Below are 288,358 nucleotides of genomic sequence, written 5' to 3'. Positions count from 1 at the left end.
ATAATTTAACGGATACAATCTGTGTATCATAATCATCTTTCATCTTATAATTTATTAAAATGATTTTATATGCATTTACAAACGAGACAGTACAATCATTTGTATCCGAGTCATACTAATCGTTTGTGTTAGAGCCACTTTATGCGTTGATAATGTGTATGGATTATAACTTGCATGATCTCTGATACTGCCACATTTCGATGGAGATATTCCGGATACATGTCATTTATTACATTCATTTTCTCGCTTAAAGCTCGATATTTGCAGTTGTCATAATTTATGCAAATTTCGTTTTGCCTATGCAGCTATCGTACCCGTTACCGCTAATGACGTTATTGATGCATATGATATATCTACACATATTAATATTAATATCTTGTAATGTTATCAATGCTTTGATTCCATTGTGTGTATTATATGAATAGAGTGCCGATACACGGATTGTGATATCTTGCATCGTCACGCGACTCATCACTACGATAAACTTCGTAACAGCGGGATAAGTGATCGCTGTCAACCGTTGACAAGTTAGCGCCGACCAGTTAGCGCCGACTGTCGATACCTGTCAATCATTATCTTCTACAGTTATGCCTCTTACCCTGTTACTGTCATGTCTTTATACTCGACGTACAACAATTTCTATAATATTCAAAACTTGCGCGTTCCAAAATTATTATATATTTCTAACAAATAATATTGTTTATCAGAAATAACGAATAATTTCGTAATGATATTTCTGATCGCCTTTTTGTTATTATAACAATTCATTTTTTGTATTTTCTACTTTATTATTATCTTTAAGCAATGTAAAATTATAATAGCGTTTTGTTATATTTAACAAAAGTGCTTCGAGCAATTTGAAATAAATTGCAGAATGTAAATAATAAGTACTAATGCTCCAAATTGGTTCGCCGAAAAATATAATTATAAATATAAAAAAATATAATTATAAATATAATTAAAATAGCTTCTGACAAGTAATATGCTCATTTTAAAACCAAATTTAATTTGTATTTTTAAAAACTATTAATTGTTGAATAATTTTAATGCGATTTAGAGTGCATCATTATTATAATATAATAATTTTATTTCGTATCAAATATTGTGTTATACACATGACTTTGCGCGTGTTAAACTATTTTCGTTAATTATTAATTTAATAAGGTCATAGCTATAATATATTGAATTTGATCATTATAAATATATTTATTATAATTTTAAGTATAATAATATGTACATTTATTATGGAAAATAATTATAAAACAAATATAAATGTTTAGTTTAACATAAAGTAAAATAAATATAATATATTAATAAACTTATTTATTTACTTTACAACCTAAATTATTCGAAGCAAAATGAAAAAAAAAGAATATTTTTGTATTTTTAAGAATCTTGCTCTTTAATTATTTATTTTAAGTAATTAAATTTGCCAAACACGCTATTCAGAGATTAATAGCTCGATTGTTCAAAAGGAATGAAAATGCAATAATATTTAAAGGATACAGCGGTAATTATTGCTGAAATTCATAAAACGTAACAATAATTTCTCTCTTTTTCAATATAAATGACAATCAGAATGTGATTAATGCGATCTGAGATGCGATTTCACACCGCATGATGAAAATCCGCGTGGACACGCATGCGAAATTTATTTCGTTCTCCTTTATATCATGGAGAAAAAAAGTTTTATGACTAATATGCGATAATGTGCCATCCAATACATATATATTTTCCTGGAGCCTGATAGAATTGGAGACCCGTCAATACCAGCCGCCGCAGATGCCAGGCCGACACTGCTGTTCCGCCCGGCATACTGCTCGGCAGTAAGCGACCAAAACTTTCCTCCTTAGTTAAAGTATCAATATTTTTAGATGGCGCGGCTTTCTTCCCTTATACCGCGGATGTTATTTCTTCGGGGGTATTGATTTTCTTCATTTCACTCATTCACCCTCACGTGGGTGCCGCGGCAAATTTCCTCAAAGCGAATATCTAGCATTTCGCAAAATAGAGGTATAATGCTTTCGAGGTTAAACAAAAAAATTCCTCACAACTTTATATTACGTAATTGAACTTTCTTGGAAGAGTATTCCGTCGTAGAAAAGCGAACGGACGTTTCGTAGCGTGCAATGCACCATTTACGTTTGCCTGTTTATGTACAGTGGTGCTCACGTTTCCGACAAATAAACGCAGAAGATTATTATTATTGGTGATGTTATTATACGCTTCATTATACAGATAACTAGTTTGCTACAAGCGCATTATCGTAATCATATAGAGAAGTTTTTACAACAGACAGCTTAATTATTATGCTGATGAATCTATACGAGTATGAATGTATAGAGAGAAAAATGAAAGAGGAAGACACGTAAATAAATATAAATTATAAATATAAATAAATATAAATTATAATAAATTATAATTATAAATATAAATATAAATGTAAATACAAATCTTTAATAAATTTTAATAAATTTTAATAAATTTTGTTGTCAATAAAATCTATAATATGTTTATAAACAATATTATAGATTAATATTAATTGTAATTTTAAAAAAGTAATACGATAGAACGAAAAAAATATGTAATTGTTAATTGCAAATTACATATTTTTTCTTCGAAACAATTATGTGTTTTCTTTACACTAATTGATTCCTCTCATTATTTTGTACATAAAAGTATTAAGGTAAGATAATTGAAAAATGAATATTTTATTAGATACTTTATGGTTTATGTAAAATTAAAAGATTATTTCAAGTCTTATAACTCGAAAAGTACTCAATGAAAAAATACTTTATTACAGTATTTTGAAAAGCTGTCGAGGTAAGCTACAAGAGCAGGGAAGAGATTGCCCTGACACCCTGTATATATATATATATATATATATATATATATATATATATATATACATACATATGTATAAGAGAAATTAAATAAAATGGAAATAAAATAATATGGAAAAAGCAATTTAAATTTTATCTTCAATTAAATAATAATTATTTAATAAATTGTAAAAATAACAACATATTGTTTCTTCTGGCTATGTAAAGACATGAGGCAAGATATTTATTAAATATATTTGCTTGTTTTTAATTTGATGATACAATCATGGATTTGCGTAAGCAACACTTGTAAAAATATTATACCGTCGTAAATATTATTTTATTAGATTGAACAATTTTACGTACAAATAACATGCACAAATTCATTACAACATGTATATTTTCACAACATGTACTTCTCCATAAGCTTTACGAACATGCAAGTTACAAAATGCAAGTTCTTTCATACTAATTCCAGAATTAACGTTAATTATACTTTGCAGTACTTAGCCGGTTGTGGCTAACAGCTGGATATTGCTACGGTTTACGGAAACAATTTCTTTTTATTCTGTAAGGTTAAAGTAACATGTTATAAAATTAATTACTACATATTAAATTTTATATAATTATTAAAAAAGCAGAAGAAAAAAAAAATAACAATAACTAATCAATAATTAATTTTAAAAAATAAAGAGAAAAGAGAGATTCTGTTTCATGAAAAATTTTTCTTAATTTCTGATAAAAATTCTTCGAAAATTCTTAAATGTTTATATATAATTGTAATAAAGAAAATTTGTTAATGAATTACATTTCGATGACGTTTACTTTGCGATTAATGGTGGCATAAAGGGAAACGAATAATATATAGAAAGAGAAACGGACGGGCCGACAATTTACAGCTTTCGCCGAGCAAAACAGACCAAGATGGAAGTTGCTTGGCCGCTGGTATGCACCGGAAGTAAACCAATTAACCGGTTGCAAGTTTCGTAGAAATCTGAAACTTAACTCTCACGGTGCTTCTTTCGCCAAATTGTAATCCGGCATCGTGCCCCGCGTTGCACGACGTTCGTGCAGTGTGGCAGAAAGTAGAATACTATCTTGCGGGGGCGAGATAGGGTGCCGTCGACATTCGGGCGTCGTCGACGGATGTTGTAGAGGACGGCGTCGACATCGACGACGACAACAACGACGACGACGACGACGCCGACGAAGAGAACGAAGACGATTCGAGTGCCTGCAAACGAATTACGTTACGCGGCCGAACAAAAACAGCAAATCCGGTAATCTTGTTTCAGACTCGCCGGCGAACTGCTGCGAGTCGTAAGAAGAGCAAACGTTCTACTACTTCTAATTAATTTCTGTTTGCGTGGTAGTAGCTAGATGGAGGAAGACAGCTATCAACGAGAGGATACGGGTAGGGAGAGAGCGAGAGGGCCAGATAGCGGGATGGAAACGCGGAAGATGGGACTGCAGGATTGACATTCACTGAGCGCGTTTTTATGGGTCCTCGTTAAGACTTCTAACATGAATTGCCGGCGAAGTCCGACGCAAGATTCGAGGCACGCTGTTTTGATGGTCGACGCTTTACAACGTTGCGACAGCTTTGGGACAAACGCCTATAATGCGATTTAGTTATGACAAATGATGTATTGGCGATGTAGAAGAAAAAATGAATTTAATTATTATTTGAAAAAAGAAAAAATATGTATCTTTTATAAACCTTTTCCTTTACGATATTTCTCTTTGTTCTCATAATTATTTCTTTCAATAAATGCTTTCATAAGATTTGCAAATTTATGTTTATATATCTTAAAGTATCAAGAGACATTTATATCAATAATAATAGCACAATTAAATCTTTTCCTTGAATTAAAAAATATAAAATTTTTCAAAATAATATCTGAGAGCTCTGAATAATGAGAATTTGTAAATAAATTAATTAATAATTCTGAAGAAACTATCTTTGAAGAAACATTTTTTTTCGTATTATGTTTAAAAACTTAAAAATTTTTTGTTAAATATTCTATTATATATATATGAGAGATTAAAGTAATTTAATATTTCTTGTTTACAGTGGGTAAAAATATGCATATTAAGCATTGATCTTTCTCTTTAAGATTATTGTTTTTGTTAGCATATATTTGCAATTTATTGATTTAATACATTAAATATAAATTGGATTTCTACTAATACGATTTGTCAACGGCTTTTTCCTTATATTATATCTCTATATTGCTTTCGCATAATAATAGTTTTATTTTTAACACATTTTTATTGTGTACACATATAAAAAGAGAGTTCGTCAAACAACATCAAACAATGTTACTTTTTGCATATTGCGTAAACTAACCAGGTGCGCAAAGCTTGTGGCTTTTCTCTCCTTTCATAGAACGTTCATCAATCAACACAAAGCGTCTCATACGCCAATTCCTGCGGATTAAAAGTCAAAGTTGTGCGCGATTAAAGTTCATCTCATCTAGTAATATAGAGATTTTGGTGTGTTTTAAAACAGCATGCACCCTCAAATCGCGAAATAGAACGGCACAAAACTTTCTCTCTAAACAGTAAGATTTCTTTTTGAAAGATTTCCTACGATGAATAAATGCGGGACAGTCCGCGTACGGTCGCTTCTATCGTATCCATTCGATATCGTGAATAATGCAACGGACTTGGGTCAATTCGCTAGCATGGAAAGATAGGTGATCTGTGTCGGAAAAATTGCACGACGGAAGTTGTTTGAAAACGTCGTGCAACTGTAATTTTCAAGTAAATGTTGGAATCTTGATGTGACTGTACGATTTTATGTAAGCGCCTCGATCATGCTCTTTAATAGACTCAAATTTTTAATAGATTCATTCTCTTAAAGAAGACATGTTGATTATTTGAATATCTCAAAGTTCATTGAAGTAATGCTGATTGATTCTCTCGCGGTACTAAATATTATGTAAATATTATATTGTAGTTATTGAATATTATTACTCTTATTACTCTCTAAGAGTAATATAATAAAATAATATAATATAATAAAATATAATAAAATAATTATATATATATATATATATATATATAAAACCTTCAAATAAATAAAATAATATAATATTTTTTTAATAATAAAATTAATAGCTTTTTAATGCGTGATTTTTTGATAAATATTAAATATATTTTTTTCCTCGATATTTATTTCTATAAAAATTACTAATTTTATTAAAGAAATTAATTCACTTATGCGACGAAAAAAAATCTTAATTGTTACTCTATTCAGATATAAATCATCTCGTTTTAAATCTGTATTTATCTATTTCAACCTTTATTTTACTTTAAGCTATTGTTAAGTTTTTTTCAAAAAATAAGTATTACAATGATATTTATTGAATACATTTTATACATTTATACGTTCAAAAAATAATATTTAAATAATTGATTTTATTTTTTAATATTTTATTTTATTTTATGATACGCAAAATGATGAATAATTACGATTTATTTCTCGCAGCATATATCGAATGCGAAGTATAATTCGCGAAGGGAATCGAGATACAAAGCCCAAGCGGGATATATGCGCTCGCACTGTGGACTATTGTTAATTTATCAAGCTATGTGTACTGTCGCGCGTGATACGTACACATTTCGCTTTCTCGCTCTCCGCCGTGCAAATGAAGGTGTGCGAATTAACAAGCTGTGATTTGAATATCTACATCGACGTAGAATCATCGCGTTCTGTCACGTATGCGTGTATTGCTCATACAATTAGATAAGTACGTTCACAACAAAAGTTGAAGCGAGACAATACTCTCTGTCCGAGCAAAGCACGATTTGACTATTTAAATGTTTGGCTGTTGGTTCATGGAGGCGCGTTTTGCCCGTGAATATTTCTGCCTCAAACTCAAGGTATAAGTTGATTTTTTGAAATATTCTACGCTGGCCGGGAAGTATTATAATAGTCGGAGAGTTCGCGAGTAAATTTACAAAAGGATATTAAGACGGTAAGAAAATTCGATAAGAGTCGACGGTCTCAGCTAAACCTTGTCACCCTTCAACTTCCACGTACGCAAACGCAGGATTATTCGAGGACTCTTTAGAAAATCGACATCAACTGGCGAGATAAAAAAAACTTCAAGTATAGACCATTACAATTGTCTTATATATGAAGTTAATGTATTATTTCGTGGAAACTCATAAGTAATTAGAAATTTTAGTTTCATTTTTTTAATAATATTATGGTATATAATCTTCATAGTTTAATTCTAATCGTTAAACTAAAAAAATTTTTCATAAAACTTAAATTTAAAGTTCATGAAGCATCGCAGCCTATGATGTTTTTCTTCTATAATGTTTTTCTTCTCATTTTTTTGTCAGATTTTTAAAGATTTACAGTTATATAGTATTATATAGTATTTACAGTATATATAAATGCAACAACAAAAGTTTTATCTTTAAAAGTAAAAAAGCATCAATTAAGATAAAATAATTATGCATATAAAACACACATATATATATAAATATTAAAATAAAACGCTCGATTTTCGAAAATTCTGTCTTATTTTAAAAGTTTTTGTATTTCTGTTCTGTTCTTATAAAAACATTAATTATATTTTTTCAATATTCTCCTATTATTTCATTCTTTCTCTCTCTTTCTCTTAATCTTTCTCTCTATCTTTCTCGTAATCTTTTTTTATTCAATCTTTATCTATCTCTCTTTTATTAATTTACTATTTTCTATTACCATCTCCTCTCCTTCTCTTTCTTTTCTCTTTTATTATGTCATTTTCTTTTTTTCTTTTTCCTCTTAATTCTCTCTTTCTCTTTCTTTCTATATATATTGTACATACATGCCTATACATATCTGTACTTATGTATCTATACATCTTATGTACATATCATTCTCTATTACTTCTTTTCTCTTCCTTCTTTCTTCGTTTTCTTAAACTTTCTAAAACTTTTACTAATTACTTGACAGTTAACTTTTATTAATTAAGTGACAGTTTGACAACTGTAGCAACACGAGTGTAACAAGTCACAGTGAATTGTCATTGACATCCAATCGGTATCGTGGAAAAGCAATAACAATGTCAATAACATGCCCTCTTTTTAGAGATGGATAAAAAAAGAATAAATATACTTAAAGCTATATAAAAACTAGTGTAAACTGGACAAAACTATTAAAAAACGACTAGTATCTTATATCAATATTTACATGCATTTGCGTTATTTTATTTTAATAAACGTATCTTGCTTTTAAAAGAGATAGAATTTTTTTAGAATCCGTAAAACTATAAATTTTTTAAAATTTGACGAAAACTGGGAAGAAAAATATTATAAAAATACAGGATAAAAATACAGGAAGGTGTGAACTTGTCATTTTATGGCAGCTTGTCTTGAGGCATCTGTTTGGTTCGATGGCCAGAACTATATGTTTAAATGATCAAGAATTATTGGAAATAAACCCAGTACTCTTAATTATTTAGAATTTTTTCCACGACAAGATACACATGTTATCGTGCCATAAATGTTTACGCAATAAGAAAAGAACAAAAAAGAATGCAGAAAATGGGATGTTATGTAAAAATAATGTTGTTTGTATTAAAATATGAAATATCGATTTTGATGTATGTGATAACGGTGCCTCTTGTAAAATTTAATGGCTATTTAAATGTTGTTGTCAAGGGAAAAACATTTTTCTACCTTATTTACATGTATAATACTGTTATTAATAAGAATTTTTTTTATTTAATTTTGAATTGTAATAGAATATTATTGATATTAAATACAAAAAAGTCAAAATATTATTATTATTATTAATTTATTTATAAGTTTTATCTAAATATAAAGAATTGTGTGTGAGAATTATATTATATCATTTATATTATATCATTTATATTATTATATCATTTTACCATATCATATTTCTAATATATGTTTAAACTTAATGATTTTTATCATTAATACATGATTTTTATATAAAATATTGTTTTTACATCATACACATAAGTTTAATGGAATGGTCAAAATTACAATCAATACTGTTACAGTTTTCTTTGCAATTCGTATCTTTATGTATGCTGTATTCCTAGTGTATTTCCCAGCCATATCATATTTTCTATTGTAATGAGATCGTGATGTTCGAGACATACATTCGCATAAAACTGCCTTCCGCGAAGAGGAGCCGTAGATCTCGTTCAGACAGTTACACGTGATGAAATACTGCACTGGATCAATACTATTGGAGCGTTCCGTAACCGTCACTGAAAGTTTGAGACAAAGAGTAATGTGATATTTTATTCTCACGTTTTTTTGTTTTCGTTCATGAAACATGTTTCCGCAATCTCTGTTTCTTTAATCTAAAATAAAAAAGATTTTTATCTTAATTAACAATTACGTGATATTCCACCTATTAACACATGGTATTTTTATTTCTAATTCTATGTTCAATTATACAAAAAGATAAGAATGTATTATTGTTTTACATATTAATTCAAAATGTATTGCATGCACATCACGAAAGTCTGTAGGATTTGAATTGATACACGAATTTATTTATTTATTGTAACACGATTATTTTATTCAATGCAGGCAGATATTTTTGTTTTATAAAAAATATTTGCTTTTCACACATAATCTCATCAAATTCTTCAATATAAATTATCAAGCACTCTCTTACACATTGTTAAATTTTTATAAATTTAATGTAGTAACACTTTAAATGATATCGTTTGAACACAGGCTATTTCATGGATTAACTTTGACATAAGATATATTGGATGTGTTGAATGTTGAGTGCATTGCTCTTAGAGACACAGCCAGTGTTTCAAGGCACTATAATTAATAGGCAAATTAGTTTAAGTAGATCCCAGGTTAAAAGACAATACATCCATTAAGCACAGTCTCTCGGAAATTCTGTTCTTTCATGGTTCCTGAGGGAAGATTTTAAGAGAAATCTATTATGTTTTATATACTTGCGCTTATCTTGTCTTGCATTAGTCTTGATTCTACAATTTTATTAAGTCTACAATAAGGAATAATTATTATACTTAATTGGTTTTTTTTGGCTATTTTATGTAACTTAAACAACCAATCTCATGAATAAAGGAAAATGACATGCAAGTACATAAGTATGTTTATATATAAATATGTTATATATTTAACGCGTTATTCGTGACGCAAAATTAAATTTTTTGCCGTATATTCAATATCGCAAAGAATGTCCTAGATAATAAAACCGCGTGCGTTCGCCATCTCTCACAGACAAATTATGCAAGTGGTCTGCGTTATTGCCCCTTAATACGGAGCTATTAATTTGCGCTCTACAGTCATTAGCCACGTTCCACGGGGGTGTATTAACTTTAGACACTCTTGATGCATACATACGTCGTACCAGACGTGATGAAAGACGTGCAATCTGCCGCCGCACTAATGTTGCTGTCAGATGCCCAGGTGCTGCTTGACCCGTGTAAATCGATCTCAGCCTAAATTGCATCGTTAACCACTCCAACGCGCGACTGCGTTTCACATCACAGCTCATTTCGCTCGATTTGTTCGAACGACATTATAGTTTAGAGATTGCTCTTTTCGATTATTTTATTGATACACGTCTTATTGCAATGTATAAAAAAAGGATAGCCATAATTTCACATTATGAAACCAGTCAATATCAAAAATATGTCTAAACAGAAATTAATCTAAATTAATATCTATAAAATTATTTTTTTGACACATTACTTCTTTGTATTTATAGATATTTTAGTAAATCATTTTTAGATTTGATTGCACCTTTGAATTTAGCTTGAAAGCTTATATTGCTATATTTTATTCATATTATGTTATATATATTGAAAGTTGTTTTTGGTATTTATCTACTTGGTAACTGATTGTCACACGTCCCTCATTATACGCTTTTAACAGGGCGAACGCTCTTACTAGGAGGTTGGATGTATCAAAGTTTGTCAGAATCGATATAGGTTGATCCAGAATTGATTATGGAAAATTGGATATTACGCCGATATTAGACTGTTACCTAAGTTCAGGCGAGTGTAATTATTGATTATCGATGATGCTGTTATCGCCTATCGTTTGCACACCCATGCGTGGACGCACGTGATACATTTGCATAACCACGTAGCAGCAATCGCACAAAAATTCAATGGAAATAGCTCGTCTACGTTAAATTAGTAGCTGTTCGCTCTCAGTTGGCATAGCTTCCCCTACGCTTTCCTCTACGGGGCAATCGAAACGAATTATCGCACGAACTTTCAATTGGAAATTTAAACCGGTACTCACTGGCTTCAGCTTCCCAATTCTGATCGCAGATTGGGGTCGTAAACTCGAGATAATTGGAAGGTTAAATAGCACTTGAAAAAAGTGGATAAATCGCCACTTCTTTGAAATCTCCAGTAGACGATAACAATTCAGAAGAATAACGGAGCGACGAATTGACTTAATTACTTATAAAAGCAAGAGTCAAAACTTTTAAATTCTTCTATGAATTTACATACATACGTGCAACATATTTTATTACAAGTACAAGATTAGATTAAAGAGCTACACTCAGAAAAAGATTATTTTTTTAAATAAGATAAAAGTACTTGAAACAACAATAATCTTAACAAAAAATTCTAATCTTAACAAAAAATTCTAAATTTTATAATTTACATATAACATTTAAATAAATAATAATTATTATATACACTATAAATGATAATAAAGCAATAATTATAATTTATATGCGTAAATGTTTAAAACAGACTAAAATGATAAAATGAAAATTACGCAAATTATTAAAAATTAATCTTAAATATATATATATATATATATATATATATATATATGAAAAATATATAAAATATGTAATCTTATATATATATATATATATATATATATATATATATCAATATATTTGTTTTTTAATTAATTTTTTGAATGCTTTTTAAAATTTAATTTTGAAACATCATTATTGTAATAAATATATATAATATATGTAAAAATAATAAATAATATATAATAAATATATATAATATAAAATAATATAAATATATATATATATATATATATATATATATATAATATACTATATATTTAATAAATAAATGAATTTCGTTATTTTTATGAATTATTAATTGATATATATATTGCATTTTGATTACTATATTACTAGTAAATGTTGAGATTTTCCAGTAAAAGTCGCTATACTTTGATATTTTAAAAGATAGTGTCCATCTTTCTATACTCGAAATTGCAGGAGCAAAATATCCTTCATACATATATCGATATTCACTCACTACATTAGTGCTCGTGCAAATATTATTTTGAAATCTATGTTGAATTTAGCCATATTGAATCATACTTTCCACTTTTATCGATATCCTTTTAGTGCAACTCTCGGAGTCTCGTTTTCACTTCTTCCGAAAGCGACGAGTATCACAAAATCGTGTGCTCATTTTTTTTTTCAACTGAATATATAATATTGAATCAACGTATCCTGAATCATCTGGTGCGGCAAAATAATTTTCAAAATGAAAATATTTTTTCTCTATTTTTACTACTAAAACAAATCTTATTATTCGAAGTAAAGATTCAGAAAGTGAATGCATATTGACAGTGAGTTTTAAATGCTCTCGAGATTCGAAACTGCGCAGTTTCTTTTCTTCGAGCGACCGTTGCTGTCCCTTCAACCTATATCCTTTTATCATTAAGAATCCGTCAGTAGGTGGATCCGCATAATAAAAGCAGTAATAAAAGATTCAGGCGGATCTAGTTGGTTATTTTTCGAGAACGTTGTGTTTTCTCGCTTTTTCTCACGCATTATTCACCAATATACCGGAATGTCTTACGATATTCGAGTTAGTCACGTTTCACAATTCCGATTTTTAAAAGCGTACTTGCGTCCCTAACTTAAGACATACGGGAATTTTCATGATGGAAAAAAACAAAAAGATTTCGTTGACATAAAAATACCGCCATACATGAAAATCAGTCAAATGAAAGAAAAATAAAGAAAGAGAGGAAGAAAAAGAGAGAGCAAAGGAAAAACGGAAAGAAAGAAATCGAAAAACAGTACTCCTTTCTGTCTTTAACACTGCTCTCTATCATGCTGCGCATTCGTGCCGACTATGCTTTATCATCCCGTAATTATTTCATACACATGCCACTCCCTTTCACTCTTTCTTTTGGACAGACACACATATACACACAAAAAATCCACCTTGTCATTCCTCTAGCTATCCCTTCCCTATCACGGAGCTATCGCGCGGCTTTCTATAAAATATACGTTTGTAGGCGGACCGGCGATGTGGCGGCTGGTTATTTATTTTTCCGGTAACTGTAATTTTTCAAACACGTACTGCCCGCTGGATAAATGCGCCAGCCTGTTTTTGACGCGCTGAAAAATACGATGTCGGATCCGACGGCATTTCTCGAGATCTCTCGGAGGTAAGGAAGATGATAAAGATCTAGTCGGGAATTGATTTTCCTCATTGTTGTTCAATGTGCTACGTGTGGTTGTGGCGTTTCGTGCTCTATATTCCTTTTTAATGAGAGCAAACTATTTATCTTCGGATAATTTATAACGGAATCTTTTGCGCGCGTTTTTAGGTATCATAAATAAATAATAATGGACATCCTTTTTGATATGTTCTTTTTCTGGAAATCTTGTTGGCTAAAAATAAATCGTATATTAAGTATCTTTAGAAAGTTATGTAAATTTATGATACAATATATGTTACATATTTACTTTTCAACATGCAAAATATTTCTGTATATTTCGATCTAATTTAAAATAATTTCTTTTTTTATCAAAAGACATGCTTATTTCAAGGCATTTGATTGCAGTTTGGCTATAGCGCGCAATCACGTTTGACAAAAGGTAACATATCTCGAGGAACATTAGTAATTGGAAAAAGCTACTGTCAAAGTGGAGCGATCATTGTGGCTGATTCTCATCAGTTGCATCTGTCGTTTTATTTAGAGGTAGCGCGATATCCTTTTGAATTTCGCATCCGTGCCACAAATACCATCATCGTTCTTTCTCTTTCGTTCCCTTTGACAGAAACCGTGCCCAGAACGCCGTATTAACTTCGTGATCGATAGAAAAAGTGAACGAGAACGAAGAAAAGCCATGATAACGCCGATGATTGAAAGAGTTATTAAAATGAACGATATATATCCTTCGTCGAGCGTAAGTTCCGGAATCGATTAACTACCTCATATTTCTTTAATGCAGATGCTAGAACCTTGATTGGTTTATGGCTCGAAATTTTAATATTAATTATATTCTTACGGAACGGTCGGATAAGATGTTTGATCGGAAAAAAATGTGTTTGCCGCTTTCCATGGCGCATAATGTTAATCATTTAACATGAAATGTCTTGCATATAAAGAGGCGAATTAGCCGCATTTGCACTGGTCTTAAATTATGTAATATTATCTATAGACAAACTTCGTTAACATGATATATATGATCAATAAAGCTGTCCATTTTTATGAAATAGGAATAAACGATGTCCTCCACTTTCATAAATATGAATAAATAAAAGGAGGCATATTTGTTTGAAAGACATCAGCATGTTCTGCTTGGAATTGTTAAAGCTCATAGTTTACGTCTTGCAAGGGAATCCGATACGGTGATATGTAAGTACACATTGTACGATATATATATCGAGAGATTACGAGGATACATCGGCGTCGACTATGTCATGCTGGTCCCGGATATATTGGAGCGCGTTGCCGATGAAGAAAGATCCAGATATGCCATTTCCGATCGAATAGGCACAGTTTCAATAATATTATCTTGAAGGACTGTATGTATCTTCGGCAGTCGATCGCGCGTGATACAGATCTTCCGGGTCAGTTCGATGATGAGGTTGAACTATAAGAAGCTCGATTCAATGATACATCACAGCGATAAGGCACGTTTTCTATGGAACACAGCATAGTACAAAAATGTAACACGTTTGATACATCAAAGTATCGCAATAATGTATATAGAACTTTTTATATTATTTTTATAAGTATTATCATAAATACAATATTAGAGTATTTGCACATAGTTGATATGTATTTGGTATGTGCTATATTGTTTTATTTTTTTAAATGTATCATATATGTATTTGTAAATATTTATAATTTGTAAATATTTATAATTCAAGGAAACAATAAAGTGTATATATATATTTTTTTATAAATTTTAGAATTAAAATTTAGAATGAAAATAAAAAAAAAATGAAATTAACATTATAGAGATCATATAAAGTTAAAAATAATTATTTTTGAGAAAAATAAATCTAAATTTACTTTTAGATATATTTAAAAAATTTAATAAGCTTAACAAATAAATTCTTATTTTAACAATTCATATCAAAGGATATTTATCAATGTAAATTTTTATCTTTCTAAAAGAGTAATATTATATAATGACAGTTACTCGCATCAAAAGGGTAAATAAACATAATAGAAAAAAAATAAGAATAATTTCAATACTATATTCGAGTATCGATTTAACATATCTTTTTTAAGAATGGATATTTATTCGGATTAATGTCATATCAAGTTGTTTTATATTTTTTTGATGCAAAATTTTTTGCTACAAATATTTATTTCCAATTTGGATTTATTCGATTTATTTATTTTGTATGCGTTTTGCATAAATAATTGCATTATCTATGGATGTTATTCACAACCGGAAATAATTATGCATTATTTTGAATCACTAATAAGATAATTAATCAATAATAACAATTGACGAATTAGTATTCATCAATTGTTATTGAATCTCTCGCGTTTATACTTCACAATCGGTGTTAGAAGCATCTATCGTTATTTACTGATCACTCAATATCTATTTATTGCTTTGAATGATCGATCAATCTGTTTATTCAAATAAAGTATAATTAATTGCTAGCTTTACTATCTGTCAGTTAGTTTAGTAGTCCTAGATTTTGTAGTTGGTTACATATCCAAAAATGATAAATAAAAAAATCAAAGCAACGGTTAACATATCTATTAAATAGTTATATAATTAAAATATTTAACAAATAAGTTTCTATTACCCATATACATTTAAAAATATGATACAAGTTGACGAAATAATCATATTTATCAAAAATAACAATTGTTTACATCAACTTATCATAATATATTTAATATATATTGTTATATATTATATTATTTTGAAAGAAAGATATGATGACGTATCGTTTTTTCTACAAAAAAATGTAACTGCAATAATATGTTAATATTGTCTTCTTATTTATATCTTTCTAAAAAGATAATTTCTTAGGAAATTAAGTAATAAACGATAGATTGCAAATGAATCGAGTTACTCTAACTTGCGATAAATGTTTATCAAAGCGGAAAAAGTTATTTCTGCACTACTTAGTTGACTAACTACTTTTTTCAGAGTTTTATAGAGCCTTAAATTATGTTTTATTATTTACAAAATCTAAAATAAATATTTTTATTATATTTTTAGTAGTTTAAAGATCAAGTTTTATTTAAATATTAATGAATGAAACTCTTTCAAAATAACATTTCTCGTTATCACTTTAAGCCTTCTTTAAGTTTTCTAGTAATTATCATTACTAAAAAACTGTATAATAAACGCTGCATTTTTTTATTCATTTTCATGAGAAATTATACCTTAAAAATAATAATACGATTTACTTATGCGACATATTTCCTTTTGAATTAGGAATTTATTGTTACAATCAAGTATTCATAATTGTACGTAACAAATTTACAGTTAAGGAAACATTTATAAAGTTCGAGTAAAATACTTTACCGTTTGCTTATTGCAATTCCTAGCGAGCCTATTGCGTTTTCGATGCGATTCGGCCGAACATATGTCCTCGCTCCTATCCGTACCTATAAGCGTACGTACTATTCGCGAGATACGTGGCAAATCGCCGACGTGATTGTCGGCGTCGATAGGATATCCTTGAACGCGGGAATGAAATTAATGGCGCGCGAACGATACGGATGCACGGATCGACGCGATGACGAAATTTCGCGATAGCGTTATGCGATGGTAACCCTTCGAAGCACGTCTCTGCGCTTCCAGTGTATCCGCGGCATCACATGCCGACAGTTTCGTCGCACCTCTGTCTATGAGCTATGATAGGACAAACACATCCCCGGTATAACTACGCATCATATATATACGCGTGTACGCATTTCTGTATGTTCTAGACTGCTAATATACTATACTCATAAGAGAGAATATAGATACACACGCAAAGGAATCGTATAATATCCTTCAAAGAGGGATCATCTTAATGTATTTATTGTATATTTTTTTCTTTCGGAACTATGTCATAATGTATAAATCGCATCTTTTAAAAAAATATTTAGTAAATATTAAAAAATGCAACGCGAGAAAAAGATACGAATGTAACTTATAAGAGTAATTTAAAATCCATTAAAAGAAATCTTATTAATTAAAGACTTGTTATTTATTCTAAAATGTATAAAATTTATCTTTTTTTCAGGAAGATTATTTATTTGTTTTGTTGAAAGATTATTATAACATATATACACATATATATATATATATATATATATATATATATATATATATACTGTGATTGTCAAATCCTAAGGAACAAAGTCATATTGCTCCATGAAAAATATTATTCCCTAACAATTATCAATCAATGTACAAGAATATAAAATAACATTTTATTATACGTAAATATTTAACGAATTTATCATAGAATATTTCTTTCTCGGACATAAAAATACATATGTACTTTTTATTAAATATAAAAGCTAGTCAAATATGTAATTAAAATATGTTATACAAACGAGACAATTTTATAAAACTCCGCTTTATATAAAAAGTTATTTTAATTTATAAAAACACTTTGGTTTATTGTTGTACCACATACATATTGTTTGATTTCATTACTTTTATTATTAATAATGCCTGGACAATTTTGTAAGAGTTTTCATCTGATTTTATGTAATTCTCTTGTGTTACACCTAGTAGAATCTAAATATATATTTATACATACTCCGTGTGAGTTTAAGTAATATTTTTTTTTACATTAAAAGAACTGCTTTTATAATAGCTTTTATAATGCCAATATATGATATTCTTAGTTTAAATCGACTTTTCTTTCTTAAATGCTTATATTTAATATTAGCTTAGTTATATAACATATATCAAATATATATTTAATATACCTAACCTAACCTTATTAAAACTATAATAACTTTTGCTCTTTAAAATTATTCCTCTTTAATTAAAAACAGTCTTAATAATTTAATTAATCAAATCAGGCAAATAACAGTTACGCGCAAATAATAATAGGAGGAAGTAAAAATTTACAAATAAAAATTCAAATTATTTATCATAGTATACATTTTAGTCCCCTTCGAACTGTATTAAATAAAATAAATTTTTAACTTTTTGGATAAACAAAATAAAATATATAATCAATATAACAAACTCATGAGAAGTAGAACGAACCTAAAGTAAATAGTACATATGTATAAAATTATATCCTATACACTTCAGCATGATTAAAGCTTCCAAAAATGTTACGTGCATACATATCTCTTATTTACGACAAGCATCAATAAAAAGATTCTTTGCTTTTCTAAGTTTGTTTTTCCACTTTTCATACGTTTATTATGTCGATTATATACTTTATTATTTTGTTAGATTAATAATTTTTTACTGAAGATGGCCTGATCAAAACACATACTGCGATAAATAATTAGAATTTTTATTTGTGATTTTTTACTTGCATCTATTATTGTTTGACTTTTATTTGCCTGATTTGTTTAAATTATATTTGTTTTTAAATTGAAGGTTTTTAATTGATCCTTTTCTTCTATTGAAGAGATCTTTTGTTTAGTTAATGTTAATAATTTATATTTTACTATAGATTGTTTTATTTCGCTGTTTTCTCAACATGATTTATATTATAACATTTATTTATAGTTGACATTAATTTATAGTTAACTTTTTTTCAATGTATAGGTTGCATGATCAAAATGATACATTGATAATTTGCATGTCAGATCACTCGTTTTTAATATGCAAAGTACTAATATACTACATTAAAGTATTAATAACATACTGCTATGTTTCTAGCGTATCGATATGAGACGCTGGGCGATTATCGAGTTTCCTGTTTATTTTGTTATAGGTTTCCTATAATTTCGACCTTATTTTTATATTTTCTAAAAATTTTAAATATTAACATTAATTAAAATTGTTTTATTAATTTATTTCATTCGATTAAAAATCTGCTGTAACTGATGAATCAATATAAATACGTTGAAAAGATTATTCGGCTGCATAGTGCGCAATATCAAGTTAATAAAAAAATGTAAAAAAATGTAAAAAATATAATACTTTGTTTTGTATCTATTGTACAAATTTATCGCGTTATGTGGATCGGTTATGTTACATAAAATATCAAGTTGTTTCAGTGAAAAACATATTAAATTGAATAAAATAATCACATGAGAACAATATCGTAAAAAATCGGTAAAATGTGGAAATCAGTTTTTAATAAATGTAATCAAAATCAGGTTAACGGAAATAATCTCCTTTACACAATAATATAAAAACGATAAGTTGATGTTTAATTCTATAAATCTACTCGGAACTTTTTCTCAATCTTTAAAATAGATTAGTACATTAAAGTGTATCATATATGAGAAAAATAACAGTTTGCACAATGTTAAAAATATTATTTCGAATAATTCGTAAAAAGATATTGGTATGAAACATATTTTCAAGATTTAAATTCGTTCTACGTACAGATATAAAGAAGTAAATTAATTTCAATTTTTTGTCTTAAATTGGATTATCGTATCAAGTAACTGACATTCAGAGCTTATAATGTTATTTATCATATCTTCAATAGAGTCTAATAAAAAAATTTTGCATTAAAAAAATTGAAGTTATATTAAACGTTCGTCCGTCACCTTATAACCGTATACGATTTCTTGTTTTATTTTGACATTGATCGATGTCTGTGTTATTACATATCTAGACGCCTCAAGACTGATGCGTATTATTTGAGTAGTACCAAAGTCTGAAGCTTTAAGAAAAAAAAACAGTTATTTGCGGAACTATTAAAAATAAACATTTATATCTTATCTTTATAGAAGAATATCTTATATCTCTGTTTAATTGATCAATTATTTATATTGTTATTAAAAATAATTTTTAATAATTATCTCTTCTAATAATCTTAGATTTTATAATTATAAATTTTGAAAACGAACAAATTAATTTCATTAACTACAGATTAGAAATTTTTGTCATATATATTAAATTCTTAACAGAGTTAAACAAAGCTTTAATTAATTCCTTTTTTAATTACATTAAAAAAAATTTCGGATTGTATAATAAAACCCCAGTCAAGGTTTTTAATTATAAATTTATTTATATTATAATTTGAATCATTTATCAAACTTATTTCAGTTTATTGAGTAAAAGAAAATTACTTTTTATTTTTATTTATCATTTTAATTTTTTTTAATGGAATAATTAATTTATCGACCGATATATAAATACAACGAAAATATATTATACGGCACAGTATATCGACAAATCTTCTTTGTTATTTATTGATATAATGGTGCTAAATGCAGTTTCTCATTCCATTCTTGATAGCTGGATTACAGTCTTGTGTTGCTTTTAGTACAACGTTCGATGTCCTCGATCAGAGGAACTTTTGCAATTAATAGCAGTAGAGAGTGGCAGAGAGACTACAGAGGATCGGGGGAGGTGAAGTGGGATTGGACAAACCAGGGGGTGAGACTCGCGCGTGGGGCTCAGGCGCAACGATGTACTTGGAAAGATCGTGGAGCTAACTTTTGTCGAGTAATCAAGGAGGCGCTCTTTGTGCAAGGTGCTCGTCCATCCACCACTTACTTGAATACTTCCAACGCGGATCGTTATCATTGACGACAATCGTTTTATAGCCGATATTATACAGAACTCGGGCGAATCTCTCGCTTCTGAATGTTTGCAGCAGAAGTTCTTCGATAATGATTCTGGAAAACAGGATCCGCTTAATAGAGATTCAATTAAGATGTCAGACGCTCTTTAATTCACCGAAGAACAAGTCGGATGGAGAAGAAGGGGAGAAAGAGGGGAGAGAAGGAAAAAGGATGAATACCTTGTGCGACTTTATTCGAGACGTGACGACGACTGCTGCGAAATTACACCACGGTAATTAATCCGGCGATGTTAAGCGACGTGAATCGGTCGTTTCGCGTGATTTGCAACAAGATTAGAAACGATCCGTAACAAATCTTATCTAAGATATTGAGTTTTACAGATTACAAACACAGTAAAACCGGGTGTTTGATAAATGAAGATAAGAGAGTAAATCGTAAGCGTGCTAAATAATCTGTATTCATTAATAATCAACGTTAAATCAAAAACTAATATGTTAAATATTTACGAGTTGTAATGTGAATAAAGATATGAGATATATATTGGATGCGCATGTCTCAAATACCCCAATCGCGCATTTTATCTCTTTATATCTTATCAGACAGTACGTCTGACAGAGCTGCATCCGTATTCGATAAACGCTTGTAACAAATGTGCAAAATAGATTTGTCAGATAAAAATTTTCCGACGATCAATTTTTATGATAATATCAAGAATGGTTCATTTCTTTTATGAACATTGCAAAGTCTTTTTATCGTGAATGAAGAAAGAAAGAAAAATTTTTTATATTAATTATCTGTCTTCGGAACTTCACAAAACGTTAGTTGCATATTTAGATTTTTAATTTTATTTAACATTTATACATTATATGTGATAATAATAATATTTTCATTCTTAATATAAATAGTTCAATTATTAGTTTCAATTTTACTTATTATCTTGAATTTATTTATAGCTTGAACTTTTCCGTAATATTATATGCCAATTTTAAATACACTTTGCCTTGTATGCTTAACAATGATCAATATATAATTGCCATTACGTCAACAAAAAGCGTCGTTTTCTCGATGCATCTTAATCCAAATGACAGGTATTCTGTGCATTCAAGCGCATTCAAACAGTTATCATTGCTGCATTTTGTTCTGCAGCAATTTTTTTCTTACATTTTGCGCAATTTATTGCGAAACGTTTGATAAATACAATAAATCTTTTATAATCTTACGATACAATAAGTACAATAAATCTTTTATAAACATGCTGTCTTTTTTGCTGTATATGATAAAGTTTACGTTAATTAAAAAAAAATGTTTATATTAATTTCAAGGAAATGTCGCAAAAATATTACATTGGACCTGTAAAAATATTAAATTAAATAATTTAATTGAGAAAGATTTTAAAAAGATATTACATAATTCTAATTAACGCTGTAAAACTTGATTTTCAAAAAGCCTCTTTTAAACCAAACAAACTGAACCGTTTCCCAACGACTATAAACGAATCTGCAATAAACCGCGATTTTATCGCGGGAATATCCTGCTTTACGAGCATTGGAAAATATCGATTTTGCTTTTATCGCATTTATATGTCCGGCATGGACACTATCGATTTAACCTTTTTAGACGATTAACTTTCGACGATTTTATGTCGCAGAGTATTACAAACGACTCCGAGAATATTTAGAGCTCGAGAAGAAAAGCTATAAATTATTGCTAATTAATGGCCAAAGTAAAATAAAAGTATAAATCGAATTTATATTAAGTTAATAAAGGAATAAAATTTACTATTCATTCAACATTTAAAAATTTATAAGTATTTATGTATATTTAATATTTAATAATATGATTTATAATCTATGACTGAACTCTTTATTATATCTAAATGAAGCCGATTGCTAATGATCTTTAATAATTTTATAATTTCTTAATTGTGACACAAATAATTTAGATATAATTGGTAAAATTTTTGATATTGTCTTTTTTATATATCTATTTTATATTTTTCTTTTTCTTATTTATATTACTTTTTTCTTTCTCTTAAATAAATTTACAGATTTATGAATATTACAAAGTATATCAAACTAATACTTTGATGTATATTTAACTATTATATATTTGTTATGCATAAATATTAAAACATTTTTAATATTTTTGTCTATAAAAATAATTAATACTATTAGCAAAATTTATTTAATACCTGTATCATAAAATGTTATGTCATTATACATTTTAAATTTTAGCTGCAAATGTACTAATCAGTAGGATCAATGTTCAGTTTAGATGATTAACATTTTAGCTTAACAATGCGACAGCAAAATATCGTTCAGTCTATAGGAAAATAGGTTATTATCAGTCAATTCGTATTAACGTTATATTTCGATCACTAATATTCCAAACTATATATCGAGAGACATTCGATTGAATTCGACACACAATAGAAACAAGGATAAGTATGTTTACAATCGGGGAGTGAAGGATACAATACAGGCAAATATTGGAAATATTTGAGCGTTATTGCAAAAATTTCAGAATGAAAATGCGTTTCAATTTATATCAATTTTAAATTTTCATTTTACATAACAATTGGCAAATTTAATTACGTATATTATGTACAAGAACGAGTGTATGCGATTATACACACATTGTCGAAACGGTCGATGCACGAGTCACGTTAATGATATTTGCTCACGTATGTACGTGGAAGTTTCACGAACTTCATTTACCAATACGCAGTTTGAAGTACCATATGCCGCACGCCATGGCGCATAAACAATGCCGCAAGTTGATTTAACGTTAAGCCTAATGATATTTGCACACTTACTGCGTTTAGCGATTTCAATAGCGACTTTTTCACGTTATATTTATGTAGTATCGCGAAATAAATTGCGTGTAATAAAAGATTTAGAGACACAGAATTATTTGTAAAGAGAATTTTTTCACCTTCGGTGCTTTATTCCTGCAAAATGCAAAATTGCGTTTTTACAGCCTTTCTATTAAATTTTATTTATTTATCAATTTCTCTCTCTCTCTTTCTCTCTCTCTCTCTCTCTCTCTTTCTCTTATGATTGATGTGAGGTATCTAACGTCAACGTACGTGTCATATGCACGTATTCATACATATTTTTGGAGTTAGAATTTCAGATATTTTTGAATTTTCAGAGATAATTCGACTCGAAATTCTGGTAACAGACTGTTTAATGAATATGTAACAGTTCAGTAAAAGCAACCGTCAAAATAACCGTATGGAATTTGTAAGATGTACCATTTCTACTATACATGAGTGAAATTCAGAATGCAATTTACGTCTAATGTAAAGGATAAAAAAAAAGTGTAACTGTATGCGAAATTAGCAGGAAATTCAAAGTTGATAGTTTCCAGCGACGCCATCAGAGCCACCGGAAATCTCGTAGTAAACCAGATGCAGCCTGACAATCTCCGTTAGTCGGTAGAGCTGGGTTGTAGACGATAGAGTAACTGCAATGAAGCATTCTGTACTAGGCTGTCTAGGTTGCCTATGGCAACCATCTAGATGCGACGAGTTATTAGACTTTCAGAAGGGCGGTTGATCATTGAGCACATACTACCGCGATTCACAGTTTACACACATCGTAGACAAATATCCCACTCTCCTATCTTTATGGTAATACTATAACCCTTGTGGGCAACGAATGTGTGAGCGTAAGTTTATTAGAAGGATCAGGAAAGCTTAAATTCTGATTGTCCGGCGTTTCTGCGCGAGCTCTTAGCAAATATAGTGTTCAGATTTAAATGATTTCATAGAATAGATTACACCGAATAGCCGCTCGATGAAAAAGCGTAGAATTGTTGAAACACAGAAATGATGGATGTTAAAAAAGGTACAAAAAAATGCAGATTTCCGCTCTAACAAACAAAGCTTAGCGAAGCTATAATCTTTTTGCAGAAAACTTCTTGCGAAGCTTTTAATAATTTAATAATTTTGACGCGAAAAATTCTATAAAATAAGATATTCAATTACAAAAAATAAAAACATCTGAAATAATTTTTAAATAAGAATTGAAATTAGAATTAAATAAAAAATTAACAACAAAAGTAGAAGTGAATAAAACTAAAAATTATTTTTATTTTTCGTTAAAAAGAAACTGCTATTTATAAATACATTTATAAAAATTAAAAATACAATTATGAAAATTTTATAAAAAATTTAATAATAACATTTATATAAAATTCATGCAAATTTCAATAAAAATTAGAAATTTAATATTAAGCTATTTTATATTAATATGTGCATCGATTTCATCTAACATTTTGATTTCGATATTTCTTTTCAAAGTAGGGATTGCCATTAATTGCTTCCCTACCAATTTGGGACAGAAACTTTGGATGCAATCTACATTAACATGTATCGAGTCAGTTTTCACTTCGTAGCTTTAATCAAAACTTATGTGCCATGAATATCTTCACATATTATACGAAATACGTTCACCAATCTCTGTTATATAATAATTTTTGATAGTTATTATAGTTGATTTGTTACAAAATCACTAATCAATTTTATCACAAAAATCGTATAACAAGATTTTTTCATCAATGAGATTTTATTGTACGGATTTTTACATAAAAATAACAAATAGATCTTTTTTTGTCTTTCTTTTTCATTTACTTTATCTATTTCTTGATCTTTTAAACATTATTATAATACCTTATTAGAAATACTCGATGTACAGATGATGCAATCAAGAGAAACAAATCTAATCGATGAATACAATCATACATTTGTATTTATAACATTTATTCGCTTATGAAGATTTATGTACGTTTTGAATAATGACGGAGATCATACTGTCATCTCTCAATTACAATGATGTCGTGATGTATGATTAATAATAAAAAGGCGGCCTGATACTGATCACAAATTCTTTATACATATTCTGATATAATATAGTCTTCGCATTCGCAGAAATTAAGATTTTATTAAAATACGTATATACATAGGTACGCGATATATTTTCCAGATTACAAATCGACTGGGAGCATATACATACATTTGTATACGTAATGTATTATTCCAGCTCTAGGGAATACAAATCAATAATTGATGCTAAATTCGTCATTTATTTGTTCATAAATATAGTTTGAAGTATGGGACAGTTAATGACAGCTTACATTTCAATTGTAAAACTATCTTTTTAAATTATAATATTTAGTATCTGAAAATAATTAGTTTTGATTTAAATTTTAATGTAATTTATTTATTATTATTATTAATTTAGGAAAATAGAATTTTATTATTTATATATTTATGTTTAGATGTGAATTTGGTAAATTTATTAAATTATTAAATCAAAAGTAATACTTTTCTTCACGAAGAGACATATTACATATTTTTAATTAATTATGTACTAATTTTTGCATTATTTACACCGTATAAAAATAATTACTAAAAAATAAGAATTTATTTTGCATTGCATTTGGATCCATTTCATATCGCCTAGTCCCCATTAAACGGTATATGTAAGTTTTATTAAATGAGTTTAACAATCATTGATATATTAAAAGTGAAGGGCAAATGAAGAATTTAATTCCGCTTTATTGCTGACCAATTACCCATTAAAATTTTAATCCTGGCAAAGTGGTGATTCGAGGTTTCGATAATGAGAGCAGTCAGTATTTCCGATGTACATCGTTTCGATGTACGTTGTGCTTTATATGCTGCAAATTGCAGTCGCAATTACTAACGCTTCGTTTGCAGTCTACAATTTTATGCATGGAAAATACGACAGATCCTCAAATTTATCATGACCTGTTCGTCATCACAGTTACATTTTATATTCTACAGTTCGATATTTTCATTATACGCATAACGCAGCACGAAGTTACTGGTAAGTGTGCGCTGTGGTTTTCATCATGTTATAGTATGCGTTCCAAAGCTGACACGAATATTTTTATACATATATATGTATATGTAACAGATATGTGTAACATATAATGCAGGCATATATACATGGCTGTCTCGTAAATGCGTGCGTTATGGTCACGTATACATATTTCTTAAGCGCTCTGCCGGCGCTTCGCAACGTTCTTTTGTCGCTGCTGCACGGGGATGAGGTCCTCGGGGGTTGACATCACCGAGGTCCATATTCATGAAGGAAACACGGCCGAATAAATCCCCGGTTCGGGACGCTCGGCTAATTTGTATAGTAACGAATTACGTCACGTTCCACGACTTTTTGTTATTGCATTGGCGTTTTGTTCTGTAATATTTTTGTAAAAGGAATCATTTTATGCCGGAGATTAGTTCCTAGCTCGACAAAAAAATGTATTGTTATCATGAACGCCAACTAAAAACTGCGTACACATACACAGATATATATATGTACATATCGATATAAATAATAAAATACATTATACGTCGATATAAATAACAAAGCGTTGCGTAACATTTGGCAATCTTTCGCGAATGTAACAGAGATAAACAAATATGTTATCTGCTGCGTTCGACGAATAAAATGCGTTCGAAATAAAATAAACAAAAGAAAAAGTAGGAATAATGGAATTTGTTGTTTGCGATTTTAATTGCAGCTCACAAATAGAATCACTTAATTCCGACGTAAATTTTTTAAGATTAGACGTATATGTGTATTAAAAAAAATTTAAAAAGAGAAATGAAATATGACAATTTGACAAGTTGATCCTATTATTTCATTATATTACAATTTTTCTCTTCTCTTTTTTTCCTATTTCTCACAATTAACATTAATAATTAACTTTTTTTTTAAATATAAATATAAAATACATTTGTGCATTATATAATCTTGAACATAAATCAACAGATGTGATGAAAAAATGTCTTACGACATTTAATTAAAATTTAATTTTTCTTTTTGTATATACATATATATATACTTTATATAAATAAAGATATATTTTAGCATATAAGCTACGTCTATAAAACTATTATTAGATTCAGCACGAATTCTTATTCACTTGAAATAGTTAACAACTTATGTAGTTGCGATATATTGATATTCATCTCGTAGCCAATGAAAAAGTTATAAAACGAACGCGATAAGAAAGGCGAATACGCGATTGTAAATTTCAGAGAAGAGTCGCGAGAATCTACTTCTTACTTGATTGCATTCGTCAGTGTGTTTTTTGTTACACGTTAGAAACAGATTCTTTTGCTTGAACGTACGTATGTGCACGCGAAAGAAAGAGACGATACGATGGTGAGTCTCGAAACAGGGTAGGGTATTCTAAAGCCATCAGTGCCGAGGCCATCCCGAGACACTTGCGAGCTACCCTGTCGTGCCTTGCACTTCTCGTCGCGTTGAACCCACATCAGCTGAAGATGGGATACGAGTCAGGGCGGGTGAGAGAGGTGAAGTTTTCGTCTGAAAAAACGGCTTTCTTCCCCGCGCCTCATGCGACACGTAGCCGTATAATATTTTACGACGGGATCGTGAGTTGTCCTTTATATCGGTTTACTTACAACTCGCTATCAACTCTCCTCTTATAGAGTCGCCGCTTGCCGATGTTGCACCCGGTTCTTACACTTCGTATATCTGGCTCTTTACCGACATTGAGCATCCCACGTTCCCGATCGAGGATTCACTCCTTTCTCTTTCTCACGGTATCAGCGTCGTTTCAGCCAATCGACCTCCTCTCTTCGTCTTCTTGATGTCCTTCTGTTCTTCCTCGTCAAGTTTTTCATCACTCTGTCTCTTTTTCTCTTCCCTTTTCATTGCTTTCAATCTCGCATCCCTTGTCCTTTCGATGATCAAAGTCTCTTGCGAACATCTCGCTCGTGTATCTCCACCTCTCTCGCGTTCCTTCGGCCCGCCGGCATTTTATTACCAGCCCTATTACCCTCGGGACAGCCCCGCAGCTTTTACTCGTTTTGCAATGCTCCCACGATTTTCCTTTTCTTTTTCCCTAGGCAGGACAATATTTTATTGTGTGTTTACGACGAAACATAATTATTATACCAACATTTGCTTGTACTATGTCGCTCTACCGAGAAGGTAAACACGTTATTTAATTGCTTGCATGGATTCGCTCATTCCCAACCCATGTGCACAAAATGTAATCTGTAAGTGAGTGGATTTACATTAATACATGATGAGAATATTAATCATAATAAATTGTATTATTTCTTTCTTAGAAAGTAAAACGTAATAAAGCACATCAAATTAATATCGTATTTTAGAAAAGATGCTAAATAAATAAATATCGTAAAAAGATATAGAAAAAAGATATAGAAAATATTTAGTAATAGTTCTGCATATGTACAATCTTTTTTTTAAATTTTTTTTCTTTAGAAATATACAATGTAATGATTTTTTTTCTGAACAAAAACCCCATAATTTTTTATTTGAATGTAAAACTAATTATATTTAATTAATATGTAACATTTATAATAAGCTAATAAATTTAATATAAAAGCAACAGAACATTTTATAGTATATATATATATATATATATATATATATATATATTATTTATATTTTATTATTTATGTATATTATTTATATTTATTAAAATACTAACTTATATACAATTATTAAATTAATAACGATAGAAAAATTTTGTATAATAACATTATAATTAGAATATATTTTTCAAAAATATATAACGTTATAATCATACATAATATTTATATATTTAATTTTAATGTTGTACGACATATACAATACTATATTCGATATATAAATGTTAAATCATATCCAAACTATACAAATATCTTTATTAAAATCTTCAAGTTTCATTTGTTTGTTATCATTGTAAAAAAATAACATTAGTTTAAAGTAACATATTCTTTTTTTATTATAAATTAATTATTATTATTACTTAATTATAAGTTAGTAAATATTCGAATTGTGAGTCTTATATAAAGAAAAAAATACTTATAAGAAAGAATTATGATTATCAATATAAAATTTAATATGAAATGCAATATTTTTATGCAGTGATATGAATGCTACTGGTTGCACTTTCGTTCAAGAGATTATTTTATTTTACCATTTTACTATTCTCTCTTTGCGACACTTGTTTTCATTCGTTCGTACTCATTGTGCTTCACCTCGCAGGAGATACAATGCAGATTTATACCTCTCGTGAAGGCTTTCGGTCGAGTGCGCTAACACAGATGAAACGAAGTTGGTGTAGCGAAGTAATTCGCTTAACCCCTTAACTGACGACGTGGTGCCTGTAAAACACGGTGCGGGTCACCGAATCACCAAGCACTCCGGCTTTGTTATTAATTCTCAACCTTGTGCATACAGAATTAATCTTTGGCGAAGGAATTCTCTCGAATACATCGACTGTTTTTCTTAAAGTTTTCTCTATATAGTTTATGCTATATTAGTAAAATCTTTAAATTGTAATTATTTCAGTAAAGTAATGATAATACAAGTTAAATCGATTATTGTTTCATGAATTTTTTACATTATAAGATATATAATATACATACGTTAATGATATGTTTCAATAAAAAATGCGAATCTTTCATGAAAGCTTAATATTATAAAGCAATTAATTTATTCAAAATTAATATGTTTGATAAAAGCGACAAGATTTTATACAGATTTATAGTAATTGACCTGAAACAATTTTACTTTCATCTTGCTCGCGGGCATCTTTCACGCGCAACTTTTGCCGACGTAAAAAAAATTCGAGTCCACGGCTGCCTTCAGAAGTGACGCTCGAGCTTTTAAAATTCTTCTTAACGTTTCCGTGGGTGGAGGAGCTCGGGTCGACGGCGAGAAAGCAGTTTTATCGGTATGAAAGCGAGGTGCAAATTCCAGTTAACCTATGCGCCCCAAGAAGCACTTTGAACTAGAGACGCTCGTCCCCGGGTATCACAGTTGGGTTCCAGCTATTTGTGGCCACCGATAAAATATCGTAAACGCAATGACGACAGGATGAGGGACGACAAATGAGAGTTACACTCCACCGAAACGAGAACTCGGGGGACTTTAAAATAAGAGAAGAGAACTTAAAGGAGCGCGACACTATATAGATAATGGGAAAGCTCGGAGAAGAGTCGGTCGGCAGCCCAGGAATAATTCGGCGATTTGCGTGATCGTGCAAAACCCGAATATGGAAGGAGCGGGCACGAATAATGCGGGGAGTGCGCCATATTACTATCGATATGAGATCGTTGAATATGAGCCAAGAATGGTAATTCGCGGAGGAAAGAAACTAAGGGAAAGATTATTTTATAACCACCGTGCGCGACGATTACGGAGACTATAGTTGTGCAATGGGAGTTTCAGATCGCCGAATAGTTTAAATATATCTTCGAACTACGTTCCAATCGCTTAAAAAACAGATATCAATAATTTTTCAGATTCGATATTGTGTGTGTGTGTGTGTGTATATATATGTATATATGTATCTGTGTCATTGATAAATGATATCTGTCTTCTTGGACTTTTGCTTTTTAATTTTCCTCGGTTTATTTCCAGCCGTCTTCTAATACACAACTTTATTCATTGTGTTTCGTAATCTTCATCTTAATTCTAATTTGTTTCTCGCACTAGTTATGCTTAAAAGCTCCTGCGATTATAATTGTCACAATTATATTAATTACTTTTGTCATCATTATTATGATTAATAATCTTTCTTTCTCTTGTCAAGTTAAATTTACTTATAAAATTAAGCATTTAGAGAAAATACATATCGCAACGCGTAATAAGCGTCTTCCGACGTTATAATCTCTTTCTCTAATATTTTGAACTTTTCTTTTTATTGGTTCCACTTATTCCCTGTGTCACGCAATAAGTCTCTCTTTTGTTCATTTTTTGTTTTTCTATCCTTTTTAATTCTTATGTGAATAAACTTTATTATTTTTTAATATTTTTATAAGCTATATATTTCTGTTCAAATTTGAGTTTATTGGAAATACAAATATTTTATCTATTTATTATATAATGTTTATAATAGATATTATTAATGTGTAATAGATATAACTTGCATATACAACATATATACAAAGAGAAAGAAAAAGAGTGGAATGTTATAATTATGATCTTCGTGCAATATTAGTTTATAATTATGTAAAGCACTAAATCAATTTGCGTATATTAGCATAATATTATCTTTTTATATGCACATATTTCAGACTTGTTCTCAGATAAGCTTGTAAATTTTAATTATTAATGATAAATGATCCATTCCATTAATCATACATAATGTTATGCAATTTTCATAAGTAAATATTTGTAGATAATTTTATTGATAACGCCACTTAGAATAGACTACTAGTTTTGTATTTTAATTTTTTTCATATCAGACAAAATTTAGAATAAATTAATATAATTTAATAAATTGTCAATGCTACTAATTATATATTTTAGAATAATAATTGTAACTTTAATGGTTAAATAGTCTAAAGAAAACGATTATTAATCGCCAAGAAAGCATAAAAGTTCTATTGAAGCGGAGATTTGTAACGTCTATCGCGATTTCTATGCACTTTGCGAATGCACACGTTTGATACTGGAAGACTTTTGATTCCGTAGGAAGAGAATAAAGGTCGACCGAACAACTAAAGAAAAACGCAGCAAGCGTGAAATACTTCGCTGCAGAATTCGTTGAAAGGCGCAAATGGAAACCTCACTCTCGTATGGTGAAAGGTAACGACATTCTGCCGAGATGTATCTCGACATTGTATGCCTGGATACAATCTATAAAGTGTATATGTTCGATAACAGCGATAAAAGTCGAGCAGTCCAGGAAGACGGTCTGGCAGGTACTTCGGCTTCAAGTCGCTCAAGTATACCAAAATGTCGTGGCTCGATGTATGATAATCTTATACAGGATAACGCAGAAATTTCTATTATGACTTCCAGCATTATCTGTATGAATTGTCCAAATTAGGAATCGTCCATAGAAATAAAGCACATATGTGAATTTCATGGACAATATATTTATATAATAATTATATTTTTGCTTGAAATTTTATGAAATAATAATAAATTTCTTAAGAATGTATTAATTATTCATAACAATGTATTAGAAAATTGCCATTATAAAATATAGCTACATTATCCAATTATTATTTTTATTAATTTCTATAATTATCCAACTAATAATAATTATATAATTTAGTTATTAATTATTTAAATTTAATTTTAAACATTATTAAAGATAAATATAAATTGTACTATTGTTCTGTATAAAAAATGTTATATGCTGTAATTTTTTTTATTTTATTGTATTATTCCAAACATGAAGCTTTTATTGTAAAATATAATAAATTAATTTAATTGAATAAATAAATAACGTATGTGCCACTTGAGAAAAATCAGAGTCTCATTTTTTTTTATATCTATTCTTTTTGTTAAATATTTAATAGAATCTTGATCATACATTATATGCAGCGTCCATGTTCACGTTTCGCTAAAATACTTTAATGGTGCTTTAAAATCAGTTTGCGTACTTTTATTTAACACTGCTCTTATTCAAGGAGTAAGCTTTAAGGTACGAAATCGATTTTCCGATGCCTCTCGTGGAAACCGCGTTGAATATACATGTTCACCACCACGAACTGATCGACCTCATCCGCATTCTAATCAGACCTTACTTCACACGGCCAGAAACAGCTTGCTGAACTTTAACTCGTTATCCTCGTCGACCACAGAAATGCCCTGGTTGGTTTGGCACCATCGACCGATTCGACCAAACTCGATCGGAAATGTTTTTGACGTTGAAGCCAGTTTGAAAAAATAGTTCAAATCTAACGATTCCCAAATTATCGAAAAACGATAGATGTGAGTTAAACTATGAATACACATGTACGCTCATCTTTATTGAAATTACGTAGCAATTTCATCTACTGCTACCACATTAATCTGATGTATCTTTTGTTTGATACAAAAATTAGAATGAACAATTTTATTCATACAAATATTTTTCATGTATAATCTTTTTATAATATTTTTCATATATTTTATTATATAAAGGATAAAACGGTGTAATACATTCCATATTTGCTTAAAGCAATATAAAAGCAATATAAAATATATATATGATAAACAAATTTTATTGATAGTAGAAATTTATATTTAATACTACAATTAATAATTGCATTAGTAATTAATAATTTTTGATTATTTGAAGTATTATAATTGCGAGATCAACTTTTTGAAAATATTAAAAAGGGCATTTTGCTCCGGTTTTTGAAAAAAACGCCCCAGATGATTATAATTAATCAAAATAATTTTTTTTCTTAAATTATGAAATTCGATAGAAGTGCATACTTTACTAAATAAAAATATTGTTTGAATATTTACAAAAATTATAACTTTTTTTTAAATAACTGGTTTTATTTTTAAATAACTTTTGTAATTTTTTTAAAAGTCATATTCAAAGTAGTGCGAAGTAGTTCTGTAGTGCGATTAATTATGCATTTTTATTTATCAACGTCTAGTTTAATAATACTTATTAATAAGCTCATATCTGAGCTTATGTCTGAATAATGGAGTGGAGCATTTTCTTGTTGAGGCATATTACACATTTTGCTCTATATCAATTACCGTTCTTTTATCGTTATCATTGTTATTTGTAAGAATAACGAAAAGAATGGAATTTTGATGCTCTAATTCAAATTTTCCGTGAAATCATATGATAGTTAAATGTTATATCATAGAGCAGTAAAAGTAGAGAATCGCTAAGGTGTTACAGTTATTACTATTATTCGCGAAAATAGCGAAAAGTGGAACCAGTATAGAGGAAGATTTTTTTCGTGCCATAATAAAAGTTATTATTATTTTTAGCGTTATTACTCGCATGTTCACGTGAGTTTAAACTGGAGCAAATCTTGACGCGCTCGACGAGGTGACGCGGTCCAACGTGACGCATGTCTATTTCGACCGCCTAATCCTTGTACGCGTAATTACCGTGACAGATAATAAGCTTCGGTCGTTAATTTGCTAGACTTTGATGCGCGTTTCTATGAAATTAACGGGTGGATAGGAAGCTGAGTGCAATTCTGGTTAAAGTGGAGTTGTCTACCGGTGGAGACGATGAGTCCCTTGGAATCTGGAACTATCCCAGGATCAGCGACGAATGCAACGAGATGCAGGGTCGAAGTCCTCGAAGTGGCGAAAGGACGACAACGAGACGACGTCGTTAGGGCGGGCTCTAGCTAAGCTACAAACGCAAAGCTACCCAGACACCGGAAATGGACGGCATGGAACCGGCTGATGCGCACGTACCCGTAACAGCCGTGCATTCGGCGCTTTTCCACCAGCGCTGGAAATCGGAGTGAACGACGTATTCTGCGAGAAAATCGTAAAATTAAATGCAAATAGGACCGGTTGCGATAAAAACGTTTCGCCGAGCAGTTTATCAATTCGTGGATTACTTTGAGATAAATGAGACGATCTATTCATTATCTGTCTTTAGAATAAAATCAATCTCTTAAAGCAGATTATACGCAATTAAAACTATAATATTAAATTGAAAAATATTGTTGAAAATTATTTATATTGTTCAATTATAAAAAAATTACTTTTCCAATATTTTTAATAACTAGACTTATATTTTCTAATAATATTGCATTTTTTGGTGGTACAATAAAAGATAATTGGCATTGTTATTTTGCTTCCATGCATATTCGCGATTATAAAAAACTTTTATACATGTTACTACAAAATAATTTACACATACGGAATGAATTTCTTACATCATTCTTTACATAAAGTAATACGTTTTTATTATGTAAGTGGTTTTTCAGAGAATAATATTTATAATATGTAATATTTTAGAAAGTAGAAAGATTATTATAAATATTAAAAAAGAAAAAGGAAAAGAGAGAGTTAAATAAAGATATAATATAATGTTCTGCAGAAAAATAATCTTAATCTTTAATAAAATATTTTTAAAATCTCGTTTTTATCCAGCTTTAATAATTTGTACAAAATAATTATATCTTATCTTTATGAAAATATTTAATTAATGTTTTTCGAAAAGATTCCTTGTATGGGAGGAATTTATAAGTACCTATTTGTATAAAATATCTTTCTCATAAAATTAGTTATGTAAAATGTAATGTAATAGTTATAATTTAAAGAAATGTATTCTTTTTCTTCAAATATTATACTTTTCTTGCCAATTGATTTGTTTATAGATAGAGAATATAATCTGATCGTTTACATAAATTTAACGTGTGCTAAAGATGATACATGTGCATGTGTTCAGCCTTTTTATAGCGAAAGAAAGATGCGATGAAAATCTAATCGCAACGAGACTTCTCCCGAATAGCAAGCATGCCAAGGCGTGCTTTCCCCTCCTTCAATTTGCACTTAAGGTCCCGGTGTTCGTGAAATACCTCCCCCGAGGAATGCACTTCGCCGGCTCTCAAGATTTTCTTCACATAAATAATTTTCAACTGGCACCTCATCCCTATTTTCACCCTATCACCTGTGCGCTGAGCAAGCTATTTCTCGATTATATAATGTCGCATTACAACTATTATAATAAATACGATTTTTTTTCAAACAAAACAAAATTAGATTATTTTTATTCGCATTGCATTTTACGAGATTGTACTTATGCAAAATTGTGTTTTCAATTTTATTTTTTTACATAGTACTTTATATGTCATATCGATTTAAAGAGATGGCAGAGATAAACGAGGCTGTTTATCGTCAGATAAACGAGAAAATATTTCTCAAGTTTAATACAAATTTTTATATAAGTTTATAAGATATAAGTTTCAAAATTTTCTGTCTTATAAAAAAAATTAAGGATATAAAAGCTTATGTATGTGTGATATAACAATAGCATGTTTGTTATTCTTTTTGAATGATGAAAACATCACACACATGCTTAAAAGTCACGATTTATTAATGCGGAACGCGATCGTTTCTTTCCTCGCTTGATCCTGATATAACATCCACTTTATGAATTTTAAACAATTTGTTTATTTAATAAGTAGGAAGGGATCTTTTCTTCGTGCAACAACGACGGCAGACAGCGTCGACGAGTCGCGGTCATACCGCTGGTTAGAAATTTAATGCAACCGCCGCGTGTTTTTGGACGCGTTTTCGAAAGTAGTTTGCGATATCGTAAATCACAATCGTGTATATATCCGTCGAGAGCGAGGCGGGCAGTGTATCGTGGGTGGAAGTAATGCATTCGTGTGTGTGTGTATGTGTGTATTGCTCGGCAACCCGGTAATGTATTCGCGGGGATATAACATATCGATGTCGAATCCTCCATCGAAAAATAACCACCGTCGCCGTTTTGCGTCGAGGAGGGAAACGAGAGTGGATGATGCGCGCGCGATGAAGATCGAACGAGCGAGGAACGAAGCGAATACGGAGCTTAAAAGTAGTATCGTGAAGTCACAAAAAGAGACGATATTTGTGGGTTTCTGTAAGCTGTATTATCGTGTATGTGTACGTATATACGAGGGAAAGGACGATTGAGAAAAATTCGAGCCATGCAGAAGGCGAGTAAGTTTTCTATTTTTCGCAGAGACGGAGCTCGTGAAGCGCGAAGAGACAAACGCGAGTATTATTAAATTCTTATATACACAATTGTTATCCGTTTCTCTTTCTTATCGCGCGATATTGTCAGACTCAGCATGAAAGAAAGTTCCTTACATAGATTTACATACATAAATAAATATGATACAAGTTGCGTACAGAATAGAAATTAGATCTACTCAACAGAGATTAGTCATCTCATTAATGACTTATAATCAAAATGCCATAAAGTTTTCTCTATAAGATAGCTATATATAATAGCTTGGCATGTTATTATCTCAATTCTAGCGTAAAGATTAGTGCACAAAATTTACATTTAATACGGATAAGGTGTAAAGAGAGAAAAATATAAAGATGCGAGAGAGCAAGAAGAAGGTTTAAAGAGAATAAATAAAAGAGTAATGTAACTTTCAATGAATTCCAACAAAGGACGGACATTTTTAAATATTGTAGGGAAATGCTTTTCGTGCAAGTTTATACGCACGTACAAACATATCCATATATAATGAATGCGTATATGCATGCGTATATACATACATAAAAAACGCATCTACAGCTACTGACGTTTTCGGAAAAGGGACAACACGCGCGGCTGTTTAAATTACTAAACTTTAAACTTTCACTCACGTATGCAAACTAATGCAAACTGGAGGCTTGTGGAAGGAACTGCAAACAGCTCGCTCGGGACTCCCCGCTCCCATTCACGTTCCCAGGACAGCTTCTCTCGACACCCTCTCCAACCCTCTACCGACCGACCAACCACCCCTTTTCCTTCCCGTATTCTCGCTCGTCTAAACGCTCCCGCTTTTCCCAAGCGTGTATCATCACCCCTTTCTCCCTCCTTTTCCTACTTTCCCCTCCCCCTCCCCAGCTCTCTTCGTCGCCACAACTCTCTTGCTTTGCTATCTACCCTATATTGGGTATCCTAATTTTCGTGCCGACGCGCGCCCATCGTTTTATCCTTGCGAGAGTTTCCGCTTAACCAGATGAAGACCGAATAAAATACGTCGTTAAAAGCGCGAATTTCAGATCAAGCGACCGCCGATGATTGATATATTTAAGTTTAATAGTTTAATAGTAATAGTAGACAAATTTAATAGACTCCTTCCTTGAGGAATTGTTGTAAACAAATGATTTATTAGTGATAAACACGATAAACACTCGTTTTTAATATTATCGATTCTTGTAGCGAGTAATACATATTTAAGATGATTTGATGAAACGCAAAGATGAACGGAAAAAGCATTCACGCGATGGCCATTAGTTTGAAATTCAATGGATTTGATGATATAAATGTTTCATTGATCACGGATAATGCGGGAATTGTGAAATCGGGTAGTCACATACATATTGTAATTTTTTCTGATAATCAGAGTATACGATTCGTTAATGAATTTAATGAATGAGTCGTAATTGTTGGGCGAGATGCATTGACGAGCAACAGTGACCGTTGCGGCTGATGTAATCGCGAACAATATAATATATTGAAAATTTTGCATAATGCATAACATGAAAATGATACATGTCGTTATTTTGTTGATCCCGCATGTCATAATGAGCTCTTTGTTAAATCTGGTATTAAATGTGGGATATTTTATCCCCTAACAATTACAAGTTTTTAAAAAGAAATTTATCACTAGCAGTGGGAAAATATATATATCGAATATTTATCAATTAATAGAATGTTTTAATTAATAAATATCTATTAATAACGAACAAAATATTTAAAAGTGCTGATTTACTCATTTACTTAAAACAATTATATTCATTTTTTTTAAATCTCGTATATAATTAATTTTCAGATTTCCTATATAAGTCACATTATATATAATCATAAAATAAAACAAAATGTATCTACATATGAGAGATATAAATTTTTTAATATTGGTCAATGACATAAATGTATGGCATTTTCGTGATTTTTACGTTAGAAGTGTTTACACACATATAGCCACAATATACAATTTTAATCAATCATATTTTTTCAAATTTTCCATTTGCTTCTCTGTAAAATTTCTTTTGTTTGTTTTTTATAATTTAGACTTAAATCATTTTCATCATTTGAAGTAATTTGCCTATACATATTAATCAAATGACAATTTTCTCGCTGATCGTGATTCGCGGATCGCGTTTCGGAAACGGAAGGAAGCTTGCATCAGTCGCACTGTAAGTCAGCGTGTCCCGTAACTTGTAGTTAATCGAGAAACGTGGAGATATACCGTGCAAGAGCCGTTTATATACGCCGTGGCTGCGGGAGACCAACGATAAGTCAGCGAAATTATCGAGATTGTCTTTCGAAGTTGCCGTGGCGGCGGCGGTGGCGGTGCTTTATGGGTAATTTAGTGCAAGCCCATAAGTAATAATCGATGCCACGAGAGTAACGCGCTATATACGGTAGGCGCTAATAAGGATTCGCATATATGTAATGTGAGTGTACATACATGCCCGTACGTATAATACAAACACTAATACCATACCGACATTTCATAATGGACGTCAGTTGTAATTCATGACCGAATGTATAAACATCCTCGTTGACTAACGATAAGCTTTATTCAAAAAAAAGCAAAAAATTTAAATAACACTTCAATTTTCGATACATTACTTTTATATAATTTTATATAGTACGGGAATAAATATATGTATGTTATTAATACATAGATATATGTATATTAATAATTTGTTTGAATTGTAAAATGCTATAACTATATGAGAATATTCTAGAAATCTATCTTAAAATTGTTTTTAAACATTCACTTATTTTATTTTTTATTACAACTTATATTAATGTCGATGTAATATGAATCAATCTGGTCAGCAAAAAAGAGAAATATTGCTATTATTCCACTTCATATTCGTATGAAAGAATTAATGTTGGAAAATATATGATTGCAATAATTTTAAAGGATTTAATTATCAAGCAAAAATTTTTCATATTTTTCTGTCATGCTCATTTATCGTATAAAAGTTATCGCATAAAACTTAGTTTAATAACATGAATTTTTTATTATGAAGAGATGTACAATTTTATATTATATATGTGCGTGTGCGTGCGCGCGCGCGCGCGCGCGTGCGTGTGTGTGCGTGTGTGTGTATGTATATATGTTATGTAATTTCTATAATATATGTTATATCCTTTAATAACTTTTTAAACATAATTAAAATGATAAGAGGGGCTAGTACAAGTTAAACTTAAAGAACAAAGATTGATTCTATATATTAGAAAAGTTATTTAATCATCAGAATCTTCAATTAGCGGTATATGTATGTATAAATGTGTGCATGCATATATTATGTACATGCGACATATATTTATTAATTGTAACTTACATTAATCGGTTTTGTAGCATTTTTATTTCATAACTTATTGTATCAAAAAATTTCAAGAAATTCGACAACAATCCAAATATATTAATAAATATAATAATTTTAATAATTTAGTTTCAATAATATGTTGGTCATGTTATTAAATTTGTATTTCTTGCAATTAATAATTTCTTGGTCGGCCGATTGCACGTTGAAAATATCTAGAGATTAATTTCTAGTATGGGTAGAGGAAACATGCTGCACAAACTTTGCTTGACTTGAGTAAAACACGCGTTGCTCGACGACTCATGTGACAAATAGATTAATGATATTAACATTAATAGTGTCATAAACTATCCAAATGCACAACTTCCTTTCATTCCATTTCGCACGTTACTATTTTAATTATACTAATGGATATTCTGTCGGAATCTCCGATGAATATAGCGTGCATTGCGCATCTCACAATTTTGTTCTATACGTGTAGATTATATACATAAAACATAACTGTTCGTTAAACAATAAAATGTAGAAATTAGCATTATTGATTATAAATTTTTCATATATTTAGCGGAACATTAATATAAATAGAAAGAGAAGAGATTTAATATTAAATATTTTATGTAGGAAAAAAATTGTGGAAAAAATTGAATTAAACTGTGTGAACAAAGAATTTAAAATTAAAAAAAAAATTTACAATATCATAGATATTTTATATAAAGCTTTTATGTGACGAGCACGCACAATGAAATATCTTTGATGTCACTAGGTTTTTTACTTATAATAATAATTTTGTTTGATTGTATCATACATCAAAAACTGTTTCTCTTTGAGCTTGTTTTGGCATTTTTAAATATTTTTATAATATATGCCTTTATATGTAAATAAAATTTTTGCATGATATTTATTGTTGTGTTACATTCTATTTTTTACTTTATTTTTTACTTAATGTAGTTTATTTGTTACACATTAATAACATTTTTTATAATTTAATTAAATGCTAAGAAATATTTACATTAAAAAAATATTAATAAAGAATTTAATAAAGCACCTATCTATAAAGAGATTTGCTTTGGAAGATATGTTGAAATAAAATATTAATATTACAAAGGTATAATACAAGCTTTTAATAAAAATTTTATATTTTATCATAATTTTTTAATCAATACAATTATTAAATAAAAATAGGATCTCAAGCAATTTTAATTTTTATTAAAATAAATAAAATATTAGTAAAATAAAATTTTTTGTAACTTTGCATTTAAAAATTTTACATTTCAAAAATTTTACTAATTAATGTAAAATAAATATAAAATAAATTGTAATAAAAAATTTACATATTTAAAAGCACAGCATATTATAGAAGGAAAAAAATACAAAAATATACTTTTAAGAATAAGCTTCTGAGATTTAATTTTTTACATAACTTTTTTATATAACGTATTTTAAAATTTATTATTGTTACAATATAGTATATGTTCATTTCAATGACGATAATATTTAATATTCATAGTACGGAGCGCGAAACGCGATAAGCTGATCCGTTATTAATTTTAAATGAAATGGTCTGAAATGTAATTAAAAAGAAAAAAACGGTCGCTTGGCGATGAAAGTGGCTGAAGAAAATGGCTCGTCTCGACGGCACGAATTAAGATTGACTGAAGTAAGACATTTTCGGTAGTTTGATCTCTTTCTTTCCAAATAAATTATTCATGATTTCAATGAGTGATTAATTGATATGTTAAGTCAAGAGATTATTAAGACAAATGATATCAAATTTTTCAAGAAAAAAATTTTTATTTTTATACAAATAATTTTTGAAATATATTTTATAATCATTTAAAAAAAAAAGAGAACATTTTTTAATTCATAGAAGTGTTTGTTAGTGTGTACTGATTACATTCTTTAGTTTTATTTAATTAATTGTAAATTATAGAATGCGAATTTCATGAACGTAAATGGAAAATTTAATATTTATAGAAAACAACGCTTACACATAAAAATCTGCAGAAATTTAATCATTGATATAACATATTTTACATAAATTTCATTTGCAAATATTATTTCGATACATAGAATTTATGTGTTGATAGTAACTAATACATAAATGCATCATATTTTTATTATTCGTTACTGTACAGATGCTGAAACACTTTATAACTACATCATCTTTTTACGTGTATATGGTAGTAATACGGATGGCTTAGTTTAGTAATCCTATTTTTTTTAATTTTTTAACAACAGAAAATCTATACGTAATATTTTGAATTTAATATAATGTAATATATTAAATAATATCAATATGAATCACTTAATAGGAAATGTATTCGTTTCTTATTACACATATAGATACACACATCGTATAACGCAAAATATTTTGTAGATATATTTGCTTTTAAAATCAAGATGTTAGTGAAATCAATAATATTGCTCATATCAATCTGATTATATTATATTTATGCAATACTAAGAATATGAAGAATTTATATTACAAAGATTTATTTTATTTTATTTTTTACATTTGTAATTTCATACACGTATTTATATCTTCCTTTTATAAAAAATCAAGTTTTTATTTTAACAGATTTTATAAGAAATTACAAGAAACTAGTAATTAAACATACATTTAGAAACAAATGTATCTCACAAATGTATCTTTATAAATAATGCTATAATAATTAAACAAACATTTGGAAACCAATCTATCTCAGAAGATGGAAAATGAAATAGAATTCACGAAGACATTCATTGAGTTTCGATATCTCGGAAATAGTTTTCTATAACTCGATACTTTGCAATATAAGTAATACATGATCGTACAAGATGTCGATAAAATCTTTATGTCTGAGTAAACTTGTCTATTATTTATGATACTTGCAACAAGCTTTGATATAATTTTGTGCTTGTTATCTCTTGTTCTTATGTAGAAGAAAATTATCAACTGAAATTCCTTCTTTAAATATACATAGATTTTATTGATATTACATACATTATATATATTTTGACGAATTATTTAGACACAATTTACTTGCACTTAACATTATATTCGACATGGGAAATATTGTTATATTAAGAAATATTGATAGAATTATATAACGCATGATAATTAAATACGATCGATGTTAAATTTTAACAAAACTGCAGCAAAATTACATTATACATAATGTACTCATAAAGTTAAGTATTCCATTAACAGGAAATATATATTTTTCCATAAAGAATTTAATTAAAATTGTACAATATTCATCAATTTAAACAATTAGTAATAATTGAAAAACTTGTTCTATCTTTAAATTATTACGTTTGCACGCTTTATCTATCATGATTAAATGGAGAAATTATTTCCGAAGGAAACCCATTCGTTTAATGCAACTATTTTTATCGAATTGAGAAATTCTTGATCTTCTTTTCTGTCACGTACAATACGATATCACGTACGATATCAATATGAAGAAATTAAATGTGCGAGCTCGACTAAAATGTGTAATAACCGAAGAGAAATTTCTTTCTTTAAATATTTGTACTATTAGCCGCGGACATTTCAGATTTTATATTTAATATATGTAATTTCACACATCTAATCATTGACTCAGATAAGAGGAAAAATAAGATTCCTCTTATTATTAATGTTTTGTACCAAATGACCTATTAACAAGCAAGGATTTCCCTTTGTATCAAGAATTCACCGGCAATGACTCATAATTAGGAATAAAAATATTTGTTTGACTATGCAATTGATTTCTAAAGAATGTAAATCAGAAATAAGATAATGAAGCTATTTATAATACTAGAACGATGTCGTAATTAAAGGAACTATTACATTAGTCATAAATGGAGCGGAAGTGGTAACTTTTATACAAATGAAATTGAAATTTTCATCTCAATAATTACTAAAATTCTTTATTTTATTATTATAATATTATATATATATTATACATATATATGTAATTCTAATTAGAAATGCTCATTTTCAACCGATAAATGTTTTAAAAAAAATTTATATTGCTTAATCATTGAAGAATGCTAAATTAAGTTGCACATTATATATTTTTAGATATCGATCGACGTCACGCAATATTTAGCAATTATGCGGCGATTATTTTGCGATGTAAAAGAGCATTTCCTGAAACGTGCTAAATTGTCCTTGGAAATTCCTACTTCACCACTTATGACGTACTCATGACGTTTCAACCAGTTCCGTAGTATTTATGAAAGTTGTTTTTCATGTGTGAAGGTTACGGCCAAGAGCCATGTAAACGTGCGAAACCACATATGTGCAATGACTAATTTTTAATGCATGTATATCGCGTGAGATGAAATGCCGTGGAGAGAGAAATTTTCTAAGAAAATATATGTGTAATTTTTCGATCAACAAATTTCTTAGTATCTATTATATTAATATTAATATTTTTGCCTTATATATGCAATACAATACGTTATTATATTTCTTGGAAATTTAGTTTCTTTATGTCAACTGATGCTTAAAATGAGTATATTAATTAGTAATAAAAAATATTGTTATCAAAATTAATTAATTAAATAATAATAACAAAATATTGTTATCAAAAAAAGTTAATTGATAATAAAAATATGGTTAATTGTTACACAGAAAATTTGCTGCGTTAATAAAATAAGCTTATTTATAATCTATAAATTAATATTTTTAACTGTGTAATTTTAAATAATTGTTTAATTCATTTTGTTCTTCATTACGTTGCAGTTTTAAATAGTTAAAATATAATAACGATAACTGTGTTTTCTAGCACATGTATCTTTATATAGCATATATAAAACTTAATAAGTGTATAAATTATAGAAACGAGAGAGATGCAAGAGAGAGAAAGAGAGAGAGAAAAATAGACTAGATTTTAGAGAATATTTTCTAAAATATATATTTCTAAAATATATATTTTATCTTATTATTTTGCTTTTATTTCCTCTCGTTCTATTTCTGATATATATATTATATGCAAATTTAATATTAATAATATTAAAAATAAATTTTACATAACTTTTTAATATATTTTTAGTAAAAATTTTACTATATTTGAATTCTTAAAAAATGAATAAAGTGCTAAAAAGTTTTGCACATATTAGATATCTGATTGGTCAGTTGAGAAGAATTATATGTCATAATCAGATTATATATTGCATCGAGTAGAAGGATCTTCATAAATTATTCATGTCACTTAATAAATACGTAAATCGATGTAAAACAAATCGAATCATCTAGTAATAACCGATGTATTCTGATATATCTGATAGTTCTTTATTTATTCGCGCGATGGGGCATATAATTCATTGAATAACCAACCATCCCGGCGAATGCTATATTGGAAATATAATATATATTCTTTCATTTCCCAGGGGACTCTTCTAAGAGTTTAACGGAAAAGATACCGCTAACGCAAAGGTAGTCCTCTCACGATCGGACCCATTCTGGTAGACGATCACCTCTTGCCTCGGATTAATCTATCTCTTATCCTACCTTTTCCTCCTTTCTCTCTCTCTTTCCTTTTCTCAGAAAGACTAAAAACGATGACACAAGGCAACGAGGATATATCTCTTTCCCTACCCATTTTCCTTCCACCACCAACCTACCGAGTACTTATGGAGTCTCTCGCAGATTAACTTTTGATACGCGTCCTCAGTCTCCGTGCTAGCGCCGATTCGTACATGTGCGACGTAACACGTTTCGTTGCCGATTATTAAATTTGTATTAGCGCCGGCGAATTGCCCGTAAAGCGTAATTTGACTGGTAACTCGAGGTGAAGGCATTACGGGAAGAGAATCACGTATATGTATATACGTACATGGAACAAAGAGGAACTCTGATGTGAAGAAGAGAGAAAGAGAGAGAAGAGAGGAACGAAGCCAGCAACATTGAGACGAAGAACGAATCAACGTGAGTATAAAGTAATCGTTAATCTTGTTGGCCGCGAAAGCATGGAGAATATCTACCGCGTAAGTTTAATGTAAATTATGCAAAGTGATTTGCATCACGCGCACGCGCCGACAGGCGCTTTAGGACCTCCCTTTATATTCGCGAAGCAAACCGAGCGCGGTTTTATGCTCGATCTCGTGACGGCCGTGATTCCACGGCAACTCGGGAAACCGTTTATAGCCTAGGACCGCATTTGTCTCTGAGAAAAGTTTATATACTGTATGAAAGTGTTCCATCAAAAATTTTGAAGGCAATTTGATGCTGTTGTTGCTACGTATCTGTTAAAAAAATCAACTATTTTCTTGTTTATTGTCTTTCACAATTGAAATTTTGTTTCAATGTTTCTTTTCAACTATTTTCTTGTTTATTGTCTTTCACAATTGAAATTTTGTTTTAATGTTTCTTTTATATTAAATAGATAAAGAATGAGATTATTTATCTAAATTTATCACAAAAAAATAAAAATAATAACAAATTTGAGATTTCTCTATTGAAAAAATATTTTTGTTTGAAAAGTAAGGATTTGACGTTTTCAAATATTATTTCAAAATCAATTATCCCTGCTAATTACGTTATAATGGCTATATCATGCCAAAAATATATTTCTTGTAACACATTTAAAATTACTAAAATTAAATTTAATTTGTAAACATAAACAAATATTATATAAAATTGAATTTTAATCTTACCATTAATAAGTATGTAATATATTAGTAGGGAGTGTACAATATAAAAAATCGAAATCAAAAGAATAAAAATAACAAAAGTTTGATATATATATTTTACTTAAAATAACGAAATTATTCATATTGAAAAATCCACATTGCATTTATACAAACATAGATGTGTAAATGACACTTGATAATTACTAATGATACCGAAGCATTCTTTGTTTGGGAACAAGAATTAATCTCCAAATTTTTCGTGCACGAGAAATGAAATTAGCCAGCTTCGTTTACCGGAGCGTTCACGTTGACAGGAAAGACAGGTAAAAATTAATCGTTCTCGTCAACCGCTTGAGAGTCAGCCGGTGTAATCCTTGTGATTTGTATTTCCTCGCGGTAATGCGTTGGCGAAAATAACGAAGAAAAAAAAAAGAAGAAAAGAAGAAAAGAAAAAATCGGAGAAGAGACAGAGATAGCGCGGCGAGGGAGTGCACGAATGTACTCGGATCCGTGTATTTCATTCCTACGATTGCAGATTACGGTGCGATGGACCTATTTTTTAAAATTACGATGCACCATATATCGGCTGCCGCGTGACAACCTGGCAAGGCTAGGCGATAAATTGTTTTAAAACCCGTTGCGCATTTATAATGGATATCCCGCGTATGGTCTCGCAAACGCTCCATAATCCTTCCGCTCTGTGAGAGACACGATGATAAAAAAAATGGAAACAAAAAAATAGAATCTGCGAATAAATGCTGGCTCACATTTTTTGAAAGGTTTATAACGGAATCACGTTATCAACGTACGATAAATCACATATCTATGAAGAAACGAGTAGTAGAAGATTCTCCGTTTCTATCTCTGTCTCTTTAACAGTCGATAGCGCATTCCTCCGTTTCTCTGTCTATATTATTGCAATTTAGAAGGGAGCAGCAAAGCGCTAATCAAGGGTTACTTAAACTAGACTGTCGGAGCAACAACTTAGTCTAAAGGTCCGGTCACTGTATCGTGGAGTAATGTTGAAACTTTCCTCTGGAATTATCGCGAGTATTTCACCTGAAGGAACCAGATATACCCGCCCATTGTATTCTGCTCCATGTTTGGAATTTAAGCATTCAGATGGAGATAGCGCAATTTATTATTCTGGACCAAACTTAACTCGTTCTTAATCATGTTGAGTGGTGCGCGTTGTTATCTCGATAACTTTTATTGCAAACTTGAGGTCTTTTCCGAAAAATTTGATATTTAAATCCACATGTTTTTAACATAAGAATTGATCAAGAATGTGTCATGCATTATTCTATGCAATTTTTACCACGTTAAGTTGCTTAAGTTAGACATGAGAACATCGAGTTGAGAAATAGTTTCAAACTGTTTTAATTGCTTAGGGCTTTGTTAGTTTATCTTAATGACGACGTTGCGTGTCGTCATCGATTTTACTAAACGTATTGCTTAGGGATTACTTTACAATATTGTGTACGTTATACGTTTAATAGCTTCTATTCACGGAATAATTTTTATCGATATTGGTTTAAGTACCCCAAGGCAATGCCAATTGATACTTTACTGAAGACACAATATGCGTCATAATAAGAAAATAATGAAAAAATTTTCCCACAATTTATACATTAAATGTACGTATATTTGTGATATTATGTTGGAAAACAGATTATTAACGTAAATCTTTCATCATACTTGGAAAATATTTCTAGAATCAGTCTCTCTCTCTTTCTTTCTTTTTTTCTATTGTACAATTCAGTACAAACATTTTGAGATTGCTTTTAATGTAAAATTTTAATAGAAATTGTGTATTTGTATAATGTTATAAATTTGTAAAAAATTTAATGTTACAATAAATATTTGAAATAATAACATTGAATAATCAACTATACATACTAAGCTAAACTAAAATATTTAAATATTTTAATATGTATGATGAATATATGAAAATGTTTATTAAACTGTACAAGAAATTTCTGATATATATTAACATATTTTATATATACATGTAAATATATTTTATATGGATATGGATAGATTCTATAAATTATATTTATTGATTATTATCTTTAAATCTTAATATGTGGAAATGTTATGCAAAACTCTTTTTATATATGAACATAATAACAATCACTTTCAAATTAATATTTATGTTACATTACATTATACTTATTATACTTTTTAATCTTTTCTTTGTCTCGCAACAATTCTATTCGAAGAAAAATCTGAATAGAAAATATAAATATTTATTTTTAATAATTTTAGCTTTAATGCAAATAATTTTAGCTCTAATGCAAATATATATCACAGCTCTAATGCAAATATATATCATTGCTTTTGTAATAGAAATAATTATTGTAAATTATAGAAAATTTCTAATGCAGACTCATATGAAAAGAGTGCGATAAGAGTTTCTTATAATATTTAACGCAATTCTTTTTTCACATATACATTTTCGTAAGATTTATTAAAAGAAAATATTTTTTTGGCATTTGTGTTAAAAGTTTACGATAAAGTTATGTACGAAAAAATTGCCTTATTATGGTTCATAATTTTACGTCCTTTAAGCTGAATATTGCAAATCGCGATGAGAAGATATAATTTTTATTGTCGATGATATAATCTCCGTAAAATAGCCATACTACGATGTAATATTGTGCCGGGATGCCATTGTATCAAACTACAGTGCAATCAATTGATCGAAACATATATTACCCGTAAATCTCCGCGTCATAATATAAATTCAATTTAAATGAATCAATATTTAACCGATATTGTATAAAAATTATTTATATGTAATCCGTAATTTAATATATTATGGATCATATACCCTGTAATATTCCATTATGATATTATGTTCATCTTGTCATTTTCCATCTAAATTTTGTCTAATTGTGTTTAACGAAAAAAAGAATTATTGAAATATATTCGCATATTATAGAATTATAAATTTAAATCTAACGTTGTTATAAAACATTATACTCAAATGCATAAAGTATATTGTAGTATTGTATAGTATTGTATATTTCATATCATGATATTGTCATTAATTGTGTGTTTTATCTAAATAGTTAGTTGTTTACCATTTTTTTACTATATTTATTCGGTTGAAAATTTAGTTTTAAAACTTTTTAAACTTTTTTGGACGAATAAATTGCAGACTGCATTTTTAGATGTGTGCGAAAATTTTGCGAAATGCGATGCAGTGTGAAATAAACACACTCTTATTCTTAGCGGATCAGTTTTGTGTGAAAACTTTATATAATCTTCTTTCCTTGTACTTTTCACCTTTCCCCAGCGTAAGTTTATCAGAGTGTGTGTCTATGTATATCGCGAAATTTATTTTCTCTGAAAGCTATATGTATATGTGCATACATATGAAGTCGGAACTTCTGTTTAAATATCATGTCGCACATTTTTTTTTGTACATGGATAATTTTCAATAGTTTCCATTCAATATCTTTTCGTATCTTTGCAACTTTGTATATATATATATATATATATATATATATATATATATATACTTTTTTTCTAAAAAAATCTAGTAGTATAAAAATATGTCCTGTGTGTTTATTTTGTAATCGCTATATAAGCTATGCTAAATGTTTGCATCTTGTTTATCTAAATATGAATATCAATGTATATAGCAAATATTTACTTGGTATAGGTATTGTATGTCTAACGTGAGTTTTCAATCTCTGTGTATATGTGTGTGTGTGTGTGTGTGTGTGTGTGTGTGTGTGTGTGTGTGTGTGTGTGTGTGTGTGTATATTGGATGTTTATGTGTTTACATTATTTAACGATGTACACAAATACTATTATTTTATCTAAATTTTCTTGAAAATTGGAATATTGTTCTATTTTATTTCGCTACAATGTGCTACGCATTCGCGAAACCATTAATGCAGCGAAATAAAATAGTTATAAAGAAAACTAATATCTTAATACGTCGTTAATTGATGTCGAAATAATACTGAATTTTGATGCATTGGAAATATATCGAACATTCTTGTGAAATAATACTACATAATTGAGTTTTTTTATTACATATATTACATAATATAAAAGAGCAAATTAATTTGTTCGAAAAATGAAAACTCGTGGAAACATTATGGATATGCAAATCCTTGAATAAAATAATTACAGCTTGGTAACTAAATTAAATCATTAATTACATAAAATATTATTATTAAATACTAAAATACAGAAATCATTATTTGTTGAATGCTATTTCAAAATCATTATTTAGCTAGTTATTAAGTCAATTCTCTAATATTTATCTTTTTTCTGCGTACTATAATTAAATTTTAAACTAAAAATATAAATTTTAATAAAGATTATGTTTGTAATAAATTTTAAAATATATAAAATCTCGTAACAGAAAATATATGAAAAAGGAAAATACATTTTAATATTCGTGAAATCTGATGTATGGAGGAGTCGAATTTTTTCGTTAGATATTTTCATTTATACGAAAAATATATGCAGGAATTAATTTTTACAAACAATCGCGTATTCCTTAAATATATATCGAATGTTTTTCTTGATTTTGGTGTATACGGTAACTGCGTTATTTTATTTGACATATGGAAATATTATAGTTAATTTATTAATTTATCGTTTTCCAATTCGTTCTCTAAATCCATATAGCATTTCGAGCGAACTTTAGTTTAATTTCTTTTTATTAACTATTAAATTGTTGAATTTTATTACACATATACACATATATATAAATATATATATATATATATATATATATACATATATATATATATAAATATATATATATATATATATATATATATATATATACATATATAGTTACTTATTACGTTAATGCTCGTTCAAATATTATTTTAAAATCTACCCGTATAATATTATAAATCACACGTTTTATTTTTATTAATATCTTTCTCTAGTTTAATTCTTTCTTATTAATCATTGAATTATTGAATTTTATCACACATATATACGCACATGCATATATATATATATGTATATATATATATATATATATATATATATATATGTGTGTGTGTGTGTGTGTGTATATATATATACATTCTATATGAATATAAAATTTTCAGATTTTTTTGAAGTTGAATTTTCGTGTGGGATAGTACTAAGAACACCTAGTGCTCAAGAATGCATCTCTCAGCATCGTTCTTCTTTATCACAGTATGCATTCTATTTCACTCGACAGTCGGCATTACAGAAATGGTCAACTATGATAGTGTCTATTTTCCTGACCAAGCGGATTATATCAAGTTGGCTACAAAATGCAAAGATAAAATGATATTGTGGCCAGGAAACCGTCGGTGCTACAAGGAAGGCGAGCAAGGTCCCTGCAATGTCGGTCGAGTACTGGTTTTCGATCGTCGGTCATGGGAACCATATTGTAAAGATCTTATATTTTAAGGTATCTTTATATAGAAAGAAACTTAACCAACTGGCGATATGTAATTATTACATAAGTAGTTTAGTATAGATGACGGTAACGACTATAAATTTCCCGGACATGCGTCTAGGAAAAAGAACGGCGTGTTCCGTTGAGGCTTAATTTCAGGTGCAGACAAGAATATTTGTCTAACAATAAGTAAAACACATAAAAATGTCCATGATGCAAATATAAATATTATTTGTATCTATTATATTATAAATACTTTTTATTTTTACTGTATATTTAATATTTACAATTATATTTTATGAAAATAATATTCTACAATAATAAGAAAATTGTATCGAATACTATCTTTCCGTTGAAAGTTTGCATTTTTAAAATAAACAAGATTTATAATCTATTATAAACAAATTGAAAAAAGAATAAATTAAAGATTAATTTAATAATTAGCATAAATAATTTTAATTTTTATTTAAATATTTATTGAACTTATTGTAATTCTACAGAGCAGAAAATGATGTTAATATAATGATAATATTGCGTGTCAAGCTTATATAATATAAACATTTTGTCTGAAACAACAATTTTGTCTCTTTTGGTTTGTTGCATTTATTTATTTATAATTTCTCATTCTATATGTATTAAATATTATTTAAATATGCTCATTATTACATTTAAAAGCAATTTGTTTTGATTGTATAAATATGCGATCTGTTATAGAAGTTAGATTTTTTATATCTTGTATATAATGTTGTATATATTTTTACTATAATATATTCTTCTTATATATATGATTAATCAATTTTTATTGAATGCATTACTAAAAAATATTCATATACATACATTAAAAATTGATGTAATAATATCTATATGTGAAATAACACAAGAAATAATTTTGTGTGTGTATAAGATATTTCTAATTTCGTAAATTTTTTATGTTTCGATGCAGTTAATATTACAAATGACGACTTTTTCATCGATTTGTATTTAAATTAAAGATGTAAGCGATTTTAATAAAAAATTGTTCCTATTATTTAACAGAAAATAAATTTTAATAAAAAATTGTTCCTATAATTTTCTTATTGCCTACAATATTTATATATAAATATATATATATATATATATATATATATATATATATATATTTAATAAATAAAAAGAAACAACAGAATAAAAAGAAATCACTTTCATATTATCTCTTTGCCTACGCTTGTATTACCATTATATTTGCTGATAGCTGATAAGAGTAAGCGAATGAGAAAAGAAAGAAGAATAAAATGCTTTCGAGTGCCAAATATCCATTTATAATACCGATACGCATGCATATAAATTATAGATAAAGTAAAACGGCAGTTCATTGAAAATAAACGAGAAGACCGTGGATGTTTATCGAACCTATGTATATGTTAGTATTTATTAATCGATCGAGACTCGATGTGTTCGGAGAAGTGGATAAAATGACCCTCATATCTTGTTATTTCGGTTCGAAGGGTTCTCTGCTCGTCTCCGTGTAATATCTCAAGGCCCAATGTGACATCGATTCGCAATTTAGTGCGGCGGTTGACAATATGGAGAGACGAGAAATGATTTGGAGCTACGAATGCTAGCCATGGCGCGGTCGTTTCGAGATATCTCGCGGCCCACCACCCTCTTCCTCTTCCTACACCCTTACGTACTTCATACGTGCGCAGGGTAACAAGCATCGCGAGATGTTTTCGATTAACCTCATTTTAAGAATGACTGTCGTTCTTTACCATCGAATGGAGGTCCGATAGCCTCGTCGCGTTTTCCATCTTTATTCCTTGGTAGGCGCGCAAACAGGTCATGATCGAGTTCTCCTTCACCTTCTCCGTCGTATTGGAATTCTGTCCAAGGAATATAGAAAAGTTGAATTCCTCAATAGCACGGTTTATAATATCATCTCTGCTATTAATCTCTCGTAATTTCAATATCTGTGAATATTTGATGGTTGAAATATGAGAGAAATCGCTGGATATGACAGTAACAAGAAATATTATGAGATTTTAACGAGAAAGAACGATCGTTATTTGCGATAGAATTTATGATATAAATATACTTATTTTATATAAAGTGCATTATATAATACAAGAAGATATACAATTTTTTCTAGTGTATGCAATGATGGAAAATGTGAAGTCCTAAATGTGATTTAAATGTAAAAATAAAACTGGAATTAAAATTTTCAATCAATAATTCTCAAGTTATAAAATAACGATAAGTTAAATTTGTCATGCATCGAATCTTAAATGCTATTTGAATATTATATTTTATGCAAAAGTACATAGCATAAAATTTCTGTCAAATTTACAGTAACACTTAGTTGATTCATATATTTATGATCTCAATGGATTATATACTTTAAATATTAATATCTTTGAAATTACTTTGCTAATTCATATGTTCCATAAAAAATCATATTCCATAAAAAATTATATTAAATTCAATACAAATAAATGTACATCACAGTTAATATAAGAATAAAATAAATATATCAAGAAAAAAGATATATTTTCTTTGTTGTTTACAATATCAATTTAATATACGTGATATATTATTCAAGCTTTCGGTACCTCATTTCCCATTGTTTTAATTTTTCAAAGCAACGTCCATTTTTTTTAACTTATAACAAATCTCTCCGCGCGAAGGAAAATGCGCCACGCGCGTTGTTACGAAGTACAACGATTAAGACTCAGTGCCGCAATTCCAATTCCTTCCCGTTCGCGTTTGCCGTATTCATCATCTCAATTTTATTCCCGCCAACTCTAAGTTTCGCGCGAGAAATTTGTTCGGTCGCGAATAAAATCGAGCATGTCGAGATACATCGTTCTGCCTCGGGCGAAAATAAATCTACGGCCTGTGAACTATGGTCAAGGTGGTGTGATAGCTTGCAGAGCAAGTTAGTCGCGTTGGCTACTAACTTTCTTCTTTCTTCTCGATTTCTACAATTCGTCATTACAATTTCATCGCTTCGACTTTTAAATCTGCTAAATTAGCAGCATCACAATGTTCGCTCCGAGGTATAACGCGATTCGTGTTACATTCGAGTAACATTAAATTAAATTGAATTAACAGGAAGAATATTTGAACCGCATGTAGGCAGAAATTAAAATTGTTATCAGCCTCGAATTATCTGTTGCGATTTGTTTTTCATATCTCGCTTTAAATTTCATGTTAATTATGTCACGTTCAACACAAACTGCCGTTGCGATAAGTTGAATATTATACCTACTTGTTATTATTTTACGAATTATATATAGATTGTCAAAAAAATTCGCTTCGATAAAAAAAAGAATGTTAATAATTAAAAAAGTTAAAAATTAAGGCTTATATATGTATAAAAATTGAATCTGTATTCCCAATTTTAAAAAATTTATTTTCTTAGCCCGTCTTATGCCAACACGGCGCAGTTTAATTTCACTTTAAAGTAACATTATTGAAGTTCAAGCAACTTCTCAGAATGTATTTAGAGCGACACAGTTCAGATGCGGAAGATAAATACAATGGAAATTCAACGCTATGCTATCGCATGTAAACGGTGTCTCACAAAATGCCGGGTCTCTTGGATGTGAACAGCTTAAATGTATATTCCAAGTAAACTCTATAAGAGGGTTAACAACGCTAATATCGCGGCCTGAATACGTGCCTTAGACCATAAACTATAACGCTTAAGTCCATCTAATCGTTTCTCCCAAGCAGTTAATCGCTCAGCGGTGCGATTTTAGCGAACTACTATTTATGATTTACACACATACACACGCATTTATACATATTATATTTATGAAAATTAATTATGAAAATTAACATTATAAAAATTTATTTTTAAAAAATTAGTACTTTTAAAGATTATTTAATTTATATTATTTATAGACATTTCTTTTCTGCGAACGAATATTCTGAATTACACGTAAACAAAAAGAGAAACTGTCTCACTATCTCAGCTCTAGTACTTTTATAATAATTTTTAATTGATTTAATAATTTAAAACTTTTATAATAATTTTTAATTGATTTAAAACATCTACTGATTATTCAACGTAACAAAATTTTTTAAATACGAATTGTATTATCGTCTATTAATTTCTTGAGAAAATGTAATTTTATTTTCACTATTTTATTTTTGAAACTATGTACGACATTTATGATAATACTTTTTATCTTTTTTTTTATTTAATTCTTAAGTGTTGCGATATGTAAACTCTCAACGGAGGTCGCTCTAACGGTTGGCGGAAAAGAGGCGTCCGCCCAAGGGACAATTTTAACTTTCTCATGCCTATAGTTCCCATATCCATAATTTCAACTTTATTCCTTGAACTTTTAACTTTTGCAGTATTCCAGAACGGGATTTGTTACTCGGTTACCAGGACCATCTCGGGTTAAGAACCGAGGTAATGAGGTATGTTCTTTAAAAAGTACTTCTAAGGGTTTCGATACTTCTTTGAATTTGCATCTTTTAACGTCATTTTATCCGTATCCAATTTGCGTTAACATTTGCATGACTACGGACCTTCATAAGAATGACAAAAGTTTAAACGTTATATAAGAGAATGACTTAAATACTGCAATATCCTTTACAGTGTTTCGATTTCTAACATTCTTGAAAGAATCGAATTCTATATTGTAATGTAAAAAATGCTTCAATTTTAATAAGTTTACAAAAAATATATTCTAAACTTTAATATATTCTTGCGTGCGTCAAAATATTGTAACATTATATATAAAATTAATACGTAAAATTAATACTGTCAAAATTCAAGAAGTTTATTAATCTCGAATTGCAGTTATTATTTTGTATCTTTTTTCTGAAATCTGTCAGCCCGAGAATCTTGATGCGCTGCTAAGGACCTACACAACAATGATTAAATTCGCTCGATTTTGTTGAGCGGCATCACTCTCCCAGCCGGAAATGCGAGATATCTCGTTGTATCCGGGCTTGTCGGTGTTCATAGCGTACGAAAATGGATGATCCCGGGAGAGATAGCGATAGGAACAGATAGAAACGAATAGGGATGAAGGTTGAGGGGAGGAAGATCACTCGCCGACCTTGCACGCTTGCGCACACACATACATATATCTTTATATCATATCCTTATTTCTCACACCTCCTTCCTGAAAACACCTTATGGTAGCTTCTTGCACCACAAAGACGAGAAATCGGCGACTGAGTTTCCGCCGTTAAGCCAAATCCCCGCGAGTCTTGCATTGTGTCGTCGTCGTTGTCGTCGTCGTCGTCGTTGTCGTTGGGACGTAAAAAGCGGTTCGACGACGGTCGACGTGACAAACGATCGCAGTCGTGGACGAACGATTCCCATCTCTTGCAAACCGTTACAGCGCCTTAAGCATCACGTGGATGCGAAGATATATATACTTCGATTTCGAGATATTGTAGATTGAGAGGCATGCCGAGCCCTGCATTCGGATTTTACATTTCTAAGCCGTTTATAGAAAAGAGACGTGAGTTAGCATATAGTTAAAATTGAATAAATAGTTTCAATCGGAGATACTTAAAATATAAACTTTTATAATAATAGTTTAATGGCATAAATGCTCAATGTTAGAGCTAAAACTAACTGTAACTAAGTATAAACTTAAAGTAATTATGCGATTTAAAATGTAAGAGTTGTATGTATATTTAAATGCATGGCATTTCTTTTTTTAGTTGTTAAACATTTTATTACAAAATCAATAATATTAATAATAAATCATTAATAAATTATTTTGAAAATTAATACTATTTACTTATATTTAATTAATAAATTTAAAGCATTTATATTTTTGTGTAACTGGAAAAAATACTTTAATATTTTATTAAAATATTATTTAATTAATGTAATATATTCTTATTTCAATTTAATTGATGAATAAATCTTTTTAATCAATTCTGCTCTGAAAACTAATTATAATCAGAGATTATTGATATAATTTGATTGATTTTTCTCGATGAATTTATTTAATTTTAATATAATAACTAAATTTATATATATATATATATATATATATATATATATATATATATATAAGATAGACATTGTACTTGTCTGACTTTCATAGATGTGTAGGCGTTTTATTAATCACAATCCAATAATTTACGATATGGCGATGTCTCGGGACAGGTAGATAATTTGATCAAGTACAGCGGAATTCCGTTCCTATGACAACGACATAAATCGATAAATTGATTGACCTTAATGTTATTATGCAATGTCATTCAATTTATGAATGAAGAATATAATTAAACGTTAGTTGTGAATTAAATATATTATGATGTATAATAGGAAAAATATTTAACAACAATTAAATTATTTTTATAATGTAAAGTTACATTAGATATATATTAGTGCACAATTTGTTGTGCATAAAACTTAATATATACATTATTATCAATTATTAATATAAAAAAATATATTAATGTTCACACATAGTGCAAGAATATACTATTAGAGACTAGAATACAAAAATTATACCGAAAGATAAAAGAGAAAGAGAGAGAGAGAGAGAGAAAGATAGACAAAGATTAGATATTATTTTATAATTAGATATAAATATATAATAAATATTAATAATTATCGATATTTATATTAAATTATAATATGTTTTTTGTTAATCTTTAATTATATTAGCTTCTTATTGATATGCTATCTACAAAGCAAAATAAAAGAATTAATATAAAATAGAATAACTACAAAAATATAATATGAATAGAAATAGAATTAACATTAATATATAATATCAATTTACATACACTCACATACAGACACACACGCACATATACATATATGAATTTGTAATATTTGCTTATTAATATTCTCGTTTTAGAGGAATTTTTAAAATTACTATGTTTTTACATCAAGTTTCAAATAATAACCAACAACTGTGCACTCGGAGAAAAATAAAAAAAGCATTACATTACAGAAGCTTTCATATGAAAAGTTTATTACGAGAATGACATATGGAAATACCGCATATAAAATATAAATACAGCAAAAACAAATCGAGTCGTTCACAGTCCACAACCGCAACATGTCAAGTAGTTAGTTGTAGTACCAGTTAACAAAAACAATGCTGCGATACTGTGCGGCCGGTCTTTTTTTTCTCTCCTGTCTTCTTTCTTCCCATTTTACTATAATCAATGTGAATATTTTAAGTTTTCTCAAAATAATTCTTTTCTATTATTCTCAGTACTTCGTTAAGTAATTTTGCTTCAAACATTTTACTTTCTCAAGAGCTTTCTTCTATGTACGTTTATCGATTCTATGATGATTCATGAAATTCCATGTATCGCGATTACATTTTACGAAATATTCTATGTTTCCGTGTAATAGATATCGTCAGTAAGTGCAAAAAATCGACCGTGTCACGCATATATACCTTCTTTTCCTAAATACATTTCAATATTCGGTTAGAAGGTAACTTCTTCGTACGTAACGTACCTTCGCAAAAACGTCAGCGGTAGATGGGATAAGAAGGGAGGAGAGTAGAAGGGCGACAGACGCTGCAATATTCTTGGCTCGCATTGTACGTGTCCCATAAGTTGGCAGGCGAGCTCCCTCTCAGCGACAGCTTGACAGAACATACGCTCTTTCCCGCTCGAATCGTTTCGTCCCTGCACCTGTTCTTCTCTCACTCTCGCACCCTCACACTTCCTAGTCCTTCTCCCTCGTCTTCTTTCCTTTCCTGTTATCCTCCCTCCTCGTTTCCGAAAATAAAAGTTTATAAGCTAACGCGCGTGTGTACACGTAGGTGGGACTCGAACATGGATACGCTCAACGAAGGTGCGGAAAGTAGAAACGTCGGTGGGATAGCGAAGAAAACGACGGAAAGATTGGTAGTGGAAGCACCAACAAGAAATGCGCTGGCGACACCGGGAAGAGAAAGTGAGAGAAAACGCGGAGGAGGAGAAGGAGAAAGAACGAGAAAAGTGGAGACCACGTGCAGAAATAACGTTCGTGTTTTTGATTTGAGGCACGTAACCGAACCACATTGAAATCAGATAGGGGCGCGAGAGAGGACGCTAAACTGGCTCCGGGAGAAGCTTGCTACGGGAATACCTAAACTTCACAGAGAGGAGGACGCGTTAGATGCCCGAGGGAAGAGGAGAGATCGCGCGCAAGGGAGTGCACGACATCACGTGGGGTCGCGAGGGAAAGAGCGAAAGAGAGAGAGAAAGAGAGATCGCTGCGGGGTGTAAAGGGTGGCTAGGCTCCTCACACAACGGGTGAAACGTGCCACTTTCTTGGATTTTCGAATAAATCGACATGGCATGGAGTGCGCGCCGTTTGACTATAACGGAGTCTACTTTGAAATCTTCCCAACCCTCCTGGAGATTCGCGTTCCGTAATCCGGATCGGCTTGATCCCTCCGTTTTCGAAAACGGTGCAGGCAAAAATTTGGCATCATATATCAATAAAACATTCATATTTTTTAAGGATGTTTTGTACCCATTTTCAAAATATTGAAAATTTGAAATAAAAATTGTACAGAATGTCCTTACATATGTTTAGAATCTTCAGTACAATTTTTAAATCGATTCACTAAAGCGTTCATAAGTTATAAGGATTTTAATTTGCACCGAATTAACATGTGTTCTTATGGGAAACGTATAACCACGTCGATTCAAATGACAAAAACACGTGGAAATAATATTCAGAATTTGTTTAAAATTTGCAAAAGTTTAGATACAGAGTCAATCAATATGGTCAAATAATATTATATAAGTACTAACTGGTTAAAAAGATATTAAATATAATTCAATGAAGTTATACCTGTGCCACAAGGCGAAATTCTCTGCCAAAAGTTAATCATTTCGATTAACAAAATTCGGAATATTTCAATAAAAATGCAATAAATATTAAAATATACATCTCTGCACTGTAGCTAAGCTCAAATTGTAATATTCCACACAATTTCATACTCAAAATACACCAAAAGTGAATATATTCGTCAATATTGATTTTCAGCTATTTTTTGCTAGGATTATACATACAAAACATCTTTAAACAGATATTAGTATCGAATCCGAAATTGCACTTTTATCAAATGCTAAGTACCTGTCCCGCAATTTTCTCGTCAGATCATAATTATTACGGTGAATGTCTTTGTAATAAATGTAATCCACGAATATCGATAGATCATAATTATTACGGTGAATGTCTTTATAATAAATGTAACCCACGAATATCATTTGAATTTTTTGAAGAGAAAAATTAAGACAGTACGAATTGAAAAATAAAAGCATATTTTTAAAATTAAATTCTTAAAATCATTAAATTTTTAAAATTAAATTTTTAAAATTATTAACATTATACAAATTTGTTTCGTGCTTATTTTTTTCTTCTTCCAATGCGAGAAACTATTTACATCTTAAATGCGAATGTTCTAGTTCAATAAATCTCATTTGTGCAAGCGCTGTTTAACGCACGTTCCATCTTGCTAACATTTTCAGCAGTGACCGACGTATTCCGGTGGCATCACTGCTCGTCGCTCGCGGTTTGGTAATGGATCGCCAATCCGCACGACATTTCGATCATTGAGCAAGCGTGTAACGGGCAATGATATATTATTTAGCCATCATTCTACGCACACTCGCATACACATATGCGTATCTGCACGCATACGGCGATTCATTGGCATTGATCGAACAGTTAGCAGTAATACAAGCGGAAATGCTCAGTTTGTCAGTGGTTGTAGAGATAATTAGAGAGAAATGCAACGTTGTTATCCAGAGAAAGAAAGAGAGAGAGAGGAGACGCAAACAGTTACGTTGTACGATAATGAAATGTTAATAAATATGTCAACCTCAACCGGGAGCAGTTGGCGATGCAGATACCGCGAAAGATACGACTGTTTTGCAAGTTTCTTCGGACTTATCTGCAAAATGTATCAGTTCTGAACGAAATTCCAGTTACATCCAACATCTGTCAGAAAAAGATATGTGACAAATTTTGCTATGATTAAATTTGCTTCCGGATTTATTTGAAAATTTGATTGAATATACTATGTCATATAGAAGAAAAAAAAATAAATAGAGATTGTAAAAATTTGCGCAGATTTAAAACATATAAGCACAACAAATACACATATTGTTCAATTAGTAGAAAAAAATATTTTCTGTATTTCTGTACAAATATGATGAATGAGTTATTAGTCGAAATCCATCAAAACAAATTGAAAAAGAAGGAACGATATTTGTCATTCTCTAAAATATAATAAATACAATGATGATAATAGATGACAAATTAACGTGTTTTTAATATTGTTACTTTAAAAGATAATAAATTAATTACATGAAAAGCATGTTAATTTATGTGAAGTAGTTGCCATTTGGTATCTCAAGTCTAACAAACTTTGTCTTTGAACTACGACATTTACGCATCATACTGTATTTTCTTCGAAAGAAAAATTGACACAATCTCTTTCTTTGAAGAGGTTACGTCTATATAACTTTGACCGTAATCTTGGTACCACAAAGTAAAAAGTAAACATCAACTTCTTTGCTTCTTTATTCCGTTGCATCTACAATCTAGAAATCTTCTATCGGTGAATATAATTTATCGTCGAACTTGATTTCAAAATAAAACAATAATATTAATCGTAAAATGTATATTTTATGATGTCATTGCATTAAGATTATTTTACACAAATGTATTATATAGGTTTGTATAATATAATTGTGGTATGTGTGTTATATAATGAAATATTTTAATATAATTTTAGAATTATCAATCTTTTTTTATTACATTTTTTTTGCGAAAAGCAAAATTTAATAAAGAAAGACTGATGTGTATTAGATTATTATAGACCTCGTGACAATCAATGTCATATGTCGTGACAATAAGGCTGGGAGCACCCTAGTGAGTAATGAACATGTGAAAAATGCACGTGCTATAAAGTCACTTGCTGCCTTTTTTGCATTTGCTTGCAACTTACCGCTGTTTATCCGCGAAGAAGCGACAACATGTGGCTGAAAAGTTAAAATCGACAAAACTCAATATTTTATATCCCTCCGAGCATTCCCCTTCCGGCTGATCATTCCACGGTTTCCGTTAACCGGATACGCCACTCTCTCGTTGTCTGCTCTTTTCCTTTCCGTCATCCTCGCCGCCGTATCTTCGACCGTGAGTTGCGCCATATTTCAAACGTCATATTAGCAGGGACCATGCGTCTTCCGCGAGTAAAATGTCTATGCCGCCAGCAGGCTTTGCCACCGCTACATCACATGGTACTGGTCCCCCTTGGCAGCGTAGTATCGTGTCACTTTCCCGGCTCGCCGCCAATTACACATTAATGCGGCGTCGCGTTATCCGGAGACGATGCACGAAGTGGAAGTGATGGGGTACGAGAGGGTGGTCAGAGAGACCAGTAGAGGTATCCTTCGGGAATATACTCGCTTTCCGGTATAGTCAATTAACCTAGTTTCACTTGACGCAACGGTTCGATCAACGCTACCCGCCCGAGAAGATGGGAAACTATTTTGTGCCAGGTTTTTCGCCGATTGCACACCGATTGTTGTATACAATTTTCAGATTGAATGTTCGCCGAGCAGAGCACAACGCGCTATGAAGGATGAATGTTATTTCAGATATTTTCGATTGGACGTGTTTCAAATGTAACGTATAGTTGCAGAAATTTGCGATGTCGTGATGTGGTTATAAGAGGTGACTTTCTTGAAATTTTAATACGTTATACGTGTACATAAATGATGAGATATCAAGTGAAACAAATAAAATCAATTAACGATACATTGGTCAACTGATTATTAATGTTCCAACTTCCAATCTGTTTCTTGTCAGCTGATGATTAATCTACAAATTTGTTTAAATATTTGACAATGAAAATGGATTGAAAGTAGATGTAGTAGGCCGGTTCTAACCCAGGTCCTCTCAGGGAGGTGAGGTGCGAGGGGATCTCAGCGGAGCGGGGGTATGACGTCACGCGGGGGTTGGGGGGGGGGGCTCACGTTAATGACAAGCATAAACAAAAGAGCGGTATTCTTTTGAAAAGGATTTTGGGCCTAATCCTTTTTTGGGTCTAATCCTTTTTTGTTCTTTTATTTTATTTTATTGTATTTTATTGTATTTTGAAAAAGATTTTGGGGACCTAATCCTTTTTATTGTTCTTTTATTTTATTTTATTGTATTTTATTATATTTTGAAAAAGATTTTGGGGATCTAATCCTTTTCAAAAGAATACCGCTCTTTTGTTTATGCTTGTCATTAACGTGAGCCCCCCCCCAACCCCCGCGTGACGTCATACCCCCGCTCCGCTGAGATCCCCTCGCACCTCACCTCCCTGAGAGGACCTGGGTTAGAACCGGCCTACTACATCTACTATTGAATCAAGAAATACCTTTTACTTCATTGATTAAATTATGCAATAGTAAGAGATAATATACTTAAAATTCATCTCATTTTCTTCTTTAATTCCTTGGTTATAAATATCATAGAAGTAAAAAGAATATATCTTAGGTCGAGGATTTTTTAATAAAGAGTTATTTTTAAATATGAACATTATAAAAATATTCTAAATTTATAAAATTCTTTTATATTTCTTTGCTTTGTTATGACTATAAGTTTGCTATAAAATTCGCTACGATGTTTTAAATAAATTGAAATTGATTCTTTTTATATACTTGACATACTTAATTTTGTCTCAATTATTTCTTAATTTTGAAATGTGTTTTAAGATATTTAATCAAATCTCAAATTTTGTTTATGCAAAATTAAATTTTAAGCAAATAATAAAACATATATTTATATAAATATATTTAAGGTACCTAATTAACATATTTAAACTTTAATATATACCAAATCTTAATTTTTTCATAAGAATATCGATTTTCATTTAGAATATCGATTTAAATTTATTAAAATATCTTTTATTTGTAAATTTAGTTTTTCTTTATTAGAAAAAATTCGAGTTTTTTTTTAATACTCTGCATGTTCCATAACAAGATAATAATAGAATCACATCGAATTTGAAATCATTAGACTTATTAATAAATGATGACTATTTCTCTCTCTCTTTATTTTTCTTTCTCTCTCTCTCTCATGCGTTCAATAACTGTCTCTGTCGATGGGAAATAAAATTTTTGACGCGACACGTTTAGAGATATCAGAATCATAAGCATTTTATTATACAGGGTCTACCAAAAGTGTGGAAACCCCTAAATATCTCGGAAAATATACGTTTTACAGAAAAGTGTTTCCAACAAAAGTTGTAGGGTTTAAGAAGATCTATATACTGATTCTATCAGTTTGACCTTGGATGGCGTCGTCAAGGTCAGGTCAAGGTCACATTGACTTTTTTAAATGACACCCCCTACATTTGATTGCATATTCTTATAGCTTAATTCAAGAGCTTTCCAAAACACTATAATAATGTTCATTTTTATTAAGTACTTTGCGAGTTATGAGGGTTGAATGATAGAGTAGCGCCGGTATTAACATTATCCAAGGTGTACTACATGGAGGTTACTCGCTCGGATTTGCATCTGTTGTGTGTGTGATCCAGCTAACTAAGGCAAGATCGATTCCTCAACATATCCTCATATTTCGCTGAAGTCAAATTGCCAAAAAATTGCTCCATAAAACGTGTATGAAACGTCTCGTTAGTTCCTTCATTTACCGCTATGTGACGCACTACATGCAGTCTAACTCGCATTTAAAATTCAACTAAGAATGTATAAAGCTATCAAAGAACGAGCACCTTCTAACTTCAGCTTTGAGCAAGCAGAAATTAATTGTTATCGTCCAAATACAACGTACGATTAATTAAAATTAAACGTTTTAAAAATGGCTGGCGACTTGTCGGAACGTGAAAGAATCACTATCCTCATGATGCGTGGATGGGGTGATAACGAAAGATCGTTCTCTGATGTCGTTCGATTATTTAATGACACGTATCCGAACCGTCGAATTAATAAGTCCACTGTGTTAAAAACAATAGAACGTTTTAGACAAACTGGTAGCGTAAGAAATCGCTCTAAGTCAGGAAGACCATTGTCTGCAACCAACGAAGAAAAACAACTTGATGTTCTGCAGACATTTATTGAAGATCCCAATTCTAGTGTTCAGAGAGTCGCTCAAACTCACGATATTGCTCCCATGTCGGTTTGGAGAATTTTAAAGAAGAACAAGTTCCATCCATATAAATTGCAATACGTTCAAGAATTGCAAAACGGAGATGAGGAGCGTCGTATACATTTCTGTGAAAGAATGATGGCACTAATAGATGTCCGGCCCATCTTCCCTTATCAAATTGTTTTCACAGACGAGGCAACTTTTACCTTAACGGGAGAAGTTAATAATCAAAATTTTCGTTTCTGGTCAGATGAGAATCCGAATTGGGTGCGGGAAACTCACACACAACATCCACAAAAAATAAATGTATGGTGCGGAATAATAGATGGCTATTTAATAGGGCCGTTTTTTTTTGAAGAATATTTGAACGCTCAAAGGTATGAGAGATTACTTGTTGATCAAATAATTCCAGCCATACAGAATACTTTTCCAAATAATTTCCAAGAAATATGGTTTCAGCATGATGGAGCTCCTGCTCATTTTGGTGCAGGACCACGTCGTATTTTAAATGAGACTTTTCCGCTACGGTGGATAGGAAGAAGGAACGGAAATGAGGGAGGAGAGGATTGGCCACCTCGGTCACCAGATCTAACTCCTCTTGATTATTATCTATGGGGATATCTGAAGAGTAAGGTTTACAGAACAAAACCTAAAACCATTCACGAATTGATACAGCGAATAAGGGATGAAATGGCTTTGATACCTTTTGAAACGAATCGTAAAGTCATTTCTACATTCTACCAAAGATTAGCATATTGTCAGGAAGTAAAATGGCAGCCACTTTCAGCATTTACTTTAACACATTGAAACACATTTGCAATCGTTTGGTGCAACCTAACCTGATCTCTGTATACACGCACCGCACGCACGCACACGCACACATTTCGAACAATTATTATGATAAATGAGCATCCACAAATTTATTTACTGTTTACTATGTCGATTGCTTTCCAGGTCTTTAAATGCTCGATTGTAATTTGGTTGGGTCTTTGCTTTTGCTGACTGGATCCACGACCGATCTTGCCTTAGTTAGCTGGATCACACACACAACAGATGCAAATCCGAGCGAGTAACCTCCATGTAGTACACCTTGGATAATGTTAATACCGGCGCTACTCTATCATTCAACCCTCATAACTCGCAAAGTACTTAATAAAAATGAACATTATTATAGTGTTTTGGAAAGCTCTTGAATTAAGCTATAAGAATATGCAATCAAATGTAGGGGGTGTCATTTAAAAAAGTCAATGTGACCTTGACCTGACCTTGACGACGCCATCCAAGGTCAAACTGATAGAATCAGTATATAGATCTTCTTAAACCCTACAACTTTTGTTGGAAACACTTTTCTGTAAAACGTATATTTTCCGAGATATTTAGGGGTTTCCACACTTTTGGTAGACCCTGTATATTTTATATATAAATCCAAATTGACAGAAAGTCGAACGAAAATTGGATATCATATCAGTACTTCCTTTCTCATCAATAGGCTGGAACATTAATATTATTAAGCAGTACATATATCGTGAATATCCGTGTGAGGATGTAAGGGGCTATTGGAGATGTGTACGGGAGTGGTTAGGGGCTTTTCTCGCAGTAAATATTGTAACATCTGGTGCGACTCATACGAGTTCGAGTCACGCCTCCGGCCCTCTACATTTCATTTCACTTCTTAGATACTTCACTGAAATACTGTCGAGGATCCACTGGCCTCGTCTCTGTGTGCGGTAATGCTTTGGAAAAGAACGGTGAACAAAGGGAAGAATATGTGTATGCCGCATTTGTTCCGGTAGCTTCCCGGATTTGCACGGCCGCCCTTGTGTGCTTCCGCACGTTGTGGCTGCACAACGAGTTGTTTTCTCTTCGAAGGACTGATATTTATGTTATCACACACTGGACTGCACTACAAAATGTGACGTGTTTTCCTTGCAAAACTGCCTTACGGTACATTCTTGTCTCTTGCCCGACTGTTGTTCGGCGTCATTTGACATGTTGCGCGAAATGATATAGCTGTTACTTGAAAAATAAAAACGATAAAAATCACGATGCCAACAATTGACGTTTGATGCGATTGACAAATTCTTCTAATTATTCTAAATTTACCGAAACAACGATTCCTAAATAAAATGCACAAGTAATAACAATCGTTCGATGTGATGAGATATGAATCGATGCAGATAACGAATGACTCGCGAGAAACGCAATGTATCTCATTCGAGCATGAGACATATTTCATCCACAGAAAATTTAATTCCCTCAAATTCTGCATTTGACAAGTAGCACAAGTCATTCAAATGCATGCAACGATGTGATTGATTGCGCGCACGAGGAGAAGCGGAACAGGTTATATATTTATGCGTGCGTTTTCCACGGGATTGTCACCGGCTGATCAAATGAATCCGTGACTACTCTCTATTTACGAATCGTTTTGATATCCTTTTTTTTTCTCGCGGACCGATACGTCCACCAACGAGCAAGGTGGCGCGCACGTGGCATTTTTCACGTTGTAATTTTTACGCATCTGAATTTTGCGCGTGAATGTTCAACAGCGGTTTCCGCACGCTCTTGTTTACAATGACAATCGATTTAATCAAACTGCGACCAAGGCGCGCATTTCGCGCGGCTAGCACGGCGCGAAAGCACGCCTTCGTATATTCATGCTACGTCTCGCTTCGTAACTGGGTTTTTTTTGGAATTAGGGTTTCGTTGACAGAGCTTCGCGTTATATTAAAATTTATATTTCCGAAGTGTTGACCCGGTTGCAAAACTGATCGGCACGCAATGCGTGAGGGGCACGCACTGTTTATGTAGGTACGATTGGAATTTGTACAATAAAAATTATGCTACCTATTTGGAAAAATAAAATTTTTACACCGCATTTTTTCTATTGTATGCTCCTGCATGCAGTCGGATAAATTTCAATTTTTGCGATGTATATGTATGGGAGAAGAGCAATCTCTGAAAATGTTCTTTGTTTTTATCTTTTTAAGTTTATTGCAATCATTATCCAGTATATTCATGATTATGATATTATAATATTTTGTTTGCATATTTTATAAAAAATTGTAATCTATTAAAATCGTATAATACCAACAGTTTTCATACTAGTTTAATGCAGATTTGTTTTATCGATTATTATTTATCATATCATATTTTAGATTATCATCTAATATTACATATCATAATTTTCTTGTATTTTATGCATGAACAATATTTTTTAGGGGATTCTTTTATTTATAATAATAATCCATTGTGAAATCTGTGTGTGTTTTGGTTGGAAGATATGCTATTTTAAATCTGCACTGTATTAAAATTTTTTTGAAACAAAAATTTTCTTTGCATATATATAAGTAAATTCCCTTAAACATTTTTTAATTAATTTTAAGTTATTATTTTTAACTAATATATTCTAAATTTAATCATGTTTTGTGTATATATTATATATTATTTATTTAAATGTATGTCTGTAACAAGGAGAATGCTATATCAAAATTAATTTTAAAATATAAATAATACCAAAAGTAAATAGATGACAAAATGATAAAAATTGTTTATCATATGTCATTTATCATATGTCATTTCAAATTAATGCGGACAATTACATAGTTAAATTAATATGCATATAATAAATAATGATATTATAATAATATATAAAAGAAAAAACGTACATACTAACGCATAATATTACATGCGCACACACAATATTCAATATATATTTATATTTAAACACATTCTTTGATTTGACGCAACGCGAATGTATATTACATTTATATTACATTTATATGACGTTATTTATATTACGTTTATATTACATATAAACTTAGAGATAAAAATTGTGATATTTTAAAACATGTAAGAGAAATTCATTTCGCAAATATATCATAGCTTATAGCAAATAAAAAATGAGATTTCTTTTTTAAGGCTTGTATTATGAAATTATACGCTCTCGAAGGTTTTTAGTGAAAAGAACTAAGAAGCTCACGCAGTCGGCTCTTTCAATAATTCATTAACCATTTGTTTCGTTAGCTACTTCTACGCGGACCGTGTGGTAGACGCCCTGAAAAGTGCTTTAATTTCCTCCGTCGACTTGTTACCGTCTTAAAACTTTAAGGCGTTCTCACCGTTAAGTGACACGCTTCATGGAAATACGACAGCGCGTGGAATTGCCGTGAAATGTCTCAGACGTTTCGATTTCAAGCTGAAGAAACTTTTGGTCCTTTAATCTGGTACTCCTATAATATAATGTATTATCTTAAATTAACTATTTGCAATATATAATTAAATGAAGTAATAAAAAAGTGTATAACATAAGGCAGTAATTTATCGTAATTTAAAAGTAATATTATAAGTAACGTGTGCTCATGCGCGAAGTTCATATCAGAATACATCGTGTATATGATTTATTAAATTGATTTTAAAAATGTTGTGACAATAATATATCTTGATTTTAAAAAACTTTGCTGTCTTTTTTTAATATATTTCAGAGTGTATGGAATGTATTGCGTGTATAGTTAAAGAGTGACGCCAAAAACAGGCCAAAAATAGCCTATTTCGCCATCCTTGAAATCCGAACTTGAATTTGATGCTAAACGATAATTATATATAAGACATTGATCCTCTGAAAGTTTCAGATTGAGCCTCTTTATCTCCAAGATATGATGGATCAAAGTAGCATCAAATTCAAGTCGGATTTCAAGGGTGGCGAAACAGACTGTTTTTGGCGTCACTCTTTTCTCATTCAGAAATTCTTTATCCAATTGTAGATTCTTTTATTAAAGTTGCACAATTAATAAAAGATCATTACGTTCATGCGTAATCAAAGGTACCTTGAGAATTTCGTACTTGGCGGTTGAAGATCCGGCGAACTGTATGCAACGTACACGTGTATAAATGCCAGATTATGGAACAGAGATTCGTGAGATAACTTCGTCCTTTCGGAACCGTCAGCCGCCAGTTTGTAACAGAATGGTACCAAGGCTTCGTGTCTTCTACCTTAATACAGTTTTACCTCTCTGTCTTGAATTGTTTATACGATTGCGTATGCAATTCTTCGATATCGTTCTTAGACCCTATACCAAAACAATGAAACGTATTTACAATATTAGATACTTAATGTACTAACGAAAAAATATTTCCAAGATACTTTTTAAAAATCGAAGTTGCATCGCAATATCATTCTTTGTTTTCGATATTGAAAATGTGTTAAAATAAACTCTTTCTTTTTTAGAAACGAAAGATTATATAAATATAAAAATTTGTATTTTTTCAATATGTAAAATTTTCCACATATATTGACAGTACTTTTATTAAATATTAAAGATATAAAATCTTTCAGATTAACGTGTTTTAAGTATAATTGACTACAAAATATCCAGATTTTAAAATTGTGAAGAGACAAAATATTTAATAATTTAGGGGAGTATCTTGATGTATGTCTATATAATTTAATCAATTATTATATATTATTTTAAGATAACGTTGAATACATTTTGCAATATGTATGTATAATGAGATTATCTTTAAATAACTACAATATTGTAATAATAATACAAATTATTACGTAAAAAATAATATATAATTCCTCTAATAAATAACAATGAATGCACTAACTTAGAATAGAGAATACGTAAAAAATAGTTCATATTTATATAAATTAAATTAAATGAAAATATTAAATATGCGCATATAAACTAAAAATAAACAATTTTAAATTTTTTAAACATTTCAAGAAATTAATTTTATTTATGAATGTGATATCCTTTTAATCAATAAATATGTGATAAAGTTTGAACATTTTTATGTATAAAGAATATTTTTTTATGAATAATGTATATTCTCGATAGATCTCTTTAATCTCGTTACATGATGTATAAATTATTTCATATTCAATAATTCAACGTTCATTCTATATCGTTTTTATTGATCGTCCTTTGATATCAAATTTTATATATTTTAAGTTACTGCCTTCTATTTTAAAATGTCCGCTTATAGATACGCCAAATGAGTAGAAGTTCTGTGGCTGACTTTTGTTCGCGTTCACGTACGAGTTGTTTTTTAAAGAATTACAGAGTCCATTTGCCGGTATTTCACGGGCACAATCTAAGCAGGCACGCCTTGCGCAAGATTTATTAGAATTAGAAATCTGATGCTCCATATGTGCGTCTCTACGTTGTATATTAACATTAACGGCACGAGTGTTACGAGCCATTTGTACTCAGAGTAGTGAATTACATGGAACGTGAGAAGCTTCCGCGCACGAATTATTAGTCTCATTATCGTATAGTTTACAGGATTCGCTGTATGGCAAAATTTGCACCATTGTTACATTGTCGATTTTCGAAAATAGAAGAGATCCCTTTGGTGTTAGTTAATTAATTCAAATTATTTTAGTTAGCGATCCGTGCATAGCTATTTTATTATGGTAAAAATCAAACATATATTTACAAGTATCTATAATATATATTGTAATAATTTTATTATAGTATATTATTTATGCATTTTTAATGTGAGTGAAATTATATTTCAATGTTTTATATATATATATATATGTGGTGTGTGTGTGTGTGTGTGTGTGTGTGTGTGTGTGTGTGTGTGTGTGTGTGTGTGTACATATAATAAAGGATTTTGTGACAGAAAATATGATACATCACAAGAGTATATAAAGGTCTGAAAACGTTAATAAATTATTATACACATATGTATTCTATGCGCGTTTCAACGTTTATAATGTCAAAACTCATTTACATGAATACTAAAAATATTCAGTATGAAATATTATATCTCATTTTGAGTCATATGTATATATAGAATAAAGTAACGCAGCGATTCTTGCGACACGGCGCATTTGTAATAAAATTTTCCTGTTCATAAAAATATATGTGACTACATATACTTAAAATATATATATATTTTTATGGACTTTTTTTGTATTCACATATTTTTATTTTAAATAGTGCCAAAAGAAAATTGTAAAAAATTTTAGATAGATATAAATAATATATTAAAAGACTTTTTTACAAGAATTTTTTGTTCTCTAAATTCCTCCTCTCTAGCGTTTTTAATAAAATCTATCATTTTCGATGTTAGATTAATTATATGAGAATTGCAATTTATGTAATATATATATATATATATATATATATATATATATATATATATACATATATATATGCATGGCGCGTGCGCGCGCGCACACACACACACATACACGCACATACTAGATGCATTGCACTTTGGTTGCATGAGGTAGTGAAATCCTATTTGTATGCATAACGGTATAGTTTAATTTAATTAACTAGTTACCGATGCAAACATATTCTTTAAGGTATACGTTGCGTACACAGATTGTATATTCATAATATTAAATTCTAATTGCTGTATCGAATATACTAATTTGCAAGTTATATAATTGCTGTTAATATACTAATTTACTAATTATATAATTGCTGCGTATCGAATATACTAATTTACAAGCTATATTTATTTCGTAAGACTAGCTTTTACATTGCTAGTGTCGCTATTAAGAAAGAAATATAGGATAGAGTGAGTATCTAGAATTAAAAAGAGAGAGAGATGTAATTTTTTCAAAATTTTTAATCATAAATGTCACATCTGAAAAATTTAATTAGAAACAATTTTCAGAATAAATTAAAATATAAGTATGCTTCCTTTTTAAACTTTAATTTTTTAAATTGAAAACTGTCATTATATATGCTGATTTTTAGCTGAAAAATGCTAAAGAAAATTCAATTGTATTAATAATTAATTGATATCATATTTTAATAGATTAAAAAAAATCTCTTTTGACTTTTAAGTTATAATGGGATCTCGATTATCGTCAAATGGCGCAATTTATAGTTCATTATCCCAACTTACGCGATACATCGCGCTGCTTGAATCCGCATCAGTGAGCAGGAGACCGCGAATGCCATCAAGAGAATGAACCACGAGACGTGTCGAATTGATATTAAAATTAATGTTATATAGTTAAAGGGCCGGTGGCGAGAAACTTCCCGATTAATTCGGAAGATAACGCCCACGGGTGCTTTCGCGAGCGCCGATGTCGGTGTAAGAGATAGCATTGCCGCGAACACGACGGCATCCAATTCGAACAATTCGGTTTTCCTTCGAGCTGGGACACGCGAAGGTCTCTCTAACCCATCCGTCCCCCTGCCACCATCCTACGCTCGGACGGATGGCAGGGTGAGAGCGGGAAACACGATTCACCAGAGAATTATCGGTACTTGATTGCGCTTAATCCGCGAAGTTTTCTCGTTTGACTTCCTCGTTTCGAACGCGGCTCCATCTCGTTGGTTGCCGTCGTGCGGGACTTTCAGTCGGAGATCCGCTAAACGAAAAACGCGCGTTAATGCTCGCCGAAAAAAGAAAATGAAAAAAAAGGAGGGAAAAGAAGAGAGAAATTCATATCAAACGTGAAAAGAGTCGAATACTGAATCTCGCGCTAATGATGCTCGTTCGGTGGAATATGTTTGCTCACTTCCGGCATCCTTTTCGCATCTTTCTCTCTCCATTTTACTCGAGTCCGCTTTCTTTATCCACCTTCCTCTAGAATATCTATATATTTTACACCTGCTTTTCTCCTTCCTTCCCTTATCCTCGAGCATTCGCAGAGAAGAAACGTTGCTACACGCACGCTCGAGGCGCAAGGACGGTACCTTTAACGGCTTACACTAATCCCAGCTGCCTCAACAGCCTGGCGAATTATTTCCATTCCGTTTCCCTATTTCCATGCATCTCGCGTTATCAAAGCGTGTGCGCGCCATGGCACCGTTTGTAGAGGCAGAGTTGTGGTTTCCGGCATTAATTTCGGGAACAATGAGCAGTGCCTGATACACTCTTTTCCGGTGAGAATAGAACGCGAGCGATGGGATTTCGAAAGAATCGTGGAAATTTGACTTTTTATTCCATCCGCTGCAACAGAGATTCAGTTAACAATATTACACACTTGAATATGATGCAACTGAGAGAGAGAGTTTTGTTGTTAAATTTGATAAAATCCGTAGCAACTCTAAACAAGGAGTAGCAATTTTTTGTATTTGTTATCTTATATTGTTACACTTTACTTGATAAGTTACGGATTAGATATAAAAAATAGTAGTTATAAAATAGTATACAACAATTAGAATTAGAAATGTATAAGTAAATGATAATAAAATTTTGTTAAATTCATATTTCACTTTGTCGCAAAATAAAATAATTTTTATACACATTTTTATATTTTTCAAGATATAAATTATACAAGATATAAAATATACTTCTAAAGATACAGGTGATAACTTGTAAAAGAATACAAAGGAGCAAAAGATCATAAATAATGAAATAAAAAATACAAAAAAGATTGCAATTTTATTTTGGATTTTTAAACTTTGGCCTTTTAAAAACGAAAAACATCTATTTAATAATATCTTATTTGATAATATAATTTTTTAATCCTTTCTTAATTTTAATAATATATTAATTTTAATAATAATAATTTTAATTTTAATAATATATATATTTATTATTAATATAGTTTTATTTCTGATTTATTATCCATATTTTTTATTTTTTCAACAAACACAGATTCAATATCATGTTGTAAATCTATTAAGTAAAATATATTTATACGCTTTTTAAAATACATTTATACACTTTTAATTTACATTCTTGTTTATATTATCGTGTTTTAATTTAATTTATCTTCTATAGTTTATAAGAGGCTGATCTTGAATGAAAAAGAGTAAGAAAGAGAAAGAGATGTAATACGAGAGATAACATTTTATATAATATGTTTAAAAATTTCTTAAAATCTTTTCTTCAATAAAATAAAATTAGAATATTTGGCTATTCATAATTGTTCTATGACTAGATATAAAAGACAAGAACACGAAGTTAGAACACATTGTCAGTGTTGGAAATATCTCTTTAGTAAAGATATTCCAAGAATCTATTCAATCCCATTTCTCAATCTGAATGTGAAATCTGCATGCATTTTACAATGTAAATACGCGCGACAAATGCAATTCCTTGCAATATAAAGGGATTGAAAGAGTAATGAATAAACGAATAGCATATGCATATATGTCATGTACATTAAGTGTATCATATAAGATCATATCATATAAGATTGCGCGATCGCACACAATAACTTCTAGAATCGATATCATAACAATATAAGAGAAACGATAAGAGAGACATTTCATATGATACGTTCGAAGGCGCATTCGAACATAGGTCTCTTGCGCAATGGGATAGAATGAGGATGTCTGGGAAATCACAATTGTCCCTTTGACTAGTAAAGACACGAAAGAGAGAGGCACGTGGAAGTCAGGACGCATGCGTGTCGTGTTGCTCCTGCTGGACTCCGAACGACAAGTCAGTCTGCATCTGAACTCCGGCTCGCGTAGATTTTATATCAGTGCGTAACGTGACGAAAATTAAACGACACAAACTTTCGAAAAAGTAATAAATATGACAATAATTACTGCCATCCTTGTCTCGTGGACTGCGTGGATCTTCGTTACGTTGGCGCATTCATCCGAAGGTAAGTACGCAGATAAACTTGCGAAAATGTTTGTCAAAAAATGATTGAAGAGATGATTTTTTAAATTGAAAATTTAAATAATTAATTAATGATCATTATAAAAGTGCTTCCCGTTCTTAAATAATCTTCTGATTATGAAGCTGTTAGTTTTAATTTGATTCGAGGAGAAGAATCTTTCGTGACAAATTGTACAACAATAAATAAGATTATGAAAATTAAATGATTAAGCTTTACATTGAACAGAAAAAATTCGAGTCCACTCAGCAGAATGTGTGAAAGAACTGCGACATCCGAATGCAAGCTCTTCGTATACCATCCATTATGGTTATACTATAAATCTGACTTAACTCGACATGCCATTTTGCGAAACTTTCTTCATAAAGTCATGCCACCATTTCACTATTTTTTAATGCTTTTTATTGCATTGTTCTAGTTTCGTAATATTGCAAGAGATATTGGAGTGTATGCAGTTTCTTTTGTAGAATTGTTGGATATCTTTCTTGTACAACTTGATTAAACTTTACACATTGTATACATATTATAAAATTTGATGCAAGAAATTGTTTTAATATTCATTTAAAAAATGCACATAAATTGATATTAAATTAATTAAAAGAGTTTCGTGCATATGTTTTCTTTAATATTAATTTGACATACATATTTTGCAGGATATATATGAATTCATAAAATACTTTAAAACAGTTATTAATATGTGCAAAATATAAAATACGGTAAAAAAATAAATTTGTTAATATTTTATTCACAATAGTATAAAGCTAACGAAACGTATGTTGTTCCTGTAAACTTTTCAGTATATAAAAATAAAGACTTAAATAACGATAAAACCGCGTACACGATTAAATGAGAATTTGTGGAGTGCACATGGTGGCGTGACACAGAAGTATTATCTGCGAGAAAACGGAAAAAGCCTCGAATTTATGGAAGTGTTAATTGGTATTGTTAGCGGAGTAGGCGGGAATAATAGCAATTGCTATAAAATGATATAGAAAGATAGCGAAAATAGAAAAGAGAGCAGTTTGCTTAAACTGATGATTTATCGAATGAAGGATTGGATAGGCGCATGACTATTGCCCCGTTTCACATTTTTAAAAACGAAAACGAGAACACAGTGCAAATAAAAAGAGCAAGTAAATGGTGAATAGCAACGATCAATATTGTACATATACTTTGCACAGGTACCGGACGGTACGAAATGATACATTTTTAAAGCGCACAAATACATTAATATTATATGTTAATTCTACTTGTATTGAAATAAATTAAAATATGTGTGATTTTTTTTATATTTATATATCAAAAGATGTGATAAATTTTGAACAAAAAATACAGTAGATATATTAGTAAAATATTTTTTAAATTATACGTTTGTATGTATGTTATGTATGTACACATATGTGTAGTAATTGATTATTGTTCTTATTGATTTTTCAAATGTTTTTCTTAAGTAAACACTTATTGGTTAATCATCAAAATGTGAGGAAATAATAATTATGTTACAATAATATAAATTTAACATTTTAGAATTAATATTTCTGTTATCAGATAAAAGAAGAAAAAGTAAATTCTGAGAGAAGTAAAATCCTATATAACAGATATACATAATAGGGATTCATTGAATATACATACATACATACAGAAATTACTGGATATACACAATTTATCGTATTTCAAGTTTGCAAGGGATGAGATACAAATACTCGCGATTTAATGAAGAGATATAAGTTGCAGGTAAATAAGATTGTGTGTGTGTGTGTGTATATGATATATGAGTAAATGATTTTTTTTTACTGATATGTCGGTAAATTCAAACATGTTACACTCATAATTGTCTTATCATCGCATATAAAAATTAAAGTTTGAACAGATTAATGTTTCATCGATTCTTATTGTTTTTGAATTTTCTTAAGAGAATCTTTACGGAATAAATGCTCGATGTGATTAATATAAACATTGCTAGAAGAATAAATTATATCTATTGCTTGCATGTTCATATATTAAAATTAGTACAAATTATATGTTTACCCATAATAATTTTTGATGGGAGTCTTTTCATTTTTCTTACCAGGAAGAAAGATGGAAAAAACTTCTTTCTGTTTTATCTCATCTGTAAAATTTGTAAGATTTTTTAAATATATAGTATGCATTTCTATTTATTGTAATTATATATAATATTATATTGAGCACACACACACACACACACATACACACACACACACACACACACACACACACACAGACACACAAACACAAGAGTATTATCATGGTTTGAATGCATAGCTCTAATACTGCTGTACAATATTATTTAAATGATGACTGTATTGTGTAAAATATAGTTTACTTTAAAACATTATTTGCACAATGGTTTCGCAATGCCGTAATAAATGGAAGCAAAATTGAACATGAAATAAATCAGAAATTTAATGTTTTGCAGTTTACATCATAAAGTGATTACATGATATGCAATTATTTCCCGATAACTGTGTCCGAACGGAAGGAAATACAAATTGCAGTGTGATATTTTGTGTCATAATTTCCATTAGAATATTTATTAAAGTGTTGCTTGCGTTTAGATAGATAAAAGAGTAACTGACTATAAAATATTTATAAAATTATGATTTGTACTAAAAAATGTACGTTATTAATTTTAAATTTTAATTTATACTTTTTAATTTATACTGTGACAAACATCATATAGTCATTAAACGTCATTGCTACACATGATTGTAGCTTTCTTATCAAGATGTTATCGATCGTATCTGTTCGTCTTTTTGATGATTAGAATTGAAATGTTCTTGTACCAACAGCCTTAAAACATGATAATCGATTTGGAGCTTATACGCTTTTATTATCCGGCGTATTACTTTAATCAATCAACACTTGTAATCAATCTTTTACTTTCTGCTACGTGAACTGATATGAACGTACAATTACTCGGGATTACATTGCAAAAAATAAAAATAAATGAGAAAATCGTTACCATGATAAGAAACAAAAGAAGGAAAAATCTTTGTTCTATCAAAATATAAAAATATTTAAAGAGAAGAGAGATTAAAAATTTTGCATTTTATGAACCTGTCTCACTAAATGCGCACTTAACAAATACAAAGGTATTTCATATTTGTTATAAAAGTTTCATAATAAAATAATACGTAACAAGTAATGTTAAAATAATGATGACAATGATATGAAAATAGTAGTTAAATGCGTGCTCCATGCATGCGTGTACTGTATTATAAAAGCGGTAGTTAACGTCTTCTTGTGGTTATCGTTTTATCATAACAAAATCAGGCAGAGATTAATGAAATATTCGCGTTATATTGTTAGAAAAGATTTACTTTCATGTAATGGGAAAACTTACGAGCCGTATTCGTGCGAGGTAATTTCTTATTTAGTGACCCCAATCTGCCTAAGGAATGCGGGAAATGTAAGGCAGCTGTGCATATCCAGTCAGCAACAGCTTCAAACTTCATGTCACGGGCAGACCTGCTAATTATTCGCTAGCACGCGAATGAGAGAAATTCCTTTCTCTTTCTCGGCGGGCAGCGTGCGCACACGATGCAAGCACGCAATGTTATACAACATGGGCCAATTTCCATTATGCAACGCGCCTCTGTTATGCAAATAGAGACGCGTGTCTGAGCGGACGATCTCTTATGCGATGTTCGGTGCTCGGGTGCTTCTAAATATCGTGGAAAATTTAGCTCAGCGAGTTGACGCATATGTATCAGGACGTATGATGTGGCTAGTTTTTCCTCTGTCTCCTTTGCATGTTCAATGAAATTCTAATGAACAATGGGCTCATTCTCGAAGAGAATTGAACTTATACGAGACGCGTGATATAATACGTATCAAGTCAACTTATATGTATTCTTGTTTAAAATAACATACAATTTCTTGAAAGCCACTTCAATCCGATTGATTTAATTTGTCTAGAATTTGCCTGCACGACAAATATTTTAAGTATATAATTTATTATATCTTTTTTTGGTATAAATCAATAAAAATATTAATAATTTCTTTATATTCTTTATTAACAAAATAATATTAAAAATGTAAATGTTATTTTATAAGAAAATTAAATTAATCAGAGTTTTTGATTCAAATGGCTTTAATTGATTAAAAGATTTATATACATTTATATAACAGAATGCGCACCAATCTTTATATAAAAACTGACAAAGAATATCATTTATTTAAATAATTAATTTAGTTAGTTAGATTTTGCCTCATTAATGCATGTTATATGCTAATTTATAACTTAACTGCTAAAATTTAATAAATTTTGATCAACTATCAGAATAAATCAAAATCAATGCGAAAATCCACCGTTATAACACATACATATTTATAAAAGATAATAATACGCGTAATAAATAATACGCGTAATATATTACTAAATATATCATACGGTATACATGAACCATTTTATTAAACTCTCATATAATATATAGAATATTATAATGTGTATACACATTTGACATTTATATATATTAAATAGAAACAAATAAACTATCGTGATTATTAAAATATAATTAAATGTTTATACATCTCATCACATTTTAAGTTTTACGAATCCTTATATATTATATTTATATACAGCCGTGATATATAGACATTTTGAGATGACTTCCAATGAAGATTTTAGAAGCTTAGAGTTACGTATACAGCAGCAGATTTGTTACTTCATAAAAATTTCAAGACGATCGATTGAAGGAAAGGTCAAGATTACATATATGTCCAAGCAGTAATCGAAAGTTTTGAATCCTCTTAAGGAAATAAAATCTTGTTGCAAAAGCCCGTATTTATACTTGACTGAAGGAGTTTTCGCACTTTATAAATATATATGTATGTACATTTATACTGTGACTATTGATACAGAAATATCTTTGATTATTTCAATTATAATCTAATATGTTAAATTATAATCTTTAATGTTAGATCTTATAATGTTAGATTAGTCTAATATGTTAGAGTACATATTTCTTTATTAATTATATGTTATAATTATAATTATATTTTTTATAGCTACTTTTTTGAATATAAATATCGCATGTATACTTAAAATATATTATCGGTGGAATTATGGAAGAAACAAATGTTATGAAGAGCCTTAAGATACATCTCTTCCACATGAAATTGTTTCGCGGTAAAATCAACAGGCGATCAGAAAATTAACTTGGGAAACTTTTACGATGGATATATTCGGGTAAGATAGCGCATTCGAGGAAATTATTATCAATGTACACACCTCGTTGGTAACTCTATAGAATCGAACGGTTGTTAAAGTTAAATTGGCTCGCTAATTAATTTCCACGTGGTTACCCGTCCAATGGCCAATTACCTCTTGTTCCTTGTACATCCAACCATAGAATATCCATTTCTTTTCTGTTATTGGACATTCATTTTAGAATATCAAGTAATCGAGACGTTATATAATGTTTGTAATTGATGGAAATTGCGCGATTTTTGCCACCTCATTTTAGTCTGTTATCTACGTGTTAAATATTCTCGTTCGTTGCACAATGGTGTATAAGCAAGCACAAAACAAGCTAAACCAGCAAAATGTAGGAAAACACACTTTTGCATAGTGTCTTTTATCTACACCAAAAAGTAGACTACACGCAAAAGTACCATCCTTTGAAATTTTTTAAGCTAACATATAACATATGAATGAATATAATTTAACATATAACATAAAAATAATAAATATATAGTTTAATAAATTATTGTAGCATATTGCTATTGCTAAAACATTATTAATATAAATATGAAAATATGCCAATAACTTTTTTGTATCATAAATTTACACATATATGTATATTTGTTCTAGAAAATTATATTAAAATGGATGATACTGCGATTAATATAACGTAATCTTCTTTAATTAACAGATTTATGGATAACATATTTTATGAAGGAATTTATCATGTTGCAAATTATATCGCGTACGTTATCAATATAACCATATCTTATTGTACAAATTATTTATTAATAGAATGTTTCTAACAGGTTAAGGTCAACTAATTATATAAAAAAAATAAAAATATCATTTTGATAAATAAAAATAAAAATATCATTTTGATAAATAATTCTTTATGGAAATGCTCTTTTTTTGAAGGAAAATGGGACGTAAAGCTTTTAGGATTCGATCATATCAATGTCCTAGAAAGACTTCCAATCGCGGAATACTTTTAAGGAGCTTGAAAGGTTGGCACGGCGACTGTTACCTCGATAAGTCTGAATTTTCATGAATACTCCGAGGTCAGTTCTCAGGATCGCGCGAACTTTGCCAGGTTGAAGCGACAAGGATGATTGCGCGCGGGAAGGAGGACAATTCGAGAAACCTATCTGGCTACCATCAGCTACCGCAAAGCGTAAAACGTCAGCTGCAAGCGCTGTTTTGCGCACGTTCAGATTGCCGACACGGCCGCAACCACCATGACACCGATTCTGTCTCTGCAGTTCGCTAGTGCGTTTTCATGCACCGATACTTGTATCACTTTCAATGGTTTGCGCAAAAAATACAGGAATTAATTTTGTAGTGTATATTACTTAAAACGAATGAATTAATCAAGAATTTTCTCTATTCGTTAACCTAATAATTTGTTTCAACATTCTTTTAAAGTTAATTTTTTTTAAAGAAATATAGAAAAGAGCTAAAAGTCCAAACTATTAAAAAAAAGTAAAATTAATATACGATATACTGCTTTTTATTTAGAAATTTAAGTTTGTAAGTTTGTAAGTTTGTAAGGTTGTTAAGGTTGTTAAGTAATCACAATTGTTGTAAATGTTTTATAATTTTATATGTTATGTTGTATTTTAATAGAATTTTTATTTTGACGTAAATATTGATTCTTTGAATTGATAAATATAAATTGTATGTGATTGAAATAAAAAATATAATTTACTTAACGTTCTTTTAACTGATTAAGATTCTTATTCTACGTAGTAATATCCGGCAATATTTTTATTTATCTTAGCAAAACCCGTCTGCACTTTTCCCTCGTCTTCTTTCCTTCACTTTTTTCACGGATTTATACACACACGCATAGGACAACTCAACATGCATACATATGAGCATACAACTAGTACAGAAGGGACGAACCTTCGGTAACCCCGGAAACGGAAGCTCTTTGGTAGGTTGCTTTCTGAACTATTGTTCTTAGCACGAAAGGGAACGCGCAAACATTGTACGCGGTGAATCGAGCTTTTCTCGTAATACGAATTTCAGGCATAGTTAGCGGAAACGAAATGTAAGACTTTAACGTTAACGAGCAAGCACTGTTACACCGTCTGTCTGCAATATTACGTTATTACGATATACACATTTCCTTCTAATCTTTTACAATTAGGAATGCGATATTCATTAGAATAGCTCAGAATTACAACCAAATACTTGCAATTTTATGAAAAATCGTTTCATTATTATAAATTATTTGAATATACAATTTGTTACAAATTATTCATAATTAAATTGTTTATTTTTATAATAACGTAAGATAGGCGCTATTTTTATTCTATAAATCTTTTGATCTTATATCTTTTGATTTACTATTTATTATGAGATTTCTCTATAATTATTTTCTATATAAATCTTAAATTATTATGCATTGTAATCTTTATTTTTTTTGTAATTCTTTATACACTTATACTTCTTTGCATTCTCTGAGCTTATTTGAAAATATATTAAAATTATTTCTTATGAAACTTATTTATTGATGCAACTAGAACATATTTTAGTATTTTGCAACGTAATTGTAAAGTAGTGATATAAATGACGTTCACTCTTCCAAGTTTCGTACGAGTTGGTCATCGTTTACGAAGTTTACGAAGATTGTTGGATCTTCGTGGAGACACGGTTATTAACTTATCATCTAATTTTTACTTTTCTTTAATCAACTATAACTCTCTCCCATTTTTGCACACTCCTTAACATTGCAAAGTTAAAAAACCATGCTGGCAGCATTCAATCAGATATCTATCGAATGCTTAGATTTTGGGGAACGAAGGTTTACGTGTGTCAACATTGAATGCGTAACATTGCGTTTGCATAGCAATGTAATAAGGAAAGCCTCTATTTGTCGAATGAACGAATAGACGGGAACGTCGTTCCAATAAGTAACAGCGAGATCGCGAAATTTAAGCTATTACTCTCGAGTTTTCTCAGAAGAAAATCCATCTTCTCGAGAGCAGATTTTTTACTTTTTGCAGCAGAATACCACGTAACTGAGTATAACGATTACCGTTTTATTGGATGTTCGCAACTCGTATACTATAAAAGGATAAAATACAATTATAAATATCTTCATCTAGCAATTCTTTTTATCGTTTAACATTAAAATTATTTTGCAATTGAATCGGTGTTATATATTAAATTTGTTATAATACAATTAAAAATTTATACATACGTAATTTTCTCCCCTTACAAGAGATATCTACATATACAGATATTAAAATTTCTTTTTACATAAACTTTTGTAAAAATATGAAAAGATTAAATTATATGCATTATATGCACAAAAAAATTTAAATTAATAATATCTTATAGAGAACTCTTTTAGCAAAAGGATAGCAGTGTTAAATAGGTTATCGAATTTTGCATCCTGCATGATAATGCGTCGTATATTATGCAAATTTTGTTCTCTTCACTGAAAGCAAAGCATTATCACGTAATAAACTTTCCGGTTCCTTTTCCTGGCTATGAGATACGATTCTTATCATCATTGTTGCTCAAACGCTGTGTAATGACATATGATCACGGTATAACGTGTGCGATTGCTATTTCATGATGACAGGCATTCAAAGTTTCCTTCCTGACACGTGACATAGCTATGCGACCGTCATGCGCGTATTCATTATGTGCATGATGTGAGAATGGGATGAGAGGAAATTATGCCTCGTGTCTCTTTACGTTCCAATACCTCAACGCGAGTGTCGCTACATACTTAGGTGACACACAGAAGACGAATAATTGTCACTGTTTGCGTTTGACGAATCAGCAGCCCGTACATAATCAGTGCACTTATACTCTGTAAATGTAACAGATCGTGTGTATTTTGCATTTTATAGCGTACTTACTAAAGCACGCTCGAGCTCACAACCCTCTGCTACCCTTTACATTTGGAGATACGTCGATTCGTTTGCCCCTGCTGACCAGTCTCTTTTTCTTTCTCTCCTTCCCCTATTTGATTGTTCTCTTCTAGTTTCGATCTCCTGTTGGCCTTACTGCCGTTACTCTTTTCCTATCGCTGTACGAGACGTTAATCACCCGGTAAGGAGATCGATCAGCGATTAATGAGAAACGTCGACGATGCGAAGGTGGAAATTTACACAGTTCCGCTGCTACGAGTAGGAACATTGTGATCGATTCGGAATCCTTGGCACCTCTTGAAGTACTAACAGAGAGTTAGAAGTTGTGGATGCGGGGAATTAGAAGTATTAGAAAGAAGCTTCGCGGTCGCTGTAATCCATGTTAACCTTTCGGGGCCTCGAGCAAACTTCTCAATAAAGCATGCAAGAGACTGCTATTGTGCCGGGAATGCCAAGAAGTATTGTACCCGGTACGGGTGGGTACATCGTCTCAAAGTTTCACGGTCTGTCGGTATTTGCGGGTAGAAACTGTTTGACATCTCGCAGCAAACTTTTCCCGCTTTCATACTGGAGGGGAATGCCCGAAGTTTACAGTGGCAATTCTAATGTCACGATATTATTTAATAGGACCTTGTCGAATCGGACACAAGCGGAACGTTCAACGAAGATTAAACCGCGCAGCGCTTAGCGCGCGAAAAGCATTGTTGCGCAAATTAAAGACCGGTCCAGGGCTGAATAAGCTTGATTTGCGAGGAGCAACGGAATACTGAATCAACTAAAATGAGCGAGCTGTTTAGTAACAGCAAACAAAGGTGTATTATGGGCCCATGTTTATCGGTTCATTATTAGATATTAGGAAACATTAGCGGAAAGATAAATCGCGTTGCCGTTAATTAACATAGTTGTGTTATTAAGTATGTTTACGATATGTACGCACTACGCACAAGAAACTTTACTATGAAAACTTGTATTGTTGCGTACACACAGTAGTCGACTAATTATTAGTATGTAATTGGCTTGTTGTATCGTTCAGGTAATGCCTTCCTTTCTCTTCTCTGCTATTTCAAAGTACAATATTTTACTAATAATTGTATATTTAAACTGCGAAAGAATGGAGGAATTAATATTTAAATTTATTTACACTTTATATTTTAAATATATATATATATATATATATATATATATATATATATTCTGAATTAATAACATTTTTATTTCCAATTTCAATAGTACACGACCTAATAATGCTTCTTAATTACTTTGAAATTGTTCTTTAGGAAAATCAGTAATTCAGAATAAAACGAATGAATAGAGAGAATAGAAGGATTTAGATTTCACGCGATTTTAGATTAAAGACCGCACAACGATTATAGATAGAAACTTTCTAGAGATATCCTTCTCTCTTCAAGTTGAAAGATTCTCCGAATGACTTTCTTACTAACGACCGATTTGGAACGATTGCTTCACCGTCCACTTCTACGACTATGAATGGACTACCTAGAGAAGAAGACAAAAGCTACCATTTTCTCGGAGCTGCTGAGTGACATTTATGAATGCTGAATAAAGATAAAGATAGTCAGTCCTATTTTTTATATGATATTAAATAGTCTATTTTTGTATAGTATCTTTAAATATTTCTTTAAAATCTGTGTGTTATAAATAATATTTAAATTCGTTCCATGATAGAAATTTATTTAGTTAAAATTTCCGTCACTGGTGTTAATTTTAATAAATTTAATAATTTAAATAAGGATTAGTGACGGAAAATTTCAACTAGATAAATTTAATAAAGACTTTTAAAAGATTTTGAAATTATTTTGAAAAAACCAATTATATATATATATATCATTATATAAAATGACTAATTATACTTTGAAAAGAATCAATATAGAAAAATGTGTGATTGATATTAAACATTATTTTTACAATATTATTATTTCGTTACAACTGCGATCATAAAAATAAAAATATACATTAATCATAAATATGAAAAATTAGATCTGCGACCGATACTATGTATTTCACGCGAGGTACAATAGCGACCATTTCTCCAATGCCCTCAATCTAGCAGTATTTGGTATTGATCTCGCTATGCAAATATCGGACGCGAAGGATAGGAAAACTTCTTGACTTTGCCTCATCCCTGTGGAAAATGTTGTTTTTGCTGCTGAAAATACTCGGATCCATTGCGTAGCTTGCGTATTCCGCATTGGACGTCGATTTCCCGTTAAGTTACTTTTGAGAAGATAGATTATTGGCCAGGATACAAAAGCAAATATCAGTTCCTGAATATCGGAATATTCTGTGCAAATGCTCATATGTGCTAGGTACATGTTATTCTTGTCCCCGGGCTTTTCTTTCCTTACTCGTGAACAAGCACTTCTTTAGCGATAAAATCGTTTGCCATTATGATATTCATTAGATCAGCCAACAAATGATATTCATTTCCTTTATAATCGTTTTTAAAATTATTGGCTATTCAATCGATCAAAGGTGTAATTCCTAATCTCTATCAGCTTTCTTTTGTATTTATAAGTATTTATAAGTTTAACATGTCGATTTCCTTTGAATGACTTTTGTAAAAACTCAATTAAATAAATAGATATTGATATATTAAATTTAACTTATTTTATATAATAATGTATATAAATTTATAAAAAATTTATTAAATGTTAAATATAAATCTCTATATTTATGTTGCAAAAAACTACATTGTTTACGCGATTAATTCGTATATCCATCTGTAAAGCATTATCTTACGTTATTTCAGTCTCCAATGCATACATTATGGTTTATTTTCTTTTATAAACGCATAAATCATGTATCTGGAGCAAAAAGAACCGAGACAAATTAGATCGCGTTAAAGATGCAACCGATGTAACATAAAGAGGAGCAAAGAAAAAATGAGAAAAGGAAACAAGAAGAGAAGGATAAGACAACGCTACGCGTAGTAGGGCTCGGATTGCTATGTTGGCTGTTGTTCAAATGGTCTATCTGACAATAAAAAGCGGTGCACGTCTTTGCCGAGAAATCCCCTGTTTCCGCGAGATTCAAACGTGGAGAACTCCGAATGGCGTAGGCGAACAAGCGACAAAAGGGTGAGAGGGGAAGAATAAGCGGAAAGCTCGGCGACCCACACCCATCGTCGAAGCTTTCGCTCTCTCGCTCACTGTATCTTCTCTTCATTCTTCCGAGTTGCGTGTCTCGCTCCTCCCTTCTCTCCAGTTTCGCTAGCTCCCTTCGTTCATTCTTCCCTCTCTCCGTTCCTAACAGCCCGTCCAACGAGTGGCCGAAGAAAGAAATGTGTTTGTGTTTGGACTTTCGCCAGATAATCTGCGGCAATAAATTTCTGTGTGTATAGTGCCATGTGATTGGTTTTATCTCTCGTACCACGGGCTCGCTGCCACGAGTATACCTAACCCTTTACCTCCCGATTCGTGGTGGAAGAACGATAGATAACCGGAAGGAAGCACGATATGGAGCATGCCGGATCGCGGTTGTTGTGTGCCATACTCGAGAAGAGTGGATAGGTGGCCACCTACCCGAGAAATCAACCCCTAATTCGTTTACCGCGTGAGAACCTACCGTGGACCGGCTTCCCCTTACCATCCTTGCCCTGGTGGATGTATGTCTTGAATTGTAAGCGGGATCGTCTTATGCCCCGAGGTGTTGGGAGGCAGTTTCAAGTTAAGATCGTCTCGTATGTTTTATATACCGGTGTTTATCCCGCTTCATCCGAGCCACCAAAGAAGCTTTCCCCGCTCTTTCTAACTTTTAAACATCAGCATTCACCAGTGTCGTCATACGTGAATGGCTAAAATATCGAAGAGCTGTTACGGTTGTTTGTGCTATATATCGGATATTATACAAAGTTTGCGAACTTATTGCTTTACGTATGGTTTAGTTTATTTTTTTACGTTGAAGTATAATTAAACGGGATTGTTTATATAATACATATTAATTAAATTGAAAAACATGAAAATAATTTTTTACACATTTCCAATTAACGCACACCGATATATGTACGTTTAATTATTTTGAAAAGTATTTGTTTTAAATTATTATTTCTGTGAATCTCAGTAGTTGTTATATTTATTGATTCTGGGAATGCTTGTTAAAATTCAGACCGACGCAATCATTATAATTTTTCTTTTCTATGACTATCACCTACATTTCCCTCGAAAATGCGTTACATACTTCCAGAAGGCGATATGTCTTATGTTACGTATGCAACATGCGATTTAGCTATTCTGCAGAAACCAGGGCTCACCTTTAGAATTCCTTTACACTGCAACTACCACATTGAGGTAACATCGAAAAACGGCCTGTTGCATATGACTGTGAAATATATCTGCTGGCAAAAGAAGTGTGTTATATTTGAAGATAGTCTTTCTAGAGGAATTGAATTTCTATTTTCTAATATAATAGAACTCAATAAATTTATGTCGTAATTTATCTTATACAGAAATGTATATTCTTTGATAAATTATTTAATTTAATAAACAAAAATACTGTACTATTTATTTTTCTGTTGAATATGTGTATAGTTTACTTTAATTTCTAAATTCGTTACATTTCTGTATTTTTTGATTAAAGAGATAGTTGTCCAAAATCGTCAATTTTTGCGAAAAATAGTTTTCATTCAAACATCTGAATATTCTTCATAACATTCTCCCATCAATCTGACTCTCCCATTTAATTAAAGAATTCAAATCTGTCGTAACTTTCAGTCTTTTCCTCTGTATCTTTATATACAATCATGGAGAGTGATCTCTGATGCTCGTCGCAAAGGAAACCTTCGATTGTTCTCGTGCTTTCGAGCAGTCGCAATTACATCGTATTACAAGCGTAGTGTCGCGACTTTTCAAACAGCTATCCTGTATTCGTCGCAGATGTAACGCGTTCTTGTACAGCTTCGACAACGAGCGTATTACAGGCGTTCCGTCTCTGAAGCACGAAGGTCTTTCAGGTCGGATTGAAGACGTGCACGAAGCTGCTCACGCTTCGCTGGATAAGACTACACGATATCGATCGGGCAACGAGACAACCGGAACTGCTACAATGATTCGTAGATACATAGTACGTAGGACATAGTTCGGGTTCTTCCGTGAACACATAGTCCGAGAAAGTCGCGTTATTTACGATGTACATAAGGTGCAATCGTACGGGACGACTCGCATGAATTATCCGCATACCCACGCCAAACCTGTGCGCTTATCGTGGACGTCGCTCCGCCCGCTATATCCGGAACCGCATTGAGGTAAAACGGAGAGGATTTGCTTAAAACACTGCTAGTCAAGCCCCGGCGGATGCAGGAAGCTTAACTTGAACGGCTGGGGAGACTACAGTACATTTCTATATTCGCGGTAACAGATTTTTTTTTTTTTCAGCACACTATACGCGAACCTCTTCTAATATTCTTAGCGCGAATGACGCGAGCGGCACTTTGAACAAATTCGTAGTTTAAGCAACTTATATGCAAACCTATATACGATAAACATAATGCTGTGGCGAATAATATTAAATTCATAACGATAAAGCCATGTTAATAGCTATGCGGGTAGGTAATGTTTGGTTTAACGTTTTGTTATAACCACCAAATATACAGAGTGTATATTGCGTCTGGATAGAATGTATCGCAGTTATTGCAAGCGCATTGTATCGTATATTTGCAACCTTGTTACATACAATCCGTAATCATTTCTAGAAATCGATGTAAAAGCGCTTAATTGAATTTCGACGAGAAGTATCGACAAAAGCGTTTAACGTAAACGCTGTCTTTTAGAATACAAGTACAAACGGAATACACCTTCACATCACATGTGCTCGCCTTTATTTTTATCAAACGACTCTTCCTTTATCTTTGTGGAAATTTATATTTTTATGTAAAACAAAGATTCTCTCTCTCGTTCTTCCGGCTGTTCTTTAAAGTTTTTCCTAGCACATTTTTTGGGGCACTACTTTATACAAGTTCAAACTGATAGTAAAAGATACGTATAAAAAAAAAACGATAAAATGACACTATTTTAGTATTCTTGAAGCTAGAGCGAGAGAGAGAGCGAGAGAGAGAGAGAGAGAGAGAGAGAGAGAGAGAGAGAGAGAGAGAGAGAGAGAGAGGAAGGAGGGGGAAGACGAGAAAGGATAAGAATTCGATCTATCGACGGGGCTACGTCGTTTCGGGCAAAATGTATTCAAAGTGCCCAAGCAGAGAACTTCCCCAATCCCTTTCGTCCGTTGTACATGGCGTCCTGGCAGGAACTGGCGGATGTTGGTACAGTCGGAAATGCCTGTGCACAGTCGTCGAACGGAGTCGCACGATGAAGTCAAGGAAAATTGATGCTCCAAACCATCCAGGATACGAAGCAGAATGGTTTTCGTGGTGTGGCACGAGACTCTATATATCGAAAGATTTCACGTCTCTCCGTTTTTTGCCTGCATTACTTCCCCCAACTCCACGACACGATAGGATCTTAATCTCTCGTTTAGCGCATTACTATTTCATGGATTCCAGTGACTCCGTGAGATTATTAAAGTACAATATTACATAGATTTATATATCGTATATAAAATCATATATATTTTCATATAATTACGTATATTCGTCGAATCCATTTTCTCTGACAGGAGAAATTTTTTTATTTGTTACATCTCGTCTCTCTCTTTTGCAATTTTTTCAATTTTTAACATTTTAAAATTTTCTAAAACTACGTTTAAATTTGAAATTTCGTTACATTTAAATTTTCTTAAAACTACCCAAAGACTATCAAAGAAGCACAATTTAAAATTTAATAATTTTAATAATTAAAGAATTAATAAATGGTGAATTTGTGACTTTCTTAATATGATCGTTGAAGTGTGTAACGCTCAATTTGGAGTAGTCCATACATGTTAAAGAGAGAAAAAGTATAGACAGTTCAATTCGTTGGCCACCATCCAGTCTCGACACTGGCTTAACGTTTTCCGTCTTGTAGCAACGCAACGAATGTCATTGACTTCTACTAGAAAGCAATGCTTAGTGGGACGACGTTAATGCATCGACGTTGCTCTTAAGCTGTCCCGCTTCCACATTTTCCGCCGTTAGTTTCGTGCAATCGACATCTTCTTTACTGCGCGATCTTGTAATATTTTATTCCGGCGCGACTGGTTCAGTACATCCACATTCTGGCGGAAGAATTATCGATAAAAGCGGAACGAAGCGGAGGAATTTGTCTCGGGAACATACACTGCCACTACCGCCCGCTGTTCCGACATCGGGGACACGTTAAATTACACCCTTCCGTTTCTTCCGCTTCTTTGTCCCACATGCGTATCGCTTCCATTAGGCCACCGTTCGATCCCGGCCGCACTAAAATTTAACGCTCGCCTTTATAATAGTAATGCTCATTGGCTCGCCTATTCTCTAACACATTCGTTATCGGTTACACTCCCTTATTTTCTCATCTTGTTAATCTACTTAACTCACGCGTCCGCTTTTTCAAAATTATATACGACGTCCTCTTTTCACCCTATCCTGAGGATATCCCGTCCACTCACCTGCCGACGGGATTTTCGCTCGATCTACAACGCTCTCTCGTCTTTGTCGAGGACCGTTAAAGTCTGAGTGCACGGTAGATGACCGTCTTGCGGGACTAATTTCCGCGATCATGGGAGGAAAACGTGCGGCGGATACGAAAGAAATAGTTTGATCGAATATCGGTCTTTTAATTTGTAGCCTGCGACAACGTTTTGTTATTTCTCGATAATTATAAAATTTTGCGACTCGAAAACGAGACTTAAAGATGTTTTGTATGTACAATATACTCAGCAAAAAGTAGCTGAAAATCAATATTAACAAATATATCCACTTTTGGTGTATTTTGAGTAAGAAATTGTGTGAAATATTACAATTTGATCTTAGCTACAGTGCAGAGATGTATTTTTTAATATTTATTGCGTTTTTACTGAAATAAAAGGAATTTATTAATCAAAATGATTAACTTTTGACAGAGAATTTCTCCTTGTGACAGATACATGACTAACATCATTAAATTATATTTAATATCTCTTTAACCAGTTAGTACTTGTATAATATTATTTGACCAAATATTTCCTCTGTATCTAAACTTTTGCAAATTTTAAATAAATTCTGAATATTATTTCCATGTGTTTTTGTCATTTGAATCGATGTTTATACGTTTCCCATAAGAACACATGTTAATTCGGTGCAAATTAAAATCCTTATAACTTGTGAACGCTTTAGTGAATCGATTTAAAAATTGTACTGAAGATTCGAAACATATGTAAGAACATTCTGTACAATTTTCTTTAAATTCTCAATATTTTGAAAATAGGTATAAAACATCCTTAAAGCTATGATTATACTATGTCTGTATCTGGAAAAATGTTCGAAAATATCTGAAAATAGGCGCGGGTCTCGCGTTTTATGTCTTCGCTCCTCTCCATTATTATTTTACCGTTCGACAGGCAGTATCGACGTACACGTTCCACGTACGTGAGAAGAACCCTTTTACGTTACCGAACCCTTTCTCTCTCTTTTGCTTCTCTTTTTCTTTCATGGTACCTTTACTCGATTTAACCCCCGCCGTTGATTTTGCCTATCCCGACAACGACCACTGCTTCCTGCAGCAATAATGGCAAAGGACAAATCATTTCACTCCGCCGCCATTATCGTCGATGCTACTGTCGACATTGCCGATATCGTCGTCTCCTGGCGAGGACTTTCGGTCGTCGGCAAAGAGGCTTTACCCTCTGATTGAACAAGCACCAAATCGATCTGACTCCGGGAATTTCCCAAGCAGCGGTAGACTTCAATTTCAAGCGTATATTCACTTGTTGCCGGATTACTACCCCATCCCTGTCGTTCGAAGAGTTATACGTCATCGCGAATTTTGGAGCCCCTTTTGCGGGACCATTCGTCTTATTGTCATACTATCATCATTGCGACATTAATCTCGGCATATTTCCGAGATCCTAGCGACGTGCTCTCGCATCGGCCAATATGAACGTTGTCGGGCTCGCTATAATTTTGTTGCCGATAATAAATCTAAATGCCCGATGCCATACGTCGATTGCGATGAAAGCCTGGATTTACACGGGCAATAAAATCTCGCTTATCGAACGGATAAACGTCATATTGCACCGAAGGACCGAAGGAGTATAGGATCGCGAGCGGAGGGGTGGTGTAAGAATGGAGCGTGCGCCAGGAGAAATGACGTATTGCGGTGCGAGGTCGATCAAATTACGTATATACTGGCGAGAGTAAAATGTAGTTCCGTGAGGTCCAAAGAGAAAAATTTCGTTACATATAGAGGTAAAAAATTCGTTGTAGCACAGATGGCAAAAGTTTCATTACAGTTCATGAAGGTAAACAACTCTGATTTTTAATAAAAAAAAATTATCAAATTACATTAGAGAGATAAATATCTTAGCTAGAAGATCAAAGTAAACTCTGACATACGTTCTTAAGATCTCAAGATAAGTTTAAATTTACTCCCGAGATTGTGGACTGCATCAATTTTCAAGTTCCTTCAATGTCATCATGTCAATATAAAGTGACAATATCGAAAGTAATATAAATTCGTTTTTCCGAAGAGCAATATTGCACGTATGAGTGTCGCATTGTGGACGATGCGGTAAACTTCGCTTTAACGGCTTTATATGAGTTTAAGCTTTAATTGGTTCAAGCGATACCAAAGCAATTACGGGCGTGCTTTTATGGCATTGCGGAATTTACAATTGAATTGAAAATTGTTCGCTGAACCTAAGTTTCTTTCTGTGATTGCAATCATGTCCCATATATATTTCTGGAGGACAAGGTAGATTGTAGACCGCAGATAAACTTCTATTTCGAGCGCAAAAAGTAAAAGCTCGCGCGATAAATATGAACGGTATTGCGTCGTGCACGGTATGGTGGTTAAAAGTTAATGCAGCCTGATCGTGGCATGAAAATTGCATGCGTTTGGACCAGTAATAACATGGAATATTTCTGCTGGAATTCCATAGACGAAATTGAACGTAGATCAGTTTGTAATGAATTGGGTTATCGCAATCATTTGCTCAAATTATAGAATTTCCATGGACAGTAAATTTTGAAATCTCCTCATCCTTTAACATTTTGTTTGATCGATAAATACTAAACATTAGTTTACCAATGGAGATGATTATTATGCATTATAGTGCTGAATTATTATTAAAATATATTAAGTAAACGCAATTGCTTTTGTATAATTTAAAGACTTTTAATATTAGATATCCCGCACAAAATAATAAAATAATAAAAAGGAAGGAATTTAAATTTATCGATTAAAATGAAAAATTGAATTATTTAGAAAGCAGAGTGCAAATCTGTGTGTATGTGAAATAGAAGTCAAATTAATTCGAAATTTTTGATTTGAAAACGTTTTATAAAAATTTTTATTTATCTCAGAATTTTTATTTATCTCAGAAATATTTACCAGCTTGCGCGAAAAAAAATATATTTAGAAAATTCTTAAATTGCATTATTAAAATATGACTGTATTACTATATTTATTATTATGTATATGTATGTATTACTATCATTGCCAGAAGTTACAATAAACGAGAATAAATGTTTAATTCTAATGAAAATAAAAATCGAATTGGTACTTTATTTGACATGGTTTAATAGTGAATAAACTAGTAGCGTGAAACGCGAGTTTATAAAGAGGTCGATTAGACTGATATCAGCAAGCGGCGAAGTGCATTTGCATTCGATGCAATTGACCCTTACGCATGATCGACTACGCTCTTTTCACATTAATGAGCAATTCACAAATAGCTTGTTCATCTATATGCGATGAAATGGCAATTAGATAATTTAATTGTTTGTTAAATAAATTAACATAAAATTAAATAAATTTTATGAAACTTGCCCATAAGAAATTTTTGCGAAATGTTGAAAACTGAATATGTAGTATGAAGAAAATACCTAATGTAGATATTTTAGTTATTATTTCGTTTATCACGTATATTTGTGTAAATATATATAGTTAAATATCGAAAAAGATTATTATAACTTTTAGATATATATTTAGTCTCAGATATCGAAAAAGATTATTATAACTTCTCAATAAATGTGCATATATTAATTTATTACTTATAATTGCCTGAGAGAAAAATCACAGAATTTTAAGTTAAAGTTTAATTGCTAAGATATTAATTAAATATTATTAAATACATATTAATTCTAATATTATTTTATGAAAAGTTATATAATAACTTATATAATCTTTTTCGATATCTAGCTAAGAACAAATTTAACTCTGCATACGCTTGTAAAATATTATTTGCGTCTTCCGAGATATCACGTTTAATCGCAACAAGAAATTTGTTTACAAGTTTCGTGATTCGATATAGGAAAAGTCGTTTATCGAACGGAAGATTGAGAAAACTGACTCCTCGTTCCGGTGAAGTGCGAAGAAACCTGGGAGACATTCAGACGCAAAGAGGTAGCGTTTGGCGGACGAGCAAAGGACTGCACGCGCTCGATTAATCTCGCAATCTGGATGGAGTGGCTATGATAGACTCCCATGAATAACTCATGAGCAGCAGGTACCTGCTTCCCATAGGGACATTCGCGTATAATTCAGCCACTTCATTTGTCCTCATTACTATGCCCGATCGTTACATAGAGTACGATTTACGGGACTTCGTGCGCTTGGCCTTCTCATTCTGAAGTCCTTTCCTCCTTTCGGTACACAAGGCACCTATGTATGACATCCCCGGGCAAGCTTTTGCCTAGAATCCTTTTCACGTTCGCAGATGAAAATGTAAGCGCGCACGCCGCGCATATCTTGACAAGAACATGCGATACAGTGTGAACTTACTTACGTGTCCAATATACGAATAAACTAGAGAGATAGATGAGATGTAAATAAAATACAAATTCTTGTGCATTTCTTTTTTTGCTACGGCATGTGGAATATTTTACGATATTATAGTCATTAGATAGTCATAGAGTTATCATATAGTCAAATAGTTACATAGATGCGCTTTAACATATAGTTTAAAATATTAAAATATTAATAAGATATCAATTTAAATTTGCGTCTAAAAACCTATTTAATCTAATTTTTCTATGTGTAACCTGTAATCTGTAATTCATATATCGATTATTGATTCACAATCTCAAAATGTTTGATTATTAGCCAATTATTATTATATTTATTTTCGCAACAGATGTAGTAATATTACGAATTTCTCCATCTAATTCGTTCCATTGTCTTAGTCTATCATAAAACTTGTTCAGAAAACTGAAATTTATGAATTCAAAAGGCACTGGGATAACCCATGAAATGCCCTGACGAGTGGCCCGCCTGGTAACGGGATAAATGGCTCTCTAGGGAAGGATAAAGAAATTTCGCGAACCCATTCTGCATCGAGAATCCGGCATTCGCTATGAATAGATTCTCGATAAATGGATATCAAAACGAGATAAGAAGGATACGCTATTGAGAGAATTGGAAATAAATTTCCAATGCCGGTAAGGAATACATTCGTGGTACTGCAGTTATCGTCATATCCTTACATCTTCTTTCCATATAAGCGCAAGTATTGTGGTAAGTTTCGGTTTTATAGGAAACTATGGTACTCTCGGGCTATTTTCTCATTAAACGCAATAAGATTTTGAACTTTATAATTTCTTTACGTCGACGTAAAAACTTTTTTACCTTGTTACTGACCTCTCAGTAGTTTCCAATGTATCCCGAGGATATAGTAAGTGGCCATACTGAATCCAATGTTAATATTCGATGTAATTCCGTAGCTTTTGTACCATAGCACAGAGTAATAAACCATAGGGAATACTTTAAGATTGAAATTCTGCTTTCAACTGCGTAAGAATTTACATTGAATTAAGGAATAATGCAATCACACTGAGGTACTCGTGTTCTATAGATACATTCGGAATTTATTAAGTCTGCAGAATTGTGTACATAAAAATTATCGATCTCGTGTTATCCCGAAAAAGAAAACAAAAAAATTTATTCTTTTTTAGAAACGAAAATATTTATACCTTGCATGACTGCTCTCTCGTAAAATAATATTAATAAATAATTGATAATAAGGATATAAAAATATTGCAAACATATACACATTATTGTACGACTGAAATTATTCGACATATGGTATTACAACAAATAAATTAATATACATAATTTACATAAAATATATTAATAATTCTTGCCAATTTTGCTTTTCCAAATAATATCCCTCTTTTAATTCATATTATTGCTGCTTCCAATACGCCGTTATTGCGGCATATGCAGTTTTGCGGAGCAGCAAAATCTCTATTAAGAAGTACAGTATCTTTATGAAGCAGTCAAGATATCTTTCATCATCGTTTCCACGATGACTGGCCGTTGATTTATCTCGCATTTATTATTCGCGCTTAAAGGATCGAGTGAGCCGATCAGCGCGCGTAAGAAAGTATCGTGATATTCCGTTTGAGTGTCGATGATCGATTACCTTCCCGCTTCCTATATGCAAAGAGTATATGCAAAGAGACCTGCAAGGGCCCGTATGCGTGCACGCGCGTATCCGCACGCGGGTGGAGAGTGACGAGAGCGGACGAGGGAGGATACGGCGAGTGAGAAGCGAGGGTCTAACACCATTAGCGATCGCTCTTTGCCGCAACAGCTTGCAACAGATGATCCCGGGGTGCTCTTCTAGATTAGCAAACAAGGAGCCGGCACCGCCGCCACTTATCTCCCCGTAAGTGCACCATCTATTCGTTCGTCGGTTTACCGTGACTCGCTCGATTCTCGCTCCGGGGTTAAATTAAACGTGCACCGGAGAAAAGAAGGCAACGCGCAATCCCTCGTTTTTGCGCAAGTAGTTAAGGAACCGGCACCGACCATTTTCTTCCCGTCACTCTTTCCATCCGCCTCTTTTTTTTCTCTCGCGCCGCTTTTGCCGCGCGACCTTCTTGCCGTCTTCTTCCCGGATTTCAACGTCGTTCCGAGGGAATCGCTTCGAGAACAGAATGTGAAGCAGAGTGTTGTAGCTTTAAAATAATACAACGTTCTCTCTGTTTTTTTTTCATTAGACGTCTGCTTTCTATGGCATAACCCGATGTATAATAACGCGTGATATGCGCGCTATTCGTTCTATTTAATTCTGGTCTTGTCATTTCGTGGATAGTCTTTCGATGTACATGATGCGTAAATTGTTCTTTAAAGCGTTTTATATCGTTTCATTTTATAAATGAATTATCAAAGGTTCGCTCTGAAATCTGATATTTTGCATTTTAACCAATCAATATATTACCGTACATTTTTCACAGGAAACATGTAGAAATGAAAATAAAAATGTTCTCCTTATTGTTGTAATTTTTTCCTCACGTTTGAAAATATTTATTATTTTGTGCTTTTTATTTATATAATATATACTCTGTGCAAATATAGTATAAACGAAGTACATAAATAATATTTGTTCTTTTCTTAAGTTAATTAGCTGCAAATTATTTAACAAAGTAATCATTTGACTTTAAATTCAAGTAATTGCTACTTAATAATTATAGCAACTTTTTAATAGAATAATCAGTTTTTAAATAAAAGAACGTTAATTACAATTTCCCTTTTTCGGAAGCTTTATTAACATATATTTTGATACATTTTGCACATGAGTAATTGAAATTTGATTTCAAGCATGTAATATTATCCAATTTCTATAAATAGAGAACCATACATTCGTCAGGGATTTAACGGGTGACGGAAAGACGATATAAGCAAGTGACAAGCAGTACCATTTAAATTCATAGGGAGCTTGCAGTATCGTGCACGAAGTAATTAAGAAACGATTAAATTACAGCGAGGGATATAATATCATGCGCATGCTGACATTTAGTGAATTGAATTAACGGAATTGGAGCATTCGAATACATCTATATTCAGTAATTCTGACATAATATTCACCAGGTGAATTGCATACTATATAATTGTTTGTCATATCAACATACAATACAATTGCGATTTACAGACGCGAATAATAAATAATTCGAATAATATAAAACATGGAAAATGATGTATACAGATTTGTAATACAATGTATATGAATGGAAAAAATCTCGTTTCTTTTTATATGAATTTTTTCCTGAAACATACATGTATTTCGTCAACAACATATCCTTTCAATTTGCGACGCACGTGAAAAATATGGCCGTAAACTCATGTCGATAAATTTTATTCCACATATATTAATTCAACATATCCATCTCAGGAAGATGCATCGACATGCCATTCTAGGGTGTGCCAGCATACACTCCCGTGGAATTAGAGCATCAACCCCTTATGACATTGCGCGATATCGACTGCATCGTACATCACCGACGCTATCTCGAAGGAATCGCGTTTAAAAATGCATGCGACGTAATAAGGACGAAACAACAAGCGAGAGAAAAAGATGGGAAGTATTTTGCTCGAATATCTAAATAAAACCTACTAAAAATGTACGCAGCTTCCTGCACTCGAAGGAAACATTGTAGAGAGTAATCTCGTCCATGTGCTATTTATGAAACTTTATATATGCGATATGCGCATGCTATCCTCTTTTGTAGGCGTAATTGGGTCGTATCCTCTCTCAAAGAGACAAGAGCAAAGTATGTGGATGATGTCATGTCGCAAGCATTCTTCAAAACATAGTTTTCTATCAGCTTCTAAAGTCAAGAGTATAAAGTAGTTATTGATAATATAACGTTAACATAAATGTGTATCACTTCATATGTACTTAAAATATAAGTATTTCTCGGTTTTTATGTCCAATGTGTTGATTAAAGAAATTACATATTCTATTAATAATATTAAAAGAATATATATTACGTTATTATATTTACGAAGAATGTTTTAATAAAATGGATCAAATATGAAAAACCGTATATGTTTTTTTGCATTAACATTGAAGATTAATATAAAAAAAATTTTAATTATATAGAATATGCAAAATTAATTTTGGATTTTAAAAATCTTGTTCTTTTCGAAAGATCTCGTGATATTCACGATAATTTTCTTTCTGTGATAGTGATGTTCTTCTAGTGAAACGTCAGCTTCATTTATTTCAGGCACTAGAATTGCCAGATCGAAAATTTCACATTGGTTTTTCACTGGTTTTACGATAGCTTCGTGTTCCAATATCACTTTTCTATAAACCCATATTGGAAACCATCTAAAAATATCTCTTATCGATTGTCGCATTTCTCATGCTATATCTCTTGTTTTATAAAACGTTTGCGGTTATAATTTGCACATTTCCTCCTCTTTATGACAGATACAATCACATGTAAGAAATATATTATAATTATATTATTATTATAACTCTTGTGAAATATTATACAACTCTATACATAATATATCAGAATTATTATAAAATAATATAATTCATGTATCAGAATTATTATAAAATAATATAATTCAATTTTATGATAAATAAAATATTAATCCGTTTTAAACGTATTATTATTGCACTGATTAATTAGCATCGACACAGTTAAAAAGAAATTAATTGTCATTGCTTTAATGTATTTCGGTAAATGGACGACAATTATATGAAATTTCAACCGCTTGTCAAAATGTTCGTAATTTGCTTACGACACAGCCAGATCTATTCATTAACCGACTTGATCAAAGTGTAACGTCATAATGTTCTTACGTGCCCTCATGTCTGTGCATATATATGTGTATATATGTACATATGTGTGTGCACACGCTGCTTGCTCATACGCGAAATGCTCCAATTTCTGAAGTTAATAGCGCGCGATCCAACGAAGGAAACAATATTTCCGACTCGCCGCTTCTCTCCGGCACTTGGCCTGATTATCCTTAACGGCGGAACGTCTGCTAACTTTTGCCCGAGAAGTTATTAATCGACATCTCAACGGGATATTTCGCGTCTATTATAAAGCGTTCGTTATAACGCTTTTTTATTCATCGCGCTCCTTCGTTCACGCGGCGCGGCTCTCCTCGGACTTAATGGACGTAATTCGGTGGAAGGAATAATTCTTTCAGCCCCATCGCCTCCTCCGCCGGCCGCCACCATCGTCGTCGTCGACGGTGACGGTTACGCTCTACCACCGATATCGCAGAGGAAAAGCTTTAAGCCCGACCGACTTAATCCGAAATGCAGCAAAGTTTCTTTGAGAGTTCTGAAGCGGCGGGCAATTGGCCGTGCCACGCGGATAGAATAGAGCTCGGAGGCAATTTCATGACAGCGTCTTGAGATGATTGGATCATCCCGCGTCGAGCCCGATAACCTCTTCTGGGCCCACATGTGTGTGGTCTCTGCTTCTCTTCCCTCCGCATTGCTTCTCCTCTTCTCTCTTAAGTAGGTCTCGCGCTCCCAGTTGCCTTATCAATATATAACCTCATTATGGTGGCGCGTACATGGATCCCAATTATCTGGATCCCGTTGCGGAGGAAATAACCTTTTTATTAAATCTTGCTACGGCTTCGATCCGTCGTCGATGTGTGTATCGTCGACGAGACGGTTAATACGGTCTGATGATTCGCAATACGAGTATGGGCAAAAAGATCCATATAATCGCTACGTGAGAATTGAAATAAACTATCGTACTTCGTAGATATTACGAGGAGAAAACTGAGGGAAAGAAGAACAGATTTAGATGCGATGACGAGAGCGAGTTTTCGCAAAAGCTGTAACGTAAAGAGATGTCACACACAAACCTTTCTCTGACATCCCGTAGCCCGCTGTTCGGTTTATAGAAAGCTGTGAACTATGTCGACCCGTTTCTGTCAGACTTGTTCACAATGTCAATTGCAAACGAATACTATTCATTCTGCTTTAATGTAAACTGGCGGCGAAATATTGAATTTCTCTCCTTCTGGACATGAATATTAACAGAATATTTAATTAAAGTGGAAACAGATGGCATAGAAAGTGGTATAAGGCTCTGTCGATTCTTTCGTATATTATATCATTTGGATCAATAACCTCCCATTGTTTACATTAATATTAAGGTTCATGAAATGGTGAGAAGGAGAGAGAGAGAGAGAGAGAGAGAGAGAGAGAGAGAGAGAGAGAGAGAGAGAGAGAGAGAGAGCGAGCGAGCGAGAGAGAGAGAGAGAGCGAGCGAGCGAGAGAGAGAGAGAGAGAGAGAGAGAGAGAGAGAGAGAGAGAGAGAGAAAGTTACAAATATAAGATATAATTCTTTTTTAATGAATTTGAAAGTAACTAAAACTTTAAAATTTTTTATCACGTTACATATTTTACATATTTTAATTGTTACATATTTTTTAAAAATATTTAAACATTAGTAATTATTCTGCATTTTAAAATATAGACATAAAGCTTCAAATAAAGCTACAAATATTAATAAACTATTTTCGACATTTTAATTTTATCCCTTTTATATTTATACATGCTTTTATAAAACCGTACTTTATTATAAGATTGCATATTGTCAGATATTTTTATTTTTGATATTACTAAATATATATATATGCATATAATTTAATATAATCCATTATTGAGAAACTGATTTAATAATTTCTCTTAATAGAATGTGTAAATTAAAATAAAAAAAATAAATCTTTCTTTTCAGTTTGCGCTATTCAAAAATACTGCATCAATTTTATCATTTTTTTCTAAATTGCGATCAGTTGTTAATATAATATTTTATTTTGTTAAAGATTGTACATTTAAAGTAGCATAATTGCAATAATATATTTCAATTGTACACATTGCTTTGTTCCTTTTTCATTTTCATTTATTATAAAGGCGTCATAAAAATATAACTTTCACGATTAAACTTTAAATACAATCACAATTCGAGAATTAATGAATAGAGAGAAAGAAAAATCTATATATAAAGGGTACTAGAAGAAAAAATAAGTATTCACGCGTTTATCGCAGAACGTGAGAAGCCATTATCACGGTGACAACCGTAATTCCTAATGAATTTCTGTAACGTAATTTGTCTTTCGTATTAGCAGTGTCATTAAAGTTTCAAAATTTCTTGACGCTTCCTTCGTTTTTGCATTTAATGCGCGAAGAAATCGTCCCGCGAAGTTACGAGGCGAAGATTAAAGAGTTCGCGCAACGAGTCTCTTCCGTAACCAAACGACTCCTTTCGTCATTGTTCGCCGCTTTACGAGCGCGTTAATCTCACCCTGCCATCGGCTTTGCCACCCTCATTCATTGCTACGTGCGTAATGTGCTCTTGATTGTTATTCACGGAAGGACACGCAGTCTGAAACCAAATTTATCTATTAGCTTCTCGTTGTCGCTGTCGTAACGGATTTCACGACAGACTTTACACGTGCATACTAAATCCGAAATTATGGTTACGTCACTGCTGCCTGTTCTCTTGAACGGGTTGACACATTAATTTATAATTGAAACGCTTATTTTCAAGAAGCGATGTATGTTCCAACAATGTTAATTTTACCGAACACGCAAGGGACTATATAATTTTCTCGTTCATAGTAAAGTTATTAATATCATGTTTCTCTTGAAAGTTTAGTATAATAATAAATTGCGCTATATATTCTATGAAGATTTGATATTAATTACATTGTAATTCTTTACATTAGAGTATTATTTACATTAGAGAGATATTACAATTAATGCAGATTTCTATATAAATCGACATACCTCGATATAAATTAATGATTCTTTAGAAAAATATTTTTTATCTTTAAAATAATATTTTTTATCTTTAAAGTAACATAGGTAACATGTATAACGTATTAATTTTTATTTAGTAATTGTTTTATATTTATTTGACAATTTCATAAAAATGTGAAAACGGCAAAATTTTTATGAAAAAGGATAACAAATTATTTTTTTCGAACAATTTTCAAATTAATTGATAATGCCAGGAAATGTAAAATAACGAAAGAAATAACGAAAAATGTTATGAATTATGTCATTTCTAGAAGCAGTCGTGCGGAAAATGTGTTTTGATCGTTTTATGAAAGCAAGAAGAGGAAAAAGATTGAATATCGGTATTAAGTTTGATGACAAAATTAATATTGCGATTTGAGCACACGCGATAATTTGATTTCGTCGATTGCAACTCGAGCCCTCGACGTAGCAACAATTCGTTATCCGATTCCATGAATGCTTCTACCATTCTGTTATGTAACCGCACACCCGTCATCAGTTTATACCTGTGTCGAAAGCTACCTGTGATGACGATAATTATGCTTCACATATTACGATACTTTGTACTTTCATTGTAGGCGTCGTGTTTACGTATGTATCATTAAACATAGGTCAATATCACTGATAAAGTCATTAAAGTATTTTATGGAGTCCGCAAACATAGCAAAATAACTTTTGTGAAATTAAAACATTGCAAATTGATTGTGTAAGCTGAAGTACTAATTATTTTATAAAACAATTGTTTTATGATACAAGTAGTTACGCGATTATTGATCTGTATTCACAATCGATTTATTCTACTTTTTCATTGATTCACAAAGTATTGCCAAATGAATGTTGCAAATGAAGTATCGCAAAATTTATTTGTTTCAGTTAACGATTCCTAATATAATAATAAACATAATAAACAAATAAAGTAAATTTAGCACAAACAGATTTCTCTTATTCTTATTTTTGCTTTAAATATTATATAAATATTATGTAAAGATGATCAAACATTCTATTTTTTATTTAATACTATTATATATATTATTATTTACAATTTGTTTAACATTTGATATATAAACTAAAATGATACTAGGCAAATTCCGAGTCAATTTTTTGAATTGCAGTAGAAACTATTCTGTTCTGCAACGAATGAATGGAGGCTTGAAAATTTTTGTAAACATTTTCGATTGTTCTGAACAACATAGCGTATCGCTTTTTTTGAGATTTTTATTCTCTGATAAAATAGAAATTCAAACTCTATCAAAACAATTTTCCTTTCAAACTTTCTATTCATCGTATCTTTGATAATATAAAAAAGAGAGAAAAAAATTGAAAAAAATACGTGAAAAATATTTACACACTATATACTTTCTCAAAGGTAAATTTTATAAATTGCTATTTTACTGACACAATGAGTTAAAATTATGAAAGCTATAGATACTAGATACCTATTGTTATCTAATTAATTGAATAAATTGCACGCTTTACTGCATATCATATTTTGCTATGTCATGCAAGCTGGTTGATTATTAACATAACTTGAAATAAGCTATGAAATAAACATGCAACAGCTAGACACTGATCAAATTGTATGCAGCACGATTTTCGTGGCGTCGAACCATTACTGCGATACGATATTTTTTATTTCAGTAATTGCGAAACGCGGCGACACTGTATAAACGATTCAACATAAATTTCACGATAGCTGTGACACGCTATGCGAATTTTATAGTCCACATAAAATGCAGGAATGGTTTATTGACGACTTTAAAATAACACACGCCTCGTGAAGTCCGCGATGCTAATCGCAACACGATAACGAACTATTGGAAACAGAATATATATAGAAATTAGAATGGCATCATTAAAATATGACATATGAAAACATGCCATATGAAAATATAACATATATGTATATAAATACTAATTTTTGCAACAGATCAAGTGTAACTAGTAAAAAAACTACTAATAAATTCATTAACATTAAAAGAGCAATGTTAATGACATTATTGACAATATTATATTGATTAGAGACTTGTTAAGTGTGTACGATACATTACTATATTGCTACAATCTAGCCTAATAAAATCACGAAGAATCTATATATCTTTTCAACGATTTCATGAAGCTTATTTTTATGATTGTCGACGAATCCATAAAACGCGTAATCAATGTTAACTTGAGCACACAACGTTGTACCAGCCTGAACCAACTATCGCCTTCCATGATCAAAACTATTCCGCAAGCTATGTTTGTTTGTTTATATATATATATATATATATATATATATATATATTTTTTTTTCTACTTTAACATAATAAAATTACTTTGAACGAAAGAAAGCGAGAGACTTAGCCAAGCGTCAAGTCTCTCGCTCGTGCTGTTGAAGGAATAAAAAGAATACATATTTTTCGCAGAAATATGACGGTAATTTTTCTCAATTACTAGGCATTACAAAACATGGGTGTTATTATGAATAGTTTTGACTAAACTACGGCTTGGGTAAAATTAATATTATAATATTCATATAAGTTTCTATTAGTAATGTAGACGTCACATTTCTATTCCAAAAGTTGTACATTCCTTTTCTCTTCAAATTAATTTATTATCTGGGATTTTTCAAAATCAGAAATTATCAGCTTACAGACTTCATCTTTGCAAACTTTGCAAGAAACAAAATATGATTCGTTGTGTCAACAATTTCGCGAAAGAAATTACGTGATATATACTATTCCGTATACGTGCCTTACAGTATTCAACTTTTTTCTTCTCATTGGAACGCATCGTTGAATCTCTTAACGAAATAATTGAGTCAACTGACGCTATTATTCAACTACAATGCTAAATAGTGTATAATTGACTTAAATATGCCATCTCACTATGTGCCATCGGAGGTGAGAAGGAGACGCGGAAAAGGAAACCGCGCAGTGGAAATCTGCAAGAGGACGAGAGAACGTTACTTTTTCACTTTACTTTCATAACTGAAACCGTTGAATATTAATGCCTGCGGGCCGAGGTACTCAGGAGCTTCTTAGCGAAAAGAGCGACCATCTCCGTGAAATGGAAATGAGGAAATTATAAGAGTAACGGGGTAAATTGCGAATAAAGGCTATTATTGACACGCGCTTGAGGGCTTGTAAAGGGAACCGCGGCGGTGATAAAGGCGCGATTCATCATGTTCCGTGATGGCATACGCTACCATGTATATGGATACCCATAAGATCCATTATAATTTTCTCGCTCCATGAATTTAGCTTCAAACGGAATTTGCGGCATCCACTTCGCACAATAGATTCATTGTAATAAGAATACGTCTGCGAGCTGTGCAGGACCGGCTCAAACAACTGTACTGTTTAAACAATCTCGCTTACAGCTCTTACAATTAGTCATATATTGTGAATGCTTTTAAATTAAAAAATAATTATATATATGTATATAAAATTTTATTAATATTATAATTTAAAACATACTTAAAGAATATGTATAAGTTTTTATTTATACTTCAAGTAAAGTGATTTCTTGATCCGATCCTGCCGCAACAAAACACGAATAACATTTAACGGCCACGTTTTATGGCTGTGACATGTAAAACGGAGGGAAATAAATCCACTGGAATAACAATTGTAACGTGCGTCTAGTCGTGATGTAATAAATCGCGCCGTGAAAGCCAAGAAGTTTTCATCAAATGGAAATGTTCTGATTTTACTATGCACATTGAATACGAATCTTATAAATGATTTTGCAAGTATTCCTTTTATTCGAGACAAAAGTGATGCATATAATATTTGGATTATTTTACAAAACAGTGTGACTTATAATTAAGATTTTATTTTCAGAAAAAACCAAGTGTCAATTTAAATGTTTTGAGAGAAAATTTCTTCTTAAATTTTTATATTTTATTAATATTTTATGAGAAAAAAAGAAAAATAAAATGAAAAGAGAGAAAGAGAGGAGAAAAAAAAGCTTTTTAAACGCGTTTGTATATCCTTTCAAGAACTGCAAATAGGCAGAAAGTAGATGTTAATCTTTTGATACAATAATCCCGATAATCAGAGATTGTCTAAATTGAATCGTCTCGCGGTGGTAGGCTAAGCAGGATTATGTACTATAAGATAAGATGCAAAGTTTAACTAAAGTCGGATATTATCGCGTAGGAAGCTTAAAGAAGTTTTAGAATTCATATAGTAAAAATTTCTTCATTTTGCATTATGATTATTAGTAGAAATAATGATAAATCTATAATGCATATGCAAATAATTTAGATATATTATAACTACAAAACAATTTTGTAAACATGTAAAAAAATTTATTTTAATTAACAATGAAAGATATTCATAAGCATATATTGCATTGCATTAAATAATGGGATATTAAACTAAAAATATTATTGTGTCAAGATTATTAAATGCAAAACTGGAAATGTTTGTATATATACATATTTTTGCACATATATTTTTTAATATTAAGTTTTTACAATAACGATAGTTCTTATACAATAAGAAACGATTTTTCTTAGTTATATAATAACTAGTAGTTAAAATTCCCATTATTAGTCTAATTCGAATGCACGTTTATTAAGTTGTGTGCGAACTGTTATGAACAATGTTATGATGTTGCAGAACGCAATTGTATATAATTGTAAGTTACAAACTGTTGTCATCATAACTTGCATCATAAATTCAGTTTTAGTGTTTCTCTCTCTCTCTCTTCCCTCTCTCTCTTTCCCTCTTTCTTACATGTTATGCTTCTAAAATAGTCTATGTGTCAATTAATAAACAAGATCGAGCAAAATTATACACTTACATGTTTTATATTTATAATAGATTTCTCTACATTCTCGACATTCTCATATATCCCAATTTTGCTTAACTTTATATCTAATTTTTTTATTTGATTTTATAATAAATTAAAATACTAACGGAATATTAGATTTTTGTTTAATATTAACTTTTAATATTAACTTTTGTTTAATATAAACTTTTCTCGTAGTTTTAATAGAAATCTGTCAAATATTCTTTTTTTAAGCACGAGTTGAAATGAGGATTATATTATAGCGATATCGGAATAACAGTAAAATAAGTTACGCAAATTTCAATTTAGATTATAATCGGATTTTAATACGAATAATTCAATTATCATAATTCGGTTGCCACGATAAGAATCTCCACGTAATCGAAGCGGGATGATGGATTTACCCGCCGATTTTACTCGCAATCATGCCTTCCTTGCCTCGTTTAACTGGCTTTGCACGAGATATCGTGGAAGACGGAATTTTTTCCCACGTCGAGTTTTCTTTCGAAGTCATCACGTCTGATATGCGCGCCAGAGTTAGATAGATAGGGGTAACAGGCGAAGGAGTTGGACCGCAGAATAGGGCGACAGCGGGTAGAACGGGGGTAGTCGCAAAATCGTCGTAGCACCGTCGTTTGCGCGGCAACTTTCCAGCTTCAGATAGATGAGCGGGGAAGTTTGAAAAAGCGCTTGCCGTCGTTCTCGGCCGCCTAAGACCCCCAACGCTTTTATTACTCGCGCAAAGTCCGCTACGAGCTCCCAACCATCGGAGCCGCGACGCCGCCGTCGCCGCATCGGTGTGGTTCCGGCTTAATGTGCGGCCTGGATTTATCTGCCAGTAATCAATCGTGCAGGGGGAGGAACGAGCGGATTACAAGGGCGCAATATTTATCACGTCCGAACGGTTCATTTGCATGATTTATGTCCCGCCGAATTCCGGAAGTGCCGGATTATTTATGCGGAATTCGTGGCCGCATGCCTTTCGTACCATGTAATGATCTCGAATTCCGCGTCGGCGGAATTTCTTAGTTATAGCGGGATTCTCTTCGTTAAAGCCCGCAATCTGAGAGAGTTTTTTTACTGACTCAAACTAATGCAAAATCAGCAAAGATTTCCCAACTAGTCTTATTAGCATTTAGATACTCAAAGTAGGAACGCATACGCGTATTTATAATTACATTTATATAATATAAAGAAGATGTGCGTGTGTTTTCAAAATTATTTTTCATTTTAAGTTTTAAATAAATGTATACTCTAGAATTAAATATATATATATAGGTTATTATTATATTAAAAAATTCAAAAAAATTATAGTAAGAATATATAATATAAGCGCAGAAATATAATGTTTTATAAATCTTATATTATCTTTAAATGGACAAACTAAGATAAATTAAAGAGAGAAAGAGAGGATACATACATACATACATATATATATATATATATATATATATATATATATAGATGAGAGCATATATATGTATATCCATTATCTTAGAATTTATATTTTTAATAAGAAATATCATATTTATATTATATATTTTTAAATTAATTTTTTAGCTTTTTTAATATAATTATAAATAAATCATAAATTTTCATTATATTAAGAAGTTTTTCAAATAATACATAATATCATCATTTATATTTCATGTGCTATTATCGTGCAAATTTAACTTTTTAAATACTGATTATTCATTATATATCTGACATATTTTTCTTGCAAATTTATTAGATTTATTTATTATTTATTTATTATCCAGAATAAAATAAATAATAATTCATCAGTTTCATGCAATATGAGCAAGAGCAGAATTATAATATATAATACGAATTTGTAAAATAGAAATATATTTAAATTAAAGTAGTGTCCAAAATAATTAATATTTTAAATATATTATAAGGGCCTAATTGAATTTTTGTTTGCTTTTAGCAAGATATTTATTACAAACAATAACATATAATTTCTAAAAAAAAGCTTTTTTAAACTTTTAATATAACACACTACAGGTACAACCTTTAATTCAAGTTTCTATTTAACTTTTATTTAAAATAATTGGTAATTTAAAATTATTTAAATTTTCATAATCAATAAATTTTTATAATCAAGATGTTAAAATATGTATATTTTTGTTTTTATATATAAAAATAATAATTATTTTAAACATTTTATTAAATACTTGATAAATATCTTTAATATATTTTATTAAATATTTCCAAAATTAAATCAATACATTATATGTACATTCTATTACACAATAATGGATTAAAATGAATTATTATTCTGGAAATAAATTTTACAGTAATAAATAATTAAAGAAATTAAAAATTACTCACTGTTGTTACGCCGTTGTGATACTTCCTCTAGCTTTCTTCTCTTTTCATGTTTATTCTGTGGTTTAGCCTGCTTTTCCATAGTACACTCAATCACGAAAATGTTGTTAATTATAATCGTGCGTACACTAATTAAATGAATATAAGGATCGCGCGATTATGTACGACACTCCCGATATATACAATGCACGCGCGCGCACTTTATTATATCGTAATAAAAATAAAACGTAGTAGGAGATCCGTTCGACAGTCGGACATTGATTAAATGTATGCGTTAGATTAAGGTTAGAGAGAAAAGCTATTTTTGTTATTAAATAGCATACACTTTTAAAGCAATTGTATTCCAGCTTGGATATTATAGGTTAATAAATACATAAATTAGATTTTTTAAAAACTTTTGAGGATTATAATAATAAAAAATGCAGTTAAACTTATGACTATTTGTACGATAGATTTTGCAAATATATAATTAATAAATAATCGATATATCAGGATTATTTTGAATCTTCTGATCCGATTTGTATTATTTCGCGTCTATAACAATTTGAAAATATTAAGTATGATATTTAAATCGATGCAAAATTCAAGATATCGAAAGCATAAATATATATATTAAAAATAATCGCTGATATCTATCGTTAATAAAACAATAATTTGTAACTCTCATTCTCTACATTATTCCGATTTTTATTTCAAATAAAGTCATGTGGAAAATCTGCTTTAATAAATAAACATTGCTTACGAACCGTTAATTGTAATAATTGTACGAAATAATCACATTTCTCTCGCTTATTATATGATGAAAAATAATGCGGCGCGGAGCCGTTTCTCCTACTACCTTCCCGCTCGAGCTTCGTCGCGCGAATGACAAGGTGATCGTCGCGGCCGATGTAAACGGCCGGTGTAATAGCTGAATACGCTGTTAACAACCAACGCTGAATACTGTGTTGATATTTTTTTCATCATACAAACGATAGGATGACGTGTTAGGCAGTTATATTTCGTGTAATATATTTATTCCAAATCAAAGCAAAATGAATAGAAATGATAAATTATTGCTTTATTTCAATATTTATTGCAATATTTAAAGGGATATACTTTTTTTAAGTGCTTAGAATCGATAATGTTTCACATCACGCTTTAATGTGAAGTTTTTGTTGATTTAAATATAATTGAACAATTATTTTTTGAGAGATTGGGAGCATGCAGTAATGAATAAATTACAGAATCGAGTAATTCGTTTACGAGAAATCGTTATATGTCAATCATATATTATTAATTTGAAAAATTTTGTGGGAATAAAATATTAAACGTAAATTTATTCAATAATCAAATATATGTCGTAACGGCAAAACAATTTAACTAAAATAAAACACTGTATTCACAGTTTGTTTGTCTATTAATAACAAGAGTGAGGCAAAAATTTGATATGGCCACGTATGTCTTGATCGATTTCTTTCCCCCACTACGCGTCACTAGACAAAGAAGAAACTATGAAAATAAGCTTTCTCTTTCTAAAATTTGACGTTTCCAAAACAAAGGAGAGAGTGGGAATTCGCGGTCTATACTCGTACGTCTGAGCGCGACGATCACCTTGTCATTCACGCGACAAAGCTCGAGCAGAAAAGTAATAGGATGAACGGCTCTGCAACATATCATATTTTATCATGTAGTAAGCGTGAGAAATACTATTATTTCGTACGATTATTACCATTACCGAATAACAATTCGTGAGCGACGTTTATCTATTGATACAGATTTATCGCGACTTTATTCGAAGTAAAAATCGCAATAATCTTGGGTATAAATTATAAATTGTTTTATTTGTATCACGTATGAGTGATTATTTATTTTGCTATATTTGTGCCTTCGAAGTTATATTGAATTTTTCGCCGATTTAAACATCATTTACTTGCCATTTTCAAATGTAAAATAATAAAAATAATCAGGAATCAGAATAACAGGAATCGTTCAATCGGAAATTCAAAAAGATCATGATTGATTATTTATTAATTATATGCGTTTTGCAAAAGCTGTATAAATAGTCTACAAATTTAACAGTATTTTCCATTATTATAATTTGCAGAAATTTTTGAAAATCTAATTTGTATATTTATATTAACTTATATCCTAATGCAAAGTAGAATAAAATTGCTTTAAAATATGCTATTTAATAGCAGAGATAGCATTTATATCCAACTTTACCTAACTCGCGGATTTGACCAATGTTTGAATGTCGAATATATTTCCTACTACGTTTCTCTCATATGATGCAGTAAAGTGTATTACTTATGACAAGAGTGCGGTACATAATCACGCGGTTATTGTATTCTAATTAGTGCGCGCGGGATTACAATTAATAACGTTTTCGTGATCGAGTGTACCATGAAAGAACAGCAAACGATGAATAATAAAAAAGGAGAAGAATATCGGGGATATCATGCATCGAAGCAACCATGAGGTGAGCAATTAACTTTCTAATTTATATTATTCAATAATTGTAAAACTATTTGTTCACATCTTTTTATTTCTACGAGCGATTCATTATCATTAACATATTTAATTAAACGCCTATAAAATATTCTGGATTTTACTTTAAAATATTTACAATGAAATATAATAATTAAATATTATTAATATAGGTAAAAAATATCAATGTATATTTAAAAGATTTTTAATTAATTAGATAAAATTTCTTTTTATTTTAAAAAGTTTTTATATTTATAAAAATTTTCCTTTTGTGCGCGAAGATTATATAATATTTATTTGTTATTTTTAGTAAATTTCGGATAAGACATTCAGACAAGAATCAACATTGATTACTTTGGACATTTTATAATTTGAATATATTTATTATTTTATAGATCAATGTTGTCGCTACACATCATATTAGTGAGTGTTAAATTATATTTTATCTTTTAATTTCGAAAAATAATGATTTGCAAAAATCAAACATACATCTTATTACAGAATTAAAAAATTAATTAAAAATCTTTGAAAAAATATTCGCTCCGAAACCTTTTAATTATCATAATTTAAGTTTTCTAAATTTATTTTCATTTACTTTGCAGTCATTAAATTTCTGAATATATAATGCAAATGTGAATTTTCTATAAAATCGTAAAATTTAAGCGAAAATATTGCAATTCCTTAAGATTTTACACAGAATCACTGTGTGCTTAACCTCTCTAAATGTCGCCGTAGCCCGTGTGAATTGCAGGTCAAATAATGAAAATATATTACACTTTTCCTCTCTCCATCGTCTTCCACCTTACCAAAGTACCGAGAGAAGAGTTTACGACCCCTCGCATTTTCCTCTCAAGCTCAATTGCGTTTCTATAAATCGTTCTTGTCAACTCTCGAAATTCTCACTATCAAGAAATTGTACAACATATTCTTTAAAACACACATTAATAGTATTATTAAAAATTATAATACGTTCAATATACTTAAAATACGAGAGATATGGTGATATTTGTTTTATATTTATAAAGGAGATTAAAAGATATAATCTACATACATATCATTGTTTTTTCTTATGATTTTCATATATAATTTTAATAAGAATTATAAAATCAAATTATTTATTTATCGTAATAAATGAAGATGTAAGATTTATATATACAATATATTATCGACATATTCAAAAAAGGACCGCACAATATCTCTACACGAGCAAGACCATTCTGTTCAAATGACTTTAGAATTTGATAACAGGCATACGAGCTGCTGGAACTTTTGAATGCCCAGTTATTCTGCTGTCGAACTCTTATATCGAAACGGCGAGTTCGTTGTACTTCGTAAACTTTTCAATTCTCAGTGAAAGAAAATAGGGACCCCGAGATTATACACTAGCAGAACTTCAAATTACTCTCAAATTGTTACTTTATGATTACGGCATAAGTGTATCATGAAAGCTGTTCTGTATTCACCGCGATGTGCATATTTTAACGAATATTTTTATAAATTTTCCGCAAAGATCCATTTAAACTTTGAAGGAGCCTAAAGAGACTTATAAAAATGTTTTAGATGTAAAAATTTGGAGTTTAGTTAAAAATTTAATAGTTTAGTTGAAAATTTAATAGTTTAAAAAAATTCCAGTGCTGCGAAAGAATTTATTATAATGATTATATTATTAATGTAATGTATTATAAAAGTTATATAGATTTGAGAAGGATCTTTTATAAATCTTTTAATATAAAATTATAATCATATATAAAATTATTTAAAATATCTAAAAATTTATGAATTTATTTTACAATTTATCAAGTTATTATTGTATACGCATATGTTACTCAGAAGTTTTAGTAATGGTAGTCAATTATATTAAATTTTTTTTAATATGGTAATATAATTAAATTGAAAAAAGAATTATCTTTTTGCTTAAAAGAATCTTTAATATTAAAAACGTGCAGTCACGAGTAATCGCATCTCGGAAAGTCATGAAAATAATTTTAGAATTATGTTTTGAAGAATAATATCATTGTAAAAAAATGCGGATCTGTAAAACTGAATTATTAAATGCGGAATAAAATAAAATATTACATCATTTCGCGCTTTATTATGATGTCGCTTTTATGCAGCGCGATGAAATTCCCAGAAGCCCCTCTAGCTTTAGTTTAATAATTACAGTATTCGATACCGCCAACCTAAATCACAAACGTGGCTTTCACGTTATGCCAGGATATAACCGACGGAGAGTTGCAACCTGAATCCAACTGGAAGCAGTGCGTGTTGCATATAACACCCCGCGTAGGAATTAATAATGTAACTGCCGCCGTGCACCATGTTTCAAGCATGACGCGGAAAATTAGTCCGGCCTGTAGCTTTAAAAGATTTTTCATTCTTGGATGTAAGTACGCCTCAACGGAACATGCTGCCGCAATTTATTCATCTCTCATCCACGCATGAAATATTCACCTTGTAAAGCTTTATTCTACGTGTAGGTAATATCTCCCACTTAATGTAATTATATAGTTATGCAATATTATTTCCAAATGCGTTTCTTCTCCAATTTTAAAACATAAAACACACTGCGACTCTGATCGGTTTCATTTGTTTCCAGAGCTGAGATACAAATAATCTATATCCTTTTTATATGTGCACATTTTTTTTATATAATTAATATTGTATACATTTGATATTAGTTCTCCAGATTTTATACTAACACTGATGATGAACTAGATGCATTTTTTCTCCCGTGATGCTTAGATATCTTAAAATGAACAGATATTTTAAACTTTTTCGTTTCCCTCTCTTTTAAAATTAAATAATTTTTCTTCCTATTTCCATCTTGTATAATCCTGTTACGCGCAAACGAGAAAACTATTCGCAAGGAAAACGATCTAAACGCAACTCCCTGGTCGCAACTTCGAAACGCGCGTTCGAAAATGATCATCTATCAGTGGACCCTCATTAACCGTCTTCTTGACGATAAAACACCGCACGAGATAGCTTATCTCTGATGTCGTTTGTCCTCGCTCTCCACGCCGGCTGACCCATCGAGATCGTTTATTGGGGGACTCTTTTCCACCGAGTTTTCCCTCGATCGTTCCTTCCTTCGTTCGCCTGTTCCTTTTCTATCTTCTCCCATGCATCCGGCCGGTCACGCTTCCTCCTCGGTCACGTATCTATTCTTTTCCTTTCTCGGGTCTGTGGTCCTTTCCCGGGAAAGCAACGACTTGGAGAGAAGGCGAGGACAGCAAACCACTCGATAGGAGAGACAATGGTAACAAGGATATGAGAGGGTCGAACATTCGTTGTGGGATTTTCGCGGGATCGTTATAACCATAAGGACGTATTTCGCTATAATATCTCGAGGACTTTACTTCCTTCCGGTGATTTTTCTCGCTATGATCTTTTTTATCATGGTGGAAATCGACTTTTACATCACACGCGAATGTAATCTCACGAATTGGTCACTATACACGAGTTATTGTGGGCGGGAAAGATACGCCGGAAGCTAGAATGGTTCTTGAAAATTTGCGGGAAAACAAATTGGACCGATCATTTTCAGACATGATTAACGTGTCGTAGTTTGCACGTAGATTATGCGTAATAACGTGTATTAAGAATGATGAATACATACATACGTACATTGTGAATTACGCAATCTAATTTGAAAAAGAGGAATAATCGAGTAAAAAAAGAGAAAAAAAGAAAAAAAGGAAGAAAGAGAGAAAGACGAATATATAACCGTGCCATATGTCGGAATATGGTGCGTTCGTTAAGCCACGTACGTGACTTCGTTGTGCGTTGGCGTTTTTCGAGGAGGAAAAAGGCGACGGGATGAGAGGCAGACGGACGGAGAGCCCCCGCAAAATGCTCGAAGCGTGCAAAATATTATATATCTGTCGCCGCTGATTGGACGACGCGGACTGGCGGGTCTGTAACGCGAGATACGTGCGCGGATCAAAGAATGCGCGCCACGAATGTACTGCTGTTTAAACGCGACCAAGTCTCGTTATAAATATGTATGCATATACGCGGGAATCGCCGGGGGAGAGCATCCGGACCAGACAAGGAAATATCGACGTCCGATTATAATCCACTCTCGGTGGCGTGAGATTCGGTTACCGCAACGCGGGAGCAGACGCTCGTGACAAGACCGGGCGATTCGTTGGTACACGAGAATGCCACGATGAATAATACATATAGTATGGACATACGCGATGATGTGTTCACTTTTCAAATGGCCCTCTAATAAAGAATATCTCTTTACACGCTCTTGGAAACGGATTAACAGTTTTATCATCTCCGCCATTCATGGTTTAATTATACCTATGTTAATTATAAACATGTTATATCCTGCCTTAATATCCTGTTCGCAGTTTAATGTAGCTCGCTATAAGTTTGAAATAATTTATATTGAAAGAGAAGGGCGAGGATAATAAAAAAGATAAAAAAGAAAACAAATAATCTTTCTTTGACAATTAATATAAATTTGTATTAAAAAAAAAAGAGAGAAAGAGAGAGAGAGAGAGAGAGAGAGATGAGGAGAGAAAAAGAGAGAGTACAAAGAATTTAAATTTATTTTCCATTTTCTTCCAAAAATGTGGTCTGATGTAATTTGTTTCCCTTTTACATTTAAAAGTCTATGTTATGTTATATAAGCTCTCAAGTTTTTACGACATATTTATAAATTAATTTCATGCTAAATTATCATGATAAAGTAGTCTTGTGTCTTTCAGCCTCACCGATATATTGATCATACTCGCGTGTACGGGGATGCAACATCTCCGGGGAAATTTCTATTATTATTCCAAGTGTTACCTGATTGGTTTATATTAGGTAAAGTGATCGTCTTTGCGATACCTATTACATACACGTGAGACAAGATAGGTAATATTAAAGTAGTTCGCGTTTGTCAACTTAATGTCGCTATGACATAAAATAACCTGATCGATGGGTTTTGTGACGTTATGCTGAGTGATATTACTTTACAGAATAATGTCTATAAGTATGTCGTGTAACAAACCGATAATAATTATTATCTTCTTTTTAATTTGGTAGCATCTTTTCTGACAATTGTGTTAACGGAAGGAATCTATCAAATGCGCAAATAAAAGAAAAATAATTTTAATTTAAAAAATAAAGTGAATCTCTCTTGTTAGTGCAAAATATGGCTTTAATTTTCATCATTTTTGATTGTTTTCCATATTTTATATCAAATGTAATTGCTCAAAAATATACCTTCAATATATCGTGATAAATCAATATACGTTATATATATTATATAAAGAAAACAAGTTATTGTGTGATATAATTTTAATTACGCATTTTAAATTATAAAAATAAGTATATTTAAAACAAACGTATCACATTCGCATGTTTTATTTTAATAATAATATATTTTATTATTTAATATTATGTAATATTATTTAATATTTTATATAATATTTTATGTAATATTATTTAATATTTTATTTAATATTTAATATTTTATTATATTATTATTTAATCATTATATTTTGATGTACAAGTTATCCTAATTTTATACATATCGTGAAACAAGAAATTATGACATATTTATTACATGTATGTTTTTTTAAATATACCGCATTTTAATTTTTTTCTTTTTTTATTTCTTACGTACATGTATTGAAACTTTTCCGAAAGAGTTTATAACTAAATGCACATGTATGCGAACATTAAATGAAAAGAAACGATATGACACGAAAACTCGCTTAACACAACAATGCAAAAGAAATCTCACTCTCAATTGGAGAATCCATGCGTCGTTTACACAGCGTGTATTGCATGTTTGCATAGCGGTTCAGAGAGACGCACATCGGACGCGATATACGCAGTGAGCCGTTGAGTGCACTGTTCACGCCGAAGAGAGTCAAATATGCGAAAAATACGCTGTTTATCCGCGACGAAGAATCGTGCGAAACATAACGGCTGATTCGAGCGAATTGCACGCGGCCGAGCGCGATAATATCCCGATATTTTTTTAACAACTAAAACGTAACGCGGAAAACGTTGCACGTCCGAAATGCACCGTGTTCACGTACAAGTAAATAAAATGTCTTCCAAATAAAATGCATTTAAATTATAACGCATAGAGTGAAAAGAGCGTCGGATCCATATTTTTCTCATTGACTAGTTTCTAGTTAGTCGCGCAATCAAAGTGAGCAAGATATTTTATTTATTTTCTAATTTCTCGTAAGCGAGTGTTAAAACTAGATCTGATGCGAGACGCACCAGTCGTTTAAATAATCGAAAACAGAAATTTGGAGACACAAAATTGCGCGCTGTTTCGAGAGGTGGACGTGGACATTACTCAATTTTCAGCGGACAGCGCTCAGTTTGCCATAGATTTGATTTAAATCTATGGCAGGCAGACACACGTAATTTCGGTAAAAACCTACGCGTCGACGCCGCATGAAATACGTAAAAAATGATGGGCGAAGAAGAGAGAGAAAGAACAGTGCAACGTAATCTGTCTAGATATATTATCAGCATCTAGCATATTATATAAATAATTACAGGCTGAAAGTTTAGCATCTTTCCCGTCGTTCTAAGTACTATCACATACATGTGTACTTTTCTCATATTCTATTATCAAGAAACGAGGCAAATTTTAATGCTATTTCCACTCACTAACGACTACCATAAAATGAGAAATTCGATTGCCACTGATATTGAATCGTTTTGTCTTCAAATTACATTTACCAACTTTGTCATGGCGAAAATAATGGATTCATATTAGAGCGCATTTTCTTTCACGTAATCCTTCATGCGCGTCATATTATTCAAACCAGTTATTAAACTTCTTTTTCCATTATATCTCTCCGTTAGCGATAGGTGAAATGGATACGGCCTATAAGAGACGTAGATGATGGAAACTCTATTCACTTTGCATCATAAATCAGACTAATTTTCTACTATTCCATCTGTTAATGAATATGATCAGATGTAATTTAATTTGCACTTTCCTTTCGATTAATAATAAGTAAAACAAGAGAAATCTATGAGAAAAAAATATCAGGCATTGAAAATATGAATATAATATCGTTTAAATTCTCTCTTATGTGTTTTCATAAGCTGATTTATGGAAATGCATATTCTTTTCAAAATTAACTTTTGTATAAAAAAAATAAGTTAAATGATTTTTGAAAGAGGAACAAAGAGATTTAATTATTTATTCGACAAATTAATTGCATGAAATAGTATATTATAAATGCAATCAACGACATATTTCATTTATAGTAATTTAAAACTTAATTAATTAAAGCTTAATTAATTTTTTCTATTTAACTAAATGCTTTGTTAAATTGCCTGTGTTTTTTCTTTTTGATTTTCTGCTTGCTAATTCAGTTGAGTCAACATCATAAATTAGATAACTAGATATAACGTCATGATTTGATTGTTGAACTGATATCTCTGGCATGCATGCTTAAAATATAAAATCTGTATGATTTAAAACATGATAAATTGTTATTTTTGAAACAAACACGGTACAAAACCATGACGGGACCACTTTGGAATATAATTTAATGATTTCAAGCTAATCGATTGAAATGAATTGTTCATAGATATTTAAAATAATGCGAATAATGTTCTTGTCGATCGATACGGATTATTTATCGATAGTTTTAAATAGCGCTTTATTCGAATCATTTAAATAGCACTCTATTTGAATAACAAATTCATCACTTTTTTGCCGGATAAAATTGTCGTCTATTTTGTTTTCATTCCGTTAGCGGAGTTAGATTTATTAGTATACATTTAAGTGCGCAACGATAATCTACTTGTCTGGCCTTAAAGGGCTACTACTACTTGTCTCGCTGCAGTTCGTTTTCACTTGAGCTTCGGCGGACGCGCGTCACGTTACGTCTCTCAACCGCATGGACAGTAAATCTACGATATAAGGCACTCCGTGTCTTCGTTTTTCGCGTAGTCTTCATTTTTTTTTGTTTTTTTATCGTCTATAAATAATAATAAAATAAAAATAAATAATAATAAAAATAAATAATAATCCATGCAAAAAATCAAGGTGAAAACTTTCGAATTTGCTCTCCGAGAAGACATTCTACCTCGCCTAAATGCATCCAGCTGCTGTTAGGCAGATTATTTCTCGCGTATATTACCACTAATACACACTATAATATAAAAAAAATGCTAGTGTGCTTGTACCTGCTTTCGATGCAAATGCAAAGTGTTTCGGCGGAGGGTGGTTCAAAGCGGTACCGATGACATGAATCGCGTGACTGCGCCAGCGGCTATTTCTCTATGACATGCCTGCGGAGGATTAGCCTCGGGTTAGATTCGCGACGACCCTCGAAGAAGAAAGTCGAGTCAATTCGAGGGGGACAAAACTCGCAAACCTTTCTCTTGCCTCTTCGCAGGGAACCGTTAGCCGTGACTTGTCAACTGACGCGTTTATCCCCTAATATTTATGTTGTCGGCGTGACCATCAGAGCGGTTATTACAAGGACGCACGCAATTTTGCGAAGGAAGTCGACTGAAAGATGCCCGGTCTCACGAGGACATTCGCATGCATACAAATGATTTTCGCGATATACGCGCGCGTTTATTTATAAGATGCTTTCGAGATATTTCCGTCGCGCGAATAGAAACGCTCTTTCTCTTCTCTGTCGTAATTAGGTTTTCTTTGTTATCGTAGTCTAATAGAACCGATTAAGGTGTGGCACTTAAGCGCGCATTTATACCCGTGACCCTTTTTGCTCTTGGAAACATTGATCTGCATCTTATCAGAGCGCGATTTTCATTGAAGAGATTCTTCATGATGCTTTTCTTTATGAATCTCGAATAATCCGTAATAAAAGTGAATCTTCATATTTCTAATCACGCGAACATGTTCCTTTCATCAAATAATATCGTTCCTCAAATATTAATCAAATTTACATATAAGATGATATGGGGCAGTTATTATGCCCCATAGTGAATTATGTAATATACGAGTTAATACTAGCATACGAGTTAATACTGATATGAAAAAGTTAGTTAATAAGTCATACAATTAATAAAATCGAATTATGTGTATTGATTTCATTTTTATTAAATTTCTATAACATTAATTTATAATTCTATATTTAAATGAAAAATTCATTTTAATATTATAAATCATAATTGACACATGTAATTGTGTTGGTACAACCATGATTAAGTTTTAAATTTGTAAAATTCAGGGGAAATTCAGGTATTATATTCGCATCATTAAATTTTATGCGATGCAATATTGCGATATATATTGTATAAATTTCTTTTTATTATTTCAAGAAATGAAAAAATATCGGAAGATTTCTGTACGAGACATTATATAATATTCAGATTAGGAAGATTCGATCTCGCAGATTAACTTAATCGTATCTATGAAATATAATATTGTATGAGATGGATTTCGATACCTTGGAAAATCAGAGAAACGATTATTAAGTCATATTGATAATCCATCTCTTTTATCTAATTTGGAAAAAAGTTTTTCATATGAATAATACTCATATATTTCAAGTAATATTATTAAATATAATACAAAGATAACTTTTGATTTCAAGTTATTCGTAACTCAATTAATTATAAGAAAAACTTACATTATCAAGATTAAGGATGTTTAATAATTTTTTTAAATTAAAATAATTGAGCTTAATAATAATTTTAAGAATTATTTTATTAATGAAATTATTTGTGCAATAATCAAAGTCATAATTGACGGCAAACATTAAGGAACATTTAGGATATGTTTTTCACAAATGAAGATTTCAACTTATTTAATTAAGATTTTCGAATTTTTTCATTTTCTGTCGATTACTCTGTATGCTATATTGTCCGCAATTTATGAGAAGTGCTTTCTACAGCAATACAAAAGAGATTTCATGAACATCCAGGCATCTAATAATTTCACCATTCGCCTTCTCACACTCTAACTTGACTTGCGGCCAGTTCTAGCCGCAACAAGAGTAACAACGTCACTGTTAACAAAGGGCAGCCTTCTTTTCACGCGTGTGGCTAGCCGAGGGAGAAGATTCAACAGATCGATTCGCAGACCGCAGGCTAGTAGAACTTTAACTAGAGAGCGTGTATAAACTCAGCTCACGCAGTCGTCAAGCTACACAGCAAGCAACCACAATGAATAAAAGATGGTACTGTTAAGCCCAATCGAGTAGCTCCTCTAAACTGAACCTCCTTCTAACTTTTCTCTTTATCCCCGCAAGGTGATTCTTTATCGTATTTTAGAAATACCAATCCCCGTTATAAAGTTTTCGAGCAATCCATCTAAAATTATTACTCGGTTTGAAAGAATAAACAGTTTTGATATTATTGCAGTAATTCTTTTAAATAAGGTTTTTATGGGACTTATTATACATATCTTCTGTAATATATTTTATTCAAAAGTCTCATTTTAAAAGTCTAACTTTCTATTTAAATATCTCGATCTTAATCTATTTACATATCTCTACTATAAAAATACGGATATATATTTATAATAATTTATTTATTTATCTTTACAACAACCATAATATCATGTTGGACATATAATGTTTCTAAGAGTTTACAATTCTAACTTTAAAAACTTGTAAATTTATTAAACATGTATAATAAAACTAGCTATTTATTTTAATGATAATATGACATTTATTTATTTATTGATAGATAATTGAGGGAAAATAATATGCATAAGCAAAAGCATTATTGTTGTTTGTTATCTAATTTGATATTAGTTCCTAGCGTGTAGCATTGACCTGTTCTACTTTACAGATTACATAACATAGACGAATGAATGATTGCATGCTATACAAAATTAATTATAATCACATTCATATCGTTTGGAGGTTTATTCGCAAATGCTTTCTGTTTATTGTTAGTTAAAATCACATTGAAATATGTACCTAATACTTAAAAATATGTTATTGAATTGACTGCATAAGTGTTTATATGTGCACACAATTTTCTCTCTATGTGTATGTAAATATATAATAATATAGTATAAACGTGAACGAATTCTTTAAAATGACATGAAAATTTTCATCGGCGACATGTATATTATTTATAATATCTCTTATAAAAAAAGGATATAATACTTGCAAATAAAAAAAATATAGCACATTCATAAAACTGTCGATAATGTTTACTTTTAACAGCGAAAAATAAAAAGAGCCTTTACACAAATTTGAAAAAGAGATTCGATTGTAACTTGAAAGTTTAAAAAAAAACTATTGCTTTCGTAGAATTAAGCTAGATAATTGGACAAAGTGCGAGTTGTTTGTAAATCGGTTTATCGATAAATCGAGTTTTCATAACTCGCGAGTTTGACGCTGTCGTGGTCCTGCGTGAAACAGTAGAAAGGACATCGAATCTGCCGACCGCCGTGTGATTTGGGGCAAGAGAAAGATATGACCGGTCTGTGATTTTCTAAAATTGTATTCGCGCGAACGAACAGTTAGCTGAGGTCCCGGCCGGTCGATTGAAAACCTTCATAATCCGTTTATGCGCGTACTGCAAAAGCCGTCGTCAGCAAAATCTATATTTATCGCGTCTCTTAAATCAATCATACGTTGATGCTGCTTTTGACGTTTCGCAAACAGCTCTTAATTTATAAATGGCCGGAATCGCGAAACACGGAAAACTAAAATTGGGTCGAACATTCGTGTTCGAAAAGATTCGAAAGATAATGAAAGAAGAGCGTGTCGAGTTGTGAAAATATTTGGCGTACAAATATAACGATACTTCCATTCAAGTCGCTTTACAAGTCGCTAACGATCGCGCAAAAATATCACGTAAAATTGATATCCTCAATACTATCAGGGAATACGTTTTCATTTCTCGCTTATAGCTCCGCCGAGCTAGAACGAGTTAGAAGATAGCATCGGGCACGCGGGCAGAGTCGAAGAGGGTCAAGCCAATAAAATCAAACGTAGCTAATTCGTTTAATGGCCGTGACCCAAACCTCCCTATTTATTTAGAGGGGTATCGACCGAGGAGCCAGGAGTTTGGCCGCAGGGAGTTTAACTGATGATCCGCAGTCACGTCCGCGCAAACACGATTGGTGCGGCGATTTAATCTGCAGGATCCTCGAAAGGAATTTTTCGTGCCGGCGCCGTTATATTCCTTGATAACTGAATTTCTGTAACGCGGTGTTGGAAAGGATTATGCGGGAGAGAGGGAGACTCGTGTTTTATGATAACACCTTATGAATCTTGGCTATGATATTGCGTAGACCAAGATAATGAATCGTTGAGCTGTCGTGCTTGCACGTAAAAATTAGCATGCGACGTTTTCGGCATGTCAAACGTGTCGTGACGCTCGTGATTAATTACTTAATATGCCGTTGCATTTAACAACCCGTAATTCATCATAATTATATGTGAGTCGATGTCAGCCACGGTAAAAATTCACGTTTTTGTTTTACACGTAAGATCAATTTTTTGTACTGTATCTTTATTTTAGTTATCAAGATTGCATTAATTCGCAGTTAAATAATTGTCTAAATATGTAAAATGGCTTCAGGATATATTATATATTTTGAAAAATGATTCTTGCGCTATATTTTACACGTAAAACTGTGCTTATTTCAATTCGCGCGCATTTATTTGCCTTCAAACGCAATTCGTTACGATCTTCGAAAGAACTTTACGCGCCTTTCCCGGTCCCTTCGGTAATGGAATAAAGTTTGTCGCTTTCGCTAAAAGAAAGATTGGAAAGTTTCGAAAATTTGCGTCATTGAAGATACTTTGCGTAATGTAAACTTCCGAGATTGCCTACGCTAAACGAACGCGACTTGGAAAATGCGTCGTACGGGCTGCGTGGATGTTGTAATCATTAAACATGAGAATTGAATTACTTATGTTTTATGAAAGTTTTATAAATCAAAGAAACTGGGCAAAATTTAACGAAAGTTCCGTGTTATATAATTTTTGTTTACATTTACTTGTATTCACATTTACTTCCATTCTGGTTTCTATGCAACAACTTTTTGCTTATTTTATTTTTTAATTCTTACAATTTTATTACGCAAGGAAATCAAACAATTTAAAAAATTTCTCTTAAAAAAGACTCTTAATTCTTTGTAATTTTTCTTTCTTATTATACAAGTTTTACATAAAATTTTGCAATCATGCCAGTTGTTTAAGACAACTTTATCGCTATCGCAAATAACTGCATTATACTTATTTGATGGAAATATATAAATTGTTGAAATATTCCGATAATCTTTTTATACGTTTGTAAATCTTTTTTTGAATAATACTTATAATAGTGAACGTGTGTGTAGCTTCACTATTGATCCCTTGCCGTTGCATGTGGGAAAAATCTCGCAGTCGGCTACTGTCCGTTCTCTCGAAACTAACACTGTAGCAGCGCATTATCGTCAAGAGCTCACCTAGTGTAAACTCCTGGGGTTGCATGTGCAAATTGAGCGCGAGTTGTTTAACACGATCGTAGTACATCGTCGCAACGGTACAATAAGTCGTCGATCCTTGTTGCACGTGTAAGTCTCCCGTAAGACTCGTACAATAGTCACGTTCGCGGAAATACAATCGTTGGGCCGATTTAATCTTGTGGATTCTCGTTGCAATCTCACGCATCTACAATGGCAAAGATCGAATTGAGTCTTGTACGGATATTCCCTTATCTTCTATTTAACATCCAAACTGGAAGTCTCCATATGGGATATAGGTCTTTTCCTTAAATGTATCAATAAAATAAAATTTGTCTATTATTTTACATATATTTATCCTCTTGCATGTCATGTTTCTTTATATTCGCAAAATTTAACATTCACTTGTGGAGAAAATGTGCAAATATATTTTAATATATAATATATATTAAATATATTAAAATATATAATAAATATATATTAAATATATTAAATATATTAAAAATATTAAAATATATTATATATATTAAATATATTAAAATATATAATATATATTAATAAATAAAGTCGATTCATATCACATACTGATTATAAAACAAGTAGATGATGAATCAACATTTGGATGAAAACTCCATTAGGAATCATACCGAAGCATAAAACGCGTTGAATGCGTCCAAGATCTAATGTATTTTAATGGAATTCTTTGGCCGGTCATTTCTCTTATGGGCTACCGCGCACGCCATGGGCGGCAGCTTCTTTTACCCGTGGATGAGCGCATTAGCGGAAAAGTTATCTAAAGTACCGCGACCCTGCCGCAGCTGCGGACGGTTCGCACGCGGTTTTTACCGCGACGCGGGGGTTAACGCTCTTACTTAGCTTAACGTTCGTTAAGGGAGCAGCTGCCGCTCTTGGACCGCTTGGAAAATGTCGCCGGCTTCTCTTTTTCGCGAGTCCGGTGGCGGAAGGATAGCGTACATACTTCGTTACTCCTGCATTTCAATCTATTTTCATAGAGACACGAGTATGTTGTTCTGAGCACTCAGGCAATAGTTCGCGTTTCCAGGGATATTTGCTTACGTATTTTTGATTGTATCACGCAAGTAATTTCGACTAGCTTCGTTAATTTGGATCGAAGTGATAATTGATTTAATTCATTATTCTACTCGTGTTTCAGTATCATTTAATCGATTTATCTTTAATCAATACATTGCATCTACTTGTATCATAGTGTCAAACTGTCGTTTATTTAACTTCGGTATTGATTCATAAAGAAAATAAAAACGGGAGCATAAATGCTCATGTATTCTGATATTGATGTAAGGAGTTTTAAATAATTAAGAATTAATTAAGAATTCTTAAAAAAAGCATTATTTTTAATTTAGCAATGCTTTAATCTTCAATTCAATCTATTAGACTGACATCTAAAGTCATATTTATAATAAACCTAAATTTACAGAAACCGGGATTATGCCATCTAGAAATTTTTTTGCGATTCTTAGATATTAATAACATCAATTTTGTTATAAAAATTAATTATTACACTAAAATATTAATTATTACAATAATTTACAGAATATGTGTATTTCATACAGTATTTTAGCAGTATTCGGCGAATAGAAATTTTGTATGATAAACTACAAAGCAAATTAGATCATTGTTATGGGATATTGTTAGGTAATGATAGGGCATGCCCGTACAACACAGGACATTGCAACAACATTTGGGAGGAAGGCCGATGACATCCTGATCCAATAGTAATCAGGCTATTCTCGTGTCGGAGAATAATCTTGCAGTGCATACGTGTGATAACTGTGTTGCTAATACAATTATCGTTCTTCTACAGCCCTGATTTAAAACGGTTATTTTCGTAAAGATCAATAACATCCTAAATACGTCTTTATAATAACGTTATATATATGTATGTTCTATAAAATTCCTTCATCCTGAAAAAGATACATATGTATTTAAATTTATCCTCGAAATTCTCTTAAGAAAAATCTAAAAGAAATGATGCTACCCTTTTTTTTTGTAACTGTTGACTACTTGATGTTATAAATAACTCGCTAATATTAGGTCCGCAACTTCCAAGTTTGCTTGAAGGAAATCTGATGAATTTATTATCTATTCACACATTCAAGTTTATTTTAACCCGCTAAGACATTTTCTAATCTTAAATTTTTCAAATAATATGTTTTTTTAAAAGTTTGAAACAAACTTTATAGGACAAACTTTATCGATCTTTTATTGATAATAGCATTAAATTTTAATATGTAAAATATTTTGTTATTTTATCAAGCTTTATAATAAAATCTTTTACATTTTTATTTATATATATTACTTGATCTTTATACGCTGCGTTTTCAATCTAGTTTTATTATAATTGTTATAACTTCATTATAATATTACAATTATAATAACATATGATACATATAAAAAATTATCTACGTTATAAAATATTACAATCCACATGAATTATAATAGATTATTCCACGCGTTAGCTTTAATGAGTGAATGTAATTAATAACTTTTAGAGTAAACGTCATCGTTTCATTAAAATAATGTGTAATTATATATGAATATATAAAATTAATACTGCAAATATTGTTACGAAGCAAATGTCGATAATCGGGCAATCGTGATTGGTCAGTTGATCATGACAGAATGGAATAGTCGAATCTGACAATTTTTTTAAAAATTAAATAAAAACACGAAGAAATTTATTTGACATTGCGACAATTATAATTAAAGAGAAGCTATAAGAGTTTTAAAAATATTGCAAATTTGACAATCAATAAATTTTTCGATAGCACGCAAATTTATTACGCAACCATACAGCATATCCAGCGTACCATTGTTTCGGCAGCACTTCCACATAATGAGCAGTTATAAGCCATTCAAAAGTTTGAACGCAACATAGTATACCGTTACAATAACGATGTATCACGCATCACCGCCCGTTAATGCGGCGTGCATGGCCGCCTATTAATTTATCGGCGTATTATGCAACGTTAACCATCTGATCGCCGCAGCTTTATTAAAATTCACCGCACTGACAATAAAATCACTGTGGCTATTCGCGGAAATAACTGTTCGCCTTTATGTGCACGGAATGCGCGCACAATGGCGGTAAGGACCACTGCGGAGTCGGCACGACTATCGCATCGCGAAACGAAGGTAGAGAAATGTAATTTTCACCGCAGATCGATACGCCAGCAGCCGGTGCGTCAGAGAATGTACAGACTATATAAGCGAATATTTAAGAATTCATTATTCCTTCGTCCATCCGGTTTATCCTAGCGCGAAAGCTAAGCCTCGTTGGAGATCGAAAATCTCGAATAAAGCGAGCCATGCATTATAGATATCCATTCAAACCGTCGGCGCGAGGCCCGTAACTACGTTGTTCGGCGGTAACGCGGTTTTCACTTGCGAACCAGGTTCTGGTATGCTTTCAACCAGGAGAAGAAAAGACAAGAAGGATCGCGAGGCAAGCGTGAGAGAGAGAGAGAGAGAGAGAGAGACGAGCGAGATCGAGGAATGGTGAAGTCATGACAGGGACGGAAGAAAGAGGAACGATATGGTAACTGAGAAAAACCGAGCAAGAACGAATGCGGGGAGTAAATAGGTAGACGAAGAAGAGGGATAAGGCGGAAGAGTGCGGAGGAAACCCTGCGCGCGGTAGAGCGAGCAAGAAAAGTCGAGGGAGGGTTCGAAGAGAAGTGGCGCGCGCGAAGGCCTCCAAATGATTTAGCCCCGCCGTGGGGTTAGATCCGCAATTTCGTTTGAAACATTCATGAGAAATATCCTTTCGGCCCGGTACCGCAGCTGCAGCGTTTAAAGAATTGCACCACGCGGTCGCGACCGTTTACTTATCTCGATGGCTTCCTCCTCGGGGCTCTCAGCCTCGCAAAACGAGGATGTTTCGCCCGCATAACCGGATCTTTCTTCGGGATCTTCTGAAGGAAGAGGGTAGAGGAGGAGGGGGAGAAGCAGAGGGCGAGGGTGGAATAGCCGAAGGGAAAAAGGGGGAGAAAGGAGAAACAAAAATAAAACAGAAAGTAGGGTGGATTCATGGTCCTCTCACGGCCGAAAGAAATTCTAAGCGCGGATACCCCGCTTGTACCAGACGAGCTTTAACGAGGTTACGGGTCAACGCCAATTTCGTAACCAGGTAGGAGAATCTCTCGTCTAGTCGGGTTCCGTTAAACCGGCTTCAAGCTGCTAAAGCTCGGCCCGAACGTCGCTGCTCGAGCTAGGAGATATATGTAATTTATGTGGCTTCGAGAATCGATGAAACTTGTCAGAACGTTCCGGTATTCCACGAGTAATTGCCATGGCCGACTTTCAAAGATAAGAAGTTTTGTCAGAACGGAGTATTTATCGGCAAAATAAGAATATTTGGCAAATAAATCATACAAAGTTGAGATTAAAATGTAATACTTCAGTGCCTTACTCATTTATTTTTTTATAAAATTGATTTATAAAATACAAGTTTTCTTCTTTATATAGGGTGTCCTCCCCAAACTTATCGAATCAGCCGTTAATAAGCGGAGTTTTCAGACAATCATCCGCACAGATTGACAGTCAGATATCAATTCTCCGATTATTAATAAGCAACTCCTTGACAACATGTCAGGAGGTGATTTAATTTAATCTTTTTTTAACGATGAGCGGCTTTTTTTAATCACCATATCGCGGCAGGACTCCAGGAATATATTTATATATGTAAGATATAAATATGTAAGATATAAATATGTAAGATATATATATGTAAGATAAATTTGTCAATCTTCAACCTTTAGTTTCATTTAATTTAAAGAAATTGCTCTTCAAATAGTATTTTTTACCTATATTAATATTGAAAGAGATAATTATTTTTATTTCTTTTCTTTTGCGGAAATAAGTTTATATGAACGATTCAAAACATATATAATCTTCTCATTTCTTGCACTAATGTAGTCGCAAAGTAACTTAATGTCGACCACCGAGTCAATGGCGTGGCGATCCTGCTCACGTGTCCTTCATTCAATTATCGGCCATTCAACGTCATTTGTGTGAGTCCGTAATAGTATCATTTGCAACACATACGTGTACCTCGATCGCGTATCGAAATTCTCTTCCTCGCAACTTCTCGGGCTCTTATGTCGTTTCTCGAGAAAATCTTATTATTTTCTATTTTCAATCTTCTCATTGCACAATAGTAGTTACACTTTCGCAAAATGAGAAGAAATTTTACTCAAACAGTATAGTTAAAGTAAAACTCTTATTTATATTCGCTAGATTATTGTGTTTATTTTAATTATTTTACTTAAAATAAAATCGGATTGGTCATCAGTTACAAATTATTGATTCTTAAACGCGGATTGAAAAGATCCATATTTTGTATGATAATCAATTATGCAGATCTTAAATCGCAGACACATTCTAATAATTTGATACACAAAAGACTAAATTATCATATATTTTATAATATCTTATAATATCTTGTAATATTAATAAGACAAATAGAAAATGCAATTATAAAATTGTTGAAGAGTCATTACTATTTTTTATTTGATGAAAAATCATCAATAGATATGATAACTATTCCAATTTTGTAATTGGAAATTTATTGCATTTTTCTATTTATTTAAAAGAAATATTCAACTATACCATATTTATTTTTATCAGTCTATCATAAACAAAATCCGTTAAATATTTTGCTTATCTTGCTTATAATAAATTTAAAGTATACTTTCGTAATTTATGCAACTACCAGATTTAAATTCAAAGAAATATATACATATTTGGTCGCTGTCGACGTCGATATGAATTCTACTTCAGAAATGAACACAGTCGACGACAATGTGTACGGTCTGAGTCATAATATACCGAGTCGGTTTGTTCCGCGATGTAGCCATGGTTCCGGATTGGAAGCTCCTTCGTCGGAGTATTTTAACGCTCGAAGTCGCCTTCTCCCGCGCAGGCTGACAAAAGACGACCATTTTCTGCAGCCTGTATACGCGTGTATGTACATATGTATACGTCTATATACCATCCCAACGAGCGCAATAAAATGAGAGCATCGCGTTAAACTTTATTGCGGACGGGGAGGTTGTTGCGCGCATTTCTGCGGCATCATCGTCAAAAGGGGACTGTTATAACTTTATCACTATTGCCGTCCACGTCATCGACATTGTGCGTCTCTATTTTTGATCCAAGAATTTAGCGCTTTCGCACATCTCAACTCACATTCTAATTATACGATCTAATTATACAACTAGCGATGATCAAAGACGACAGTTTAGAGGAATAGAAGACGAATAGAAGAGCAATATATCGTTGAGATGGTGTGTTAAAACGAGAGCATCAAGTCGTTAAATTTAATGTTGCGTTCCCATTTGATCATCAATAATTATTACAAAATTTATTTTTGTCATGGTTGCACTATTTGCTCGAGATTATGCATAGATGTGCATACACTAGTATCTATAATATGTATATGCTCCGTAGGTGGTACCAGTATAAATAATAAAATATCGATTTAGCGTTTATTTAATACCTATCGCATAAAAAGGCTGTAAAATAATCCTATAAAATATGTCTAAAATATATACACGCATATGGTTTCTTCATAACATTGAGTTTTAATTAACATATATTATTGGCGTTCAAAAATTAAGACAACTTTGACACAAGAACGATAGGAAACTATATAGATGCAATAGGAAACTATATAGATATTGTAAAATATCTAAATTACATTAAAGCTCTTTTGGATTTAGATAACTATTTACGCTTTCAATCTTTTACAACGTATATCGTAATAACTTCAACGTGCTTATACACGAAATCATAATTACCTCCGTCCGACCGTTTCAAATTTCCGACTTCCCTACCCTAGAGGTGCAAAACAGAGAGATACGAAAGCGGAAGGATTATAGGGTCTAAAACCATCGCCCTGCTTTCCTTCCCCCCTCATGACCATTAACTAATTGCATTCTACTAATTACTCGCAAATCCTTCCGTTCCCGCTTCCCCGTGACTCTGTATACGCCCGGTATACGATCGTAAATACCTCAACTTCCAAAGAGCCGTGAGCTCCCTCCGGCGCTCTACCTTCCTTCGGCTTGTCAAGAACACAAATAAAGACTTCAGACCGGTTAACCGATCCAAGGGAGATAGTAAGACCGAGTACACAAGAACGATCGTTGCTTTCAATCTTTTCGCAAACTGTACCGACTATTGCAGTTTTTCGTAAGCGAATACTTTCCCCTTTTTTCCCTCCCTCGGAATGTATAAGTCATGGCGAGAGAAGCGACTATTATACCTGCGATAATACGGCATTATACGAAACATGGAAAAAATATATCCGTTTCTACTTTAATTCGCGAATAAATTTCTGCTGGTGCTACGGTGCCTTAGCACTGTCCCCCCGAAGCTCGCAGAGTGCCAAGTAAGTTTTTCTCGAAAATACTGAAATTAATTTCGACCGAGATCAGCATGAAACCGCTCCGAAAAATCGTGATTAAAAGAGGTCGTATATTATCTTGCTCCGAGTCCCATTTCACGCATATGGTATTCCGATCTTTGCGTTATATCGTATTGTATCAGCCGCCGCATACAGATCGTATATCACGCTGATAATAATTCTTATGACTGCTGTGAAAAAAAAGGATTATTGCCATGGCAAAGATATACAGGGAGGGCGCTCTTAACCCGAAATCTCTACGCTATTCTGCCCTCCATTCATTACCCTCGCTTTACCCTTCCCACCTATTCTTTCGCCACAAATCTGAATCCCCCATCGGCCCAGCCGGCACGGAACGCGAACGTGACCTCTCACTGGTACAGCGAATGCGGGATAAAATGCATTGGGAATTACGTATATCCCCCAGTGTTCGTCGAAGTGAAATATTTCCTATCGAGAAGCACATCCCCCCGGCCGGGGATTGTGAAGCAGCAGCGGCGCTCGGTCAGACTAGGCGCCAGTTTTACTCGTGGGAGAGAAAGTTTCGCTAAAACGTTTCCGCTGATAAATCTTGTTTACAGATGGGCAGGCTCAGGTGATGCGTGCGCGCTTCGTTCTCGTCAAAACTTAAAGTACGGACAACTTTCGAAATTCACGCGGGACGCCGACGCGGTTACGTGCCGCGGCCGCAGTCGCGGCCGCGGGTTTGCCACCGTTGGCCAACATCGATAATTGGCAAGAAGCTGCGGGAAGTGACTTTAGCGCACGTCGTGCGGTAACAGAATCACGGCCCGGATGCTGGTAGACGGGTATTAACAACGGCGTTGAGTCGAGGTAATAATCGCTGCTACTAATGACAGCACTTGTACAGATGTGCCTCATAATGTATTTAATTCAATGCTGCTTCGTACATAAAATTGCTTCCACACGAAATCGGTTGGCTGATTAAATTACCCATGCCTCATTAAATTATCGTAGTAACTTTCTTAAAAATTATTTTATCGATTTTTCATTAATAACTTGCTTAAATAATTTATAGTTTTTATAGTTATAGTTTACTTTTGCGTTATTATTTTTTTACATACATATTTAGTGTTTGACTTATAAATCATAAAGAATTTAAGAAGAAGGACAACTAAATTTCAGAAGTAAAAACAAAGGATTAAAAAAACATAGGCTTTCGCTTTATTTTAAATACTTTATTTTAACAAAATTTTAATTTAAAAATAAATTAAATGTATAAAATTAATCGTTAAAATATCATGAAAAATATTTGACATTCAATCAAGTTTTCGATCGTAAAATTCAATCTATCAATTTTTATTATTATATTAGAGTTAGAAAATTTTTGATTTTCTTGTATTTTGCGTAACATTTTCATCTTATTCTCTTCTAGCACATGAGTGCATTGTTTCTTGTGCATTGTTTCTTGTTCATAATTGCGAAATGTGAAAATTCAAATACTTAACAAGCAGTATCAGGCGATATTCTCTCCTATAAAGCTTGTAACATGCCGCGGACACGAAACTAATTAAAGCCACATTTGCTAACATACATAATGCATAATTATGAAAAGCTTCAAGAAATAACATTACTCGTAATTAAGAGAAAGTAAAGAATGACGATTTTAATAATTATAATATTTAATAGCTAAGTTATAGCTAATAAGCTAAGTTAATAGCTAAGTTATCTATAGTAAATAAATAACTGAATATATAAACATTTACAATATAACATTTACGCAGGATAGAGAAAGATACAAGGCTTACATGTACATCGCCTCCTTTTTTTCTTCTAGTTATATTAATTAGACTTATATTAATATATAAATAACAATCAGTTTATTAAAATATAAATCTTATTTGATAATAATACAATTAAAAATATATAAAATAATTTTATTTATAAGAAGATTTTCGCTCAGAAAATCCATGTAAAAAAGTACTAGATCTTATTCAATATAATCATTCTCATTTCTAGTAAAAATTAAAACTAAATATAATTAACAAAAGACAGCAAAATTTCCACCTCATATCTCGCGTCGCTTGTTTACAATCGTTGTAAATTCGATGTATCACTCGTTGCATCACCGGATGAATTTCAAGTGACCGTTGTATGTTGTAAAAGTCATTATTTACAAGTGTCGAGAATAATTTTAGCTCTCGGAAAACGCGCGATGCGCGGGAAACGCTATGTCAGTGCCGTTATGTGAGATTACGGCTAACCAAAAACACGACGAAGGTACTGTCCCTTTCTCTCTGGCATGCTCATTCTTCAAGGAAAATATAATGACAGAGGAAGGAGAGCATTGCGCGTCGCGACGCCAACGCCCATCTCTCAATTTGCATTTTCAGCATTTTGCTCGCAGGCAAATAACGACTTCATTACGGCGCTCATCAGATATAAATGACATATTTGATTTGCGTCGGTGTCGTCGCCGTTGTCGTCGTCATTCCATCCTTTTCGACCCTCGTTCGTTCGTCCTCGTCGGCATCTTCGCCCTCATGCCGTCTGCCGTCTTCCGCAACTCGTAGACGACAATGGATACTCGCGTACCCAGGCATTCTGTACTCTTAATGAGAGGAGGATTCTTCTATAATAAGTGATCAGTTTGCGAACAAGACAAACGTCGCTCATATTGGACTATCCGTGACGATTAATCAGGCTCCCGCTTGTCGATATGCCAACCGTCACTTCTACTTTCATAATGGATAGCGGACGAATTGGAGCCAGAAGCTGAACTCGGTTGCGCGCGTATTGGACTATCTGTCATTACAAGCTGTTTACATTAATTGCTATCAATACATTTCGCTTCTCGCATTGTCAACCACTAATAATTCGCGTAATAAAATGCAACAATTTTGTACATGATCTTTACAGCGTTTTATATGATGCAAGAATGTTGTCGAAAAAATTGTACAAGTATTTAAGATATAAATAATAATATTAGAACGACTCAAACTAGCGCAAATTAATTCTTTATTATTCAAACATACGATGTTTCGATTTGGTTGTGGTCTTTTTCAAGTATAACTGTAATCAAATTAACGGTTTGAGTGAAACAAAGGTATTTAAAGGGAAAACAAAAAAATAAATAAGAGAGAAGAAAGATTGAAAAACTAAACAAAAAATAAAAAATAAAAAACTACATACATTTCAATAAAGATGGTCGATATTGTAGATAAAGAATGCAAGAAACTAGCACATGTGGTCCTTTTCAAGTATAACTGTAATCAAATTAACGATTTGAGTGAAATAAAGGTGTTTGAAGAGAAAACAAAAAAGTAAATAAGAGAGAAAAAATTATGAAAAACTAAACAAAAAATAAATAAACTACATACATTTCAATAAAGATGGTCGATATTGTAGATAAAGAATGCAAGAAACTAGCACATGTGGTCCTTTTCAAGTATAACTGTAATCAAATTAACGATTTGAGTGAAATAAAGGTGTTTGAAGAGAAAACAAAAAAGTAAATAAGAGAGAAAAAATTATGAAAAACCAAACAAAAAATAAATAAACTACATACATTTCAATAAAGATGGTCGATATTGTAGATAAAAATATTGTAGATGCAAGAATCTAGCACATGTTAATCAAAAAATTATTAGTTAAATTTAAAAAAGAGAAACGAGAAATAACTGAAAATAATGTATCAGAGTCAAACTTCGTTACATTACTAGATAATCTTTATTATTTTGTCATACATGCTGTAAGTTATCAGTGTCTTTCTGTAGGTTAATAATATTGTTAAATTTCTTGATATAGAACATCTTAGCTATCTCTCTTTTTCGTACATTTTTCTCATTGTGTAAAATATTGGGTTTCATCCAATCAAAATCAAGTATTTAAGATTATTAACTATATCCGAATGCCATAATTTTTCAAGCAAAAAGTTGTGATTATATAATTACTATAGCAGCAAAGATTCAAATATTTGTCGCATAAAATCGATACGCACAGATAAAAGCTGTAAAATTATTGATCTGGTGACAGTTAAAGGATTAAACTCGAGAAAAATCGATTAGTCACGATGGAAAATATATTAATCCGACATATCGAATTATTCCGTATCTTCTCTTGCGAAAAAATTAAGTATTCGAAGGCCATTGATCCCTAAGCAGAGACACTTGTAGAACACTCGCCGCTCTCGGCGATAAAGTTCGCTTTTCACATCGGATTTTCGCGACGTGTTGGAACGAGGGCATTTCATTTACTTCGCATATCCGGTTTCTCCGGCTCGCAGAGATCGTAACGCGCGCGTACACTATTGTTATGTGATCCTGATCACCGTGTCGAACAAGCGCGTGATCAATTTTGGCCGGTAAAAACATGTAAAATGTGATGTTACCGCGTGACAAACGTCCTGGACGTTTCGCCGCGATACATATAATGGCGGCGGTCTCATTTTTCATTCGCTTCGTGAATAAATGTTTCTCCGCCACAGTGGAATGGAATATCGCGAAACAAGCGTTACCCGATATTCGCACAAAGCGATGCACTTCTGCCGAGCGTTATGAAAAATTACGTCGGATCGTATTTACACTGTCAAACAAATTCGTGCGACCAAGCTAATCCTATGCGTTTGGGTTGCGCCAAATAATATGACATCTGGATTAGAATAATATCCATTCTCTCTCTGTCCCTGCTATATACATAGAAATCTGCATAGAAACGTCCCCCTCGCCCCGACTTAATGTGACTAATAACCACCTGCTCTATACCATAGAAATCGAAATATATAAATAGACGGAAAGCGCGTCGAGGAGTTTGTAAAATAATCGATACATTTACGTTCAAAATTTTATAAATGCACTGAGAAAAATCGTTTGATTGTACCAACAAGACGTATATGATTGAAGGCATTTTGATTAAATCAAAATAAGAATTTCTAGTTATCATGATAAGACTCGATTTTTTATAACTAGAACGTTTAATAGATTTTACTATAAAGATTTGGTTAATATTTTCTGGTTGGATCTATAAAACTTCTTGTTACATTAATTCTTTGCTTACTCTCTTAACTTAACTCGTATTCAATATTTGCCATGAAATGTATATAAAGAATTAGTATTAACATTAAATCCAAAATATATTTTTTTTTCTTACGAGCAGTAGTGCCAGAAAGAGAACGCTAGCTCTCTGATTGTGTGTGTTTGAGCTGCATCCTCTTCTTGCATCACTGTTTATCAGTTTAATTTCTAACAGACTGAATTTAAAATAATTTATTCAATAATCTGGATTAAATTTATCCAATAATCTTGTTGGAATTCAGAATATTAAACAGACTTTTGAGATTAGATGGAAAACAATTTTAGACGACTTGGTGTTGACGAGTTTAGTATTATTAACCAGAAAATTTGGTAAATTTAACAGGAAGAAATTAATCAGATTCATCTGGTAATTCCTACAAGAATTCTGGTTTGTCCATTTTCCAACAGACATACTGGTTGAATCTATCAGAATTCTAATTAATGCAATCAGATTTTTTTCTCAGTGTGGATTTATAGACAAATGTATGACGCGGACTGAAATATTCGAGTGTGCTGCAAAGTTCAATCTTAACGTGGCTTTCTGTTTTTATCGCGATCGACAATTGGAAGTCAAAATGCCGTTGTTTCCCTCGGCGCCCAGTGCTCGTTTTCGCCGTCACGGTTGGCCCCCAGGCTGACACGACGCCACCGTCCGTGCCTGGCAAATGCCGGTAGAGCGGAAGCCGCTGGCGAATGACAGGTCCCCGGTATTTTTTTTCCACCTACCCTGTTTCCTTCTCTGTCCGATCTAGGCTTGATCCGTCACACCGGCTGCTGCGAGATGGAATACGTGATGAGCACTCGCCGCGGTTGTTTCTGCGTAACGCCGATTATTGGAAATCGATGGTATTTCGAAAATGATGGGGCAAAATGCGCAGCAAATGTAACAACATAAATAACGTACCGCGGGATATCGGTTCTAAGAGATCGGTCGGACCGAAACAGATCTATGGATCGAGGAAGAAAGAGAGAAGAGACGACGAGACGCATTACGTTCGATGGTCGGATACGAGGAAAGGCCGATCGTAGGCTGCGAAAAGAGGTTTTATAGTCGAAAGGGAATCCGCTCTTTTTTGCCTAAAGCTGGATCGCGAAAGAGAACGATGGAACGCCTTGGGGTGCGCGGGGGTTGGATGGGCCGCGCTTGTATTCGCTGCCCAGCGATATACATCTTCGAGATCCGATAAGACAGGATAGATACGTCTCACGGCATCTTACCTCTTTACCCGCATTAAATCGAATGCCAAGGTATTCTCATGCATGCCAATTCCTCCATCCGATTCGCCTTCTCTCTCCGTCACTGTTCTCTCTCTTTCTCTCTCTCTCTCTCTTCCCTCTGTGGCCTATCTCGTATACCTTCGCGTTGCCGTGATTTATGCTTTAACGTAAATATCGTTGTCGTCGTGGCTCGAGTGCCCCCACAGCTGTGTTACACCGCCACGGGCGCCATTTCCACTTGTTCGCGAGATTGCGCGTGCTTATGTACACGCTCTCGTGCATGGAGATTCCTCGTCGGGGTAAAAAGAGGAGCTTTCGTGACTGATCGCCTATTGTCGGCATAAGTAATGTAAAGCGTACAGTAAACACAGCCGTGGCAACTGCATGTTTATGTGTGGAAGCAAATATATATCGTTATATAAGTAATATCTATTATGTCACATGTGTGTAAGAAATTTATTTTGTGTATGCAACAATCAATTAATTAAGATTGATTAATTGAATACAGTTGACTAAGGTTAGCAAATGTTATAGCATATATTATGTTATATATAATATCAATATATCTATATAGGGTAGATTACACAAATTTAAATTTTTATTTTTGGAAATCATTCTTACATGTTTTAATATATACAATGTACAGGGTGTTTCCGCAACATATACACCATTAAGTCTGGATGCCCATCGTCAGAGGCATACTTTATTCGACTCGCTGAATAAGATTAGAATGCGAGTTTAACGGGAAGTAATGAAAGGGAAATCTTATCATTTTATTATAATAAATAATTGCGAAATTAAGTAATATAGATAAAATATATATTTAATAATATATATTATATATTTATATGTAATATAGTTTTAATAATATAAATAATAATAATATATATAAAATATTCAATTCTAATAAATTGACAAATTTGTTTAATAACATATTATAACATTTAATTATAATATTTAATAATAAATATTAATATATATTAACATATATTAATAACGTGAATTTAATAAATAATAAATATAAAATAATGAATAATAAATATAATGACAAATATAATAGAATAAGAGAATTAATATAGATATATGAAACTATATATAGAAAGAAATATATAAAGAGATTTAACAATTTTAGAAAGAAATATAAAGAGAAATGTAAAGAGAGAATTTCAACAAATTTAAAATTAATTTCTCTGATTCTGGAACTTGAAAATTTATTCATAAATACATTTTTACATTAAGTTATTTTATTTCTTAATTTATTTATTTCTAAGAAGAAATTTTACACTTGTAAATACGTTAAGTAATTAAAATTACATCCATATATAAAATTTTAGTTCTTTGTATCCTGAGCGAGAACAAACATTTTTCTCAATTTTTCTGGATTTTTATCGTCGCAAAGAATATACTAGTTCAGCACTGCAACCTCGTTATTTTTAACTACACAGTCTGCGTTTATATCATTTCGGCACGTTCGGTTAGCCATACAGCAACTTGGTTGCATTCGCTGATGTGTATTGCGTATATCTCGCAAAGATTCACACGTTTTAATAAAACATTGTTGTCTGATCTTTAACACGAATCCCGCGAAATAACGGCAGAATTGCATAAGTCTATTTAAACGAATTTACTAATGCTGGTCATTGCATTCCGTTATTATGCAAAGAGGGATCAAACGGTACGCGGTGCGGATGTTGCTACGGACAGTTAATGGCTTTCACGTTTGGGGAATGTAAGTCACGTAGAAAAACTATTTGAACCGCGCGAATTAGCATTCGGCACGGTGTCCGGTCGAACAGGCGTTTCATCGGCGAGAGACAATAGAAAAATCAGTCGGCGCAAATCGATGGGCAAATAATGTTGGACGACGGGGTGGCCAAATCCCGATTAGCCTCCAAAAATACTCGTGTTCTGTTTTCTCTCTTTTTTTCTCTCTTTTTTTTTACTCGAAATCACATATTTTTCTATTAGCAAAAAATGTGTGTTTTTGTTTAAAAGCGTTGTTTTTACGTGTTTATAGAAATTATATTATTTTTAACAATTTTTCAATTCGAATTGTTTTAATTTTAGGAATTGTCATTTATTATATCAACAAAATTTAATTTCACGTTTATATAATTATAGTAAAGTTGTAATTAGAATTACAGTTTTACTATAATTATATAAATGTTAAATTAAATTTAATCTAACAAAAATTATATATGTTTTCTCTAATAATCAGATTATTGTAAGTATCTTTATTTAAAAAAATTGATCACATATCGAATGTTATATTCTCTACAAAATTATCTAGAGATTTTTTATTATCGAATCACAATCTACATGGCTATTTTTACAGTCAAACAATTAATCACATTTGTTAGAATTTCCCTCCGATATTTTTCGAGTTACATGACGGTTTAACATTAGCTTGTTCAAAGTTTCCCGTCTCTTTCCTCATGAACCGATTCACGTCGTTTACCGGATCTCCACAAGACTCGAACGGTGATAAACTCGAAGAAATTAACTGGACCATCAAATTGTACTTTGTAGAGAAGTTTTCATTGGCTTTCAAACGTCGCTCTTTACGAATTACAGTCCACGCGGGTGTTTAACTCGCGGATAATTCGCAAACTTTTATCGTTTGTTTTCTTTTATTTGCCTTCCTGATACCTGTTCAATTTTTTGCAACGTCAAAAGTTTACAGCGATTTATTATATTAATGTATTAAATCATATTTTTGTTCTCATAATACTTTTTTTAACGCACATTATCGATTTGAATATAAACATTTGCATATGTGCACAGCTAAAGCACATAACATATAATATTTTCTCCAACACGCAAATATTGATAAATTATTAAAAACATTAAATTTAGACTTTAATGTCCGTATTTATTACGATAATTTGAGAATATTCTAAAAAAGATAGATGTGAATAACCACTAAACAAGATTAAAGATTTCCTACTGGTATCACAATGACTGTGTAATACATATATCTCAATAGTAATATTAAAAGTAATAACATTTAAAGTAAATTAAGATGTATGCTCTTAATACGAAATATTATGTATTATATATTAAAAATTATTCGCCGATAAAGTGTAAATTATCTGAATATATGTATATTAGTATTTATTATTATTGTAAGTTAATATGAGTATCTGATCATACTTACACATTAATGTTACAAATTTATATATATATATATATATATATATATATGTATGTATGTATGTATGTATTATATATAAGTAATATAATATGTTGTATATACATATGTATTTTATACACTCGCATCTCGTGCACGAATATATCATTATATATATTAAAATACAAAGCAAAACCTCAAAAAAATTAGGATAAGAACATAAAAATCCATAAATTAACGAAAATAATTTTTTGTGTTACTCTAAATATTTTTATTTTATTTTCATAAATAATTTATTAAAGTAAATCTTATAAATATTATTTACATTATTATAATATGATTCTAATTTTTTTTATAATAATTATTCAGTAATTAATTTCATAATTGTGTTTATATCACAAATATGTAAAACAAACATCATATTGATTAATTTGAATGTAATATATATATTGTTGTATATAAAACAAATATTTAATTTATAATTTAATCCATAATTATAAAATTACATTAAAAATCAATATGCACATATGAAATACATTAATATATTAATTAAAACAAAAATTATATTAAAATATCGTAGATACTATTACTACTGTTTACAGAGATAATTCTTATACACATTTCTTTATCTCATATAATAATTAATTATAACATTCAAGTATGTAAAATAGTCATTTTATCATAACTAATTTTTAAAACATAATTTTCATACGAAATGAGCGATTCATATCTACATATTAAAACGCATGTATAAATAGGAGCGAGCATAAATTTCGGAAGAAAGTTATTGGCTTCATTAAGCTTCCATGAGACGCAACCGCGCTTGTGCGCAACATCTGCAATTAACATACAATTTCCGCAGAAATAAAAACTAATTAACGCCCAATCCCCATGCGCACGTCTCTCTAACACCGAGCAGCGTATTATTAGAAAATCGATGCAGCAAAACATGCGCGACAGTATCGGTTTTTGGTGGCAATGGCAACGATGGCGACCGCGAGGCGACAGCAAATAAAGCAAAAACAAATCAGATTGATCCGATCGTAAGGACGTGGAAATTCACCCACCGATTTTCGCACCAGTCATTCCCCCTTGCTATCCCTTCGCTGAAAGACTATCGCAATTGCCAGTAGGGGGGAAAATGGTCTCGGTGCCCGCGGTGATTATGTGAAATGGATATGGGAAGGAACGAGTCCAATCTAAGCATCACACTTCGATAGGCAATATCAATGGCTTATCATCCTTCCTGGCTTCCTGGTCGTACGTGCGGTTCGCGCTACCCGTAATATAAATTCATACTCTCGTCTTTCTGCGTGAATAAACGTTGAAATAAGCTGCGAACAAATGTTCTTTAATTAAAAGAAAAAAAAATTAAAATTTAATGTCTATCTTGTTTTAAAATGAAATTTAATCTCGATCTCTTTTTATCTCCCTTTAATCTTCCTCTATTTTTCTTTTATATAATTCGTTAATATATGTGCTTTTGCATAATATATGTGCTAGGTTTTAAAAAGAGAATGCTACAATTTTATTTTATTTTATAAAACTCTAGAGATTATATAGAAATAAAAAAGTAGATTATTAAATTAGACTTAATTAATCAATTATAAAACTTTTCATTAAAATTATTGACTCCTTTTGTCAATACCAATCCGATTGTCAGCTGTGCTAATATCCTCGCTAATATCCTCGTTTTCCGCTCTTACGTTAAAACTTTACGATTTCTCAAATCCCTCTTGAACGATTTCACGACGACATTTGCGTTTCACCTCACTGATTTTATCTCCCTTCAGTCGAAAGGCAGAAAAGTCGCGGTAGACGTATTTCTATGCTTCGACAGATAGAGGTCGAAAGGTGAATAGATACATACATATATTGATATATATGTATATCATATACACAATATACATGTTACATATATACATACATACATACATACATACATATATATATGTATGTACGTATGTTTAAAATGCATCTTGTGTGTATGTAAGGGGATAGGGATGAAATCGGAGCATTTGGTGCGCTTTGTCGAGTTGTCACCATCGTCGATATCGATGCTTTCTCCGCGTAACGGACAGAAGTGAACCCAGGAGAACATAACGAGAAGTTTCCTTGAGTCTTTCTCGTCGACGCTCGTCAACTGTCTTGGACGAAAAAATCCTATTCGCGCTGAGAAAGCACAGAAGGATTTTCGCGGGATCTGAAAGTTCTGTTATAATGATTTTCTTCGGGTTCCACGAAGTCAAGAATCCTCGTTTATCCTGCGCCATCGTGCTCGACTATAAGAATCTTCGAACTAAGTGACATTCAATCATGAGATTTATTTGCTTGATTATCATAATCTAAGTTGTTGCAATATACCAGACTTTTTTTTCGCAGCTTCAGCAAAAACGATTTTAATTTTACATTACTTTCTTCACTTCTTTTACGCAATTTTCTCCAATTTTTATTTTGTGTTTTTTCTCAGCGCAATATTTATTTGTGGCTAAACTAATGAAAGCGTACGTTATTTAATACATTAAATCTTATATACATTAAATCTTATTTTTTAATATGCTTGCATTTTTTCTCCACTGGCTAAAATTATTTTCCCTGAGGCGAAAATAACGTTCTAATTACATCTATATCGAAATCGTTCGAATCATTTAACGTCTTATTTCATTTACTTGATACTCCTAGAGCAAAATAGGATAATTGGAGAGTTTGCCAATTTCAACATTTGATAACGTTTCAATTTCAGAAGTTATTCGGGCGAAAAGACATTCGGGAACATAACTTGATTCACGTATTTCCATTTTGAGTACGGATAAGACCAACAATCAAATGAAATTCTGGAATCTTCGGAGCGTTATAAAATCATTTCTCGCTGTGCGCGTATCAGCTTGCCGAATACCAGAGAATCGCGCAGAGTCAACATTGCGCATATATATAGTGCATATATGTACATACATATATACATGTATGGAAATAGTTTTATTACGAGCAATCTCCGATCGTTAGCATGTATACGAAAACTCACCGGATTTTTAACACCGACGTCGGGATTTAAAGGATTCGCGATAGGATTACGGACATCGATCATCACGCGCACCTGCCTTTAAGCGGCAATATTGGAAGCGGATTTTAACGCCGGTTTTAACGGCCCGTATCGCGTAATATTATCCTACTATTAATAATGGCGATAAATCAACAGACTGGGGAATAACGTTCGACTTCGGTCTCGATATTCCGTTGGGTAGTTCGGCACAGTCGAATGTATATAGTGGTACTCTTGGGAACCACCGATGTATGCTGCGAGTTTCTCCAGCACGCCGAAGCACGAAATGCGCTCCGGGGATGGGAAAGACAAAATTACGGCTGCAGCGTGCATAATGATCTACTTGCGAGCTCTCCGATGCGCGGCGAGGAGATTTACAGTCGCGGTAACGTTCGCAAATGTGGTCGCCTCTAGATACTGTCTTGCAAGAACGCAACCTGTCCTCGACATTTCCATGTATGGATACGCCGTACGTATACACAAACCAAAATTTACGCTGTTCACCCGCAATACGATCCATTGACATATAGCAATACCGCTACTTACTCCTGTGGCTTACAATAGAGAATGGAGCAATTACTTACGTTCAATTTTGTATGATTTGTTACGTGAAGGAAGTTAAATTTGAATAATGTTATTTTTTTCCCTTGGACGTAGATAATTTATCGCAATATTTTTTGATGTCTCGCGTTTTACGGATATGAATCTTGAAATTGGAATTGAGTAAAATTTGTCATGCATGTATTTCGAGTCGTTAAAAACACTTGCTACCTTTTTGTATTTTTAAAATTTTAAAGTGTATTTTTGAAATTTCATATTTTAAAATTATACAAAATCTTTTATTTTTTAAATTGTTTATAATTCAAAAACTATTCAGTATTTTTATCATGAGAAGAACAATTTTATACGTTAGCCGAAGAATGCATTTAAAAAATGTGGATTTTTTGCTACGTTTTCTTAAATATCATATTATTATTATTTCAATTGATTTATATAAAAAGAAACTTTTCGGATTATTCGCTTACTAAATAAAAATATATGTATCACATATATATAGATAAATAATGCTAGACATATGTTTTCAGTTGGCACAACCGGAGTTGCGTACCGACTTTTCTGAATTTACATGCACATTCTTTGACTCGTTCTTACCCCCCGGCGCCGGTCGTTTTTTGTAATGCAAATTCGCAGCAAATCTACCCGTGAAACTGGCAGTACCTTTCCTTAACGTACTGCCGGCCCGATATCAACTCTTGCGCCGGAGCTCGTTCCCAAGGATTTCATTTACGAGGAGTTTCAGCTTCCACCGACAGCCTCGCCACGATCTCCGCAACCTCTTCCTGGATTTAGCCGAGATCTATTTGCCGACATACCGATATCTACCCGTCTCGTTTCCAGCGGCTGTTTAGATCGTATACCTCCCTCTCTCACCCTTGCTTCCTCTCACACTGACGCAATTTACATATCCCCGCGATTGTACTTAAGTCAGGTTATCACCTCTGAAGACATTCCCCTCTATCGACGGGTCTTCCACCCCTTCCTTAAACGCTAAGCTTTCACGAACGTCGTTCTCGTAGTCCTTCTATCAACAAGTTTCTAGTAAATTGCAGCCTCTTACCTAAATCGTAGGCTAAAACAATAGCTAATTCCGCCGGCCGTGCTCCGAGGCTTCAGAACCTATCAGAGTACTTAGCCGCAATGCGGATCTCTCCTATTTCGTGGATGGTTAGGCATCTTGCAACGAGCGATTTATTTATGCGCCGTATATACTCTCGGCAAATCCTTGATTTAGGATCTAATGTGAACACACGCGCTCACACCCGAGCTTGGCACGTGGCACACATACCGAGCTCCTTATCTTTCGCCAGCTGCGACTCCGTCTGCCCCCGCGCGGACTAAATGAGTAGGTGGTGATCACGTCAGGAGATACAGATCGCGTAGGTTAGCACGTGTTAAATATGATTCGCTTTGAAATGCCACCCATTAATTTTACTTACCCTCGTGATCTTTAGATTATATACAGTAGAACGCGAGAAAGATAATTTTAAACGTATCATTATATAATGAAGATATAACGTGTCAAATGCACAAATCTAGATATAAAATCTATATACAAATCTGAATATAAAAACATTCGTAAATTTCAGAATGTGATTTTTTTACGAAATAGATTAAAAAATAGAAGTTACATGTACATATTTAATCGTATTTTGAAATTATTTATAATTGAAGATATGAAAAAAACTGCAAATAATCTATTTTTTAGTAATATAAATCTTTTGACACACAATTAGATAGTTTGTTATAAATGAATGCATATTCTTTTTATAACAGCAGGTCAATCGGTTTTCTAAATTATTTGAACAAATTTTAATTGACAACAAAATTGTGATAAAATTGACAACAAAATTGTGATAAATATTTTAAATTGTATCAATTCACAATACGATTGTATTCTCTACTAGATTTGAAAGATTTGCCCATTTCATTTCAAATTCAATATTCAACGCTACACATGGAAGATGTATGGCAAGTGACATATCATCTCTCGAAAACATTATTTATGTTACCATTTTTCGAACGGTAATATTTCTAATATCAAATACGTCAAATCTTCTACGTGCATATACAGTTAAAGAAAACTTAATTATATCAAAATCTGATAAGTACGTTGCATTTTATAGTGCACATTAAGTTTTTAAATTAGTCATTAATCCAATTATCTACAATGAATGAACAATTACATGCATTTTACGAATTTTTAATTGTAAAAGTAAATTTATAAGTACTTCATTTTTTAATAATACATATATTCACATATATATATATATATATATATATATATATATATATATATATATGGGACATCGCATAAAGGAGCAAATAAACATCTTTGTTGATATTTAAAATGAATATACAGAATATAAATGTAAAATATCGTAAAAATTATTTTAGAATGATTTACAAAATTACAAATAAACACAAACTTAATATAAATATATTACGTATACAATAATAATATATATACAATAATAATATTACAAAAAATCTCTTATATATTAATAATATTATTTTCAACGAAATATTATTATAAATATCTATATGTGTATTAAACACAGAATTATCCAAAATTCATTAATGCTGTCGATTTTATTAAGCTCTTTTATTTAAATGCAACATTCAAATTCTTTTAACAATTTTAATAAACACGTAAACTAAATTTGATAATAAATTCAAAATATTAGCAAAACGTGTAGTGTGTATTAATTAAAACAAAAACGCTTTTGGGTCAATTGCAAAGTGATTTAATCGTTCACTGAAAATAGTGAGGGAAATAAAGAGCAACGTTTTACCTCCTGCAAAAGCCATTTTAAATATAACTTTTTTTTTCAACTCTTTTTATTCCATTTTCTCCTCTTTCTCTGTCGGTGTGCATTATGCTATAATGGAAGATAGTAAACAGAATAGAATTTTGCAGAATCAGAACGCAATTGAGATGCAAAGAGATGCAAGTGCAAATCTTCAAAAGTTTATTTTATTATATATATCATGCTATTTACCGTGCGTATATTCATTTTGTATGCGACAGCAAAGAACGATTCGTTTAAAAATAATTCCTCGAAAGAAAGGGCAATTGTTTAAATATTTAATTTTTATGAATCATAGATACTCGTAGCGAATCCTCGGTTATCGGTATAATTGAAACAATAGCGAATACATAAAATGACGGGAGGCAAACGCGTTTACGCGTCTTTCCTTTCCTTTTCTCGCCTCGCGAAAATTCGTTACTGATTTCTCGTCGGACGCATCCTCGTTGGAAGCGTAAATCGCCTGAAGTTCCATTTGCCGCGCTATTTTCTGGCACGCTATAATTCTCCGTAGCGGCGCGGTAGGAAAGCGGGCGCAACCCGCGTAGCGAGCTTTATGTAACTGTACAATGTTTTAATAAGTGGCCAAATTACCGTTCCGGACGTACATAATCCGCCGGTTTTAAAAACTCGCCAAACAGCGCGGTGAGGGGCAGAAGGGGAGAAAGGGTTGGAGGAGAAAGCGCAGGAGAGACGTCTGGCGACGTGTAGCCCGCGGCGGGGTGTCAGGGGGAGGGACGACGGTAGAGGGTGGCAGAAAGGTGGCGGGAGGATAGGAAGGAACTCTTTATGCAAGCCCGACAACCCGCGAACCCGGCGCGGAGCGTAATTTGCTTTAGTGCCGTCGCGTAAATTTCAGGATGATGAGAACGTACGGCCGCCGCTTAAACCGTTCCTCTTCTCCAAGGGACCAAGACTCGAACCGGGGAAGTTTCGGCTCGCTAATGCGGTCAGTTGTCGAATGGGTTTAACCCGGAATTCGCGCACCGCCCGCGGAGTTTCGTCGGCGATAAAAAACATTCGGACACCGGTCAATTCTCTTCCGGTCGATCCGGCGCGGGAGAGGCAGAGCAGGTCGCACATGTGCGGACGTACGTGTGCACGCACACACATGCACCTTCTCTCTCTTTCTGCCTCCATTATCGCACGATAAAGCAATTTAGAAATCCGAACCGGCTCGAAAGCGCGCACAATTTCCTGAGCGGCTTGGTCTTGGGAATATAGCGGCTGTTCGGTTGCATTTTTCCTTCCCGCGGGGCGCGAAAGAAGCGGAGATTAAAGATTAATGTTCGTCGGTGCCAATCGCGCGTCGCACAGACGCGTCGTCATGTGGTGTACGCATATAACGGCAGCGAAATACGTCGGAATAAGTAATAATTGAAACGCCCCTCTTGTGGGCGACGATTGAACGGATACGGGCAGGAAAGATTTTCCCGTGCTTGCTTCCTCGTACGTTCGAATATCAATCGATACGGTGGTTTTCATTCGCTCGCTATATTTTGCCAATTACTCGGGAGATTTTTAATGCTGACGCTTCATTAACGAGTATCAGCACGATAATTAGTTTTTCACTGGGACATTAGTCTCTTTGAATGTTTACGCCAGAGTAGATCGCAATTGCGATCGTTTGCTTCAAAATGATGAGTTACATATAAATATAATATTGATGTATTTATAAGCATTGGAAATGGCATTTGATATACATGACAACATTTGCGCGATGTGGCGAAGCGCGCGGTATAAATATTCCATCGTACATGAAAAATTGAAAATAGAGGAAGCGATTCGTCGACCGATGGCTGTTATAAAATAACGCGTAGCAACGTTCGCTCTCAGCCGGCTGTTGTTCGGCTAATAATTGAACACTTGGACGAAAACGAATCGTCATACTGGACGGCCGCTACCGCGCGCATTTCGCGCCCGATACGTACGAGCGGAATTTAGATTTCACTGTCGGCGAGGGTCCCATTTTCGTGTGCACGCGCTCGATGAATTTTTCAGCCGGCAACAATCGTACGGCTTTAGTATATGGGCGCGCACGCTCATGGGGCATTAACTTCAAAAGGGTCATTCGCGCGATCTAAACAAGCAGTAAAAAAAAAAGTCGGGGTTCGCGCGTATGTGTCCCCGCGTACGCAGGGAAATGCATCGGAATTTCACGGCGTGGCTTGCGTGCCGGGGATACATGTATACGTTCGCTCGCGCTATCGATGTAGTCGCGAGAGAGCTTGCATTTCATCGGGTCGGGCCGTGAAATCGTGGCGCTTCAAAGCCTCACCGAAATTCGAGGCTTGTCCGAAAATAAACGCGCGGCTCTGCTGCAACGTGGAAAAGCGATAAGAGCTCGACCCCGTTTATCTGCACGCATTTCAACTTTTAATGGCGCGCCGTCTTCCTTCGTTTCCGCAAGCTGGATAATTGCGAGCCGCGTTAACATGTTCTCCCGTGAATTCACGTGAAACGCGTAAAATTATCATGCGCGCATAAATGGGATGGAAATTCAAATTCTTGGGAGATAAAATCAAATTTGTATCATTTAATACGTAACACAATGCTTTTATGTCCGCGTATTATTAATAATATCGGGAGATATATATATCGCTATTATTAAATAATAGCGAAACCAGAGGAACGTGCTTTAGTTCACGGATCGCTAAACGGATGAAATGGTAAATTTCATAACATTGCTGACAGACTGCAGCATGTACAAGAGTCAGAATTACAGAGGACGTTATAAAGAGAAAGGACAACATTTTGATTCCTTTCTGGATAATACACATATTTTACTATCCTCAAACATTATTGCACACTCGCAAACGAGATCAGATAATGTTAACCTTCGAAGAATTTTAAATGTGATTTTATATTTCACAGAGATTTTATATATTTATCTTTTAATTATGTCTTCAGGTAAATCATATAAACGAAGCTTTTAGAAAACTAATCATCCAATAAACGAAATGAACAGACAATCATTTAAAATATTAAATTATTTCAAATATAATATATAAACAATATAATATATAAGCAACTTTTTATTTTAATTACTTCGTAAAAAATTAAAAGATTTAGAGTTTCTTCATGCATTTATTAGGAAATGATTTGTTATAATTTTATAATTTTGTAATTTTTTTGTTTTCAACATAAAAAATGTTTTCTTTTAAATAGAAAAGATTACAGAACATAAAGATAAATATTTTTTCCATTTTTTTGAATGATAACGATAACATCTTTTTAGCTTTAGATTTAACATTATTTTTGTTACAATTCGAATTTTTCCAAAATCTCGAATTCCTTTTTTATAAAATTGAATTGAATCATATAAAAAGCTTTTTTGTCCGTTGATATCAGAGCTTTAATATAAAATCGACTCTAAATATTAATATTATTGTGAAAAAAAGAGGGCACCAACACATGAAAGATATTTACATTCAACATGAAAAAATTCTATTAGCGCGAATTTAATACCTACATACGAATATGAAAAGAATTATTTATTAAATGTATTACAGCATGAGAAAGTCTGTTGTATTACATATTACATATAAATGCTAATATTTTCATGCATAGTACATCTATGCGTGCCATCAGAATACTTTGCTACGGCAACATTGAAAAATTATTATCATACTTTGATGCTTACGCATAACATTAATTGTTCATCGTTATTCGCGAGTCCTTTTTCATATACATGTAATAAACTTATAGTGAATCTTTTATTTGAGAATCTATATATATATTTTAAAATTGACTATGGAAAAGTAATATCTATGAAACGATTATAGAGGAAATTTCACAAAAGTAATATATTAAAATACATTAACAATGTTTTTCTCAAATATATCTTTCCCTAAAAAAAGTTAATTATTATTTTTTTTACAAAATTTTAGAGAACTAAAAGACAAGGTAAAATGTAAGAAATTTAAAATGCTCTTTATATATCTATTTTATGAATCTAAATTTCTTTACACTTAGTTTTATATTTTAATTTTATATTTATATATAATATTTTACTATTTGATATTTTATTATTTGATTGATGATTCATAAATTACCTAAAAAAACGATAATTTTAAGTTATTAAAAAAACGATAAATTTAAAAATCTTACATCAAAATATCAAATAAATACTAAATTGCATTATTATACTCACATCTTTCTCCCCCTCCCCCCCCCTCTATCTATCTATCTATATATCTATGATATTTTTATATCATTTAAAATGTATCTATACACATCTATAGGTTGATGGTTTTTTTATCTTTTATCTTTTTATCCACATTAATTTTGTGCTTTTATCGTGGAAGCTGTATCGTATTGAAAATTTTCCAACCATAGAAACGTAATGCGAACACAACCGTGTCATTGAGGACGCGAAGCTCGGGAAAAATCATGTGCACCGCCAGCAGGCCAGATGTCGACGACATCGTGGTATTACTCGAGAACTAATTGCCCTCGTATTATCTTCGTTCCGAGAGACCTCCATTCGCCGGGCCGCCACCCCCGTAATCAGCCGAGCGCAGACCTGTCTATCACAGTCCTCCAGGTGGGAGTGTTGTAATTTGCAAGCCGATATCACAACGGCATCGTGTTTACCGTTACATCTGTCAAGCTAATGGACCCAGATTAGGGCTCAGCCCGTTATCATTGTCCCATTCCCTGTCTTTCTATCGCGACGGTGCGCCCTGTTCGCGAAATCCTGAGTGACTCGTTAATCCGTCGCCTGGAAAGCTCATGTTATCGCCGATAACATTGTCATTTTTGACAGTCAGTATTATTCTGTCAGTTACGGAGCCGAGTCAAGCAAACTGTCGCATCGGTAAGAAGCTTGAGTTAAAATGTCATTCGGATCGTTAACTTGTGCGACGGTTAACTTATGATCCCTTTTCGTTTATATAAATGTGTAGTATTTATACACATTATATTTATTTGCACAAACGTTTATACAAGTAAAATGTTTCTTTGCATTTACATTTATATTTACATATTATTTACACAGAGTTGAGCATTGTTCACACAAACGTTTACCATGTTGAAGTGTGCTTTGAAATTTGTATGGCTTAGCGAAAATGACGTCGGAGATAAAGTCTGTTTGTAACTTGTTATTATCAGCTGTGTTACTAAGCAGAGTCATCATAAACGAGAATATATGCATCATTTAGAGATTTAATTGCAAAATTAACAATTTTCACGTTACGATTTGATACGCTTTCGTTATCTAATTATATTATTTACAAAAAAATACTGTCGTTATATATTATCATTTTTTATTTTACAATTTTAATAATTCTAAAAATAATTCTAATTATGAGACTAATAACGTAATGCATAAAAATTTTCGAATTGCATTTTGTGATCTGTAGACATAATAAAAAAATATTTCAATAAGTCGATGAATTTTATGATTTTCTAACGTGCAAGATATCTCACTAAAAAAATCCCTTTTTATCTTTTAAATTTTTTAACTAAAAAAGACTATATATATATCAAATTAAATGATTCAAATTGGATTCTACTGTGAGCATAGTAATTGCTTGCAAAAGCTATCTGCGTTAATGAACAGAAAAGTACGCATAATTTTTTATAATGTGAATATTTCGATATAATAAAAGTTGTTGCGCTATTTCAAACGAGTACAATACTTTGTCTGTAGGAGGCAAAATTATTATAGAAGAGATAAAAATAAGTTATAATAAAATAATGACATGTGCGCAAATTAGTTAATTAAATTATTTATTGTTTTCCCGGAAATAGAATATATTGATAATGAAAAAAGATAGATATATTTAATAAATATAGATATTTTTATATCTATAAATAATCGTACTCATCATTTATTATATATAATTGTCATTTATAGAACGAATTGGATTTGATTAGACAAATAGATGATCAAGTATGCTAAGTCTTTTAAATATTTAATGATCCATTCAAGTATTAAGCACCAAATTATGCAATGCTGTCTGAAATAAATGCCAAAGGTTGAGAAAAAATAATAAATCAAATATAAAAAAATAAGATGAATATATCATCTTATAATTCTGACTGTGTCTAATACTTTGTTGCTAATAAAGCTGCATATCGTTTATAATGACAAAATTAGGTTAATTATTCAAATCATTTATTTTCAAAAAAATCGATAATGCCCACGGATGGCTTTTAAAAAGAATATTGAGTTTGTTAGAGGATCGTATTATTAGCCATGTTATTTCATGGATGCTGTTTTTATCCGATTCTATGATCATCGCGAAAATCTTATAACAATGGATACTTTTTTCTGCTCTTCTCATCGCTCACTTTACTCTCGTTAAAGCCTTCTCTCGTCGTGGCGCGGGACGCACGTCATTCTATTCTGACGCGAGATTTTCACAGCTGGAACGATACTAAATATTTAATGGTCCAGGTAAATGTTAGATGCGACAGCTCAGAATCGAGATGCAGACGCAAATTCGCTCGATAGTCGGAATTCTTTCGCCGACGAATCTCGTTTGGGAGCTGAGTGGAAATTCTGGGGGGTGAAAGCATCGCGCTTCTCCGGTCGTTCTAGTGAAATCGATATCGCGCACGAGCATCCAACGTGAATTATTACGCGAGGCGTTCAGCAAATTGTCTTATCGCGTGGCGCGCATTTGACAGTGACACAATTCTTGCGAGACGTAATATTTATATTAAAAGTTCGCTCGATCAATCTACGTCAGGAGCTTAAAAACAAATTTACTATACCGCTGGATATTAATTGCCTCGATTTGCTCGGACGAATTGCTTCATCGTGTTCTTGCGCGAGTCACCGTAATTGTTGCTTGGAGGGAAAACTTCAGCAATTAGTTCTTCAACCCTCCGCAGATGATGTTATGAAAGTAAAATATCGCGAAAATTCCATTTTCATCTCTAGGTAATACCAGCAACATGTAAACGATTAAATTGATGAAAAAATAATAGCAAGGGATATTTGAATAACGTATTAAAATAATAATTTTACCGTATTTGCGTTTCATTCTTTTATACTTAGAAAGTATCTCCATTATCTAATAGTAAAAGAAATCTTTTGAAGATTTCATTATGAAGTTTGCTGTAAGCGAACTGAACAGAAAATATTTCCATACATTAAGTTATACTAATTATTTGATGAATTAAAATGCTACTTGTCGTAATATTTTCTATTTATTTCAGACGATGAGTAACAAAGTTATATTCTTTATTGATATATTTATTTATATTAAATATGAAATATATTTTAAATATTTACAATACTTTCTCTTAAATATTTCGTTTATGAGATTTTTCAAGATTTTAAGCAGACGTACCAAATCGTGTTGAAATGCGTATACGAATACATGCGATAGTAATTTGCTAAGGTAGCTTTAATACACCCCAGGCGCAATCTGTAAACTCAAACAACCGCGGTCGCATCTAATCGGCGGAAGACATACAGAGACACGGTTCGCGTTTAAATTCACAGAGAGCTTAAATTTCATCCTTGAAGACCCACCATGTCGCAAATACATGAAACTTGAAAATTTACGAGCAAGTAAATATTTAATACATTTACAATCTAATTTTATTGTTTGAACATGCATTGTGTGAACGAATGCAATTCAAAATGCAAGAAAAAATTAAAATATTAATATATAACGATTTATATAATATAAGACAGATAGAGAATTTATATAATATAATATATTTATATAATATAAGAGATATTATAATTTTAAAAACATATATCAAGAATTTACTAATCTTTATTTCACCAATATTTCTTTGCAGAAGAAAGCTACTGCTATACATTGTTGTATTTTTTTTCTCTCTTTCTGAATCTATAAAACTAATACATAATTTCAATATAAAATTCGTATCGATGTTATATTTCATGTTTCACGAGGAAAATACATTTTCTGTGAGTTTTAATTTTGTCAAAATTAAGAATAGAATCATAAAAGTTTTTGCAGTAGCTTAATAAGCTTTTTTGTTACAATACTATTTATAAATCTTTCATGTTTCAAAAAAAACGAAATTGATATTTTTATTGCATGTAATTTCGCGATTTTTACAAAATCGAATGCTTCTAATAGTTCGATTTGATGTTATATTTATTAAAAAAACATGTCATCACTTAAAATTTTATATATATATATATATATATATATATATATATATATATGTTGAAACAGTATATATATGTCCCACATTTTTGCTTGAATTAATATAAAATGAATTGAATCAATATAAAAAAAATTTATAATGAATAGATTTTTTTCTGAATTTCAGTGAACGTTTCAGATAACTATAAGTAAAAGTAATGTAATGTAAAGTAATGTTTGTCTTAATTATAAAATTAAACAAAACATAAAAATTAATATTTTTACTCAATAAAAATATTGATTCACTGTTTACAAAAATTACATCTTCCTCTTTATTTAAAAAAAGCATTGATTATATTCATTTTTAGTGCTTTGATTTTCTCCATTGGTTCTAACAATGCTTTTTTGCAGCATTTTGCTTTTGTAGGTTTTTTTATTCGCTTATAATCTGCCAAAAAAGTATTTATCAAACAATTTTCTAACTATTTTTTCCTTAAAAATTGTGATTTTGTAAACTTTTTTTTTTAAGTAAAATCGCACTCAAAACAGTTCTATGCAGTTTCCTGGTTGATTATATACTGTCAACTATGGACTTCCGTTTCAATAATACTTATTGATAAGTTTATTGTTCGTTTCAATGAGTAAGATATTTTCTACTGGAGCGTATTATTTCATTTTATCATATATATATATATATATTAGTATCGTCAAAACTGAGAATGAAACTTTTTTTTACAAGTTATTTTTATTATTTTATTATATTCGATAAAAAAATAGATTATGGCCATAAACCGATTAAAGATACATTACATGATAAAATATAAATTTTTATATTGTGATGTGATACAATTCAAATATGTATGTTTGTGACAAATACAGACATGTGTACATAATACAAACAGTTATAGAGTAAATCGCGTTTTATAATTCAAATTAAAATTATTATCAATAAATCTCGATCATTGTGTGACAGTATAGTAAATTTCTGATTAAATCAGCTGCGGAGACGCGTGAAATTACCATGAAATGCTCTATGCATTGTAACTGACATGGAAACCAAAATGTACTCACTAAACCGTATAAGCATTAATGAAGTCTCCACGAATTATTGCACTCTGTCACATGCCAGTCAATTGTCGCAAAATAAACAGTGCCGTTTGCTTGTTATTGCTTCATTAATCGCAGGCGTGGCAAGTAAGCGGAAACACGCGTGGTATATTATCTAATTTATCGAGTCGGATTGTCCTCCGCAGATGTACGTCGATGAAACGCGATTTCGGTCGGGCAGCGTTGATAAACGCTGATTAATCTGGACGGGCGCATCTTGCGAATTATGCGAGCCTCACGCGAAATAAAATAAAAGCTCTGTCCCAGATACGCAGTATGCAGTACAAGTATCCGCGTTATTCGGGCGGCCGCGTCACAATGGCCGCAAGGCGATTATAAACTAGAGCAATTAATTATAAGTGGTCTCGCAGTATAACGACTTCATGTTGGAAATTCCGGTGTGTAACGCCGGTGCATACCGCGAATATTTGGTTTGCCATGAAACGCTTCAAGACCGGCCGTGCCTTCGTCTTCCGGTATGCGGTGAAACTGCAGTTCTCTATTCTCTTCTATCCGCTTTCCTCTATCTCCCTCTTCTCCCATCCATCCCTACTGTTAACCCCCCCCCCCTCTCCCACTCGCGACGGCATTTTGCAAGCATCGCGCTTTCATTCTCCTTCTTCGAGACGCCATTTATCAATTACGAGTTGCGAGCACCTGAGAATAAAACGCTGAAAAATTCCGCCGTCAAATGCCGAGATTTTCGCGTTTGCATCTATTTGCAATGCTGTCGCTTAAGCCATCGCTTAAGCCGTCGCTTAAGCCGTCGAGACTTCTACTCTGTATCCCGTACGTGCAGGAGTAGCAGAGAAATATTTGACAAAGGACGCATGAGAATGTCCGCATTCCGACGTCTAATGCGATTTCGAACGCTTTGTAGTTATCTTGTCCAACTTTGAATGCTTCTTATCAATATATTCCTTGGTACGTCTCTTTTAATAGCAAGTAAGGGTTTCAATAATCGGAAAATTTTTTTTACGAATATATACACGTAATAATTTATTTTTACACACATTTTTACGCGTACTCTTATAGTCAAATGAATAAAAATATTTAGTATCATAATATACGAGTTTTACAAAAAATACGAAATTGCTCTTATAGTCTGACTCGATTGGACGATAGAATTCTGAGATTGATAAGGCCGCGGTAGCAAATTCGCTTATAAGAGGATTGATCGGCGCCGGTTTCGAATCATAAACGTAATAACGATAAAATGTCATTTTGCTGCGAGCTAGCCGGCGAAGGTTTTCTGCGCAAAGGAAATAACGTATGTTCGGTTTTCCTAATCGGATGTTCGACTGGCTTTTCCGGGATAATAGCTCGAGCAGAGGCAGGATTACGAAGGGACAGAGTCTCGAATAGCTTCCCTATCGCTTCGATAATTCTGTTCGATGGTCCGGACGAGTTGCCACCCTCTCGTATAACCAGGATTTTATATATTCCTCCGAACATAAGAACGCACGTGACCAGGTATAAGCGTTCCAGTTACACACTCGGCATTATCGACATTTAATTAACGCGCTTATGCTCTTTATGTTGTAACCTTCATCCCTTACAGTAATATTCGATGACAAATTAGGAAGATAAAAAATATATATTTAGATTATTAACAAAATTTTTCAATTATTTTGCGCTTCTTATAAAATTTAAATTTATAATATCTATTGATTTATAATATCTGATTGATTATAACATATTAGAAATTGTAAACTATATATTTTTATTATTATATGAAATCATTTTTCTTACAAGATATATATGCAACTTATTTTTAATATTCTCTTTATGAAAGTATAAATAAAGTAATATGCTAGCTTTAATCCTAGAAATAATATTATAAGCAAGCTCTTCGTCATCTCATTAAAATTACGTCAAGAGAGGTCAGTTACGTTAACTTAGCAACATCGTCCGTGAAATCAGCCTTTAACGCGAACTATTCAGTACCCCCAACAACTACCTTGAGGTTACCTTACTGCTTGTTAGCAAGTTTAACCTGAGATAAACATTAATATACTGGTATTGACTTGGAAATAACATGGCCTTGACCATAAGATTAATTGGATAGAGAAATATATAGGATATCGAAGATTGCGTATACTATAGGAAAAAAAATATTTTATCATAGCTGCTAAAAGTTATTACGATATTCTTTAACGTTATTGATAGCTTTTAAATTGAAGTTCTCGGAGAATATGAATAAAATATAATAATTTTTTTAATTAATTTCGAATAAACTTTATCTTAATAAAGTCATAGTGTTTAAGTTAAGGAATTGATGGCTAAAATCTCTTAAAAATAGATATTGTGTGTTTTTTGCATGATTTATATACATATTTCTAATTGAATCTATAAATAATAAAGCGTGTAATATACGCCATTTAAACTTGAAAGAAAACATGTATTTCTTTTAATCAATGTACTTGTTTTTAAAAAATTTTAATAGAATGAAGAAGAAGTTCTAGTTTTCTACATTCATGAACTGTTTTGAGATTCTTTACATATATGTATGAATTTTGCAACAAATGTTTATTATTTTTAAATTTCATGTTTGCTGACTTGTAATACAACTCTATTTGTGGAAAAGAAGTAGTAAAAAACGTGACGTCACCGTATTATTTTAAAGTGACGTAGACATCGGTACAACGTTACAGGAGTGCCGTTGTTTCGAATAGTATTGTTTCGGGTTGTTTCACACGGAGAGCCATCAGCCTTTCATGTTTGAGATCCCCCTGCTACGGATGGCGAACTGAAATAAAAGGAAAATGAATCCAGCCACACCCAGCCAGTCTTCACATTCCGAGGCGTTCACCCTCGCTCCGGGAAATCACAGTAATCTCGAGTTCTTTTTTTTTTAGAAGGAGATTTGTGCTTTCGTTGAAAGAACCTTAAGAACTTGGTGGGCTTATCGTACAAGTACGGTGACTTTCTGCAAATACTTTGCATTTGACGTAATTGGCCCTGAAAAGCGATTTGCATTAGCCCGAGATCTACATCATAATGGTGATGTTTATACGCCGGCAAAACTGCATCGCTTAATGGCAAGAAACGTAATATGGGAATCCGCGAGAACGATGATAATGTATTCCCTACGATGACGGAGTCACCGCAATTGCGTACAAGCAAGTGACCGCGCATACCACCGTGGCTGTGTAGAGCGTTTATGAATATGTGATGGCTGCGACCGTGAGTCCGCCTGGTGTTGCAGTTTGTTGAGTGAACTTTAAAACGTATGCAATTTTCCGCCATATCGTATTACGGGACGCGCGAGGAAAAACAACGGCCCTCCGGCCCCGCAATTTCGCCTTCGTACTGTGTTGCGCACTTATAACTCACGTATATTAAAATTACTAACGTTTTGCGGTTGAAGCGGAAATGCATTTGATGCGCGTGAAATATATGCGCGAGAGAAATAATCTGCTCCCTGAAATACGTATCTGGAAATATTATGTGTGCTACAAATTCTGCATGACGTGTGCGACAAAGTCATTGTCATTCACAAATATTACTCTGAAAAAAAATGTTTCGCGTGTATCATTTTTTTTCGGGCGAAAATAGAATTCAGGTACAATTAGAAAATAATTAAAGGGTTAATATGTAGAATTAATGTGAAATATTGTAATCACCTGACGTATTAAATAGTTTTTGTTGTAGCCATTTTGTATTTTCTAAATATAAAATGATAACTTAAAGCCTTTTTTAAGCATATATTCAGAGTACATTAATAATCAATTGTGTACATTAATAATTTCAACAAATTCTAAATAATAAATATTGCAATGTAATGAAATAAATGTAATGAAATAAAAGAACATTTAATTTTTTCTTGAGAAAAGTCACTTTAATTGATATATAATTTAAAATGCCAATTAGTTTTATAATTATATATATAGTCATTTTTTTTATTTAAAGAAAGAAGAGGGAGCCTAAAGAGTGGGAAAATTCATAATTATTTCAACACATATTTCAATTTTATTTAGCGGATATTTTTATCAGTTGAGATACAGCGTTATTAATGTTTTATTAAAATAATGATGGTGTCATCAATATCTTGAATTCTGACGAGTAGATAAAAAACCTGCTGCACAGCAGAGGCACGCAACTCGAGCAGAAGGATACTGATAGGACCACGTTGACGCGTGTCTCTGTCCAAAATAACCATGCTAACCATGCCTAACTACTACGAAATATACGGGCGATAAAACGTGAAATGTATAAAAGTAAAAGTGATTTATTTTCATTTAGAAACCGTCATCATCTTATCTACGATCCTTTCCATCCCCTTTTAAATATGTAGTTACGTGTATTTTGGGTAGGTGTTTGTGCGTACTACTATTTATTCAATGCTTATAGCACGAGCCAATTTATCTCATGCTTCGGACAAACGTCAAAGCCTTGTGCCCCTGAATAATGGTACGGTGGTTCGGGTTGTGGTTAGACAATGACGTCCCAACGCTTTCCGTCTCGTAGTCCCTTCGACTCCTAAAACAACCGAACGTACAACGCGGCTACGCTGGCACGCTCGCTTATGAACGTGCACGTTTATACGTAGCTGGACCAGATGTATGGAGCATACACGCAAGCACCGTTCACATGCTGTGCTAATTAATCGTCCTTATGCGACTCGTTTATCAAAGGTGCACGCATACACGTTGTAAGGCCCAGGTACCGTTGCCACCCGCTGAGAATTAATTGAAGGGCTCAATGCAGAACTGTCACGGTCGGTCTGATTGACCCGGGAGAGGAAGCAGCTCTTCCAGTCAGCCGGGAGTCTAATTATTAGATACGCGAAACAATGGGTTGTGTATAAATAATTAGGCATCGCGCTTGATCGGGAATAAATTATTATGCAACCGCATACAAATCTGGTTAAGTAGGTGTCATCGAAATTCGAATATTCGCCAACACGTTCGTGTGAATGTGCATGTGGATCGTCCCAATTAAATAATATAGGTATCCATAACCAGAAGAATGCGTAAGCATGTTTATTAGTTTAGTCATATATTTAAATTGATGCGCTGCAATATACGCGTAATCGGTTTTATTCATACATGCAAATCGACTTTACGTGAGTTTGACAAATGTAACATTTTAATGTAATATTTTAATTGAAACAACAAAAATTGAAGATTACGTACTTTTTTTGCGCTAACGTATCAGATTTAATATTTCAATGATGCCACGTATTGCATTAAATTATCCATAAATTATGTCAATTACATTAACAATTTAAAAATGGGATAGTCAAAATGGGTGTTTAACATATGCAAAAGGCGAAAATTTATATTTTAATATAAAAATATATGTAATATATATATTTATCATTTTTTCTCTTATACTATTTTAATGTCAAAAAAATGTCTTTTTCTCAATAAAATCTTTTCAACAAAAATCTTTTTTACACGATTTTGTAAATATTACAGCAAAACCGTGCAAGTCATATTTAATATTTATTTCTATCTATTACTTATACAAATAATTATGCGAGAGACGTAAACAATTTACTAATTTACATATTAACTAGATAATTAACTCTACATTGGAATATTATTACAACAAATATTACAATTAGTAAACTTGTATTGTAATCGTTATAACACGAATCATTTTGGAAATAATGTACATAATTTTATAATATTAAAAATATATTACATTAAAAATAACATTCTTCGTACAAATTTAAAGACATATTTTTAAATTATCTTAGATAAACGTTTAAATATTTTTCTCTAGATAATCATTTTTTTCTTAAAACTATTAAACAATTATCCATTTCAATTTTGAAATATGAAAGATGCGTACACATATTCTTTAAAATATTTAGCTAAGAGTGAAAGAGAACGCTTCTTATCTTTTATCTGAAAAATGCATCTCACAAGTGCAGCTATATATATTTGCACGTCAAATTGATTGTTTATATTCTTATTGTTTGAAATATGTGTATATGCACATTGAGTTAATTATCCGTCCCTTATATCGTGGTTTTGTCATCTCGTGAAGAATCTTTCTCCATTGTTGTCTCTATCAATTCACGATCGATATCGCCTTACAAGGCAGATTTTACGATGCACTTTGACCTATTGAGCCGCGTGCGATGGGACGCGCTGCGTGCCGATATTGTCAGAATATAACAGAAATTCCCCGTGGCGCGCATTATATTACCAGCATAATATTATCGCAGTAACGCGCTTCTGAAGCCGTTAAGGTCTGATAGGATCGCCTTGGTGGCGTCAAGGTCTGTTTGCGGCTGGGCAGGATGCGTGCAAAGGGTTAAACAACGGTCTAGTTATTAACAAAGTTTCCAAGTTTTCTCATTTGCACTCGTACGCTTCTTCGCATTGCACCTTGCATGTTCGTGTCCGCAAATCGCTGCATACATCAAGTGTCACTTTGTCGTGCCGTTTTTGACAGATGTGAGAAAATCTGCAGGGAAAATCTGAATTTATAACATATTTAATACACGAATAGCAAGTATGAAAAGCTCGCAAAACGTTGCATTAAAATAAAAGATTAAAAAAAAGTATTACGACAAAGTATTAATACGTTTTTTCGTAGACACTTGCAATTAGATTGAAAGTACATATATATGTATATATGTTAATAATTTAACATGTAGATGTTTTCTCTCTCTCAGAATATCAAGAAAATTTAGTAGAATTTCTATTATAAATGCTACATATTTTGTATGCACGTGACATCGCTTGAAAATGTAAAAGTATTTTATGTTTATGTCAGTATCTCTTTTTATGTAATATACTAAAACAATCTTTTTACTATTTATTTTTTATTATATTTTTTATTTGCGTATAATATGCTATAATTTCTTTATTTCACATTTTCTAAGCATTTAAATAATTTTCAAGATATATAAAATAAATCTGTACTTGTGGACCCCCTTAATTTGTAAAACACGAGAACTGAATATTACGCAAATATTATTGTTTATCCACTAAGCTGATTGATTGCCAATCATATGATTCGGATGAGTAAATTTGGTTCCGCTGGTGTGACAGCTTGACATTTAGCGATTAAATACCGTGAAATTATTGATTGAGAGCAAATAAAAAAATATAACAAATAAAATAAAAAATGTATACATATATATAAAAGCTATAAAATGAGCAACGCGCCAAATAATTTCGAATGCGTCTGAGATAATAAAAAGATAATAAATCGTCGTAATAAAAAATCCCAGACATACGTGAGATTTATGGTTAGTATCTATAATCAATTACGCACGATACGGCAAGGCGGATAGAAAGTGGAGTAGTTTGCGAATTACACGATGCATGCGTGTACGAGATTAAACAGCGAGTTTGCTGTTAAGAGAGTTCTCAAGTTCGTCCGTTTGTTCTCGTGTGTTTCTTCGCGCTGCATTCGCATGCTCGCGTTAGAGCGCATAAAAGCCCGGTACTTAGAGCAAGGCGAATAAAGCGACCGTTTTTTTCTCCTTCTTCTCTCTTTTTTTCTCTTCGACTCTTCGACAACCGTAGTGGAATAAGCGCGAGGAGAGCGCTCGCAGCCGAAGCTTTTGGACGCCTCTTAGCGCTTTCGCAGAAAATCGAATTACCCGTTTCGCGTTTGCGGTCCGCCGCGCCGACGGCAGGAAATGAGCATCCAGTCCTTCACTGGGAATGGGCATTTTCCGGAGCCGCTTCGACGTCTCGGACGACCTCCGCGACGTCTCGCCCGATCTCCGTGCAATTTGATTTTATCGCGGATGCGATCTAAAAACAAACGATCGTAGCGTTTTTCTTTTCCGTCCAATAGTTCCCATCAGACTAAAGTTATACGTGCTGAATAGTGTAATCATGGCTTTAAAACCGCGCGAGCGCGATATTCTGCAAATATCACTGGCAGACATGTTTGAAAGCGATTTGCAAATTTTGATCGCGTACAGTTTACGTTTTTGTTTTAATAATATATGAATGGTAAAGATGCAACTGCGATATTTTTGATTAGCTGAAAATGATGTATGATACATGAATTGGAATTTAAATTCTTCGCTCGACTTTTTATTGAAGATAAAATTTTTAAACACACACAATAGCGTGGCTTTAATTAATAGGACATAGGCATAATTTGAACAATACCTACAGTTTCGTTCTCGGAGACTCGTGCCTCTATTGTGAAACTTAGCTCGAAAGACCTACAGAAGCACCTACAAAGATGCCGGAATATGTGCGACGAGGCAAGTGTAGTGGAAATGTTGTCGGCTTTACCTTGCCAACGGATGAAAGGAAGAGAATATTGTAGAAAGAAAAGAGAAAGATGGAGAAAGATAGAGAGAGAAAGAAAGAGAGCAAGAGAGAGGCTAGACGCACAGGAAAGGGAAGTGCAACGAAAAGAGGAAAGGAGAAGGGAGAGTTAGAAACACGTTTCGCTTCCTGCCGTCACCTTGAAGCCATCTCTTACCGGTTTACGAGGACACCCACGAAAGTTTCGGTACACTTGCACTTGGAGTCATCCCTCGAAATAGTGCGCGATGTAGGTAGGTACTGTAATGCCTGTTACGAATACCAGCTAGAGCTGTGGGTTGGGTTTATGACTTGCACTACTCGTTCGCATGCCACCGAAAGACGTAAAACGCTTAAACTCCACGGCAACCTTTTTGATGGTGACTTCCATCCCCGGTATATCGCACTAATGATTCTTCTGCTCGTGACTTGAAACCAATTTTAGCTCTCCGTGTATCGTTTGTTGTTTCATAATTTTTGATTTGACAGATCTCGTGACGTAAACCACGATACTGAAAGACGCGAACTACATTCAAGTCAAAGAACTTTGCAATGGTGCATTTGATTCTGTTAAGTTTCGTACACAATTGCGATTGAAAAAGTAGCTTTTTGCTATAGAACATTTACCCTCGTTAGGCTTCTTCTAAAGGCGGTTGATAAACGAGGATATCTACTGATTGATCGACAGCCTGTTAAAGTAGTCTCTGCACGTGTAGGCTGCCCTGATGCGGTGAATCACAGGTCACGAAATCTTATCATCTGACACGGAAAAGTGGATAATCTTTTTCACCGTCAGACCGACTATCGATTTCAACCTATTTTCACTCCCCCACAGATTGAAAAAGCAACGTTTCGATTGAGCACGTGATTCCACTCTATACAAGTTCAATAGAGAAAGACGATAAATTTGGCTTCTTAATCTGGTATAGCTTGAAACTCACGTCTGACTATACAACGGATTTTACTACTCGCAATTAGAAACATTGATGTGACGTGTGATTTTACTATATAATATGTTACAAAAATAACAATTCTTGTTAGATACACTAAAAAATTTTTGATAAAATAAATATATATATTTTTAAAAATAATTTTATATTAAAAATTATATGAATTTTTTAATTTAATTTTCCTTTTAAGAATAATATTGTTATAATAAATTAATTATTTAAATAGAAAACAAAATTATTACATATCATTATATATTACTATATATAGTAATTTTGTCTTCTATTTAAATAATTAACTTACACTGAAAAAAAAATTTGGTTGAAATTTACCAAAAAAATATTCTGTTGTAGTAATTGTACATCATTGTACTGAACTCTCTGTTTTGATAATTTGAATAAGCTTTGTTTACATCAACAAATTATTTCGGAATATTTTAGTTACATTTATTTGAAGTTTTTTTTAGTGTATTATAGCCATATTATTCTTAAAAGGAAAATTAAATAAAAAAATTCATATAATTTTTAATATAAAATCATTTTTAAAATCCTTGGCTTAAAGAAAGAGAGAGAGAGAGAAATAATAGACTATACAAAAAATCGACAGTACATTAATACATTATGACATTTGAATAAAACAACTTCTATACTGGCTGAAATAACTGACGCTCGTGTTTAACATGATAATATCTATACATCTACATACTAATTAAACAGTACATTGGATCGATGAGGAGCTGAGCGCAATCGCTTTATATATTATACATAATAAATTAGTATTCCCCGAAAGTAGTGTAGATTGTATAAGTAGAAATGTAACTCAGCGTTTCTACTTGTTTAGCGCACTACGTTCGATCATTTATCTATTCTAAGGGGACTCTGGTGGTTGGATCCCATGGAACCGGCATTGGTGTCTACGTGTGTTTCTCGCTATCCTAAGAACGTGTCTCCTGTACGAGGAAGGCGGGTCTTACGGTTTGTGATGGCGGAGGGCACGTGAACCCCCGACGGGCGCATGCGAACCAACCCTAAAGCTCACGGCAGACCAGAAAGGATCACGTTCTCTCTGTCTCCCCTCTCCCCTCCCCCTCTCTCTTTCTTTCTCTCTCTCTCCCTCTCTCTCTCTCTCTCTCACTCTCTCTTTCTCTCTCTCCAACCCCATTTCTCCCTACCGCTCTTTCTTACCCTCTCTTTTACTCCAGCCGCCACCGAGCCGAGTAAACCTCTCGTGTGCCAGTCCGCACCGAGATTCCGGCGCGAATTGTCCTTTCTCGTCGTGGCGTCACGCCAAGTTCTAGATGGATGTCGCTGATCCGCATTATTGTGTCAGCGATTTACGTCGTCGCGCAGGTGCTCCTTGTTCGTCCATCCCTCGTGGAAGGTCAGTGATGATGAAGTTCGTTGTACCGCCATATATTGAGAAAAATCGCTGTCTCTTTAGTTTGAAAGCGGTCGCGTCCGTTGTGCGTGGATAAGGCTTCTTCTATGTGACTTATTCGAATATATACGGCGTTGTGAACCAATCTCGCAAAGTTTGTTTCGATTATTCCGCGCGAGGATTGATGTTAATTATTTTGTAAAACTATCGCGTAATATTGCGACATGACACGTCGCATTTAACATACCTCTTTTTTGTATTTGTAACTTTTAGTGCTATTATAATTTATTTTTTTAATATGTGCATGATACAAGATTACATTAAAATTATAAACGCGAACGCATATATGAAAAAAACGGTGTAATAAATGATTAAAAGTTACGTCTAAAATTTTTATTTTGCCGGAAACATATATTATCTTTCTCTTATATACAGTACATGTCAAACTGTATACTTTATATTAGATAAAGTAAGAAGTATACAAAAATATACAAATATTAATATTGAAATATATTACACGCATTTATTTTAAACATAAAATATTTTTTGGAATAATTTATATATATTTAAAAGAAAAAAAGAAATAGAAGTATTTGCTTTTTTCAAGCATGCATATGTTAATGTGTGTGTGATTGTTTTAGCCCACTCGAGTTTATAAATTACATTATATTATTCTTATTTATATATATTGTGATTATTTTATTTCATAATCATAAAATATATAAATAATAATAATAATCATGCATAACAATTATTTTATTGAAATAAGTGTATATGAGTGTTTTAACATTTATAACAATAATTGTATCTTGATATAATACTTATTTAATGTGACTAAAATTTCATACAAAATACGTTGGCATGTCATTCTGTGGCGAGCCGAGATTGTATGATTTCGGAATCTGAGTTGGTCGGCAAGTTTCAGCAGTTTGTGTGCTATAGGATTTCAGCATTAATTTAATGACATGCCATAACACCCCGTGACACAAGCGAAGTAATGACATGTCATGCGCGATAAACTATACATGATAGGTACACGACGCTTTCATTTTATTTACATGAACTGCTTCTGCCAAGAAAAGATAACTTAGCAGCACAGATACGTTTTGCAATTACCGGGAATTAAAGATGCATTCGATCTTTAAATTTATCAATACATTGTGTTTGGCATGAAACAGTGTTTCTTCCAATGTTTTTCGTTGAAGAATAGTATTTTGTATGATAATTTTATTTCTATTAATTGATTGTTGCAGAGTAATTATATTATTTATATACATTATAAATTAAAAAATCTTTTTGTAAGTTTTTTTAAATTTAGAGTTCTTATCAAGATACATTTTTTCCGGTAAAAGATGGCTTTATCAAGCAGCTCGTCGGCTTTGTTCAAACAGAAACTGTTATATGCATTTGTGATAACGTTATCACAGAGAAATTTAATTTCTCCTTCACATTTTTCCAATTTATTTTCACACTATGGTTTTACAAAATCAAGATAGCATTTCCCATATAGGATCAGTGATAGCATAAAGAACACGCGAAAAATTCGGTCGTTTCACTCGACTTATCTAACCATCGCGTTTTCGACGAAACTCGAGAGATTGTAGTCAATGTACATATTGGGAGGGTGAATAACCAGCCCTGTGGATATCTCTAACTCCCGAGCCTCCCTTGGCCCGAGCCCTCGATTTTTCTTACCAGCGCGATTATCCCCCAATATCCTGATACATTATTTATATCATCTATAAAACCTTAGAGTTTTCATGAAGGCGAGAAACCCCTCCCGTACTGAGGAACTTTTTTCACATCCAATCCCTGGCAGGATCCTTACCCGCCGACAATAACGAACGAACGAGGCGGCGAGTGCGAGTGAAGCTTTTCTACTTTCCTCGCCGTCCTTTTTCTCTTCGCTCACTTCACTCCCTTTTCTCGGCGAACTCGTCTCACCGAGTCGGAAGCTTTCCCGCATTGACTGCCAAAAAAGTCTTGGCAACGGTGCGACACTCATTTAATTTAAGGATAACAAAGCGTTATACGAGACAAATCCCTGGATTAGTTTTATGGCGTTCCTATTTACACTTTAGTCAGGGAATCACTGTGCTTTATTTCACCATGTGTACATTTTCAGCGCGATAATTCCATATAATGTACACTGAATAAACAAAATGTTTCTCTACAAAATCGAATAACATGTAATTTGTAATCTATTATTAGGTAATTTGTAGTTTAACTGTTATGTAACTTGTAATGTAGTTTTATAAAATTTGTGTTACTTACATAACAAGTTTATAAACTAAAAATTATATTCTTATATATATAAATTTTTTTTTTATCTAATTCTTTTAATAGATAAAGTACTATTTCAAAATTCTAGATAATAATAGAAATCAGCGATCGTTATTCGCTAATTACTAGCCATATTGTTATAATGTGTTTAGCTTGCTTTCTTGTGCGATCGATATCAATTAACTGTAATTAGTCTAGGAAATAAGTGATTTAATGCTGATAACAGCAAGAAAATCAATTAAATGATCGAAATTCTATTTGTACAACAATTTGCAATATATTAGAATTTCTAATAATCTACAAACATCTGCAAAATATTGCATTTTACAATAAAACGTATAAAATTGAGCATTAAATTTGTATATAAATATATACGCAATCGAAATATTTAGATTTATTTGATTTTACCAATCTTAATTTTGATTTTAAAAAGCAATTGCTAAATTAAACTTAATCTATATGTTATACACGAATAAATTTATATATGAATTGATTACAAACTCATAACATTAAAAATAAAATCTATTTCAAAGAATTATAATTTTAGATTTTTTAATTATAAAAGCAGATGGTTATATTGACATATAAAAGCAGATGATTTATAAACTGATGTACATACATATTAAAGAAATAAATATAGAATCCGTTTAATTTTGTTGGACAAAAATTAATTGATTATATTCAGGCAAACAATAATACACATTCCTTGTTTAAAAATACTTTAGAATATCTTGCTGAAATTATCTTGGATATCGTCAAAATTACCTTCAATAGCATAACGCAGATCGTGAATCACGTATGCTTCGGTCTTATGTATATCCCAAATTAGACTATGCCCATGATTGACTCATTCGAATCGATGCACACTATTGTTCGCTGTATGCCATTGTATGTGCACAGTATAGTGCAGAGGGAGATCATTAATATACAACGCAACAAGGCGACATTTAGCATTTGAAAATCAGATGAGCGATCTACCGGGATATCGATTCGATAGATCACTTGTCACGAATTGCATCGCGAATATTACTCATATAAACGGAATTACATTAAATTTTTCAATATGATAAAGAATATGTTAATACATAACATGGGAACAATATGGAAATATCTATTTTATTTTAATGTAAATAATATGATAATAAATTATAGACAGAAATATAAGTATTATTAATGTTCAGAATTTTTGACAATATATTTATAAATTTTTAATTATTAATAAACATTGAGAGAGAAAATAATGCATTAATTAATAGTAATAAGAATATAATATATTTGTAACTATTTGGATATCAATTAGAGAAATAATTATGAGGCAACTTAAGATTCATGCCTAATCTATACGTGCATAATATAAAAGTAATTTATTACACAATTATGTAAATCTATGTATTATATATTTAAAATAATAGAATGCATTGTAAGCAAACAGTAATGACAATTGTTATCGTCAAACTAAGTATAATTAAAAAAAATTAAAGTAAAAATTTAATAAATATTGATTCTCTCTGCAATATACATTAAATATTTGTTATTTGTATAACATTGTTTATATTGGAAATGTTTAGGGAAGAACTGACATTCGAACATATGCACAAAATATCGATAGGAAATAAACGAGCAACCAGTTGCGTTTCACTTTGGAAAACGAATGGTACGTAATGCGAAGATAGTTCGGCGTAGATATTTCGTTATTATTTCGTTCATTAGAAACAGGTATTGATATCTTAAGTAGTCGAGGCAGACGTATGGCTTGTCCGCCTTCTTTAATCATGTAACAGGATAATAGCGCTATACAAAGGAAATTTTCCCCCACTATCGGCTTGCGCACGTTCATGATTTCACAAGGTCCTCTTTATTTCGGGTATATCGTGGACAAATGCGACTAACGTATCGAACTTCCGTCCAGGCTAATTTATGGCGTTGGGATTAGGGGAGTAAAATAGAGAGGGTGAGGCCGGAAAATGGCAATTCTGCAGTGCGGGTAACTATTCCCCTTGCCCCTTCCTCCATCACCCTTTCTCTAGCTCGCCGAATGGGTGCAAACGCTTAAGAGGCGAGCGTTTCTCCCGGCTACGATAAAATATCACTGCTAAGAAAAAGAAACGATCACCCCTCTCTGGGAGTTGACAAAAACAGGGTTAATAAAACTCGAGGAACGTCGCCCCTCCTCCTCTCTGATCGAATTGAGGGGTACATTCGAACGATTATCTTTCCGGTTACGTAGCCATACACGTGCCTGAATCTTTTCGTACCATTGTATTAAAACGAGACGAAAAAAGAGTAGGAAGCGATATATATTTGTTGTATTAAGCGCGATGCGGACGGAAAATACTCAAGGGAAAAGTTGCATAGCGCGTAACATCGCTGGTTCTCAACGAGCTTGAAGAGTAACCTCGAGGTACATAATAAAATACATATTTTCAATATAATTCTAACAATGCGTAGCGTTCTGAGGATTTTACATACGCCCCCTCAATCTCATTAAAATTGATCAGGGAGAACTTTTATTTTATATACACATGTTGTGTTCGCATATTAGATCCCTTCTTAAATATATCAAATATTTATAACTTTAAAATTTATTTTTGTTACTATATATGCTTCGTTTACTAATTGGGCTTGAACAAAGCATCATTTATCAGAAATTACCTCTATTTTATGCACGGAGAAACAGAAGAGTTAAGCTGAATCATGCTCAATTAATCATGCTTATTTGGTGTAATATGGGTCACCGCGTCTTTCGAGCGCTGCGCACGTAATTATCCCATTTCCATAAATAAAACGTCGTTCAATTAATAATAATTATACGTGTGTATCAAACTTAGCGTTTGCTTTCATTTTCATTATTCAGTATCTTCCAATTTCCAAATTGTGAACTTTATATACAGTAACGATCAAAAGCAACAATCGCATCAATTATGGAAACTTTATTGAACAAAAACATATAAATTATTGCTAATTTATATGTATTGTTACTTTATATTCTAGATACTGTTTTTTTGTACTTTAATATTGTAAAATTTAAAAATAACAAAGTTAACAAAAATATTAAACTTTTGATTCTTCAAAATAACACGTTCGAAAAATGAGACCTATTAATAAAAAACAATTATAAGAGTGTTTGCAAACGTATTGAAATCAATAACAACTTAAAAATCAATAACAACTTTAAAAAAACGTTGTCGCGAATGCGAAAAGAGTACATGTCTGTATTAAAAACAAGAGGAAGCTATTTTAAAAAATCAGAAATTTACTTTTATTATTTTATATAGTATGTTATAACTTTTTTATTTTTACGGTATTAAAGCATAAAATAACAGTAATAAAATATAATTTGATTTATATATATTTTATATGTATGTTTTCTCTCTTTCTTTCTCTCTCTCTCTCTCTCTCTCTCTCTCTCTCTCTTTATCTATTTTTCTCTTTCTTTTATATAATCTTTGATACTGTTATTTTTATACATACTTTTATATATAAAAATCTACTCCAGATTTTTTAAAACACTTGAGCTATTATTTAATCATTCTATGAGATAATTTTTCTATTTTACTAAAATTACGTTATCATGCATATTTCTCGTCTATATGCTCATCGATCAAAAGAGCAGGTCGTTAACTGCACGTATAAACCGCTACTTGACAGCCGATTAGAGTTCCTCAACGAAGACGGCGGCGAAGATGATGGCGACTCAAGGAAACGACTTTACAGACACACTCGACGATAATTGGGGATTGGTACGCGAAGTTGACTCGAAGTGAATTCGTTTGATGTGGTACCTTTGCCACCAATGTATTTGCGATGTGGCTGTACTTGTGCTCAGCGATACCAAAGACGGATTCCGCGGGCAAGTAGTCATCGTGACATCGCCAAGACGATGCCTCTCACCTAACTTTCGCGCGATCCAGGGCGAAGAAGTAGTTACGAACAAAGACCACATCTATCTCTCCCTTCCAATCCGCCCTTCTACTTGCTATTTCGAGAGTTCTCCGTTATCAATACTTAATGCAAAGAGACGCGGCATCGACTAATGAACCCTCTTACTCCCTCGCGCCATCGAATTCTATTGTCTTTCCGTGAGCGCTACTGCATGCTGCACGAACCGCATTCACGATGGCACGGATGGCTACGCGGGGAAAGAGGACACGCTTAACGGCCAGGAATTCGGATCCTCATAATACCGAGAATCTCTATCGGATTTATGCTAATGCTCCGGCCTGCCTAGTATCTTGCCAATCCTTTCTGTTCTATTATCGCGTGAATAACACGGATGGGCGCAATGCATTTGGAAAATGGATATCGCATTATAATGTCCTCGAATAATCAGATTTTCATATCTTGTGTCTGGTCCACTATTATTATCCTTTCTATGATGGGGAAATTCAAATATGTAGATCTCTTCAAATATGTATTGTGGCTATATTTATTTCATTACCATATATACTCTGAAATTTCTTCGTACATATTCATCGACTTAAACGAACGTCATACAAATTGATTTTATGCGGCATTTTAGAATAGAATTTCTCATTGAAAATATATAATTAATAAAAAAACCGAGTATTGGTAATGTTCCATAAAAAGTAGTACAAAAAACAATCTGAAGCAAATGCGCAGATATTAAAATGTCTTGATATTTCAATTTCATTCAATTTGCATAATTTCTTTCGTAGCACCATTCAAGTGCTTTCTTCTTTTATTTTAATTTTTTCACATGTAAATTGCTTTAAATTAATGTATAAAATTTATTATATTTCACGCGATTTGCATTTCGTTTATATAAAAATGTACATCTTTGTTTCCTAGAACTTTTAATGCTTTCTAAGTATTACAAAGACCTTTGGTTTAAACTGTTTTGGTTGAAACTGTTTTATCTCGTTAAAAGCTACAAAGCAAAAATTAATAAGATTGCATAAATAGATATTTAAGGAACAAATTATTTCGTGTCCTAAATGCAATTCAATGTTGAGCCATCAATATTTATCTTTAGAAGAAACTAGCCGTTACTAACTTTTGATTCAGTTTTCTTTGAACTTTACGTGACGCGACGTTAAAAGCGAGAGAACTCCGGCCGCAATTTTCTCCGCAACTATATGAGATTGACCAATAAAAGAGATATCAGAATGAAGAGAGACAAATTGATCGCGCAGTCATAAAATGAAGTGATCTCTGCCAGAGAGGAGGCTATTATCTCTGAAACACTCGCTTAACTATCCGTTCCTCTACGCCTTTCTGATTCGAGTATTATCTGTGACATTATATCAGCCAATTAAATTTGCTGCGCATGATTTATTTGCACTTAATGTATTGATCAAAAGCAAAAACATGATTTTATTCGTTTGATTATGATAATGAAACAAAAGTAAGCGCAAAAGAGAGTTATTGATACAATATCTTACTATTATATTATATAATATTTTATATTATGTAATGTGTGTATATATGAAATACATATGAATACGTTGTACATATTGAATGGATAATATTGTACTGAAACTCCTAAAGCCTATTAAAGCAAAACTCAGATAATAATAATAATTACAGATAATAATAATTTTATAAAACTGTTTTTAATAATATATATTACACAATAATATATAAAATTATATTTAATTTATTCTCGTTGCTCTTCATATTCTATACGAAAGTTTTATTTAAGTCACATATTTTACTAACAATGTTAACAACGTATTACAAAAACGTAACATTTAATACATTATTTTATAAAGAGTAAAATTTCAAAATAAAATCCTTGTTTTATTCTCGAAAAATAAAAGCTAATTATCAACTTTTTCAAAAGACAGATCAACTAGGGATATTTGATTTCCCTTTGCTCAGAGAAAATATAATTGTAAATGGGAAGCTAACAGAGTTTGTAAACGCAATCGTAATTGGTAGCTTACAGCCCGTTGCCCCGTTGTGTACCACCAAAACATAACGACCGCACAATGTCGCGCCGCTCGTGGCTTGCGGACGTGCCGCTACGAGGTAGAACGGAGTACCAGATTGCGCTAATTAATGCTAATTGCCCGAACTAATAAATAACCGCATGAATAAACATATTCGCCGGCCGTTACCAGTGAGCGGGGAGCAAGGCTGCAAGACAAATACTATGATACGAAAGCGAGAATAAGAGAGTGGATGAGTGAAAGCGAGAAGGGTTCCGGGCAAAGGGGGTAAATTTAGCGCACACGAGCGGGCGCAAGTACGCGATGTGCCGATGTACGCTGAAATATTCATCGATTTCGGTAGCGGCAATTACGCCCCGCAAACGAAGCCATACCCATGTATGCCCCTTGCCACCGCGGAAATTTATCTGTATGAACAAGCGAACGGAGGGAGCGTACGGACAAATTCCGCCAGGAGATGCATGCTCGTTGTTGTCGGGGTCGTCACGAAAACACACATTTCAACCCGCGTGTAAAAACACGATTGGAAGGAGCGGCTTCTTCATACAAAATGTCAGGAATCATTCGTATTTTCTTTCTTTGATTTGTGTATTCTGTAATCGAATCGGGGTCAATTCGGGTTTCTTCGAAAGCGATATCAAGATACTACAATCGAGTCGGAATCGATTGGAATTTCTTTAGAAACGATATAGCGATACTAAGAATATATAATCGAATATTTATATTTCATATAAAATTTTAATAATAACATTTGTTTTATATACTTTCTAAATCCATACTCTAACTTTATAAATCCTCTTATGTTGTAAATATTCAATAAACATTAACTGAAAAATATTAAAATCGACAGAAATTGTTTTCTCAATAGCGTGCAAAATATTACAAATTTGTCTTTTTTATTACAATGTAAATTTATTTTCGTCGATTTAATATTTATTAATAAAAAAAAAATTAATTTTAAAATTATCAAAGATTATTTCATCACACAGCTTCAATACAATTTTTGACTGATTACATTGAATTCTTTTATATGCACGAATAGAATGGAAAAATTCTCTTTGTAAAAGAACAATATTTACGATGAGAGACTAGAATATGTATACATAAAACTTACAATAAAAATATTATAGACATATAAGTATATAGGTGCAACGAGCGGAATAATTTGGGCCAATATGAGCGAGTGCCAGGAAAACGATTTCGGTAATGCCGCAGACCGCGTAATCGATATTTCATTATATCGCGCCCGACTGACCTCCCGTCGAAGTGGAAGAAAATTTAACCCGTTTCCCAGGCTTAAATTACTTCCGGACATGAATCGCGTTTCAGGCAATGTTCGGCTTGCGTTATAGATGAAGAAATGCATACTCGCGATGTAGGTCATGCTTAATTTTCTTGATATTTTCCTAAATAGAGAAAAGAAATGACTATTGTCATTTATTTATTTATTTATTTATTTATTGTTATTTTTCAACAAATTCTTGCATACAATGCAGGGAAATGTATTTATCAAATTACACGAAAGAGAAAGGCGAAAAACTTGTATCTCTTGTAATATGGTAGTTATTTTCTTTATTATATTATGTTTGTAATATGTTCTATATGTTTACATTAATTTTAATTTTAATAATGCTTTTTAAAATTTATCAATTAAATTGTATGCTCCTTTTATATATACTTTTAGTATGTACTTTTATATATACTTTTAGTAGTAACATAAATTGTCATATTGTATTTTCCTGCATTGCATAATGTTTAAATTTGACATCTATGAAAGAATTTTAATATAGCAAGCAATTTATCATATCATTTAAAATAAGTTTAATGGAAAAGGTTCTGCATTTTTACTGCCCATTGTTGTAGAAATTAAAGAACATTCCGACGAATATTCACTGCTATTCACATCTTCAATATCAAGCATATTCAGCGAATTCTACGCAGCATTATTGCAGAGCATTATCACGCATTAATAAGCATGCTTTTGTTAATCTCTATTTAATCGATATTTTATATCCGGAGATCTCTCTCTCTCTTCCTGAAGCTCTTCACTTTGCGCGACGCGTGCATATTTCAAATAAGAAATAAACATTCTATTCAAATATATCGCATTCTTTCTACTTTTTTCTTATTTTCAGTCAAATACGAGGAGATAAACTATGTATATTTGTTCGATGTATGTGTATATTGTATATATGCTCTTATTTTAATGTGCAGATGTTTTTATCAACGTATTGAGGAATTTTATTTAATAAACATTTTAAGAAACACATAAAAATAGCTCAACAGTTATAGACAATAAATAAAGAGCTTTTAAATTTTAAATAAAGAAGAAAATTTTATTTAATCTTGTAGACTTTAAATAGACTTTATTGCAACAAAATTTAATTTTATAGTTATTTATATAGATATCGTAATAATATATATCGTAATAATTAAAATTCTAATACATATCGTAAAAATAAAATATTATAAATTGAATATTGAAATCTGGTAAAAGAAGACAATAATAATAATTTCACTTAAAACTTAGATTGTTATGAAAAATATGTAAATAGAAAGAAATGTCATTACTTTACATCGTAAAATTTTTTGGAGATTCTTCTTTGGTCTCTTGAAAAGTCGGCACTTTATGTAAAATGAAGAAAGTGCCTAGAATCTTCGCGACGTGACTGACATGTCACATTTAAAATTGATGGATGCACAATCTGCACGAGTTCAAAATCCACATTTTATAAAATGAAAATATAGAAAAATATAATAGAAAAAAATTATATTTCTAATAAAGTTATATTTCTAATAAAAATTAATGAAGCAAATTACGCGACAACTTATTATTGTTAAAGTTAAAAAAGAATTACGAATGAAAGTTCACTATAAAAGTTTGAATAGCGAAAGATATATTCAAAAAAAGAAAAGATTAGGTCAGATCGGATTATATATAAGCCACAGTCAGATAAAATAATTTCAACTATTAAGTATAAGAGAAAGAAAATCACATAAATAATATTTCAGTATTATGCACATACTCGTGTGAATAAGTTTCAAGTGCATTATAGCTAAACATTTGAATGTTAAATATTTTAAAGACGTTAATATAAAAAAAAATAACTCGGTTAGATTTTGGGAACCCTCAATTACGCGGATAATAAATCCTTTAGCATAGTCATATAAAACTACCCAACGTTTTACTTAAAAAATACAAGATTTTTATATTTATGAATGTATATGCATGAAATTTAGCATGAAAATTCATAACAAAAGTGCAGAATGTAAACTGCATATGCATACATATACACAATATATGTAAAATGATGACGTATATACAAGTTTCTATTGTAGTATACCGACATTCACCTACAATGTAATATTTTTCATATGAAGGCTGATAATATGAAGATGTTTTCCTTGTTGCAATACTTCGTTAGTAACATGTTGTTACATATAAATATTTTTGTATAAAATTTTTACATAATCGCATATATTCTAATGGAAATTTCGCAGGAACCTTATAAGAAAATGATTTTTTTTATAAGATATAATCATCAAAATTTCTAATTGGAACTTTGACATATATCTAAAACCTTACTGTATTAATTAGCAAGTATTTTGTTTTGTACAAATTTAATTATTTATAAAATTTTGTATTATTATATTGTATATAAAAATTGGATTAACAACAAATGAATTTATTGTTAAGGTAGAGAATTTATGGAAATTACATATCTATAATATATACGCGCGCAGGTTAATGTATCTATTGATAATAATTTGTGAATAACGATTATTACCAGCACAATAATTAATCCATTAGTCATACTATCTCGTAGAATAGGCGCAGCTTTATGTGCCGTGATGAACGTCTGTACGGTCGATGAATGCAAATATGGTTTCTCCTTTTGTTCACAGTGCGCCGAGTCACGTCAATTATGTAATACTTATTGCAGCTAGGCGTAACCGGACTGACATGTTCACGCGAACAAAGCAAAATCCTATTACCATTCTTCGCAGGCTTTTAACACAAACCTTTGAAACGATACTATTGAAAGGAGTTATCCGGATATAATGTAATACACGGACGTTTCCAAAGGAATATTTGAAATCGCGTAGTTTTCAGTGCGAAGTCGCGAACGAGATAGCAGCGAATTTTCCATATGTTCTAATATAATGACTACCGTACGCACGGTCTCTCTCTTGGTTGACCGAGTTGCATAACCCGCGGGTCCATGGAGAATAATTTTCCTGGCCGCGGTTATAAGTTCCTGGTTCATATATGAAAAAAGTTAGAGCCAATTATACTTGGAATATTTCATGAACGTGGATTTACAGTGCGATTTATGGTTAAAAGCATGGGGGAAGCGAAAGTAGTTCGCAATGACTTGGCGCTATTCGAGGGTTTAACAATGGTGTGGTAATTAGAGACTCTGTTTGTGTATGAATGTAATAATGATCGCGTGTAACTTCTGTGGTAATGTCGCCAGTATTATTGTCGTAATTGTTCGGTAGTTTAATATTTATACGGATTAATTTCGCCGGTAATTTCTTGAAATTACATAGCATATCGTTCGCCCAAAAACGACACAGGGATTAATATTGTCAATAGCGTACAAAGTAATTAAGAATGATATATTTTTGAGAGCGGACTCAAATCTAAATTTGTTAAATCTAAAACTAAATTTGTTCAAGAAATTAATCTTTAGCAGAAGATTTGGAAGTTTGGAAGCTTTGGAAGCTATAGATTCGAAAAAGGAAGAGAGGGAGAGAGAAAATATTAATAAAAATAAAATTTTCGAAATGATTATATGGTATATAATGTATGACATTTCCATAACTATTTATAATTTATGAATGAAACGAATTTGAATTCACCAACGAAAAGAATTTGAACAGAAACATAATTAAATATAGAAGAGAGAAATTATAAAATACAGTGGAATAAAATGTAAAATTATTTTATTAAGACATGCAGTCGCCAATTATATTAACTTTTAAATCTAAATGGAGTGGAATTTAAGTAATAAAGTATTATATATCTCCCATCTTGTTACATATGCGGAATAATATCATACGAAACCATTAGTTATTTTATATGACGTAGACTTTGCATTGTGTGGCATGTGACATAAAGAATTATTTGAACGAGAATCTACAGGAAACATAAATATCAAAATCTACATTAATATATATTAAAGTATAATTATAAATATTTGATTCATAAATATAAAGCAATAATTAACATTAATTTAAAAGTATTTATATAGATCAGTTGGCAAAATTTAAATCAAACTAAATATATCCTTTAATAGAAACTTCAAGGATATTAATTAAGTAATTAACAAAACTAACAAAATTAGTTAAAATCAAAATAATTTAATTTTAATGAAATTTTACAATTTATTTGCAAAACTAGCTAATAACATTGAAAATTGAAATCTGTCGAAATAAACAATTTGCAGTCAAAGGTTTGTTTGCTGAAGAGAAATCCTATTTATTCGTTTAAAATTATAATTATTTACTATGTACAATTTTACTGTACTGCATAAAATATCTTATTGCTTTACGATGTCATTGGCAAGCCCTTTTTCCATGTAAATATATTGCTAATAACGTCGGTAATGATCATTACTTTCAATGGAGCAGATTGTCCCAGAAAACTGAAACACATCGCGACGCATCAATCACAATCACATGGCCGCAGGTCTACTTTATCATGATGTGAAAAGTGCAGCAAATCAGGAAAATAAAGCGCTTGTCGGCATTGCTCGAACATGCACTCGGACAGTAAAAAAGCTATCACGATATAAACGCTGCTCGTACCGTCCCCTTAGGATTTACTCGCGAAACTATGTGTACGCTGCGTCAAAATGGATTCCGTTCTCGCGTTGTCACAATTTTCGCTCAGGAATTTTTGTCGTCCGATTATTCGACTGTGCAATTTTACGACACGCTTGTATGGGATGTGAGCGCGCGTGAACACATCCGGTATACATTTATGGCGATCGATCTCTCTGACGAAAGAACGGGCAAACAGCCGTTTTCCCGGTAAATTACGTCTCGCGGTATTTCTTCAGTATGATAGTTTGTTATCTTTATGACGCTGGAGCGTCAGGGGTACCGCATTCCTTCTCGGTCGTCTCGTAAAACCCGATATCAGGAAAACCTAAACCAATTAAGGCGTCCCCTGCGCCAGATCTATGGGACGGCGCGCAAATCTATCTCCTTAAATCATCTTCGACGTAACTTCTCGGGGACGCGCACCGACGATACGTCAAGATAAGACGGTCGTTCCGTAGAGCAGGAAATTCGAGACCAGATTCCCCGGGGTGTCGTGAAACTGTTTGTTTTAGCGTTCGTAATTGAAATAGATCGCGGTGGATAAGATGGCTGTGTATTTAACGTATAATATTTAGATACTAACTAATGTGCATTCGCGCACATTACTATCGAGAGGACGCGACGCGTGATCTTCTAACTTCTATGTAATTTATTTAATTATCTCTTTGTTATTTTTTAATATATTAAATATTATATATATATATATATATTATATATATATACAAAAAGCATATGCTATATATACGATATAAGGCAATGTGTGTTGCAATATGTATTATATAATATACGTATTACATATTACAGAATATATTAATTAAATATATCTCACATATGCGCTTGCTTTTATTGCATCGAATACGTGACTACGAATTTATTAAATTATTACATTCCAAATTAGCATCTGTAAATACTAAATGCAAATGACAATTCTCATTAGTAGATACTTCTGAAAAATTTAATACTTTTAGATAATAAAAACTCTGTATTCTTTTTTTTTCTTTGATATATAAATACAACTTTTATCATGATATAGATTCGACATAAAAATAAATATTAGAATCGATAGCATATCACATAGTAAACTACTCCTCATGCAATTATCTTAAATGATATCAGATGAAAATTAATAATGTTATATATCTACAAGAAAGAGAGAGCAAATGACAAGTTTCATTAGTAGATACTTTCGAAAAGTTTAATATTTTTTGATAAAAACGCCGTGAGAAATGAGAGGTCGAAAAGATGGCTATTAGACGTTAAACAGACATCTGATAGACATCTAATAGATGTATTTTTGATCTGTATATCTCACTGGATCTGCTCTCTAAAAGCGAATCAAAGTATTATCACTGAAAAATAGTAAATAGTCACTGATTACAGCACTGTAAATCAGTGATATTTTATTGAAAGAATCAGTTAATAATTTTGACTGTTTCAATCAGTAATATTTCTCAATATCAGTAATATTCCTTTCGTTATTGTCAGTAATATTAAACTATAATTCATCTCTCTATCTATTTCATATAAAATTAAAAATTTTATTTATATTTACTAAATATTTATTATATTAAAAATTTTATTTTATTTATATTACATGCATATTGAACTTGTTATTTTAAATAGATAACGAACAAATAATTTTTATTAAGTCGCCAGACATTTATTTGTCCGACTTATAAATATCAATTTAATATCTGAAAGTCTCTCTATTGAGATTGTATCAGAAATTAAATCGAAGTAATACTTCTAATTTTAAATGTCGCTCTTTGCAAACTTTATATAATTCTTATAACTAAAATTAAATACGAGAGAGATAGCGATCGTAGTGGTAACGAATGAACGAACTAGCAATTACTAGTTTTACAGTAAAATTTACTGATTTTACAGTGAATTTTATTTTAACTGACTATAATCAGTCAGACGTAAGAAAAATAACAAAATAACAAAAAAATAAGCATTTCCACTGAAGATCAGTAAAATACTCACTGATTCTCAGTGAAATCTTAGTTTACTGTTTAAATTAGTGATATTTTCACTGATTCACTTTTAGAGAGTGTACTCTCTTTTTTTCTTTTACATGATAGAGATTCGACATAAAAGTAAATATTAGTATCGACAGCAAACCACATAGTAAATTACGTCTCATGCAATCGTTTCAAATGACATCAAATGATAATTAATAAATGTGTTGTTACTAATCCACGAGAAAGAGAGAGCAAAAAATATAAGAAATATAAGAAATTATAGATATTAGGAAAATTACTTTTTATTTTCTTCCCTTATAAATAATATATTATATTACTCTGTTTTTACAGTTTTATTCGTTTTTTAAATGATAAAAAAAATATATGCAGCTCTTAAACTTAAACGCATTTAAACAACTACAATAAATAAATGCACAAGCAACGTGTTCGTTCTTTTATAAATGATTATCCACAAAGCGCTGGTATTTTCCATTGCATTAAGCATACCTCACCATTTTGTATTATGCGAATGATGCAAAGCCGACGAGGTTTGAACTCTGAGGAGCTTGGAAGGATAAACCGAGCACGACAATGAGTATACGTGGTGCCTCACACCGGCACCGACGCTCCACTTCGTAATTCTTCGTTTACGACTGTCAGTTTCACGTCTATACCATTCCGGCGAAGCGTCGGAAAACAGGGGTTGCAAGAAGAAAAAGAGAGAGACAGAGAAAAAGGGAATCTTATAGACAAGAACGGAAAAAGGGGAGTCTCTGCAAGAGGAAGGCGATATTCGTTCGGTGAAGGGGAGATTCAGATGGCAAGACCACTGGCATTAATCCAGAATAGGTAAGAGCCGGAATGTAGTTGGTATCGCGGGGAGAGAGATGTGATATTGAGAGAGGAGTTGAAAAGAGAAAGGGAAGAGAGAGAGAAAGAGAGAGAGAGAGAGAGAGAGAGAGAGAGAGAAGAAATGTATGTAAGAGACAGAATGAGAAAGAGATGAAAAGAAAGGGAAGGAAGGATAATACGCCCACGATAAAACTAAGCCGGCTAACACCACGGATAAAAAGACCCCAGCGGACGCTTGGCAGTGTCACCAAATTGCTCGAATATTTTGCGCTCCTAAAGTAAGGGAGAATAGAGGGCGGATAGGTGGAGGGACACTGGAATCCGCTTGACCGCAGCCGGGATTCCCTGATAAACTTCCGGTTTAAGGAATACGTTTATCGTGTTATTCCTGGCAGACTCACGGAGACTCTATCCGGGCGAGGGAGAATGAAACTTTACCGAATTTGCGCGAAAATACAAATAAAATTTCTACGTTACTTTATATATATATATATATATATATATATATATATATATATATCTTTTAGAAAAATTTATTATTGGTTCTTGAAGATTTTTGACAAATCCACCGTTCGTTATCAAATATTACTTGTTTTGCCGAAATAATATTTCGCATTATCATGGTTTTTATTGAAAAAATTAGTTACTTAGAAAATCACACAGATTATTAAATTATTTATTTAAAGTAAACTCTGTAAAATTGAAATTATAGGAAAAATAAGATTTTCTTATCTATTTTTACTTCCTTACAAATTAATATGACCATCCAACTTTGAATTATAATTAAAAAACCGTCGACCTATTTAGATTTGTCTGTGGGTCTGATAATTGTGAAGAAGTATGATATTTCTGAATGATTTGGTTGTGTGTGTGTGTGTGTGTGTGTATATAATTTTGAACTGAAAAATCGAAGTTAAAACTCACAAGTTTTCCATCTAACTAATGGCGTACAACTTTTTCCGTAACTCTCTGCGTTTTCATGTGGCGCCCTTGTGAAAGCGGGATTGGCAACGTCCCGCTTTTTCTGCCTGATTAAAAATTTACACTCCATGGAGCGAACTTTCTATCGCATTTTAACGATCGATCGTACTTACCGATTCTAGCTGGGGTGCCGCGAACATCACCAATTATCTCTCCTGGTCCGTGACGAGAGTCTGTCGACGTACGCTCGAGATTAGAACGATAATGGACCGATCGATAGAAGCGTGAACACTCCGATGTTGCCGATATGATCCGATCAATGTGTTTACGAAATGACGCGTTTCAGCGGTAGATCGTACGGTCAGCATTTCCAATAGAACGTTTGAAATTACCCGTAAGGCGTGTTTCGATCGATCACCGGAATATTGCCAAACGATGGAAATTGCACGCCACCAAACCCTTACGGTCAATCCGCATTTGTAGTTATCTAGCAAGTCGATCGCAAGCTAGACCATAAGCGATATGATTGGCGTAAGAAACTCTTATTTACTCGCGCCAACTGGTTGTAATTACTCCGGTGACGTAGATAGGTGGGTTAGCACCACCGGATGTACACTCACGATGTTATAAAGTCGTTGTCGGCTCACGGTTAAGGGTTAATTACACGCTGCCGCGTGTAACGCGCCTTGGGCTACATTAAACTTTGGACACCATTGATTTGTGGCGTTACTAACCCTCTCTATGAGGACTATATACATACATATATATATATATATATATATATATATATATATATGTATATGTACGTTAGAGGCACACGTATGCGTGTATGGGTGTGGACGGTTATACACGTATAACTAAATGTATCTACTTACGTACAAGCGTCTACGTGGGCCAATCCGCTCAAAATCGTATTGGTGATCAAGGAAACTCCTTGTTCACTGGCAACCCAACGAAACTCGAAAACGGATTTGTCCTTACGACCTGCGGCTGGCAGTCTCGATGCAAACTTCGCTATGCCGCGCTGCACACGTAGCACCAAACACTCGCCCCCGCAAGTGTCTTGCAGTGAGTTTATTCCGTGCCTTAGGGCCACTTTCGTATACAGCGATCGTAGGTCTGTCGCGCGCGTGAGAAGCGTAACACTCTTCAAGAGGATCAACAGTTTCTAAATTTCTGTTCCACACACAAAATGATTTGAATGTCGAGCGAAATATTGAGCTATGCATTTTTATCGCAAAGCTCGTGATAAATTTGATGCTGGTTTTATGATTTCCATATATTTTTTTTTTATAATATTCTTACCTAATATGTTATATATTTTTTCCTGTACACATATATTTTCTTTATATATATATATATATATATATATATATATATATATATTAAATAAAAATATTATAAAAAAAAAGAAATTAAATTTTAAAAAAGCAAAAAATAAAACACATTATTCTAAAACAAGTCTTACGTCATGTTGAAGAAAAATCCTTTATCCGTCGGAACTAGGCTCGAGTACATATTTGTTCTTCCTGCCTCGCTCTACCACTCCCTCTCCGAACTCGCGTTTGGCAACCTCGAGTCTGACAAACTTCGTTTCGGCTCGTACGACACACTCGCTCATACTTATCGAACTATATCTCTCGTCAACAGCGTCGCTTTCTTTTCCTCTCCTCTTTGCATGTGCGTGAGTCTCCGCAACGCTCGCCTCGTTTATATTTCCTTTTCTCTCTCGCCGCAGAAAAATCGTTGCCTCGTCTAAGATGCTAGTGGAGCAGTTCCTATTACCAGTACCGTCGTCGCACCCTCGAGAAGGGAATTCCAATGCATAAGTACATTCGCACGAAACGCGCTCCACACGCAGTTTCCGTCCTCTAACCAAACCCTTCCGTCTTCCTTCTTTTCTTCCCCCACCTCTTCATTATGTTTTTCTACCTTTCTCCCTTTTCTCATTTCTCTCTTTTTCCCTCTCTTTTTCCCCTTTTCATCGCCACCGCGCTATGGCCATTCGTACTTTCTTTCAATTTCCGGAATAAGGAGGCTTTTGCTTCTTTTTTCATTCTTTCGACGGTCATCCCCCGTAGGAGTCCTTTTTCTTTCTCACTCTTTTGACATCTCCATTTCGTCTCGTGCGAGTTCGGGCGATTTGAGAAAAGTGAAGAGTTTTAATCAATGAAACCGACGGTACCACGTGGATCTCATAAAACCAAACTAATAACATTGAAGTCTTAAATTGAGTAGAACTTAGGTGAAATTACTGTGCGTAAAAACCGTACCGTTTTCTCATCAAACGTATTTTTTTTGCTGATAGCAATGATTTGCTGTTTTTTGTAACTTGAAAAATATAATTTTTCGATAGCAATATCGTTAAAAAATTAAACATGTGAAGAATATAATTATTTAAAATAATTATTGAATGTAATTATTTCAAAAACAAGGCAAATTGATACAATTAAAAACATTTTAAAAAATAATAATTTTATTTAAATACTTATTATATTTAATATAAATGTTTTATATAAATTTTATTTAAGTTTAAATGTTTTTTGCATCAAAATTATAAAACAGAATTTATATAATAAATTAGAAGTAGATTGATAGATAAAATTATCTTTTTTTCGTTTATAATATAATTTATTAATCAAGTCGGTATAACTGAAATGAATTGAAAGTACTCGAAAAATGCTTCGAAGGAAGAGATTCCGTCCATGAAATAGGACGGAAACGTTCAAGGAATCATACGCGTGCGTCATAAGGTAACGTTGACTTCGAACGAAAGAAGCTCAAAGTGAAAAGCAGCGAGTTTTAATCAACGGCTGCTACGCGCAGCCAGTCTCGTAAAACGGAGCCCGGTATTGCGCAGCAAAGTCCCAAGCGACGGTGTCTTCAGCCTTTAAACGGCACCTCTTTACTACTCGAAATTCACCCATGGAATACTCTCTCCGTTTGACGCAAGAAACGCGGTCTTCCGGATAGTTTCATCGAACGCGAGGTATTGCGCGTTTTACAGAAAATCAAGCGAGCATGCGTATCCGAGCTGATAGAGAATTGGATCCAGTGACCTCAAGTGTAACAAAGAAAACCGATGAAACGGATTTGTATATACGCTGTCGGGCGGAAGAATCGGCTGGTTCAGGGGAGGAAAGCGACGAGACTCGTGAGGGTGGTCGCGACGCGAGGGTGAAAAGGCCACGACGGCGAAGGGATAGAAAACAAGTGGGTGCGCGATAGTGCAATCTTCCGGTGGTGTCGCGTTTTCCGGCCGGGCGATTCCGCGCTGAGCTCGGCTCTCCGTTTCCCACCGATCCTCAATTCCCTCCCTTGATTTCGTCCCTCGCTTTCCGCGCGATTCGTCGCTTCCGTCTCCTTCTGTCCCGGTGCAGGTACCTCTTGTCACCCATTTGTTTTCACTCTCTCTCTTGCTCCGCTCTCTCTCTATCCTCTCCTGTTTTCCTTCCGTTCGTTCTGAAAGCTCGGTCCAGCAACTAGATGCCGGAGTATCTAGGGAAAGCCTCGTCAGCGGGTGTGCTCCCCCTTTAACGGTTTTCCACCGCAAACCCATAGAAACCGTCGCATTTCTCACCCTTCGGTTGGACATTTGCTGCCTCCTTGTCTCTCTCGATATCCGTCGCGAGTTACCACTTTACTTCCTCATTCTCATCCAATGTTGAATCTCTGCGAGTTGCTTAGATTCTAAACCAGGTAAAAGTTATTGTGAGTTGATAATGATGAAAACATATACTATATATACATGGTATATAATTCATCATTGATTCCAATATATTGGATTATTTTCTGTTTTCAATTATTGGTATTCTCAATAGTCAAATAATGCGATTATCGTATTTACTGTACAAGCGAAATTCTATGTTACGAATTTTGTTTGGTAGAAAAAAATAAAAAAGGATCGTCAAAAATAACTATTAGCGATAAACTATTAATCACAGAGTTACATACTTATTTCACATAATAAAAGATAATTTTCTAGTGCAATTTATCACATTTATATATATATATATATATATATATATATATATATATAGTGGAATAAATTTGGAAGTATAGTTTTGAATTTAATAAACAGTTTCACAGAATGAAGCCCATATGACTATAGTTTTGGCATACTTGCTTAGATTGTTCTGCCTAAAAATTTATGTAATAATTTATGTAATAATTTTCAGTTTTGCACAATTTGTTAAAAAAATTATATTATCTTTTTCTTGAAAAATACGTCAAATTTTATATTATAAATAAAATAAATATTTTTCTCTTGGCTATTATATAAATATATCACGAAAAAATAAAGTTATATCATAGCAACTGATATAAAATTCCACAATCTAATTCGAAATTTTCTGCATCTTTTAATTGCAAGCTTCACACATCGAAAGAAATGTAATTTTACCAACACATCATCATTTGACGCTGATGTGTTATCATTTTTTCCTTAAATTCTCGCTTTCATCGGATTCATAATCGGATAAATACTTGGCAGCAAGTATAAGCTAAAAGAAAGAAGAGCAGAAAAAGAGAGAAAATGTGTGTGTGTGTGTGTGTGAGGGAAGGAGAGAAATTCGTTTTTTACATTTGCATTCATGCGAGTATAATTTGGCGAATGCTGCGGTGAAATTTGTTAGATTTGGCGACGTGAATGAACATTTGCAACTTGATGTTCTGACGCGTAACGTCAAGTAAATCTTTTTTCCTTTTTTTATGCTGTTAGGTATTTTATTTGTAATTTTTCAAAATTTAAAAAGTTTTAACATATTTTTATTTATAATATATCTCTACTGTTTAAATGGGGTTAAAACTTATTTATCATATTAATCAATAACTGTGTCTGACTAATATACCTTTTCTCCTTAATTTTCTTCCTTAATTAATTAATAACTATGTCTTACTAATATACCTTTTCTTCTTAATCTTCTTTTCCATATTATTTCCATATTATTTATTCTCCTTAATTTTCTTTTCCATATTAATATAAGAGAGACTTCTTTATTTGAGTAAATATAATATTAAAAATATTAAAATATAATTAAAATATAATATTAAAACATTAAATACATATTAATATTAATATTAATATTAAAAATTACAAACGTACCTATTTTCTTATATATATAATCTTATTTATTATATAAAATAAAAATTTCCTGAATTTATTTCATTATTTAACATATTTAAAACAATTTGTGCGTACTCTAAGGCATAAGTAATAATATCCAGATTCTCTTAGCACTTTCTTGTTGTATCTTTCTCAATCTCACATGTAACTTGTAGTACCGCATCTGGAAATGCATATTATCAACATAATAATTTGCAACACATTTCTCGTCTTCGTGAAAGTTATATCATCCAACGAGCAACGTACAGTCGGGGAAACACGCGAAATCCTGATTATCAATTCTATGAAATTATGGCAAATGGAAATCAAGCTTCAGAGTAACTGATTCAGCTGCGCAATCATGCGCTCTCGATGAGCGCGTTGCTCACGCGCGCGCGCTCCTTTGCACGTACGCGTGTCATACGCCGGGATCAATATCCGGGTGATATCACGCTCGTCATATCGAAACGAAATTGTGAACGGATTGGCGAATTCGGATTTTACGTTACAATGGATTGATAATGAAACCATCGAACATTTGCCGATCGAGGCGTACGTGCAATTTCGACCATGGAGGGTGCAATATCCGAAATTTTTAAGCAAAAAATTTGAATCGAAACGTTTCAGCATTAATTACGACTGGCAAAAATATGGTTAAATTTTACAATGAAATATTCTTTTCAAGCGCTTGCTATTTCAGATAAAGCTATAATTGGACGTAATTCAATTGATGCATTATTGAAGCGATACACAATGAGTTATGAGAAATGATAACCATTTAATTAATCATAAGGGTATGAAAAATAATTTGCAATTTATATTTCAATATATTTATATTTTCATGTATTTTAAGTTTTAACAATTTCTGCCTATATTTTATTATTATTTCGTCAAATCAATAATGAATCACAAAATTTAATCAATTTTTATGCGACATAAATATTCAGAATGTTTGCGCGAAAATGGCAACCGAGGAAAACCATTGGTATCATTAAAATTAATGTAACAATTGCAACCTTCGAACGCTTTATAATCAATAATAAATCTGCACCGAGCGGGAATTAGTCAAGTAAAGAAGGAAATCAATTCCGGCGTGATTTACGCGTTAATACATCGTGTCGGCATTCAGAGCTCATTCTGATTCTGCACGGTTATCCTATAAAGTACGCCCCGTCATTTCACCCTCATCTTATCCCACTTATTTCTCTCTAAACTGACAACGGACTAGCACTAATCCCGACACACTTCGCGAAATTGCTCTCTCTCTCTTTCTCTCTCGCTGCATCTCTCGGCGCGAAATCGCGCGAGCAATGATTTTGATTGAGCGTCTTGCCTCCCTCTCCCTTCCCCTTCTCAATCTCTATCTTTGCAATACTGCGAGAGCGTTAAATCACTGCGTGAAGAAAAAAACAAGTTCGAAATCTGACGAATTTCGCCTGTCACCCGTGAGAAGAGTTTCCTCTCTTGGTCCAAGAATAATGACAGCGTCTCGCACACACACGCACGAGTATACTTGCTAGTAGAACGAAAAAAGTTTCGACCGACAAAGAGCGGTCGTGTCGCGGTAGGAGTAAACTTTTATCGGGGAAATTATTCGACGAGACTCGTTTATTTTGAGCTCGTGTGCGTATAATTCACGTACGTGATGTCACGGAAACGTCTCTTCACGCGACAACGGAACGCAACGGAATGGAATATTTATGTGCGCGCCAGCAGTTGGTTCCGGCAATTACGAAATCCGTTTGATACCATCTTCCGGATGCGGAAGCGTCGGGAGAAGGCACGGAGAGAGTTTCCTTTGTGACTGACCCGTGGATTCTAGTTTACGTATCGTTCATGCAATCTGTGTGCTCGCTCTTTTCTTTACTTTGTCGGTCCAACGCGATGTGACACAACGCTCCATCTCGTTTGTATCTTAAAGAACGAGAGAGACAGAGAAAGAAAAGAAAGCAGAGAAGGAGGAGCGCGAGAAAGGCAGCTAACGGAAATATTTCGACGAATCCCCGGACGCATACGAGACGTTCTTTTCGTGAAAATTCCAACGTATACTTTGTGGAAACTTGAGAGGCGAGATGAAGAAAACGCTTATACGTGGCGCGGCTCCGACTCGACAGAGCGAGCATGCCATAATACGTGACGCGCGAGCACAACGGTACGGGTCTCCTGACAGTCGCTACGGAACAAAGTGTCCTCGCGCGGCGTGGGCTCATCTGACACAACGAATGTTTACGTTAGGAAGTTTCGTAATTCGAGAATGGTAGGCCGCGAGACAAGGGGGAAGATACATGTGACGCGAATACGCGTCAACGCCTTTGCTTCTCAAGATTTTTGCAAATGTCATCTCGTGTCCGAAAAGTTTCTCGTTTCTCTCCTTTATATCTCGTATATTATCTAACATAATTTTCCGATATACAAAATGTCCAAATACATTTCTTCGTTTTCGTTCAAAACACGTAATTTTGTAATTTTTATTCAGGAAATATTAATCCTTTTTTGAATTTATTAAACTAGGTCATATGATGTAAAAATTTTACATTCATAGGGGACAGATAAAAAACAAATTTTTCAAAAAAAAACAAAAACTGTATTATTTTGCAGTTTTAATTCTTGATATATTTTATATTTTTTATGTTTTATATATATTGTATTAAATTATTATTGAACTTTTTAAACTTTTAAAGTTTAATTAATGAATTTATTAATTTGCGAAACATCAATTCACAAATGATAAAATGATAAAATCAAATTAAATATTAGAGAAAATATAAACATGTAAAATTTATTAATAAAACATTACTTATATATTTTTTCCCTTTTTGTACAAAAAGTATTAATTATTATATAATTTACATTTATATTAATTATAATTCATAAATATATATTAAATATATTTATTAATGTTAAAAATAAATATATTAAATATTAATTATAATTTACACATACATATTAAAAAGATACATTAATTGAAATATTATATCCAGACATGTGGTTTCGCAGATACTACACACATACAGAATAATTATTATTTCAAATTATCATTATTACAGATTATAGGATTTTATTTTTGAAATTAGTCACAAAATAAATTTGATCTATCTAAGAAAAAAATTGAATGTTCCATAAGGGCAGATTAATTTTATTTGTAATCATAATAAAAATCAATATCCGGCTGGTAAATTTAAAACGCTATCGAGTTACAATTAACTTACCCTGGCCCTTAAAGGGAAGTCTTAAATCACCATGTCGAGTATCGACTATCGACATCTTAGACTGACACCAAGAATCACGCGCTCGCTAAAAGACCGCTTAAAAAGTTACAAACTCATTAGCTCGTAACGTAGCCATCTGTGAGAGGAAAGGCCTTGCTGTGTTACTCCGGAAGTTGGTAGGGATCGGTAAAAGGCAACCGAATCCCATCTTAATAGAACGTCATTCCAAATAAATTGCAGGATGCCGTAGTCTCCGGAGGTCGCGCTTAAAGGACCGAGGAAATACGTGAGGCGAATTTGGTTATCGTTCTTGTGCGCAAGTGTACGAGTCGCGGAGTATCGGCCGTGTAACGAGCCATCGCGACGCAATCTTTTCCGTCGTTTCCTTCCGCGCTTGAAAGCAATTCGTCTAAGGAGAGCAACCTGGAGAGATAGGCTGCTCTTGAACGGTATACCTCTATTACCTGAATTAGAAAATCGAAGATAAAAACCACGTCTCTCTCGCTATTGCGAGTGCATAATCGAAGACGATCGATTCCTTCGTCGATTTTATGCTAGAGATTCGATTTTATTTACCTATATCTATAGTACAGGTACATATTCGCGTATTGAATCTATTTTCGCTTACTGTAATATTAAATAAATACTGCAATATTGTCTTTATGTCATTTCAAAAGTCTTCAATATTAATATGTCCTTGTTACGAAGCAGCCGGATAAATATAGTATCTTATTTATTATTAGTTGCAACTTTGTCATCGTATCGACATAACCTTCTAACAACGATTACATTAATTAAGTATCGCGTTGTAATTAATATTATATATGCACAAGGAACATTTAATAATATGTTCTTGTTCTCTCTCTCTCTCTCGTTGTAATCATAAATAACGTTCTATACTTAAGAAATATATTATGACCTGTATATATAAATTAAATTCTTCAATATTGATTTTTTTTTATATATAAATTCTTTTTATATATTATATTATATATAATATAGATTATATATAGATTTTTTATTATTATTATATATAAATTTTTTATTATATATAGATATTATTATATAGATTCTTTTTTACACAGTTCTACATAGTTACATAATACAGTCAAACCTGGTTAAATGAGATCGCAAGGGACAGCTCATTTGATTCCATTTAAAGAAGTATCTCACTTACCAAATTTCTCAATTATCCAAAACGCATATATCTCACTTATAGAGATAATTATCAAATAAAAATACGTACATAAATTAAGTATTCAAATAAACTTTATTATGCAAATAAGCACTATGTTATTACACATGTAAAAAAAATGTACAATGTAATGCATTGTAAACAAATTTTATTTAAAAAATATCTGTCATTTCGGTAACGCCATACACAATGTTGCAATGTAAAAACGATAATAATCTTAGTTACAGGTTTTCCATGGGGTCGTCTCAGTTATAGAGGTAATTATTGCTATGAATTGCTAAATATCAGTCTCAATTAAAGAGGTTGGGCATTCCTACTTACAGAGGTTTTTTGATGCAAAAATGTTGGGACCTCAGAAATAGTCTCAGTAATAGAGATTTCCCTCTTATCCAGGCCCCACTTAACCAGATTTGACTGTATTACATACTTTATATCATTAGATATTAATTGCACTAAAATATATAGTAAATAAAATTTAACCATGAATATTAAATATTATGATATAATATAATTAAAACTGTTTTTATTTTTTGGACATTCGTGTGTCGATGAAAAATTTCATCCTCTTACGAAGTACTATTTCGCAAATTTTATTCAATTTTCACGTTTTTTCTATAGACAAAAAATCAATTTTCGTCTGTTGTAATTTATCGAAAACATATCGCGCGCATACAAGTTGACGTAGACCGCGAGTCATACGCGCAATGTTGGCGTGCTCGCAATGTGAAAACTTAATCGTGTTGAATTCTCATTTTAGCGTTTGTTGCGGGATGCGTCCTCGCATGTACCATTTCCCGCGTTTCCGCACGTTGATCCGGCACCGGAAAAATTCGGGTCCGGTCGTTAAGCCGCGGTCGCAAATGCATTTAAGCATCCCGCCGTTGTTCAAGATCCCATTGAGCGCCGTGTCAATATAAATGTAAATGTCATTGGGAGAGCCGTGCGAGCGCATACATTGACGGTCCCTGGAGAACGATTGCTCGCGGAGAATATTGCAGATGCCCGTATGGGACGACCGCCGCAATTGAATTGCCCTTCGGATTGCAACGTATAGAAATGTGTACGTTTGGCACTTTGTTTCGTGTATCGATCGTTCACGAGCATCGGGGACATCGGGATCTGCTCTCTCTCGCAACGCCAAAGGTGTGCGCTCGCGAATCGATCCGCCGAATCGCGCTGCATACCCGCCGTTTAACTACGCGAAAGATTTGCAGATCGCGAATTAGCGTACGTCGACACGTACGAATTCGCTCGCGACCTCTTGACATGCGGCGTGACAGTGGCATTGATTCGATTTCGCCGCATCGGCAGACGTCCGTTGCCTATGTTCTACAAAATGATCGCATATACGCCAATTACGGTAATTAGAAGTTACTTCGACGGCTGTCGCACAATTGATGAATAATTGAAACGCGTGAAATTTTTTACGAAATATATTTATCTAGTCTCTCTTTCAAGCTTTTCCTCGTCTCTTTAAATATGATATCCCAACGCAATCAAAACATTGGTGGAATATGAGATTTGCAAGTAGAGATATAAATAATGTTATCGCGTGTATTATTTATTCATTCGTTTCATCCGTATTGCATCCGGTGCCGGATAATAAACTGTAAATTTGTAAAACTTAATTTCGCGGGACCTGGTGTCGGCTACAAATCTCCGCGATTGTACGCGCGCATAGCTGTGCCGTGCGGTTTCTCCCACGCTATCAGTAATTAAAAGGGCGAGAATAGAGTAAAATGAAAAATATGGCGCAAGTGGCAGTCATGAAATATGAAAGCTGCTTGAGCCGCGCTTTTTTTCCACCCAACACGGCGCTTATCTGCGCGCTTTATGCGCGTTATTCGATTTTCATGCGTGCATTGTTCACCGCGAAGCACCGGAAACAAAGCGTTATCTTTAAGCCGAAACAATGTTCCTCTCTCAATCTGCGCATGAAATAACCGGCTGCAGCGATCCGCTGCAATCGCCATCATCGATCATGTGATGTATGCAGCGATATCGACAGCGAATCCCTTTTTAACACAGACGAATGGTCTCCGCTGAAACCCGGAATTTTTTGCAGATTTTTGCGCGCAGTATTTGTCGATTGATACACGCGCGTCATGAAATCGAGCACAACATCCGATTTTAAATACATTGATTTTCCCGATAGTCTTCAGATATAAAGCAATGCTTATAGCACAAATATTTCGAATCTGTTACGAAGCTCCGAGCTATTTGTATCTCGTCCTCATGGGAATAAAGTTAACCGCTGTTTGCGTAAATGCGCATATAACGTATAAATTGTCTTTGTCGTAATGAGGTAATATAATTAAGTAACGTAATTAACGTTAGCCTGGTGACGAAGTTATCCCCATCAAATAATTAGTAAATATTATAATTGCGATAATTGTATTTAAAAAAAGAAAAATAATATTATGCATTATACGGATATTCATTTATGCCATTACAAGGGTTTTACATCAAGGATAATAAAGGTGAAGTTTTTCATAAATAAGCAGTTATAAATAAAACATAGACTCGATATTGGAAAATACGTCTATTGCCATAAAATATATATAAGAATAAATAAATCATATTTTTCGGATATTTACTAATCCGCCAAAATATGATCAAATGAACAAAGCTACGTTAAATGCAGATTTTAATTATTATGGACAGCATTAATGAAATCTCATATAGAAAGCGGAAACGGATTATTAATAGTTGACACTCCAAAATTATTATTATACACACAATGCCTATTATACGTATTTAAAAATAACCGACATGTTGACAATACACATATCGACAATAATAATCAACATTATTAAATACAATAATCTTTTTATTTTTTATTTAATATTTTATAATATTAATCATGTTTCTTTATTTTAAAAATTGCTTGTATATTATAATATTAATTATGTTTCTTCATTTCTAAATTTGTTTAATTACACAATCTTTAACAAACTCTTTAATTATACAATTAAAGTGCATAAAATTTTTTTTTCAAAATTATACTTTATATTAAACTATACCAGGCGAAAAATAATTTATTGCATTTTAAACAGGAAATGACTGATTGAATTCGTCAAGAGCAAAAATTATTTTAACACTTACCGTTTAGCGTATATACTGACCACTCACGGGATATACCAGCGGCTTAAGAAAGATATTAATTCATAAATCAGTCGGCAAGAAGAGACCGAAATTATTCCCTTAAGGAGCAGGTAGTCAAGTTGATTTACGGGTTTCCATGAATCACCCGAGCTTCTCGTTAACAAAAAAATGAAAAGCTCGCGCGCACGCTGTTAACGCCGTCCGAGGGAGAATTCGAGACACTCCGTTTCATGCGCTCGCAAAAACGTGGAGTACGCCGCTGAACCGTGCAAAAAGAATGCGCAACCGGCGCAATGGCGAGTGTTACTCGAAAAGTTCATGCTTTTTGACAGAATATACGCACGCACATCTTACGTTGCTATTAACATTTTATTCAACGGAGAAACACTCGCGCTCGGCTATATATACGGCGTTCTAGCGTAAGAGCTTGCATAGGTGCTGGTACGTGTTTGGGATAAGAGAGAATCCCGCGGTCCAAGACATACCATCCGCTATCTTGCTCTTCCTCGCGGCTGGCATGCACTGAGTCTGTTCACGAGATTCTGCGGGTACGCAACTTGCCGCAAGGGGCTTTCCTCGCTACAAAGTTGGAAACTTATGCTGATTCTGGGCCAAGCGGCGGAGGGCAAGGGACGAGACATATACTTTGACCTATATTTTATTTAGCGCACAAAAGATGCGGCTCATGAAAGAGGGTAATTTTGTCGATGAATTTTGGGATGAAATTATAATAAGTATTTTATTGAATTCGTGAAATAGCAATTAACGTGTTACTTACATTTTTGACTAATTTTTTTTCTTCGTATGTGTGTGTGTGTATGTGTGGGAAAGAGAGAAAAAGAGAGGAATTTTATCTTAATGTTAAAATTTATATTCGTAATACTGGAATTTAAAATATTAATAAGAAATCGAAATAGTTTGAACAAGATTAAAAGATGAAAAATATGCATGTGCGCGATAGTAATTCTCTAGATAAATTTTAGTTCCATTATTTATAGTTTTAAAAAAACCTTTTGCCAAATTTAAATAATTTATATTTTGCGTTTAAAAATATGGGTTATTGATAGACATTTCATACAAAATGGAAACATCCATTACGTGGTGACAATAATGCATTAGTTTTAAAAAATATATATCATATTTTAGATTTCTCTAATAAAATATATTTAATTACGATTGAACGTAATTGGAGCGAAATTACTATTGTTTTATTTCAGTCGTGAACTATTATTATACATTTTTTTAATACGTGCGATATTTGCACTCTTCTACATGATGTATCAGTATTTTTATAGTTTAAGAAAAAGTAGATAATATTTAGATATACAGACATACAGCAGATTATTAAATTTTATTTAAATATTTATATTTTTTAATAATTATATAAAACTAATTTTAATGTATTTTAATATATTTGTTGTACTCTTTAACAATAAGTAAATTTAAAAAAAATACATTTATAAAAATAAACTGTTTTATTACAATTAAATTTGTAATTGTAAGATAAACATTTAATTACTAAGCCGATATCTCGTAATTCTATGCCTACAAGAATATACAAAAGTAAGGGAGAAAACTTTAGAAACTTGCCTTTAGCTTGAAGCAAAATATACTTCGTTGTAGGCAAAGGCGCATTACTTTGATTCATCTATTATTTAATAGAAGCGCAAAAAGTTGAAAAAATAGGGGAGTAAAATGACGGTAAGACAGAGGAAGTTTAGGGCAAGACGTAACCATTTTCGTTCTTTTACGATGGTCCCGCTTAATTTGCTGCGCGATTGCCACTTCTGCGCTTCCGTAGATGAAGACAGCACCGAGATCCAATTTTACCTAGTTTTTCAACTTGTCGGTATCTCAGAGTTAGTCCTTTTATTTCTGCAGATCCCATCCTTTCCCTTTCCACTGAGCCCCTCGTTTTCCTGACCCCATTGCACCTCTTCACTTTCCCGGCCATTCTCCATTCGGTCTTCGCGTTACTCCTATTCGCAAATTGCACCTCTCTCCCCTTACGAGAAGAAAAAGCGAGCCAATGCATAAAGAGAAAAGGATTAACATGGTTGAGTATAAAATTAAATTTATTCCTCTGCAGGTTTCTGTAATCCTTCACTCCTCGAGATTCGTGTATCTTTATAGCTATTACGAATTACCGTGCGACTTTGACTTATTTCCCAATAACTGAAAAAGTATTAATTAAATTTAAAAAAGTTGAATACGAAGCACAACTAGCAGAATGTTAAGATGCACAATATTATATTAAAAATTAATTTGAGCTTATAATTATAGTGAAAAAACATTGTTAAAATAAGAGAAAATACTTCATTTTTTTTTAGACGTTCACTATAGAAGAATATAATATTTATTTCTTAAATTATATTTCTCATTTATATTTCTCATTTGTTTTTTTCTGCCATTTGTAATTTATTAATTAATTCGAGTTTTAACGAAGGAAATGTTCATCGATTTAACATTCAAGCGATGCGGATGAGTTGAACATTCTGCCTCTCCAGCCTTTGCCTTTTTAATTCTCTGCTGAATTTTATCTCAGTTGTTATGGTGCTGTCGCTTGAATTAGTTAAAGAGCCTATCGGAAAAGTGGCGACAGACCGGAACGAACCAACTTGGGTAAAACACTCCTTTGGGCGTATAAAGCTATATTAGGCACTGTACCTTATTTCGTCGTGTAACTTCCTAGTGTCGCTTGGAGACTCACGATCCTTCGGGAATTTACATGCGGTCGAGAACCATTGGGCGGGACAAAGTGAATAATCAATGTGCACGAAATTATGTTAAGCAGGCTATGACTTGTATTATTCGCCGTAAGTCAACGTTCCATAATGGCAATGAAATGTAGAGATGTGTAGTTGGGAAGGTGCGTGTGAGAAATGTGGAAATATATTACTATCGTACAAATACGTAATGTCATACGCTTGGATTTCGAACAATGAAGTTAATCCAACCAAAAGTGTTCTATAGTTGGACATAGTAAGATAATGTTCACTATGAAATAATACCATTGGATTACAAAGGCATGTAATCTGCCTTTACCTCCTATTCTGTCTCAGCTTTCATTTATTTAATTGGATAACCGTAACAATGAGACTATTTGTCGTTTCTTTAGTGAAAAAAAATTATCAATTATGCGAATTCTTTCGCTAATGAAATATTATATTCATTGTAAAGCTCGATGATAACTATTTCTATTTACATTCATATTGCGTACATTTATAATGTTTCAACTGATGCATAAATTACTGCACAATCCGCATAATATTAGCAATTAAACTCTCCGTCATAATTTGTATGTATTTAGACTTCTTTTACGTAATAATCAAATTGTGTTATAAGAAAAAGTAGTATGATTATTAATATAAGAATCTAATATGAAATACATGATTTCAAGATCAATAAATAATGGACATTTCGCACCGATATAACGAATAAACTTAATACGAAGAGAACAACAATAATTTAGTGAAGTGTCTCAATTTTTCAACCAGGCTCATTATTCTTTCTCGCGACTTGTTTCCTTTTTTTCAGAGCTTTTCCAGTTGCTTGATAAATAGTTTCTGGCAGTTTGACTTTTCGAAAACGAATTCAGGAGAAAAGACAAATCGGTTTCATTCCCGAGTGACCTGATCATCCGTAACAAATATTACATTGTTCAATAATCGATCACTACGTCTTTGCAATCTCTGTGTTTATAGGAAATGAGAAAAGCCATGTTATATTAACTGTCTCAAATTTTGCTTTTAATATGGTGTTCGCGTTGCTCCAAAATCGAGCAATATGATAATATTATAATTGTAAAAAATGAATTTTATTCACGGCAATAACACTTGTTTTTCGTTCTGCATACGACATACACTTCCGACTTTATACCGGGAACCGTGTTACGCGTGAACCGTAAGCGCGTGTTGCATTTTACGAGGCTTACATGACGGAACGTAAAGTAAATACTGTAGACTTGAATAGCTCGAGCGTAAGCGAGCCACGTTGGATATGTATCTACATTGCTATCACGATGAAAGGCTGAAGCTCCGAAAAGCTGTCTCCTGATTGCGCGTAACCGTGCTCGGCGCCAAGATTGGTCCATTAATCTTACCACGGACGCACGCGATATCACACAATGTCATGAGGAGACCACGTCCTAAATAAATGCGGCCGCTTGAAACACCGGCGCCATGGCGCAGAAAATGCACTTGCGCAATTACGTAGTGGTGGCTGTGCCAGCGAGTGAGTAGAGGAAAAGAAGAGCGACGTGGCACAATGGCTCGTATCCGAACTACACAATGAAACCTTCCTTAGCAATACACTGTTAGCAAAGCTTGAATAAAATAGCGATTGTGGTCAATGGAATTTAATTTAAGTTTGTGACAACGAAAATTTGAAAATGCAAGATAATAGCAGAAATATCGCAGAAATATCGTATAAAATGGATAAATGCGAAGATATTATGCTGTGATTTTTATCGTCTCATTAAGTTGTCTAGTCAGGAAAGTGCTTAATATATCATAAACTTATTTGTGATATGTACATATGTATATATTGCATATCAGTAAAAAATATAAAAACAAACAACAGTTTTAATAGAGAGTGAATAAATTAGATGTAAACATATTTTTATTTGATTTGTGGTTTTAATAAACGTTTTCTCATGCTATACATTTGTTTCAAAATTACATATGTGCGTATGTGTGTGTGTGTTTATTGGAAAAAATATCTCGTAAAAATCGTCATAAATTTTTTATATAAAGTTAAATTTAAATGGGAGTGAAACATTTCGATAAATTTATGTTTGCTATTAATTTATTGCTTACTCAGAACAATTGCTCCCAGTACACGTAATTATTTGAAATTTTCACTTGCATACAAGACACAAAACATGCGTATATATTGGCTTTTACAAATTCACATTTCCCTTGTGTAATCTACTATTCTCGTGCTCATAATGCAAGTAATTTTACCCTCTGTCATCTGCGAATGTAATTATCCTCAAGTTGCTCCGTGGCTCGCATTTATGAGACGCACGAAGTTATATAACTATTGGGGAAGCGCCGTCACTGAACATCGTTAAACTCGCGACAAACGGTTGTCATAATCTCCAAGTTTAGATAGTTTCGTCACCTCGAATTCGTTGGAAAATATCACAACGCTATCACACATTGCCATGCATAAAACTCGTGATGATTCATATACATCGATTTGCATCGCAACAATATACACATACATATATGCAACAGTTTTACATTTTATCCATTTAGTAGTCACCATTTAGTAATACTCAGTAGATAGACATTAAACTATTTCATCTATATAGAATATAAAACAATCTCTCTCTCTCTCTCTCTCTCTCTCTCTCTCTCTCTCTCTCTCTCTCTCTCTCTCTCTCTCCCTCTCTCTCTATATATATATATTTGTAAATAAATAGGGCAAGCCGGGGACATACCTAACTTTGAAAGGCAACATTTTTGTAATTATTAATAATAACAATAGAAAATAAAAAAAAAGTATTGTTATTATATTTATACCTGGTTATAATTAAACAAGTTTAATTTTCTTTTAGTATTTTAATAATAACAAAGAAGAAATTCTTATTCAACAACTGAAATGCCACCTTTGTGAAAAAATTTTCTTGTTATTACTTTGTTTAATTATTCTTTAATTATAACCAGATATAAATATAATGATAATACTTTCGATTGTTTTATTTTCTCCAGTAAGATCTGAAATAAAATGCTCGAATAGGTTTTTATATAATAATCCACATTTATAATCTCAAATGAAGTTGTATAATAGTAATTTTCTATATTTTTAATTTTATATGAATCAGAACTTGGCTTGATTACCGCTGCAATAATTCGACATTTTATCTTTCATTGCACAAGAGATGATGGTAGAAATGTATATAGAGAAAAATTATAGCACATGCGAAATCAGATATATGAATAAAAAACTTTTTTTCGTAATCTTTATCTCTAATAAAAAATTTTGCGACTACATTATGAATTTTTTCATGTTTTTTTCTTTATAAAATTCACTAGAACAATATTAATTAATCTATTAATTAATATCAATATAATATTTATACTTATATAATATTTAAACTTATATGAATTTTTTATTCGATTATACTTTTGTGTAACTTTTTTAGATAATAATATATTAACGTGCGCGCGCGCGCACACCCACACACACACAGACACATACACACACACACACACACACACTTCCCTTGCTCCTCTCTCTCTCTCCCTCTCTCTCTTACATTTAATGTGATAAGGAGATAAATGTCTCATATAAGTCGTGCTTTCAAAGTGACGTGCGTCACTTGTGAACGGCATAAACGATGTTCCTGCCGGTGCATACCCATGTTCATCCTATGTCACTTGTCACTTCGATGCGCCATCTCGCATGTAAATCTACAGTATTGTTTCACAAAGTGACATATTCGCGGATGAAATATTCCTAATAAGTGCCATTTTATCTTACTAGCATAGCAGTTTACTAGTAGTATGTTTATTATAAATTATTTTAGCTTAATTATCAATTGTTTGAACTTATATAAAAGACTAATAAATATTAAATTTTATTTTTTTTTAAATTTTAGAATTAAAATGAATCTAACGTTTGAATGGCATATTTATATCTATTTTTGAAGATATATTTGTATAACAAAATTAATGATTTTTTTACGATAGTTTGCTTGTATGAAATTTTATAGAATATATAGAAAAATTCCAATTATTTTTTTATTTCGCAAACGAATTTTTTCTACAACAGACATGGACTAACGTAATACGTTGCCCAATATAGGACAAGTATTTCTATGGTGAAATATTCGTCTATTAACCAAGTTCATGAGTAGTACGAAAATACTCGAAATCCTACGTGTCTCGATTTAATTGATTTCGATTAAACTAATTCATGGATATTTTTTTTATTTAATCGGATTTTCGATACCGTTTTTCACGTTGATCCGCTCTTTGATACGATCTCCGATGTTGTTTCACATTGATATATCATTGTCACAATAACCTCGATAAACAAGCGAAACGCAAGAATTAATTAATTTTGAGTTATACCTGAAATAACCGAATATGCGAATCTTTTTTATATATTATACTACAGATATTGACATCAATACGAAAATCTATAATGGATTTGAATAGTTGATAGATAGAGAGGAATGAAATACCTTATAAATCTTGAATTACAGGATTGATGATGGACAGATTTTTGATATCTAACATCCGCATACTCTTCTCGTGTTGCAGGACGGCAAGCGAGGAATCTATTGGGAACGTCGGGCCACCATCACGGTACGCAGGATACATCATTATCGGACAGTTACAATAACAATGAGTGACCATAGGTTGATGAGCGCAATCCAGCCGGAAATCACTAGCGAAAGCAGCTAGATCCCGCGGGATGTTGCGAGGACGCATTCGATGTCGAAAATCGTACTCGCGCGGCTCTGCACATTGCGAGTGTCAGCCGGAACCGGGCATTATCGTCCTTGTTGTTTGCGTTAAAGGCCAAAATAAATTACGAAGCACCGGACGCTTTCGTTGTTACGTTAACGACACTGCATATGTATGCGCTCGCGTATATATCGCATTGTACGTGGGGTTGCGGATACTTCATGAAATGGTCCATTTCGCGCCTCGGTATATCCGCTTGCTTGTAAAATAACTTTCCCTCCTGCCGCAGCTCGATTCTTATCCATAGCCGACATTTCGAGCCCTTTTCAATAATACATCGAACGATAAAGCCGCTATGGGTTTATCGAGCGCAAATTGTTTTTTATATTTATAATCTTTATTGAAAAAAAATCCCCTTTTCCATTTTCTTTTTCACTGTGCCGTCGCCTAGCAATGGATTTTCACACTGCGCGATTTTTTTCGCCTCGTATATCGATTATATATGAGAAACGGTAAATCGATAATACAAGCTGTTTTTGTCGAATCGCATAATGCAAATAACATTTATTATATGCGGCGGATAGCGTACATCAAACAATGGGTAAAGTAAAAAAAGCAATACTATTATTTCAATTTCATGAGAAATTTCGGAGATTGCCGTAGAATTCAAAAGCAATATATAGAATAGTCGTTTAGTACAAGACAATATTATTTATAGTTGCATGTACTTCTGTATAGTTTTCTTTACATATCAGTTTAGAAAAAGATTTGACTATTGCTTTGTATTATGATTTGAATTATGTTTAATTAAAAAATGTATGTAATGTATTAATATTATTTAAGTAAAAAATGTATGTAATGTATTAATATTATTTATTATTTTAATTGTTTTATGCATTTTTATAGATGTAATTATATATAATAGGTCATTGTTCTCATTTATTTGCAAGTCAAATATTGATAAAGATAACAATAAAACACATGTAAAATAATTGCCGTTAATAATTTTATTTTAATATTTGTGAAAATATGAGTGCGTGAATGAAAGTGCAGAATGTAATTATAATAGCCATATTTTTTCATTCATTATAAAAATAAAAGAGTACATATTTTTATTCTAAAAATAATTCGAATGTCAAATTTGTGGAAAAACAACAATATTTTTCTCTCTGCATATGAAGAGTATCAAATACTTAAAAACTCCATTCATAGCTTTTATAAATTGCAGCTACATGCTACATTTTCGTGTATTTTATACCGATGCTATATTCAGTACCTACATGAACAATGTATCGTCGATGTAAGCTCGAATTTTCAACGTAGTTTCATGATTAATAAGCGACAAAATTCCGGCAGGATCCCGCGAATCGAATTGAACGTCTCGCTTTCGTTCATAACATAGCTTAATAACCATTTGCATATGTTTTATCAGATCGATATCAGACGAGCACGCTCGGTTAGAAGCGGTTCGAGCACACACAGTCGTCGAATCCCGACGCCAGATAAAAATATATCAGTCGCGTCACAAAAGCCGGATGAAATCTCCGCCGTCTCCACCGCATCCGCCCACTCATCTACCCTCTGGCCCATCTATATCGCCCGCTATCACCATCTACGGTTCTCCCTGGTTCTCTACATTCTCGTCTTCCTCGTCGGAATTTTCAGTCTTTTTGTTCGCAAAAATCTGCGACGAAAATCTTCCTGCGGAGAGAGAAAATTTCGGTACGCAATGGCTCTCTAAGTGGCCTTCCTTCCCGTCCCTTTACCCTTCGCATCCCCTTCTATTTGCCCGTTTCGCGCCCGATCGATATCACCGACACCCGTGATTTCGAAGCCGTGCCTCGCCAGCTTCGGGACAGAAGGTACCAGCATCGCGCGCGCTGGTCGCAGCGATGGTGTTCGATGGAACACGCGCGAATCATTCGTCACAATGGTGTTACGCGCCGTCGCTCGACTTGCCACCCTCCTGTTCCTTCCTCCCCTATAATTTCTCGTGCTCTTAGAGAGAAGTCTATCGCGTTACGCTCGCGTTCGACGTTTCCTTCCTTCCTTCCTTCCTTCCTTCCTTCCTTCCCGTCCGATTTCCCACTCTACCTGTTTCCCCGACGAAGAGAAATCTCCCGGAACGCGATCCCCCCCGCCGTCGTATGCGTCGAGGCTAATCGGTAACATGGGCACTCGGGAAATCTTACGATCTGACCAATTCCCCGAGAAAAGGAGCGACAGCCTTTACGCTTCGCTCCGAATGGAGTCGACATTTCTTTACGATATTTCGCACCGCGTAGATTTCTCGTGAGACTTTTAATATAGATGTTTGTTGTCACATCATTGTTTTGCAATTGATGGTAATAAAAACGTAATAACGACGTTACCGTATATATGTTATGTATATACGCGTAATATAGAGTCTATGCATGTAAAATATTAATTGAAATCGATACACAAAGTGTTCTATTCCGAAAGGTGGAATAATGACGATAATTTCGAGCAAAACAATTATTTAAAGTATATTGATTATTAAATAATTCTTAATTTTTTTTTAAATATCGAAATAATAATATTATTCATATTATAATATTATAATAAAACACTACGAAATATCGAAATAATAATATTATAATATTATAATAATATTAATAATATTATAATAATATTAAATAATATTATAATATTATAATAAAACACTATTATGTATATAGGGTTCATATTTATTTTAACATTTCTTTTTTTCTTTCGATGTAATTGATTATAACTGATTATTAGACTCTGACGTATCATATATAATAATGAGGACAGGGGCTGAGATAACTTCGTGTAGTTGCTGTTATCGTATTTTAATCAAGCTAAAGGGAATTTATTTTCAGCACATGACCCAAAAAAGTTTTAATCATATCGTATTAATAACGTAAACTAATCGGATATCAACTAAACTGTTAATTAACCGTCCCGAATGTAGAATGGATGATGAATAATTTAATGCTTACGGTTCGTTTGCACCCTAATCAACCGAGTCGTTTGCGTTAAGCGGACAATGTGGGAAGTTGGGGTTGTTTAGATAAACTAAGGAGATGGCATTATTTGTAGAGAGTTCACTCGTCGTAAGACAATCAGATTCGTAACTAGACCTTGCATTCTGAATACGATCCGATTGTAATTTGCGAAGACGAACCGATTGTCATCTCATTCATGTGCGAATGACGATATAAGCTATACAAAAAATAAAGTTGGCAGATACGATTTCTACATATCAGGAATATAACGATTAATAATAATAAGATAAATAGATTTTACATTAAAATTAATTAATGATGACAATATTCTTTTATTGCTTCAAGGAGACCTTTCGCGATGCCTGTTTTTAATTGTTCATATTAGAGCAATGTTTTACACATTTGCTACAATTCATGAATAATCTTTAATACTGACGAGTATGAAGTAATATTAATATGAATTGATACAAATTAAAATACGAAAACAATAATTTACATCACGTTACGAAAAATCGGCAGAAAATTTGAATACTTCTAAATTTGGAACACATCGGACATACCATATTGCAAGTAATATTTGTCCTCGTTAAGAGACAAAATCAAAGACGATAAGGGAATAAGGGACGGAGTTAGGCCGAATAAGAAGATCGTGCTTGAATCTTAAACTAACCGGCACGACCACCGGCACGGCACATTTCGGAGACGAAGTGCTCAGGCGTGGGCATGAATATGAATGAGTCTGCGCAGGGTGATATTTCGAAGTGCGAAATAAAATAATTTCCTTCTCGTCGCGTAGCTCGCGGCTTCGCGTTGCCACGGAATATGCACGAGGCACAGCGTCATTTTGGGATACGCGTTAGAGAGGCGAGAGAAGCGTCAAGAATAAAATACGATGAGTCAACGAACGTAAGAGAGACGCGTGAAATCCGGGAATGAAGTTCTCGTTTCTTTATCGTTGCGGCAAACGGTGTCTCTCGTTTCCACGATATTCCTCCTGTCAAAATTTCCGACAGCGGTCTGAAAACGAGAGAGAAACTGAAGGAAATAGAGAGACAGAGAAAGAGAGAGAGAGAGAGAGAGGAAGAGGGAGAGAGACGTGGGAACGAGACGAAAGGGGCGATACTGCGAATGATGAATAGTTAGTAAACGTTAAGTAACCGGCGCTGTATCGACCTGCCAAGTGTGTGCGTATCGGATTTCGACGACGATGATGGCGGTGACGGTAACCCCGAGGCACACAATTCAACGGGATATTACATTTAAACGGAACTTATTTACCCAGCCGAGCGTTACTCCTCTTCGTTGTGGAAGGCGCTATCGTCTTTTCTCTTTACCTCAGCTACCCCTATCTTACTGCGCTACCAGACAACGCTTCCTGCGGCTATTATCCAGCGTGTCGTCGCTTTTATCGTCGCGCAGTCTCGCGTTTCCCATAGTTATTCTGCCCCTGCAAATCGCTACCAGATGGAGAAAATTGAATTAGTCACGGCCACACTTATAATTATAGCCCGTCCGCTCACCTTCTTCTCACCCCCCTCGGTCCGCCACGGTCCTCGCTCTTACCACTTCCGTCCGACTTACCGTAGCCTGCACGTACGGGAGAGACCGCCGGTAATAGCAGTAATTTTTCCTACGTTAATTTCATGCAAAACTTTCCAGCTTCGGTCGTCGTCCAGCCTCGATTGGCCCTGCGGTCGTTTCCTCCTCCTCCGAGCGCAAAGTGAATCCGCCACTGCGCTCACACCAACCCGAAGGGTGGCAGAATCGGGGCAAGAATGTTAGAAATATTGGCCGAGTATTTTTTTGCCTCAGTCACCCCTTCCGTGATACCTATGAGGGGTGGCTCATATACATATATATGTGTGTGTATGTGTATATATATACACGCTGGCACCCTTAGCGGTTTCCAGCCGTGCCTCTGGAGTGCTTTTAAAAATAATGAAGATCACTTTCTCCGCCCAGTTATTTTCTTTTTATCTAACCTCTTTTCTTCGTCGAGCTTTCCTTTATTGCCTGATTTATCGCTCGACGTTGCAGCGCTAATATATTTTCTGTAGAATTAAATCCTGAAATATGACGACTTCGAAACCGAGGCTGCTTACAGTTCTGCAGGAATATAGAATTCGCAAGGAAATGACTAATATCGCGTCGTTGAAATGGATAGCTAAAACTTTTCCGAGCGATAAATACAAACAAAGTCTAAGTCTAAAGAGATTTCTTAATTTATAAAATTTATTAATATTTTAATACGCGATGAGAGTGTTATAAAGTTTCATATTAAAAAAGTATAAGAGCGAAAATTAATGACGGTTTTTTATGCATACTGGTCTTCTTATCTCTATCTTCTCTTCGTTTATGCAATTTTCATTCTTGCTTTTGAAACGTAATTACGGTCAGTGCTTTAGTTTACAAATGTCAGAGGGAAAGTTTATTAGTCAAGAAAAAGCAGAGGGTAAATCTCGAAAACTTTCAAATTCTGAAATGCAATTCCGTCGTTGTATTGATGTAATTAAAAGTCAATTACTTCTCATCTCAATTTTTCAAGCGTAAATTCGTTAGAGCAGTAATTCAGATTTTTATCAATATTTGAACGAGATCTTTTATCGATATCTATGTTTAATGCAGGTATGTTCACATTTCGTATTTACCTCTTGGTACATAATACTTCTCGTGGAACGAGACGGAAGAACGACAATGCTTACTCCAAGAGGAAACTCATGACTTTCATAAGTCTTTGTGCATTTTCCGAGCAAGCTACCCGAGCACGAGCTGTAACTTGTTAAAATTCCATCGTGATTTCCGCGCGAAGCTGCGAGGGTAAAAGCACGTCGAAAGAAACGCTGCCAGCTCTCGGATAATCTCGTGGCACGGATTATTGAGCACGTTTCGCACAAGTCCTTTTCCGTTTACTTCAGTAAACCAATAAACTTTAACTTCATTTCAGGTAAATCCTTACGAGTTTCATGTTCGAACTGTTTGACTTGCCGAAGATTTTCTTATCTGAAAGACTTGTCAAAGCGCGCGAACAAATCGATTTGTAGTATCAGCGTGAATATTTATATTCGTATTACATTTCTACCAAATATTTGTATTTGTATCGAAAACTATGGCATAAAAATAATAAAAATGGCATAAAATAATAAAATATTGTGTTAGCGATATTGCATGTTGTAAAATTTATGTTTGAAAACAATCGCCCTTTATTACATGTAATTTATGTGTAAAATGTAAATACGATATAATCATATGCATTTTTAAATATCTGAAATAATTTATTGCGTTACAAATAAACTTCAGTTACAATTTCTTTCGGTGACTTCTTCAACAGTTTCGTTGCAATGAAATTGCGATCAAATCGGAGACAGTTATAGCGCCGTTTTGTCGTCGCATCCTCTTCACCGTTATAGAAAACCTACATCCAACGTGAATTTCATTGAAATAGTTCGCAGTAAAAGTTTATTATTCCCTATTGAGAGGAGCTTTCCATCGGATAGGTAGAGCTGTACGAACGTCATGTAGCCTTAACTGTTTCTCGAATGTCGCGCATTCTCAATGGGGGAGGTTCCCCCCTCGCCCACGACAACCGTCTGAAATAGCGCATAGAACAATCGGCAATCTCGCGTAAGATCTTGCTTGATCGAAATACCTAGCGGAAATGGCCGGTCCAACTGTTAACTTCTTCCCGCACGCCTCGACGAAATAGTTTTGCTCTCAGTGCTCGATTCACCCGCGATTCTCCGTCGCGGTTCGCTGCAAAATGCAGATACAGCCGAGAAGTGAGATGTAGTTTGGAAATGAAATTTTGCGGGAATTTATGATAGTTTGCACAATAAAAGTTATCGTACCTATTCGCGCAATCGTATCCTACAACGGAACCGTTGCATAACGCGCGTATATAATATAACAGAATATTTGTTTTACAATCTCTCTACGTGTATTGAGACTATGTTCGCGTCTTTACACGGAAAAAAGGGCAATATTATAATATAAACGTAACTCTGTTTAAATCTGAGTTTGCTACAAATATCCTTCTCTTTTTATTTTTATTTTTAAATTTGGGTGTGTTGAAAAATATAGTATGTACAGGGTGTTTCCGCAATATACACATCATTAAGTCGGGTTGCTTATCTGTCCAGTCAGAGGCATGCTTTACTGAACTCGCGGAATAAGATCAAAATGGGAATAAGGAAAAAGAAATCTGTTTTATCACTCTATTATAATGAACAGTTGTGAAATTTAATAATATAAATAAAATATTTATCTAATAATAAATAAAATAATAATAGATAAAATAACATAAATAAAATTTAATAAACAAATTTGGACAAACATAATGAAAAATATTTATAATGAAAAATATATTTGATTTTTAAATATAATAAATTATTATAATATTAAATATAATAAATATAATAAATTAAAAACTCGATATCATTATCGATAATTATTATTTTCTTTTAAACATAGAGCAATCCTGCTGAAAATGTCTCTCATTTGTTTTATCAGAAGAGTGATCTCCGCACATCTTATGCCTCTGGTCTTTTTTATGTGGAACATCTTAAAAATATATTACACCTGCTGGAAAATGTAGAAATTCTTAAAAATAGAATTCATAACGCATGTGCGGATATCACTTCTCTCATAATAAGTCGCGTGAAAGAAAATTTCATGCGCAAAATTGCTTTATGTTTAGAAGAAGATGGTGGTTATATTGAACATTTATTATAATTTATTACATTTAAAGATCAAAAATATTTGTTATTATAAGTATATTTATATTTGTTTATTATATTTTTTACTATATTTGTTCAAATTTATTTATTAAATTTATGTTATTAATACATGTTAATATATATTAATATTTATTATTAAATGTTATAATTAAATTTTATAATGTGTTATTAAATAAATTTGTTAATTTATTAGAATTGAATATTTTATATATATTATTATTACCTTATATATATGTATTATTAAATATATATTTTATCTATATTATTAAATTTTGCAATTATTTATTATAATAAAAAGATAAGATTTCCCTTTCTTTACTGCCCGTTGAACTCGCATTCTAACTCTCTTATTCAGCGAGTCTAATAAAGTATATCCTTGACGATGGGCATCCCGACTTAATGATGTGTATGTTGCGGAAACACTCTGTATATATAATAATGAAATATTTTTTATTAATATTTGAGAAATAATCGATTTTTCGATATTACTTGATTTGGAAAATTAAAATAATTTATATATATAAACTTAAAATAGTTTAAAATTAAATAATTTTAAACGTTGTTACAAAGATCACAAAACACGTAACAAGATAACGAGGATGAAGTTTGCAAAAGTTTGAAAAATTTTGCTTGAAACTCAGTTGTATATATGTGTGTGATGTTATAGTAAAAATACATTACTCGTTATATTCTTTGCAATATGATAATGTTCAGTATAATGCAAGAAAAATCTAATTTGTTATGATAAAATTGGATAACAATGGAGTTTCACATGTTATGCGAAGTCCGTTTCTTTTTTTGCGTCTGTCGCAGTGTAATGATTATTGCGTAAACTGCGGCAATAAAACAAAAAGCAAGGAGGCAGACAAAGTAAGACAGAAACTTAATGAGAAACCATTGAATCACCTTTGGCACCAAAGTCTGCTGCCAAACGCTATTGCGGTTTCCGACGTGGTTAAAGGTGATGAAGTGTGCTAAGAAAACACCAAAGTGCGCCGTAGAAAAGTGGATAGACAGACGCAGGGGCTCGCCTCTGAGGCAAGAAGCGCGACCCTTAATTTCGTTTCTCGTTAAATCGTTCTTTAACGAGAAAATAAGGCCGTCTTTGAATCGGAACTCTTGAAATACGAAAACGCGATTTTCCCTGTGATATGTACGATAATGTCGAGCGAGAGATGGGACGTGAACATCGCGGATTAAAAGCGACGTTCCTTATCGCAGTTATCACTGATAGAATTTTCAAGTTTAATCTGTTAGTCGTGGAGCATTTCTTCGTTTTAGGGAAATACTCTTAAAATATATAAATATTTATGTAATCTTGTGTAAATCATACATATATATATATCCTCTCTTAGTAAAATACATTATAATAAATTAGATAATTTACATCACCAAACATTTCATATTTGAAACTTACGTGTTACGTATGATTATAAAAATATTTTAAAATCGCACAAGATATAATAAATATCTCTCGCATTTTAAAGCTCTTACGCATTGTATAATTATTGTTATTTACATAATTATGAGTATGCGAGCGTGCTTCTATTAAATACCTATTTCAAAGCTGTTCCCGGGTACGTGCAATAGCAGAAATTCATATTCATTAACTGCGGACTGTTATGCACGAAATTCACGATATATCTAGTATGTAATGTATTGTGTCTTTCGTGCGAAGCTGAGTCATGTTATTAAGCGCTCCGTGCTATACCGACACATGGGTTTACCTTAATCAAAGCTTGTTAATCAGTTTGATAACGACTTTCGGAGGACGTGCTTGCGAATTCCAACAGTTTCACTCGATTTTCACTCTCATTATCATTAACACGTTGAATACTGTAACGGCCATCGGTGTTATGACGATAATATATTTCGTTGATATATAAAATTTAACATATTAAAGCTAAGAGAAGTATATGTTATTGCCAATCAAACAAGATAACAAGCTTATTTATTTTGATCATAAGTTTCGAATATCGTTAAAGAAATTCAGGAATGAAATTTAAGAGTTTAATTACTACTTATTGAACTGAGAAAAATATCTTTCAATAATGATCCAAGATGGAAAAATTTTAGACCATATTAAAAGTTTCCAATCTTATCTCCCCGATGTGCAGTATAATCCTCATCTTAACTTTAGTAAAGAGAATAAGACAGAGAGAGAGAAAGCGAAAGGGAGAGAAAAAGAGAGAGAGAGAGAAACAGAGAGAAAGAGAAAGAGAGAGAGAAAGAGAAGGAGAGAAGGAGAATGGAATTTACAAAACCATTTATTCCGACATTTTATTGCGGCAATGAATTTCGAGTTGCTCCAAGCGCATTACTCGTTTTTTCATCCTCTGTCGCCGTAGGCGCGACAATTAACACTGCGAAGTGTTTTATAATAAAGCACTTGGGGGCGTAATTAACGCTGTCCTGTATCCGAGCTGTCGCGCTTAAAAGACTTAAAAGTAACTCAAACTTATCTCGAAGCTTGTCTCCCTGTTCTATCTTTCGCTCTCTTCCTTTTACGATATTTTGTCTCTCCCTCCCTTCCCCTGATTTTGCTTTCTTCCTTCTATCCTTCTGTTTCCCGTTCTCCGCGAGTTCTTTGTGCCCATAAATAATTCAGATGCTCGGGACATCGTAAAGACATTAACGAAGATAAAAGCTTTTAAGGGAGACCGGCCTGAATTCTCAATTCGTTGTATCACTCTAACGATAATAACTCCGCAATCAGGTCGGACGATGTATTGTCTAGACATACGTGCGGGCGTGCCAGCATCAAACATACATAAGTGAATAATAGTCGAAGTGATTAATCAAGTGCTTAGAGCTTGCGACAGATTTATCTTGATCAGACGCATGGCGCGTAACAGAAAGGAACATTTATTAACGTGAGTGGTATCATATGAACAATTATTGATGATGTAATATTCTTACCCATTCCTTCTGAATAAAATTGCATCAGAGATCTTAATCTAATACAAATAATATATATTAGCAATGATGTGTCAATGTCATTCAGTGTCTTCAACAAAATTTTGATGAAGAAACATTACACAATAATTTAAAAAATTGTCAAAGATTAATCTATAAGATAGTAATAATAATTATAAAAAATAAGCCGTTCTTATGAAAAATAAGTCACGAAAATTTAAAAGAAAATTATTTTTTTATTCGTTTCAATAATATCTGTTTAAATTTTTTCATAATTAATGTTTTATCTCGCAATTACACATTCAGCAATGAATATTAATTGTTTCCACAAAGTAACGCATGAAAAATATGAATGAATAATAAAAGAATAATAGAAGCTTATTTACTAATGAATTTACGCTGAATTTCCTAAATTTCAGAAAAAGATTAATGTTTATAACCGAGGCACAACAATAATTTAACAGATTATGATAAACAGATACTGTAGCACCAGTACGTTAATTTTCTTAATTAAAAATATTTTTTACTTTTATACACAAATATGCAAACAATACGTAGGCGATATAATTCTGGAACAGCAAATTACTTACTTCTATTAAACTTATCATTAATAAATCCGCCGCAAGTTAATTTAAGACTTTTAAGAATTAAGTTTTTTTTTTAAATGTCCATATTCCTTGCATGTGACTCTAAAAATCTGACAGAATTTATAACATAATGTCTCTATATTAGATATAATTAATGAAAACATAGAAATGTAAACATAGAAAAGATGCAAAAAATAGAAAGATAAATATTGTTTTAAAATTCTTGTATTATTTTATAAATTTATTCTCTATTTCATTGTCTTATAAAATGTTTACATTGTCATTACAGAAGCCGAATTACCTCGATTCGCCGAGGAAATCCAAAATGTGACAGTGAGCGTGGGACGTGATGCTCTGCTTGCTTGTGTGGTGGATAACCTACGACATTATAAGGTACTTTAAATTAACTCATTTCTTCTTTATTATTTCATGTATGTCAAATGTTATGTAAGATATTTTCGTCGCATAATTACCAAAATTGTTTTTGCACTATATATTCATTGATTTAAACTATTCAAAAATTTTATGAAAAAGCTTTTGATATTATAAGGCGATATGCTTGAACTATTACCTCTCTTCGTTTTTTCGTTGAACGTGTGTTGAATTTTATATGAAACGTTATCGTATAATTATTCGTGTTCTCGCCGAGTTGAATTTGGTCTATCGATTGAAACATTCAGAAAAATTGAGGTCACATATCTATATATATACATATTACTATGGTTATAATCGAAAATGTCAGTCTCCATTCTTCTGAACTCTATTTTTTATTCTTTACATTAATTTTTACTGAATTCGTGTCGGACGCAAAATAAAAGTGCAGATAAAAATATTATAGGTGTGAAATAAGAGAAAGATCTGCTATAATATTAAGATAGATATCTCATATAAAAACGTAATTAATGCGTGTTATTTGCTGCATATTAACATAAATAATATGACTAATATGTAAAAATAAACAATGCGCAATGTCAACTCTAAGATAGTACTTTCGTGCAAATTGCCATCGAGTAAGATTCGAAGTTTTCTTGCCGTTTTGTAGAGAAGCGCTTGCACAAATTAAACGAAGATAATATCTGCTGAAATCCCTACGGCGTTTATGGTCCGTAGACTGCGAATTGGACGGTCCTAGTTTACGTACCGTTATCAAAGGCCTTGCATAATTGCTTCATTTTCCTTCAGTTAATTGAGATGACGTAACAATGGGATACAATTCGTTCTGCTGAGTAGCGACAACACTTACTGGATACAATGTAGTTCGCAGGGAAAAGAGGGCGTAAGCTAATAACACCTTTCCTTCTTTCTCAAGATGGTGATCCGAGAATCAAGTCGAAGTTTATAAATTATTCCATGTTTCGTAAGCCAACTAACTCTATTTTTTTGCCTTCGCTCTCTTATCGCGTCATATCGCGGATTTCTTCATTTCTTATTAAAGGAGTTAAATTAAATTCATACATTTCCTTTAAGCGTATTTCAAGAATGTTCTTCGCTATATATAATATAATCTGCAAGGTATTCGCCATTCGTCGCTTGAAAATTTAATGAGAGCTGAAAGATTTATATCCTCATCGTTCGACGAGTTTTCGTGCTCCCGGTATTCACCGTGCATTCCGAGGAGAAAGCATATTTCGCATTCAAAAATTTTCTCTCGACAGCATTTTGATTCTTATACTCATTCATTTTTTTTAATCGAAAAACTTTTTTATTACAGAGAAGTTAAATATACAGAGAAGTTAAATATTTTTCGACATCAAAGAGCTCGAAATTTTTAAGTTTATAATATAATTTAATATACTATTTGTTTAGATATAAATTAAATATAAATATTCTTCTCTTTTCTAAATATTGAATTTGAAATTTAATTAAGAATGTCCATAAAATGTATGTATACATATGTTAAACATATGTGTATTGTTATAAAATATTAACTTATATAAACTTAATAGATAAGTATATTTATACATAACTTATATAAAGTGAATGTGAAAAATATTCTTTCTTTGTATTATCGTTAATATCGTTTTAAAAGATGAGCATTTTATTTTCATTTAATTTTATTTTCATTTCAAAAAACAAAAATATTTAAAATATCTTTATCTCAAATTGTTTAATTTAATTGTTAAATTTTTTCAGTCTTAAATTATCTACATATGCTTAATTCTTCTTATATAAATATGTATATTGTTCAATATTTCATATCTTATTTAAGATTGTAACAATGTCAAATTTATAAATCATTATTCATTACGTTAATAAGAATTGAAGCTTGTATCAAGTTAAATTAATATTATAATAAAAAATAATACTGAGAAATTTGCATAAGCGTGAGCGTACAAGTATGTATTCAGATGTCTTCATATTATCCTTAGTTGTGCGTATATAAATACATATATATATAAATATAGAAAGCTAAAATATTCGCGCGAGAGAGTGAGCTGATCTTTTCTACAAGCGATACTCTCCAGTCGTAGTACTGGAAACACGAAACATACTCGAGTTGCACTTGCGGTGGAAATTATACTGTAGAATTCGCAAGACTTCAGGCATGTTTTGCATGTTCAAGAAACCTCTTGCCTATATCGGAAACTCAACGACGGAAATGTGCCAGAGTCAGTGGTAGGAAGAAGAGTAAGTAGTTCTAAGTCTCTGTCAGTTCTTCAAGATCCATGTAGAAGTCGGAAAATGTTATATAATCTTACTCGATTATTGAAGTAAGAAGAAAAAGAAGGAGAACTATCAATAAAAGGAGACATAGAATCATCAGACTTTGTCCTAAAATTCGTTGATAAGAAAAGATATATTGTATGTTATACGGGCTTCAAGATCCTATAAAAGATACTTCATAATTGAATCTATGTAACATTAATCGTGGAACACATTATTTTCGAAAAATCTGCAACACACATATGTATTTCAATTAAAATGAGCTCATAGTTTAAGGATGTTTTGTATGTACAATCCCAGCAAAAAGTAGCTGAAAATCAATATTGACGAATATCCACATTTGTTGTATTTTGAAGATGAGAAATTGTGTGGAATATTACAATTTGATCTTAGTAACAGTGCAATGTATTTTTTAATATTTATTGCGGTTTTACTGAAATATTCCGAATTTTTTTAATCGAAATGATTAACAACTTTTGGCAGAGAATTTCGCCTTGCGACAGATACATGGCTAACTTCATTAAACTATATTTAATATCTTTTTAACCAGTTAGTACTCGTATAATATTATTTGACCAAATATTTCCTCTGTATCTAAACTTTTGCAAATTTTAAACAAATTCTGAATATTATTTCCATGTGTTTTTGTCATTTGAATCGACGTGGTTTCCCATAAGAACACATGTTAATTCGGTGCAAATTAAAATCCTTATAACTTGTGAACGCTTCAGTGAATCGATTTAAAAATTGTACTGAAGATTCTAAACATATGTAAGGACATTCTGTAGAATTTTCATGAAATTCTCAATATTTTGAAAATAAGTACAAAACCTTAATAGATACAAATCCTTAATTTGTAAATTAAATTGTGCAATATTTTGATAATTAAGTCAAAGCGTGAAAAATAGTATTTAAGAAAACTGCAATCATTCTGTGATTTTTGTTTTAGGTGGCGTGGGTGCGGGTTGACACACAAACTATATTATCGATTCATCAGAATGTAATTACTCAGAATCCACGAATTTTGCTAACATACAATGATCACCGCTCGTGGTACCTTCACATAAAGGACGTACAGGAAGTCGATCGTGGATGGTACATGTGCCAGGTGAACACGGATCCAATGAAAAGTCGTCAGGGCTATGTACAAGTTGTAGGTGAGTAATAATTTAAATAAAATCTTCTCCGATATACGTATATTTACACTCAAAATTACTTGTATTTATTACAATCTTTTAAAAAACTACACATCTTGAATATATAAATCAGTGATTATAAGCATCTCAAAAATTCAAATAAAATGCGCATAAATATAATCATCTTAGAAGTAAAATTTTTCTAACATTTATGTCGCAGTACCACCGTCGATTATTACTAAAGAGACCAGCACTGACATGGTGGTCCGCGAAGCTTCCAACGTGACGTTGACGTGCAAAGCGACCGGATATCCGGAGCCTTACGTCATGTGGCGACGGGAGGATGGCAAGAACATAAATTATAATGGCGAAAGTGGTGAGTCTCAATTACAACTCACTGTGATTTATATGAATAATCGAACGGATATAAACGATAATATTCGGAGATTAACGCAGCCTAAATAGGCTTTCGTAATATTATCGAGAAATGTGCTGATCGATATCGCAGTCAAATAATTAATAATACTGATACTGTTCGATGCTAGATTACTATTCTTGTTCAAAATATCATCGCATTTGCAGCTTAGTTGTAAGTTGCATTTCTGACTAATGACGATACGATTATAAATTATCATATTACAAGTATTAAGCTTAAAAGTTCATTAATTATCTCTGGTCTCCGCGAGTTTGCCGCGAAATAGCATATCTCGATATTCTGAAAATAAAATATCTCAAATAACATACAATTTTAGCAACTTTTGAGTTTAAGATTCAATAAGATTATTATTATATGACTATTACTTTATTTTAAAGTTGCATTTGTTGTATTCTTTTAACAATATAACTGAAATCAAAAGGATAAGTGGAATCGTAAAATAATAGGCACAATAAAGCTTGAATATAAAACAATATGATAGTTAACAGAAAATATCGTGATAATTAAATTTATTCTGCATAATGTGGGATATTTTATCCATTTTCCAATATCGAATTCAACTATATTATATATTTGTATCAATTATATACCACGATTACCACTAATTAATTTTATTTTTCACTTCTTATACTTTATTTTTGCTAAAATATGAAGTTGTTTATATTATTAGTAATATTATGGGAGGTTATATATTTTTTATTCATAGATAATACAATTTTATGTACGAGAAAACATATACAACTATAAAATCTAAATCGGTATCATTCATCCAGTAGCGTTGCGCTATAATGATCGAATAATTTCTCTCCTGGTTCGACATCAAAATTTGGTCGAGTAAACCATGGCCAGAACGCAATTATTCAGATGCGTGATATAACCACTGTATATCACCAAACTGTACTGTAATATGTCCAAGAGTGCAATTGCAGTTTGTAACTAGGTGTTGAAATCAATATATAGAGATATATGGAGATATATCTCTATAGCTCTAAGTACGCGAGAAAAATTTCTTCGATGTCTGCAAATATATAAAATTTTTTACTTCATATTGAACTTCTCTATTTATATCATTTTATCTCGACTTTTTTAGCAAGTCGAGCAAGATGTATTTTTATCATACTGACAGCGGAATGATATTTATATATTATAATTAATTAAAGCTCTAAAAAATATGCCGCGCGTGTATGTTTTAATTTAAGCGCGAAAAATAAACGAAGAATTCATTGATCAATTATGTTAGTTTCCGCTGATAATTATATGACTCCGGCATAAATAATAGATCAATAAGTGCAGGTGCGAGATATTCTTGTCGTTCTAATCTTGTGAAAATAACCATATGACATATGACATATGAAAAACACGTTTACTTCTTTAGTCATGTCAATCGATACTATAATTATCCTCTTGATGACTAATTATAAAAATACAATTTTGCTCGTTGACTAGGATATAGGAAAGTGAGACGTTAAACCGTCTGCAGATTCCGAAGGGTTTCCTCTCAATAAAGGCTGGATTTAATTTCTACGCTAATTTAAATTTTCATTGCCCTCCAGGCATAGACCGACGCCGACGTTCGGAGAGGATCGTCAACCGTCAGATCGTAAACCACTATCCTATACTAAGCTGACCGTATAAATTGTTACTGATAAATATGGATGTCGCGTTCTGATATGGAAAAATAGCGTAACTTGATATACTGATTATCTGCTACCGAAGTGGTGCGTAATTTATTGTCAAAATCGATACATCTGATTAAGGGGAAGTTTCTTATATATAATATAAATATTAACCGTATTAATAAGTATGTACATTTATTGATAAATCCATAAAATTAATTTTGTTTCTATATTTATTTATGTTATTTTATTTTGTATTACTGCTGTAATTAATTGATAAATAAAACTAATAATAATTAAAATAATTTTTCTATAATACTTTTAGAGACAAAATATTTAAGAAAAATATCGCTATTAACTGTATTATTATTCTAACTTTATTTTATATCATTTTTTATTTTATATGACTTTGTAATTTTTCTTATATAAGTACTTTGTACTTATATAAATACTTTATTTTTTTATACGAATATAGCGCAATTGTTATTTGCACTAATGTCTATTACATAAAAATTACATATTATTATTATTATTACAAATCTGCACTAAATTCTAGTAAAAATAGAAATGTTAAAAAACATAGAAATTAATGCGATAGTAAAAAAGAAAAAAGTATAAAGTACGATTATGTTTATTTAATTATGTGTTTTCTTCTTTATTGTAGTCTAAAAAATAATGCATAACGATATAAATGTAATATTGGTTTTGTAGTATTATTAATGAAAGTGCACTTTATAACTTCCTAATAAAGTATAGTGATTAATTTGCCTAAAGGCAAATTTATTTCACGAATATAATAATAATTTCTACCATTAATTTTGGTAAAGCGTATGTTTAAATGTTATTTATTAATACGTAAACCTAGCATTGCAAAAAATAACATCTCTTTCCGCAATCATTTGAGCTTTATTTTGCGATGCATTCAAAGATACATAAGTATAATGTATATATAATAAACTCTTATTTATTATTTTAAAAACATCTAGTTATAGAGAATTTATAAAATAATATAATAACTAAAATAATAATTTAAATAATAACTGAAATAGTAAATAAAATTACATAAGTTGACATTTTATACCATTACTTTCTTAAAAAAATTTTAAATAAACTTTTATGTTTGCGCACATATAGCACGTGAGTGTTGAAGGGTTTAACATCTCTTAGAAGTTATGAATATTTTATTTATGATAAGTCCTTACATACATCATTTATTTAAATAAAGTGTTTCTCGTTTCCAATAACATCTACTTTGTATTTCTTCTAATATTTTTATTTTCTATTTAGAAGATTCAGTTTTCAACTATCATAACGTGTATCATTTGTCACATTTTAAGCTGCTTGAAAACTTTCTGAAGTGACATTTTTATTAACCTTTAAAGGTTCACGCAAGTTCTTAAATGCTTCTCGTTGGGATATTAAATTTAAGGGAAGGAGGGGATACTTCTTATATATAATAGGACCTAAAGTGGATTTTAAAGTGATTATTATCAGAAAATAAGGGGATCATGCACTACTATTATTGCTACAAAGTTAAACATTAAGAAGATATTTTTACGATATTAAAAACTCGACTTTTCTGTAAAAAAATATTTTATACAGAAAAATTTACCAGAAATTTCTGGTTCCTTTAATACTCTTAAAAATGGATTCTTATCTGCAATTATGAATCTGTAAAATTGTCACACATTGATGTGTAATCGATATCAATCGGTAGATACCTTCTGGCGCACCGACGATTCGTCATTCGAGAGAAGCGTCAGATTATCGGCGTAATTGGACGAAATATCGCGGTGGTGAATATGGTGCGCGTTCGAGCCGTACGACCGCGTTACTAACTGATGTGTTGGCCTCTGGGGCACGAGGGATGGGCTAACGCCATTACTCCCCGCCTGATAGCCTCCAGACACCCTCTAACCCTCGAAGAAAGTATAGATGGTTGTCTTCCCTTGCTTCTTCTCGAGTCGAGGGGATACCTAGCCCATCCTAGCTCTCGCTCTCTCACCTCGTCTCGGAGCGAAGAAACCGAAAAAGAATGGCCGAGAGAGATGAGAAAGCAAATCGAATTTAGCAAAACTATCGTGGCGCATCGAGGTGCCGTCGTTGGGGATGGTGCACTGGTGTTGGAGTTGATTGTGGTGCGAGGCACCTGCAGGTACGAGGGAGATTTACCTCCGGCGGACAGGCCGGAACTGATCGTGCGGAAGGACGACGGCGGGGGGATATGAAGGGGGAAGATAAAGGAAGGCGCGGGCGGGAAATTAGAGCGCCGGCGGCGGCGGGGAGGCACGAAGGGCAAATAAACGACGAGGATGGCGGAAACGAATTGTCGCGCTACTCTCGTGCCCTTAATACGATCGTTCATAAGAGCGATAACGTCGCAATCCAGCGATGTCCACGTCCCGGTAGACTCGGTAGACTCGGCTGAATTGGTGCACGCGGCTGGTTACGGAGAGCGGAGGAGCGGATTCGCATTCGCAACAACTCCGATACCACGGAATGAGGTTTACTTGCCCTAAAAGAAGGATAGGAGGGAAGCGATACCTCCCTGTCTTCTATAGTTATGGAAACGCGTATACGTCGACACTCGCCGATGTCGTTTCGCGCGCTTCGTGCTCGGAAAACGCGATTGGCTTCTCTCACCTTTTCACAGATATACGAGTTTGCCTTGCCTCGGTCGCCACCTGCACTGGTCTGTCCATCCTGTCCATCCGTGCACTTCGCCATCAGTATCAGTCGAATCGGTTGGTGCATCCCCTCGATGTACAAACGACTCTAAACTCGTTCGCACTCATACATGTGTAGATGTGTGTAACAACTATCTGGCGCAACTATCTCATCCACCTTATCTATCCTCACTTCACTATACACACCCACACGATTATCGCGGATCAATGTAGCGGCGCAACTGTGATTATATGTGTGTACACGAGTTCTTGCACTGTTCATCAACCGTTAAATATATATACGCAAAGTTGTAGACCGCGCGTACCTGCCTCCCTTCTCACCCACTTGTTTATATGAAAAAGTGGAAATAAAGGAAAATATATAGATAGATAAATAGAGAGAGAAAGAGAGAGAGGTGTCTCGAGTATTTTCGTCACCGATACTCTCACGAGTATCCTGGCAAGGCTCCTCCGTTAATGCGACCACGGCTTGTCGACGCGAGGCCGACATAACGCGACGCGACTGGAAAATCGAAACTGACAACGAGCTGAGTTTCCCACCGGTGTGCCGAGAGACGAGCGTATATAGGAGAATAGGAGGCGATGTGCATCGGGTATAAAGCACGACGCAAAGTCGGCTATACTCTCGCACTCATTTTGCAAGCATCATACACACACACGCGCGCACGCACGCACGCACGCACGCATACATGCGTATACCAACCGATATCGAACGTTCCGATGGCGGTGGTACGCCACTGCTTGTGGTGAGAAAGCACGTTACGTTTTCTCGTTACCGTTTGAGGTTCCTTTGTGCCTTCCAAGCCGCTGGTAAAGTCAGCGTTCAGCACGGAGTCAATATTATCTGAGAAATTTCTCACTGGAAACTAGAATATAATAGCCCCGTCTCTTTCATTCGCTTTACGCGATGTTGCACTGCAAACGTAATTTGTCCTTCAAATCTGGTGACGTCAATCGTCCATGACAATCGATCATTAATATTCCCTGAATGCGAACGAATGCGAACAGTAACGAGCGGCTTTATTTTTCCATCACGATCGTCTTTTATACAATTTCAATTCAATCTTTTTTCTTTCTCTCTCTGCAATCTCTCTATCAACATTTATGTCTTTTCCAGTATAAAATGTTTTTAAGTATTTATTAAAATTATATCAAATATTCAAATATTGCCCTTTATATCATTTATGTATCATGTATGTACGTTTGTTTACAAACAAACATGATAATATGCGAATTCACTCAAAAAATTCGCGTTTTATTTTTCATTGAAAAATCAAGAGAATTCTCCATGAGAGAACAAATTATATATAATAAAAAATGCGTTTGACACATTCTTTCATGCATTTAAAAATTTTTTTAACAAAAACAAAAAATATAAATTTTAAAAATATCGACTAAAATTATTATATTATTATATTATATAATTATTATATTTGCTTCTAATATTTCATAATTGCGCTATTTATTATGATCATTGTCTTTAATACACTTGTTAAAACATCTTCACGGCCAGTGCAATAAATAAGTGGAAATCACTTACGTCTGGTCTAACATTCGCGGATGCATTAGCGGCAATAATCGTTGGCCGAGGATTTCGCTTGGGAATGAATGTACCCGGGTTATCTCACGGTTATAACGCGAAAAAGGGCACTTAAGGCTACGAGAAAGGGGGACGGGATGAAATATTTTCGACCCATCCTTCGCTTATGGGTCGGAATACATCACGTACTAATTCCCAAATAGGTGGCCAACCTACCACTTCGTCTTCGAGTAAGCTGTTCGCTTATTTTTACGCCGCTGAGAATACGCCGCTGGGGGACGTTATGCAAAGTACGTCGCGAACGCGCGCGCGCACGTGGCATCGACTCAAACGGACGTTAATTTATTTCGGGAATTCTTCCACGTGCGCGGTGCCACCATTCTGGTGCATTCGCAGTTTAAAATGGCGGAGCTTTGAAAGATTTTACGTCACTTGCAGACGCGCAATCTATCTATAATATCGCTTGATTTAGAAACCATTTTGTTGGTATATATAATGTATTGAAGCTTCATCAAATCTGACGACTAACAGCGATTTTAATCGAGTTTAATACTGTTGTAGTGAGAACGAGTTGAAATCTTTTTAGATCGACGCATGCCATGTCATGTTATGCACACATTTTCAATATACATATAATAATGTATATAATATTAATATGTGCCAAATATCCCTCTTTTTACACTGATATTAAACAAGTATTTTTCTGTAATGACATAATAATTAAAAAAAGTTATTATATATTGTAGACAAGGGAGAACTGAAGTATTTTAATTGAGGAAAATGCATGACATAATAATTTATGTAATATTTCCAATTTTATGTAATATTTTATGTAATATTTATGTAATATTTTCAAAGGAAAATTGCAAAAAATGCCGATTAAAAATTAATAACAAAAAGAATATAAATCATAGGAAAAATGAGAGATGAGAATCCCGTAAGAATCGATGATAATTTGATTAATGGTGCTATTTATGCTATAATGTGTGCGAGAGACATGACAACGCGTGAGTTCACGCGATATGATAATATTATGTTCTAATCTTAACTGGCTGGTATCGATCGCCATTCTACCGTGAAATAACGGATCCCTGCGCAGTTAAATTGAGCCACTTCGATCGCGCGGAAAACAATAAAATTTGAGCGTGCCCGAAAATAATAATTGTCCACGTTCTCTTTGTTCGTCCCCGTCTCACCATTCGTCCGCCGTGAAATTCTGCCCGGCCGAGCCATATTGCGGTTTCCCATTAAGCCGAAAGTTTTAAAGGTTTCCGCTAAACCGGTAAGCGGGTAGTTCCGACACAGGACCTGCGGGACTACTTGATTAAAACCCCCTGAAAGTGCGACCCGCTGGCAGAATCTCCCGGTACTCTGCATTGTTTATGGAACAATAGATAGGTTTGCCGCGTAGCTTGTAGCACGGGGTCGGCTACCAGGGATTCAGCACCCTCTCGCGTTCTACTACTGGCCGGGTAACAACTTTATTCCTTTCACTGCTTTCATCGCATCACGTGTATATGTGTTGCGTTTTCTTTCAACAGCGAAATCTTCAGCTGCGTGGCCGAGAGAATTCAATGGCTTTTAATTTTCATTTTACCTGACCTGACGCTAATATCTTGTAATTGTTACGCATGGGAACGCATAAATGCAGTATGCAAATGTGGTTAACATTTCGCAATAATATATGCGTGCGTTTATTTGTGTGCGTATCTAAATTTACAGATATTATCATATCTACTACCAATTTAAAAAGCATTATCTATTCTTATAATACTTCCTTTATGACACATATATAATAACATGATTAAATAATGTGTAATAAGATATAAATGATAAAATTAAATGACATTAAATAATGAAACCATAAGAAAAGGAAGAAAATGCGTCAAATATCCTGAAACGCATAATGTGTTAACTCATAGCATCTTATATTTTTATGATATCTTATTGTTTATATATATATATATATATATATATATATATATAAGTCAAATAAACGTAAAGTTTCTTGCCATTCACGATGCTTTTAACTTTATTGCAAGAAAACCTTAAATAGGTTTTCTCATTGCGATACATATCGTTTACATTTTCTTGAAATGCATTTTCTTGAAATGTTGAATATGAGTTTCAACTAAATAATTTGATGTAATAAAGTTGCATGACATGCATACATAGTGTAACTTGAAAAAACTTTTATATATTAAATTAAATTAATTAATTTAATTTTTAATATTACATTAATCTATTTTTGATTAATTATTATATATTTAATATAATTATTATTATATATTATATAAATGTATTATTTTTAAATATAAAAATTTTTATAATATAATACATTTATGTAATATATAATAATTATATATATGTGTGTGTATACAAATATATAACATATATTATATTAATTTATATAGAGTACAGAATATTATAGCTGTAATATTCTATGCTGTATGAGAATAGCTTACTATATTTTGCTAAAAGATAGTTTGGTCGATATAAGTGTAGTAAGATATGCGAGACATTTGTCGAATCACAGGTGATTTCTATATCTAGGCAGAGAATATGTATAGCACATGTAATATCCATTGAGTGGCGACAGCGAGATAACGTAGATCATTCCATCAAATACAACAGTTTCTCCGTTAATATGACAATTTGCTTTACACTACCAATGGTCGACACACGTCGACTGTGTAATCGTTCTAGAAATCAGGAAAGGCACATCGAGCTATAACGTACGTTTTGTTTGCGTATGATATTATCGTTTATGACATGAATTACACGAGGAGCCGTAGTAATGGAGTTTCGGAGTAATCTTCTGAAATATTAAAGTATAACAATTTATTTACACATTTATACACACATTTTATCTATACACAATGATACGTACGTAATACGAAAAACATTACTTCAACAAATGTTTATAAATGCAATTTTTGTTTGATCGTATATCACCTTGTAATAAAAAAAAAGACACATGATTTTTGAGACATTTTGCATATGTAGTCTATTAGCAAATAATATATAATTTACATTTCTACTTTGTCTTTATATCATTATAATTGAGGTTTCGTAGGCGACAGAATCAATGCCAATAATGTGATTATCAGCATATACGAGTCTTTAATATCTAAGCAACTTTTGTGACGAAGTTTCGGCGTAACTTATCTTTACTTCCCGCCTTTGTAGAGTTTAATTTGCTCCCTATCTATCTACTTTATGCGATCTGCGCCAGTCATATCAACCAACATGCCAGAAATGAATGCAACGTAGATGCAAATAGCTCTCCGGAAAGGCGCAAAGTGCTCTTTGTCACACGACATGCAATAAAAGTTTCGACGCATATGCGCATCGCGCTTTCAACACCCCATGCTATGGTGCATGCTGCCTTCTTTGTCGGCATTATCGATATCCGCGCGTTTCGAAATAATTCTGATATTATCATGGCACGCCACGCGCTTATTAATTCGTGAGAAGAATTACAATTGCGACGAGCCGTGTGTATTTATCAAATTGTATTATACGTTCTACAATAATTACTTTGCGCAGAATATGATACGAGGATTTTTCAACAATCTGTTATTTACAACGCGAAACACGTTTTAATTAAAAAGTATCATTTAATTCAAAATTCGATTGTTAACTGATTGCTATTGTAGTTCTCGTAATAGAACTTATGACCCGTATTCTTTTATAACAATTTAGTTGCAAATATTTTATCTTACGAAGTAAAAACTGAAGTGTTGAAATAGCATAATAAATACATTTTCCTGAGGCTTTTGCAGTTTATATGCTAATATATGTGAACATTTTATGTTTCAGTGAATGTCGTGGATGGTGAAGTGTTGCATATCGTGAAGATAAGCCGCCTTCATATGGGCGCTTATTTATGCATAGCTTCAAACGGTGTTCCACCATCGGTGAGCAAGCGAGTCTCGCTGCGTGTACAATGTAAGTCACTAATTTTCACATTATCAAAGAATTCTTATATTCTGTCATCGTAATATTATCTCTTCGATATTGTAATAAGAGGAAATAAAACGCAAGAAGAAACGACTATTGTCGTGTAAGAATATCCGCGTATATTTTTGTGCAATAAAAAATGATAAGAAAGAATGATGGAGAGAAATCCGTACGTATAAATGTTTTTTAAAACATTATCTGGCAAAATTTAATACGCACAATCATAACATAAATAATGGAATAGTAATTTCTAATAAAAGCCAGAATTGCGCACAGATACAATTTTTGATAAAAAAAGAAAAACAGAAATTGATATAAAGCGAAAAGTTTTTAATAAAATTTAATAAAATTTAATAAAATTTAATTTATATTTATATAAATATACAGATTAGAAAAACAATTCAAAATATTCGTAAAATAATAGCTTTCTGCCTATTAACCTAACGAATTCAGATAAAACCAATAGTTTACAAAGTCAGCGATTTTAATATTGATTTCTCTGATTGAAAAAGTTTGTGGAAATTATTTTCCAGCGCAAGTATCGAAACTGAGCCAATCGAAACTTTGAAGGATCGCATCGGATAATCAAATATAGATTAAAACGTCTGCATGTAAATGAATATATGTACATTTTAAACATAACATATTTATAATATATTTGAATATATGTATCAAATTTATTAAATATGATTTTATATATATGTATAGGAAATTATACGATTATATAATAAATTATTTTAACAAAAAGTTGAAATTAAAAACATAGGTATTTTTTCTTTTAATTATCGTGTTTCGATATAATTTAATATATTTAATATTAATTCTCTCTCTTTTGAAAAACACATATATCATAACTAATATTCTAATATAACTATAAATAATATAACTAATAGTTATATTAATTCTGACATAAATTTATAATTATATATTGGTTGTGACATAATTAATTAATTATACTAAAATAATTGTATGACTTCATTTATTATTTCTTTATTATCATATATTTACAATGTGAAATATCAATCTGCAGATATTCAACAATTTATTCGTTTTAGATTATATTGATTTTACATCAATATTATTCTATTGAGCGCTGGATTTGACACTGACACCATCGATTCCTTCGTGTATATGTATGCCATTAGCGAAAACCACGCTGTCATCGTAATACTATGCACTTTGGTATTATGATAAGAGTGGGATAAAACTCAGGAAGAAACGACTATTGTCGCGTAAGAATACCCGCGTATTTTTCTGTGCAAGAAAAGATGATAAGAAAGGATGATGGAGAGAAACCCGTTTTTATCATACTTCCCCGATTGCAAGGTGCGCGTAACTTAGTAAATGCCGGTCGCTGGAAGTAGTAAAGTATGATGTCGGAAATATTATACTTTTAATAAACTCGACGTAGTTCATAAACGTTAGAAATGAAAATAAAGCTACTAGTTTTCTTTGATATATGAACTAGGCTAATATTGTTTCTCATAAGCTTTTTATTAATCTTCTGACAAAGTTGCGCCATCTTTGCATGTTGTATTAAATTTTTAACAGGTGTTACAAAAGTGCTTTGTTATTATATTTGATGGCATCTAAATTTAATAGAATACACATACACACATTACAATATAATATGTTATTTATAAGAAAAGATTATATTCTAAATAAAGTTTTTTTTAGAAACTAAAAATATACATTTTTATATTTATTAGAAATAATATATATTTTCATTTTATATAAATATATGGTAAAATAGATTCAATCATATTTCGCTGCAATAAAATCCAAAAGAAAATATCTGGCGAGATATAAGCCAAAAATATAGTTATTTATATAAAGTTATTTATATAAAATATATGAAAAAGAGGAAATTCAGCACATATACATCATATACCCACACATATTTGAAGCACATTGTCACCGCTGCAACTTTCGATGAAGAGTCGTTGTTCCCCATCCGTAAAAGCATCCTCGCGGTGCGCCATGCATTAGGTCGATTTTCAACGTCTCATTTAACCACCGATTTATGGATAGCTACTTGACCTAGATATGGTCGATATACGTCCGTTTATCCCCGCGCAGCCATTTCAACGCCACCCGTCTTTCGATAATTCCCAGGTTCTACTCAGTTTGGGGTGCGAAACGCGTCTCCGCATCATCTTTTCTAGCACATTAGTTTCTCGTTTCTACGTGTCTACCTTTCCCCCTGCGGGCAAGCACAAATATTAATAATCGTCCGAAGAATTCGAGCCACCCTTGAACAGCAATTTCGCATGAGGGTCACGAATCACGTCAACTTTTTGACCAGTTACACACTGCCCTTGCGAATCTAGTCTTTTCTCTTTGTATTTTTTGTAAATATTGTGTGGCATATTGTGCTATATATTCTCGTGCGGATGTTGATCTGATGATGCGCGTAGTGCATGATAAATACGCGAGTATTACTAACACGTGACATGAATTAATGCTGATCGTGTATCACAAAGATATATCATCAAACAATTTTTTCAACGATTTTATCTCCAGTGCATCAGAGACAGTCATTACTATAGATTGTGTGCAATTAGTGTGATTTATATATAGATTAAATTATTCCAACGACAGTTAATCGTAAAAGAAAAGAATTTACATTAAGAGTTTTCTCTTTAAAAAATAAATAATGAAAAAGTTAAACACCTATTAAAGTAAAATTAAAATGTGAAATAAAAATGCGCAAAATTAAATGTGCGCACACATTTATCTTTTGCTACGTAAAAGATCTTGATTTTTAATATTTAGTTAAATATTACATACAAAATCTTGTGATTAGTATCTTTTTAAACACGCGCGCATATACAATTTAAAGTTTGATAGATAAGAATTACACTTCTAAAATATGTATTGAATGATGTGCAATCAAAGTGTATACTTGCTTGCAGTCTATAGATTTATCGATAGCTCAGCACGATGGTTGGGGAAAAGAGATAGGTGGAAAAACTACCCTCCGTAGTTCTGTCGAAAGTGCACCTGCTGCTAGTAAATCGTGATTTACGTTCGTTCGTAAAAGACGAAAGTATGACACGATATATTGGGATATCTATATCGATCGAAAAAGACATGGTCTCACATTTATGATACACCAATATCAATCGAGAGTCTTGATGTAAAATGTTTTCTTTTAAAAGAAATACTAAATGTTAAACCTTTAATTAGTAAAATGATTTTAATTAGATAAGTTGATGATACGATTAATAAAAAAGTATTTTTCGGAATCAAAAATTCAACATAACCATAAAATCATCTAAATCATTCTTTACGAAAAAATTCAAATTATATATAGAAATATTTATTTGATTAAAAAACGTTCAAAATATTTTATTAATTTTGCACATTTTGAAAAACAATTAACAGGAATATTAATAAATAAATTTGCGACTAAAAGCAATATTTCCATAATCAATTTAATTTATGATTTTATATATATATATATATATATATATATATATATATATAAGATATTTCTAAAATTATTTTTTAATTTAAAAATTAAAACTTGACAAATATAAAGATAAGAACAATCTTTTTATGTTCTGAATTCTTTTGCACTTCCAAAAATATAGTGGAAGTCGATAAAGCTGACATGCAGTCTACATTGCATGCAACTGCAAGCAAATGCTTATTTTCAGATAGTGCTTTTAAATCGTAACAACCTCCGGCGCAAAAATGGGTAATTGTATGCTATTGCATGCAATGGAAATTGCGTGTTAACTGCGCTTTTTCGCGAACATTTCATTGAAATTTTTTGAAATTTTACATTAAAAATAACTTGAAAAAGACTTCTTTTATATATTTGTACAAATTTTCTTTATTACTTTATTGAAAATGATAGATTTATATGATTTTAGCAAGATATTTTTTTCATTGACCTATTTTTTTCTTTTATCTTAATATTAAATTTGTAATTTTACATAAAAATAAGCACATATGTAAGATAAAAGTATACGTATGTAAAAGGAAAGGAAAATTTTCTTATGAATAATGTTAGTCTTTGGTTTAATTATTTTCGATTTAAAATATTAATCACACACATACACACACACACAGATGTATAATATTAATCATATATATATATATATATATATATATATATATATATATTTATTATTATCTCTGTTTTTCACATTCAGTATATGAAATACGTGATATATGCCCGCGCTCATTCATACTTACTTGTATTGGCAAAAATATAACGCAATAAATAAATTAATATTATTCTATATGATATTGATATATGAAAAGAAAAAATAATGGGAAATGTGAAAATATCATTAATAGTAGTTATTAAATGTAACATATTATTAATATATTATAAAATATTATTAATTTATATATTATGTGTTTATGTAAATAATATATTATTATTATATAATTCACATTAATGTGAATTTCACATTTCTAATTTACAGTTCCACCGATGCTTTCAATACCAAATCAGTTGGAAGGAGCTTATATTGGACAAGACGTAACACTTGAATGTCATACTGAAGCTTATCCAAATTCTATAAATTATTGGACAACAGAACGCGGTGATATGATAGTGTCTGGTAATTTTAAAAATCCGATTTTCAAATATCTTTTACAATTGTTGCATGTTTGATACCATTGAACTTTATTATATATTGGAACAGGCTATCCTTTTGTTTAAGTGGGGAACGGCCAAGATTGGAGAGAAGCAAATAATGTATAGATACACTTGTCTCATTCTAATATATTACCCTTTACTAAAAACATTTGCCTCAATTAACTTCAATGTTGTTAATGCCATGTGACACAATAAATATTAATAATAATTATTTACAGAAGAATATAATCATAGGAAACTATTGTTGAATCATTTATAGATTTTTTTTTGAATACTCTCTCGAAACATTTTTTGAACAATGTTTTTGGAGAAGGGTTTTATCGAAGGGTTTTAATCAATCAGAAAATCGCAACAAGGATAGAGATATTTATATGACATATGATTGTCCCTTTCTCCAAGTTTGGCCACTCCTTGATAGTTTCCAGTATGTATTAGAGTTCAATGTTTGATACAGTTTATTATATTTAAGATCCTCATTTTTTTACGAGAAAATATAACTTTTTGAACATATATATTATCATTTCGATTTGTAATTATCATACATTTAACGATGTTAAAAAGGACAGATTCTCAGTGATATGATAGTCTGTTATAATTTTAAAAATCAAACATGTAAATGTCTTTCGCAATTATTGCACGTCTCTCTGATAGAGAATTTTCTATATTTAATATCTTCCAATTTTTATGCAAGAAAATATAACATATATATTATTATTTCGATTTGTTATTGCCGTATTAGGTATTTAACAATGTTAAAAAAGACAGGATCTCTGCAATATGATAGTCTCTGATAATTTTAAAAATTCGATATGAAATGTCTTTCGCAATTATTGCAAGTCTCTCTAATAAAATTTGCTATATTTAAAATCCTCGATTTTTTTTAGTTAAGACAAATTTTAAATATACATTCCATCTAATTTGTGTGTTACAAATAGCAATATGAGAAAAGACAGATTTTTTAACATGATGAAAATATATATAAAAATATTTATCCTCTTTACAATAATATATATAAATATCTATCATTACACAAGATAGTATAACTTATAAAAATACAGTAGATTATATACAGATAATATAACTTATAAATACACTCTTTATAAATAAATTTTAAATATTTATTTTATTTTAAAACAGTAACTTAAAAAAGCTTTATATATAATTTTTCTCATATAATATTTCAAGATCTTGTTTATTCGTAAAATATGTGAGTAAAAAATTAATAAAAATTAAATACATTAATAAATTATTGAAAGTTCTCAACATAGATGAAATATGCTAAATAGTTGATATTTTTATCATATAACTTTACTATTCTAATTTAAAATGAAAGTTGGAGAACTTGGCTTTATTGGCACAGGCAATTCTGTTTCAGGCGAAAAGTATGAGGCGATATCGACCGACAGCGGTTACAACAAATATATGATGTTAAAGATAAGAAACGTTAGTTTGAAAGATTTTGGTTCATATAAATGTGTCGCGCAAAATTCTCTTGGAGGGACAGATGGCGTCATTAAACTAGATGGTAAGTTATACAACGATAATAATAAGAGCGATGTATAGTAATTTAATTTAGTACAAGTAGAAGTAAAGAAAGAAATAAATTCAATGAAAATATATATATATATATATATATATATATATATACATCTTTAAAGAATGAAAACATTCAGCATTGCCTGTTGAAAAATGTGGAATGAGTATATAATTATATTTTATTTAAAGATTGGTTACTCGAAGTCAACGTCCGCGCTAATGGTAAAATAATTGGTTTCCAATAGTCAGTTACTTTAAAATATTTGAGCTTTTGTCGTTAACGAGTTACAGGCAAAGCCGCACAGCCTTTTCTTACACGAGCATTAACTATAATTGCCTATTAAATTTGTGTTGGACATACAAGTATAGCTATGAAAAGCTGTATTGTAAAATACTTTAGATATTACAATATATTATATAAACGAAAATTAATATTTCAACGTGTTGAAAAAATTCTAATTTTAGATTTAATAATTTTAATTTTACATAATATACAAAAAGTAGAAAAAAAAGATCGATAAGGCGCGAAAGTTCATGAAATTTGATGATGAGCCGTGCTATCCTGAAATACGTTGTCTTCTTGACAATGCTAATGGTAGAAGGAAAGTTTTATTTAGTTTAAGCGACGACGTAGACGAAAATAATTGCATGTAGGCTGCTTCGACGCGTCTTTCAGCTTTGCATGCTTGTGAAGACTCATCGTAAAACTTCACGAACTTTCGCACTCTCATAACGTCTAATATACTTATGTTCATCTTCAATATTGTTTCACAACTGTCAGCGCCTGAATGCAATATTCTTATGTGTACGTATATTTACATATTGAAATATGTTACTTATTTGTTTTGACGCACAGAAATTCCAGCTCCATCGACCACATCTACGACACAGTCGCCATATCATGCAACGTCACCACATAAGAACGGTAATTATATAAAAACCACCTAAAAATTTTATAAATTTCTCTTTAAATTGTGTTTGTATTTATTTTATGTACGATAATGTAGGAGAGCGGTTAGAAAAATGCGATGTGTGAAATTTAAATTAAGCGATAATGTAGCATTACGTTAAACCACCGGAAATGCCTAATGCGGATATCGAATAAGGTCGAATAACGTTTTACCTTAGGATCGAGCGAAGCTTCTGACAGAATTCACTTATTTCTCGATTCCTAAGTAAAACCATCCATTTTCACCCCTCGTCCGCGGCAGCTTACCGTATAGAGCACAATGTATAAAACCGCCTTTGTGTAATGCATTTTAGGTAGAAACAGTAACAAGAAATCACGACAACGACCTTTCGACTACGAGGTCGAGGAATGGCGAAATCCAGGTCAGTAAATATCTATTTTAACACGCTCCGCGTAGAGCCCAGGCATTTCCCACGACGATACACGTTCTGCCCGACCGCCATGTCGTTCGAGTAATTAGCGTAATTAAAACCTCGTCAACGTTGTACGATCAGGATGGTAGAGGTAGATCCTAAGAGAGAAAATCCACTAAATTGGCAATGCTCGGTGATCCACTTTATCCGCGAGCGAATTACTTCGTCGCGTTACACAATCCCTTTTATTGACCGAGAAGGATTCTGTGGTCATCCCTTCGCTAAAATCAAGCGAGAAAACATACATTAACTTCTTGTTTGAACTCATTGAATATCATAAATCGATAAATCGAGTGAAATTTTTTACAACTCTATGCGCACCGCAGATGGAAAGCCCAAAATCTGCTTAATTTTAATCATAAAAAACACAACGTCGATTAATAATTTTTTTATGCCAAATATTTACAAAACTTTATGTTAAAAATGTTATGTAAATAATAATCACTTTCCTTCTTAAAATATTATTAAACGAAATTATATGTTCGCGAATTATTATAATTTTGTGTAGATATAATCTTATGATCGTGTCTTGAAGTCGCTCCTTCAAATCTCTTTACAAATTTGTATATATTGAGCACGGTTAAACTGCGAGGATTTATATAAGATATCCCTCTCGCAATGTTTTCCTAAAATCTTTGTGCAAATTTACTATTCCCAAATTTCTCAACTTTGTTTACACTCATTGATATTTTATTCAGTGTGCTCCTTTTGCAAACAATACAAAGGAACTCTCGTTTTTTTATGATTTTACGAAAATTCGATGTATTTTAAAAATAATACTACGCGAAATAAGTTTTCCCATTTGAATACATCTAAATAAATCGTTTTCTGTGGTATTTTCGTCAATTACGATTTTTATTGCGAAAGGCAGACTTCGTGCGTTAACTTGGAACTCTTCGCAGATCCTTATATTATACAAGCCAGCTGCTGGAGATTGGCGGCAAAATGCAAGTTCAAAACTCACTTCGAATGACTTTGTTCAAAGATTCCCCCGAGCGTTGGGCCAGTTCTCCCTTCCTGAAGTTTACTTTCAATTAATGAAAAACGAGCTACGTTGACTCGCGGCCGTCTGCCTCCGGGATCAGGAAGTGGAAAAGAGGAAATGGAGAGAGGCAAACTCCTCCGATACTTTTTTTTCTCGCCTTTTTCTTTCCCTCTCCAAAAATCGATTGATTCAAAGCATATCGCCTTACGCACACAATTGTGATTTATGTACTGTTAGATTAATCACTCTCTATTAATTGTTACTTGTTTATTGTAAAGAATAATTGATTAAATTGCGATTAATAAAACTGCAAATTGCATAAAATTATTCAAAGTTACGATTTATGTTTTCTGAATGTAATTGATTAGACTACAGAAAACTATTAGACTATAGAAACAAAGAATTAATTTTTGTACAATAAATTTATTCAAATAAAAATTATTATTATTATTATTATTATTATTATTATTATTATTATTATTATTTGGAATATATATATATATATATATATATATATATATATATTTTTTTTTTATTTTAATGAAAAATAATAGCTTCTATGATGCTTGTAAATGTGTGTCATATTAAAAATAAACAAAAGCTGAGCTTGTGTAATATTACAGCATAGATGAACATAGATGTTTGGATAGTCTTCGAGTTTCAAAACTACCGAAATATAATCAATAATAACGCTAAATGTACAGACTGAAGTTGTTAAAGAAGTTGTTAAAGTGTTGGAAAATGGTTCGTCTGTCGCAGACTATGTGGAAAGTCACGTACAGTGGATTTTACTGGTAGGTGGGAATAACTTTTTCCGAACGAACGTGCGGTTTCGACGTCCATTTCTGGCGGGCAAGCCAAGGTGCACGATGAACTACTCTCGAGAAACGCCCTGCATTTGGGACGACTATCCGCGAATTCTAGGAAAAAGGCAAAAACGGACATTTTCTCGAGTCGTTACATTCCGGCTTTTTGGAGAGAACAAATTTTGTTAATATCGTTCTAAACGTCCTATCGCTGGGTTGATTGCTAAAAATTGGAAAAAATTTTACGAGAAATATTCTACTTAAAATACTCTACTTAACACGAAATACTCTACTCAACACGAACAGATAATAATGACTTTGGACTAAATATTAATTAATTACTATAATATTTAAAATCAAATTTTTAATTATTAATTTACACATATTTTTTCTAAAGTGTTATGTCATTTTGTCTCCATTATTGGACAAGTTATTATAACGATTATCATTAATATGTAATTCTTTAAATTTTATTAAAACTAATAAAAAGAGTAAAAGTTTTGCTTTATCTAGATAGTTATCATTACTAATAAATGCAACTCACTTACAAAGGAACAGATCCTAAATTATTTGATAATGCCGTGGGTGGAAGTCATTAAGGTAAATCGAGGTGAAATTTTATCGCGGTAATAATCGTACATTCTGATGTATAGTCTACCGTCATTGATATATTCGTTTCTACAACATTACTAACTATACATTAGTGCCACAGGTGGCGATATTGATTCGACTTCAATTCATTTATCAAAGTTCAGACAATCAATAAAAGTTACCGTCAGGAGATGTGAATTTAATCGAATAAAATGGAGCTTTTTCTGGAATTGCTGACGCGTTTGCATATTATTCGGTCTACTTCATGTGTCAAATATAAGTAAATGCCGAAATTTATTCATACGAAATTTATTCGTAATTTTTCTAGATTAATTACTTAAATTATTATAAAAATGTCTATATTAAATTTTTTTATCTTCTTATTATTGTCACGATTATTAAACATGTTATATAATAATATACAGTTATATATTGTATATAAGATATGCAATTATCTTCTAAAGCGACGTTGAAGATTACTTTCTTTTGCGCACTAGATAGAAATTTGTTTTAAAAAATCTTATTAAGGTTCAAGACATTCAAGTGTTGTTAAGTTCCGGAAGTTCAATACATCATGACTCGCTTCGCGTAGCAACTCTTGACTCTACGTATCTCACCGGTGTCTCATCGCTCTTCTCGCCACATAACAAATGAAAAAGCTCGCAAGGCACATCTGTGAATTACTGTGGCGCCACAATTAATCCAGTAACATTTCATCCGGCGTTTCTTTGACGGTAACGGCTGATAAGAGCCGATTTAACAGACGTCGGATATATTTAATCTCAAATGAATTTACCCTTTCCGCGTTCTCCTGCGCCCGCCGCTCCTCATCGCCGAGGGTTTTATCTCGTTAAAAAGGGATTTGTGCGCGAGTTGAACATCGCAGAAATTCCGGTAGAACCGAGAGTTCGCTCGAATTTAATTCCCGGACGCGCGCAAGCGACGAGAGGGAGAGGATGCCCAGCTTCCCCTCTCGTTTCGCATTATCCGCAACAACTCCTCGTATTTATCTTCCGTATCTGCTCGTTACCGTACGTGCATGTATACTGGCAAGGCCGAGAGCGAGACCACCGAGGAAATGAGTCGCCGAGCTTGACGATTTTCGCGTATGCTCAAGCGCTACCAACTATTTGTTCCGGACGTCGCGGCTAGTAAACGACGGTTATGGCGGGGCGTTAGATGAAAATAAGGCCAAGAAGTTCGAAACGTGGTGTCGACGGTGGTGATGTTCGCGGTCAATGATACAAAGTTGGGACGGTATTCCGGTGGTGCGGTCGTCCGCCCTGCGGCCAGTCTCATTAACCGGAGAGAAAGAATATTAGCCTTCAATGAATAAGCTTCTCTTTTATTACCAGCACAGCGTCCTCTGCCTTTATTATACAAGATTACATTCTTTTTTGTTACAGATATAATACTTTGTTATAATCACCCGCGGTAGATGGATTCTTATACGTTATTATATGTTCAGGATTTATGTTCACTGGCAAATAAAAATAATAATCAATTCTTAATAATAAGAAAATAAAATTTATATATGTATGTACGTATATATATAAAAAATTTATTTCTCCTCAATAAAAAAAAATTGTATTACTAATGCAAATACTTTCTCTTTTTCACTTCATAAAATATAAAATTTGATATCAAAAAAACAAGTCACACTCGTCTCTATTGAATCATTGATATATTAGAAGTAATAAATCAATTATAACTTGTCAGGAAACATTGAAATATGAAATAGAAATGCAATTTTTATAAAACATCGAAATGTGATTCAAACTTCTCGGGAGTAAAAAAATTAAAATGTATAATAATTAATAATGTTTGTATTTATACACCATTGAAAATGCATATACATACACGTAAAATCTATCCACAGAATTATGTTAAGCTTATGATAGTATTATCTTGAAATATCCGTAATCATATCAGTTTACAGTCCGATGATCGACTAATAAACGCTAGAACTTGATCAAAAACATATTTCATATATTATATAAGTCAACATCTAATATGAGAAACGTCTCATAGCTCGATTATTTTCTCTAATTTCTTTTCGTTCTTAGTTATCGCGATTGAATTAGAGATCATTTGAACAGAACCCTTGCACTTCATTCGCGTAATCATTCTATTGTATTCGTAGTGGAACAACCGCAGCGTTGTTTTGTCTGTTTTCAGACTACGGTCGGGATTACGGTCCGGCGTCAATGAGGCCACCGGGCGAGGTGCCGGACGTCCAGAGTCCGGGCGTGTCCCATCGGGCGCAGTTTGTTCTTCATCTCTCTCTCAGCCTCCTGTCGTTGCTGCTTCCGGCCATCAGAAGGTGATTCTCACGTCGCGGGAACGGGGCTTCCAGTTCTAGTGTTTATTGGTCGGTGATCGAACCGGAGACGGTCGGTGCGCGCGCGGTTACCAGTTTCCGGTACGCCGTCTCCGGACAAGTGATGGACGAGTGCGACGAGACGAGCCGCGCTTAAAATTATTTTCGTACTAAAACTAAACTTATACAAAGAGAGAAAGCGCAAAGAAAAGATATATATATAATATGAATAATATATATATATATATATATATATATATACATATGAGAATATATAGTATGTCGTGTAAGTATACTTGCGGTGAGTACGTTTAGGCTTTCTCGACTGATTGGCGCTCATGTGTCACCCTGTAAATCGTGTCGTTCTTCTCCTACAAATTAGTTCTCCTATACGGGGCTTCTCGCGTTTTGACTGCTTTAGAGGATATTTATTGCACGTATATATATTGAAAAAGACTTAGCGTTGAATATTTTTGAGAAACGGAGTAATCCGCGGCAAAAATACCGAGATTTGTCGCTGTAAATTCAGGTCACGTCACTGAGAATCTTTACCTGACGTGTCCGCCTCTTCTTTTCTACTAATCGAAGGGGAGTGTTAGATTATAAAGGAGCCGTGGATATATATCTTGAATAAAGATACATCGGTGAATACTTACGATATTCGGATTCAACGAAATTATTCTGACATGAATCTCCATAAATTTCCTCGGTAACACATGATTCTCAGAAATATCTCGATCCACCATCTTTGAATGGAATCAACCCTCTTTTGATGTAACTTTACTCGGTCCGTAACTATTCTCTTGATGTATTTTTGACCAGTATATCGAATTTCAATATGCAGTATAAAACGTTATGTACTATAAAACCGTAATTTACTAAACTAACTTCCATAATTATTGTAGATGTTACTTAAACATTTTCTTTCACAAATTTTTTTGAAAACTTCTAATATTTTCTCACCGGTTATTTTCATATTTTCTCACTATCATGAGGAAGACACAGGAACTGTATTCAGTAAATATATATATACGTACGCATAAAATGATAAATAAAAATATAAATAAATAAATAAATAAATATATATATATATGTATGTATATATATATATATGTATATATATATGTATATATATGTATATATATATATATATATATATATATATATATGGATTGTAGTTGTATCGAGACGCATCGCTCGGTAATCTCGTAATTAGCTGTTTGATTGGTAAGACGTGCATATAATCCGAGCGTATGATCCTGCATGCGTTTCGCAAGACGCGATTGTTAAAGCAGAATCCAACGGAAATTCGTAAGTTTGCGATAATATATGTCGCGGGGAAAGAATTAACGCTAGACATCAAGTAGCCTCGAATCATCGACGACGGTGACGCAGAGAGCTTCGTGGCTTCTTTTTGCGCGATTATGACATTTTGATGGAACGAGAGACGCGGTTTTTATCACAGTACAGTTGCGCACGGCTATAATTAGAGACGGTAACGATACGGGATAACAATGCGATATGTATCCTTGTTATATAGGTAAATTAATGTACGTGTGCCGTATATCGAAACGTTGTTTTTATCTGAAAATATTGATTGGCATTTCTGAAAGTGATTCTCATATTTTTGAGCAAATCCTGCTTTTCACTTCTCGTTTCGTCCGTCGCGAACCGCGTGCGCTTAACACAGGCACATTGCGTAAAGAATGTTGTCTGCGACGCTTTAAATACTTTGAATCTCTTCTTACGTTGTACCTGATCGTATCAATTGCCATCATCGTTCGATCTTAAGCGAAGCGGATGTGAAATGCCATGAGCCTTCCCCTGTTAATTCTGTAAATATTGTAGATACGTTGTGCTGTGATCAGTCTGGATCGTCATCTTTGAAAGGATGACTCGAGGCTGCGCTTGTTAAATCGAATGTAGAGGCGAGTGTTGTGAATATTATATAATGTTTGAGATGATATAGAGAAGACGGTATTCGTACACGATGACGTCGTTCAATAGAATACCAAATGAAGCTGCAGCGCGATCGTAGCTATATTTCAAATTAAGTTATGATAATGTTATTAATGTATCACATGTCCGACGATTTCACTATGTTAAACGATTTTTATGTACATGCACTGCCTCGGATAAAACACGAACCGATGATTAGATATAGATAGTGGAACTGTCGGCCTGTATATCTTAATAAATCGAATACATGACTGCCATTATACATGCATTATTTCTTAATAAATAAATCCTTAAAATAAGCTGAAAAATATTACTTTATGATTAATGCATTTTTATTCGCAATAATTTTTCTGCATTTTTATTAAAAATATATTTTTATTTATTACAGATTTTTTTATTCATTATATTTTTTCAACAAGATATTTTCTCGAAGAGGGAAGATTGAACAAATACAAATTTTTTGCCAAGGTAAGTACTTTTAATTATTTATACACACGTAAAACAATATTTTTATAATTATATTTATGTACATAAATTACCAAATATTTAGGTAACAATTTGAAAGAGACTTGATCTGAATATAATAGTATGTGTGCAAGAGTTTATTAAAATTTAATGTTTTATTAATAAATAAAATTATAGCTACGCATCCGCGAAATTCTGATTAACATGAACTGTTAATGGATTCTCTTATTAGTGAATCTATTTCTTTATTTAATTGGTAAATATTAATATTCCTATATAATAAGTTATACATAATTAATATTTTGATCAAATTATAATTAAATTAATATGAAAATGAAAAGTTATAATAAATTTTTATAGAAAATATATTGAATTTATATTAATTTTAATTTTTAAATATTCTGTTTTATAATTTTACCGTTAATATATTATAAATCCATGGGATAATATAAACGTATTTTATGTACCACTCCAGTACAAACAATATTCATTTATTTTATCTGAAAGTAATAAAATATTACATGGGATATATTACCTCTTTCTCTTTTATTCTCTTTCTTCATGAGGAATCAAATAAAATGCGCTTTCTATTTTCTTCGAGAGAATAATTGTAATCACTATATGTATGATGTGTTATATTATAGTTTTCGTAAATAAGTAAGCTGCATGAGCTATATTAAAGGTGATAGCTCGAAATTTTTATAATACACATGGCATTGCTTTATATGTATTATAAATTCTTTTTGTTATATTACAACATTATTAATCGCTTAAATGTATGTATCTATTATATAAAAATGTCTTCATACATAAAAGATATTAATAAACGTTTGTTACATTGAACAATTATTTAACAATTTTTGCAATATGTTTAAGAAGGTTGGAATACATATAAAATGTAAGCATAAAATTAAGCATTATTATAGCAGATAAAGTTAACTTATTATTATAACTTAACTTATTATTTATAACTTACAATTAGTTATAAATTAGTTATAAATGTTACATATACAACATATACACACATATACACACATATATACATGTACATGTACATATATTCTCATTAAATATGACACATTCTGAATTGAGAGTTTTAAGTATATAAATAATATATTAAAATAAAAAATTATTCGTGCATTTATTGTAAATATGAAAGAAAATATTTTCAAATGATTGCAAATAATATATGTCATATTATATGAAATTGAAGAGAAAATAAAGCTTTTGTCTTTGAAGTCATTGTCATATATTAACTTTAACATTATCGTAATTACTTAATTGGGATTAAATATGATCTTTTAATATATTTAAATATATTTTATGCGAATATATTAGGCATTTGTCAGAAATAATTAAAAATATATTGTGCAGAAATATTACATATTTAGCATTGCGTATCTTTTAAAAATAAAGTATATAACAAGAATTTTTAATTTGCATTTAATTTCCTATTTATAATGCAAATACAATATAGATGCGTCTTTCACTAAATAAATTATACAGTGCAAACAGTACAATTATACAGTTTCTTAATAAGTGCGAAAAATTTTAGATGACTCTTTGTCGAAAATTAGGAGGGGGGGTTTCATATAAACATTATAAAGTGTTCTAATAAAAAATTGAATAGGGGAGTTGCTAGTTTCATTCCCTTATAGCAATACGGGAGGCTGAAAAAATATTCATAAATAACTTTTTTACTAGTAGAAAATATCCACCTAATTTCATTTCTTTAACTTGTTCTAAATTTGAAAAAAAATCTAATTATCCCCATTTTTGGAGGAGTATAACTCCACAGAGAGAGATGTAGGAGTATATGTTTATATGAAAAATCCCTCTTAATTTTCGACAAAGAATCATTTCCTAAAATTTTTTGCACTTATTAGATGTTTATAATAATGTTTATAATATTAATAGCAAATAAAAGCAAATTATATTATGTATCGTTAATCGGACTAATTAATAGAAATGTATAAAAATTATTATATTGCAACTGAAATTAATAATTTATTTAAGTCAAATGCCATTGTTAAAATTCTTATTAGGATTTTAATTAAAATTATGCTTGATATATTATAGAATTATTATATATTTTTATATATATTTTACAATTATTGTAGATTATTGCAAAAATATTCTTTTAAAAACAGCAAATAATCTATAATAAGGTTAAAACGTTTCATTATTATTATGTATAAATTAATTTTATTTATTGTTAATTATTATAATTCCTTCTCATATTGTTTGTCTCTAGTCATTGGAAATGATTAATTGAGAAGTCATTTGAAATAATTTAATTGAAATGAAATATTTTAAATGAAGTTTTTTTTCTAAATCTTTTTTCGTTTCATAATAATAGCAGCGATTGATTTTCTCACCGAACTCAAGAGACAAATACGAATTCTTTATTGCAAACTCTTCCATAGCAACATAAAGAATGTTACAGCAATATCTAAACTACATTTATATTTTTTTGTTCTCTTGGTTGTAATCATTTTTTTATCACATTTATTGTATAACCACAAATATATTTTGATTAAACAGGCTTAAATTTTTGTGGATTTTAAATTCAACAAAAAAATATATGGTTAAAGATCAGATGTTTTGATTTATTTCGAGTTAATAAAAAATATAAAGTTCACTGGTACTATCAGACTTAAATATTAGGAAATAAATCGGAAATGATTTTTCAATAAAATTCTAATATGATCCATATAAAATGTATGATTGCAAATATAAGGATAAAATAAGAGTAAAATATAAAGATTTTAACTTTGCATTAATTCAAAAACAATTTTAATCTTACATAATTTGGATAAAATTTATTTTGTCCATATTTTAAACATATAATAAAATTTTATAACAATAAAACCGAATTCAATTTGAATTATATTATATTTATTGTTAGTTGATAAGAATAAATCGATACTCTTGCTTCGAGCAAGAGTATGTCTGCTGCCTGCACATAATAGGTAAGCCAAATAAATGGGAAGAAATCACAATTGAAGTATTGTAGACCATGCTATAATTGCATAAAAATTTTAACAAATAAAATTAAATGTTTATATATACAGAATATACAAGAAAATATGTTTAATAATAAAGTGTAAGTAAAAGAAATTTATTATATTTAAAAATGTTTAATAAGATTATAAAATATTTAATAGGATTACTAAGGATTATACTTAAGATTACAAACAATAAAAAATTGTTAAAAAATTATTACCAATGATATTAGTGCCAGTTAATGTTTAATAATGTTATAAAAATATATATAAAATATATAGATTATATATAGATTATATATAGATATTATAAATAGATTATATATAGATATTATATATAGATTATATATACAGGGTCTACCAAAAGTGTGGAAACCCCTAAATATCTCGGAAAATATACGTTTTACAGAAAAGTGTTTCCAACAAAAGTTGTAGGGTTTAAGAAGATCTATATACTGATTCTATCAGTTTGACCTTGGATGGCGTCGTCAAGGTCAGGTCAAGGTCACATTGACTTTTTTAAATGACACCCCCTACATTTGATTGCATATTCTTATAGCTTAATTCAAGAGCTTTCCAAAACACTATAATAATGTTCATTTTTATTAAGTACTTTGCGAGTTATGAGGGTTGAAATAATTTCTTAATTTTACATAAACTATAAAATATCTAGTAAACCATTCATTTTTCGATTATCTTACCTTCATACTTTTATGTACAAAATAATGAAAGGAATCAATTGGTGTAAAGAAAACATACAGTTGTTTTTAAGAAAAAATATGGAATTGTTTATTGCAAATTACATATTTTTTCTTAGAAACAACTATGTGTTTTCTTTACACCAATTGATTCCTCTCATTAATTTGTACATAAAAGTATGAAGGTAAGATAATCGAAAAATGAATGGTTTACTAGATATTTTATGGTTTATGTAAAATTAAGAAATTATTTCAACCCTCATAACTCGCAAAGCACTTAATAAAAATGAACATTATTATAGTGTTTTGGAAAGCTCTTGAATTAAGCTATAAGAATATGCAATCAAATGTAGGGGGTGTCATTTAAAAAAGTCAATGTGACCTTGACCTGACCTTGACGACGCCATCCAAGGTCAAACTGATAGAATCAGTATATAGATCTTCTTAAACCCTACAACTTTTGTTGGAAACACTTTTCTGTAAAACGTATATTTTCCGAGATATTTAGGGGTTTCCACACTTTTGGTAGACCCTGTATATATATATATATATATATATATATATATATATATATATATAATATATGTAATCTATAAGCTAGCTCTTTTAAATGATAATTTAAAGTTTTTTCATTAATTTAATGTCAATCATAAAATATAAAAATGTAATATTTTGTAATAACTTTTCTGTTGTCTACTTTCATTATCATTTTTTTATTAAATGTATCTTAAGAAACAGTGTGTGATTGATCAATGAAAGTAAACTTTTAAAGTAAAATTTTAATTTAGCTTAAAATTTATAATGCAAAAATTTGTTTCATAATTTAATGTTTTGTTCTCTCTTTTCGAATGACACATGATGCATAAAACAAAACATATCGATCCTAGCGGAGGATTTCGGCAAACAGGTTTTCTGCGTTTCATTTCGCGGTTATTTACGCCCATGCGATTTTGCAAATCCGGCATTTTGTCCAGCTGTATATTTCAACTGAGGATTGCCGCTGCGGGCAAACGGACAAACGCGTTTACCTGCGCGTACATATTGATGCAGTCGGCGAGAAAATGACTGGCGATTAAAAAAGAGAGCTGGAAAAAGAGCGGGGTCAGCGATTTTCGAGATGCACGCATGGCAAGGATGATCAATCAGGTCATATACTGTTAGTTTTTTTCTCTCCCTCTTTGGGATCAGATGGGCATAGCGATGTGACTGATTGAGAGACCGATTCATAGCGTAATTGTCTATTCTAAAGTTGGATTGCAGCATCTAGAAATTTAGATTGAGAATCATTAAAATTTTGATGCTTATTGCAGTTGTTTTGTTATAAATGAATGCTAGTAACAATGACAATAAATAATTTGATAGCGATCATGATAACGATTGCCTTCTCAATGTGGCAAACCCAGGATAGCTGTTCAACTTTATGTATATCCTCCTTCACATCGACATTTCGGGAGTTACTAATTATGGGACATTATCGACTCGCGGAAGTTAGTAGAGTCTCCTATTCTCCACCCCTGAGCGGCCATTACTGATCGTACGAACATGTTCAGAACACTCTCCGACGACCCGAATATCAAAATTGATGTTCAATCCGGCTTTAATTTGCCGATCAATTGAAATAGTGCATCAAGTATTATACAAGTTGCATAGCTTATTCTTACGATATTATGTCTAAATTATATGCAAGACATCTTGTTATAATTAAAAATTTATGCTTATATATACGCAAAATTAATATTTGTTAAAAATATTTATTAGTCTATTTACTTTTGTAGCAAATTTATATAATTTATATAATTTATAAAATTTATATTTATAACTATATTTATATTTATATTTGTTATAGTATTTCTTTTATAAAGTAATCACTCAAAATGATAGAAATATTACAACATAATATAATAATTAAATAAATTTTAATTTTCTTAATACAAAGATTAAATATTACGTTACATAGTGTTTTTCAAAACTATCGCTATTTCTTGATGAACAAACGAAATATATTTTTTTCCACAAGCTTTTTCAATCATTGATTGTATCACGTTAAAAATAACGCGACTAGTATTCACTCAAATGTAGAAGATTGGTACAATCAGACTAACAGAATCAATTTCTGAAATTGCATAAAGCGATTTTTCATCGGCTCTCACTACGATTGGACATTCGGCGAAAATAATGCAACGGACAGGAAATGCCTTATGGTTTTTGGATCAATTCGCTTCGGATAGATAGGAAAGTAATCTCGAAAGTGTCTCCTGTAACCCTGTGGGAAAGACTTCGATTCGGATCTCGTACGACGGCGTACACGAACATGCGCATCTCACATTGCACTTCTCAATTTCCACTTATTTTTCCTTCTAGACTGATACAAGCTATGTCGGAATTCGATCATCATAATTAAATAAATAACTTTTATTTACATATTGCACATAAATAATCAAAGTGTAAATTATTGATGCATTTTTAAAAACAGAAATTGTATCAATAATAATTTGATTATTGAGATAAAGTCGATTAATTCCTTTAATGCATGTTTGCGCTTGTCGATATATAAATAACGATGTCAATATAATAAATAATCAATATTTGAGCTGATTTGTATATTTTTTAGCATTACTATAATAATTAAATCGCTAAATAAATAAACTAATTTGTTATAACGAGTTTCAATCACTAATTACATAAACTAATTTACTATAACGAATCTCTCTCTTTTCTCGTATTATAGAAAACAATATAATTTGATGCATAATACACAATAATAAAATATTTTTATTATATTTTAATAACGTAATAACAAAAGATATTATATACATATACATGTATTATAATATGTAAACGTTTTACTAAAACATAAATAAGATAAATATTTTCATTTGCAGAAAAAATATATATGAATTAAAAAATAGAAATATATAAATGTTACATTATAAAAAAAGAGCACATATAAACAAACATACATATATGTATATTTTGTATAAATAATAATGAATATCTTAACAATATGTAAATATTATATGATTAAATTTGAAGCATTAATTATTATATAAATTAGTTTTATTAGTTTTAGCAACTATAAAAATTAAATATCCTTTTTCTATTACAATTTAAAAATTTATAATTTTATTTCTTTAAATTTAATGCATGGAATGCTTATAAAATTATTATAAGTCTCTCATTAATTATGTTTTTTTGTAAAAACTACTTAATTGTAAATTCTTTTGATACATAATATATAACTCACACGTGATATAACTCACACGTTCCTCAACATATTAGTTGTTAAAATATAAATGTAAATGTAAATGTGAGTGTCATAATTATATATGCGTACTTTTATTGAAGCGAAGAAACTAGCAACACATAAACAAAAATAAAGTAAATGCAACACATGTACAAACGAGCCAAAATGTAATGTGAAATATGAAGCAAAGCAAAGTAATTGACGTTATCAAATTTTATGTCACATTATTTGTGTAGTACGCAGTGATGCGTAAGTCCGCAAAGTCAGCAATAAGTACGATTTTTTTCCGTAGCCGATCCGGTGGGACCGAATAGTCTCCCGTACGTCAAAAAATCCTATTATCCGGCGTTGATCCTCTCTCGTCGCGATGGAAGAGATCGGCAGACGAGCTCGTCTAGTTTTGTTCGCTCTTCTCCTCGACGTCGTTCATCGCTTGGAATTGAATCGACCTGACGAGGTCACTTCACACGGAGGACTTTACGTGCCGCCCTTGTGCAATCTTTACGATGAGATCATTTCCGCGTGCGATATTCTGAATCCTAGCTAGGTTTTAGATCACCGCGTTATCGTCGAAATTATATTGAGTAAAAATGGATATCGATTGTGATAAAATCTTGATTTTATCTGTAATTTGCAGAAAGAATTTGAATCTTTAAATGCTAGTTATTTTTTACTTAATCGCGTAAAAGAGGATAAATGTAGATTTTATATTATATATATATATATATATATATATATATATATATATCTCAGCACGCAAATTGTTAATTCGCGATAATATTTCTATTCGAGGCAAATGCTTTAATTTATATGAATAATTATTTCATATTATTAATTTTTAAAATACTTTGTTATCTGTAATTGCTTTGTGTTAAAATACTGATTACCAAATAAAATTAAATTTTTAAATGGTCTGTTATATTATATATATATATATATATATATATATATATATATATAAACAGAATAATTCTAACATATTATATATATATGTATAATATGTATAATAATTCTAACATATTATATATATATGTATTGATTTAAATTTTTTTAGATTATTATTTTGTTAATTTCAATATTGCATTATTTCTAATTGCAATATGAATTACATAACTCATACGACAGAAGACCATCATATAAATTATGTACCTTAAGATTAATTAAGGTACGCCAATACTATTTTTAATCAAAGCCTAATAAAAGATAAACAACAGCAATAAAAGTGATAGTTTTTATATTATTTTTATATAGATACACACACACATATATATATATATATATATATATATATATATATATACATTTAATTATATTATATTAATTATATTAATTATATTACATATTTAATATTTAATATTTATATATTTGATCATATAACATTAGCAACTATACTTCTGAATATCCGAAATATTTCTGAATATAAGATTTTCTCTCGAAATATCATAAAATTTTACGAGATTTATGCCATCTAAAAGGATAGATTGCTTCCGGTAATCGACATCTTCATAAAATAAAAAAAATGAAATAAATATTGTAATTATATCCCAACGTCAAGTCGCATTGCATTATGCAGGCTATTCAAATACCGCTGAGTCTTCATCGTAATAAAGAACAATGTATATCTCAGTTTCGTTTCCTAAGACTTTTATTATCCGCGGCCGTCAGCATAAATAAATTATATTTCTGATGTCTGTATATTCTAGTCTGTATATTTCTTTGTTTTTCCTCGCCCTAATTTTACTTTATTTACTCTAACGTATTCTGTTTATTACATAGAATTTTACAAGGAAAAATTAAAAATTATTAATAAATTTACTACAAGAGTACTATAATTTTATTTATAAATTCAATCTAATATTACGTGTTATGTAAAAACTAAAAACTAAATGTCACTTAATCATTACATTTATTATTAGAGATAATATATTGACTAGTAAAGGATTTTTAATCATCGTAAAAGATATGCATTGTATATCTAATTCATTATAAATTGAAACAAAATTACAGTTTTTATCAATTTCAGTTTTTCAATTTATAATTATAATATTGCATTTATTTATCATTATACAATTTTTCGTGCACAAAGATTTATTAAGATTGTATATAGATCTATAAAATTTGTTTGTTCCTTTTTATTCTGCATTGTTTTGCAAGCAATTCTTTTCATAAATTCACGTGTATATTCATTTCTGAATTCTTCTTTCCGATCATGTAGCATTTTGTTCAAAAATGGATAGATTATCATTATTGAAGCTATCAAAATAATCGAAATTAAATTAAATTATTACAATTAAATAAGATTTTAAAAAATAAAAAAAGATTACAACAATGTTATGTGATAACAATCACATAAAACATAAAATTTAATTTTTATATTTTTTTAAAATAACTTACATATAAAATTGTGTACACTTTTAGAATATATCTTTTCTCGAAGACATACAATGGTAAACATCAAATCCGATATTTTTAAGTAATTTTCTCAGTTCTTTACGAGGAAGATTAAATCATTAAATGGCGAAATATAGTTTCTAGACATCCAATGTAGACATCCAACGTAAATATAAGAGTAATAATTAAATATAGCTGCAAATTTGCAAAATTGATGAAACATGAAAATATAAGATTTACTTGCATGTATGGTGCAAACGGACATCTCAAAATTTTCAGAATTTCATACGTCGTGATGTGCCATTATAAATATAAGGATATTTCCACTAGATCGAATCATATGGTAAATATTCTCTATCGCTTGTATCTATCTACTAAACAAAAAAAGAATAAATAAATATAATTAATTTTCGAATCTTTTATGTTTATTGCGCGATTGTTAGTTTCAATTTTTAATAAGATTCTTAAAATAAGATAAAACCATTTTAATAAAATATTAAATTATATATTATACTCTTACGTCTTTCTCTTTAAATTTATAATGTGATAGAATTATTAAATATTGGAAAAATAATTATATGTTAAAATATTTAAAAATTTACATTACAAATTAAACTTTATTTTAAATAATAATAAATATAATGAATAAGTAAAATATTTAATTTTCAAATTTTAGTACATAATATTTATAAATATCATATTTAATTTTTAATTCTTATTATTTATAAATATCACATATTAAAAATTAAAAACTAATTACGTATTCATTGCATTTATTATCAGAAATTTATTATCAATATTGACGAATATCGAAGAATTTTTTAACCATCGTAAAAAGTATCTTATTAATTACATATCTAACTCATTATAAATTGAAATAAAACTATAGTTTTTATCAATTTTAATTTTTCAATTTATAATTATAATATTTCATTTTGTATCAGACAATATTAGCTTTGAACATACTTTTTATAATTATATGTTATATCTAAAATAATCTAAAATATATAATTATATGTTATATCTAAAATAATCTTCTTCCGATTTAAAAAATTTTTTTACACGATGTATAATTTAGAATAGAATTTAAGATAGAATTCTATTTATTATATATGTAATACACATGACATGTATTTTGTATCATTATTCTTTAAGCTCTATTTAATAAAATTAATAAAATTAGGATTTAACAAAAATAGGATTTTTCTTTAAATCTTGTCATGACTAAAATGATCTAGTCATGACGCTAAATGAGATTATTTAAAATGACTTTTAATTTGCAAAGCATTTTGACATAATTAATTGGTTGATTCAACATTTAAATTATGTTAAAATAATAATCAAATATTCATCAAAAAATATTCATCAAATATTCATCAAATTTGTATCACTTTGATATCGATTTGATCAAAATTTTAACTTTACTTCAATATTTAATTTTCAATATTAATTTGACATTAACTACATACTATTTTTGATTGCTTAATTCAAACCGCGGTTATTTAAGATATCAACGGCTTCGTCTATATTTACTTAAAAATTGTAACTTACTTAATATTATAACACTAATTTAAAGTGTGAAATGAAAATATGTGATCAAATTTAAAAATATATTTTTGGGGCAAATTTTTAGTTTGGATATCTAACACTTCGAATTTAAAGAAGCGTATTCTTTCGCATTCATAATTTTCACAAATTTGAGTGTCTCTATTTTATAAATAAAATTATTATTAATTATTAAATGCCAAAAAAATTTTGTAAAAGAAATTACTAAGAAATTTATTAAAATATAAAGATAAATATATATATATATATATATATATATATATATATTTATCTTATATATATATATATATATATATATATATATATGTATATATTAGGAATATAACTAAGTTCCCGCCGCTCATAATTAAATGGCTCCAATTGCAAATGTAGTGAAGTTAGGCATTTGTCAATAAAATTGAGTGCGTAAAGATTCATTTTTTGTGAAAAAGATATTTTTTTAATCGATTTAAAATTAAATGTAATAAGTTGATATGTGGTATGTTGTTTTTTTCGACATGTATTTCTTCATTACTTTGATTTAAATAAAACTGTAGCTAAAGCTCATCGATTAATTTCTGAAACAGTCACGGCTGACCACTACCAACAACAATTCTACCGATTGAATGATGAATTGATGCGAAAAAGGCCAGTGATTCTTTTGCATGACAACGCGCAACCATGTTGCAAGAATGGTAAAAGAACTATTGGAACTGCAAAGCAGTCTCCCGCACCAGCCTCTATTCTCCATACTTGGTCGGATTATTATCTTTTCCGATCAATGCAACACGCGCTCGCCGATACATATTTCTCTAATTACGAACAAGTCCAAAAATGCATCGATCAATGGATTGCTTCAAAAAACAAGTCGTTCTATCGTCGCGGAATCCAATTTTTGTAAAAAAGATGGGAAAAAGTCATAGAAAACAATGGATTATATTTTGATGAATATATTAATTTATTTTCTTATTGAAATAAATGCATTTTTCAAATAAAAAAACGATGGGAACTTAGTTATACACCTAATATATATATATATATATATATATATATATATATATATATATATTGTAATCGTGCTTTTTATCTGGATCGTACGAGGCTATGCGATTAATCACACGACACACCTTTGGTGCGATCCGCGATCTCGCGTCTCCACCTAAATCACGAAATTTACTAAATGATTGGACGCCAAGTACGAAAAATCGTACCACATTAAATTATGACATGAAAAATATCGACACAAAACCAAAATAAAGACGGAAAGACGAATGCGACGGAATTTAGGATAGTAATTAACGCGGTAACTCGGCAATGTAATGGAGAGAGTGGATCGTTCCGAGAGAAGGAGTAAGAAGATCGAGAACAATACTGAAAATACCAAGACAAGAGAGATTTGAAATGTAATAAAATAATATATTAAAACAAATTCAGAAATAGAAATAACAATGAGAAATACGTGAGCGGCGCAATTAACGCAAAATAAGCAAAATCGATTAATAGGCTTGCAATAAGGTGAAATTACGAAGAAGGGTCTAATAAAAGATTTACAGAATGACCAGCGGCGGGGGTTTCCGGAGAAGTCCCGTTAAAATGTCCTAGGCACGGATGGACTGATCGACTCATCGATTGCTCGAAAACGCAAAACACTAAAGAATGTATCAAACTATGAAACCGACACACAATATCAATTAGAGCAATAATTATTACGAGTGTTAATTACGATCCATCCGAGCGCGACGCGAAATCAGTGACCTCACAATAATAGTCTCATCAAGAGTTCCGAAATGTCTCACACAGGAAAAACGGTTCGGGTCAACTCGCAAGCTCGCTGGACAGTGAGAAGCAGAAGACTCACAAGAGACACGCCGGTCGTGTGTTATCCTTGTCTTCGTGTGACAAATCCTGATTGGCACAGGTTGTGTTGCGCTTCTCGCGTCGTCATCTGCTATCACGGCCATAATTAGGTCCTTTGGGCCGCAAGGCTTTCAACCGCTCATGAGTGAAATTTGTGGCAGCGTTCGCCTCTCGTTCCACCTGGATCTTTCTCGGGTCCAGGACATCCATCTACCGACATCCTGCCGGTCGTTAACGTGATCCTGACCCATGTATTCAGAGTTGCGCCTTCGAGCCGGAGTTTATGCAACGATGCTCCATGTCGAGATTTTTCATGTGTCTTTGTGTGCAAAGTGGCCATCCCCTCATGGACTTTACAAGTTAGGTATTTCGCCTCCTTGTTGGGAACTCTGGATACCGAAATAATTTAATAAAATTAACGGCCGATATTTTGTTTGGCGGTAGCGAAATAATTAAGATGTTACAGTATTAGAGTGATAGCCTGACGTGACGTGCTTCCGTGGGTTTTAGCCCCTCTCCGTCCTTTAATTTTTCGTTCTAATTCCAGTCTTCCTACCGTCGGATTGAATGAGATTTTCTAAAATTTGAAGCATCGATTTTCGCCGCTATATCGAAATCGCACGAGAATTCGCAAATGCGCGTAGCACAAGCGCAGGATTGCTACTCTTCCGTTATGAGAGGATGTATGTATGTATATATATATATATATATATATATATATATATATATGTGTACATATATATAAAATTTTGGCTTGTTTTCATGAAAGAATCTAATAATAATATTAGTAGAAGCTATTAAGTACAAAAGCATTTGCGCACAATATTTAAAAAATAGTTTTCTAATAGTACGGTTCAATTGCTTTTGATAGTGAAACTAATTTTGACTTTTACAAAGGAACCTCGTCAACCAAAATATTATGATTTTAATAAAACTTCAGAAATATGTAGATAAGATAAATAGATAAATAGACAAATTTTTAGTTGATATTAAAAATGATTCTAAAGGGACAAAAGAATTAGTTTTCATATGTAAAATAATTTTCAGCTTTTCTCGATATGTCTTGAATTTTCCAAATATAACATAAAATATTTTGTACAAAAGTTGTAATAAAAACGTCTCTATATTATTACGCTAATCATTTTGAAGAAATAATTACTTTTAAACAATTTTTTATATTCCGTATATAAAATATATCTATTGCCTATCTAAAAAATTGGCACATATTGTAATTATTAATTCTAATTATTAGTCTAACATTTAAATTTAATTATTTAATTTCTTTAATTAATTTATATTGATTTATATTTGGAAATTTAGCAACACTCTCTCTCGTTCTCTCTTTCTCTCTCTTTCTCTTTCTCTTTCTCTGTCTCTTTTTCTCTCTTCTAAGCTGAACAATATACTAATAAATGTAAAATTGGCAGCGCCAAGTTTTTTTTTAATTAAATAAATAAAATTAAATAAAACATAAGAAAATAATGAAGAGGGAGATCTGACTAGATGATGACTGGATCTACTTAGTGATTGGTAATCCCGCTCTCTCAAACGAGAATTAATTGCTCGTCTCGAGTTGTGCAATTAGATGCGATTAATCGGGCTCGTTTAATCTAAATCGTCGGCAACTACGAAGAAGGGATAAATACCCCTTCCGCCTCACCTCTTTCTTTTCCTTCCCTTCAGAATACGTACTAAACGAAGATTCTTTCCGCCTCGTATAATTTTGTACTTAGTTTGCTAAAAGCTCCGAAAGTTTCATAGCTATGATTCTGCGAATGAACTGTTACTGCAAGATGTAACAAATTGACTTTTATAATTAGACCGACATTATTCACCCGTTTCTGGCTACTTTTATCAGAAAGTTAATACAAATCTTTTACGGATGTTGTATATCAAATGTCAATAATATTCGAAAATAAATTTTTTGCTGTAATAAAATATGCATTGAAAAAAAATTTCAGCTCTTTATCTTAAGTCATGAATAAACTCAGTCAAATACGCTTCTATATATCTTGTTGCAAAATTTCAGGGACCTTGAAAATTGATCTCGTCGCCTGCGCGAGGACCAGGTGTCACCATCAAACGCGACTCAGAGTTGCTGGGACGGGAGCCCGAAGATGCGCGCGTGTTCGCGCCGATCTTTCGAGAAGTTTTACCCTCCGGTAGCGTGCTCGGCAATTGCATATTAAATGCGCCAGTATTCTCGCCCGTTATCCCTGTCTGCCACCCTGCCCTCTCTTCTCTCTTCCTTGCCGTCTCGCATCCCGTGTTCTCGCCTCTCTAGGATAGGGTCATGAAATATGGCCGCGCCATAAGAGAACCGCCGGCGCGAAAATACTATCGCTTTCCAATAGTATGTTAGAGAAAGGCGGGAAGGGAGGAGGAGAATGCACAAGGGAGAGGGAGAAAGAGTGATACGGGGGCACGATAGAAAAGAGAAGGTTGGAATAAGCGCAATCGAATGAGAAGGAGTAAAAGAGAAAGAGTGCAGAAAGAACGAGAGAGAAGGTGGAAATAAGCACCATCCGAAGAAACTGAAAATATCGTCCGTTTTGCGGCACTCTCTCGGCCATATGGTGACCGGCATATATCATATTAGAAGCCAATTTTTAACTCGGTGGGGGCACATTTCACGCGATAGTAGCGGTTATAACCATTCGCCGCTAAAAATCCAATGAATTGATGGAAGGAATGGAGAGGGGGAGGAAGGGTCGAAGGAGGGACGGGGGAGGACAGGAGGCTCGATCGTTCAAGGGGCAAAAAGGAGTCGGATGGAACGGTGCGCCCACTGACTTCTTCGGCTTGCCTGACCAAAGGGAAACGACCGCAATATCTTAGGGTCGTAAGTACACACGGAGTCCACCAGCAAAGACCTCGCGGCCCTCATAAATCTTACAAGGCCGAGCCCCTCCGCGAGAGATTTCCCTTTCTTCGTTTTTTTTTTATCCTATTCTTTTTCTATTTTTTTTTTCTAGTCGCATTTCCTCACTCTTTTCGCGGCGCAAATGCTTTAAGTATTGTTACCGAGAATACAAGGGAGAGCCATAAGTAAAGGGATTTAAGGATAGTAAAATTCGCGAGACTCTCTGTCCGACTCTAAATCATTGTAATTAAAAGTCGTAATATAATCAGCATCAATCACAACACGACGCGTTGCATAAATTTAATGAAAAATTTAAACGATATTTTAGTAAATCTATTAAAAGAAGTTTAAATGTATACTATTTTCGTGAACTGAGATTGAACTCTGATATTCTGCTCATAAACTATGGTAATTGTAGGTAGCATTTGAAGGATAGACATACAATCTAAGTAACTATTGGTGTAAACACATGCACAGTACTGTCTCTTATTAAGCACAATCATAGATGTCAGCTACATTGCGAGAATGTATCGTATGTACTTCAATCAAGGATATGTTTCAACATAGTTGAGAATCCAGTTTACTATCTTCTCATATCATCTTGAAATTTTTTAGTGCTTAATAAAAATATTTTTGACTGCTATTTTATATTTCGTGAATATTAATAATCATTAATAAAATGTAATTTTAATATGAGATATTTCATATTTTTAATATTATAATTAAATATCTGCAAATCAAACTTGTTGCACGAAACTATGGAAAAGATGACGACAGATTGGAAACTTGTAACCTGTGAAACACAATACATTCTGTCTCTTCAAACGCCTAATCTAATTTAGCAAACAATACGTGGGATTCGCGCGAAACACAAGCGATTCAATATAAAAGCCACGTGAAGCAAACAAGATTCTGTGCAGGAATACGACTTGATCAGCCAATCCTCCAAGCCAATATTGGCGTTGCATCGGCAACCCTATTCCTGTCCAGTGAAATTTGTCCAATCATGGAATCCGACATTGATGCTAACGTATGAATCTTGCGTTCTACTTATATATATATTATACAATATTATTTGAGCATGCGAATTCCCTCACATTCTGATATATCTGCTTTGTAAATATTCTATTTTATATTTTATATTCTTCGTATTATTTATAAATATAAAAAAAATATATAATATTAATAAATATAAAAAAATAATTATTATTAATGATTAATATTAATTAATAATAATTATTATATCAAAGATTAAGATGTAAGATTACTGTAATATTTTCTGATGTCAGCGATAACTTGCATATTATTTAAAAAAAATTTTTATTTTAAATTGTTTTAAATTATTTTAAATTATTTTAATTTTTTAAATGTAATTTAATTGTATCCTCGATGAGAATGCTATTCTGTAGCTTTGCTTACCTATTTACTTAAGGCTATACAAAAGAGGCAACGGGACGCCAAAGGATCGATAACAAACTAGTAAGCTCTATTTTTTTTCTTATTTATATTTGCAATAAAAGGGTGAGAATGGTTCATGATTTGCAGAAAAATATTTTTTTAAAAATCTAACTTCTCCATAATTTTAAAGACATGAACATGTTACATATAATGCTGCGCATACGTATATGAAACGATATTTGGAGTGTGATTGATGGATCTTGTACATGACAGCTTTTTTCTTCGCAAATGGCTGGATGATAGGATTTTCAATACTTTAACACAAAAGTATCATAGTCAACTCTGTTATTCTCGTCAAATCTTGCAATCCTTTTGAAAGTGATATGTATAAATATAAAATATAAAATATAAACTAATTAAAAAGCATGTATACGATAAAATTTTAAATACATATCTCATAATGCATAAATACTGTATTTGCATACTGCATTATTAAATCTTTAAAGACATATTACAGTTTTGTTTTTTAATTAATTATTTACATTAAGAAAGAATGTAAATAAAAAAATACAAACATCTAAATTAGAAGATACCTGTGCAAATAAAAAGCTGCTATTGATAACTTATTTAAAAACCACACAACTTAAACCGCAAAACTTAAAAAGAAATAAATTAATTTATTAGTAATGCTCATTTATTTATCCGAAAAAGTATACCTATGTATAAGCAATATATTGTTGGCGCTATAAGTAGCATGTTGATTTCTTTTTTTGATAAAGACTAAATATCAAAAATTATTCCGTCATTTCGCATAAATAAAAGGCGAATGAAAGAGAGAGAAAGGCATTAAGAATAAATATAAATAAATATTATTTGACATATAGTGCATGATACTGCACAGCAAAGAGCTCGTTAATCTTCACTAGATGCGTCCCTCTAATGACGGAAATCCCTCTGTTATCTCGTTGGCCTTCCCATGAGCGCACTCAGTCTCAAATTAACCATAATGAAATAACGATCTCACGTTCCCGACGTCAAGAGGATCCTGACAAAACGGTCTCGGCGCCCTGTTATCTTAGACGAGAAAGGCATCGAGATTTCGCACTATTGCCAGAGAGGTGCGAATACCACATTATATTTCGATGATTTCTTCTTTAACGGCCGTTAACTACGCATTTGCTTTATTACTGCACTAATAATAATAACAATAATAATAATAATAATAATGATAATAATGATGATAATATATAACGTATGCATGATCGCAAGTTATGTAATTATATGCGTTGCTGGGCTGAAGTGCCCATACATGACATAACAGTACTCTCCACCGAGTACGTATTTCGCATAGTGCACTTTAATGTCTGATTCCGGCACAGTATTCGCGTGTCACGCGTACACAACTTGTAAGAGAATGTATCGCGAAGTTTATTAGTACGCAGCTCTATAAATCGTGCTTAGTATTGTTGTAAATTCGTTTTAACGATGTCGTGCAAGCACGCGGGCGCAAAACAAGCAAGCGCAAAACATCCCGAAATGTCGATCAGGTAACCGTATTCTGAAAGTACGCCGGGAGTAATCGAGAGATACGAAGTATCTATTTATCGCCCACTATGCATTACAAAGACTGATGTGAGAAGTGTTGCGCGCCGGGGAGAAATGCGTTGGCGCATCCTCTGCATAACCACGGCGCGAAGAGAGAAAGGGCTGCACATAAATTTCGCGCTAGCCCTGGGCAACACCGTTGAATCCTCCGTAAATTCAGATTTACTACCGAAATCTGGTCCAAGTCTAACGTGTGTATCTACCTGTGTATCGCGAATATCAAGCCCGAGCTTCGCGCTCTCGATAAACGCGCGAGTGTAAAACGCCGGCACGCATCCCCTGACTTATTATTAACTGGAGCCTCGAGTTTTTCAGTTAAACGTGGCAAGGTTATCTGTGTGCCGCACATTTCGCGCATATATATTCATTACGCGAATATCATAGTACTATAAGTTTAACGGCTGAGTCTTAATTTTTAAGTCCGCTTTATCTTCCGCATTTAGTGCACTGAAATAAGAAAATTTGTTCTTCTGCGACCATTTAACGACTCATTTATCTTTTAGCTATACTACTGCGAAATACAAACATACATTTTAATAAAGAAAAGTAATGGTGTAAGTCCTTTGTGATTTAAGTAATTGTGCATTAAAACAGGACATGAATAATAGATATACATTTTTAATTACATATAATAATAAAACAAATTTACAGAATTATGTATTACGATTTATAATAAAATATTAATAAACTTTTAAAATGTCCTATTTATAAATCTATTTTATATAATACATTTTATATATTTCATATTGCTAAATTAATATTGAATTTCTCTTCTAAGAATAAAGAAATGACTTTTAACAAATATTAGCAATAAAATGTGTAGATATTGAATTATCAGATTATATTTGTAATTGTATATGTAATGAAATAACATCATTTACAAAATCTGTTTATATAAATGAGACTGTCTGTTTACATCTAAATTCATTGGAAAAAATAAAATATTATTCAAGACATTCGAAAGAAATAAAATACTATTAAAACTTAATAACATAATATATAATAATATAATAATATACTATTAAAACTTAATATCATAATACATAAAGTTTTATAAATATTGATTTTTGAAAATAAAACATTTACAATATTTTTCTTTGAAGCTTTTAATTTGTATAATACGAGAAAATTTTTGCGAGGAAAATTATGAACAATAATAAATATATATGTCAGGGAGAATTAATTACATCGAAGCGTACTCAATAGTTCGATGAATTCCCGTTTTTGATCGTTCAATATTAATTGGACAAGATTTGTTCAGCCCATTACTTTTATCAAGTAGCTGTAAATGATAGTACTCTTCTTGACATGATCATCAATAATTTCAATTTTAGTCTTCATTTCTATAATATTTAAATATATTAATAAAAAAATATTTCCTGTGTGTACTATGATCTTTAAATAAATTTTCAATATAAGAATGTATTAATATTTAAATTTTAATGTAATTAAGAATAAATGTATAATTAGAAATGAATAAATGCAACTTATTTCTTATTTCTCTTGGAAATTGTGGAAATTGTATTCATATGCATTTGTAATTGAAAGATTGCATAAACGCCATTTTGATATATTATTCATACAAATATATAGTGCGTTGTAATATACATTGCATCATTATGAATAACTTGATGCTGCACAGAAAATAAAGTATATTTCAAAAGCCATATAAATTTAATTTGAAACATAAATTATAATCAATATAATATAATATAAATGATGCGATTGATTAATTTTAATAGATTAAATGAGCTGACAGTCATTAATTATCATCTCTCCCAATACTATAACAATTACAGATGTGTCTTATTGACATAGAATTCATGATTATATACACATAAAATTATAAGTAGCGTACGCTATTTTATATTTTATTTTTACTTACTATTTTTACTTACTAATAAAACTCGAAATAAACGGGATAAGAAGAGTACACATGATAAAATACATATGATAACATTCATATAATTAAATCTATAATTTAAACTATAACTATAAACTTTATATGTTAACTTATGTAAACTTTATATAGTATTAGTTAAATCTTATTCAGTATATATTCAAAATTCTTAAAATAAGAGTGTAGCGTTTTAGATATAATGAAATTATTTCATATTTTAATAATTTTATTGATTTCAATATATGATATTTTAGATATTTATAATATTTGACTTAATTTAACGCGAGATTAAATATCATTTTAAGTTTGGTATTGATATATATATATATATATATATATATATATATATATATAAGTAATATGAAAGAATTATATATATATATATATATATATATATATATATATATATAATTCTTTCATATTACTTTTTAAACTTTTTATTTTTTTTAATTATAAAAATATTTTATGCAAAAGCAGAAAATAATAACTTGTTATAACAAAACTAAAAACATCGTAACTTTTTATAAACACATTCAAAACGAAAATTATGATTAAAAAGTCAATTCAAAAATTACAAAAATTTAGTTTTTGCATTTGGTTGAGTTGTACAAAACTTTTGATAACAATTGAAAACATTTTGATAACAATTGAATAATTCTAAAAGAACTATTTTAATTCATTTTAACATTTATAAATAATAATTGAGATATTTTTAGTTAGATATTTATAGTAAACGATAAATAATAAAAAGATACTCGTAAAATGCAAAATTATATTTTGTTATATTATATTTTGAACAATATAATAATAAATGCTTCATTAGCTTTCCTTTTTAAAAATGACATTTTACAATTAACGTAAAAAATACAAAAAATTCCAGTTAAAATTTATACATATATATATATATATATATATATATATATATATATATGAAAGAATAATTATACATTTATACTTATATATCTGTTAGGACAATTACTCTCCTCTCTGCGTACAATCGCCATTTATGACATGGCATAATTCTTTTTCAGGATTCGTAAAATCGTGCTTCGCGAGGCACAACGAACCCGTCACAACTCTGCCTTTTATTTTTTTTTTGTGAAATCCAATGCTACGCTCGAATGCATCAGGAAACGTTATATGCGAGCTCAGCTTGCTCAGCGCATGCAGTAACATTTCCCGCTGTCGCATAATTCGCGACTATTTATTTGCGCTGAATATCAGACTATGATTTAATGTGCAATCACGCTGTGCGCGAGCCACATTAATGGTTATTTAATTGCGTGAGCGGGCAGCGCGATATAGGATTACAATCATATTCGTTTATATGCAAAATACAGTTGCCCGATTGCGATAATCATCCATTGACATCTTCCGCGGCGATCGCACGCCAACTGGCCCCGTTGGTGACAAACCCCTCGGGTTTACGAATGTAGGAATGTCTAGGAGGATGCCGTTTAGAAAAGCCGGACGATCGTTTCCCGATAGCGAAATGTGACTTCACAAGAGATCACGTATACCAGGAGAAAACTTAGTGATCGTGTGGGAGATCAGTTACAAGAGAAAACGATCTGCGATGAACGATCAAGGTGGTGGACGCAGAATGAAGGAAGATAGGGATGGCGGCGTGCGCTCGTAAGAGAAGGATGAGGGAGAAAAGCATTCGGGATTTAAAAGATCTTTCAGCACTCAGTAACTCCTTTGTCGGATGCGATGCGAAAAGAATGACCGAACCGAGTCGGCCCTTCTCCCCACCAAAGATGGAAGGGCAGAGGTGAGCGGAAACGGGGTAGGGGTTTCCGAAGCGGTTCGGTTTGGTTCGAGGCACGACACCAAAGCCACCTGCTCCCGGAGTTTCCAACTATCCGTTAAGGTCCGGGCGTCCGGGGTCAGGAAACCACCAGCCAATTTCTTTGAGTGCCCGGAGCCGGGTAGTCATCGTCCCCGGTGTCCATTGTGCTCCTATTGTGATCGGATATCAGCGTTATTTTTGCCTGAATTGCAGAACGTTCCGGCGTCTTCTCTTTCTAACAGCGAGTTACGTTTGCGTCGCTAAGCTCTGAAGATGCCATATCGATGATAAGACCACAAATTCAGCCGATCGAAGGATCAAAACATTAGCTTTTATGGCGGTATTGCCGATATATATCTAAACCTCAGTATATCCACATAAGAGTGTGTTGCAGATTTCCAACACAGAACATTATTTCAAATTTAATATTTTTATTAAATATATATGATTTAACATCAATTAAAATTTGTATTTAAATTATAATCTGACATATAATGTCAGATCAATTTGCACAATAATCTGACATATGATTTCAGAATTTCTATCTTTAAACGTATATTTATAGTCTAAAAATCAATTTTATGATGTATCTCATCAATCTGTATAATAATCTGTATAATAATCTGTATAATAATCTGATATATAATTACAGAGTTTTTTGCTGTTAAATATATTTATAGTAACAATTAATTCTTAATTAATTGATAATTATAGATTTTATAAAGTAATTTGTACATGTGTTTTTTCTCAATGAAAATATAAGCATACATAATGGAAAGTGGAAAGTATAGTTATAACAAGGAGTTCTTCTCAAGTTTCTGTGCTTTATCGTTGTACTATAGCCTTCTTTGAATTGCTTTTAAGCAAGTTAAAAGGAACGAATATATAAATTATGAAATTCATAGCATTATTATTTTACTGCGATTCACTATACGAAAGGGACGCTTTTAAGATTCCCGAGAGTACCATTAGAAATATTTACGCTAGTCTCTTTAGAAATGACGTTAAGATTCTTAGGAATATTGTTCGCATTCTCATTACTTTTAGTGAAAATGTCGTTTAGGTTTATATTGATATTTGTCTTAGCGATATTTTTTATAAATAAAGAACTTTGACAGAAATTTAAAATAGTACTGCATTCGCTTTAAAAAGGTATATAAAGTCAGTCTCTATCGAAAGTATCGAAATTTATTGCCTTTTTTGTGATATCGATTAGCTATTTCGATATACCTTGTGCATTATTTAATATATTTATAAAAGTTTATTATTAAGCAAAGTTCATGCAATTTGCAGCTCGAAGATCGAAAGAGTTAATATCATATAAAGAATTTTATTTGTTTAGTACTAATTTAATACTGTTGCTTTTGAAAAGCAAAGAAAATTAAATACAAATAAAAAGAACAGATAAAATAAATGTAAATAAAAAATATAATAATTGTCAGAAAATATAATTCTTCTTAAAAGTAAAAGTACACGTATCTTTAAACACATTTTTTAAATAGAAATATGTTTAGTACAATGACTTGTTAAATTTGAATAAAATTAAAATTATAGCCTATGCACATCTAACCAAAAATATCTAAAAATGAGATTATGACAGTACAGGCAATGTCTAACTAACGAGACGGTACAAGTTGTGGAGATGCACAAAAGACAAGGAAGACGTGCACCAAATTGGCTCAGGTAGAAAGTTTAAGAAGCACAAGAAAATTTTCTAAAGCGCTAAGAAGCTTGAGTGGTAATGGGAAGGGGATGGGCAAAGGCCCGGGGAGATGAGTTGGGAGATTCGAGATGAGAAATATAACTTACGTTAGATGCAGAAACAGAGAATATCACTAGAAATATTATTCACGAAGAAATATCCACGAAAGTTTAGTAATATAAATAAATCAGATATTGAGGATGGAAATAAATAAATAAAAAAGATAAATCACATGTATGGCGACAAATATCTCTAAGATTGACGGAAAACTCATAATATTGATCTATTTAAAGATACACATTTTATGTATAATAAAAAATATTTTCTTTCAACAAAAATACCAAATTAAAAATATCCAAATATAAAAATATTTATAAAATCTTGATTTTAACAACATGCTTATCCATATGCATAAGTGTAGCTCTTTAAAAAAAAATGATTAGAGAGTCCGTCAATTAGCTTTTATAATAAGCTGACATTCATCTCTCGCCTTTCTTTTACCTCAAGAATGACAGATACTGAAGGAATTTATTTTTATACTTTTGACTCTCTTTTTTTTAATTTCACTTACTTTTCTCTATCTTTCTTTCTTTATCATCTCTTAACTCCTTATTCTTTGTTACTCCAACCTCAATATTCCTCACTCATTTTACCTCCTTCCCAATCTCATTATGTTCTCTCCTTAATTATTTCTTTTTCTTGAACTATGCTATTAGCAACTTTCCGCCTGACTTCGCTGTCGCACGATTCAAACTTTCATTTATTCCACCTTTAATTCTCTGCCTAGTAATAATTCAGCTTCGGATGTAAGTATATCGATTGTATACATTCCATTTAATCCTCGGCTAATTTTCACTTCCAAAAGATTTCAGATAATTAAAGATTTAACATTAAAAGAAGGCGGTCTGGAATGATTGATTTTCTTTCTCTGCCACGCTAGGTCGGTAAATTACGGCGCAAGCTACGCTGTTACAAATAGGTTTCTTTCACAAAAAATATTCCTCCCCTTGGAAATTAAACTGCTTGCATTTCATCATAAAAAGAACTCGGTCAGGTTCTAATTAACATGACGTTTTTGTACAGTTTATTTAAAACATTGTGCTTAATCATTCTTTGCTCTTCAATATAATTTTAATTGTTGCTATTTTTGTATATTTTTAAGATTATTAAACTCAAATTTATTATATTAAATTCTTCAAGGGCGTGAAAATTTATTTTACTTACATAAATTTTCCGTTCTTTTTAAAAATAACAAATAAATCTGATTATATAACTAATAAGATGGGAATTTATGGTCCATTTTATTAGTTTTATAAATTTATTTAATTTTTATTCCATTAATTATTTATATTTTTAACATTTGATCAAATTATATTTAAATAGGAAAATATCCTATTGTCATAAAAGTAGTAATATTTTCTTATACACATAAATTTATTATATTTAATACATCATTAAACATGATATAAATTGTTATTTATATACAAGTATGTGTGAGCAGTATCGTAGAAATATAATAAGCAATTAGTAATATAAGAGATATTTTGATAGGCACAATTTTTGACATTACTCACTATCAATCGAATGGAAACTATCAAAATAAAACGAAAAAGTTGCAATATCCGTTGGGAGGGGTAGTTCAATACGGATTACCAATCGATCTACGCCAGTGAGGTCCTGTAGGTATAGATGCTTTCTCGGTGTAAGGAGGAAACGGGGGAAGGGATCTTTCCTCCTTTTTCTTCGTAGACGGGTGGTGGGTAGCATTAGCGTTAAGAGCAATAGAACAACGTGGCTACAGAGCGTGGCTTAAGGCGAGTCACCCCATACCATCCTCTGCCACGGCGCTAGCAACGGTAGAAGCGACAAAAGCGGGGAGGGTTGATTAATGGAAGGAGTAAAGTCGTCACCGAACAACCCTGGCAGGCAGGCGATTCCTCTCTCTTTCCCCTATTTGCCCCGCTCCTCCCTTGGTCCTTATTCCGTTACGTTTTCAGTCACTCCCATTGTTTCTCTTCTTTCTCTTCTGTATCTTTTCCGACTTTCCTACTTCGCCGTTCCCGCGATCGACGTGGAATCACGGCGGTCTGACTTTTATTGTCAGCGATAATCTCTCGACAAAAAAAGCGAACGGCACCCTTCGTAGAATACGCGACGGTCTCCCGCTTAGTCAGTTTTTGGGCGGTAGGGGGTAAGTCGAAGACGGTCACCCTCCGACGACGGTAAAAGCTCCCTCGCGTCGAGGAGAGAGAAAGAATCGGCGCGAACCAACGACACCGCGTAAAAGTTTGTTCCTTATCTGGAATGAGGATATCGGGAGATGGAGGCGCGGGGGTGGGCGCGAAGGGTTAGGTCTTGTTCCTTCGTCCTCCTTTCGAGAGAAACTTGCGTTTGGAACTTCCAGTATGTATTCGATCGAACGTAAGCGCCGTTCTTCGTACACACCGGCGTATTCTCTGGCTGGATTTCGGAAAAAGTTTTCGATGCAATTTTGACGGCACTTCGTTTCACTTTTCATCGAGAGCAACGACGAGAGGATGCCGGGACCAACACGGAAGTCTATTGCGTGATCTAGGTATACCACCGTCACGGTCGTCGTAAGCACTGTTACTACTACTACCTCCAACGCCGGCAAACCATCACAACCTACGACCATCTCATAGAGACCGACGAGCGCAGCCCAATCAATTCAACGTCAAACTTAGCCCCGCAGGAAACTGTTGGGAGCGCGTCCCACCTCCGGCGAGTCACGCCATGACACGCCGATTTCTCGCTAAATTTATTTTCAATGCTCTATTGGATAAGCGTGGTGCGAAGGTTTTCTGAAAAGGTATCGAGCGTAAACATCGGGAGGAAATAAAGAAAATAATACACTAGAAAGAGAGAATCTATTTTCTCGTGGAAATGCTTATCCAATGATGTCGCGTAAAATCTTTCTCGCAATTACGTTTAATGCCAGTTAACATGATGGTATTTACAAACACGATGTTTACAGAAAAACATCTCCATATTATATATAAACTTACACTATTTATATTTCATCTATATTTACCGTTCATATTCAATATTTACTACTTTTTATCTCGCAATAAGTTATGCATAATTAAATTATATATAATACTGTGTAAAGTAAAATATATCTTAATTATTTAATATATGTTATGAGTATAAATATGTTATCAGTATTAATATACGTTCAGTTTGTTTTCTCTGATTTATGTGTTTTATTTCTTTATCCGGGGATTTTTTAACGATACTTCATCGACGAGAAATTCCTCGGAAGAGTCATCTCATTAATTCAACACGTACTTACATTCGGAAAAGGGTGGAAATGTTGAAAACGAATGAGAGAAACGGCAAAAGGAGGAGGGGCAGAAGAGTAAGTAATCGAGTGGCTCGCTATGCTTTTAATGAGATCCTCGATGACGCGAAGACAACTACGTCGACGACTTCGATATCGGCGGCGGCGATGGCGGCGGCGACGATAGCCATCGTGGAAACAGCTCGCTTTGACTTAAAAGTGCGACCGGGCATCGAACGGAAAAACCCTCGGGATAATACTTTCTTAGAAGTTTCTGCCTCCTTCCGACCTCTCCTCCCCCTCATCCTCCGGCGCATTCTCTCTCGACGACCCTGGCTCTACAATTTTTCCGTTCGGTCATGAATAGCAACGAGTGGAAAAACAGGAAAGTTCCGGCCGCGGCGACCAAGTTTCTCACCCAAGTTTTTACCCAGCAGTTGAAACTGCTTCTACGTACTGGCTAGCGTTCCGCATCCAGTAAAACGCAACGGCAAAAACTAACGCTTCATAATTAGCCGCATCATTAATGAGAAAGTATTGGCAAATATCTTGGATGGCAAAAAATAACGAAGATATTGATTCTCAAGCAAATGCGTCACGCTATTGCAGTAGTATTATTAGCTTTTCGAAGGAGTATCCTCGGTAAGTTCGATATAATCTCTTTGCTTTTAATACATAATCTTTAAAATCGAATTTATGAACAATAATTTATGTACAGAAATTACACACAATTTTTAAAAAGTCACTTTAAATCTTAAAATGAATCTACGAAATTAAATTTGCATTTTAATAAATTTCTTTCTTTATTTATTATACTTTACCTTTAAAATAATGTTGTTTGATGTTACTATGCATGTATACCGTTTTAAAAAGACAATTGTGGTATCACAACAAAGAATTTTGCTTCACAGTAGCAAAGCACAAATTATCATGGTGACTCGTTGAAGAGCTCGTTATAGAACTGGGATAATCGTCAGTCTGTCAGAATCTATGTACCTAGTGAAGTTTTAGTAAAGTGCTTCGCACAAAGTTCATCACCGTTTTAGCAGTGATATCTACACGAATTTCCATTCTTGTGCAAAATTAACATTGAAGATTTATTCATGATACGAATATTTTCCAATTGACGCTCTTTATGAATATTTTTACTGATTAATTGCTCACCATTAATAGATTTAAACTAAGATTTAAGATAGAATATAGCATATAAAACTTGTAATTTTTAAAAATCAGTAATTTAAAAAATTTATTTTTCAATAGTTTAGTTTTCCAGCAACCATTATATATATATATATTAATTTAATAATATAATATATATTATAATAATATTATATATATATATATATATATATATATATATATATCTTGTTGTTCTCTACATTGAGAAAAAATCTGGTTGCATTAATTAGAATTCTGGTAGATTCAACCAGTATGTCTGTTGGAAAATGGACGAACCAGAATTCTTGTAGGAATTACGGATGAATCTGATTAATTTTTTCCTGTTAAATTTATCAAATTTTCTGGTTAATAATAATAAACTCTAAACACTAGCACCAAGTCGTCTAAAATTTTTTCCATCTAATCTCAAAGTCTGTTTAATATTCTGAATTCCAACAAGATTATTGGTTATAAATTCAATCCAGATTATTGAATAAATTATTTTAAATTCAGTTTGTTAAAAAGTAAACTGATAAACAGTGAGGCAAGAAGAGGATTCCGCTCAAACACACACAATCAGAGAGCTAGTGTCCTCTTTCCGATACTACTGCTCGTAAGAGAAAAAAAATATACTTTGGATCTAATGTTAATACTAGTTCTTTATATACATTTCATGGCAAATATTGAATAGGAATTAAGTGAAGAGACTCGCCGCTTAGTGGCAAGCAAAGAAATTAATGTAACAAGAAATTTTATAGATCCAACCAGAAAATACTTATAGTAAAATCTATTAAACGTTCTAGTTATAAAAAATCGAGTTTTATCATGATAACTAGAAATTCTTGTTTGATTTAACCAAAATGTCTTCAATCATATACGTCTTGTTGATACAATCAAACGATTTTTCTCAGTGTAGTTTTTTTATTTACGAAGATAGTTTTGTAACAGAAATTTGTTAATAAAAGTTAATTCTATTAAAAATAAAGCTCTACATATTAAAATTTTATTTTGCAAGAAAGTAAACGAATCAAAGTACGCTGTTATTGGAAATTTGCAAATATTATTCTTCTTTTGCGAATTAAGGGCTCTTGGGAAATCGTGTACAGCACAAGCAGGGTTTTTATCCGCACGATATTTCCGCGCACGGCGAATAATCGGTTTCAGCGTGTCGTCGTGTATAATCGACGAGACGCGAAAACGTTTTTATCGCAGGGTTTATCCCACAATACGACGAATAATCGCTTCTATCGTGTCGCCGTTTTAAAAACACGGCGCACCCGGGGAGCGGCGCTCGGTTTTGTTGTGGTAAACTCGGTCGACGCTTTTGGCTTTCGGTGCTCGACAAAACTGCCCCCGTCGCGACAGGTACGAGCCCACCCTTGTCCCGGTGGCGTGTACAACTGGGAAGGTTGATTTTTTAAAAAGCCGCGCTCGCGGAGGAAATTCCCTGCAGTTTAAATAGCTGCCGGCTACCGTGCGGAACCACCATCACCACCACCATCAGCACTATTCTGGAGTACCGGATTTGCACACACGTATCAGGAAGAAAGAGAAAGACGGAAAAAAGAGAAACAGAGAGAGAGAGAAAGAAAAAAAAGAGGTGGCACGCGGAAGCGCGCTCGTTCGATTCGGATTCAGCGATTTAAATCAAGTTGATTTAAGCTTTTCCCCCCGATCAGTCGAGAGGGACAAGAGGGAGGAGAATCCGCTTGACCATGTTCCCACTTTCGCGCGCCCTTCGTTCGTCTCTCCCTGTTTCTCCCACCCCATTCTTTCTCTCTCTCTCTCAGGCGCGCGAGCAGTCCCTGTGTCCTATATCTAATTCTATCTCTTGGCTCTTTCACCCTCCTTCACGCTGTCCCGCCGAGCACCCCTCGCTGCGACGGGACGCCTCTCGCGCTACCCTTTTTCGATGCTACCGTTTCCATTTGTACCAGTCCGCAGACCGAGAGCGACCCCGATTCGGCTCGTCGCGATCGACACCGAACGCGCGAGCAACGAAATCGATCTACGAAATGCAGTTACCGTGACCGGCGCGCATTGTAGCGCCGGAGAAGAGGGGACTGATTTTGTCCGCTTGTACTCCCGCAGCGAGAAAAGCGCGAGATCGATTCAGTCCGATCTGCTGACCGTTCGTTTTCTTAAATTTAGATCCGACAAGTTACGCAGATTTCTGTTTGCGTGCCTTGCATTTTTTAAAAGTCGCGTTTGTGTGCGCTTGTATTTTTAGCGTATTTATAGATGCGCGTCAACGAATTTTATATAAATGGAGAAAAACGCCTGTACATGTATAATAAATTGAAAGAAATAAATCTCTAAAAATATTATACTTTTTTTAACAAAGAAACAAGTGATAATTTGAACTACTTAAGATTTTCAGTGATATAGCTTTTAATTTAATCGAACATTTCGCGGAATAAAATCTCACCGGAAATCTCATGTAGTATTCATGTCGCTCTTTCTATTCGTGCTTCGGAGATCACTAGCAATCATTATTAACTTGAAAGCTTGTCACTTAATTGACGTCAATCCGCAGGAACATGTCGATATCGATGTCCGATTCCGTATGATGGCGATTCTATATGTGCGCGATACATCTAATTCCGAACATCGCAGATACCGTGTGCCTGCCAGGGCGTTGCGTGCCGACTAATTGATGCCGGTTTATTAGCTGCCTCTTTCGACCGCGGAGGCGTGAACTACCGGGGTATTATTCGACGTCCGCCTACGCGCGTCGAGCAGCCCGATGCATAATTAATTTGAAATTGCATTGCGCGAGGGAGCGAGAATTCGTGTGTTGCTCGGACAGGCCACGAGGAAGCCATACACACGTATACTATGTGGGAGAGACGGTGACGCGGCGATACCCGGCAAAACGTTACGGCCGTATCGTTTCCGGACCTGACGTGCAGTATTGTTCCACGGGAGATTTTAAGGCCGTACGCGCCACGTCTTCCCTCTCGCGCTGTCGCATCGCGCCGCTTACCCCCAGCTTGGGGCTCCTTTGACTGATGCATTTTGCCGGCGACCCCATTTGTATGCATCGCGCACGTAAGTCAGGTACAAAGTTAAATTGCCGCTACATTGTGCCTCAAGAACGCACGAGCCAGGTGATACCAACAAGTCGCCGTGAAAGTCTCGCAGACGGCGACACGTTAAACAGCCTGCGTGTCTCGAATCTTCTCTTTATCCTTACGCGCTCTATTCGTGCCGCCCATCAGACATTTCCGCGGTTCGCAATTCGAAGCGAAAAAGCGTTCGACGCTCAACTCAAACATGCAATTCTTTTTTTCTTTGCGTCTGAAAATTTAAAAAATTGAAAACAATTTTCCCGCATTGTGGCTGGTGTAATAAAAGATGTATTTGCGTCCTACAATTGAAATAAATATTTGAAAGAAAAAAATTTTGTAAAAATAAACACGGAGAGTTTTATGGAGGTCTTTTTTTTCTAATCGATGATTGTTTCGTTGATTAAAATGAACTATTTGCAGAAACGTACTCAAGAGATATTAACTTAAAAATTATACAGAACTGTATAAAATATTTGTGTTGAAATATTGGAACCTAGATTAAACTTCTGCGTTGTATAGGGATGTAATTCAGTTTTCGGCTTTTAAGCAGAAACCAACAAAATTTACGATCCAATCCGGTATTGAAATGGATATGTATAATCTGTACAAAGGTGGTAATCATTTTTAAGCAGATTACGTTGATGAAAATACGATGTATCCAACTTTTCAGGCCAAGCGACTGAAATTACAATATATTGCAAAAGCAGCGGAAATCACAATAAATTGTATCGAAGCAAACTCACATACATGAGAGAGATATTATCGATAATATATATAACGATAGAAATATTATAATTTATTATTCTTTGACATAATACGCGCATATTATTTCAATATTGGAAGTTATTTATTCATATGTCCAATGCTGTATTTATCGGTTATAAATGACCGACGCTATATATTTAACATGTCCATTTATATATGTACGTTCTAAACATAACTGACTATTGAAAAATTATACGTGTCAGAATAGAAAATGTTAAAACGAAGGATTATATATTTTCCCATATTTTCCTGTTGTAACATTATATGTACAATCCTTAATAAGTTCTTTTCGAAGCTAACCGTTACTAAATGTTAAATTAAATGTTAAAAATAGAGAATATAATAATAAGAATATTAAATTTTAAAATATAAATAATATAGAAAACATTCTAAATCTTACTCGATATGATATTTTAGTAGCAGATTATTTGCAAATAAACACTAAATGATTTAATTAATACATTAAACATAAAATTAGTTATAGCTGTTATTGCATGCGAATGACGTATATATGATATAATATATTCGTATCAAATATATTTTCTGGGTAATAAGTTTTAACACGTGTGTTAGAAATTTTGACAGCTGATAGTAACACCAGCACGTGTTTCGAGAAAAGACAGGAGTACATTCTGGTGGGAAACGTTGTAACTAATGGGGAACGCTTCGCACGTGCTGTGACGTCTACAATTTATCAAAACTTGTTCAGAGTTATTTTACGAGTTAGGTGGCACGATACGCTTCATACGTGGGCTGTACGGAGGCCAAAACGACCGCACGTGCATTTGGATCAAGATAACCAATGATTTTGACGAATTATGTGACTGCACGTTGCGATTTCGCATCGTATAACAAATGATTTAGAAATTATTTTAATTGCGATAAATTTGCAATTATACCATATAAATTATATTTCTATCATTTTATATGTAATTATATTTCTATAATTATATAGAAATATAATTCTATAATTATATTTCTATCATTTTATTATGCAATATGTACAAGCAATTATTATTATGCATCCAAGGGCATATATATACATATATAATATTAATTATATACGTTGACACAATAAAAATCAAAGAAAGTGTTATATGCATATTATACAAATCATTCAAGTATTATTAATGATCTAAATTTCTTGAGAATGCAATTGATTAATTTATATTATTAATTTTCATTAAATGAAAATTGAAAAGTTCAATAAAAGGAAAGAGAGTTCTTATCATACATATATGTTGTATTAAATAGATTTTTTTATACCTTTCGTAGCTATTCCAGATTTATATACATTATTTGAATCAAAAATGTTAACATATTTGTCAAACATTTATTGTTATGTATATTATATTATTTATGTATATTATATTATTTATTATCACCAGCAAGATTTATATGAAAAATAACACATACAGGGTGTATTTTTTCTACAGATACCTTCCAATTTCCTTTGTTGTACTTTTATCCATGTTCTCCGCTTCATTTTATCCTTCCCGCGTTTCTAGCTAGTATCTGGATTTTCATTACCTCTGGAGGGCGGGTCCAGGATAAAATATATGACGTACTTCTCGCTAATCCTTCACGCGAAGTAGCGTGGAGAAGGATCGTTTATCTACGAATGCATACCTGTTCTATTGGCCGACAAAACAAAAATAAAATATATTACGCAAAGGCGTGATGAATTTAGGAACTCGTTCACTTCATTATATTGTAGTGATTGAAATTCGCGTGTCCATGTTTTCATAATGTTATATTATTATTCTTCGCAATATTTCTCAAATTATTTGGTAATGGAAATATCTAAACCGATAAATAAAAGAAGATTATAACTATACTTATACTGTATAGAAAAAACTTTCATACTTTTATTCTTTCAGTGCTTATTTTAAAATTTGTTTAAATAAAGGAAAATCTCATAAAATATGAATAATTACATATCAACACATTTTTACAATTTTATAATTTTTTATTTTATTTAATATTACACATATTTGTATATCATTTTTAATGCATTACTAAGAATAGAATAATTTAATTTGTTGATATAAGATATCGTTGAACTTATGTTATTAAAATATTTTTACCGATTTACTTGTTTTATAACAAGTGCTCGCAAAGCGTGTCCCATTTCGAATTCAAACGCGTGAAGTTGTGCGTATGTCTTTGACAAGATATGTGAAAATGGAGTATGAAAATTAGTTTCGTTATTAGATTGGTTCACCGTTTCTCAAGGTGTTCTCTTGCGTCAAAGCAAGAGTTTGAGAGATATGCATTTCGGTGAGAGAATACTGTGTGCGATTTACTGCATGATTAGATTTTGCACGATAGAACTTTATTCATTCAGATTTCTCTGGACATAAAATGTATCTGTACAAATATTCCATTAAATTTAGTAGCAGAGCAATTACTCCAAAACTTTGGACCAAAAGGATGGAGGAAAATAAATTTATTAAAAATATATTTATTTAAAATATATTATTTTCATACTTTTACACTTTAATTTTTATTTTGAAAATGCTACTTTTTTCTAATAACACGTTGTGCATTCTGTTTTTGTTTTTGCCACAAACTTTTATCGCACATAATTTATGCTCACGAATGAAATATGTTTTTCGTCGTATATGCTATGACACAATAAAAGGAAGCTTTGCGAACCACAGGATTAAAGCTCAGTGTAAATGAACGGGTGTAAATTAGCAAGCACTTTTTACATTCATGAATAGAAAATAAAGTTTTGTAAACTCCATGCTAGTATTATGTAAGCAACATGAAAATTTATCATTTAACTTTTACTGATGATAGTGATTTATAGTTTGTATGCATTATATTTCTTTCAAACTATGTGTTTTAGTTAGCAATAAAAATATTCTTTAATTTATTATGCATAAACTTATTATAATAGCAATTTTAAGATACAATTAAATCATTTCATTTATTTTTATATTAAAGATTCTATTCAATCGTTTATATTTTGCAAAGACACGCAATAATGTATTATATATTTATATGTATATATTTAAAGTTACAGTTTGTGAAAAGTGTAACTAATGTGGAAAAAAGAGAAATATAAAAATCTTCGCGATTTATTAAACAAAAATGCGCTATATCTAGTATGCAATATCTAGTATTTTCATGCATATAAAACTGAGATGAAAGAACCTCTCCGGCATTTATAATGCATGCGTATATAATTGCATTATATTGCATTGTATAATTACAGTGCCTCATAAAATTGTTATAAAATTCAGAAAATTATCTCTCGCGACATCGACTGCACCAGACAGTAGAATGACAAATTCCCGCGATATTTCATCGCTCAATATTGATCGCCGTCGCGATTCTGTTATTTGATATATTAGAAAATTCATAAATTGCTTCCGTGATTGTAACAATTCCGGAAATATTCTTTATAAAAGAAGACCGAAGAGCGGTCGTAAAACACCGCGCTATCCACTCGCGCCAGTTTATAAACATCAACCTCGAGCTCAGCAAATAAGCGTGAAGCATCCACTTTCACATTAGCAGATCAACGTGGATGTGTTCCCGGTTTATGCACCCATAAAGCCTCGCTCGCCCTCATCGCCGCGTCCGCATCGTTGACGCGGTACGGACGGCAACGAAGGGTGACGGTCACGTGTATCATCAGCATGCGTTGTATCGTGAGACCTCCCCATGAACACGAAGAGAATTAATCGTGTGATGCACATGCGAAAAGGGGTTAAGAAGGATTGAGCGAGATAGAGCGATAGGGACATAACGCAACCAGTTTGGGGAGGCCTGGAATCGCTACAGCCGCGCAGAAAATGAAAGATACAGCCGATTCTGCATCTCGTGGTGGAGAGGACAGAGAGGAGAGTGCAGAGTAAGCCAAAAAGGAATAGATCAGCGGAAGCAAGCGTATACGGAAAATGCAGTTGTAGCGGAGAATTGAGCCGCGTGGGACAAGAATGCTGTTCGCTGTTGTTCTCTCTTGTCCGCTCCAAAACTGCGGCCATCATAGACCTTGCATTGGATCCTCTATAGTCTCTCTCCTTTTCTCGCTCAGGCAATTTCTCTTTGCCCGCTTTGTCTCTCTTCCTCTCATTTTCACCCTCCATCTCTCTTCCTCTGTTTCTCTCTCTTTCTCTCTCTCTCTCTCCTTCGTTTATCTCGATTCCACTTTCCTCTGACACTGTCCCACCCTCTGCTTCCATCTCTTTCTTGTTCATCGCGACTAGCCTCGTTGCTCTTGGTCCTCTTTCTCTGATACGCGGGGTCGTTCACTGGAGCACTTCAATTTGCATTACGCTCGACCGCGCATAGCCGAAGGATCAATTAAATTTCTATTAAGCGAAGCAGCCTTTTCCGTCTACCGTCCCGACCAGGCTTAGCGCACCACAGGCACACGCGCCATTTATCGAGAAGATTATTTGCGTTGTCTCGTGTCGGATTTGAAATTATTTATTATTTGATGCTATTTCATATCGATGTTCCCCTATCTGTCTATCAGATGACGAATGGGAATGATAACTTAAATAAAAAATGGAAATGTAGGAATAAAATTATGAAAATATAATTTTTATTATATACAAAAAGAGAAAATAAAATTTATTAATATTATATAATATATTAATAATTAATGCATAATTTAAAGAAATTATGCCAAAAATTTTATATTTCTCCATTCTTTAACATCAAGATTTCTTAGTTTTGCAACATCGTAAAGAATATCATCATTTATCATTTTATAAAAATAAAATCGACGATGCTTGGCGTTAATAATTGTTTTGATAATAAAAATTACAGCAAAAGTCGGATTTTTAAATGAAATTGAATTTCACCATCGAGGGAAAAAACGATTTGGATTACATGGTTCTTTTCTATAGAATTGATTTAATCGGCGACGCTGCTAATTTCGCTACGAGAAGACGCTTTTTCCCGACCGTTCTTGAAATCGCTTTTTCCACTCTTTGCTCGGCTTACTACGGAAATCCTTACACTCACGGATGGCGTCGGCGGTATATCGGTTTTTATCACCAACGCCATAACGGTTGCATCACTCTCTTTCTCTTCTCACCACGACTCAGCGACTGAAACAGGCAAGCTTGGCCACCAAAGGGGATCGCAAAAAGATTATTTGCTGGCCTGATCCGTCATGGGGCTGGACGGGTGACGGGGGTTTTTACGTTTTCCGTGTCTATGGGACGAGGATATGCTCGACCTTTCTGCCGTGCGCCATCGCTTGCGAGGTAATCCCTGATTATCGTGATCGAATTGCCGTCGTACTGGTAAAGGTACGCGCTGTAGATATGTACAGTTATGGTAGCCAATTGGTCCACCTCTTTGGAGATAAACACCAAAGCTGTAAGATATACCTCGTTAACTTTTTTTTTATAGTGCTTTCTAGAAACGTGCTAAAGAAAAGTAAAAAGATAGGTAAAACGTGTCTTTTCGGGAATTCTTGAATTATTTTAATTTTATATGCTTTCTTAAAGAAATAAGATGCTAATTAATTTTCTAGTACATATTTTTTGAATTTTGTACAAATCATTAAACAATAACATAAACTTTTCTTTCTCCCTTCTTTTCTAATTTTTTACACATATAATTTATGTTAACAAAATTTTTCTAATGCACAATTTTGATCAGAAAAAATGTTTATAGTATTTAATAAAATAAAGTTCGTTATATACATTTTTATTTATATTATATTATATATTATACTATATTGTATATCATGCTTCTTTATATTAAGTTGAAAGTGTAAAAAAGAACAATTTAAAAAACAGCATAAAAAGAAGCTTAAAAATGTATTTTAAAATTGCTTATTTATATTGAATTACTTCCGAAAATTAAACCGATATTTCGAATATTAAGTAAAATCTGATGTAATATATATACATATATGTATACAATATATATAAGAAACAAAATAAATAATCAATAGTAATTATAATAAAGTAATTATAATTAATAGTAAATATATAATTAATAGTAAATAAAACACATTATTATTACAAATGTATCAATCATACATTGATTTATCGAAGTCATCCTGTGACACTTTGCACGCTAGAGTACACTCTAACCAGTTCTATTCAATGAATCGTTATGTACATCGGAACCTAATTGACTCTGATCTTGCCAAACAAGCGTGCGCCGTGTTGCTTCGCACGCAGCGATTACTGACGTGTATCCCGCTTCAATAGCGTCATTCGACGAGATCTGGTAAGCCATAGTTGCAGATGTTGCAGGAAGTGTTTCGTATGTAATGCGATTATTTAGTACATACTATGCAGTAAATAATACATAATTTATTTTTCGCAAATTTACATGATTAAGTAGTTTTTATCAATGTCCTTTGCATACATCCCGCTTATTAAAGCGTAATCCTAAATATAATCCTCGGTATGTTTAAACACCGGGTATACGCCGCGATGTAGTTATCGTTCGATGGATGAGGAACACACACGCGCCGTGTAATAAAGTCGTATGATAAATGGAACTG

The 288,358-nt window shown here is 32.2% G+C and overlaps 1 protein-coding gene across 7 annotated transcripts; it reads left to right on the top strand.

Annotated features, from left to right (window-relative positions):
- The first annotated feature begins 77,005 nt into the window (after nucleotides 1–77,005).
- LOC105251054 (neurotrimin) lies at nucleotides 77,006–247,380 on the top strand. Of its 7 annotated transcripts, none has more exons than XM_011257560.2 (11): nucleotides 77,006–77,164; nucleotides 209,496–209,540; nucleotides 221,158–221,261; nucleotides 224,482–224,689; nucleotides 224,889–225,044; nucleotides 234,770–234,898; nucleotides 239,353–239,490; nucleotides 240,889–241,053; nucleotides 241,921–241,989; nucleotides 242,328–242,396; nucleotides 247,008–247,380. In XM_011257560.2, the coding sequence occupies exons 1-11, from the start codon at nucleotides 77,092–77,094 to the stop codon at nucleotides 247,154–247,156; spliced, it is 1,305 nt and encodes a 434-aa protein (XP_011255862.1). In that variant the 5' UTR covers nucleotides 77,006–77,091; the 3' UTR covers nucleotides 247,157–247,380. The 7 variants fall into 7 exon arrangements, with proteins under 7 accessions (XP_011255862.1, XP_025269739.1, XP_011255865.1 ...); XM_011257563.3 differs by lacking the exons at nucleotides 77,006–77,164; nucleotides 247,008–247,380 and adding exons at nucleotides 171,647–171,847; nucleotides 243,350–243,737; XM_011257559.3 differs by lacking the exon at nucleotides 77,006–77,164 and adding an exon at nucleotides 171,648–171,847.
- The last annotated feature ends 40,978 nt before the right edge of the window (nucleotides 247,381–288,358 follow it).

Source organism: Camponotus floridanus, unplaced genomic scaffold (assembly GCF_003227725.1).
Source record: "Camponotus floridanus strain SB8 unplaced genomic scaffold, Cflo_v7.5 scaffold73, whole genome shotgun sequence".
In the NCBI taxonomy this organism is placed as follows: Eukaryota; Metazoa; Arthropoda; class Insecta; order Hymenoptera; family Formicidae; genus Camponotus; species Camponotus floridanus.
This window is presented reverse-complemented; position numbering and strand designations above follow the sequence as displayed.

What these genes read in the sequence shown, in the direction of transcription:
- LOC105251054 (XM_011257559.3), top strand. Translation starts at nt 171,769, where the DNA reads ATGTCGCTGATCCGCATTATTGTGTCAGCGATTTACGTCGTCGCGCAG. An exon ending in ATAACCTACGACATTATAAG is followed by an intron (nt 221,262 to 224,481) that starts GTACTTTAAATT and finishes TTTTTGTTTTAG; the next exon opens with GTGGCGTGGGTGCGGGTTGA. An exon ending in TGGCGTCATTAAACTAGATG is followed by an intron (nt 241,054 to 241,920) that starts GTAAGTTATACA and finishes TTTGACGCACAG; the next exon opens with AAATTCCAGCTCCATCGACC.